The sequence below is a fragment of the Schistocerca piceifrons genome, chromosome 2 (genome assembly GCF_021461385.2).
Source record: "Schistocerca piceifrons isolate TAMUIC-IGC-003096 chromosome 2, iqSchPice1.1, whole genome shotgun sequence".
NCBI classification, from domain to species: domain Eukaryota; kingdom Metazoa; phylum Arthropoda; class Insecta; order Orthoptera; family Acrididae; genus Schistocerca; species Schistocerca piceifrons.
Genome location: NC_060139.1, coordinates 72,171,905 through 72,460,262, shown reverse-complemented (window position 1 = coordinate 72,460,262; position 288,358 = coordinate 72,171,905). Strand labels below are relative to the sequence as shown.

Genomic DNA, 288,358 nt, shown 5'->3' with positions numbered 1-288,358 from the left:
TGTAGGCATTGAACACGTAATTAACTTCAAGGATTATTGGCCTTCTCTATATAGGAAAGTAAAGTCAATGGAAAGCGAATACCTTCCAAAAGACAAGCGCAGTGCTTTCCAGACATCAACGTTAAGGCATTTCATGTACTCATCTAGGCATCCAGGGGCAGTACTTGTATCATCATTCATCAACACAGCAGTGGAACATACATTCATCCTGCGGGGTACGGGGAAGCGACATGTGTGTTTACCGCAAACAAGGGCATACAACAGACAGCTGTCATTCACTGAAGCTAAATATGCTGACCTGAAGAGAATCTTGCAGTGTATTTCTGAAGAATATCAGCAATTTTACCTTAAAATTTTGGACAATCATTGATAATTTGAACTAATTGATTTCAGTCTTCCACTTGCATTACCAAATCACAATATACGAGGGCAGTTCAATAAGTAATGCAACACATTTTTTTTCTGAAACAGGGGTTGTTTTATTCAGCATTGAAATACACCAGGTTATTCCCCAATCTTTTAGCTACACAACACTATTTTTCAACGTAATCTCCATTCAATGCTATGGCCTTACGCCACCTTCAAATGAGGGCCTGTATGCCTGCACGGTACCATTCCACTGGTCGATGTCGGAGCCAACGTCGTACTGCATCAATAACTTCTTCATCATCCGCGTAGTGCCTCCCACGGATTGCGTCCTTCATTGGGCCAAACATATGGAAATCCGACGGTGCGAGATCGGGGCTGTAGGGTGCATGAGGAAGAACAGTCCACTGAAGTTTTGTGAGCTCCTCTCGGGTGCGAAGACTTGTGTGAGGTCTTGCGTTGTCATGAAGAAGGAGAAGTTCGTTCAGATTTTTGTGCCTACGAACACGCTGAAGTCATTTCTTCAATTTCTGAAGAGTAGCACAATATACTTCAGAGTTGATCGTTTGACCATAGGGAAGGACATCGAACAGAATAACCCCTTCAGCGTCCCAGAAGACTGTAACCATGACTTTACCGGCTGAGGGTATGGCTTTAAACTTTTTCTTGGTAGGGGAGTGGGTGTGGCGCCACTCCATTGATTGCCGTTTTGTTTCAGGTTCGAAGTGATCAACCCATGTTTCATCGCCTGTAACAATCTTTGACAAGAAATTGTCACCCTCAGCCACATGACGAGCAAGCAATTCCGCACAGATGGTTCTCCTTTGCTCTTTATGGTGTTCGGTTAGACAACGAAGGACCCAGCGGGAACAAACCTTTGAATATCCCAACTGGTGAACAATTGTGACAGCGCTACCAACAGAGATGTCAAGTTGAGCACTGAGTTGTTTGATGATGATCCGTCGATCATCTCGAACGAGTGTGTTCGCACGCTCCGCCATTGCAGGAGTCACAGCTGCGCACGGCCGGCCCGCACGCGGGAGATCAGACAGTCTTGCTTTACCTTGCGGCGATGATGACACACGCTTTGCCCAACGACTCACCGTGCTTTTGGCCACTGCCAGATCACCGTAGACATTCTGCAAGCGCCTATGAATATCTGAGATGCCCTGGTTTTCCGCCAAAAGAAACTCGATCACTGCCCGTTGTTTGCAACGCACATCTGTTACAGACGCCATTTTAACAGCTCCGTACAGCGCTGCCACCTGTCGGAAGTCAATGAAACTATACGAGTCAAAGCGGGAATGTTTGAAAATATTCCACAAGAAATTTCCGGTTTTTTCAACCAAAATTGGCCGAGAAAAAAAAAGTGTTGCATTACTTATTGAACTGCCCTCGTAATAAGACTATTTTTTCTGCGCAATTTTAATTGAGATGTGGTGCTACAGACTAATGTTGAAAATTACGTGGGCTAATAAGGTAAGGAATGAGGAGGTTCTGTGCAGAATCCGAGAGGAAAGGAATATGTGGAAAACACTGACAAGGAGAAGGGACAGGATTAAAGGACAAAAAAAGTTTAAAAAAATGTTAGATGACTCAAATTAATGTCAACGTTAAGGGTAGAATATTACTAATGTGTACATTTGTGCAAGTTCGCTATATAAATCAGTTTTTATACAGAATGTTTCACAGCCTTTGAATGAAAAATTATTATTGAGTTTACTACAATAGCACGTTTCGCGGACAAATTTTCACAATCATCTGAGTTAATTTTAGCAAAACGTTGATCACTGTTTTGACTGGGTCTGCTACGACCTGCAGATTACATTGTATGTTAAAGTACTCGCCTAACTATACTCTTTAAAAGCAAGAAGCCACTTTTGATATGTGTTCAACTTTCTTTTAAAAATCGCTTTTTTTCTACTATGTTACTTATAATCCGGTTTCGGTTTCTCTAGAACCATCTTCAGACCTGCAATTTCGGTTACAGGAGTAACCCGTCCAGATGTGACGCAGCATGTAAAGGTTGCTGTGTGTGGACGGGTTACTCCTGTAACCGAAATTGCATAGCTGAAGATGGTTCTAGAGGAACCGAAATCGGTCATATGAATAAACACTTTATGTAATCAAGACGGATTATAAGTAACATTCTAAAACCACTGATTGCGGTTATCCCATCAGACATTATGTCTGTTTTTGCAATTTTTTCTATTTCCTGAATAATATACATTATGGAGTTATGCTGTTTCTAAAATGAACAGTTCAAGTATAAAATCAGTGTACTGTCAAAGCCAACTTTTGGAAGTGAATTGTGTGTGCGCAAATGGTTCGCAAAATGAGCAATTAACAGACGCATATTGGGCACAATAACAAGGGACAGAAAAATAAGAAAATGAATAAGAGAACAAACATGAGCTGAGAACGTGATGGCAACTGTAATGAAACAGAAATGCAGATAAGTGGGCATATAGTGAGACAAATAATGAGTCATGGATCAACGAGAATCACCGGTGACACACACGTAGGGAACGACATAATGTAAGAAACAACTAGAAGGCGGAAAGCTGATGATTGTAATATATGGAGAAGTCTGTAAAAGGTGATATCCAGCTGCGGATGATACCTGGCTAATTACGATGATGGACGCTTCCGCTGGTACAGCGCTTGCTGCTACAACAATGAGACGCATCCGGAAGCAGTAAGTAGAGGCGGATAATACAATGGTAACAAGCCGGTCATGGAGCACGGAATGTGCTCACAGTATGCTCCCAAAGTCATGACTGAGTCTGTAGCTTCGTCCACAGTGTTGGCTCGAAGCTGGACTACTGATTTGGTTGTAGATCTGTCTAGATATACTGCACGATGCCACATTCTCCAGGCTTCACGAGTTGTCCCAGCGTGCGTTTCGTTACGCCTAATTATCAGCTCAGCTTTTCCCTGACTTATGCCAAAGAGAAAAGCTTTGCCACCGGACATGTCATTGTGGGTAAAATACTTTCTTCCGTTCCTTTTCTTGCAGCAGTCAAGAGTTTGCAATTAGTCAGCAGCAGAGGGTAAAATACTGGATCCCATTCCTTCTCTTGCAACTGTGAAGAGTTCGCAATTAGACAGCAGCAGAATTAGTCCTAATTGTAAGTACCTCGTAGCTTTTTCTGGCAATTTTCTTCATACCAATTTGTAATGTTCCACCTCCTCTTTTTTCTGTCATCACGAACACCGCTCGCTGCCGCAGTCATAGCGGTGTACGTCGCACGCGACTTCGCTACGCTGCGAAATTGCACTGTAGTTAGTGAGGAAAACATTACTCGGCCGACGGGGATCGATTTCTTGTACTCTTGTACTGTTGTAGAATAGTCTTTACCTTGCCCATGCAGCAAAACTAAATAGTCACTACATCAACACGACTAAAAATGGTTCAAATAGCTCTGAGCCCTGTGGGACTTAACATCTGAGGTCGTCAGTCCCCTAGACCTAAACCTAATAACCTAAGGACATCACACACATCCATTCCCGAGGGAGGATTCGAACCTGCGACCGTAGCATCAGCGCGGTTACGGACTGAAGCGCCTAGAACCGCTCGGCCACATCGGCCGGCTCAATAAGACTACCATGAGCTCTGCGTTAATCAGATTGTACTCAGAGATATTCCTGAGAAACCTGATTTACTATTCAGACATAGGCATCAGGAAGCAGAGATGCTTATCCTCTTTTGAGAAAGATAAGGCATCTTGGAATGCTGTAATTCACGAGGGACCACTGTCACTAGCATGTAACAGCGTAATGGTGTAAACTAATTCTATCCACATTTCGGTGCTGTTGGAGGCAGACTTTATTAGAAATAAGTTTTAGCTGGAAGGCTCCACCGTCAGAGTGGGTTTAGTATGAGGTGAATAAGGAGTGTCGCACATCATTACATGATTTTGCTTACAAGATAAAGTGCTACGGCAGATGCCGGTGGTTTTCGGCTATACAGGCGTATTTCATCTTGTCGACATAGATGTGATTGGTTTCCATGATAAATTTGATGATGAAAAGTGTATTCTAAAATCAGTCAAGTATGTTGTATGCTTAATCAGCACCAGTAGAATGCAACCTGAGGAAGCGTATAATCTTTCACATAAGATATTTATTTTGTGGATGAGCACAGATGAGACATTAGGTATATTTTACTTATTTACTAGCTCAGAAACCCGGCGTGGCCCAGGTATTTATTTATTCGAGTCTTCTATTACTGCATCTCCTCCTCCTGCCTTTCTCTGTGCACTGCTTAATTCCCCCTCTTTCTATCTATCTCCTCCTCCCCCTCTCTCTACCCATCCCCTCTCTCTTTATCCAGCTCTGTCCATTCCTCTCTCTATCCTTCACCCCATCCCTGTCTATCACCCTCACCCCTCCCTCTCTCTGTCAATCTCCACTACCCCCTCACTCTGTCCATCTCTCCACCTGTCACTCTCTGTACATCTCCTCCTTTTCCCTTTCTTTGTCCACTTTTCCTCCCCCTCTGTCTGCTTATCTTCTATTCCTCCATCTCTCTGCTTGTCCCTTCCTCTCGCTCTCTCTGTCTATCTCCTCCTCATCCTATATGTGCCTGACTCCTCTATCCCCTCGTTGTTTGTCCATCTCCTCATCCACCCTAATCTTCCCCCACGTTATCACACTCATTCCAGCAGGAGGCTGGTGGTTCCAACCCCAACCAATCTTCCCAGATTGTTACAGATACTTAACCATATTTGACTGAAATCGTTACGGGGGTTTAGGATGAGCTTTTTACCTATGGCTTTGTTCGCATACGCACATGTCAAATATACACTACTGGCCATTAAAATTGCTACACCACAAAAATGACCTGCTACAGACGCGGAATTTAAGCGACAGGAAGAAGATACTGTGATATGCAAATGATTAGCTTTTCAGAGCATTCACACAAGGTTGGCGCCGGTGGCGACACCTACAACGTGCTGACATGAGGAAAGTTTCCAACCGATTTCTCATGCATGCCAGTCACTACTCTTGATCAACTGTGGTATCGTGTTGAAGCTGCATGGGCTGCTGTACCTGTACACGCCATTCAAGCTCTGTTTGACTCAATGCCCAGGCGTATCAAGGCCGTTATTACGGCCAGAGGCGGTTGTTCTGGGTACTGATTTCTCAGGATCTAAGCACCCAAATTGCGCGAAATTGTAATCACATGTCAGTTCTAGTTTAATATATTTGTCCTACCGTTTATCATCTGCATTTCTTCTTGGTGTAGCAATTTGAATGGCCAGTAGTGTATTTCACACATATTTAACATATTTTACGAGTATTCGTACACGTATTTCACCTGCATGTCAAGCGAATTTCGCTCCGCAGTTTCATTTTCAAGCAGCTTAATATTTATGTCATATCTCCTGAACTGTATGTTGTACAACGATATAATTTTGCAGGTGCATCCAGTGCTATTTGTGCTTACTGTATGCAAACGTGTCATGGATAGATTTAGTAGCAACGAAGTAATAAATTAAAACGTTACGCATGATGAGGCAGTTACTCGCGCATCTCGGTATTTGTCGTCTATCCCCTGAACTATGTGTCGTACAGTGATATATTTTTCAGGTACTTTCAGCGGTGTATGCAGACATTGCCTGCTAATCGTATTGCGAATAGGGTTAGTAGCAACGAAGTAATATATTTAAACGTATTGCAAGATGCAATAGTTTTTCAAAAATTCTGTGTTTATTACGTCATATCTGTTGAACTAGGTGTCATACAACGATGCAGTTTATCTGGGACATTCAGTGTTATACTGCATGTGAATACTGTCCGCAAAATGTGTCACGAATGTAGTTAGCAGTAAAGAAGTAATAAATTTAAATGTTATGCTTCGTGTGCCAGTTTTACTGCATGAACAGCGAAAATGTAGGAAACGACAAACTCTTCCCTTTCATCATTTTGTGGGGTTCACCATCGAGAAAAAGTTACGTAAAGCTTTGAAATTGTGTATAATGTTTGTTGCAAGTCTCTGAGTCCTCTGATTTTCAAATACTGGATACTAAAATATGGCCATTCTTGCGTCGTGGGCTACACTACTTTTTAACCCCTACCCCGCAATCGGTAAACGATATGTGTACCAAGTTTGATTGAAGTCGGTCCATTGGTTTGGAAGGAGATGTGGGACATACATACGTACATAAGTACGAACGTACCTCCATTGATTTGAATAATGTGTGTGGATTTGGGCATTTACTTCACCTTACAATATTAGCACCTCCTGGGGCTCTTCTACATCTAACCACATATCTCTACTGTGTCGGTATTACAATTTGTGTAGTACATGAGAGATATCTGATTATTGTGGAAATAATTATTACGATAGTGACAATATGTATAGAAATGAATGTGTGGAAATTAAGAAATGTCAGCCTTACAGACATTAAGCAGCTCCCTCATGACATTCTTGTAAGCAGTGACATCAAACTGAAACGTGTGCGAACAGCATGGAAGGAATCAAACTGCAGAAAACGTTGAATAATCAAAGGAAGAGTGAGAAATATGAGAGTAAGATTGGCAGTTGGAATGGAACGGAGAAAACAGAAAGAAACGAGAGAAATACAGTTTCCGGTGTGACAGAGATACTGAATCCCTGTTTTACTAAAACAAAACAACTGGGATATGCCGAAAGAGAAGTGACGTCGTAAACAGATAAAGTTTTAACATCCTCTTCTGTGCAGTGTGATTTTGGGTGAGACGCAGGTTACAGGTTAACTTTTCCCATAGTTGTAAAGCTGAAATGGAATAGGAGAAGGGGACAGATGTAGTGTTACACAAGATGTAGCTAAAAAGTTGGACTTATCCATTCTGGTGTTGCAGTTGTGGAATGATGGTAGGTATCTGGTATTCGTGGGAGGTAATGAGAACACCAGTGAATAATAAACAGATGATGTAAAGAGACCCTGCAGAAATTACGTCGCCTGTCCGGAAGGACTGACGTGGTCAAACAACCGAATGTTTTACCCGTACCTTCTACGTAGATAGCCCTAGTGGTATAGAGTATAAAATACGAGGTTATTCATTAAATACCTACAGAATTTCAGAAGACAACTACGTGAAAACTATACGACACACAGAAAATAGACACATGTCGGTGGGTACATCGTCTCTCCCAGTTCTGACTGTACTCACCACCAAGACTGTACTCGTCCGCACATGGCACTGACATTACAGGTGCTCAGTAAGGGCACAGTTTTTGTCACGAGAGACGTCAACACGTACTTAGAATTCATTAAAGTCATTGACACGACTTGCCTGGGAAGGCACGATGGCAGTCTTTTTTGGAAATCTGTTGACTGGTCATCTTGGGTATTAATAAACCACTTCAGCTGTATTTAGTCCTTTATTATTGGATGGCCGGTGTGGGCGAGCGGTTCTAGGCGCTTCAGTATGGAACCGCGCGACCGCTACGGTCGCAGGTACGAATCCTACCTCGGGCATGGATGTGTGTGATGTCCGTAGGTTAGTTAAGTTTAAGTAGTTCTAAGTTCTAGGGGACTGATGACCTCAGATGTCAAGTCCCGTAGTGCTTACAAGGGAACCTCCCCATCGCACCCCCCCTCAGATTTAGTTATAAGTTGGCACAGTGGATAGGCCTTGAAAAACTGAACACAGATCAATTGAGAAAGCAGGAAGAAGTTGTATGGAACTGTGAAAAAATAAGCAAAATATACAAACTGAGTACTTCATGGGAAGATATGCAATGTCAAGGAGGCTGGGAAGGCAGGCGCGCCGTGGTCTCGTGGTAACGTGAGCAGCTTTGGAATGAAAAGTCCTTGGTTCAAATCTTCCATCGACTGAAAAGTTTATTTTTTTATTTTCAGTTTATGAGACAAACTCTTATGTTTTCATCACTTTTTTGGGAGTGATTATCACATCCACAAGAAAACCTAAATCGGGCAAGGTAGAAGAATCTTTTTACCCATTCGCCAAGTGTACAAGTTAGGTGGGTCGACAACATATTCCTGTCATGTGACGCACATGCCGTCACCAGTGTCGTATAGAATATATCAGATGTGTTTTCCTGTGGAGGAATCGGTTGACCTATGACCTTGCGATCAAATGTTTTCGGTTCCCATTGGAGAGGCACGTCCTTTCGTCTACTAATCGCACGGTTTTGCGATGCGGTCGCAAAACACAGACACTAAACTTATTACAGTGAACAGAGACGTCAATGAACGAACGGACAGATAATAACTGTGCAAAAATAAAGAAAGTAAAATTTTCACTCGAGGGTAAACTTGAACCAAGGACCTCTCGTTCTGCAGGTGCTCACGCTACCACGGGACCACGGCGCTCCTGAGCTCATGATGTCCATGATGTTGCCTATCTTACACATGGACTACTCAGTTTGTATATTTTGCTTATTTTTCCACAGTTCCACACAACTTCTTCCTGTTTTCTCAATTGATCTGTGTTTAGTTTATCAAGGCCTATCCACCGTGCTAACTTATAACTAAATCTGAGGGGGGTGCGATGGGGAGGTTCCCTTGTTAGAGCCATTTAAATTGGTCTAAACTAGTAAATACTTTCACATGTCCTATATCCTTGGAAAAAGAAATCTACGGGTGAATAAAGCTACTACTATCGGTCTTCTAAAATAATGTGCCCATACTCTCATTAAATTTGTTTTATACATTCCTTGTACCATTTGAACCATCTTTCCTTTATTATTGGACCGCTACCGGTTTCATTTGCACTCAGGTGATTCATGTGAAAAAGTTTCCGACATGATTATGGCCGCATGACAGCAATTAACAGACTTTGAACGCAGTGGCCGGCCAACAGCCTGTACTTAAAGCCCGAGAGCTGTGGCGTTTGGGTGGATTTGTCAGTGCTAAAAGACAAGCAACACTGCGCGAAATAACCGCAGAAATCGATGTGGGACGTACGACGAACGTATCATTAAGGACAGTGCGGCGAAGTTTGGCGTTAATCCGCTATGTCAGCAGGTGGCCGACGCGAGTGCCTTTGCTAAAAACACGACATCGCCTGCAGCGCCTCTCCTGTACTCATCACCATTCAGTTGGACCCTAGGTGACAGGGAAACTGTGACTTGGTCAGATGAGTCCCGATTTTAGTTGGTACGAGCTGATGGTAGGTTCAGAGTGTGGCGCACGTTCCACGAAGCCAGAACTCAAGTTGTCAACAAGGCACTATGCAAGCTGGTGATGGGTCCATAATGGTGTTTGCTGTGTTTACATGGATTGGACTGGTTCCTCCGGTCCAAATGAACAGATGATTGACTGGAAATGGTTATGTTCGGCTAACTGGAGACCATCTGCTGCCATTCCTGGACTTAACGTTCCCAAACGACGACGGAATATTTATGGATGACAATGCGCCAAGTCACACGTCCACAGTTGTTCGCGATTGGTTTGAGTTCGAGCGAATGATTTGGTCTCCCAGATCACCCGACATGAATCCCATAGAATATTTAGGGGACATAATCGAGAGGTCAGTTCGTGCACAAAATCCTTCACCAGCAGCACTTTCCAAATTATGGGCAGCTATAGAGGCAGCAAAACTCAATATTTCTGCAGGGACTTCCAGCGACTCGTTGGGTCCATGCCACGTCGAGTTGCTGCACTATGCCGGTTCAAAGGAGGTCCGACATGATGTGAGAAGGTGTGCCATGACTTTCTTCACCTCAGTGTATAAGAGACATGAACAGTATCTGACGCTGACTGATCACTGTAACCATATAGAGATGCTGCTTACTCATGGGAGATAGAGTTATCACCACCTAACATAGCTTGAAAGGACCTCACTGGCCAGATACTCCAATAGTGCAATGTCCAGGTTGGAGTGGCGTTGGGATGTGACAGTGATTCACCATTATAGTGCGTGGGAACCTGTAGACAGGCATATTCGTCTTCAGTGTCCAGTGGACCTCGTCTGACTACCATAAAGAAGGATTGCCGTATTGTGCACCAAGCAAACCGGAACCTCTTAACATCTGCTTCTGCCATCGGAGAACAAGCAATTGACTCCCTGCAAAATTCTGTATCACCATGCATCATTGGTCGGAGATTAGCAGCAGCCGGACTAGCGAATTATCACTTGCATAGGCAGCCTGTTAACACTACAACACAAACGGCTGCGTTTTGATTGCTGATCAGCGCGGGTTGCTGATAAATGGCGTCACATTGCGTTCACCGATGAATCGTGGTTCTGCACTATCTTGGATGATCGTCATTGGCGAGTATGCTGCGACCTGGGGAGAGGTCCCATTTTTCAGATGTTTGGGAGAGACACAGTAATGCTAGTCTCGGCCTCATGGTGCGGGGATGACTTCCGGTCACTCCTAGTGACTGAGGGAGCTCTGACGGCACAGTCGCACGTTTCAGGCTTCCTGCTGCCTCACGTGTTACCTCTCATGCGACAGTACTGTGGTGACATTTTCCAACGAGACTGTACTCGTCCGCACATGGCACATGTCTGTTTGATTTTTCTGCACGATACTGAGGGACTGTCAAGGCCAGCTAGATCCCCAGTTCAGTCCCCGATAGAGCATGTCTGGGACCAATTAGAACTTCAACTCTGTCCCTTAACCAGTATCCACAATATCAAGAGGACCATTTACAACAAAAAAAATGGTTCAAATGGCTCTGAGCACTATGGGACTTAACATCTGAGGTCATCAGTCCCCTAGAACTTAGAACTACTTAAACCTAACTAAACTAGGGACATCACACACATCCATGCCCGGGGCAGGATTCGAACCTGCGACCGTAGCGGTCGCGCGGTTCCAGACTGAAGCGCCTAGAACCGCTCGGCCACAACGGCCGGCCCATTTACAACAGTTCTGGGCCAGCTTGCCTCAGGAAAGAATACAACAGTTTTATCACATCAATCCGAACCGAATCAGTGAGTGCATCCATGCCAGAGGAGCTGTAACGTCATATCAGAAAATGGACAATTACTGCCTAGTTCTTTGCAAATTTGACTCGATATTGTAATCACGGAAATAACATAACACACCCTCTCACCCCCTGAATTTCGTATCCTGCTCCTCTGTTCCATGCTTCACTTTTTTTGTCACGTGGTTTACTATCATGATCAAAAGTATCCGAACTATCTACATCTACATCTACATCTACATTGATACTCCGCAAGCCACCCAACGGTGTGTGGCGGAGGGCACTTTACGTGCCACTGTCATTACCTCCCTTTCCTGTTCCAGTCGCGTATGGTTCGCGGGAAGAACGACTGTCTGAAAGCCTCCGTGCGCGCTCTAATCTCTCTAATTTTACATTCGTGATCTCCTCGGGAAGTATAAGTAGGGGGAAGCAATATATTCGATACCTCATCCAGAAACGCACCCTCTCGAAACCTGGCGAGCAAGCTACACCGCGATGCAGAGCGCCTCTCTTGCAGAGTCTGCCACTTGAGTTTATTAAACATCTCCGTAACGCTATCACGGTTACCAAATAACCCAGTGACGAAACGCGCCGCTCTTCTTTGGATCTTCTCTATCTCCTCCGTCAACCCGACCTGGTACGGATCCCACACTGATGAGCAATACTCAAGTATAGGTCGAACGAGTGTTTTGTAAGCCACCTCCTTTGTTGATGGACTACATTTTCTAAGCACTCTCCCAATGAATCTCAACCTGGTACCCGCCTTACCAACAATTAGTTTTATATGATCATTCCACTTCAAATCGTTCCGTACGCATACTCCCAGATATTTTCCGCCTGATTTGCACGTAGGCCAAATAAAGTAACTCCGTCGAAGGCAATCTACATGTTTCGAGCTGCCTCCGCTGTCTTCACTCTTCCCTTATATGTAAAGAGCACAAAATGCCACAGATATTAAGGATTTTTTCCGTTTTACGCTGAGTTTTCTAACGCTTAACTGACACTTCTCATAACTTTCAAATACGTAATACTCAGTAAGCCAGCGCAAGAACGATAATAGAAAGTCAAATAAAAATGACGATGGGCAAAAACGCTTACAGCAACCTGCGTGACAGCACGCCAAACAAAATCTCCACGAACCTCTGCAGCAATACAGTTTTTTAAGGTGACATTTGCCCGCAATGGTATATTATATAGTTCAATATTGACAACGTCATATGCTGCACAAGCCATGGTACAGTTACGCAATTATATCAGACCGAAATCGGTTTAAAAAAATAAAGAACAGTTTGCGTTCGATATCCCCGATGTGCGCTTGCACTGCACGACATTTACCAGTAGACCGCAAACACTAGTCTACATTACTAGAATACCTCAAATGAAAGGTATTTCTCCCTGTAAAAGTTTCTGCGTTCTACAGTGTTACAGGTAAAATGGAAATCAGCGTTTTGAGTCATTGGCCGGGAGGCCCCTTGCGGGGCAGGTCCGGCCACCTTGGTGCAGGTAATATTACATTCGACGCCACATTGGGCGACCTGCGCGCCGGATGGGGATGAAATGATGATGAAGGCAACACAACGCCCAGTCCCTGAGCGGAGAAAATCTCTCACCCAGCCGGGAATCGAACCTGGGCCCGTAGGACGGCTATCCGTCACGCTGATCACTCGGCTATGGGGGCGGACAGTGTTACTGGTTCCTGCACATGGCACTGATATTACTTCATTGTTTACAAAATCAGGTCGAAAATATGCACTGGGTAGTCAAGGCCTCTGGTGAATAGTAGGAACACGGTCGAACATATGGCAATAAATCTAGATTAAATTAATATAGCGATATTGCAAATATCAGGAAATATAGTGTTGGACACAAGACAGTCATTGACGTTTTTAAACTGAAATTAATTACAAGTGACATATCAAAATGGTTCAAATGGCTCTGAGCACTATGGGACTTAACATCTGAGGTCATCAGTCCCCTAGAACTTAGAACTACTTAAACCTAACTAACCGAAGGACATCACACCCATCCATGCCCGAGGCAGGATCGAATCTGCGACCGTAGCGGTCCCGCGGTTCCAGTCTGAAGCGCCTAGAACCGCTCGGTCACACCGGACGGCCAAGTGACATTTCAAAAATGCTACAGCTTTCATTAGCACCTGAGACAACTAATACTCATAGCTCAGTTACATTAAACATTCAATAATCGCTCGTCAAAACTAAATATTTTTGCGAAAGAGATTTTGCAAGAATATCTGGATTTCCAAAGTTCTATGACAATTCGAGCTATTCTTGCTCTCTAAAAGGTTTTGCAAAGACCTACTTACCCGTTTCTCTTGACTAGCGGTTTTGCATAAACTGGTTAATGAACTAATAATATAGAAAAACCGCGATTGGCACAGTCAAATGCTGTATGGAAACTTCAACATCAACAGCGTTTCAGTTGTAATATCAATGTGCAAATGATTGAACTTTAAATGGTATGTCGGACTGTTTTGCTCTGAATTTTGATTCAAACCCAGCACCTACAGCCAGTGCTAAACAAGCAAAGCTTTCGTGCCAGACCGTCACTCGAATGCAGCACCTATCGTCACTGATAATTAGGCATAAAGAGATTTCAAATATCTAATTTTTGTCTAATGTAAGCTAACGAGTCTCAAAACTGCATGAAGAAGATTTTTGTGCCCGACCGGGACACCTATCCAGCAACTACCGTTCATGTTAACTAAACAAGAAAAAATAATTGAACATGGTTTCATTTACAAGTAATAAAGCGTGTGCAAGTTTATGTTTGAAATGACGTGATGAAAAGTTTTGTGTTGGACGGAGATTCGTACCCAGTATGTAACCCGATTGTTAAGCAAATACAGTCACATATTAGATGTCGAAATTTTCAATCAATAGCGAGTTGTTTGAACCTGAAGTGACGTGACGAATTTTTTTTTTTTGCCATAGCGGGCATTTGACCCGGTTCCTACGGCAGTTAATTTCTAGGAATAAATTGACGTTAAATATCGGTTTCTTTCACCAGTAGCGAGATGTGCGCATGTTTTATATCACTGCTGTTTACACACGAAGAAGCTTAACTATCATCAACTACTGTCAACCCAACAGATCACCTAACTTCACATTTGCCTGCATCATGCTTTTGTCATAACGAAGGATGCACCATACTGGATGAAAATTCTGACTCCCTGCAGGTGAATTACAGTTTGTTTAACACCAAAAAACTTGGAAGATTTTAGAGGGTTCCAGTAGAAAAACGAATTGTAAATGGAAACCCCTGTCCGAAAACGTCATCCACCTAAGCAACAGAGCATCGCATTCGTAGGAGACAGGGCCTTTCTAAACAGCAGCTAGTTATATCTTCTCCACCGGCGATCGTGGCAATCACTGAATAATAAACGACATTGGGAGACCTTCTGCCTGTGACCCGTCAGCTTACAAAGTCTCAATTGCGGCCGAAGGGGTGGGCTAGTGGCCGGTGCTGGTGGCTTTAACTTCGATTCGCTAGAGCACTGTTGGATGACTTTTATGGATACGAGTTCCTATGCTCGATTTGTTCCTCAAGACACCCTCTGTAACCCCTCGAAGTTTGTTCAACATTTCTGGGACACTCTTTATATATGAAAAGGAGTAATAAACTAAGATAATTACAATTACTCCTGCTCTAACTGATACCCGCTTATACTTACCTTGAAATAACTGCCGGAAATTAATCTTAAACAACTTTTCATCACAGCAAGGGGATGTCTCACTCAAAATTCAGCAGTGAGACATATGCCAACATCTTCCTATGTTCACTTATTAATTTCTCTCTTGGTTATACGTTGCCGGACGGGTTTGAAGAGGAATAAGGAGTGCTGGCCCATATCATTATTTATTGACCACGAAAACCTAAAGAATACAACGACATATTTCTTTCCGAGAGGCTTTGCTCCTTTGAAAACAGTCAAAAAAGGCAGAAAGATATGTGAGAGGGATGTGGCGGATTTCTCTCAAGTTCATGATGCGCTGTTTTCCACAAAATTAATGGAGTGGATAGATAATTGAAAAACGAACATTTTTCATCATCATATATGGTGTCCACAAACATATATATTCCAAGAAATCGTGGAAAGAAACTTTTACGACTGCCGCTTATGTAACCATGAGGTTAACACGTTCAACGAAAGCGGTGCTGTGCAAGTGTGACCAAGGTCAGTGGCTGGAAAGCGGAGGACCTGTGTTCGAATCCTATGTGCATTTGAAAGTTTTCTTATAATTATATTTCATCGAATTGGAATTGGTGGGATAGGAGGGTTAATAACGTAAATAAATCAATAAAGAATAATAACAAGATAGATAAAGAAATTTCTAAAGCAGCTTGATTACAGAAGAATTAAAATTTCAATCCTAGTCTTTTTACAGTCAATTTTTTTATTCGTTGTGTTAGATATCCTCATATTTCGTCATAGCTGCAATTCGGTTCTGGAAAATCAATGAGAACTGAACAGTGTCGCGGACTCAATATATAGCATCATTAACGATCAGTTTTCCTCATTGACTTTTCACTTGATGTTATTGTATGCCTGCTACATATCGAAATTAATTTTTGAAAAATAAATCTTTTACAATGTAAACCAAACGTGTTTTATGTCGAATCTTGAGAGGAACGATGTAGTTGCTCCAAGACTGAATGTAGTACATGTATTTGCTGCCGCGAATACATTTGTGTTTAATGTTTATATGGCTAGCACCAACCCTTTATTTGTTCGAAGGAATGTGATGTTATGAAAACAAAGTGAGTGAAAGAGCGACTGTAAAACGGCTAGGATTAAAATTTACATATTCACTTAAATGAAACGATCGTACTGCAAGTTCTTTTTAGTTGACGCCACTTCGGCAACTTGCGAGTCAATGATGATGAAATGATGATGAAGAACACCCAACACCCAGTCATCAAGAGACAGAGAAAATCTAATAAGAGTCGTTTGGGAAATTTACCGACGTTGTCATTATTCCGTATTGATTTATGTACCTTATTAACCGTCCCACGCCCGGCAGTTTCGAGAAGGACAAAAACGCACCCAGAAAGTGCCAAATACATTTGCAAATCGATCACAGTGCCTTGGCTTCACAGCCCGTTGCCTTGGTCGCTCGGCATCTTATGTGTATACATGCGGAAGTCGTAAAAGTATCTTTTCTCAGTTTCTCGGAAAACATGCCTTTGTCGTCCCTACATACGACGAAAAATATTGTTTTCAACTATCTGTCGACCTGGCCAATTCTGAGTCGACTGCGCATCGTGAACTATAGGGGTGGTTCTCTCAAAAGCTGGGTAGTAGTGAGTTAAAATACTCTGCTGGAAAAATATTAGTAAGTCCTTTTAGAGATTTCCAATTCACTCAAGATTATTGTTACAACAGCGCATGAGGCACACATGAAATGATTAAATTTATGGACCAATATCACAAGCGATTCTGAGGTATCAAGCATGGATGCATGCTCAAAAAAATGTTCGAATGTGTGTGAAATCTTATGGGACTTAACTGCTAAGGTCATCAGTCCCTAAGCTTACACACTACTTAACCTGAATTATCCTAAGGACAAACACACACACACATGCCCGAGGGAGGACTCGAACCTCCGCCGGGAGCAGCAGCACAGCCCATGGCTACAGCGTCTTAAACCCATGCTCAACCACCCATATTAATACGTGGTGTAGCCTCCACCGCCGGCAATGCAGTCGCTGACTCTGGCATCCAGTCGATCGTGCAGATGGCGAATGCTGCCTTGGGATACGTTATTCCACGTCTTCTAGACGTGTTCAGGTAGTTCTATAAGAGATGGTTGAAGAGCCGCACGAGTCTTTCCCTTCCCGTCATATCCCACACGCTTTCAGTTAGAGACCAGTCTGAGATCGTGCTGGCGTCTTGCAGAGCACGTTGAGTTTCACGGACAATCTATGTGGTGGTGGTGGGGGGGGGGGGGGGGGGAGAGAGAGACGACACTTATCCTGTTGGAAGAACACATCACCCTCCTGTTGCAAGAACAGCAAAAGAATGTATCTGGCAACATTCTGCGCTGGTTAGCACCCCCTCAAGGAACGCCAAAGGTAAACGAGAGTTGTAACTTGTCGCAGCCCAGAACATAAGGCGTAGTCAATAATTCAAAAACAGTAGAGCACTTGCCCGCGAAAGGCAAAGGTCCCGAGTTCAAGTCTCGGTCCGCCAAACAGTTTTAATCTGCCAGGAACTTTCATATCAGCGCACACTCCGCTGCAGGGTGAAAATCTCATTCTAGTCTTAATCGCATTTATTATTATTATTATTCTTATACCGCCAACCGATTTCAACCCGACGTAGGGGTCATCTTCTGGGCGTTTACACCATTGGTCGACTGCTGGTGGTGTCACTCCTGTCTACATAAAGGCAGGAAATTATGCCTAGACAGGAGTGACACCACCAGCAGTCGACCAATGGTGTAAACGCCTAAAAGATGACCCCTACGTCGGGTTGAAACCGGTTGGCGGTATAATAATAATAATAAATGCGATTAAGACTGTTTTTGAATTATTGATTAATCATACTAATAGCTGCTTCTCTCCACAACCATGTTGTTCAAAAAACATAAGGCATAGGATGGAGACAGTGTGTCTTGGACAATGCACTCAACAAGACAGCACTCTCCAAGTCTACGTCGCACGTGCAAGCAACCATCATTTGCTTGCAGGCAGAACCTGCTTTCATCGCTGAAGACCACGGTGCGCCACACCATATTCCAAGTGATCCTCCAGCGGCACCAGTCGAGCCGTGCATGTCGATGCTGTGGCGTGAGTGGAAGACTGGCTTGAGGTGTGCGTGCCAGTAGTCCCATTGTTAATAACGGGTTCGCAACAGTTCCTGTTGACACATTTGGGATCACAGGCCCTCTTAACTGTAATATGGTAGCCGTATAATCTGCCACTGATGCCCTTACAATACGACGAACATAGCGGGCGTCTTTGCTTCATGGACGTCCAGAACTTCGTCGACAGTTGTGTGAATGTTCACGTGGCTACTGATACCAGCATCGTTTCACAACCGACGTAGCACGTACAGCTTGTGAGGCAATTCTCCGAAAGGACAGTTCCGCCAAACCCCTTACCAAAGCTCTCCGATGGCAGTAGCAATCACCGGTACGTCTCCGCAGTATGGTTGACTACTTGCTTCACAGGTCTGCACCACACTGAGCCTTCTGGTTGTGCCCAAATTCCCTATTAAAGGCTGGACGCAGACTGGCGCTCTGGTACACTACTGGCCATTAAAATTGCTACATTACGAAGATGACGTGCTACATACGCGAAATTTAATCGATAGGAAGAAGATGCTGTGATATGCAGATGATTAGCTTTTCAGAGCATTCACACAAGGTCGGCGTCGGTGGCGACACCTACGACGTGCTGACATGAGGAAAGTTTCCAACCGATTTCTCATACACAAAAAGCAGTTGACCGGCGTTGCCTGGTAAAACGTTGTTGTGATGTCTCGTGTAAGGAGAAGAAATGCGTACCATCACGTTTCCGACTTTGACAAAGGTCGGATTGTAGCCTATCGCGATTGCAGTTTATCGTATCGCGATATTGCTGCTCGCATTGGTCGAGATCCAATGACTGTTAGCAGAATATGGAATCGGTGGGTTCAGGAGGGTAATACGGAACACCGTGCTGGATCCCAACGGCCTCATATGACTAGCAGTCGAGATGACATGCATCTTATCCGCATGGCTGTAACGGATCGTGCAGCGACGTCTCGATCCCCGAGTTAACAGGTGGGGACGTTTGCAAGACAACAACCATCTGCACGAACAGTTCGACGACGTTTGCAACAGCATGGACTATCAGCTCGAAGACCATGGCTGCGGTTACCCTTGACGCTGCATCACGGACAGGAGCGCCGGCGATGGTATACTCGACGACGTACCTGGGTGCACGAATGGCAAAACGTCATTTTTTCGGATGAATCCAGGTTCTGTTTACAACATCATAACGGTCGCATCCGTGTTTGGCAACATCGCGGCGAACGCACATTGGAAGGGTGCATTCGTCATCGCCATATTGACGTATCACCCGGCGTGATGGTATGGGGTGCCCATTGGTTACGCGTCTCGGTCACGTCTTGTTCGCATTGACGGCACTTGGAACAATGGACGTTACATTTCAGATGTGTTACTACCCGTGGTTCTACCCTTGATTCGATCCCTACGAAACCCTACATTTCAGCAGGATAATGCACGACCGCATGTTTTAGGTCCTGTACGGACCTTTCTGGATACAGAAAATGTTGGACTGCTGCCCCGGCCAGCACATTCTCCAGATCTCTCACCAACTGAAAACGTCTGGTCAATGGTGGCCGAGCAACTGGCTCGTCACAATACGCCAGTGATGAACTGTGGTATCGTGTCGAAGCTGCATGGGCAGCTGTACCTGTACACGCCATCCAAGATCTGTTTGAGTAAATGCCCAGGAGTATCAAGGCCGTTATTACGGCCAGAGGTAGTTGTTGTGGGTACTGATTTCTCAGTATCTATGCACCTAAATTGCGCGAAAATGTGATGACATGTCAGTTCTAATGATATATTTGTCCAACGAATACCCGTTTATCATCTGCATTTCTTCTTGGTGTAGCAATTTTAATGGCCAGTAGTGTAGCTGTGCTACTCTGTTGTCTGTTGGTGGACGACGTTGAAATCATTCTCAGTATATATATATATATCCTCCAAGTGACATATGCCGTCCTCGGATCAAAATCGGTGTCGTATTTCCAGGTGTACTAATTTTTTTATGGCAGCCTATGCCTATGTTATTCAATCTGTATATTGAGCAAGCAGTAAAGGAAACAAAAGAAAAATTTGGAGTAGGTATTAAAGTCCATGGAGAAGAAATAAAAATGTAGAGGTTCGCCGATGACATTGTAATTCTGTCAGAGACAGCAAAGGACTTGGAAGAGCAGTTGAACGGAATGGACAGTGTCTTGAAAGGAGGATAATGGAATGTAGTCGAATTAAGTCGGGTGATGCTGAGGGAATTAGATTAGGAAATGAGACACTTAAAGTAGTAAAGGAGTTTTGCTATTTGGGGAGCAAAATAACTGGTGATGGGCAAAGTAGCGAGGATGTAAAATGTAGACTGGCAATGGGAAGGAAAGCGTTTCTGAAGAAGAGAAATTAGTTAACATCGAGTATAGATTTAAGTGTCAGGAAGTCGTTTATGAAAGTATTTGTATGGAGTGTAGCCATGTATGGAAGTGAAACATGGACGATAAATAGTTTGGACAAGAAGAGAATAGAATCTTTCGAAATGTTGTGCTACAGAAGAATTCTGAAGATTAGATGGGTAGATCACGTAACTAATGAGGAGGTATTGAATAGAATTGGGGAGGAGGTTGTGGCACAACTTGACAAGAAGAAGAGACCGGTTGGTAGGACATGTTCTGAGGCATCAAGGGATCACAAATTTAGCATTGGAGGGCAGCGTGGAGGGAAAAAATCGTAGAGAGAGACCAGGAGATGAATACACTAAGCAGATTCAGAAGGATGTAGGTTGCAGTAAGTACTGGGAGATGAAGAAGCTTGCACAGGATAGAGTAGCATGGAGAGCTGCATGAAACCAGTCTCAGGACTGAAGACAACAACAACATGCTAGAGTCCTTCATTTTAGGTGATTGCCTGAGGGACATGAGCCGAATAGTCTGACCGTGTGTGAGGCCATCCTCTTGTAAGTTCGTCAGTCGAGGTCAGGAAACACCGCAGACTAATATGCGACAGCAGGGACTGTGCAGGAAGAGGCCTACACGTCAGTATGATGGAACCTGCTTGCTGGAGGGCTTCTGGTGCGCAGAGCAGCGGCTGGGGCAGGACGCGGCCTGCGCGGCTTCCGCCGGCGACGCCGCCGCGCGGAAAATTTAGGCGCACCGCAAGTAGCGATTTCGACAGCGGGCGCTGCCTGGCGTCGGCTTCGTTGGCGGCGCTACAGGCAGTGGCGCAGCGCGCATACCGACCCTCTCTGGGTGCTGACACCACTCTCCTACTGCTACTGAGAGGGAGGGAGGGGGGGGGGCTGTAATGGATTCAAGTTCCCGTCTATTCCAGTATCTTCTGCTTACGCATTTGTGGCTGATAACCGTACAGCTTTCTTCAAGGCGAGTTGTTGACAAAGTTGTTAAGACCACTTGACGATACTTGAGTGAATGCGCGTGCGTCAGAGATAAGGCAATCAACAACAATGACGTCAGTCAAAAAATGAAAAGTTATGCTTCTAAGAATAAAACGCAGCAAGCGCCGAGTCAGCAAATTCACAATGCTTACGAATTCAACTGCTGATTATGAAAATGGATGGCATGTGTCGGAATACCAGTCTGCGAAGTCTCAGAACAATAACTCCTCTGAGAGCGCACACGACGCAGGAGTGGTTTCCAAGTGGTTTCCATGATCTACCGAGCTCGAAACCCCCGTCTCGGTTGAGCAGGTAGTCTGATAATTGCAAATCCACAGCTTCCTCGACCACTACATCCCAACAGGATGAGGCTGTGGCCAGCATTTTGACTTTCCCGTTATCCGTGGAACAGCCAGTGGAAATATAAGAGGCGATTAAAATGTTTCCGTTTAAGGGCTTTGCTTCAGTGTGTATGCAAAGTAGTGCGACTACGATGCTGGTATATAAGCACCGACGTGTTGGTAAGGAATTAGTATGACATTCGTGTCTTTCTGACGTTAGTGCGGTAAATGCGGAAACGTGAGCAATGGCGACGTCATTTCCAAGTGTGGCCACACACGACCAACATGATGTTATTCCTTCTTGGCTGCCGAAAGACACATACCGGTAGCCATCAATCGGAGAATGAAGAATCCGTTTGGACCAGCGTGTTGTTGCAAACCACCGTTGTTGACTGATCCGAGAAATCTGCGACAAGAGGCGCTGCTGCTTCATGATAAAGCACCTCCCCATGTTGGATGGGTCGTAATGCGCAAGTTACACCAACTCAAATGGGAGACATCGAGAACCCGTCCTATAGTCATGATCTTTCCCATGCGATTATCACACCTTCGGTCCCTTAAAACATGAAGGGTCGACAATTCCAGTGGGACGAGAAAGTGCACCAGGAGGTTACGGGGTTCTTTTGCGCAGCAGGAGGCGGTGTTTTACAAAACATGATGATTTTACCTACTTGGGATCTACAGCATGCAGCAACTTGTCTGTGGACACTGAGATTACCGACACAACTGCAAAAGCATCGGCTGTCATGGCTAGATTGAAAAACGGAGTATGGAAGAATGGATCACATTCTACATCTACTTGATTACTCTCCTATTCACAATAAAGTCCCTGGCAAAGGTTTCAATGAACCACCTTCATGCTGTCACTCTACCGTTCCACTCTCCAACGACACGCGGGGAAAAACGATCACTTAAATTTTTCCGAGCGGGCCCTGATTTCTCTTATTTTATCGTGATGATCATTTCTCCCTATGTAGGTGGGTGCCAACAGAATATTTTCTCAATCGGAGGAGAAAACTGGTAATTGAAATTTCATGAGAAGATCCCGTCGCAACGAAAAACGTCTTTGTTTTAATGATACCCACTCCAATTCAGGTATCATGTCTGTGACACTATCTCCTCTATTTCGCGATGATAAAAAACTAGCTGCCCTTCTTTGTACTTTTTCGATGTCATCCGTCAGTCCCACTTGATGCGGATCCCACACCGCACAGCAATGCTCCAGAATAGGGTGGACAAGCGTGGTGTAAGCAGTCACTTTGGTAGACCTGTTGCATCTTGTAAGTGTTCTGCCAATGAATCACAATCTTTGGTTTGCTTTACCCACAATATTATCTATGTGATCGTTCCAATTTAGGTTATTTGTAATTGTAATCCGTAAGTATTTAGTTGAATTTACAGCCTTCAGATTTGTGTGACTTATCGCGTAATCGAAATTTAGCTGATTTCTTTTAGTACTCATGTGAATAACTTCACACCTTTCCTTATTCATGGTCAATTGCCACTTTTCACACCATACAGATATCTTATCTAAATCATTTTGCAATTCGTTTTGGTCATCTGATGACTTTACAAGACGGTAAATGACAGCATCTGCAAACAATCGAAGAGGGCTGCTCAGTTTGTCTCCTATGTCGTTAATATAGATCAGGAACAATAGAGGGCCTATAACACTTCCTTGGCGAACGCTGGATATTACTTTTGTTTTACTCGATGACTTTCCGTCTATTACTACGAATTACATTAAAAACTAAATTGCAAGAATATAACGCTTGTGTTGTCAGCACCCTTTTGTACAGCTGTGAGAGGTGGAGAACTCCTGCTAAACACGAATCCCGACTGAACAGCTTCCATCTCCGTTGTCTCCGGAGGATCCTTCAGATCTCTTGGAAGCATAGAGTACCCAACACCCAAGTATTACGGCTCGCAAGCACAACCAGTATTCTTGCACTCCTGAGCCACCGACATCTAAGGTGGCTGGGATATGTCAGGCGCATGGATCCTGAGCGAACGCCGAAAAAAGTGCTGTACGGAGAACTTTGGGAGGATATGAGGCCAGTAGAAAGACCGCACCTTCGCTTCAAGAATGTCTGCTAGAGAGATCTGACCGAGGCCAGCATCGATCCAAGTCAGTGGGAAAATACAGCTGATGACCGTTTCAAGTGGCGACAAGCTGTGCGCAGTGAGGTTGACCTTGCAGAGAACGAACGCATACAAGAAGACATCAGGAAGGGGGCAAGACGGAAGGAGATAGCGGCCTCTGGTGGAAGTCCTTCTCATTTCAAGTCCCCAAACTGCACCAGAGACTGCCACTCTCGAGTGGGACTTCTCAGCCACAGCAGATGTTGCACAGTCTGAACCAACTATGCTACACCATCATTCTTCGAGGATGGACGGATGGCATTCTGATTTGAATTTTCAATCTGGCGCGTCGGTGGGACAATTGCCTCAGTGCCCACGGCGGATTTGCCTTGTTGGCTAACCGACTGTGGACCGTGCGGCCTCCGAACGGAAACTTTTTGATCGTCCCTTATACAATGTTCAGCTACGGCACATTTGTTAGGCCGTAGAAGAAGGCTGTGTCGCTGGTGCTCGACGCACAGTGCGTACTACTTGTCTTATGTAATTTTTACCACACTGACAAGGAATTTCAAAATTATTCGGTTTTCCTAAAAACACATCACCCAGCACGCACCTCAGAAGAGCTGCCGTCTTGATTCGCTGGCGAATGATCACATCCAGTTTACGCTTGTACGTTTTTCTGACAGTTTTTGAAGGAACATTTCCCACACTCTGGAAAGGTCGCAGATTTCCCTTTCTCCTTATTCTTCCTTTGGTTGGTCTGACAGTTTTTACTTGCAGAGCTCTCTTACTTTGATGTTTCGTATATCCATTTGTACTGTATACCTCTTGTAAGTATGCCATTCCATCCCGTCGGCGTCGGACACTACGTCCGAAAGAAGTTTTCCCCCTGTTTGCAGTTATCGTTAAAGTTCGACCGTGCATCAGCAATTAGGTACAGAATTGTGGAAATCGTTTCCAAAATGGAAAACTTGATACATTCCTGTTCTGATTACTATGAAATTTCTCGACTCCATATTAAGTAAGAAAAATGTAATAGTTTCGCAATGTAAAGAAAAACACTCACTTGTGTTTTGTCTATATGTATGTATGTTAACTGAAATGTCATAGGAGTTCAACCACCGATCCTAAAGACTGGTACACGACAAGTTCAAAATGTAAACAAATACCGCTGTCATGTACGAACTGTGAAATACAAGTATTCTGCTCTGTAACGACACTAATGCGCTCTGACTGGTCTAAGGTGCCAGAGACAAAGGCGCTAATGCGGGAATATACTTCATATGAATGCATAATGATACTCATGTTTTGAAATAAATACCCTCAGGCATTCAAATACACAAAAGAGCTTGTGTCTTACAAATAGAAAAAAAAACTCTTAGAAAAGATTATTGCTAGTGACTTGCTTTACTTGGACTCCTCTTAGATTGGTTACTTCTGTCTTTTATCTAGCACTTGTACTACGGATTGCCTTTGCTTGGGATGACTGTGCATTAGATTTCTCTTTTACATAAAAGGTACTACCGCACTGGGCTTATCACGGTTTGTGTCCGTATTCAGCCATCTGGGGCTTTCACTATGCTAAGGCTTGTTTTACTGATGATGATGAAGTCCCATACTCAGTGACAGAGCGGAGGGGAACGATGCGGGAGACCCGCAACGCTGTACTAGGCAAGGTCCTAGTGGAGGTGGTTTGCCATTGCCTTCCTCCGGCCGTAATGGGAATGAATGATGGTGAAGAGGACACAACAACACCAGTCATCTCGAGGTGTGTTAGTAGAAACACAAAACATTCCACTCAAGGTGAGCTGGCATTAGAAGCTTTAATACACTATTGGCCATTAAAATTGCTACACCAAGAAGAAATGCAGATGATAAACCGGTATTCATTGGACAAATATATTATACTAGAACTGACATGTGATTACATTTTCACGCAATTTTAGTGCATAGATCCTGAGAAATCAGTACCCAGAACAACCACCTCTGGCTGTAATAATGGCCTTGATACGCCAGGGCATTCAGTGAAACAGAGCTTGGATGGCGTGGAAAGGTACAGCTGCCCATTCAGCTTCAACACGATACCACAGTTCATCAAGAGTAGTCACTGGCGTATTGTGACGAGCCAGTTGCTCGGCCACCATTGACCAGACGTTTTCAGTTGGGGAGAGATCTGGAGAATGTGCTGGCCGGGGCAGCAGTCCAACATTTTCTGTATCCAGAAAGGTCCGTACAGGACCTAAAACATGCGGTCGTGCATTATCCTGCTGAAATGTAGGGTTTCGTAGGGATCGAATCAAGGGTAGAACCACGGGTAGTAACACATCTGAAATGTAACGTCCATTGTTCCAAGTGCCGTCAATGCGAACAAGACGTGACCGAGACGCGTAACCAATGGGCACCCCATACCATCACGCCGGGTGATACGTCAATATGGCGATGACGAATGCACCCTTCCAATGTGCGTTCGCCGCGATGTTGCCAAACACGGATGCGACCGTTATGATGTTGTAAACAGAACCTGGATTCATCCGAAAAAATGACGTTTTGCCATTCGTGCACCCAGGTTCGTCGTTTAGTACACCATCGCAGACGCTCCTGTCTGTGATACAGTGTCAAGGGTAACCGCAGCCATGGTCTCCGAGATGATAGTCCATGCTGCTGCTAACGTCGTCGGACAGTTCGTGCAGATGGTTGTTGTCATGCAAACGTCCCCATCTGCTGACTCAGGGATCGAGACGTGGCTGCACGATCTGTTACAGCCATGCGGATAAGATGCCTGTCATCTCGACTGCTAGTCATATGAGGCCGTTGGGATCCAGCTCGGCGTTCCGTATTACCCTCCTGAATCCACGGATTCCATTTTCTGCTAACAGTCATTGGATCTCGACCAACGCGAGCAGCAATGTCGCGATACGATAAACCGCAATCGCGATAGGCTACAATCCGACCTTTATCAAGTCGGAAACGTGATGGTACGCATTTCTCCTCCTTACACGAGGCATCACAACAACGTTTCACCAGGCTACGCCGGTCAACTGCTGTTTGTGTATGAGAAATCGGTTGGAAACTTTCCTCATGTCAGCACGTTGTAGGTGTCGCCACCGGTGCCAACCTTGTGTGAATGCTCTGAAAAGCTAATCATTTGCATATCACAGCATCTTCTTCCTGTTGGTTAAATTTCGTGTCTGTAGCACATCATCTTCATGGTGTAGCAATTTTAATGGCCAGTAGTGTATATCAACTATCCGGTGAGCGGTTGGTTTTATCATAACGCTCTCCCCCAGCGAAAATAAAAGTAGTTCAGATGTTCAAATTTGCGTGAATTCCTAAGGTACCAAACTGCTGAGGTCATCGGTCCCTAGACTTACACGCTACTTAAACTACCTTAAACTAACTTATGCTTAGAACAACATGCACACTCAAGCCCGAGGGAGGACTCGGAACCTCCTGCGGGAGGGGCAGCGCAATCCGGTACTAATCATTTCCTGTTCCACTCACAAATAGAACAAGGGAAAAACGACTGTCCATACGTCTCCGTATGAGTCCTGATTTCTCATATCTTATCTTCGCGGCCCTTACACGCAATGTATGTTTGAGGCAGCATAATCGTTCTGCAGTCAGCTCCAAATGCAGGGTTTCTAAATTTTCTTAATAGTGTTCCTCAAAAAGAAGATCGCCTTCCCTCCAAGGATTCCCTTTTGAGTTCCCAAAGCATCTCTGTAACACTTGCGTTTTATTCGAAATCACCAGTAACAAATTTAGCTGCCCACCTCTGAACTGTTTCGTCGTCATCCTTTAATCTGATCTGGTACGGGTCCCAAACACTCGAGCTGTTCTCGGGATTAGGTCTCACGAGCTTCCTATATGCGGGCTCCTTTCCTAGAATTCTCCCAATAAACCGAAGTCAGTCATTCGCAATTCTTACCACAGTCCTCACATTCTCGTTCCATTTCTTATTTCCTTGCAACGTTACACCTAGATGTTTAAAGACTTGATTCTTTCAAGCGCCGGCCGGAGTGGCCGTGCGGTTCTAGGCGCTCCAGTCTGGAACCGCGTGACCGCTACGGTCGCAGGTTCGAATCCTGCCTCGGGCATGGATGTGTGTGATGTCCTTAGGTTAGTTAGGTTTAAGTAGTTCTAAGTTCTATGGTACTGATGACCACAGCAGTGAAGTCCCATAATGCTCAGAGCCATTTTTTTTTCTTTCAAGCAAACTAATGCTATATCTGAACGTTACGGGTTTGTTTTTACTACCTATCCGCATTAACTTACATTGTTCCACATTTAGAGGTAGCTGCCATTCACCATACCAACTAGAAATTTTGTCTAAGCCGCCTTGTATCTTCTTACAATCACTCAACTTCGACACCCTACCGTACACCACAGCACTATCAGCAGACAAACCCAAACTGCTGTGCACCCTGGTCCGCCAAATCATTTATTTTTATAGAGAACAACAGCGGACCTATTACGTTCCCTGGCGCACTCCTGGCGATACCCTTGTCTCTGATGAACACTCGCCGTCGAGGACAACATATTGGGTTCTGTAACTTAAGAAGTCTTCGAGGCACTCACATATCTGTGAACCTTTTCCATACGATCGTACCTTCTTTAACGACCTGCAATGTAACACCAGGTCAGTAACAATAATAATAGTAATAATTTCGTGCCGCTCAGTGGCCGAGTGCAAGGAAATTAGGGGTTAACGTCCTGTCGACATTAAGGTATTTAGAGACAGAGTACAGTCTCGGAATGTTGCAAGGTTGGGTATGGAAATCACATCTGCCCTGTCAAAGGAACCATTCCAGTACCTGTCTAAAGCGATTCAGGGAAATCACGGAGAACATAAACCTGGACGGCCGGACAGATTCAAACCGTCGTTCTCCTGAATGGGAATCTAGTGTACTAACCATTTCTTCTTCAAGTGGACGCCACTTCCGCGACTTGTGGACATCTAATCCACCCCAATTATCCAAGTGAGGAAAGAGGATCTACAGTTTACCGTGGAATCCGAACCACGTGCCGTTTCTGGCGACTCTTCACATTGTTGAGAGCTTAAGGCTGGATTAAAAGCAGACTGAAAATTATTTTGGTCCGGCCGGGATTCTATCCTTTGGCCTTTCGGTTTTCAGGCACTCGCTTTATTGCTAGACCACGAGGTCCAACGGAGCCTTCAGAAGACGACTACAAGACATACGGAAAATATTAGATTGCTAAATAAGTTCGTAGCGTTTCTGTTTTCCATGTTGATATTTCGTTTACCATAGGTTTATCTATCGATTGTCATTTTCTATTTATAGTTCACTGATGCTGTTTGAATTTAAATACAGGATTATTACAAATGATTGAAGCGATTTCACAGCTCTACAATAACTTTATTATTTGAGATATTTTCACAATGCTTTGCACACACATACAAAAACTCAAAAAGTTTTTTTAGGCATTCACAAATGTTCGATGTGTGCCCCTTTAGTGATTCGGCAGACATCAAGCCGATAATCAAGTTCCTCCCACACTCAGCGCAGCATGTCCCCATCAATGAGTTCGAAATCATCGTTGATGCGAGCTCGCAGTTCTGGTACGTTTCTTGGTAGAGGAGGTTTAAACACTGAATCTTTCACATAACCCCACAGAAAGAAATTGCATGGGGTTAAGTTGGGAGAGCGTGGAGGCCATGACATGAATTGCTGATCACGATCTCCACCACGACCGATCCATCGGTTTTCCAATCTCCTGTTTAAGAAATGCCGAACATAATGATGGAAGTGCGGTGGAGCACCATCCTGTTGAAAGATGAAGTCGGCGCTGTCGGTCTCCAGTTGTGGCATGAGCCAATTTTCCAGCATGTCCAGATACACGTCTCCAGTAACGTTTTTTTCGCAGAAGAAAAAGGGGCCGTAAACTTTAAACCGTGAGATTGCACAAAACACGTTAACTTTTGGTGAATTGCGAATTTGCTGCACGAATGCGTGAGGATTCTCTACCGCCCAGATTCGCACATTGTGTCTGTTCACTTCACCCTTAAGAAAAAATGTGGCTTCATCACTGAAAACAAGTTTCGCACTGAACGCATCCTCTTCCATGAGCTGTTGCAACCGCGCCGAAAATTCAAAGCGTTTGACTTTGTCATCGGGTGTCAGGGCTTGTAGCAATTGTAAACGGTAAGGCTTCTGCTTTAGCCTTTTCCGTAAGATTTTCCAAACTGTCGGCTGTGGTACGTTTAGCTCCCTGCTTGCTTTATTCGTCGACTTCCGCGGGCTACGCGTGAAACTTGCCCGCACGCGTTCAACCGTTTCTTCGCTCACTGCAGGCCGACCCGTTGATTTCCCCTTACAGAGGCATCCAGAAGCTTTAAACTGCGCATACCATCGCCGAATGGAGTTAGCAGTTGGTGGATCTTTGTTGAACTTCGTCCTGAAGTGTCGTTGCATTGTTATGACTGACTGATGTGAGTGCATTTCAAGCACGACATACGCTTTCTCGGCTCCTGTCGCTATTTTGTCTCACTGCGCTCTCGAGCGCTCTGGCGGCAGAAACCTGAAGTGCGGCTTCAGCCGAACAAAACTTTATGAGTTTTTCTACATATCTGTAGTGTGTCGTGACCATATGTCAATGAATTGAGCTACAGTGAATTTATGAAATCGCTTCAATCGTTTGTAATAGCCCTGTATTGTAATTTGGAGATAGTGATTGGAGCTGTGGATGCTAGAAAATGCAGTGTCAAGTAGAGAAATCGGAACGTTTCCGACGTATTGTTCTGTTTGAGTTCAACAGAAGGGCGACACAAGCGGAGGCACCAAGAAACATTTGCACCGTGTATGGGAATAATGTCATTGGGCAGAGGACTGCAACGACGATCGTTTAAACGCATTAATCTATAGCGATTCATGTCAGTGTATTCGAGAACTGGCAGATATGATGAATGTAATCATCCCACCTTTGTGCGACATTTGAATGCGGTATGGAAGTTCAGAAATCACGTGTATGGGTACCGCATGTTCTAACGCAAAATCACACAAATCAGCAGCTAGTCCTGTGTGCGTCTGTTAGTCGCCGGTCGATTCGTGGACAACACCGACCACTTCTAACCTGTATCGTTACTGGTGACGAGAAATGGTGTCTTTATGCCGACATGAGAAACAGACCGGAATGATCGAGCCCAAATAAAGCAGCAGTTCCCTGAACAAAGACCTGCGCGTATCCACAAAAGGTAATGTTATGCATCTGATGGAACAGCATATGCGTGGCGTACTACGAATTGCTTCCCCGAAGTTATCCATCACTGCTGACATTTGGTGTCGACAACTGAGAAGTATTGCAGACGCAGCTGAAAAACAAAACCAGGAAGTCTGCGTGAAGTGATGCAACTCCACGGTAACGCCCACCCGTCTTCTGATAGACTGACAAGAAACATTACACAGAAGATGGTTTGGGAAGTCTTTCCGCACCTACGGTATTCAGCAAATCTTGCGACCTCAGATTTTCACCTTTTCCGCTTTCAATCGAATATGGCTGTACGAGTTCTTCGCCTGAAAACCACGCCATTTCTACAGTCGCGGAATCCAAAAGTTACGGCAGCGTTGGCAGGCCGTTGTAAATAGTGAAGGAGAATGTATTATTGATGACTAAATTCTCTGTTACGTGTATCTGTTGTGAAAACGTATCAAGAAACGCGATATTATGCACCAACCCAACAGACACATAATAGTGGATAGTGTACCTCGAGTTTTTAACTCACGTTACAAGCACTCAATATGGGAACCGTTTGTGATGCAGCAAACGACAGTATGTGCGTGATGTTCATTGAAGCTGCTGCTGCTGCTGTCTGAGAAGGCTCAACGAGAGCAGACGTTTTGGAAATCTATTCGTCTGGTTACCCATCTGCAGGTGGAACAGATAATTTTTGTATACGTCGTGACGTGTGGGTACTGCAGCTGCACCGTCGTGTGTATTATGATCCGAAACTTGGAGAGATACTCAATCCATTGACATGTCTTATTTTTCTTCAAGTCTTGTTCAAATGGCTCAAATGGCTCTGAGCACTATGGGACTTAACATCTGAGGTCATCAGTCTCCTAGAACGTAGAACTACTTAAACCTAACTAACCTAAGGACATCACACACATCAATGCGCGAGGCAGGATGTGAACCTGCGACCGTAGCGGTCGCGCGGTCCAGACTGAAGCGCCTAGAACCGCTTGGCCACACCGGCCGGCTTTCAAGTCTTGTATTTTTACGCAGTCATATTCTGAAACCGCTGACATAGTTATAAATAATCCCGTAATATAAAAAACGGTCATAAAACAGATTTGCTAACTTCAACATAGTTAAATGATTTGATACAGTAGCTACAGTTTAATAGACCATAAATTAGAATACATATACCACTGATACTTATGCATCATAATTAAGTCACCCTCACAATAGATTCATGTGTTACTTCTACACATGTGTCTAGTTGCAATTAGTTACATAGTTTGAATGAAATGCCGAAGCGCACATAATGGAACGACCAAATAGCTTTTGAGAGGCAGGCAAAGTGTAATTTAATCAAACGAAACTATATGGTTCCAGAGACCTTTTCAAGCTTCAATCATCTATGATGTTCATATGGCAGAATACGGCGCTGCGGTCGACAACACCTGTATAAAAGTGTCTGGTGCAGTTGTCAGATCGGTTACTGCTACTACAGTGGCAGGTTATCGAGATTTAGTCAGTTTGAACGTGGCGCTATAGTCGGCGCATGAGCAATGGGACACAGCATCTCCGAGTAGCGATGAAATGGGGATTTTCCCGTACGACCATTTGATGAGTATATCATGAATATTAGGAACCTGGTAAAACATCAAATCTCCGACATTGCTGCAGCCGGAGAAAGATACTTTAAGAATGGGACCAATGACGAGTGAAGAGAATTGCTCAGCATGACAGAAGTGTAACCCTTCCTCAAGTTGCTTCAGATTTCAGTGCTGGGCCATCAGCAAGTGTCATCGTGCGAACCATTCAACGAAACATCATCGATATTGGCTTTCGGAACCGAAGGACCACTCGTGTACCCTTGATGACTGCACCACACTAAGCTTTACCCCTCGCCGTCGACACCGTTATTGGACTGTTCATGACGGAAAACATGTTACCTGCTCGGGCGAGACTTCTTTCAAATTGTATCGAGCGGTTGTACGTGTACAGGTATGGAGACAACCTCATGAATGCATGGACCCTGCATGTCATCAGGGGACTGTTCAAGCTGGTGGAGACTCTGTAATGGTGTGGGGCGTGTGCAGTTGCAGTGATACGAGACCCCTGATACGTCTAGATACGACTCTAACAGGTGACGCGTGTATAAGCATCCTGTCTGATCACCTGCATCCATTCACGTCCATTGTGCATTCCGATGGACTTTGGGAATACCAGCAGGACAATGCGACACCTCACACGTCCAGATTTTCTACAGAGTGGTTCCAGGGACACTCTTCTGAGTTTAAACTCTTCCGCTGGCCACCAAACTCCACCGAAACGAAGATCATCGAGCATATCTGGGATGCCTTGCAACGTGCTGTTCAGAAGAGATCTCCACTCCCTCATACCCTTACCAGTCCATTCGTCTAATATCCTTTCCTTTCTACAGCTCCTCTACCTACGCAGTTCGATTCGGTCGCACAGTGTCTTCTATAAAAAGGAACTCAGTGCCGAATGCACCCCTGAAGACAGGCTACACGAAAAAGGCGTGCAGCGCCGTAATAACGTTGACTGGGGACTGTGCTGTGTTCAAAGATTTGGAGGTCAAAAAGCCCTGGACCACCAAAACGAACACATTCGACAATTTTCCTGGGCGTATTACGTGTTCCCACCGCTCACCACACGGGAAGACGTCCAGCATTGTCGGACATGATCGTTTGGGTGATCCAGATGTTACGGTGTGGGAAGGCATAATGGTGCATGGGCTTTCTGACCTCTTACGTCTTTGAACACGGTACACTCACTGGTCAACGTTATTGAGACATTGTACTCCTTCCACTTATGCGTCTTTTCAGGGATGCATTCCGCAATGACTTGCAGTGTCTCGCAATCCTCTACCCTCTTCTTTCTGTCTGGACAATCCAAAAGAGCCATATTAGACCTTCTGGTGGCAAACAGACCCTAACTATTTGAAACAGTTAACGCAGAACAGGGAATCAGCGATTATAAAGCGGTTATTGCATCGATGATTTCAGCCGTAAATAGAAATATTAAAGGTAGGAAGATTTTTCTGTTTAGCAAAAGTGACAAAAAGCAGATCATAGAGTACCTGACGGCTCAACACAAAAATTTTGTCTCAAGTACAGATAGTGTTGAGGATCAGTGGACAAAGTTCAAAACCATCGTACAATATGCGTTAGATGATTATGTGCCAAGCAAGATCGTAAGAGATGGAAAAGAGCCACCGTGGTACAACAACCGAGTTAGAAAACTGCTGCGGAAGCAAAAGGAACTTCACAGCAAACACAAACATAGCCAAAGCCTTGCAGACAAACAAAATTTCCGCGAAGCGAAATGTAGTGTGAGGAGGGCTATGCGAGAGGCGTTCAATGAATTCGAAAGTAAAGTTTTATGTACTGACTTGGCAGAAAATCCTAAGAAATTTTGGTCTTTTGTCAAAGCGGTAGGTGGATCAAAACAAAATGCCCAGACACTCTGTGACCAAAATGGTACTGAGACAAAGGATGTCAGACTAAAGGCCGAAATACTAAATGTCTTTTTCCAAAGCTGTTTCACAGAGGAAGACTGCACTGTAGTTCCTTCTCTAGATTGTCGCACAGATGACAAAATGGTAGATATCGAAATTGACGACAGAGGGATAGAGAAACAATTAAAATCGCTCAAAAGAGGAAAGGCCGCTGGACCTGATGGGATACCAGTTCGATTTTACACAGAGTACGCGAAGGAACTTGCCCCCCTTCTTGCAGCGGTGTACCGTAGGTCTCTAGAAGAGCGTAGCGTTCCAAAGGATTGGAAAAGGGCACAGGTCATCCTCGTTTTCAAGAAGGGACGTCGAACAGATGAGCAGAACTATAGACCTATATCTCTAAAGTCGATCAGTTGTAGAATTTTGGAACACGTATTATGTTCGAGTATAATGACTTTTCTGGAGACTAGAAATCTACTCTGTAGGAATCAGCATGGATTTCGAAAAAGACGTTCGTGTGAAACCCAGCTCGTGCTATTCGTCCACGAGACTCAAGAGGGCCATAGACACGGGTTCCCAGGTAGATGCCGTGTTTCTTGACTTCCGCAAGGCGTTCGATACAGTTCCCCACAGTCGTTTAATGAACAAAGTAAGAGCATATGGACTATCAGACCAGTTGTGTGATTGGATTGAGGAGTTCCTAGATAACAGAACGCAGAATGTCATTCTCAATGGAGAGAAGTCTTCCGAAGTAAGAGTGATTTCAGGTGTGCCGCAGTGGAGTGTCATAGGACCGTTGCTATTCACAATATACATAAATGACCTTGTGGATGACATCGGAAATTCACTGAGGCTTTTTGCAGATGATGCTGTGGTGTATAGAGAGGTTGTAACAATGGAAAATTGTACTGAAATGCAGGAGGATCTGCAACGAATTGACGCATGGTGCAGGGAATGGCAATTGAATCTCAACGTAGACAAGTGTAATGTGCTGCGAATACATACAAAGATAGATCCCTTATCATTTAGCTACAAAATAGCAGGTCAGAAACTGGAAGCAGTTAATTCCATAAATTATCTGGGAGTACGAATTAGGAGTGATTTAAATGGAATGATCATATAAAGTTGATCGTCGGTAAAGCAGATGCCAGACTGAGATTCATTGGAAGAATCCTAAGGAAATGCAATCCGAAAACAAAGAAAGTAGGTTACAGTACACTTGTTCGCCCACTGCTTGAATGCTGCTCACCAGTGTGGGACCCGTACGAGATAGGGTTGATAGAAGAGATAGAGAAGATCCAACGGAGAGCAGCGCGCTTCGTTACAGGATCAATTAGTAATCGCGAAAGCGTTACGGAGATGATAGATAAACTCCAGTGGAAGACTCTGCAGGAGAGACGCTCAGTAGCTCGGTACGAGCTTTTGTTAAAGTTTCGAGAACATACCTTCACCGAAGAGTCAAGCAGTATACTGCTCCCTCCTACGTATATCTTGCGAAGAGACCATGAGGATAAAATCAGAGAGATTAGAGCCGACACAGAAGCATACCGACAATCCTTCTTTCTACGAACAATACGAGACTGGAATAGAAGGGAGAACCGATAGACGTACTCAAGGTACCCTCCGCCACACGCCGTCAGGTGGCTTGCGGAATATGGATGTAGATGTAGATGTAGATGTAGATGCCAGAAACATCCTAAAGTTCCACAATGCTCTTTTTCGTAGTCTGTCCAGATACTAGCAGGTGACAACTGAAAACTCTACGGAGTGCGGTGAACACTGACGAAACATCACTCAAATCAGAATCCTCTAACAGAGAACGAACCTGACATCCTGTTAAACCTACACAACAGACCTAAGTGGTGCCAAAGGTCTCCCACAAAAGTTTGTAAAAAGCAGCGGTAGAGCGAGCGCACGAGGTGTCCATTGAAGACTAAAGCTGGCCGACCGCGGTGGCCACGCGGTTCTAGACGCTGCAGTCCGGAACCGTGCGACTGCTACAGTTGCAGGTTCGAATCCTGCCTCGGGCATGGATGTGTGTGATGTCCTTAGGTTAGTTAGGTTTAAGTAGTTCTAAGTTCTAGGGGACTGATGACCTCAGATGTTAAGTCCCATAGTGCTCAGAGCCATTTGAACCATTTTTGACTAAAGTTGTGCAGTAAACATTTGACCTGCATAATTGTGGTACTGCAAATTTAACGGCTGGTTCAAATGGCTCTGAGCACTATGCGACTTAACTTCTGAGGTCATCAGTCGCCTAGAACTTAGAACTAATTAAACCTAACTAACCTAAGGACATCACACACATCCATGCCCGAGGCAGGATTCGAACCTGCGACCGTAGCGGTCGCTCGGCTCCAGACTGTAGCGCCTAGAACCGGACGGCCACTGCGGCCGGCGCAAATTTAACGCAAAGTTACTATACATAAGCATAAAATTACTAATAATAATCATTAGTAGAACATTATATATTCCTTTTCAAACAACTGTACGCAGCAGCTCACCGAAACAACTCTGTTGAACGTAATTACGACGTGCAGACTTGAAGACGACATAGTGCTTTCGTCTTGATAAAACTCAGTTAAACGTGCCGCGGTCTAATGGCGCCAAGTGGCAGTATAAACAACAGAAATACGTAGCGCAAAACGTATACAATCGTTGCAGATCCGTTGGAAGCAAGATAAGGGAATCAGTCCGGCATAAGAAAATAAAAGCCAAACCCAAACAATCGTGTGGCTTTGGGTGGAAACGGCTATGACAAGAGCGAGATTTTGATATATTTAACGCTGCACTGTTTCAAAACTAAACATCTGGCCATACACCAACGACAGAGAACACAATATGGCGCCTCCTCTGAAATTTTTCTTAGGAAAATCATTTTTCGTGGTAAAAGAAAAACTTTCTACAAAAAGGAGTATAAATTGAGCGAAATTACTTTAAAACATAAGTAATGATACTACAAGCAATATGAAAAATAAATGGTATTCTTAATTCAAATCGAGGAACAGTTAGAAGTAATTGGTGAGTAATGTGTACGACACACAGGAAAGGCATGATTCACTTCCCTCTCTCAAGGACCTTAACTTCTGTTTCCCGTCCGCGAATCAGCCGTAGCAAACTGCGGACCGTTACGACCAATTATTCGCTACGTAATTACCACAATTCCTCCAGAATCAACTAGCAATTAAGCTATTAGACGGTCTATTTACTCTTATTTACCCTAATTTCCAATCTGTTGCCAGAATTGTAAATGCTTTCACATTGGCTTATTCAGAAAATGAATTTCGTGACATCCGTATGGTTTCTGGTATGCACAAATAGTAAACACTAAATATTTTTTAAACAAACGTAGAACACATTAAGTTCATGTTATTTCTCGTCGTCATCATCTTACATAGAGGGATTAGAAAACCGCCTTCCCGCCCATTGTTTCCTTGGTCGACCTCAGTCGGTCATTTCGGACTGCAGCTCAGGATTTCCTTGGATAATCTTTCATCTCTCATGCTATTCGTACCTTTTTTACATCTGTGTCTGTAATCGGATATTCCCTCATTAAAAGCATGCCTGTTAAATCTCTTCCTGTGAAACCATTCACTCTTCTCAAGTATCTCATGTCTGCTGCTTGTATTATGTTGTCATTTTCTTGTTTATTAAACTCTCTATCCCATACAATGATAATTGTATAGCCACAGTTTGCATATTTTCGGTTTCTGTAGTCATTTTTATTGTTCTTCAATTTGCTTGAATTTTGTGCAGCCTTTCGTTTATATCATTATCGTGATCATTGTTACAACCGAGCTATTTAAAATGGGGTACTCTTTCAGTTGCTTCGTTGTTAAATATTATCGTCCAGAGCACTGGGTGCTTATCTTGGGCCTTAACTTTTCTCTTATGTATTGAGATTTTGTCATTGTATTCTGTGCAGATTTGGTTTAGCCGTTGTACAGCTAGCTGGAAGCCGTCTTCAGTTTCTTGTATTATTGCATCATCTGCAAATTGTATTTGTGTTTGTATCTCTGCAATAAGTGACGAAGGAATTTAAAAATCAGTTGAGTGATGTGGATGGTGTCCTGAAAAAATGTTATAAGATGATCATTAATAAAGGTGATCCAAATGTAATGGAATGCAGTCGAATTGAGATGATGATAGGGAATTTGAATTAGTACATGAGACGCTAAAAACAGAGACGACTTTTATTATAACTGAGGATAACAGAGGCACAGAAGATATAAAATGCAGACTGGCAGAAACGGGGAAAGCTTTTATAAAGAAGTGAAATATATTAACATCCAATACATAAATGAATGACAAATAAAAATTTATATTTAACTCTTTGGAAGTTTTCCTGATAGTATTTGTTTCCTGTGTAGCCATACGTGAAAGAGTGAAAGAGTAATTTAGATTGTAAGCAGTACAGGTAAGATGAGAAACGTGTACCTGTCATCAGGAGTACCATTTTACCCAGTTTAAAAATTCTGCTGGTACAGTTAGTGGCAGAAACCTTCCTCAGCCGGGAAGCGAATGTATCGCACGTGCTTTTCGGTGCGTTTGTACCATGTGTATCATATGTACCAAGGTATAATCATGAGCAGAAGATGTCTCTTTCCATTCTTCGTGCATCCAATTGCGGTGGTCCTGCGGCCATAGTAATTTATGTGGCTTGTAGCTTCTTGTTATTGACAGAGATACACGCGTGGGACGTTGGCTGATGTTTACCGCAAATAATAGATGATTCTGGATGATAGGACTGTTCATGTGATTTCCTCAGTCATAGAACGTGTGATTGATTTGTTTGAGTGTGCTTCACCTGCTCACTTAGCATATCCAACTTAACTAAAGGGGCCATCCATTAATCCCTGTTGCTTTGTTTTATCGAAATCGAAATATCCCATGAAAATCACAGAGCCTGCATGACTATGAAAGTAGATAGTGCCATGCAGTTGGCCCAGTGATCACGTCGCGAACAAGTGCTCTGAAATTCTGCTGCTTTCCATTCTGCGCGATCTCTACAGCATGACAGATACATCTAAAACAATTATTCGTAGGTGTAATTGCACAGCATTGTCCACTGCAGTGAATGTTTGTGTCATATTATTACGCGGATGTGTATTTCTACGAAAGTGGAAGTGGAAGAAAATGAGAGTGTGAAACACAGTACCGGACTGTGGGTTTCTCCTTTTGTAGCGCGTCAGGAATGCACACCGTATGGAAAGATCAGCATCAATGTGGAGCTGTACTTTCACTCTACCGAGGATTTCTATGGCTGAGATGTTTGGCGCGTTTAAGGGGGATGGGCACATACTGCCTTTTGGTCATCCTCAATTAGATTTTCTGAGATTTCTTAAATCAGAGCACTCGAATGCTAAGATGACCAATTATCGAAGAGTACTGGTTCCCCCTCTCATTTCTCTCATGTCCTCCTTCTCGTGCAGTGCTCCATCTTTAACATCTCTTTCATTCTCGTTTTCTTATCGACCATATGCGGACGATGGATAAATTTTCCTGCATTCGGAACTACACTAAGTTGCCTCCTATGCGTGTACCTAGCACCGCTATCTATTGCTACAGGCACGGGGTACGGAGAAGATTCAAGTATCGTGAGTGGAAATGATCCTTTGAACATAGTTACTCGTTAGATGTCAAAGCTTCTCTAGACCTATACTCCAGAAACCACTGCGAAACGAATAGGAGGGGGTACTTCCAATTACTCCATGTATTTCTGCGTTTCTGCTCGTTCTATTCGCGTATGGAATGCGAGAAAAATACTGACACAGTGCAATAAAATTAAAAGTTCACTTTTTTAAACTAAGTAATTGTCTCACGTTGCTACGCAGAAGTGTGAAATTTGGCTCAAAGAAGCCTACAGCCTTCCGCTGGGAAGGTGAGAAAGCGTGGTATCCTGCAACGTCACTCCTGGGTTTGGTGGCACTTCAGACAGCAAGGTGTCGACATGTGCGAGCAAATGGCAAGAACTCAAAAGTCCAAAACAACTGGACTATATCTGAACGCGATCCGAAGCAGCATAGGGTGTTCATACCTTTCCGCCCTACAGTTTCACGCCTTCATGTGGCGTGATCGTGGGAGGGGAACGGGGTTCGCCATGGCACACGCGCGAACGAAAAGGGAAATAGGGTAACTCCAGGACTCGCAGTTCAGCAACACCCTCGGTGCCAGCCGCTAATCTTTGTTGGGCATTTCAAAAACGCCCCTGTACAGAGATAGCCAATCACTGATTCCTAGGTGCTTCGTGTCAGGCATCCCTTGCGGCACCAATTAGATTTCGCATGTGGCCAGCAGGGGCTAGCTTAGGAGAGCGAAAATGTTTGCCGGTCACACCGGAGCCTAGGTATCTGTAAATTTCTGTACACGAACTTGTGTAAAGTTTCCAACAAAGGTGCTCGGGTGCACCGAAACTGTAAACGAACTGGGGAGTCTTCGAAGTCCCTTTTCTCATTTCGTTCACATGTGTGTCAGTGTTACATCTCCGTTTCCCACGACACCCCCCCCCCCCCTCTCTGATCACGCCACAGGGGTGCGCGAAAGAGGAGGCCTGAAGACCCATAAACACACTTTACTGTTCGGGTCACACTAAAATTTCGTCCAATGGTTTTGAACGGTCCCTAGTGGTTCCACCCTGTACACGATAACAGAAATTGGGGCCCCGCTACTCTCCAGTTGGGTCAGATCAAGTTCAGTGGGGTTGCAGCCCCACGATGTCCTTAGAGGAGGGGTGAATCGTCCTGGAAGGCGTCAGCAGTGTCAAAATTTGTCCAGGACGTCGTTCTGCTGCACACTGCAAACTGTCGTTTTCAACCGTGAAATGTTTGTGAATGCACTCCCCAATGAAAGTGGTTTCATTGGTGCACTTTACGCCACCTCCTGATTCCCTTACGTGTCGATTCCGAGCGACGGTGTGTCTGAAATGTTGTCCTCGTCCACCCATAAGAAAACAGCGTCGTTTCAACGCTGGGCGCCGTGGTTCTGACCTCCATCACAGAGGTGTCAAGAGAAGCGGTGATGTATCGGTAAGAAGGGAGTCGACGACGTACCCAGAGCGTGAATCCTCCTCGGTGCCCCTGGGCGGAATTGTGGCGAAATTTGGTGACAATGCAGTAGCATTAGCCTGTCTTACTCCTCAAATGAACTAAGCTGTGACCTTTTTCCTCATGTGTCGACACCTTGTTTCCCTGAAGCGTCGCCAAGCCAGAGGATGACGCTGCACAGCACCGTGCTTTTGCACCGACGCAGAGGAAGGCTGTAGGCACCTTTGAGCTAAATTTCAAACTTCAGCGTTGCAATGGAAGATAATTTCGGGGTTCTGAAAAAAGTGACCCTTTAATTTTGTTGCGCAGAGTAGTAAATACCTCTGCAAGCGCTATAAGTAGTGTTATCTTGTTTTCGCGGTCTCTGTGGAAGCAGTACTTAGTGGCCTGATGTATTCCTAGATGCACTTAATACTGGCTCTAGAAATTTTATAAGATGGATTTCGCCTGGTAATTGTAGCTTACTTTTAAGCCTTTGTCAATTGAGATTATTCATCATTTCCGTGATGCCCTCCAGTGAATAAACAAACCTGTGACAATTGATGCTGCCCTTTCTATACGTTCAATGCTCCGTGTTGGTTCTATGTGTACGGTCCTACTCACTTTAGCAGTATTCTAGAATGGGTTGCAGGAATGTTTTGGAAGAGGTCTTGCCCCTTAGTTAATAAGACTTGCGGAGTAAATTTATTGTCTTATAAAATGGAAATGTCGTGTGGCTAGGGCCTCCCGTCGGGTAGACCGTTCGCCTGGTGCAGGTCTTTCGATTTGACGCCACTTCGGCGACCTGCGCGTCGATGGGGATGAAATGATGATGATTAGGACAACACAACACCCAGTCCCTGAGCGGAGAAAATCTCCGACCCAGCCGGGAATCGAACCCGGGCCCTTAGGATTGACAGTCTGTCACGCTGACCACTCAGCTACCGGGGCGGACATTGTCTTATACTAGGTACTTTAGTGACCCGATCATTATAAAGCTTAAAGACGTGCAACTCAGATATTTTCTCTGTGCGTTTCTCAGAACCAAATAGAATAAAACTTTTGATACCCGAGTATACTCGCAGAATAGTGTTCATACGGAAGAAACTCGACAAAAAGATTTTTTCTGAGAAATGAAAAAAATATGGAAAGATACGCTACTTCTAAAACTAAGTGAAAGGAAGTTATGGAAAATTTATATACACACATCAAAAAAAGTTTTACGTCACCTCGGTTCCGACAGTTCCGGGACCTGTACAGAAAATTGGAATAGAGATCAACATAAATATGATTTCCGCCCTTTTTTATTGCTCATGATAACCACACGTTGCATGTTGTACCACCATACAGCGAGACCTTCAGAGGTGGTGGTCCAGATTGCTGTACAAGCTGGTACCTCTAATACCCAGTAGCACGTCCTCTTGCACTGATGCATGCCTGTATTCGTCAAGGCATGCTATCCACAAGTTCATCAAGGCACGGTTGATCCAGATTGTCCAACTTCTCAACGGCGATTCGGCTTCGATCTCTCAGAGTGGTTGGTGGGTCACGTCGTCCATAAACAGCCCTTTTCAATCCATCCCAAGCATGTTCGATAGGGTTCATGTCTGAAGAACATGTTGGGCACTCTAGTCGAGCGATGCAGTTATCCTGAAGGAAGTCATTCACAAGATGTGCACGATTGGGCGCGAATTGTCGTCCATGAAGACAAATGCGTCGCCAATATGCTGCCGATATGGTTGCACTATTGGTCGGAGGATGGCATTCACGTATCGCACAGCCGTTACGGCGCCTTCCGTGACCACCAGCGGCGTACCTCGACCTCACATAACGCCACCCCAAAACAGCAGGGGACCTCCACCTTGCTGCACTCGCTGGACAGCGTGTCTAAGGCGTTCAGCTTGAGAAGATGCCCTCCAAAAGACGTCTTCGATGTTAGTTTGGTTGAAGCCATATGCGACAATCATCGGTGAAGAGAATGTGATGCCAATCCTTAGCGGTCCATTCGGCATGTTTTTGGGCCCATCTGTATCGCGCTGCATGGTTTCGTTGCTGCAAAGATGGAACCCGCCATGGACGTAGGGAGTGAAGTTGAGCATCACGCAGCCTATTGAGCACAGTTTGAGTCTTAACACAACATCCTGTGACTGCACGAAAAGCATTATTCAACAGGGTGGTGTTGCTGTCAGGATTCCTCCGTAGATAGCAGTCATCCAGTCCATCAGTAACCCTTGGGCGGCCTGAGCGAGGCAGTTCCTGTCTCTCTTTATCTCCTCCATGTCCGAAGAACTTCGCTTTTGTTCACTCTGCGACGCTTCCCTTGTTGAGAGCCCTTCCTGGCACAAAGTAACAATGCGGACGCTATCGAACCGCGATATTGACCGTCTAAGCATGGTTGAACTACAGACAACACAAGCCGTGTACCTCCTTCCTGGTGGAATGACTGGAACTGATCGGCTATCGGACCCCCTCCATCTAATATGCGCTGCTCATGCATGGTTGTTTACATCTTTGGGCGGGTTTACTGACATCTCTGAACAGTCAAAGGGACTGTTTCTGTGATACAATATCCACAGTCAGCGTCTATCTCCAGGAGTTCTGGGGACCAGGGTGATGCAAAACTATTTTTGATGAGTGTCTATTAAAAACAGGACTTATGTTTTTATTTAAAAATTACCATATTTAGGTAAACAGCAAGACTTTGTAAATATTGAACATATCGATGTAAGTCGTTCAGTGCAACGACCTGTGTTGATTTGTGATGCGTAGAATACACGACTGCATTACAGAAGGTTTTGATGTAAATTTTTCAAGACACGTGTTAACTATAACTGTCCTACCAAAATGCTTGTATTATAACGTATTTTTACGTCAACATGGTACCTCCTACCGAAATTAGTCATCAATGAAGTATAGCCCACTAAAATCGCCTTATGGTGGAAATATGAATTCCTTCAAACTTTGAAAAACAATACTCGAATGTTACGAACAAGAGTAATTACTGGAAGAGCTTCGAGTGTAACTGGGACATCTTGTAAGCCGTTGTTGATGTTAGAAACACTTTCGTATGGTATTTCTTAACAGTAGCAGCTGCTTTCGTTAGAATTTGGCTATCTTATTGTACAAAACTTGACATACATTAGTTTTGTGTATCAAGTATCTTGGGGACCACTTGCATACTCTACGTAATTGAGGTCCGAGGAATGTCATCATGATCGCCGTCGCCAACATCAGCAGTAATTTCAAATATATAAAGGCTTTCTTGGGAGTTTTCCATGCATTATGGCCATCAACTACATGGTTTCATGTTGCTCCTGAATACTTCCTGATATCATCTATTCACCTTCCATTAGGCCATCGTTTCTGCCTCTTAAAATCTCTTGGAATTCAGTAAAGTACTTTCTGTGTTCAGCTGCCATCCGTACGACTGGCTCCGTCTGCCGCTCAGCTCCATTTTATTTTCGTTATAGTCACAATTCCCTCCAGTCTGTTCCCTCATCCATATGTTTGTTCTCACGTGTCTTCTTCTGAATCGCCACGTCTGTTTCTCCACTGCTCGCAGAGGAACCCGCATTTTTAAATTTTTTCACATTAAAAGTCAATGTCTCACCACCGTTAGCAAAAAAATAGTAAAAAACCAATGATCATTATCATGTCTTCCTAAATTTCACAAGTTTCCAATCTTGCAAGCTGCCTGAAATCAACTGTGTCATCGCTGAGAGGGTACACGCGTTTTCTACTCTAGATGGCGGCGAGTAACACGAAAAACTTCCGGGGTCATTGAACTTGCCTTCTTCTAGGGCTCTGCTGTATAGCTTCGTAGAGAGCGGACTGCGTTTACATCTATTCGCGTTTTCAGAATCTTCAAAGCTCTATAGTGGAATCTACTGTGTACACCACTAAGTCAGTTTGATTTCAGTGTGGAGATACTTTAGCTGCTTTTAGATTCTACAGTCACTTGTCGCTTAGTGCCAGTAACGCATCGGCGTGACGAGCCAAAGAAGGAGCAAAAGTATAATCTTCTACAGAATAACAAAATAGGACAGAACTTACCAAATGCACCTCCCCTTTATCATCTGTTATTCGACGCCATTATGACTACTCAGCTATTGAACTTATGATTTTGAACCTTTAACAGAATTTACGTAAGTTCAGTGCTTCTAAACGTTCTAACAGTTGTTTCCTAATGAACGCATTTGACATAAGTGGCATTCCGCCCATTTTGATTTAGTTCTGCTTGTGTGCGTCAGCAAGGTTTCGGCTTCTTTTGAATCTACGAAGTAGTTTTCTGCCTTCGCAATAACTACCTCACCTGTGACTACGTAGACTTCCCTGGCATAATGACTGATGATACTCTCCTCTGCTATGCAGCCGGATAGTGCACTTATCTTGAGAAAATATTTCAATCGACCAATTCAGTGGAATTAATGCGGCGGTTGAAGTTTTTATGCTTTTGTCCTTCAGACTTACTTGTTAGTTCTGATGTTGTTTCATATTTTATTCGGGCTCCTCCGGAATAGTCCCTGTTGTTAATTGGTGAGAAACGTGTCGACGAGAAAACCAAGTTATGTCGTCATGAGGTGACATCGACGCTTTTCTTATTTAATGATAAATATTTTGAGCAAACTGACGGAGAGGCTATGGAAAGCACCCTTTCCCCCATAGTCGCCACTCCTTTTGTGGGAGACTTTGAAGCCATGGCACTCAGGTGGTTTCTTAAACCTAACTGTTTTTGGAGATACATGTGTGATCGTTTTTAGATTTTAATTGTTGGTATCCTAGTATCAAATTTACAATGAAAGCTGAAAAGGACGGCAAACTTTCTTTTCTTGGTGTTTTGGTTCACAGAAATGCGACTGGACTTTGGAGCACAGTGTACATCTTAAACCTACGCATACTGATCGTAATCTTCGACCAGCTGTCATCCACGATACCAACGTACGGAGTCATACGGACTTTGGTGAAGAGAGGCTAGGCCAATTCCGACGCAGAAAATTTGGTACAGGGATTGGGCGATCTTAAAATTGTTTTCAAGCACAATAGTTACACTGACCAACAAATATGTCCTACCCTTCAATTCGGACCGCCGGGGAAACCATCAGATACTTGTAAATCTGTTGCTTTTTTACCTCTTAAGCCGCGCGGAGTGGCCGCGCGGTTAGAGGCGCCATGTCACGAATCAGGCGGCCACTCCCTACGTAGGTTCGAGTCCTCCCTCGGGCATGGGTGTGTGTGTGGTGTCTCTAGCGTAAGTCAGTTTAAGTAGTGTGTAAGTCTAGGGACCCGTGACCTCAGCAGTTTGGTGCCATAGGAATACACACATTTGAACATTTACCTTTTGCTGGGATTACAACTTGGAAATTTCAGGAATTTTAAGAATATGTGACATCAAAAGTGTATGTACGCAGTCGGCTAAGATTAGAGCCCTTGTTGGATCAGCAAAGAATGACTTGCGCCTGAGGAAACCGGAGTAGACAAAATTCCTTGGCATTGTGGGATGGCTTTCTGTGACCTTTCATCAGGTCGTCAATAGTGTCGATCTGACCTCCAAGAACAGAAACGAAACTCGTCGCTGAGCTGAACACTGCAGAATGCTACTCAAAGGTGTAGTTCATTTTGGATGGACACCATGCATGTCTCTGTCTGTGGTAAACGACGCATGATAACTCGAGATTTCAACCCAGTTTCCATTTATCTGTTCCCAGCAGTTCGTTGTGGTAGTCTACGTCCTGTCGTATTTCGGCAGTTGCCGCCCTTCTGTTCATCAGATCCAGTTGAATATTCTTGCGATCTTATCGCTGTGTTGTCCTTCTGAAAGGATCCGTGTCTGTTGTTCTTGTCATTCCTTTCTCCTGAGTTCATCTCGTCACCACCCGTTCTGCAATAGTTGCATTGCAGCCAACTGACTGTGCAGTTTGTCGGTATGATGGCGTGCAGTACACAAGTCCTCTTGGGACGCTGTGTTGTGACTTGGCAAGACAGCCAAGTCACAATGAGAGGAAACCGAAAAGGCACGCGTTAAGCTCACGCAGATTGGCGTGAGGTCTGGAACAGTTAAAGGAATTAATAGTAGCAAATAAAGTACGTAGTTGATATAATACTTAACTTTAATCCATAATTGCAGAACATCTCTCTTGACGGTACATGTTATAACCACAATATAAAATAATATCCAATGCTATGGCGCCTTGCTAGGTCGTAGCAAATGACGTAGCTGAAGGCTATGCTAACTATCGTCTCGGCAAATGAGAGCGTAGTTGTCAGTGATCCATCTCTGGCAAAGTCGGCTGTACAACTGTGGCGAGTGCTAGTACGTCTCTCTAGACCTGCCGTGTGGTGGCGCTCGGTCTGCAATCACTGACAGTGGCGACACGCGGGTCCGGCGTATACTAATGGACCGCGGCCGATTTAAAGGCTACCACCTAGCAAGTGTGGTGTCTGGCGGTGACACCACACGCTGTCCTGTGATCTCCACCTGATAAGTTCCAGTAAGCGGCTAGGCACACCAAATAGTCAACATGTACTCGGACTAACCTTCATCTGTATTGAAAATGCTTGAAGTAAACAAAAATAAAATTTTACTCAACATATCCCGCAGGCATGGAGATACTGCAATATGAGTTTGGTAGTGAACGGTCAAGCCAACGGCCTTACAACAGTAGCAAGACCAGTTCCCGTCGGAACACCGAAGTTAAGCGCTGTGGGGCTTGACTAGCACTTGGAGGGGTGACTGTCAGGGTCTGCCAAGCACTGCTGGCAAGCGGGGTGCGTGCAGTCCTAGCGAGGCCAATTGTGAAGCTACTTGACTGTGTAGTAGCGGCTCTGGTCACGAAAGCTGACCACATACCCTTCCATATCCGCACTGAGTGACACCTATCGGCTGAGGATGACACGGCAGTCGATGGACCTCTCGAGGTCTCTTTGGAAGGAGTTTAGTTTAGTGTGCGGCTAAGGTGTTCACGTTGCTACACATTCAATTTCCATCATTGTATTAGTCCGACTGTCTTCAAGTATCTGTTGTTTATGCTTGAATGGTAAATTTTCATATTTTTTGTGTACAGTGGCTGTGTGCAGTACCGCTCACTTCATATTGAATTGGAAATGACCCGCCGTCCGCTGCAGGTCTTACCTCAGAGGTTGTACTCTCGCCAAACAATGCGGCCGGCGTCCCTGACTTACGCTGCTCTTACTGCAATACTGCACACACACGTACGTAACAGAAACGCAGAGTTGTTCTCTGACTTCCGACCCACTTGCTTCCCATCGGCGTCGACAAGGGCAGCCTTGTAAATGGGACGCACCGGTCAAGATGTACTTAATGCGTTACTCCATCATCAGATTTCTGTAAACACGGGCAGCATCACTGCTACTCTTCTCAAAGACGCTGATGATCAGAAGCTGCGTCAGGATGGACAATTACAATTCACTGTTTCAGAGATGCTCTTTAAATACATTAAGCCAAAACAAAAATTAGATTTTTCCTACGCTAAAGTGCATGTCAGATATATGCTCTACTACGCCAATAGCTTGTAATGGTACCCTTACCCTACGACGCAGAAACCCAGACGATTTCCAGCACTTTTGTGGACGAATTCTTCACTTACGGCCTGAGTAGCTTTAAAAATATGTACAGTTAATTAGGTTCGGTGTTTTTCCGTGTTTCGTGGATCATATTGTGAACAATACGCCTTAATATGGAACGTGGCGTAAGTTTCAGAAATTACATACATTTTAACGCGAAAGTTTCTGGGTATGGTACCATGTCATATTGTAAATAACTACCATTAATGAAGCCAACGTGTCGGCCACGGTTACAGTTCCTCCTTCTGGACAACTGTAGCCATGGCCTAAACGTTGGATTCATTAATGATAGTTATTTACAATATGACATGGTACCATACCCAGAAAACTTTCATGTTTAACTGTCTCTGGTTGCGGAAGCCTACGCACAGTTATACATATATTTTCTCTGTGAAAAAATGGCTATATACTGGCCATTTACGTAACTGAGCTTTCTTTAAATCTGCGTCTACAACAAAATTTGATAAATCTTCTCAGAAATTCATCTGTGTAGAATAGAAGGGGTTGTCGAATAGAAATGCATTTCTATTACATTCATTATCTGCCAGCACGTTAAATTCACAAGAGATACAGTCCAATATTTTTATGACTGCATACTTTTTTGGGCAAGAACGACTTTGAGTTGTAGATAGTGGGAGCTATTTTTGTTCCTATTACTATACTTGTGAATGTTACTATTATTTTTAAATAATGCCTGATTCTTTACAAAAACGTCATACGAGAATTAAATACTGTGAGCCTCCTGTTAGTATGCCTCAGTGCACAGTATGTAGATCCTTCTCACATATTTTTCATTTATACTAACCCTTAAAGAAGCATCAGAGACTGGTGATACCTGGTAACTTTCTGAACAAGTTCTTTAAAAACATTCCTGTCAACATCGACGTGAGTAAATTTGATGAACGGAAAATTGCTATGTTTTCTTTAAATCAGCATTGAAGTTCGACAGATTTTTGAAAAGCAACAGATTTTACAACATTTTTAAGACATCGTTGTCTTTTTCGACTATTAAAATAATAATTTAGTTACAAAGAACATGGTTGCAATTTTCAAGTAGTACACTGCGTAACTACGAAAACAGATTGTACATATAGAATTATTTTACTTCACTAACACAGAGATATGCAAATGGAAATTGCATTACGAAACCACACATTAATCCCATTTCGCGCTTTAGCTGTGTCAATATTTTAAAATATTACACAATGTTTACCATTGAAGGCAACAATTATTTCTTTTAAAAAATTTATATGGCTGTGAACGACACTCTAAGAAAAGACTTTAACAAACAAGTCTACATCTACATCACTACTCTACAGTTCACACTTAAGTGGTAGGCACAGGGTTCTTCGAACCACCTTCAGACTAAACTCTCCACTCTCTAACAGCTCGTGTGAAAAATTGTCACTTAAATCTTCCTGTACTAGCTCTGATTTCTCTTATTTTTTTATTATGATCATTTCTCCCTTTGTACTCTGGCGACAATAAAGTATTTTCAAATCCAGAGGGCAAAGTTGGTGATTGAAATTTCGTGAAAAGTTCTCCCCGCAACGAAAAACGCCTTTGTTTTAATGATTGACATACCAACTCGCTTATCATACCCGTGACACGCTCTCACCTATTTCGGGGCAATACAAAACGAGCTGTCCTTCTTTGAAATTTTTCAGTTTTTCCATGTTCAATCCTATCTGCAAAGGATCCCATACAGCACAGCAGCACTCTAGCAGAGGACGAACAAGCGTGGTGTAGGCAGTCTCATTAGTAATTCTGTTGCATCTTCTACGTGTTCTGCCAATAAAACGTAGACTCCCCCACAGCATTACCCATATGATCAATCCAACGTACGTTGCTCGTAATTGTAATTTCTCGGTACTTACCACGTTTGCATCATTTACATATCGCGTCTAAGTCATTTTGCAACTGGTTTTGGTTCAAATGGTTCAAATGGCTCTGAGCACTATGGGACTTAACATCTATGGCCATCAGTCCCCTAGAACTTAGAACTACTTAAACCTAACTAACCTAAGGACAGCACACAACACCCAGCCATCACGAGGCAGAGAAAATCCCTGACCCCGCCGGGAATCGAACCCGGGAACCCGGGCGTGGGAAGCGAGAACGCTACCGCACGACCACGAGATGCGGGGCAACTGGTTTTGCTCTTCTGATGACTTTACTTGGCGCTAAATGAGAGCATCATCTGCCAATAATCTAAAATGGCTGCCCAGATCACTTCCTAAATTGTTTATGTAGATTAGGAACAGCAGAGAACACACAACGCTTCCTTGTAGAACGCGGGATATGAATTCCGTTTATCTGGATAATTTTCCGTCGATTGCTACATACTGTGACCTTTCTGAGAGGAAATCACGGACCCAGGCGCACGACTGAAGCAATATTCCATAGGCACACAACTTGATTAGAAGTCTCTTGTGAGGAACAGTATCAAAAGCCTTCTGGATGTATAGAAATGCAGATTCAATTTGAGACATCTTGTCGATACACTCATTACTTCGTCCGAATAAAGAGCTAGTTGTGTTTCACAAGAGCGACATTTTCTGAATCCGTTACCATCGAGGTAACTCATTATGTTCGAACACAGTATATGTTCCAACATCCTACTGCAAATCGACGTTAGTGATAGGAGTCTGTAGTTCAGCACATTACTCCTATTTCCTTTCATCAGTATTGGTGCGATTTGTACAACTTTCCAGTATTTTGGTACTGATCTTTGGTCGAGCGAGTGGTTGCATATGATAGCGAAGTATGGGGCTATTGCATCAGCATCCTCTGAAAGTAAACTTACTGATATGCTATCTGGACTTTGGGACCGGCTTTTATGAAATGTTTTAAACTGCTTCACTACACCGAGGATATCTACTTCAAAGTTACTCATGTTGGCAGTTCTTCTCGATTCAAATTCGGGAATATTTTCTTCGTCTTCTTTGGAGAAGGAATTTCGGAAAACTGTGTTTAGTAACTGCGCTGTAGTGGCGCTGTCATGCGTAATATTACCATTGGCAACGCGCAGTGAAGGTATTAATTGTGTCCTGCCGCTGGGGTACTTTGAATTTTCTACCAGATTTAGAGAGAGAGTTTCATTGTGGAAGCTATCAAAAGCATCTCACATTGAAGTCCACGCTAAGTTTCGAGGTTCAGTACATCATCATCAGACTTAGAGATTTTGTGTTCTTTTACTTTTGGCACGATGTTGTGATCTTCAGTCCAGAGACTGGTTTCATGCAGCTCTCCAAGCTACTCTATCCTGTGTAAGCTTCTTTATCTCCCCGTACCTACTGCAACCTACATCCTTCTGAATCTGTTTAGTGTGTTCATCTCTTGGTCTCCCTCTACGATTTTTTATCCTCCACGCTGCCCACCAGTGCTAAATTGGTGACCCCTTGGTGCCTCAGAACCTCTCCTACCAACCGACCCCTTCTTCTAGCCAAGTCGTGCCCCAAATTCCTCAGTATCTCCTCATTAGCTAGGTGGTCAACCCATCTAATCTTCAGCATTCTTCTGTAGCACCAAATTTCGAAAGCTTCTATTCTCTTCTTGTCTAACTATTCATTGTCCACGTTTCGCTTCCATATATAGCTACGCTCCATACAAATATATTCAGAAAAGACTTTCTGACACTTAAATCTATACTCGATGTTACCAAATTTCTCTTCTTCAGAAACGCTTTGCTTGCCATTGCCAGTCTACATTTTATATCCTCTCTACTTCGACCGTCATCATTTATTTTCCAGAATGAGATTTTCACTCTACAGCGGAGTGTGCGCTGATATGAAACTTCCTGTCAGATTAAAACTGTGTGCCCGATCGAGACTCGAACTCGGGACCTTTGCCTTTCGCGGGCAAGTGCTCTACCATCTGGGCTACCGAAGCACGACTCACGCCCGGTACTCACAGCTGCCAGGATGTTTCATATCAGCGCACACTCCGCTGCAGAGTGAAAATCTCATTCTGGAAACATCCCCCAGGCTGTGGCTAAGCCATGTCTCCGCAGTATCCTTTCTTTCAGGAGTGCTTGTTCTGCAAGGTTCGCAGAAGAGCTTCTGTAAAGTTTGGAAGGTAGGAGACGAGATACTGGCAGAAGTTAAGCTGTGAGTACCGGGCGTGAGTCGCGCTTCGGTAGCTCAGATGGTAGAGCACTTGCCCGCGAAAGGCACAGGTCCCGAGTTCGAGTCTCGGTCGGGCACACAGTTTTAATCTGCCAGGAAGTTTCATATCAGTTATTTTGCTCTTCAGATAGAAAAAATCATCTACTACTTTAAGTGTCTCATTTCCTAATCTATTTCAACTACATTCCATTCCTCGTTTTGCTTTCGCTGATGTTCGTCTTATATCCTCATTTCAAGACACTGTCTATTCCGTTCAAGTACTCTTCCAGGTGCTTTGCTATCTCTGACAGAATTACAATGTCGTCGGCAAACCTCAAAGTTTTTATTTCTTCCCCATGGATTTTAATTCCTACTCCAAATGTTTCTTTTATTTCCTTTACTGCTTGCTCAATATACAGATTGAATAACATCGGGGATAGGCTACAACCCTGTCACACACCCTTCTCAATCACTGCTTCCCTTTCGTACTCCTCGACTCTTATAACTGTCATTTGGTTTCTGTACAAATTGTAAATACCCTTTCGCTCCCTGTTTTCTACCTCTGCCACCTACAGATTTTGAAACAGGGTATTCCACTGAACATTTCTCTAAGTCTACAAATGCTATAAATGTTGCCTTTCCTTAATCTATCTTCTAAGATAAGTCGTAGAACCAGTATTGCCTCGCGTGTTCCTACATTTTTCCGGAATCCAAACTGATCTTCCCCGAGGTCGCCGTCTAACAACAGTTTTCCCATTCGTCTGTAAAGAATTCGTGTTAGTATTTTGCCGCCATGACTTATTAAACTGATAGTTCGGTAATTTTCACATCTGTCAACACTTGCTTTCTTTGGGATTCGAATTATTCTATTCTTCTTGAAGTCTGAGAGTATTTCGCCTGTCTCATACATCTTGCTCATCAGATGGAAGAGTTTGGTCATGGCTGGCTCTCCCAAGGCGGTTAGTAGTTCTAACGGAATGTCGTCTACTCCCGGGGCCTTGTCTCTACATAGGTCTTTCAGTCCTCTGTGAAATTCATCAAGCAGTATCATATCTCCCATCTCATCTTCATTTACGTCCTCTTCCACTTCCATAATATTGCTCTCAACTACATCGCCCTTATATAGACCTTTTATATACTCCTTCCACCTTTGAACTTTTTTCTTTGCTTAGGACTGGTTTACCATCTCAGCTCTTGATATTCATACAGGTGGTTCTCCTTTCTTCAAAGGTCTCTTTAATTTTTCTGTAGGCGGCATCTATCTTACCCCCAGTGATATAAGCTTCTACATCCTTACATTGTCCTCTAGCGATTCCCGCTTAGCCGTTTTTCACTTCTTCTCTATCTTATTTCTGAGACGTTTGTATTCCTTTTCGCCTGTTTCGTTTACTGCATTTTTTGTATTTTCTCCTTTCATCACTTAAATTCAATATTTCTTGTGTTAGCCAAGCATTTCTACTGGCCCTCGTATTTTTACCTGTTTGATCCTCTTCTGCCTTCACTATTTCATCTCTCAAAGCTACCCATTCTTCTTCCTAAAGCTCCATCTGAAAATCTCTACAACCTCTAGTTCTTTCAGTATATCCAAGTCCCATGTCCTTAATTTACTACCTTTTTCCAGTTTCTTCAATTTTAAACTACAGTTCATAACCAATAAATTATGGTCCGAGTCCACATCTTCCCCTGGAAATGTCTTACAATTTAAAACCTGCTTCCTAAATCAGCAGCAGTTGCAGCTGCAGCTGCAACAGTAACAACAAATGTAGTATAATCAACAGCAAGAACAGCAGTGGGAATTTCAGCAGCAAAAGCAGAAATTGCTGTTATATCTACTGCAAAACCGACGACAGTCTGCAGCTGCAGCATCATGGCCTTATCCTCAGCCACTCACCTGCTTTGACGAGGCAAACGAGAGTTGGGAGGTGTATTTACGACGTTTTGTTGATCAAGGCAAGTCACTTAACTGTCCCTGAACATCAGAGTGCACTCTTTCTGTCTTCTAGCAGTAAACTGTACGAGATGCGTTATACACTTACCACGCAGCCCTCAAATGCAGACTCTCTTGCCCACTTGCATTGCAGCCCAGATGCAGGGTTTGTTACGCATGAAGCGCACTATATTCAACGACACGCTCTCACCGAATTCCCATTCACAGCACGCTAAGTAGTATAACAGACAGGCCGTGCCCTTCTACTCCGCAGGATGATTTCTGAACGGCAGGATTGGTCGGAGCACCTACCTAAGGGTGCAGAACGAGCATGGCTCACATTTTTCGTTGCGACACCAGCTTAAAACAGCTGATGACATTGTTAGCCACGGTCGAATCTGAATGCTGGGTGGTAATTGCACCCAAGCTACACCCCTTCACACTGCACTACATTGGGGAATGTGTAGAATGAAGGCAATAGATCAACGTCGTGTGTAATGCGTCTGTTTTGACGCTGCCATATAACAAAGTCCAGAAATGCCAGGCCTGTGCCCACAATCGAACAGTCTCGCCACAGTATCTCAAACTTTGGCACCATCCTGACCACCCATGGCAAAGCGTACATATTGATTTCGCCAGACCATTCCAAGGAGCAATTTGAATGTTAGTTGACACTCAGGGAATGGATGGCTACCACCACCATAGCAGTTACCACCTGTGTGCTGTCCATCAAATTTGCAATAGAGGGAACACCTCCCACCCTGGTTTCCGACAACATATCAGCACACACTTTCAGCAGGAACCTCGGGTGGACCAAAGTGCAGGCTTTAACAACAGGGAGCGACAAATGTTTTAGATTTAGGCCAGGCAGGAGAATACAGGCATACATCGAAATCAGTTGGAACTGTTCCAAGATGTAGCATACCCTTTCCCACACAGACGACTGAGCATTGTTCAAATGTGTGTGAAATCTTATGGGACTTGACTGTGAAGGTCATCAGTCCCTAAGCTTACACACTACTTAACCTAAACTATCCTAAGGACAAACACACACACACACATGCCCGAGGGAGGACTCGAACCTCCGCCGGGACCAGCCGCACAGTACATGACTGCAGCGCCTCAGACCGCTCGGCTAATCCCGCGCGGCGACTGAGCATTACTCAAGTAACCTGTCACCTGCGCTACAATCTCTGACCTCGTCTTAGGCGCCGCCCAGAAGGCGACAATAACCAACAATGGGAGCACTTCCACCCCGTAGACGGCATCAGTTCCCACAAACGCCAGCAGACTGTCCACAACCAACTGGTAGGGTTTGAAACTACGCGGACTGTAGCGCACATGGAGGCCGAATTACCGTCCCCATCTAGAATGCTATCGGCACTGACTCTCCTTCAAGCAGCGCCTTGCTGCTCTGCTAAACTCAATTGGCTGAGAGGCCTTCAGATGCTGCCGCCACTGCTGTCATGTTACGTCGGCTCATCCTCTGAGTCGCAGTAAATTCCACAGCCCCGGACCACTCCGGCAGTTGTCACTATTCCCTGAAGCCTTTGATACACGCCATTGATACTGGGGTGACGGTTCTTTGCTGTGTTTACGTTTTTCGATTCGGATCGCTCCCCGGACTGCTTACACTGCTACGCTCTGCGCTCTACGCTCTGCAGTTTGCTTATGGTTAGCCGTTCAGTTCGTTAACTTCATCATCGATCACCAGAACCGCCTGTTTCTACCACGATCTCTGTACAACCACCAGTGCGAGTGATGATAAACTGTGTAGAGTAGATAAGTGCATGAAGTAATACTTTTAGATTTCGCGACGGAATGCTCCAAGTGCACTTGCTACTATTCTTGATCCATTACATGTTCTGGCTTTCTCCAAACTGATACTGAATTACACTGCGGAGACAAAAGTAATGGGATACCGCCTAATATCATGTCGGACCTCCTTTTTCCCGGTATAGTGCAGCAACTCGACACGATATGGACTCAACAAGTCGTTGGAAGTCCCCTGCAGAAATACTGTGCCATGCTGCCTCTGTATCCATCCACAATTCCGAAAGCGTTCCTGGTGCAGAATTTTCTGCACGTACTGACCTCACGATATCATCTCATAAATGTTCAGTGGGATTCATGACGGGCGATCTGGGAGGCCAAATCATTCACTCGAATTGTCCAGAAAGTTCTTCAACCAATCGCAAACAACTGTGGCCCAGTTACATGGCACATTATCATCCATAAAAAATCCATTGTTGTTGGGGAAAATTAAATCCTTGAATGGCTGCAAATGGTCTCCAAGTAGCCGAACATAACCATTTCCAGTCAATGATCGGTTGAGTTGGACAAGAGGGCACTGTCCGTTTCGTGTAAACAAAGCCCACACCATTGTGGGGCCACCAGCAGCTTGCGCAGTACCTTAGTGCTTGCTGACAACCTGGGTCCTTGGCTTAGTAGGGTCTGCGCCAGTCTCGAACAGTAACATCAGCTCTCACCCTCTGAAATCGGAACTCGTCTGACCACGCCACCGTTTTCCAATTGTCTAAAGTCCAACCAGTATGTTGACGAGCCCAGGAGAGGCTGTTAGCAAACGCACTAGCGCTGCCTCAGCCCATTAACGCCAAATTTCGCAGCGCTGTCCTAACGGATACGTTCGTCGCACGTCCCACACTGATTTCTGGGGTTATTTAACAGATTGCTGCTTCTCGGTTAGCACTGACAACTCCACGCAAATGCCGTTGCTCTCGGTCGTTAAGTGGAGGCCGTCGTCTGTGGTGAAAAGTAATCCCTGAAATGAGATATTCTCGGCACATTCTTCACGTTGTGGTTCTTGGAATATTGAATTCTCTAACGATTTCCTAATAGACTGTCCCATGCATTAAGCTCCAACTACCGTCCCGTGTTCAAAGTCTGTTAATTCTCGTTGTGCGGCTTAAATCACGTCGGGAACCTTTTCAGGTGATTTACTTGAGTACAAATGACAGCTCCGACAATCCACTGCACTTCTATACCTTGTGTACGTGATACTACCGCCATCCGTATATGTTCATATCGCTATCCCATGACTTCTGTCACATCAGCGCGTTCGCTTAGCAGAACGGGTTGTGAAGATGTTTTTTTTGCACAGTGGGAGGAGGAGGGGGGGGGGGGGGAGAAACAGGTGCCCTCGCGTGCCCCTTGCTGGGTACCGCGCCCTTGGCTCTCTTCTATTGTCGTTCCACATTCCTCCTCTCGTAAGTGTCGGCTCAAAAAATGGCTCTGAGCACTATGGGACTCAACTTCTGAGGTCATTAGTCCCCTAGAACTTTGAACTACTTAAACCTAACTAACCTAAGGACATCACACACATCCATGCCCGAGGCAGGATTCGAACCTGTGACCGTAGCGGTCTCGCGGTTCCAAACTGCAGTGCCACTTCGGCCGGCGTAAGTGTCGGAGTGGGCTGTCAGTAGTCTAAACACGCCACTCGTCAGCCAAATATTTAAGAATACATGAAAACGAAACAATATCGTCAAAACGTGGAACATACAGAAATGTTTTTTAATTAATAAAAAGAGGGATTTTTATTTTCTTCATTTTAATTATAATCTAAAATGACAAAAAGGTAAGAGAAAAACAATAAAATGTATTTAAAAAGCGTAGCAGACCGGTCACTATCTAAAATACGAGCACTGCGCTTCCATTTCAGAGTTGAACGCTATGTGATGGGGAAAAATATATTATAAAGGATAAATGTAAGGAGCTCTGTGGAATTGAAGGCTGTGAATATAAGCATCGAGGAGCGTTGTGTAGTATCTATGGAGATGGAAGTAGATGTCTGCGTGGATAAAGGAGACACAGAAAGTAAAGAGGAATCTGGAGTGTGGGCAAGGTCATAGCATGAAGAGGAGAGGGGACAGGGAAATATGGAGAGGAAAGAGGGAAGGGGGTGCCTTGATGTGGGGTGGGGTAGATGGGGAAGAGCTGTGATGATGATACGGAGTGTATATAATTGTAGGGCTGATGTATTACGTCGGTAAAGGTGCAGAAGCGTATCAACGCCCGCGACAAACATTCAGATGTTTTAAACACATTGTAAGTTAAAGATGCGGCCTTAGTGCTGGCGAGGGCAGCCGGAGTTACGGTGCCCCAGAGCAAGGTACACACACACACACACACACCGTCACGGCCGGCGTCCCCCGCTACGGGGCACAGTTACCTGCCGCAATAATTAGGAGCAGCACAGCAAAGCACGGCAGAACGCCGCCGGGCGGGCGCATTTGTCACCGCTGTGGAGAAACTCGCGCATTTCTTCATCCTCTCAACACGACACATTGTTTGTTCGCTTGCAGAAGGGGCGAGCCATACACAAAAGTAAGTTATTTACTAAGAACTGTGGAAGGCGTAACGTCTGCAACTATTCTGACTAACCAAATTACGCAAGAAATTTCAGAGAACCGTCAAAACTGCCAAACTACGAGGGCAGTTCAATAAGTAATGCAACACATTTTTTTCCTCGGCCAATTTTGGTTGAAAAAACCGGAAATTTCTTGTGGATTATTTTCAAACATTCCCGCTTCGTCTCGTATAGTTTCATTGACTTCCGACAGGTGGCAGCGCTGTACGGAGCTGTTAAAATGGCGTCTGTAACGGATTTGCGTTGCAAACAACGGGCAGTGATCGAGTTTCTTTTGGCGGAAAACCAGGGCGCTTGCAGAATGTCTACGGTGATCTGGCAGTGGACAAAAGCACGGTGAGTCGTTGGGCAAAGCGTGTGTCATCATCGCCGCAAGGTCAAGCAAGACTGTCTGATCTCCCGCGTGCGGACCGGCCGTGCATAGCTGTGACTCCTGCAATGGCGGAGCGTGCGAACACACTCGTTCGAGATGATCGACGGATCACCATCAAACAACTCAGTGCTCAACTTGACATCTCTGTTGGTAGTGCTGTCACAATTGTTCACCAGTTGGGATATTCAAAGGTTTGTTCCCGCTGGGTCCCTCGTTGTCTAACCGAACACCATAAAGAGCAAAGGAGAACCATCTGTGCGGAATTGCTTGCTCGTCATGTGGCTGAGGGTGACAATTTCTTGTCAAAGATTGTTACAGGCGATGAAACATGGGTTCATCACTTCGAACCTGAAACAAAACGGCAATCAATGGAATGGCGCCACACCCACTCCCCTACCAAGAAAAAGTTTAAAGCCATACCCTCAGCCGGTAAAGTCATGGTTACAGCCTTCTGGGACGCTGAAGGGGTTATTCTGTTCGATGTCCTTCCCCATGGTCAAACGATCAACTCTGAAGTGTATTGTGCTACTCTTCAGAAATTGAAGAAACGACTTCAGCGTGTTCGTAGGCACAAAAATCTGAACGAACTTCTCCTTCTTCATGACAACGCAAGACCTCACACAAGTCTTCGCACCCGAGAGGAACTCACAAAACTTCAGTGGACTGTTCTTCCTCATGCACCCTACAGCCCCGATCTCGCACCGTCGGATTTCCATATGTTTGGTCCAATGAAGGGCGCAATCCGTGGGAGGCACTACGCGGATGATGAAGAAGTTATTGATGCAGTACGACGTTGGCTCCGACATCGACCAGTGGAATGGTACCGTGCAGGCATACAGGCCCTCATTTCAAGGTGGCGTAAGGCCGTAGCATTGAATGGAGATTACGTTGAAAAATAGTGTTGTGTAGCTAAAAGATTGGGGAATAACCTGGTGTATTTCAATGCTGAATAAAACAACCCCTGTTTCAGAAAAAAAATGTGTTGCATTACTTATTGAACTGCCCTCGTAATTTCCTTTGTTACTCGATGGGTAATTTAGAGGCTAAGCTCCTTCTAGAATCATCCAATAAGATTTATTCTAGTCCGTTGTGGAGTGATATAACAGCAACCTTACATTGTGATTATTATTAAAAGACAGTCCTAGGTTGCGCAGCGCTCTTTATTAGCTCAAAAACTGTGCAGAGCATCATCAGACTATCTCCTGCGGTATGGGTAGAGAGACCACGCTCATAAACTGTAAACATGGCCCTGGAACAAAGTGCCGGTCACCGATCCGCGCTCACACAGTGCGTACACAGCATAGCAGGACACTACGCTACTATTACCCACATCACAAGAGATAACCTGATGATTACTGGGGTGCAACATGTCGCTTTTGAGCCAGTGAAGAGCACTGTGCAACGTAGGACTGTCTGATATTAGTTATCCAATAAGCTCAATAAAGAACATTATGACAGCCACATAACTGTTCATTGTAGTGGAACACATCTTTAGTATGAAGCAGTACAGGGCTAAAAACTTCATTCACTTAACTCTTTTTGAAATTTGTGATAAAACTTACAACGAGAAATCATTTTTACAAAATACTATTAGATGAGTGAAGTGCAGCCCTATACTGCTTTATAATAAAGATGTGTTTCACTACGATGAACATTCATGTGGCTGTCGTAATATATGTTATTGCATAGCGTATTGGGTGAGTTGACAACGAGCTAAAGCATGAAACTAGTCATCGAGTAACAGAGGAAATTAATACTGCAAGTTCGACGGTACTCTGCAATTTATTGCCTAATTTGCTGCTAACACCACGAAGGCAACACGCAACAGACGTCAAACTGGAGTGAAATGCACATCATGCTTGTATTTGCAAATGATTAGCATATCGCCGCCACCGCACAAAGGATTAAAACTATGTACATTCTGCATACAAGGAAAAACCACCAGTATCCCTATTCAGTTATCACATCTGAAAGACGCTTAATTCCTAAAATTTTAGGGCCGGAAAGCACCTCTTCGAGAACCAAGGTTTCTGGAGACTTGTTATAAAACTTAGAGTGAGAAAACATTTTTTTACAAAATTTTATTCTGAAATTCTTGTTCTTCAAATATAATTTGATATAAACACCAAATGCTACCGCCTGTCCCCGTAGACGTGTCACTTTGCTCGTCCTAGTCCTACTCAATACATCGGCGCAAGTCGGTAGTCTTCGTGACTATGACGTAATATTTTCAACTGCTGCGAACAGCAACGTTCAAACTGTTTCACTGCAGCTGCTCGGTGAACGTGTGTGCAGTATCCATGCGTATAGTAAAAATGTCTGTACCTGTGTATGTATGTGTGTTCCACATGTCCCCCTAAACCACTGGACCGATTTAAGTCACTTACTGTATGGAAAGAATCGCTGTAATGGTAAGAACCGCCGGTTTCGCTCAGTTTACCTAGAGCATCATTAGAGACCACGTACCCTGTGTAATTTACAAACAGTTACCGTAGAAAATCTCAAATTGGCATTAAAGAACATATTCCGTTTAAATTTTGACAACTTATGTTCAAAGTAGTTGTAGTTGGCTCATTACATCATCGATGTCAGAGATTACGTTGGCTGCATAACACTGTTTGTAACATCTGTGCGCATGTGCATACAGAGAGCGAAAGATCCGGTACGTACAGAGGACGTTGCAATATTTCCCAACCAGATCGCTGAAGTGTAGCCTTCGTCCAGTTGGCAGAGTAGGGGCGGGTGTTATCCTGGTCTCCTTCTTCGACTGGTGGGCTCTCTGCTCTTGGAGTTCCTCCAGTGTGGATCCACAATCAACGTGCAACGATTTGAAGACACTTTGCAGCAACTGCGACGCGCCACAGAGTCAAAACATCCATGAATGATGTAGAACAGAATCACTAACGCCCGCCCAGTGCCAATCAGACAATGGCTGCGCTTCAGAGATTTGGTTGGAAAACAGTGCAACATCCTCCTTACAGCCAAGATCTCTCATCGTGTGGTTTTCAAATCTTTGGCAACCTGAAGAAAAGCATGCGAGGACCGCGGTTTCATTCGGACGAGGAAGCGCAAGAATGGGTGCGGTTGTGGATCCGTCAGCGGCCGACCGCTTTCTACGAAACAGGAATTAACCGTCTCGCCTCCTAGTGAGGTAAATATCTTAATACATATGGTGACTACTTTTGAATGGAATCATTCAATGGTTGCATTGTGGTGGGTGCTCGGTTTTCATTTGACTGCTCTTCATATATTGGTTTTAATGTGCTCGCGATAAATCAGTTTCATTCGGTTCGCTTACGCCTATTTTTATCAAACACGGTAATTTATTAAATTTACCGTCATATTGTGAAACTATGGTTTACAACCTGGCTCCCCAAGATGAAATTTATAATTGCATACTGTCATAACTGTCACAGTCTTGTTGCCCCGTTTTAGGAATTCTTGACATTGCACGACTACAGCTAATGACGTTTTTGAATGCATGTTCACCGTTATTTTACAATTTGAACGATTTGAAGATGGCTGTAGGAAACAACCGAAACTAGTCATCGTATTTTAATTTCATGCTGTAAATTGTGGTTTAGGCGGTACAATCTTATATTTAAAAAATTATTTAAAAAATTACATTTAGACCGCCATCTCCTCTCTGACAATGTCAGGCTTCACTAAAAACTATGGTAAATGTCTGCCTTTCGTTACGAAATACATTTACACAGGACATATACATTTGAATTGCTTCTTTTATGGTAATTTATATAGGCATTCCAGCATTACGAAATTTTTCTAATGCAAGAATGCGCCCATAAAAGCGGAGATTCAAACCTAAATTTGTATTTTATGAGACAATTTAAATGTATTTTGTAGCAAATGGTAGTTATTATCATAGCCTCACAATAATATGCTAATTGAATTAAATTGGTTTTTATGAGATACATTCAGACCAATATATAAGAATTTATAAAAATACTACGTTATCTTTACACGCACATGAGCATACACGTTGCAGACACAGACGTATTTGTCGGTAGTTACAAATACCTTTACATAACCAACTTAATTTCCGACATCGGCATTGTAATCAGCCAATTATTTTAAATGTAAGTTATTGTAATGTAAAGTGAAAACGTTCTTTAATGTCAATTTAAGATTACATATTGTAAAACTTCGTAAACTGGGCAATATCCGACGATGCTCTTTTCAAATTAAGGGAAACCAGTTAATAAAAATTATCGATTGTGGTTTGTCGCTGTCCAACAAACTTAATGAAATACCTGTCAATAAGTACTCTGTCACAACAATAATGAATGAAACTGCTCAATTTATTATGTACTTGAAACTCCACCATGAGACAATGGGTGGTGAATATTCATACCAATTAATTAGGAGCGCAAAATCTGCACTGAAAATGTTTGAACAAATCTGAAGGAAATTAAGTGTCAACTGCTCTCTAGCAGGAAGACATTTTCCAAAGGATTGGGATTCAAAACTAACTTTAGATCATGCATATAAATCGAGATTTGTAACGACTTCAGTATCGTTTCCTCGATTTTCATTTAATCCTTTTTTAAGCAGAGGGAAACACTATCTCGCTCTCTGCATCTGTACTAGACGTTTCACCCACTGGTTCATCTGACACTGTGTCGCCTAGACTGCCATCAGCTACTGAAGTAGTATGTGAAGCTGCAAAACAGTAGCAATGTCATCTGCATCGGTCCGTTCCAAATTCTGAACATACTGCGTGAGATCTTCATCTGCCATGGAATTACGCCATCTGCATTAAGTCATTTTTATAGATCTAAATGAAATATTTACGAATGTCAGTATGATCCGTCAACTACAAAAGAAATTTGTAAATAATATCTGCATAAACTGCTTTCATCATGTAGCACATTTTCAGTAATCATCGTACTTGTGCACTTTTAGCAGAAATAACTTACTATCTCAGCGCTAACTTTTTCGAGCTAATTTTTGAAATAATATTATATGCAATGTTTATTCTTCATTAGAAGTTTTACCGAATATAATGAGTAAAATTGGGTGTTACTAGGAACTGATTCCACGACAATCTATTTGTTTATATGTATAGCGTGGAAGATCCCATGTTGATCTTATGCTTTATAATGTACAAAATGTAACTGTATATTGAAATTGCCGTGTTTATATCAGAAGAGTAAATCCAAAGGTGAAAAAAACTTACTGTACGCGTAACCAGCTCTGAAGGCGAGTGCTGCAGGCCAAACGGTAAACGTTCATGTCACTGTTTATTTATTTACTGCTTATTTAGCCTGACCACATTAGCGCCTTAATGCCCTCCTTTACGTCCGATCATGAACAACAACTAAAAAAATCTTAGATAACAATCACTACATCAATAATTCGCATTTATTATAATGACAACAATAATAACAATAGCGCTAAGAATGATAGTGTAATGGATGAATTACTCACTTGTTCGCTGACGACTTAGGAACATGAAGATGATATTCGTACTTGTCAGAGAAACTATTGCGAATATTTTACTGATAAAAATGCTGGTAGAAAATAAAGTATAAAACAACATTTTAAGGCCAGTGTAGAAACAGAGGGTGGACACAACTACGGAAACACCGCGAGAAATGCATGCTTCAACATGAATATAGACGCTAGCCAAGTTTGCAGGTTACATTGTTGTACTTAACCATGAGCGGTACGTGCACACCGTCCTCGGTATGTCGCAAGTGTCAGTCGTGGTCTAAACTGAGTTCTTGTAGTTGTAGGTGTGCTATATCCGACCTAAGTGAATTCGAACGTGGGCAAATTGTTGGTTATCCTATGGTAGCTGTGTTCTCTGTATTTGTTAGTGGATTATTTGGGAGCTAAGTGAATTCCAACGTGAGCAAAGTATTGTTGCTCGCACGGTAGGTACAACCGTGACCAAGGTACCCAGAGTGTTTGTGTTTCAAGAGGCACCATATCGAAGACGTATACCGCTTACAGGGAAAACGGAAAAATATCATCCGCTAAGTCACGGGGCGGACGAAAGCGTGTGTTGAATGACCCTGACGGACCGTCATGGAAGAGGATTATGACGAAAAATAATAGGACGATAGCTGAAAAACTGACTGCAGAACTGAATGTCGCACTCACAAACACTGTGAACAACAAGACACTAAAGGAGGCCCATAAGCAGGAAACTGCAGAGCGAGCTGTAATTCTAAAACCACTCATAAGTGGTGCATATGCCATTAAAAGGAAGACGTTGTGTCGAAGCCATAAAACATGGAGTCTGCAGCAATGGAAAATTCATGTGGTCCGATGTGTCTTGTTTCACACTGTTTCCAACTTCTGGCCTAGTTTATGTCACAAGAATGAAACATTACAGGGTTCAGTGGTGATTTCGGCATTAGCTCCATCGCCACTCTGCGACGTCGCATTATTACCATGGATTATGCGACCATTTTGGCTGATAAGGTCCAGACAATGGTACTGTTTTTGTTCCCCAATGGCGGCGCTGTGTTCCGAGACTGTCGGACCCCTGTTCACACAGCCTGCATCGTCCAGGCCTGGTTTTGTGAGCACGAGGATGAATTGTCGCTTTTCCTTTAGACAAGTTGCCATCTCTTATTTCTTCCATTAAATACACATTTAATTTTAATTTAAAATACATCCGCAACCTATTATGCATATTACTTATTATCATTATCTAAGTTAGCAACAAGTTTACACAAAATTGTGCACTTAATATACTACTGGCCATTAGAATTGCTACACCAAGAAGAAATGCAGATGATAAACGGGTATTCATTGGACAAATATATTATACTATAACTGACATGTGATTACATTTTCACGCAATTTGGGTGCATAGATCCTGAGAAATCATTCCCAGAACAATCAACCTGACCGAAATAACAGCCTTGATACACCTGGGCATTGAGTCAAACAGAGCTTGGATGGCGTGTACAGGTACAGCTGTCCATGCAGCTTCAACACGATACCACAGTTCATCAAGAGTAGTGACTGTACGACCCAGTTGCTCGGCCACCATTGATGAGACATTTTCAGTTGGTGAGAGATCTGGAGAATGTGCTCGCCAGGGCAGCAGTCGAACATTTTCTGTATCCAGAAAGGCCCGTACAGGACCTGCAACATGCGGTCGTGCATTATCCTGCTGAAATGTACGGTTTTGTAGGGATCGAATGAAGGGTAGATCCACGGGTCGTAACACATGTGAAATGTAACTTCCACTGTTCAATGTGCCATCAATGCGAACAAGAGGTGACCGAGACGTGTAACCAATGGCACCCCAAACCATCACGCTGGGTGATACGCCTATGGCGATGACGAATACAGGCATCCAATGTGCGTTCACCGCGATGTCGCCTAACACACATGCGACCATCATGATGCTATAAACAGATCGAAAAAATGACGTTTTGCCATTCGTGCACCCAGGTTCGTCGTTGAGTACACCATCGCAGGCGCTCCTGTCTGTGATGCAGCGTCAAGGGTAACCGCAGCCATGGTCTCCGAGCTGATAGGCCATGCTGCTGCAAACGTCGTCGAACTGTTCGTGCAGATGGTTGTTATCTTACAAACGTTCCCATCTGTTGACTCAGGGATCGAGACGTGGCTCCACGATCCGTTACAGCCATGCAGATAAGATGCCTGTCATCTCGACTGCTAAACCCACCGATTCCATATTCTGCTAACAGTCATTGGATCTCGACCAACGCGAGCAGCAATGTCGCGATACGTTAAACCGCAATCGCGATAGGCTACAATCCGACCTTTACAAAGACGGAAACGTTATGGCACGCATTTCTCCTCATTACACGAAGCTTCACAACAACGTGTCACCAGGCAACGCCGGCCAACTGCTGTTTGTGTATGAGAAATCGGTTGGAAACTTTCCTCGTGTCACCACGTTGTAGGTATCGCCACCGGCGCAAACCTTGTGTGAATTCTGTGAAAAGCTAATTATTTGCATATCACAGCATCTTCTTGCTGTCGGTTAATTTCGGGTCTGTAGCACGTCATCTTCGTAGTGCAGCAATTTTAATGGCCAGTAGTATATAATTTTTCCTTTTGTAAAAGTTACAACAAACATATATACTAGTAATAAAACTGAGTTTGTGTAATACAACATGTAATCTCACATAATGCACGACCTGCTATTTAATAATAGGCAGCAGGTCTTTACTTGAGAAATAGATAAATAAAAATAGATATTTCCCCTGGTTACCATAGTCACCAGATCTCAATATTACTGAGCCTTTGTGGTCTGCTTTGGAGAGAAGGGTGCGTGGTCGCTGTCCACCTTCATCTTCGTTACCTGGGCTTTCCACTGTTTTGCAGGGAGGAAGCTATAATATTCCCTTGAAAACCATAGGCCTACAGGAACTGTATTTATCCGTTCCGAGACGACTGGAAGCTGTTTTGAATGCCAGTGGGTTCCTTACAACGTATTAGGCGTGGTAATGTATCGTTTTCCTGCTGTTTCCACATTTTCGTCCAGTCACAAGTACATTTAGTAGTGTCACTTAGCCAGAAAGTACACGCTGTTGCTCTGTGAGACCATGGAGAATATTGTCATTAATACAATGGCTGCCAATTGCTTCCAAGAAGCTATATTCGCATTACCTTTAAGTGACTATAATAATAGTCGTTTAGTACGATGCACCTGGTATTTTAACAACAGTACTTCTGGCCAGCTTACAGTAAACCGTTCTAGGGTATCATGGACCAGCCGCTTTCACTGGTGTGTTTACTGTCAGTTCCACTTAGATTATTCTCGTGCGCGCCTGTACGCCGTGTTGGATTTGTTTAGTGAACAGAGGTTTTCTTGCTTGGTACCTTATTTTAGTATCTTGTAAATATTATAACTGCTTCATGGCATATTCTTACGAGGCAGAAGAGGAGAAAATTAGCAACCTGACTGAAGACGTAATGGCTAAAAGTGAAGCTGATGATTCCGATGGTGCAGAATTCGATTTTGAACAAATCCAGAACCCAAATAACTCACGCACACGTTCCCATAACATGTTAATTCATTTACTGGGTGCGAAAAGTGCTGCAAAAATGGCTATAAAAATGGTTCAAATGGCTCTGAGCACTATGGGACTTATCCCTCGTCCGGCCATCCAGATTTAGGTTTTCCGTGATTTCCCTAAATCGCTCCAGGCAAATGCCGGGATGGTTTCTTTGAAAGGGCACGGCCGACTATCTTCCCCGTCCTTCCCTAATCCGATGAGACCGATGACCTCGCTGTTTGGTCTCTTCCCCCAAACAAACCAACCCACTATGGGACTTAACTTCTGAGCTCATCAGCCCCCTACAACTTACAACTAGTTAAACCTAACTAACCTAAGGACATCACACACATCCATGCCCGAGGCAGGGTTCGAACATGCGACCGTAGCGGTCGTGCGGTCCCAGACTGCAGCGCCTAGAACCGCTCGGCCACTCCGGCAGGCAAATATGGCTATAAATCCTCTACAATGCTGGGGACTGTTTGTTGATAAATTATGGACATACTCGTTAACTGTACTAATAGCTACATTCAAAGAATCCAGCGGGTCTTTCCTAGGGAGAGAGATGCCCAATACAGTAATAAAGGTGAATTGAAGGCTTTGTTGGGATTATTGTACTATTAGGGTGTAACGCGTGCCCTAGACTAAGCCTACGAGATTTGTGGTGAACAGTGGCACAGGAGTTGGAATATTTCATTTCATCATGGGTACAAACAGATTTCGTTTTCTCCTCCAGAGCCTCAGATTCGACGACAAAGAAACAAGATGTGTGAGAGAAAAACAGATCATATAGCGGCGATAAGTCAGGTTTTCAACTTCGTTGTTGCAAACTGTCAGATGGCTTATACAGTTCCTGAATAAGTGACGGCTGATGAAAAACTAGAAGCATTCCGTGGAAGACGTAGATTCCGCCAGCACATGACAAATAAGCCAAACAAGTACGGAATAAAGATTTTTGCTGTAGTGGATGCCAGAATGTTTTACACATTTAACACGGAAGTGTATATTGGGCAGCAGCCTGGAAATCCATAGAAACAAGAGAACAGACTAACTGAATTTATTCAGAGACTTTGCCGACCTACCCTGAATACAGGGCGCAACATAACGTGGCGACAATTACTTTATCAATTAGAAGTTTGCAGATGCACTCATGCCAAAGAAGACGACCATCGTTGTTACTCTCAGGAAGAATCAGAGACAAGTCCTCTTGGGATTTACTGACACTAAAAACCGACAAGTCATCTATGTCTGGCTTTCAGGAAAATTACAGTTTGTCTCATGTGCCGAAACGGAAGAGTGGTGCTACTTCTGTATACGATTCATCATGGTGGAACTATTGATGAGAATACAGGCAGTGATAAAAAAACCAGAATTGTCATGCGCTATAACATTAATAAGGGTGGAGTTGACGTGATAGCCGGAATGAGCGCAAGGTATAATGTAGCTAGAAATGCAAGAAGATGGCCAATGATTGTATTTAATAGAATCAAGAAGACAGCTGCAATAAATGCCGCTATTATTTTCAACATTAATAAGAAAGAACAACTGAGAAGAAAATTTTTGAGGCATTTTCGTCAAAGTGGAGTGTGAGAAAGGTTTGCCAAAAAAAGGTAACAGAGATTGGAAAGCTCTGTGGTGGGAAAATCTCTGAAGTAGAATCAACTGCAAGCTCACGAGAACGGTGTATGGACTGCAAAGGCAATAAACGAAAAACCAGATATGTTTGTAAAAACTGCAGGAAATACATTTTCCTTCAACATTTTATTACTGTTTTCCAAGACTGTATCGACAAATGATCTCACTGAATATATAGAGGTAGGGGTGTAAATGTGGAAACCCTGTTTGTTTTTGGCGTATAAAAGAAATGTTTACTTCTCTTTGAGCTTCAAAAATTAGCCAAAGGTAATTCATAATGTTTTAGCAATGAGTGTAATATTATGAAACACAAAAACTAAACATGTTAAAAATTAAAAAACATTTTCTGCTTGCACAACAACTCATTAATTTTTCAAGAAGTGCGGGTAATGTGGAAATGCCTTAAAACTGTGGGAAACTGACTACTTCAAACGAAAACTATTAAAAATGCTAGAAACTATTTTATTTTGTATTAAATTCAAATTACACAAAAATATTTTTAAACGCAACTGAAATTTAAAAAAATGCTTCATAAGCGAAGTTCACTTGCAAAAATCTCATATGTAAATATCTCCTTCATTTCCGGCACACAAAGAGTGACTCCACTCCTCACACGCTACAAACTTAATCCACAATTCTCCCCGAACATCTTTGGAAAATGCGCCTCCACAAAAAATACAGATGGCATCTTCTTCAGTAGGTTTTTCTTCCCCAACTGGAAGATCCAAATCTGACTCGCCTGAAGAAACAGTCGGTGCATTGGGCTCTTGATCTGAATCCTCAGATAACTTAAGCTGTTTTTTGCATGGCTTTTTAGGAGGAGCTTCACGTTTTTTCTTGCTTTTGGCAGGTGCCTTAGGAAGCTTCTGTTTAGCCTTCAGTAAGGAGTCTTCAAGGCGTGTTTTATAAGGCGAAGATGTCAAAACAGCTGATGAACCTGGCTTACGACCTCTGTTGGAAACCTTCCTCTTTAGAAGAGGGATTGGCATGATAACTTGTGGAGACACGCACATGGTTGATGAGGTATTTGACGACGATGTTGACCTTCTGCTTTCTCTTTGGCCATCTTCATTTGGGCTGTCAGTTGTCACGGGTATGAATGCATTCTGAGTGTCTTTTTGTCTGAGGTCATTACTTCCACCTGGAGATGCTGGATTCTCATAAGTTCCTCTCAGACTTGTGGCCTCATCTAAAGCCGACGTGGCAGCTATAAAGTCGATTTCTGCAAAAACAGTCCTGTCACGTGGGAAAATTCCAGTCTCCAAAAATCCTTTTGCAGCAATGGAGCTAGTCTGGCAGTTTAGGTAGGCTTTACCAAACAACTCAGATATGTCGTATGGTCCTAAGGGCCGGCTGCTGTGCCGCAACCATAGGTTTTTAGAGTGCCCATAAAGGTCTTATCAAGTTGCTGAGTTTTATGAGAGGTGTGAGGCGGGATGCTCGCGATTGTAACATGGTTCTCCCACGTACGTTCTATAACTTGAAGGTTTCTGGCATGACTGTTATGCGTATCAAGAATTAACAACACAGGAGATTCTTTTGACGGATGTGCCTTAGAAATGAAGTGATCAAACCGCTCAGAGAAGAGCTCAGTTTGAATCCAGCCTGAAGGGTGGTATTTGTTCCAGGTGGTGCTCCTTTCAGTAGAGTGTCAGTCCAGTTCTTCTTGGGGAAGATCATCATTGATTGTATGAAGGACCACCATCACTCAATACAGCATATGACAGTCACCAGGGATCCTCGCTCTGCTGATGTGAGGGGACCTACTTGACAGTTACCTTTCAGTCCCATTACAAGTGGTATTCTGCTCTGGACGACAGAGAGCCCAGTCTCGTCCACATTGTACACACGATCAGGACTAAAGGGGTGTTGATTGCACTCAGCTTCCAAAATATCAAAAAACTTGTCTACAGCTTCTTTGTTGAACCCGTTTGCTCTCGAGAATGAGGTCCCCTTAGGCTTGTGGATTGTGAGTTTATTTTTGTGTCGTCTAAGAAAAAGGTCAAACCAAGCTCTACTTGCAGCATTTGAAGTAAAAGGATGATTAATATTATTTCTTTCCGCTAGCTGATATGCCATTCTCTTGACATCTAATTTGGTAAGGCCTTGGAAGCGACTATCCATTTCAATCAGATACTGTACCAACTGTTTCTCAGTAGCATCAGGTAGTACAGGCTTACGTCCAAGTCTCAAAGAAACACATTCTTCAGGTGACATATCACTATGCACAAAGCTTTGAAGTGTCGTCTGAGGTACACTGAAAGCTTTTACTGCTCTTATTAACCCCATCTGCTTTTCCCTTAAGGCTATTATAGCCTTAATCATGTTTTCAGCATCCCACTTCTTCACAATAGCTCTTGGTTTCCGATCAGTTAGCTTTCGTGGCATCTAGAAACGGAAGCAAAACGTATTATGTATGTGATGTTGGTATTGTGGAAACGTTTCCACAATGCCATCGTATGTATGCTTCCACATTACCAACACAAATGCCATTTTAAGTTTCGGTAGATTACATTAAGCAACTATCCAGTAAAGTTTGACAAAGGACTGCTAAAACCTTCTATGCAAGTCCATTTATAAGCTATCAGACGTAAAGAAAGATAACTACAAAGTATGTAGATAAATATAATACCACAACTTACGTCGAAAAAGTTTTAGAAAATGCGCGAACGTAAATTGCATCATTGTAACGGCGTCTGTTGTTCAACTCTCTGTTAACCCTCTACCGTGACAAATAGGAACTATTGGAACAATTTCTGGCTGCCCCACTAGAGTGCAGCACTCTGCAGGCCAGATACTAAACGTTTCCACATTACCCACACACTTCCACATTTACACCCCTACCTCTGCTATATTGACAGCAGCTCATTTTTATGTATCTCCATTTTGTGTAAGTGCTTTTGACCAAAATATGAAATTCTCCTTTTAAATAGATATATTAAAGTGACTGTTGATAATACTCCATTTACTAATACTACCTTCCATAATACATAAAACAGTGCAAGTCAAATGCGTTGTTTAAGAGTTTGAGTCCAATGCGTGTACTGACGTCCAGATTCCAGGCGCGTGCGCCTCCGGGTTATAGGATTAGGGTGAAAAGGGCGGCGCTGCCCTGGGATACGACGGTAGGGGTCGTAGGAGGAAAAGAGTGGGTACCTTGCGTTGCGTTGCGTCGGCGATCGCTATCCGAGGAAGTGGAAATCTCAAGGTTCTACGCGGTGAAAGTGCGGCGCAGGAGAGGCGGTGCGCGCTTCCTCTGACAAAATACCTGGCCGCCAGCTTCGGCCGCTGTCGCCCACAATGGCGGCGCCGATGCGGCGTGTCGGCGCGCGTCTCCTGTTTTCGCTCGCCTGCTGATCGCCGAGAGCAACAGTGATTGCGCATGCGCGCCGCGTGTCGCGATCTCGCTAAACAAGGACGGCGCGGCTCCGTTACCCGCCTACGGTTACGGAGATCCGACCTGTTTGGCCACGTGATTGCAGCTCCGCTCCACGGAGCTCCGATCGCGTCGCGTCCGTTGCAGTAAACGCGAGTGTTGCGCACTGGTACTTTTCTAGACCACAGCTTACTCGCTGCTTATGCTATTACAATAACGCGTTCGTGACGCACTGCAGAGCTAGCAAGACTGAATGGTACTTTCCCGATAAGAGAGACGAAAAACTTAAAGCAAAAATCCGTAAACGTTTTACAATAAATGCATAATAAAAAAACTTACATTGTGCATAAATAGGAACGTAAATAGACGAAAATCGTTTCAACAGTGAAAAAGTCAGATCTGTTTAACGAGAAAAATAACTTTCGATGTATTTCAGCGCTAAGAAAGAAAAGAAGATACAAAGAATAAAGCAAAAAGGCTCTATTTACTGCCTCTTAAATATATTTTGAAATATTTTTGAGCATTTGTTTTCTCGAGGAAATACATGTAGTTATTTTGAAATGTTTGCATAACAGGTTTCCTTTTCTTTCAGTTCTCAGTTTGCCACACGACCTTCCTCAAGAACATCCACTATGAATTTTGCTTTGCTCTGTATCATTGCTTGTTCCTACATTCTGTTAATATACAGGGTGACTTAGCTGTGCCTACCTATGAGTTTTATGCATCGTGCAATGACTTCAAACACTAATACAAGATTTTCATATTCTCTCGCTAGCTACAGCCAAACTAATAATACTTCAGGAAAAAGGAACAGGACCACTTTGTAGGAAATTTAATCAAGTTAAATTTTGTACTATGATACGTCTTCGTTAGAGGCTACAGTTTTCGAATTATTCAACAAAATCGTACAAAAGAGCCCCTCCAAAACACGCGTTTCTTGACTAACTCGAAAACTGTGGCCCCAGTGAAAATGTATCCCAGTAAAAAATTTAATTACGTTTCATCTTTAATTTCCTACAAAAAGGACCTGTTCATTTTTTTTTGTCGTATAATAATTTTCATGTAGCGAGTGAGAGAATATGACAAACCCGCCACGTTAGCCGAGAGCGCTAATGCGCTGCTTCGTGGACTCGGGTAGGCGCGCCGGCCCCGGATCAAATCCGCCCGCCCGATTAACGACGACGGTCGGTATGTCGGCCAGCCTGGATGTGGTTTTTAGGCGGTTTTCCACATCCCCCTAGGTGAATACAGCGTTGGTCCCCACATCCCGCCTCAGTTACATGGCTCGCAGACATCTGAACGTTTTCGCACTATTCCATGGATTACACTAGTCACAGACAGTTGGGGTACACCAATTCCGTCTTGGGAGGTACGGAGTGGCGGCAGGAAGGCCATCCGGCCACCCCTTAATCTCACATTGCCAAATCCGATTAACCCTGCGTACCTGCGGGACAATGGCACAAGCGACAGAAAGAAAGACAGAAAATGAGAGAATATGACAATCTTGGGAATGGTTTCTGAAGGCTTTGCGAGTTGCATCAAACGTATCGGTAGGGGCATCTGAATCAGGCTGTATTTCGTATTTTCGTAGAAACGTTGATCCCTCTTAGTCTCGGTTTCGTTGTTCTGGTGTCATACTGCACAGCAAAGAGCTCTGACAACACACACAGTTTTGTAGCTGACATGTGAACGAAAACGAACCCTCGTGTCTTGCTTGGCTTGGTACAGGAATAAAATAACTGGGATGTTTCAGCACTCACTTGTCATAATTACTCGACTGAGACGAGAAAGTAGCTCGTTTCGAAGGGGCTTTCAAATCCTTCTGTGTACTGTCACGTCATCTTAAAAAACACTTAAAAGGCTAAAACATCTGGCGTTTCTACATCTGCACTCCGCAAGCCACCTTTACGGTGTATGGCAGAAGATCCCTCTGGTACCACAACCATTTTCTCTTCTCTGTTTCATTCGGGAATGGTACATGGGGAGATCTCTGTCTAAACTTCGGTATGAGCTCCAGTTTCCCTGAGTTTCTGATCATGGTCATTTCGCGAGACATATGAAGTGGTATGTTGCTTGACTCTTCTTCGAATATACGCTATCGGAGATACACAACGCCTCTCTTTTTGTAGCGACTGCCACAGGAGTTTGTCTGGCATCTTCGTAATGCACTCTCGCTGACTAGATAATCCCCTGACGAAACGCACCGATCTTCGCTGGATCTTTTGTACCTCTTGTATTAATCCTACTTGGAAAGGGTACCAGGCTGATGAACAGTAATCAAGAGTGTTCTGTAAGGCACTTCTTTCACAGGTGAACTATATTTCCTTAAGATTCTGCCAATGAGTGTCAGGCTGGCACCTGCTTTTTCTACAATTAGTTTCAAGTGGTCACTGCACATTAGTTGGATGGTTAGTTCTAGCTTTTTGATACTGCTGCCACTGTATCCAGAGAGTTTTCACAAAGAGGATAAACAAACAGTAATAGATCTCTTCGCCTTTTTACGCGCAATGTGTTAAATATACAGGGTGAAAACGGAACTCCCCGATAAAATGTGACACACGTCTCTTCTACCGAAAGCTCTACGTTTTCCATATTTTGAGAGGTGGTAGTATGGACTAAAACAAGAAAAAAATTCCATTAAACATGGGCTCTAGAGTACATACTGAGATCTACGAGCACTTGTTCATCTTCGCTGGTGTAAACACATTTCTTCTACTGAGCACTCACAGCTCTTGATGAAGGCATTTTAGAGCCCAAGTTTACCGGGCATTTTTTTCTCATTTTGGTCCATACTACTTCCTCCCAAAATATGGAAGGCAAAAAACTTACAGTAAAAGAGATGTGTTTCACAGTACCGAAGGTGAACAAGTGCTCGTAGCTCTGAATATAAGCATTTTACATTACATGTTTATTGGACATATTTTTTTCTTCTTTTGGTCCATACTATCCCCTCTGAAAGTTTTTTTGGAAGAGTTCTGGTTCACTCTGTACATACGTTCTATGTCAGTTGGTAATTCCGGCACCAATCATCGATACTCTGCAGGTCTTCCTCCATTTCGCTGCAGTGTTCTGGCGTTGACACTTTCCTGTAGAGAACAGCATCGTCTGCAAAATGCGTCGTGGAGCTTCCGACGTTATCCACTAGATCATTTATTTACGGTGTGTTACAAAACGATACCGACAGTATTCGAGGGGCTGTAGAGGATGCCCTGAGGAACAAACTGAGAACAGGAACCTGTGTCTGAAAACGTTCTCCAACGACGCTATAAAGCATCGAATTTACAGGCGCTGGCACCCGCCGCTAGGTCGTCCCTTCGGCAACAAAAGTGACTTTGTAGGCTGACGTACTGTAGACTAGAGTCCTGCATGACCGAGTAAGCGAGCACAAAATACGAGTTGGGACGAGCATACCCTAACTGGATAGGCTGCCCGCACTAGTTCCTGTGACCGAGCATAGAAGCCGTGACCGAATACGTAGCACGGAACTTCAAACACGTTACACGTGTTACTATCTGTGTGACACTGCAGCCAGTACGGGCTTCTCATTTGTGGTGCGTCTCTCTCTCTGTAATCATGCAGTGCGGGGAAGCCAGTGTAATAAGACGTAAGACTGGAACCAATGTTTACACATTGAAGAAACGGGAAGGTCTAAAAAGCCAAGTATGGAGCACATGTTTGTTGGTTGTAGACGAAAACAGTGCGTCTACTGGGTACGCATCGTGCATAAACTGCTCCACATTATTGTGTTTGCAGTTGGGAACCACTCATTTAAAGAAACACAGTTGCTAGAAACCTCACAAAGATACAGCTCCTTCAGGCATACAGGCAGTAATAAAAAATAGTATTACAGCAAAGTGTGTTGCAATGTGTGCTAAAGATATGAGACCTTTTAATGCTGTTTCCGGTGAAGGTTTCAGAGAACTAGGCCTAGAATTAATACATCTAGGTGCCCATTATGGAGACGTTAACGTGGCAGATGTCATGCCACAACCCTCTACTATAAGCAGACATGTCAAAGAACAAGCTGATGCAATACGAAACAGCACAATGCCTTCTGTTATTGCGTAAGTTATTAATAAAACATGTGCTGCGACAGTTGATATGTGGACTGATTCGCATAATCAGGTGCAGTATTTGACGCTGACAACACATTACATTAACACAGATTGGTCACTTGTGAACAATGTTTTATTTACAACAAAATTCCCGGACGTTAAGAAGACGGGAGTAAATATTATAAAAGAAAGTGCTCTATGAATTTAGCTATGTTACGTACCAGTTCTTGGAAACGTTACTTTTGTATTAAAAGAGAGAGAGAGAGACAGAGATAAATACATTTTGTGTGTGTGTGTGTGTGTGTGTGTGTGTGAGAGAGAGAGAGAGAGAGAGAGAGAGAGAGAGAGAGAGGCGTTGGATTTGCACAGTACAGTGCAGCGAGCCGGGGCGAGGCGAGGTGGGACGTCAGCGGTGACTGGTCGTGCTCGGTTATCCGCGTGTCCGGAATCCGGACATCAGACATGGGGCGAGTACGTGACCGAGCCGAGTCGTGTGGGGCCGGACACGAGCGGCTCGGTCCCCCCGTCAACAGGCGAGCCGTGACCGGTCAAACATTGAGCGTTGCAGCACTCTACTGTAGACAGACCACCTCGAAATGTTGTTTGCCACTCAGTGATTGCGACTATCACGATGGTCAGTGAGGAAGATGGGACTGGCTGCTGCATACAACTGCTATGAATGCGATGCTCTCTCGCCTCGGTGGATGACAATTTCGGATATGGGTTTACATGTACAGTTTTTCTCCTGTATACCAAAAAACACTAGACATTTTAGAGTGTTCCAGAGGAAATAAAGACTATGGATCGAAATCAGCATCCGAAACCGTCACCAAGGTGTCACGTCGCGGCAGGCGCCGGCGCATATACCTTCGACGCTCCATCGTTGAATGGCGTTCCATTGTTGGATTTGCTCCTCACGACATCCTCTACAGCCCCTCGCAGTTTGTCGGTATCTTTCTGTAAGACCCTGTATACTGCGAACAGTAATGACTTTATAATATACCTATGGGGTACTCCAGAAAGAACCATTACGTTGTCGATTTCGTACTGTTAAAGAGTAACGTTGTTAAAGCGCGCTTTGCTAGTGCATACATTAAATTACTTGAGAAGTCGGTGCTTCAATATGTTGCGTTTCTGACTGTTACAGTCAGTGTTAAATTTCATGCATTTTATTGCCCTTAAAATACCACTAGTCGATGTAGGGGAGAGTGAGAATATGTATGGGGTATTATTCGTGCCTTGCACTACCTGACTGGAGTAAGTTCAAATGTTCAAATGTGTGTGAAATTTTATGGGACTTAACTGCTAAGGTCATCAGTCCCTAAGGTTACACACTACTTAACCTAAATTATCCTAACGACAAACACACACACCCATGTTCGAGGGAGGACTCGAGCCTCCGCCGGGACCAGCTGTTGGAATAAGTAGCCCACTGCGATCGGTGACAAGCTTGTGGGGGACGTGTTTCCTTATTGTCAGTCTCGGGAAAACGGGGGGCCCTGTTTGGTCACCTGGTAGTGGCAGTGCTCAGTGATACTGCTACCTGTGATTACATTCGATTCGATGTATCGGGAGCGCTGGCAACCGGGACGTCTCTCGTGATGATGTCACACTGTTTCAGGAATTCAGTTGCACCTCTCATTTTCCATGTACACGTCCAAGTCTGTTTCGAAAGAACTTTGGCTTCCTGAAATTTTATGAGTTACGCACAGGACGGCCGCTGCAACACGGCAGAAACTTCGGATATTTTAGTATTTTAAGTACAGGATACTTATTAAGTGCAAGAAACGTTTCAAAGAATCGGTACACGTAAATGGCTAAGAATAATGTAACATACAGAGGGTCCAAAAAAATATATCCACTGTTGAAAAGTCCATAACTGGCAAACTGACTGACGGAGTTGTCTCATCTTTGGTTGTGTAATGGTTTGTAGTTCCGGCAATCGCCACACAAGCGTTGTATTGCTTTGTTCTGTTTTGTCAGATGACAGTCGCCAGATAGTCAGTGTTTTGTTCTTACTTGCACCTAGTTACTAGAGTAAACATGGCTGGCGCAAGGCTTACATTCGATGAAAGGAATTCAGTTTTGAAGTGGTATTTTAAGTACGAAAACATTAATGAGGTTTCAACGGCAATGGCGAAATGAGTATCAAACAGAGCCACCGACACGTTTAAAGATTCGTCGCATTCCAGACAAATTTGAAGCGGAAGGCTGTGTTAAAGATGGACACAAACAACGGTCTGGACGACCTGTAACAGTAACAAGTCCAGCTAACTCCCGTCATGTGTTACAACAATTCACTCGTTCACCATAGAAGTATATGACACAGTGTGCCCGTAAAGCGAGTGAGTCGCTCAAGTGTTCGGCTAATTTTGAAGACAGCAAAGTGGAAGTGCTACATCCCACGATTGCTACACGCAATGAACGAGGACGACCCAGATAGTAGAAGGTAGTACTGCGAGTGGTTTACTAACATGGTCATTCTTCTTTGATGGCACAGTTACCGGTGTACCTTCAGAGGCTTCAGACATCCAGTTTACCTGCCTTCCGAGACTTGTATGGAGACGTAAGAGTTTCCTTTCAACAAGATGGTGCCCCAGCCTACTACCAAAATCGTGTTAGGGCGTATCTCGACGAAAATCTACCAAGAAGGTGGATAGGTGCTGTGGAGTATCCACCACGTTCCCCAGACCTAACTCTGGACTTTTACCTGTGGGGAACACTAAAGGACGTCGTTTATCGACAAAAGCCACGCACATTGGATGAACTTCGAGACTCCATCGTACATTCATGTGCAAATATCCAACTGAACACGTTGCAGTTGGTAGTTCGTGCTGCAGTTCGGTGGCATTGTTTGTGTGTGGATGTTAATGGTGACCATTTCGAACACGTACACTGATATCTTTAAGTTGGACTTTACGCTACACTTTCACCAAAAATGAGACAACTCCATCAGTCAGTTTGCAAGTTATGGACTTTTAAACAGTGGATACATTTTTTTGGACCGCTCTGTATGGAGTCGTCCGAAGATCAAGGTGTCAAATCGAAGATGGTAGCTCGCTACGCAACCGCAAGTGAGGATAGTCATTGCCAGCCGGAACCACGACTGAGTGACCCTGGTATAGCCGAATCCCCTCTTTCACTTATGGCCGAGCACAGCACCGCTCAGCCCAGTCTGCCATCGTCGACAAAGACGACAGCATCATCTTTTACTAGGTCACTAAGTCAACAGAGTGATCAGCGCGTTATTCAAAACTCTACATAAAAGTTATTGTCAGTTACACTTCGAGTGAAGGGACTTGTATCTTGTCAGTATCAACTGTTATGTTAATGTTCAGAGGCAGTTATAAATAGTCATGACGTCCTAGTAGAAACGGATTGTGCCAAAGATAAGTAATTCATCTTCTCTATGTTATAATAAAGTGCTCTAATATTTTACGTCTTAAGTTCTCCATTCGACGTCCTCCTGGAGTATAGCAAAAGAACCCACCACAGCACTGACAAGTCCTATTTCGTCAGGTTCTACATAATAAATTATATACAGGGTGAGTCACTTACTATTTTCGTGTAGAATAACTCCGAAAGTATGACAGTAGCTGAAAAGTTTGTGGGACAAATGTTGCATGGGACAACAGGGGCCATAATATGACGTTGGTTTTTTGTTGCTAGGTGGAGTCGCGTCAGAGATATTGAAGGTCAACCTTTTTTTTTTTTTTTTTTTAATTGGATGCTATAGCTTGGCAGTTATTTTCTGATAGCGGCTAACGAGACAAATTCAATGATGTGTAAGTGTGTAACAGTAAGGTCTTTGAAGGTCAACGAAGGTCATAAAGGTGGCATGGACGTCCATTTACAGAAGGTGTTTGAAGTGATGACCATTGGTATCAATGCATGCATGTACTGGTATTCCTTATCACTTCGGCTCTTATCGAAGCACATGCTCTGAAAATTCTCTCTCGTATGTCGTGCAAATAGTAAATATTCGCTGAATACGGTGTATCCATCTAACGTGCCATTGACATGTAAACACCATTCGACGGTTTCGCAGTACAACACTATTAGGAACGATAAGACTAGTATCGTCGAATCAAGCGAATATGAATGATGTTTTCCTTCGAAGAACATGTCGATGTGGTTCTCATTTACGGAGAATACCAACAAAATTCAGTGAGAGCTAGAGACTTATACGCTGAAAGATATCCTCAACGTACTCAACATACACGTCGTACATTTTAATATGTGTATGATTAATTGAGAACAACTGGATCTTTAACGCATCGGAAACATATCCGGCAAAGGAAAGTGACTAACGAGGAAACGGATATTGGTACTCTTGCCACTGCGGTTCGAGATCCTTGCGTTAGTCCGCGTCAAATCGCGAGGGAATCTGGTAAGAGCCAGAGTAGCGTTGTTCGTGTTCTCCATCGCCATAAATATCATCCTTACCATATCAGTCTCCACCAAGAATTATCTGGTGCGGATTGTATGCGTCGCACTGAATGCTGCCAATGTTCTCAACTTCAGGTTCAGATGGATGACTTATATATTAATTTGATTTTATTTGCTGACGAGGCAACGTTCACGGATCATGGAAATGTTAATTTGCATAACATGCATTATTGAGCAACTGAAAATCCATGTTGGTTGCGGCAAGTTGCACACCAAAAACCGTGGTCGGTGAATGTATGGTGTGGGATTCTGGAGGACGGAATTATAGGCCCCTATTTCACCGAAGGAAATCTTATTGGTAGGAAGTACACCGCATTCCTGCAAGAAACGTTAGGTCTGTTATTGGAAGAAATACCTTTAGAAACAAGGAACAGAATGTGATATCAACACGATGGGTGTTCGGCACATTTTTCGGTTATGGCTAGAAATGAGTTGTAGAGACAATTCCCAAATCGTTGGATTGGACGCGGAGGAGATGTGTCGTGGCCGGCTCGTTCGTCAGACTTGACGCCTCTGGATTTTTTCTTGTGGGGATTCGTAAAAGTCATTGTTTATAAAGACGTTCCAACTACACCTGAAGATATGCGGGAGAGAATTGTCAGAACATGTGCTCCGATAAGTGCCGATGTAATAAGCGTTGGGTTCGGTCGTTTGGGGTAGGAGACCAGACAGCCAAGTCATCGGTCTCATTGGATTAGGGAAGGACAGGGAAGGAAGTCGGCCGTGCCCTATCAAAGGAACCATCACGGCATTTGCCTGGAGCGATTTAGGGAAATCACGGAAAACCTAAATCAGGATGGCCGGACGTGGAATTGAACCGTCGTCCTCCCGAATGCGAGCCCAGTGATGTAATAAGGAATACCACTCAATCCATGATAGGAATATTGCAGCACTCCATTGATACCAATGGTGATCACTTCGAACGCCTTCCGTAAATGGAAGTTCATGTCACCTTTGTGACCATCGTTGACCTTCAAAGACCTTACTGTTACACATTACTGGATTCGTCCGATAGCCGCTATCAGCAAATAAGTGCCAAACCATAGCATCCCATTTAAAAAACAAAGTTGACCTTCTTATCTCTGACGCGACCCCACCCAGCAACAAAAAACCAACGTCATATTATGGCCCCCATTGTCCCATGCAACTTTTGTCCCACAAACTTTTCAGCTCCTACCATACTTTCGGAGTTATTCTTGGTGGCAATAGTTAGCGACTCATGCTGTAGTATGTGAAAGAAAAACTCGTGAAGTTTTTTTACAGTGTTTATAAATAATGATGTGTACACACTTCGTCACACGGTACACATCTAATCAAAGTCTAGTTCTGCTCATACCCAACCCAGCTAATCAGGCGTGACGGTATCAACAGGTGCTGCGATAAAGTGTCGCAAGCCTCCGAGGTTCTGTGGTAGTGGTGGTGCCTGACACTATCGTTGATGTCACCCCACAAGAGCAAAGCCCAAGGCTTCCTAGTCCGGCGACTGCGGTGGCCATTCAATTAGCGCCTGGATAGCGACTGCAACACGGCCTATCCAGCGAAGTGGCAACGTCTCATTCATGTAAACTCTCAATTATGGAAACGTGGAGAGATGCCACCTTGTTGAGAGATGCCATTTCTGCTATTAGTGTGAAGTTTGGTCTGAGCCCCAGTTGCAACATGAAACACCGCCAGAAATGAATGCTTGAACATAAATACAGATGCTAGCCAAGTAGATCCCGCTGTTGTATTTGACCACTAACAGTACCTGTCCAATGTCCTAACACGTTTCAACTATCAATCATGAACGGAGCAGTGCTCTGTAGTTGTGAGTGCATTATGTCCCACCTAAGTGATTCGAACACGGTCAAATTGCGCTTCTACGGTGGGTGTTTTCATAACCAAGATGGCCGAAGTGTTTGGTGTTTCAAGAAGCACCATATCGAAGGTTTAAACTGCATTCAGGGAAAACGGAAAAAGATCATGTGCTAAGTCACTACGCGGACGAAACGATGTGTTACGTGATCGTTATGGACGGCCTCTGAAGAGGATTGTGGCGCAAAATGAGAGGACGACAGCTGCAAGAGTCACTGCAGAAATGAATGTCGCACTCGTGAATCCTGTCAGCATCAAAAGGACACGAATAGAACTCCAGAAGCAGGGAAATGCAGGATGAGTTGGAATTCCAGATACCACTCATCAGTGATGAAGATGCCCGTAACAGGAAAACGTGGAGCCACAGCCATAGAACCTGGACTATGGAGCAACGGAAGGAAGTAATTTGGTCGGATGAGTCTTGTTTCACACTGCGTCCAACTTGTGGCCGAGTATACATCTTGCGCTGGCCGCGGTTGTCTCGCGGTTCTAGGCGCCCAGTCCGGAACCGCATGACTGCTACGGTCGCAGGTTCGAATCCTGCATCGGGCGTGGATGTGTGTGATGTCCTTAGGTTAGTTAGGTTTAAGTAGTTCTAAGTTCTAGGGGACTGATGACCACAGATGTTAAGTCCCATAGTGCTCAGAGCCATTTGAACCATTTATACATCTTGCATACACTGTGCCAAGCCATAATGCAGACTGCTTGTTGCCAAGAATGAAACATGGGAGGGGTTCAGTGATGATTTGGGCAGCCATATCGTGGTATTCCATGGTTACTCTGAAAGGTCGCATTTCTGCCAAAGATTATGTGACAAGTTTGGCAGTGCAAGTCCATTCAATGTTTGAATGTTTGTTGCCCTATGGCAATGCTGGGTTCATAGACGACAGGACCTCCATGCACACAGTTCGCGTCGTCCGGGACTGCTTTTGTGAGCATTACAGTGAATTGTCTAATCTCCCCTGGCCACCACAGTTACCAGATCTCAGTATTACTGAGGCTTTGTGGGCTGCTTTGAAGAGAAAGGTGCGTGGTCGCTGTCCACCTGCATCATCATTAGCTGAACTTTCTACTACTCGTTATTTGAAAGCCATACAGGACCTGTATTTGTCCATTAGGAGACGACTGGAAGCTGTTTCGAATGGTAGTGGGTTTCAAAATGGTTCAAATGGCTCTGAGCACTATGGGACTTAACATCTGAGGTCATCAGTCCCCTAGAACCTAGAACTACTTAAACCTAACTAACCTAAGGACATCACACACATCCATGCCCGAGGCAGGATTCGAACCGGCCGGCCAGTGGGTTTCCTCCACTGCATTAAGCATGGAAATCTGTTGTGTTTTTCGTGTTTCCATATTGTCGTCCCAGTTTCTTGAGAGAAGAAGTGGGGTACGTAGACTGTTTTGTTCGACACAGCACAGACCACGTTAACTTTCTCAGAATCATGGACGTGTTCGACATTTGCTTCTGGATTCCTTGTCCCCCATATGCGTGCGCTGTTTTGGTTGATCTTTTCCGAAAGTAGGAAAGTGGCTGCGTCACTGAACATTAACTTCACCAGCTGCGACAACACCTGTCGGCAGCTGAGAGTTTCGATTAATTATCATTTATTCTAGAGAAGCTGCACGGTCATTAATGGTATCTGTTCTTTCGAGAACAGATACTATCTTCATAAATAGTTTCCATTCCGTCTGTCGTATTACCTCCTCCCAATTCATGTCCCCTCATCCACACTGTGCGCTGCCCTCCGCCAATGTACCCACCGGTCTTTTCCCCTTCTTTGCTATCCTTCTTTTCCGCTCCCAATTCCCCCTCCGCCCTTCCCCATAGCGTCCCGACACAGCACCTGACGACTTCATTTCCAAACAACGACAGCCCAAACATCTGATATAAGAAACAATTTCATGTAATACGCCAATGCGGTCTGTCCCGGACCGTTTCCAGTGACATTTGTATACTTTGTATTGTTGTGCCATACGAAAGTACATTCTCTGGCGCAACAGTGGATTCTTTAGTTTGCTCTGCTTCAGTCTAGAGACTGGTTTGATACAGCTCTCCATGCCACTCTATCCTGTGCAAGCTTCTTCATCTCCCAGTACCTACTGCAACCTACATCCTTCTGAATCTGTTTAGTGTGTTCATTTCTTGGTCTCCCCTACGATTTTTACCCTCCGTGCTGCCCCCAAATACTAAATTGGTGATCCCTTGATGCCTCAGAATATGTCCTACCAACCGATCCCTTCTTCTATTCAAGTCGCGCCGCAAATTTCTTTTCTCTCCAATTCTATTCAATACCTTCTCATTAGTTATGTGATCTACCCATCTAATCTTCAGCATTCTTCTGTAGCACCACATTTCGAAAGCTTCTATTCTCTTTTTTGCTAAACTATTTATCGTCCATGTTTCACTTCCATACATGGCTATACTCCATACAAATACTTTCAAAAACGACTTCCTGACACTTAAATCTATACTCGATGTTAACAAAATTCTCTTCTTCAGAAACGCTTTCCTTGCCATTGCCAATCTACATTTTATATCCTCTCTACTTCGACCATCGTCAGTTATTTTGCTCCCCAAATGGCAAAACTCGTTTACTACTTTAAGCGTCTCATTTCCTAATCTAATACCCTCACCATCACCGGATTTAATTCGACTACATTCCATTATCCTCGTTTTGTTTTGTTGATGTTCATGTTATATCCTCCTTTCGAGACACTGTCCATTCCGTTCAGCTGCTCTTCCAGGTCCGTTGCTCTCTCTGACAGAATTATAATGTCATCGGCGAACCTCAAACTTTTTATGTCTTCCCCACGGATTTTAATTCCAACTCCAAATTTTTCATTTGTTTCCTTTACTGCTTCCTCAATATACAGATTGAATAACATCGGGGATAGGCTACAGCCCTGTCTCACTCCCTTCCCAACCACTGCTTCCCTTTCATGCCCCTCGACTCTTATAACTGCCATCTGGTTTCTGTACAAATTGTAAATAGCCTTTCGCTCCCTGTATGTTACCACTGCCACCATCAGAGTTTGAAAGAGAGTATTCCAATCAACATTGTCAAAAACTTTCTCCAAGTCTAAAAATGCTACAAACGTAGGCTTTCCTTTCCTTAATCTATTTTCTACGATAAGTCGTAAGGTCAGTATTGCCTTACGTGTTCCAACATTTCTACGGAATCCAAACTGATCTTCCCCGAGGGCGGCTTCTACCAGTTTTTCCATTTGTCTGAAAAAAATTCGTGTTAGTATTCTGCAGCCGTAGCTTATTACACTGATAGTTCGGTAATTTTCACATCTGTCAACACCTGCTTTCTTCGGGATCGGAATTATTATATTCTTTTTGAAGTCCGAGGGCTTTTCGCCTGTCTCATACATCTTGCTCACCAGATGGTAGAGTTTTGTCAGGGCTGGCTCTCCCAAGGCTGTCAGTAGTTCTAATGGAATGTTGTCTCCTCCCGGGGCCTTGTTTCGACTTAGGTCTTTCAGTGCTCTGTCAAACTCTTCACGCAGTATCATATCTCACATTTCATCTTCATCTACATCCTCTTCCATTTCCGTAATATTGTCCTCAAGAACATTGCCCTTGCATAAACCCTCTATATACTCCTTCCACCTTTCTGCTTTCCCTTCTTTGCTTAGAACTGGGTTTCCATCTGAGCTCTTGATATTCATACAAGTGGTTCTCTTTTCTCCAAAGGTCTCTTTAATTTTCCTGTAGGCAGTATCTATCTTACCCCTAGTGATATACGCCTCCAAATCCTTACATTAGTCCTCTAGCCACCCCTACTCAGCCATTTTGCACTTCCTGACGATCTCATTTTTGAGACGTTTGTACTCCTTTTTGCCCGCTTCATTTACTGCATTTTTGTACTTTCCCCTTTCATCAATTAAATTCAATATTTCTTCTGTTACCCAAGGATTTCTACTAGCCCTCGTCTTTTTACCTACGTGATCCTCTGCTGCCTTCACTATTTCATCCCTCAAAGCTACCCATTCTTCTTCTACTGTATTTCTTTCCCCCATTTCTGTCAATTGTTCCCTAATGCTCACCCTAAAACTCTCTACAACCTCTGGTTCTTTCAGTTTACCCAGGTCCCATCTCCTTAAATTTCCACCTTTTTGCAGTTTCTTCACTTTTAATCTACAGTTCATAACCAATATATTGTGGTCAGAGTTCACATCTGCCCCTGGAAATGTCTTACAATTTAAAACCTGGTTCCTGAATCTCTGTCTTACCATTATATAACCAATCTGATACCTTCCAGGATCTCCAGGCTTCTTCCATGTATACAACCTTCTGACATGTTTCTTGAACCAAGTGTCAGCTATGATTAAGTTATGCTCTGTGCAAAATTCTACCAGGCGGCTTCCTCTTTCATTCCTCACCCCCATTCCATATTCACCTACTACGTTTCCTTCTCTTCCTTTTCCTACTATCGAATTCCAGTTACCCATGACTATTAAATTTTCGTCTCCCTTCACGATCTGAATAACTTCTTTTATCTCATCATACATTTCATCAATCTCTTCATCATTTGCGGAGCTATTCGGCATATAAACTTGTACTGTTGTAGTAGGCGTGGGTTTCGTATCTATCTTGGCCACAATAATGAGTTCACTATGCTGTTTATAGTAGCTTACTCGCATTCCTATTTTTTTATTCATTATTAAACCTACTCCTGCATTATTACAATATGGATACGAAAATTTACTTAACTCCCATTTCCACAGGAATCCTTTGAGTATTTACAACTATCTCTGAATCTTATAGTATTACTTGATACAGACATATTTACAAGACTCTTAACTTGAAGACTAACTGACATAGTGTTCACACAAAGTTCTCCCTAAGGCATTTAAGGCACTGGCAGTCTATATAAGACGATGCTGTCGTTTTGTTCGTTGACTGCAAGCTGGGCTGAGTGTTCCTCTGCTCAGCCGTTAGTAGACCATCGACTGCGGCAGCGTAGCGAAGCTCTAGTAGGCATCGCTACGTGGGCGTCGCTCATTCGTCGCTGTAGCCTGCGACGATAAAGTACTTTTCTGTGGTTTCGTTACGAGGTGCCAACCTTGCTTTGACACCTCGCTCTTCAGGCGAGACCAGACGAATAGTTGCAGAAAACGAGATCTCGACACTTGTCTTATAAAATATGCGCTTCTATGTATGAGGAATGTGTCCACATATTTTTGTAGATGTACATGTAGATAAGTAAATCATCCCACCATCAGTTCAAAAAATGCAGTTGATGCTTTTACTCTGATATTAGATGCACTCGATGTATGCCACATATACATATTAATAAACGTCCAGATGGTAACGCCATTGTTACCACTCGATCGCGCATAGGTCTGATGTAGTACTTTTGTCGTTATGGTATAATCGTACACGGGCTACTCCAGTAAGCAAAAGTAACTTATATCTGCTCAGAGGTTGTCAGCACTGCACGAAGAATGACAATAAGCTCACTGTTTTTTTGCGTTTGTTGTGTTGCTTCAGTGAACAGTACTATTCTAGTGACTTCAGAGTATTTCATTATGAGAGCCCCTTCATCTGCATCCACCAAAGAAGAAATTCGTCTTCTGTATTCTGAAGAGACTAAAGCTGTGAAGGTTATTTGCCGGATGCAGGTGCAGTATGGTGACAGCTGTCTCAGTGAACGAATAATACGCCTTAAAAGTCGACATGTATTTCAGAGACGAAGAGTGTTCGGATAGGTCATCTACTTAGAAAGTGGACAGGAACTTCAAAAGACTCGAGCAATTGATTCGTGAGATCGTGAGGATATCAAAGCCTGACCCAGCATGTTAGTCTGTATCTTGCACTTTGATGGTCTCAAAGTTGGAAATTTCACTGCTTGAGCATTAATAAAACATCCCTCTGAAAGTCACAAATAACCTCATGACTCTTTGTCGTATAGGTGCAAAGAGTTTAGTGTTAACTGCAGTGAACGCGAACCTTTAATGATAGGTAATTATGGTTTATTCCCCCGTATCTGAGTAAGTCAGTTGGTGAAAAAACTGTGTTCTCGTATCTAGAGTAATAGAGATAATATTTTCACCTCCATCTACATCACTACGTTGCAGTAAATTAGACTGATTGTAAGACTAACGCCGGCCATTGTGGCCGAGCGGTTCTAGGCGCTTCAGTCTGGAACCGCGCGACCGCTCCGGTCGCAGGTTCGGACCCTGCCTCGGGCATGGATGTGTGTGATGTCCTTAGGTTAGTTAGGTTCAAGTAGTTCTAAGTTCTACGGGACTGATGACATCAGATGTTAAGTCCCATAGTGCTCAGACCCATTTAAACCATTTTTTCTTTTTTTTGTTAGACTAAATTCGCCTGTGTGTGATATCAAATTCTTTTAGTCGAATTATTTAATTCGTGTGGATAGCTGGCTATGTAGCAGCCTCAGGAGAACTGTGGTCGAGTTATCTTTACTTGCCTGAGCTAGGTATCAGCATACCTAGGTCTCTTGCTCCAAAATAGCGCCAGGACTATCAGACATTCCTGGTCTGCCTCTAAGTTTTATTTTGCAATTCACAGTTTAGCTGACATACTACATAAGTTTTGTGAGGTCACAGGACACGTACAGCGCTATCCCAAAAATGCTTTTCAGAAGCACATCCTACGCCAATAACTTGTACATTTGGGAATTCTGTGGTAACCGTCACATCGACTTTTCTAGGATTCACTTTAAATATTTTAAGCGAACGTTAGCTTGGCTCCTTTCAGCAACCTACTGCTGATTTCTTCGATTACCTTTGTCCTATTGAGCTAGTTCACCTGTATAGACTTTGATGTAAGATGGGATATAGGCACCAATCTTCCTTTCCTCTAACAAACTCTATAGTAGGGCCATTATAACCATACTGGCAAGGAAGCAGTTCGCCTAGCATAAATAGGTGCTTTTATGCTGGGGAAAAATACTTCTGCGCCTCATTTCGATATAACTGTACCACCAAGTTTACTTACATCTGTATGTAACTGAATACTGTGACTGCTAATACTACAAATAATAATAAATACATGCACATGGAATTTACAACACTCAAGGCAGGCAAAGCTGTTTAAGCGTGCTTTCTATATAGCAAATTCGTCGATCACATCTTTGATGTCTAATTGCTGTGTTATGTCAGATCATGGAGAGGAAGGCAAGGCTTTTGACTCGATCCTGGGACATAGATGACAGCAAATAATTCTTGTCTTTTCAGGAGTAAGAAAGAGTATTCAGCAGAACAATTGGTTGCATAGGCTATCAAAAATTTTCACAGTCCGATCTGTAAATTAAGAAACAATGAGGTGTTCACGCAATACTCTATGCAAAGTAGTTAGAGAGGAGGTTTTATTTCGTTACTCTTCGCATATTCGCGTATGCTTTAAAATAAACAACTCATCACCCAAAAATGTTTTCAAGACGTCTCTTTAACGCCATTGCAGTTTTCTAGCTCACTTCAATAGTTTAGTGTAATCTCGTGTAGGAAAGTTACTTAGAAACTCAAAAGTGCTATAAAACTCTCAATATTTTTTTTCTTTTCTCCAATTCAGATATCAATCCGTCTATTATTACCAGAAGTGTATTCACTCGGAAATCTTCCTTACTTTGAAAGCTCGGCTTTTTTATTCACTTTCAGTTTTCTTTACTTTCTGCTTTTTATGGTTGTTTTGTACATATTTATCTTACTCTTTTTAGTGCCAGCATTGTAATATGTGTCGTACATAGAACGATTCTCTCGAACGTATCCAAGCAAGAAATCGTACAACTTTATTATAGTCCCAGTGTCGGTGGCAAGTCTCTGCGACAATTTATTTTTAACAGTAAATCTCCTCAATATCGCTGACGAAAAAATTATCATTATCGCAATATCCAGACTCTGCAGACGGCTCAGCATTGTAGTCGACTTGCATCCTTTTGAGTTTCATCATTCTGAATAATTTCCGAACCGGACATTATTTCTACACAGTTAAAATTGAAGCTATAGCAGGCAACTCAAACCCATTGTTGTGAATCTTGCAAGATAGGCCTTTCATGGAAAAATTTTTGACCACAGCAACAACTCGTTTTAATACATTCTTCAATATTTTACTTCTATCTCAAGCTGAGATGTTAGTTTCTTACGATTAACACACATTTCCTACGTTCAGCTGAATTTTTTGTGGGTAGTCAGTCTTGTCTGACCGTTTATCCGGTCAATAAATCCTTCATTAGGTTTTGCAGACGGTGACGTTCTATTTAACAATGAAAATGGGACGCAAAATACGCTACCCTTACCTCCAGATTATGCTACAAATAGTCTTCGTTGTTTCTCGCCATTCCTCGTGGCTCTGAAATACAAACCTTTATTTAAGTGTCTCGGAAAGTAAGCCTATTGCCTGCAAATCATATTGAAATCACAACCCATATTCTGTGCAACATGACCGCGTTCAGTTATATGATCGAGGAGGTATTCATTTATTATCCAGTTCGGAGGATCGTCAGAAACTGAATTACTATAATTGTTTCTGCGCCGTCACTGTCTTTCTAATATCAGAAACACCTGACTCAGATAATCCACACGTTGCTCTATTTTAGATACATTATTACACTTCACACTATTTCACTCCGATGTTTGTGGACTGGGGCTCGAACTGAAACTAGCTGGCTGTGTTTAATTTTTAAAATGCACATCGATTTTTGCACTCTTTCTCAAATGGTTCAAATGGCTCTGAGGACTATGCGACTTAACTTCTGAGGTCATCAGTCGCCTAACACTTAGAACTAATTAAACCTAACTAACCTAAGGACATCACACACATCCACGCCCGAGGCAGAATTCGAACCTGCGACCGTAGCGGTCGCTCGGTTCCAGACTGTAGCGCCTAGAAACGCACGGCCACTCCGGCCGGCTTTTCACAATTATCTCTATCTTCACTGCCTTATCTTTCGTGTGTTTCCGGTATCGGGAACCACTTATTCCTCTCCGACTGCAATTTTAATTAATACTAAAATATTAATAACAAACTAAACACTTAACAACTGCATTCTTGAGAGTTTCAAAGTAAAGTGACCGGCAGTTAGAATGACTGGCGGCATTTTCATTGAATTTGACTTTTGAGTAGGCATTGGTGAGTTTCGACACTGTCATTCCTATGACAGTGTTAGCGGCGTCTCCCGTCATAAAGCTTAATTGCTAGCAGTGAGATTTCCCTTCCTAACGTATACCACACGAGAAGGCACGACAATCAGTGAAGTGAATAACAGTCACTCTGTGACGACAAAACGTCATTACTGAAACAAAACCTTGCGTTAAATCCAAATTCTCCTGTAGATGACCGTTTTCAACCATCACAATATGCCAGAGATGCACTGCACATAAAAATAACTAGATAAATGTTGCATCCTCTGTGGCTTCAAAAAGAGAAGGGTGATTAGGTATAATGCCTAATTGACGGTGAAGTCTTACATCACAAGCTTGAACTGATGAAGAGTGGGATAGGCAGTGGGCTATACCCTTTTCAAAGATGCCATCAAGAGAACGGCTAGGGTGAGTGGGAGGAATTGATAGTTAATGCTAGTTTTGCGAGGAAACAATTTTGAGGGATGGGAGGTGACTGCAGCCCTTCTCTGTCCCTCGCTGGCTGCATCCTTGGGAAACATACGGGCATCTGCTGTAAGCCATTTAGGGAAACCACAGTAAGCTTAAATATCGATGGACAGATAGGGGTATGAACCACAGTCACCTTGAATGACAGTTCAGAATCCCATCACCGTGCTATCTAGGTGTGGAATTCAGACGTGTAGTTCTCCAGTCATCTTATAGACATCTCGACCACTGAAAAATGCAGGAACACACTTTACTCTTCGCCCTCAAGCTTGTTTTAAGTACTCATCCGTCCTGACTCGGATTTGTTTTGGGGGGAATTTTAGTTTTACGTTAACAGTGACACACAGCAGCGTTAATAGGTTTACTGGTTAAGTATTGGTCTACATGCACCTTGTGTGTGCGTTCACTGAGTGCAATGGGGAAGCGGCACAGCGACGCTATGCTGACACCCAAACCTCCAGATGTCAGAGAGTCATATCGTTACCAAACGTTGGATATTGATAGAATATCAACCAAAACAGCGATATTGTCTTTACTATGCGCTGTCGTCCAAGAGAACATGCTAAAACGGTAAATTATAAGTACCCATTGCGAAGCACAGGAAAAGCATAACTGTGAGCGTCTGCAGTGTATAGCCCCAACGGGGAAGACTGTGGAGCATTAGTTCGTCGTTCCAAGAGCCCTCGGGTCGAGCCCTGGTCGGGCCAGTTTATGTACTGTAGTAGGCTACCCGTGAAACTCTTATATGTGACAACATGTTCATGATATGTTAAAGGGCTGTTCGGGTTATACAGATGTACAGCGATGCTGTCATCAAGCAGTCAGTTATTATTCTTATTATTGTTACTGTTATTATTATTATCATTATTAATACATCCGCAAGTCTGATGTAATTGTTTCTTTAATCTTTTGATTGACTGTTTGTGTTTAATCTGTGAAACAACAAATGAACTCTATAGGTTTCCTACTGCCAAATAAACGAAGCGAAAGCAGAATGCTAATAGAACTTCGATATAGACGTGGAAAATCCTTTTACATATCAGGAGCATGTTGCCCCATATCACAATTTCACACGTACGACACTTTAAAAACTGGCAACACCATAGCTCGAATTCGGGACCCTTGCCGCGACAAACTAACACTCTACCAATAACCATGGGTTCGGCGTGGGGCGGTGGAGGGGTGAAGTGGACTGTGGCAGTCGTCGTGGGGTTGTGGACCACTACGGCTGCGGCGAGGACGGAGCCTCTCCGTCGTTTCTAGGTCCCCGGTTACAATACAATACAGTACAATACATCACTCTACCAAATTCCCCAACGGAAGCTGTTCTTGACAGCCCATCACAGTTATGCTTTTCTTGCGCTCTATAGTTCATGTGTTTACCTATTACTTGTCGTTTAAGCACGTTCTCTAGGGCGACAACACATAGCACAAAGTATATCGATACCGTACTCAACGCTTGGTACTGATCTGACTTGAACGTCTGGAGGTTTCGATGTAAGCCGTTCCCACTTCAAAGTCAACCATGTAATAACACTTTTATATCTGCAATTTTTGTAACTCTTCATCAGTAAATCAATCCATACTGCTGTGTGCCACTGTTAACGAACAACTAATGCAGTACTGAAAGCACGTTTGAAGGAGAAGATCAAAGTAGGCATTACTGACATCGACAGCAAGTAATTCGAAAGAATGGAATAAGTTTATTTCCAAAGGCAATGCCCAGTGCACACCGTTCACATTTGCACTGTTATGTAGTGCAATATAAAATCTGTGGCGATAGCCCCGAACGAGCTGTTGGCCTCACTGGAGGTAGAGTTCAGTATTTCTGCGACGTGGCACTAGGAGGGGATGGGTGGTGAGCCTATCGTCATGGCCGCCTTTACCTCCGTAAGTGGATCTGCGGCCATCCTGGAGGGGCCGGAACGAGGAAAAAGCACAGCTCCTGCCCGGGTTTGTACCCAGAAATCTAGCGCTTGCACTGTGGCGGAATCATTTAAGATCGTTGTTGACTTACAACGGTGTCCTAAAATTGGAGACAGTCACGACATACACCTTTGGCAAAGTTATCTTGATTACATAGCGAGCGCGTATTTGCCGATGGTACAGCCTGTATATACTCGTACAACACGATTTTATGCCATATCGATATACTTTTTTTAAATTCAAGTAACGTACGGTACTAACAATCTAACACCGAAATACATCTAATCATCAAAAGATCCTCAGGTAATGTATTAAGAGCTAGTACGTAGGGGGGCACTAATTGTAAGTAATGTTTAATTTTTGGTTGACTTATCTCTGACTGACTAACAAAATGTTAAAATGCGCTAAACCACCCAGTGAAGAAACCGGGAAATTAATACGTTGCTCACTCTCTTTACATCTGTATACTACAAACTATAATCCGTTCATCATAAGAATAAACCTGATGTAAACATTATACTATGTATTCTTCCGAGTTTACTGGAACCTCATTGGATTTCCGTTTCACAAGGGGCTGCAGTCAAGCTGTCTCGAGTACTGTGGAGTAATATAATAAGGGTACGTTTTGTGATGTGCGTTACGCGCACATCGGCTTAGCGATAATACGGGACAACAGCTTTACCAGCGTATTTAACTTGGACAACACTAGCCGGTCAGCTGGTACAGCTAACCTGCAGTGGCGCGACCAACTACAGATCACACTTAATAAGAGACGAGCAGAGGAGCAATACAACTTCGAACTTTATTTAATTTTTAAGCAGGATGAAATAATACACTGCAAATCTCCCAAAATACGCTCCGTAGACGACTAGACGAAAACCGCAACACGTTGTCGTTTTTAGCTAACGTACTATTGTAATTAAAAACAAGAATGATTAAAATTCCTGGATTAACGACAGGATATTTTTTCTGCATAAGTTGTGTGTAACGTAAGAGAGTACGGAAGGATTTCACCATGTAGTTAAATATTGAATCCAGTGAAGGTATTACTTACAGTCAATCGTCTGCTAATCTGTTACTCCTTCCTTATCCGAATCCGAGAAATACACTTCAGTTATGGAAGTGTCACCTGCTACGATGATAACGAGCCTATCCACAACAGAATCCACGAAGCAAACCAGGCGCAGCATCTTCTTCTTTTATGACGAGCCATTCTATATCCCGCCAGCGTTCGGCAGTGACGTGTGAAAAATCTGCGTGCGTTAGTTCCAGTACGTCTGGCAGCTTAACAGTCTTGTTACTTCTCGGGCCAAATCCCGCAGCTTGGCTCCAGATCAGTTTCGTTGGGTTCATATTGTAATGGTACAGTAGCAAATGTAAAAATGCAGCATTTGTATGATGTGCTCGATGCTGTGAAAATGATTGTTTTTCATGTTTCTTCGATACTTATCTACCTCTGTGGTACAAAACGGTGGACACAGTCCAAAAAAAGAGGATTTGGTTTTCCATTCTTGCCTTAAGAATTAAATTGTTGTGTTTTCTTAATTTAAACAACTTTTATGAAGTCTTTCGTAAGACATCGATAATTAAGAATTTGTATTTGAAATGGAAATAGGAATTTCCGCGTCCAATATGTAATTAGAAACAAGAAGACGTGCATTATTCATAAGAAATGATGATGAGTTTTATAATTACGAGATGTAGGTATTTCAGACTGAAAGAGAAAAAAAAATTATGCGGGGAGATTTGTACCAACTCATGAATAACCGCATTGAGTCATATGCCATTACGCTTCTGCCTGCGCTACACGTTCGATATGGATTCTTTTACTAACTACATTGTATACAACGCTGGTAAAAATTCAAAACCGATTACCTTCGTAAATTTATGAAAAACATTAAGAACAACCTATTTCCCGGCACTTTTTAACCGTGTTCCACGCACGTGTTTCACTACGGAACAGAAAGCAGCCTCAGCCATTTTCATACTGCGCATTAACAGCGCGACAATCAGAGCACAACGCTGCATTGGCTGTGACTGTACACGATTTTTGAAATAAAAACTACGTAGATACAGCGTAAGAAAAACGTTGATGGCTGTTAATACATTTGAATATCTTAAAGTTTCATTTAACGTAACTTGGTAATAAGATATCTAATACGTAAGTAGGACCTACTTCCAAGTGCGAAACACCACCAGTGTACATGTGCTACCACTTCTGACCAATCACCGCGTTGTGTTTGTTTACATCAGGTTTATTCTAATGATGAGCGAATTATATAGACTACCAGCTTTCCAGTAACTCCGATTAATTCGACCTTGTTATGAAAACAAAATCTTAATGGATTCATCACTAAATCTCAAGCTTCTTGGATAATTAAATCATATACTTATTTTGATAATATGCGTTGACGCCAACAGAGACTAAGAAAAACAGTTCTATTGTATTAACCTACTAAATCTCTATTTTTGGATCATCGTTTCTAGAACGTACGCAACCCGTAATGTGTAAGTAACAACCTACCGATTATTTATTTATTTTTACTCACGTTATATGTAGTGTACAAGCTCTTCAGTTCCGCAGTTGCTGATCGTTTTAATGTTCAGAGACATAATTTACGGCTAAACCAGCGATATATCCGTAGCCTCTGGCTTCTACTTCTGTTTCCTGTTAGCTTACGCAAATTCTTATTCTCTTTATTTTATAAGACAGCTTTGTAATAAAGACTACTGTTATCAATCGCTGTAACTGAGTTGATGATATAATAACTTCTTTTTGTTACTTGAAAATGCAAAATATTAATAAAATTCTCATCGTAATCGACACTTCTCAAGCAAAGAATAGCTACAATAATTTTCGCCAAAATATGATATTCAGTAATTACTAGTACATTTCCTTTAGTAAAATATTAATTCCGTAGGTTTCATTAGTTTTTTGTTTCTGTTATTTTTTCTATTTCTTTATTTCTGTTTCTTTCAAATTGTAAGCTATTTCTTTTCTTCCCTTGGGGACTTTAGTTTATTTTAAGGGGATGTTACATTTATTTTCAATGAAAATGCGAGGACTTCAAATGTATTTTGAACACCTAGGCTCCGTTTAGCTCTTTATTTCAGCAGCGCAACGACGGTGTGAGTGAATAAGAGCCATGAAAAGTTAAACCCACATGAAACGACAGTAGGTAATGAAATAAACAAAAAGCCTACATGCCACCACCACTTTGGGCCTTTACTTGTATAAATGGAGAAAAATTTGAGCCTCTTTAGATACTGGCTCTACGCGGACCCACTATCGTGCCCTAATTTAATTGTCAACTAGTCACTTAAAATTGGAAGTCGTGGTAGCTTTCTCAGGCATTGATTCGAATGTTTCCAGATGAGTACTGTTTATCTGTTACTGTGAAAATCTCAACAATTATCGGGCAATTTCCACTGTACGACCACAATTTCAGAATACCGCTATTACAAATACTAGTGCTTGTTTGTAAATTAATTCAATAAATATGAGTCCTCTGTTCAATAAGGACCCAAAATCCATGTCTCCGCCTATCTCCAATCACACTATTACGTCAGTATGTGCCAATACAGCCAATAAAATCGCATTCAATCACCCTGGGAGTGTATGGACCAACGGATTCCGTCTTGTAGTACAGAACAGGATCACTAGTTAATATGCACAGAATTGGTCAGTACGACGACCGTTTGTATAGCAAAATAAGTGCCAATTATCAGTGTCCAGTCTAGGTACAGGATTTACTACGCTTCCTAGTAAACTATTAATTAATTCTTAAAGCCTGTGAAACCCGCAGTGGCCTATAGAGATCGTCTGTTGATCGCGATTTAATAACAACAATCGGAATTCAGTGAACCATAGAACCAACACAAGCAGTCAGCATCACCTTCTACACACTAACATCCTCCATATACCTAATTAAACTTATTCAGAAACTATTCCTCTGAATAGCAATCGAGCAGTTAAACTGTGGACATCAGTACGACAGCTCACCAATTAGTCTTCTCTGCGATAGGTCCACTGCCCTATAGAAAACCTGGTATTCAAGGGACTTGTTCAAGGTCCAGAACTGCACTGACTATTAGCCCCATGCTAAAACCATCTAGGAACCATTCAGCAAACAAAGGTACGACACTACCGTTACTTCTAACAATCAGTTAATTATGTTCCACAGCTGTCGGCTACTGCTTCTGTTGTTCTGTGGCCAACTCCTGTTGGATTTAATCTTTGCCACAGACTGCTAGTGCTGGCTATGAGCACTGTTAAGGCTGGCGATAAGCGCAACTCGTAACATCTTCGGCCTCTCGCTCCGTTCATAGTGGTGGCGAATGTCACAGCACCGATATTAGAACATTATTGTTAAGCAAACACGTATAAGGAAAACCCTATACTAACATACATTTCAGTTCTCCTGCTTATTTCTTTGGACTAATCCGGTTGTTAATACAACAAGTTAGGGAGACTTAACTTCTTTGATGACAGTTAAAATTTTGTCATTACTTTTTGACCCGTCACACACACTACCCTCTATGTGCCACAGCCAGAAGTTGGGGTAAGAAATCAAATCAAATGGAATTACTGTGGATGAGCCACCAGAGACCGCGAGTTCGTTATACCAGAAAACTCATAAATGTCTTTCAGTAATCTGCGAAATGTTGTCGGTGGAGTTCGGTTTCAACCTGTATATCTTAGACTAAGAGTTTCAGATAAGACCTGTAAAGTATTGTCTTATTTTAATATACTGTCGGAAAAAATTCCAGAATGCAAGCATGCAAACGTGCATGCATTGTGTTGTATAAGTGCTGGAAGTCAGTTTCTGGGATAGAGAGCCATGCGTGTTGCAGTTAGTCGGTCAATATAGGAACAGTTAATGCTGTTTGTGTATGACGCTGGTGTTGTCGTCCGATGATGTCACATTTGTGCTCGATTGGAGACAGATCTGGTGATCGAGCAGGCCAAGCTAACATGTCGACACAGTGTAGAGCATGCTGGGTTACAACAGCGAGCGTCATCCCGTTGGAAAACATCCCCTGGTACGCTGTTCATGTATGGCAGAGCAATAAGCCGGATCATCAGACTGAGGTACAAATTTGCAGTCATGGTACGTGGGATAACCATGAGAATGCTCCTGCTGTCATACAAAATGGCACCCCAGACCATAACTCCAGGTGCAGATCCTGTATGTCTGCCAAGACACAGGATGGTTGCAGGCTCTCGACTGGCCTCTTTCTAACCAACACACGCCTATCACTGGCCTCCAGGCAGAACCAGCTTTCATCACAAAACATAACAGACATCCACCCAGCCCTCCAATGAGCTCTCGCTTGAGACTATTGAAGTCTCATGTGGCGGTAGTTTGGGATCAGTGGAATGCACGCTACAGGGCGTCTCGATTGATGTTGTCCTTGAAGCAAGCGATCTGTAACAGTTCGTTGTGAACTGAATTGAATTGAGATTGAATTGTCACTGTAGTGCGAACTGCTGCTGAAATTACTGCTGCAGATGCAGTCCGATGTGTCAGAGCCATACGCGGAACACGATGGTCTTCCCTATCTCTAGCGCCACGTGGTCGTCCGGAGTCTACTTGCGACAGTATATTCACGTGACAATCGCTGCCACCAACCATGTGCAGTGGCTACATTCCTGCCACCTCTTTCTGCAATGTCGCAAAAAGAACATCCAGTTTCCCGTACCCCTATTGCAGGTCACAATGCAAACTCGGTGCGGTAAAGTTAATGATGTCTAGGTCGCCTTGAAGCATTCTTGACTAACGTCAATCCATCACATACACTACTGGCCATTAAAATTGCTACACCAAGAAAAAATGCAGACCATAAACGGGTATTCATTGGACAAATATATTATACTATAACTGACATGTGAATACATTTTCAAGCAATTTCGGTGCATAGATCCTGAGAAATCAGTACCCAGAACAACCACCTTTGACCGTAATAACAGCCTTGATACGCCTGGGCATAGAGTCAAACAGAGCTTGGATGGCGTGTACAGGTACAGCTGCCCATGCAGCTTCAACACGATACCACAGATCGTCAAGAGTAGTGACTGGCGTATTGTGACGAGCCAGTTGCTCGGCCACCATCGACCAGACGTTTTCAATGAGAGATCTGGAGAATGTGCTGGCCAGGGCACCAGTCGAACATTTTCTGTATCCAGAAAGGCCCGTACAGGATCTGCAACATATGGTCGTCCATTATCCTGCTGAAATGTAGGGTTTCGCAGGGGTAGAATTAAGGGTAGAGCCACGGGTCGTAACATATCTGAAATGTAACGTGCACTGTTCAAAGTGCCGTCAGTGCGAACAAGAGGTGACCGAGACGTGTAACCAATGGCACCCCATACCATCACGCCGGGTGATACGCCAGTATGGCGATGACGAATACACACTTCCAATGTGCGTTCACCGCGATGTCGCCAAACACGGTTGCGACCATCATGATGTTGTAAATGGAACCTGGATTCATCAGAAAAAATGACGTTTTACCATTCGTGCACCAAGGTTCGTCGTTGAGTACACCATCGCAGGCGCTCCTGTCTGTGATGCAGGGTCAAGGATAACCGCAGCCACGGTCTCCGAGCCGATAGTCCATGCTGCTGCAAACGTCGTCGAACTGTTCGTGCAGATGGTTGTTGTCTTGCAAACGTCCCCATCTGTTGACTCAGCGATCGAGACGTGGCTGCACGATCCGTTACAGCCATGCTGATAAGATGCCTGTCATGTCGACTGCTAGTGATACGAGGCCGTTGGGATCCAGCACCGCGGTTCCGTATTACCCTCCTGAACCCACCGATTCCATATTCTGCTAACAGTCATTGGATCTCGACCAACGCGAGCACCAATGTCGCGATACGATAAACCGCAATCGCGATAGGCTACAATGCGACATTTATCAAAGTCGGAAACGCGATGGTACGCATTTCTCCTCCTTACACGAGGCATCACAACAACCTTTCGCCAGGCAACGCCGGTCAACTACTGTTTGTGTATGAGAAATCGGTTGGAAACTTTCCTCATATCAGCACGTTGTAGGTGTCGCCACCGGCGCCAATGTTGTGTGAATGCTCTGAAAAGCTAATCATTTGCATATCACAGCATCTTCTTCCTGTCGGTTAAATTTCGCGTCTGTAGCACGTCATCTTCGTGGTGTAGCAATTTTAATGCCCAGTAGTGTACAATCCGTAAGGTAACTGATGCTCACGACCGTTTCTGTATGCCCTTAAAGCAAACCTGATTTCCTTCCTCAGAGTCGCGTTACCAGCCACACTCTTATGGGCTGGTGCGAAATTTGAATAGACGTCATCTTTCGGATATACAGATATCCCTACGAGCTTTCGTTTCTGTCGCAGCACTCCTTCTCAGTGTCGCTTTTTTTCCCGTCAGTGTATAAGGCCTTCAGTGTCAAATTCAGAGTAGCAATAGCAGACTGTATCTATTGCAGGTTGGCGTGCCTTGATGAAGAGGACCCCGGCTGGCGACAGCAGCTGGACTTAGGTACGACGGCCGCCCAGTTGGATGGCTGTGACGTGATGGGGAGGCCGCGCTGCCGTGCGCCGCCTGCAGCATGGCTGCTCTCGGCTGCTGTCCTCTGCACGGCCGCCGTCGCTGCGGCGGCAGAAGCCGGCTGTCCTGCCGACCATCTCATATTGCCGTGCCGCTGCACCACGCCTCGGGACGATGAGATACAGATCTGGTCAGTAGCAAAAACTGTGTCACTACGATTGCTGAAGTGAGCCGTATGTCATACAAGCACTTATGGCCGTTAACATAGCAACACCAAGGCAATGGAATGCAATAAACAAAACTTTATACATATACAGGGTGTTACAAAGAGGTACGGCCAAACTTTCAGGAAACATTCCTCACACACAAAGAAATAAAATATGTTATGTGGACATGTGTCCGGACACGCTTAATTTCCTTGATAGAGCTCATTTTAGTTTCGTCAGTATGTACTTTACTTCCTCGATTCACCGCCAGTTGGCCCAATTGAAGGAAGGTAATGTTGGCTTCGGTGCTTGTGCTGACATGCGACTCGTTGCTCTACAGTACTAGCATCAAGCACATCAGTACGTAGCATCAACAGGTCAGTGTTCATCACGAACGTGGTTTTGCAGTCAGTGCAATGTTTACAAATGCGGAGTTGGCAGATGCCCATTTGATGTATGGATTAGCACGGGACAATAGCCGTGGCGCGGTACGTTTGTATCGAGACAGATTTCCAGAACGAGGGTGTCCCGACAGGAAGACGTTCGAAGCAATTGATCGGCCTTTTAGGGAGCACGGAACATTTTAGCCTATGACTCGCGACTGGGGAAGACCTAGAACGACGAGGACACCTGCAATGGACGAGGCAATTCTTCGTGCAGTTGACGATAACCCTAATGTCAGCGTCAGAGAAGTTGCTGCTGTACAAGGTAACGTTGACCACGTCACCGTATGGAGAGTGCTACGGGAGAACCAGTTGTTTCCGTACCATGTACAGCGTGTGCAGGCACTATCAGCAGCTGATTGGCCTCCACGGGTACACTTCTGCGAATGGTTCATCCAACAATGTGCCAATCCTCATTTCAGTGCAAATGTTCTCTTTACGGATGAGGCTTCATTCCAACGTGATCGAATTGTAAATTTTCACATTCAACATGTGTGGGCTGACGAGAATCCGCACGCAATTATGCAATCACGTCATCAACACAGATTTCCTGTGAACGTTTGGGCAGGCATTGTTGGTGATGTCTTGACTGGGCCCCATGTTCTTCCATCTATGCTCAATGGAGCACGTTATCATGATTTCATACGGGATATTGTACCTGTGCTGCTAGGACATGTGCCTTTACAAGTACGACACAACATGTGGTTCATGCACGATGGAGCTCCTGCACATTTCAGTCGAAGTGTTCGTTCGCTTCTCAACAACAGATTCGGTGACCGATGGATTGGTAGAGGCGGACCAATTCCATGGCCTCCACGTTCTCCTGACCTCAACCCTCTTGACTTTCATTTATGGGGGCATTTTAAAGCTCTTGTCTACGCAACCCCGGTACCAAATGTAGAGACTCTTCGTGCTCCTATTGTGGACGGCTGTGATACAATACGCCATTCTCAGGGCTGTGTCAGCGCATCAGGGATTCCACGCGACGGAGGGTGGATGCATGTATCCTCGCTAACGGAGGACATTTTGAACATTTCCTGTAACAAAGTGTTTGAAATCACGCTGGTACGTTCTGTTGCTGTGTGTTCCCATCCCATGATTAATGTGATTTGAAGAGAAGTAATAAAATGAGCTCTAACATGGAAAGTAAGCGTTTCCGGACACAAGCCCACATAACATATTTTCTTTCTTTGTGTGTGAGGAATGTTTCCTGAAAGTTTGGCCGTACCTTTTTGTAACACCATATATATATATATATATATATATATATATATATATATATATATATATATATATATATATATATATATGATAAGACAAGTTCGTAAGTTTACTGTTACCAGTCACCGTTTTATTTATTTCCACGACGCGTTTCAAAGGTTTAAACCTCGATCATCGTGTGGATTAACGTTAGTTAGTATGACATTTGTGTGTGTATGTTGTGTTACGCTTTTTTGGAGGGACTTGTGGCACTGCCTAGTGGAGAAACAAGACACTATTTCAGAACATGGTTTTGGATAACTTCTGACAAAAAATTAAGCTGATTTCTAATGGTAAACACAAAATAAGTAAACTAGAGTACCTCCAGTAGTCACAGGTTCCTTTCGCTGTCATAACACCTCACACGTATACTGTCACATTTGTAAACAAATATGGCGTCTGGAACCTGCTGGGTGGAAGGTTCGTATAGCAGAAGAGAAGACATAATCGCAAAGTGCAAAGAATATACATCGTAACAACATTATTACAGAATAATTGTTTAAAGCATTTGGGGGTGTTTGTTTTGAGGTGTCGAATATATGTGTGTGTACTTCAGGTGGCATGTAAATCCAATTTTGACAAGTTAAAACAGCGTAACATTCGTACTCGTTTATACAATCAGGTGAAATGTTAAAATGGCTTAAACTTCATACTTGTTCATAACAATCGGGTGAAACGTTACAGACTTGAAGCGTAACACAACTCACACACAAATGTCATACTAACTAATGTTAATCCACCTGATGATGGAGGTTTAAACCTTTGAAACGCGTCGTGGAAATAAATAAAACGGTGACTGGTAACAGTAAACTTGTCGTTTCATTTAATGTCAGTAACAGTCACGCTAAAGCCTAACCTAAAATCTTCGCATCTAAAGCAAGTTCGTAAGGACAAAGGGGGACATCAAATAATACTACACGTCACCGCCAGCCCTCGCCCCCTTGGGTGTGGCGGGGGACAACTTTTAAATCTTAAATGGAAACACCATTTTTTATTGCAGATCGGATTCTCCAAAAAAAGTAATCAAATTTTGTCTAAAACACTTTTAAAACCATTGACAGATGGTGCTGAAATCGAGAAAATAGTAAAATTGGGGAAGAACTCTGATTTATTTAGAAATATCCGAGAAAGACGCATCAAATCGATAAAAAAGGTTCACGAATTCTTTCGTTACGCCAAATTAAGCTATTTTCGTACGAAATGTACTGTATCCTACTGTCAGCGCTACCCAGGAACAACAACATGGACGTAGTAGAATGTTCCCATGGGGTGCTTCATTAGTGTGAGTCCCTTTGCCCTGTGTATTTTGTGTCCTTGTACTCGGTTTTTATATATATATATATATATATATATATATATATATATATATATATATATATATATATATATATATATAAAAACCCAGTACAAGGACATAAAATCCACGGACAGATACCCATTGGTAACAAAGTATGGAAAGATAGCACAAGTAGAAAGTTTCAAATACCTGGGAGAGATTATACAGAAAACAGAATTAAATTCGACAGCCAATAAAGAAAGAGCTGCAAAGCTACAAAAAGCTTACAGACTTACATGGAACCCTTATAACTAAAGAAGTATTTCCGTTAATGCCAAATTAAGACATTACGAAACAGTAGTCTTACCGGAAGCCTTGTATGCCTCAGAAACGACAGTAATCAGGGGAAGAACGAAAATCAAGGCAATTGGATAAACGAAAATATGGTGATCAAGATGATTTTTAACATAGTGATGAGTAATACGATGAAAACCATGGAAGACCTCAAGACACTAAATATCTCGACAGATGAAATAACGAACAGAGAAAGGTACAGAGAAAAAAATCAGGGAACAAAAATTCGAGAAAACACCAAAAGAGAAGAAACCAGAAACAATTATATATATATATATATATATATATATATATATATATATATATATATATATATATAAACACAATCCATTTTCATGGGACTTTTTTGGTCTCTTTCTTTTCTCTTCCCAAATAACTCTCATATATTCACTTTGTTTCTTCTTCCTCTCTTGTGGTCTTCAGTCCTGAGACTTGTTTGATGCAGCTGTCCATGCTACTCTATCCTGTGCAAGCTTCTTCATCTCTGAGTAACTACTGCAACCTACATCCTTCTGAATCTGCTTAGTGTATTCATCTCTTGGTCTCCCTCTACGATTTTTACCCTCCATGCTGCCCTCCAATACTAAATTGGTGATCCCTTGATGCCTCAGAACATGTCCTACCAACTGATCCCTTCTTCGAGTCAAGTTGTGCCACAACTTTCTCTTTTCCCCAACTCTATTCAATACCTCCTCATTAGTTATGTGATCTACCCATCTAATCTACAGCATTCTTCTGTAGCTCCACATTTCGAAAGCTTCTATTCTCTTCTAGTCCAAACTATTTATCGTCCATGTGACAAATGAAAATTTGTACAAAGGCCGGGATTCGAATGTGGTTCTCCTGCTCACTGAGCAGATGCGCCAACAACTACGCCCCTGTGGCGCAGTGGCTTTGCACAAGAGCACGGACTACCTTAACTCGCCTCCTTCCTCAAATCAAATTCCGATTCACTATCAGCCTACATGGTTTCCACGTAAACTCGAACAGCGTTGCAGAACCTCTCCAACTATATTGCAGTAGCAGCTCAGCATCGAACGAAACGAGAGGTCTTGCCTAAAATCCAGGCTTATGTGCTTTAATCAAATGGAACGTTTCAGATCTCAAGTATCTATCATGCGTACATGCAGACTGAAGCGCCTAATGAAAAAGGTGCTATTCCAGTACACTTGGAGAGCCTCTATGCAGTTCGAGTTTAGGGGGAAGACCAAGCAGGCTGACGCTCGAATGGGTATTTGGGGTGAGGAGGGAGGCGAGCTTACGTTGACCTTGCAGTTGTACAAAGCCATTGTGCCAGTTGCGTAGAGGCAGATTCGAATCCAGGCATGGTACAAATTTACATACATTCCTTCAGTCTGTATATATAAAATACCGTACAATGTTAGCATTGAATTGAGCTTGATGCTTGAATGTATAAATTATTAGCACATCATCTACAATACTGGCCATTAAAATTTGCTACACCACGAAGATGACGTGCTACAGACGTGAAATTTAACCGACAGGAAGAAGATACTGTGATATGCAAATGATTAGCTTTTCGAAGCATTCACACAAGGTTGGCGCCGGTGGCGACACCTACAAAGTGCTGACATGAGGAAAGTTTCCAACCGATTTCTCATACACAAACAGCAGTTGCCTGGTGAAACGTTGTTATGATGCCTCGTGTAAGGAGGAAAAATGCGTACCATCACGTTTCCGACTTTGATAAAGGTCGGATTGTAGCCTATCGCGATTGCGGTTTATCGTATCGCGACATTGTTGCTCGCGTTGGTCGAGATCCGATGACTGTGAGCAGAATATGGAATCGGTGGCTTCAGCAGGGTAATACGGAACGCCGTGCTGGACCCCAACGGCCTCGTATCACTAGCACTCGATATGAAAGGCATCTTATCCGCATGGCTGTAACGGATCGTGCAGCCACGTTTCGATCCCTGAGTCAACAGATGGGGACGATTGCAAGACAACAACCATCTGCACGAAAAGTTTGACGACGTTTGCAGCAGAATGGACTATCAGCTCGGAGACCATGGCTGCGGTTACCCTTGACGCTGCGTCACAGACAGGAGCGCCTGCGATGGTGTACTCGACGACGAACCTGGGTGCACGAATGGCAAAACGTCATTTTTCGGATGAATCCAGGTTCTGTTTACAGCATCATGATGGTCGCATCCGTGTTTGGCGACATCGCGGTGAACGCACATTTGAAGTGTGTATTCGATATCGCCATACTGGCGTATCACCCAGTGTGATGGTAAGGGGTGTCATTGGTTACACATCTCTGTCACCTCTTGTTCGCATTGACGGTACTTTGAACATTGGACGTTACATTTCAAAAGTGTTACGACCCGTGGCTCTACCCTTCATTCGTTCCCTGCGAAACCCTACATTTCAGCAGGATAATGCACGACCGCATGTTGCAGGTCCTGTACGGGCCTTTCTGGATACAGAAAATGTTCGACTGCTGCCGTGGCCAGCACATTCTCCAGATCTCTCGCCAAATGAAAACGTGTGGTCAATGGTGACCGAGCAACTGGCTCGTCACAATACGCCAGTCACTACTGTTGATGAACTGTGGTATCGTGTTGAAGCTGCATAGGTAGCTGTACCTGTACACGCCATCCAAGCTCTGTTTGACTCAATGCCCAGGCGTATCAAGGCCGTTATTACAGCCAGAGGTGGTTGTTCTGGTTACTGATTTCTTAGGATCTATGCACCCAAATTGCGTGAAAATGTAATGACATGTCAGTAATAGTATATTTGTCCAATGAATACACGTTTATCATCTGCATTTCTTCTTGTTGTAGCAATTTTAATGGCCAGTAGTGTACATTCTGTATATAAGGAAAGATTATGCAACGAATTTCTCATTCAGAAATAGCATTTGTTTATGGAAAGATCGTGTTATACCTTGTGTAAGAACGATAAACGTCTATTAGCAGATGCCGGAATCCGACATAGGCAGGACCGTAGTCAATCAAGCTTCCAATTTATCGTTCCATGATATCGTTACTGCCATTGATCGGAAACCCCTGACTACCATGCGAATGTGGAATCGAAGAGTTGAAGTTCGCCATACTCAACGCCCTACTACAGGATCTCAACGGCCCCACGCAACTTGCATCCGAGAAGACGAAGATATTCTTCTCTCCGTCATACAGGATCATAACCCCACATCACGTCCGTTGAGGCGACAAATGGGCTCTTTTCAGCAAAGAAGCAATCAGGCATACAACCAACATGGCGACCAGTGATGCATGCCGCCACTGGTCCACTCAACGACTATGCTGGATACAGGAGAGCCGTCACGCGTTTCTTCGATATTTCCCGGTTCTAGGCACACCATCAAGATGGGTTTATCCATGTTCAAAATGGCTCTGAGCACTATGGGACTCAACTGCTGAGGTCATTAGTCCCCTAGAACTTAGAACTAGTTAAACCTAACTAACCTAAGGACATCACAAACATCCATGCCCGAGGCAGGATTCGAACCTGCGACCGTAGCGGTCTTGCGGTTCCAGACTGCAGCGCCTTTAACCGCACGGCCACTTCGGCCGGCACTTATCCATGTTTGAAGGCTCCGAGGAGAAATGAATATTACCATATTGCATTTGTGATTGTCACACTATCCTGGCACCTGGCCTGGTAGTACGCAGTGCGGATGTACAATGCAATCGTCTCTGGTTTGCATAGGCACTAATTTCTACTGCATGCACTACATTTTGGACGTACTAAGGCTGACGGCAGTGCCCTCTCTTCTAGATCTCAGTGACATCTCTCAACAAGGTAATATAAGATCATTTTAATAAGTCACGGCTAGAAAATACTAACACAAATTCTTTACAGACGAATGGAAAAACTGGCAGAAGCCGACCTCGGGGAAGATCAGTTTGGATTACGTAGAAATGTTGGAACACGTGAGGCAATACTGACCCTACGACTTATCTTAGAAGATAGATTAAGGAAAGCTAAACCTACGTTTCTAGCATTTGTAGACTTAGAGAAAGCTTTTGGCCATGTTGACTGGAATACTCTCTTTCAAATTCTGAAGGTGACAGAAGTCAAATACAGGGAGTGAAAGGCTATTTGCAATTTGTACAGGAACCAGAGGGCAGTTATAAAAGTCGAGGGGCATGAAAGGGAAGCAGTGTTTGGGAAGGGAGTGAGATAGAGTTGTAGCCTCTCCCCGATGCTATTCAATCTGTATATTGAGCAAGCAGTAAAGGAATCAAAAGAAAAATTCGGATTAGGAATTAAAATCCATGGAAAAGAAATGAAAACTTTGAGGTTCGCCGATGACATTGTAATTCTGTCAGAGACAGCAAAGGACCTGGAAGAGCAGTTGAACGGAATGGACAGTGTCTTGAAAGGAGGATATAAGATGTACATCAACAAAAGAAAAACGAGGATAACGGAATGTAGTCGAATTATACCGGGTGATGCTCAGGGAATTAGATTAGGAAATGAGACGCTTACAGTAGTATATGAGTTTTGCTATTTGGGGAGCGAAATAACTGGTGATGGTCGAAGTAGAGAGGATATAAAATGTAGATTGGCAATGGCAAGGAAAGCGTTTCTGAAGAAAAGAAATATGTTAACATCGAGTATAGATTAAAGTGTCAGGAAGTCGTTTCTGAAAGTATTTGTATGGAGTGTAGCCATGTATGATAGTGACACATGGACGATAAATAGTTTAGACAAGAAGAGAATAGAAGATTTCGAGATGTGGTGCCACAGAAGAATGCTGAAGATCAGATGGGTAGATCACATAAGTAATGAGGAGGTATTGAATAGAATTTGGGAGAGAGAAATTTGTGGCACAACTTGACTAGAAGAAGGGATCAGTTGGTAGGACATGTTCTGAGGCATCAAGGGGTCACCAATTTAGTATTGGAGGGCAGCATGGAGGGTAAAAATCGTAGAGGGAGACCAAGAGATACTAAGCAGATTCAGAAGGATGTAGGATGCAGTAGGTACTGGGGGATGAAGAAGTTCGCACAGGATAGAGTAGCATGGAGAGCTGCATCAAACCAGTCTCTGGACTGAAGACCACAACAACAATGTAAGACCAAATGCCGCCTTTGTTGATACTGAGGGTATTCGATTGTGGCCGCGGACAGTACGTTGTCCATATCTGGCCTCAACCGAAAAGACCTGCTCCTGGATTGTCGAGAAACTGCACACTATTATTCTCCAATCGCTATGATCGATGAACTACAGCATAGAGTTCAGGCAATGTGGATGACGTACCGATATCTGTCATCATAGCTCGATTCAGAATACAGTCTTCGTTGTTGTCAGAAGTCGCTGCTCTGTGTACTAAATTTCGCACCCTATGTACCCCAAAATCACCTAGCGATTTAATCACGTATTCTTCCCACTACACTGTATATGCACATTAAGTAAAATTCCGTCATTTGTTAACCTTCCTGGTGTTACATTCTTTGTGGCCTATACTTTGTAATCACCGTCTTTGTGGTGCAAAATGGAAGGTGGTGTTTGCAGTAGTGCACAGTTCAATTGCGAATAAATTATTAAAGTACCAGGTAAAACTTTCGCACTTCCGTAGTTGTAAATAATGACAGTATTTGGAATAAGTGTAGCCGTTGGGATAACAGTAGTTGTGGGAATGAAGAGAAAACATCTTTAAAAATCAGTTAAAGATGTGAAATAATAGTCATGAATTTTTGATACATCCTTATATACTCATTTCCGTGCACATAATCTTGAATAAAATTCAGGTACAGTAAGCACGTTAGGCCGTAGAAGCAATAGGTAAATCACAATTCAAGGCGATACAAACAAGTACGTTTGTCGCTTCGGGAAGTATATTCGTTTAGAAAAGTCAACTTGAACGACGGGCAGAAATAATCGACTACTGCAGTGGTCACAGATATTATCTATGACAATGCTGCATGCAAATTATCCAGTTAATAAGTACTTTAAAACAAATAAAATGGTATTTGTAATAAGACAATATGAAAAGGGAATCGTTCTTTCGCGATCAGTAAATTAGCTTCGTAAAATATAGATAAGAAGCTGGCATCCAATACGCCTTTTCGCCTATGATTCTTAAAAGTCTCTTTTATGTTAACATTTTCCAAAGAAAGCAAGCTTTAGCGCAAAATCGGTATTCAGTGTCAAAAGCCGGTTAAAAAACCTTTCTAACGATATCCCATTAATCCCTGAACGACTAGTACGTGTTGAGAAAAAGGGATATTGAATTGAGAAATAATTTATAAGATGACAATGTGTACGACATTTTTTACCTACAGGAGATTCAAAAAGCATCAAAATGTGCTAATAGCTAAGATTTGCAGTTTGTGTCACTTTTGTCTTTAGAATATTGCTGATAAGGTAGGGAGGAGATGAGTTGCAATCATCAGGGAACGCGCTAGTGACCACGTTTAAATCCTAAACCTCTCCCCTCCTCTTGTGGAGTGGAGACAGAATTTAATGCGATACATATCCTGGACGTATTAGTTAAACTCAGAAATATCCTTTGTTCTTTTCGATATGAGATGTTCAGCATTGAATTCCACTCTAGTTGCATCCTTTATGTTTGATGCGAAAAAACATAAACACATTTGACCTGCAGAAACAGTCATTACAATCAGCCAAACTATACAGTTACACATCTTGTATACCGCGTTCAAATAGCAAGGAAGCCTTTCTCCTGAGGCATTTCACAGGGCAACAGTGCAGGAGTAGCCTACTTGACCATACAGCTTCACAGAACGTTGTTCGGAACAATCCAGTGGAGTCACTCTTTTTCTCATTCAATTTCTTTTTAATTTATATAGATCACCAATTAATTTGTACTGTACATGAGCCTGTAGTTAACGCTGCAGCAAGAACAGACAGAAATAAAAAACAAATCAGTAATTCTGATCTACTTAATCAGGAAGTAATGTGTATGAGGTCATTTATCATAGAGCGCTCCACTAGCTGAGTGGTCCATGCACCCTTCTTTCATCTATTTAATCTCAACATGTCGTTAGGCAATAATGGAACGTGGCTCGATCACATCCTAAAAGACTGCTTCCCGAATAAGTGTCCTGAAGTGACTCTACAAAACATTAAATTAGTGCGACTGATCAAGGATAAATCCTAAATTAGGTCTACCATATACTTCTCACATGCTTGTTACCAACAAGACTACTATACGCACGAAACAAAAACTTCACCTTGCAGAACATTATGCTGATAACATGACTACAAGACCCACAACCTCTATAGAGAAAGTAAAAGCAGCAGGTGAGTGGTGGTGCGTTGAAACATTAAGGTAGCCCATGTGGATTATACGAAGACCTTAGTACTACAAAGGTAATGATAATTTGAAATCACAGTATGTTTTCCGTTAAGTGCACAATTTTAAGTCTCCGACAAGATTCATTTCAGTAAAAGTTCATTAAAATTTGAAAGATTTCGTTCTATGAGCGGCAGATTGCCATACTTGTGACTGATGCCATCTCACTCGGTCCATTAATATGTATTTAACAGAATTATTGAGGCTTCTCATTCAAATAAGTACGCATCAAGTGATTTTATCTTGTAACTGAGTATTAATTAAACCAAGTCTCAACACAATTTGATGAACAAATGAGTATACCGTAAAATGTTCGGTAGTAATGACTTAATTTGTTATTAGAAGGCCTAGAATTGCTTATGGTATGATCCAACATGGATGTGGAACTGCTAAAGTCACAAGATAGGTTCTTCTGTAATTTCAAAATTATTGTATGCAGTTGAAGTAAAGATAAACTATTTGTTGGAAGTAATCATCACAATACATGTTACACATCTACATCTACATCTACATGATTACTCTTGCAATTCACATGTAAGTGCTATCTCCCTACCATTCCACTCCCGAACAGCGCGCGGGAAAAACAAACACCTAAACCTTTCTGTTCGAGCTCTGATTTCTCTTATTTTATTTTGATGATCATTCCTACCTATGTAGGTTGGGCTCAACAAAATATTTTCGCATTCGGAAGAGAAAGTTGGTGATTGAAATTTCGTAAATAGATCTCACCGCGACGAAAAACGTCTTTGCTTTAATGACTTCCATCCCAACTCGCGTATCATATCTGCCACACTCTCTCTCCTATTGCGTGATAATACAAAACGAGCTGCCCTTTTTTGCACCCTTTCGATGTCCTCCGTCAATCCCACCTGGTAAGGATCCCACAACGCGCAGCAATATTCTAACAGAGGACGAACGAGTGTAGTGTAAGCTGTCTCTTTAGTGGACTTGTTGCATCTTCTAAGTGTCCTGCCAATGAAACGCAACCTTTGGCTCGCCTTCCCCACAATATTATCTATGTAGTCTTTCCAACTGAAGTTGTTCGTAATTTTAACACCCAGGTACTTAGTTGAATTGACAGCCTTGAGAATTGTACTACTTATCGAGTAATCGAATTCCAACGGATTTCTTTTGGAACTCATGTGGATCACCTCACACTTTTCGTTATTTAGCGTCAACTGCCACCTGCCACACCATACAGCAATCTTTTCTAAATCGCTTTGCAACTGCTGCTGGTCTTCGGATGACCTTACTAGACGGTAAATTACAGCATCATCTGCGAACAACCTAAGAGAACTGCTCAGATTGTCACCCAGGTCATTTATATTGATCAGCAACAGCAGAGGTCCCAGGACGCTTCCCTGGGGAACACCTGATATCACTTCAGTTTTACTCGATGATTTGCCGTCTATTACTACGAACTGCGACCTTCCTGACAGGAAATCACGAATCCAGTCTCACAACTGAGACGATACCCCATAGGCCCGCAGCTTGATTAGAAGTCGCTTGTGAGGAACGGTGTCAAAAGCTTTCCGGAAATCTAGAAATACGGAATCAACTTGAGATACCCTGTCGGTAGCGGCCATTACTTCGTGCGAATGAAGAGCTAGCTGCGTTGCACAAGAACGATGTTGTATTGTTATGTTATGAGCCTATGAAGTTCGAATAGTTTGCACTGAAGATGGTCACACAGTGACCGAAATCGATCTGTAAATGTGAAATCTCGGTAAATATGAAATGCCAACTATCTTTAGTGCATCAAAATATTCGAGTGCTTAGAAGTAAAATTAATGAACTATTTATGTGCATTGATGAATTAGAGTCATCGAACCCAGTTGATATAATCTGCCTCTCTGAACATCATGTGACCACTGGTATAGATATGTTAAACCTTACAGAATTTAAGTTAGCCTCCTACTTCTGTAGACAAAAGATGGAGAAAGGAGGAGTTGCCACATGTGTTAGAAACAGTTTTAAATTTAAGAATATTGACATTAATAAATTTTGCTTAGAACAGCACTTAGAAGCATGTGCAACAGAGATAGAATTTCATAATAGGTCCTTTATAACAGTAGCCATATACAGAGCATCTTCAGGAAATTTCAACCTGTCTATAAACAGTCTTGAAGATTTATTATCTCATCTAAAATTAAAAAACAAACAACTAGTGGTTGCTGGTGATTTTAATATGGATGTCCTGAAAAACACTGTCAGTGAACAGTTACTGAAATCAGTTACATTCTCATTTAATTTAATTTCTACTGTAAATTTCCCAACTAGGGTATACAAATGTTCTAAGACTGCCATTGAAAATATATTTATAGACAATTCTAGGCAACTAAGAAACATTACAAAACCAATAGTAAATGGGCTATCTGACCAGGACATGCAACACCTAACATTAAATTTTGAAAATTGTCAGGGTAAAAATATATCAGAACTGAGTACAGAAGGCCAATAAAACAGTAAAAAACTGAGAAATTTAGGAGATTGCTCGAAGAAATTAATTGGATGGATGTTTATAGCATCCAAGACACAAATGGAAAATACAAAACATTCATTAATAAAGTTAGCACCTTATTTGAAAATTGTTTTCCCCTGAAGGTAACTCGAATTAAGCAGAAGTCTAATAAGAAACCATGGATCACATAAGGGATAAAGATATCATGTGAGACAAAAAGGAAACTATCTGATACGTAGGGACACCTTTGATACTAGCGTTATAGCTCATTACAAAAATTACTGCAAAATATAGTAGAAGGTTATCCAGAAATCTAAACACCTGCATTATGAGAAGAAGATAAATACATCCAGCAATAAAATAAAAGCAGTATGGAATATAGTTAAGTCAGAGACAGGTAGGACCAGAAATGAGGAGGAACAAATAGCTCTAAAAATACATGAAACCCTGGTAACAAATGCATGCTGTGTTGCAAACCATTTAAACAAGTATTTTGTCTCTGTTACTGATAGCATGGGGTTGTCAGGTTCAGTAAATAATGCAATGGAATATCTGAGGCCAGTGCACACAAGCAATCTCAGTAAAATGGAATTGACACTTACTTCACCCAAAGAAATAGAATCCATCGTAAAGTCCATGAAATCAAAGCATTCTAGTGGTTATGATAACATATCAACAAAGTTAATAAAAGAGTGTTCATGTGAGCTTAGTCATATCTTCAGTTATTTGTGTAATCAATCACTTGCCACAGGGCCCGCATCTCGTGGTCGTGCGGTAGAGTTCTCGCTTCCCACGCCCGGGTTCCCGGGTTCGATTCCCGGCGGGGTCAGGGATTTTCTCTGCCTCGTGATGGCTGGGTGTAGTGTGATGTCCTTAGGTTAGTTAGGTTTAAGTAGTTCTAAGTTCTAGGGGACTGATGACCATAGATGTTAACTCCCATAGTGCTCAGAGCCATTTGAACCATTTTGAACTTGCCACAGGAACATTCCCAGACTGGCTTAAATATGCTGAAGTTACACCTCTCCACAAGGAAGGGGACAAAGAAATGCCATCAAATCACCGACTGATCTCACTTTTGCCAGCTTTTCAAAAATCTTTGAAAAGGTTATGTTCAAGTGTCTACTTAAGCACCTTAGTGAAAATAACATACTGTCAAAGTCACAGTTTGGGTTTCTTAAGGGTTCTGATATTGAGAAAGCTATTTACACTTACAGCAAAAATGTCCTTAATTCTTTGCACAACAAATTAGAGGCAACTGGCATCTTGTGTGACCTGTCCAAGGCGTTTGACTATGTGAATCACAGTATTCTTTTAGGTAAATTAAAATATTATGGCGTCACTGGTAGTGCTGCAAAGTGGTTTCAGTCATATCTTACTAATAGAAAACAAAGGGTGTCATTACGTAACACTTCAGCAGTAAGCAATCACACATTATCTGACTGGGAAGAAATTACATGTGGTGTTCCCCAAGGTTCCATACGAGGTCCACTACTGTTTCTTGTGTATATTAATGACCTGTTATCTGTTACACTACCAGATGCCAAGTTTGTCTTATTTGCAGATGTACAAACATTGCAATAAATAATAATCAAATATCAATTTAGAAAGGGCATCTAATCAAATTTTTACTGACATTAATAAGTGGTTCATAGCCAATTCACTGTCATTAAACTTTGAAAAGACCCACTATATGCAGTTCAGAACTTCCAAGACATTTCCTTCTGGTGTGTGTATAAAATATGATGACATGGAAATAGGAGAAGTTGAGAGTGTAAAATTCTTGGGGTTACAACTTACTAATAAATTCAGTTGGGAGCAACATACTAACGAACTGCTACAGCACCTAAACAAGTTTGTGTTTGCAATGCGAATGATGTCAGACATAGGAGATATAAATATAAAAAACTGGCATATTTTGCTTATTTTCACTCCATTATGACATATGGTATCATATTTTGGGGTAACTCCACAAACAGATAAGAAAGTTTTAGAGTACAGAAGCGTATAATAAGAGTAATGAGTAGCGTAAATCCAAGAACATCATGTCGAAACCTATTCAAAGAATTGAGCATATTAACCACAGCTTCTCAGTATATTTATTCCTTAATGAAGTTTGTTGTAAATAATACATCTCTATATCCAACTAACTGCTTAGTACACAGTATCAATACTAGGAATAAGAACAATATACATAAAGATTTAAACTCAATTACTCTTGCCCAGAAAGGAGTCCAGTATTCAGCAACGCATATTTTCAATAAGTTACCAGCAACCATTAAGAGTTTAGTTTCAGACAAGGCACAATTTAAACATATTTTAAAACAAATTTTGGTGGCCAACTCCTTCTATTCCATCCATGAGTTTCTCAACAAGTGCAGTAGACCATTTTAATGAAAATTTATTATACTTTGATTTTTGACAACACTGTGTGAATGATGGATGTATGGAAAGCAGATGTGAGTCTTAAGTCTGTAAATAGTGGAAGTTTAATTTTAAATCTTGTACATAATCTGACTGTTCTTAACTGAGGATCACTGAAATGAATAATTTACTTTAATTTTTGACAATACTTGGTTGTCCAGAATGAGATTTTCACTCTGCAGCATAGTGTGCGCTGATATGAAACTTCCTGGCAGATTAAAACTGTGTGCCGGACCGAGACTCGAACTCGGGACCTTTGCCTTTCGTGGGCAAGTGCTCTACCACTGAGCTACCCAAGCACGACTCACGCCCCGTCCTCACAGCTTTAATCCCGCCAGTACCTCGTCTCCTACCTTCCAAACTTTTCAGAAGCTCTCCTGCGATACCTAGAGCACTTGCCCGCGTAAGGCAAAGGTCTCGAGTTCGAGTCTCGGTCCGGCACACAGTTTTAATCTGCCAGGAAGTTTCATATCAGCACACACTCCGCTACAGAGTGAAAATCTCATTCTGGAAGCATCCCCCAGGCTGTGGCTAAGCCATGTCTCCGCAATATCCTTTCTTTCAGAAGTGCTAGTTATGCAAGGTTTGCAGGAGAGCTTCTGTAAAGTTTGGAAGGTAGGAGACGAGGTACTGGAGGAATTAAAGCCGTGAGGACGGGGCGTGAGTCGTGCTTGGGTAGCTCAGTGGTAGAGCACTTGCCCACGAAAGGCAAAGGTCCCGAGTTTGAGTCTCGGTCTGGCACACAGTTTTAATCTGCCAGGAAGTTTCAATACTTGGTTGTAATAGCCAAGAAACGAGCAAATGTCTGAATCATGGATTTAGAGAAAGCAGATGTAAGTATTAAATCTGTAAATATTAGAAGTTTAATTTTAATTCATGTACATAATTTTACTGTTTATTGACTGAGGATCATTAAAATTAATGAAACTCAAGTTTTTCTACTTACATTTTTGTAATATATTATCTGACATGATCCACACCCAGGAGGATTCCCTCTTATGGGTATACGGAATGAAAAATTAATCTAATCTAATCTAAAGGATTTTGGTCTTTACGACCAATGCTGTCATTCAAATGGTTCAAATGGCTCTGAACACTATGGGACTTAACTTCTAAGGTCATCAGTCCCCTAGAGCTCAGAAGTACTTAAACCTAACTAACCTAAGGACGGCAAACACATCCATGCCCAAGGCAGGATTCGAACCTGCGACTGTAGCGGTCGCGCGGTTCCAGACTGTAGCGCCTAGAACCGCTCGGCCACTCTGGCTGACAATGCTGCCATTCATCCATAATACACTCCTGCAAATGGAAAAAAGAACACATTGACACCGGTGTGTCAGACCCACCATACTTGCTCCGGACACTGCGAGAGGGCTGTACAAGCAATGATCACACGCACGGCACAGCGGACACACCAGGAACCGCGGTGTTGGCCGTCGAATGGCGCTAGCTGCGCAGCATTTGTGCACCGCCGCCGTCAGTGTCAGCCAGTTTGCCGTGGCATACGGAGCTCCATCGCAGTCTTTAACACTGGTAGCATGCCGCGACAGCGTGGACGTGAACCGTATGTGCAGTTGACGGACTTTGAGCGAGGGCGTATAGTGGGCATGCGGGAGGCCGGGTGGACGTACCGCCGAATTGCTCAACACGTGGGGCGTGAGGTCTCCACAGTACATCGATGTTGTCGCCAGTGGTCGGCGGAAGGTGCACGTGCCCGTCGACCTGGGACCGGACCGCAGCGACGCACGGATGCACGCCAAGACCGTAGGATCCTACGCAGGGCCGTAGGGGACCGCACCGCCACTTCCCAGCAAATTAGGGACACTGTTGCTCCTGGGGTATCGGCGAGGACCATTCGCAACCGTCTCCATGAAGCTGGGCTACGGTCCCGCACACCGTTAGGCCGTCTTCCGCTCACGCCCCAACATCGTGCAGCCCGCCTCCAGTGGTGTCGCGACAGGCGTGAATGGAGGGACGAATGGAGACGTGTCGTCTTCAGCGATGAGAGTCGCTTCTGCCTTGGTGCCAATGATGGTCGTATGCGAGTTTGGCGCCGTGCAGGTGAGCGCCACAATCAGGACTGCATACGACCGAGGCACACAGGGCCAACACCCGGCATCATGGTGTGGGGAGCGATCTCCTACACTGGGCGTACACCACTGGTGATCGTCGAGGGGACACTGAATAGTGCACGGTACATCCAAACCGTCATCGAACCCATCGTTCCACTATTCCTAGACCGGCAAGGGAACGTGCTGTTCCAATAGGACAATGCACGTCCGCATGTATCCCGTGCCACCCAACGTGCTCTAGAAGGTGTAAGTCAACTACCCTGGCCAGCAAGATCTCCGGATCTGTCCCCCATTGAGCATGTTTGGGACTGGATGAAGCGTCGTCTCACGCGGTCTGCACGTCCAGCACGAACGCTGGTCCAACTGAGGCGCCAGGTGGAAATGGCATGGCAAGCCGTTCCACAGGACTACATCCAGCATCTCTACGATCGTCTCCATGGGAGAATAGCAGCCTGCATTGCTGCGAAAGGTGGATATACACTGTACTAGTGCCGACATTGTGCATGCTCTGTTGCCTGTGTCTATGTGTCTGTGGTTCTGTCAGTGTGATCATGTGATGTATCTGACCCCAGGAATGTGTCAATAAAGTTTCCCCTTCCTGGGACAATGAATTCACGGTGTTCTTATTTCAATTTCCAGGAGTGTATATTGAGAAAATAGATTACAAAACAGATTATGAATTATTGCTGGACTGGAAGAAGAAAACTAGGTAGGCCTCATAAGGGATAGCTGGATGGATGGATGAATGATAGGGATCGGAACGGGGGATTGCAAAACCTGAACTTTGGATGCAGATGACGATGATGACTGTTCTGCGTCTGTGGCGCGATGCAAGTCCCGAGCAGCTGTTCGCCTGGATGAAGACGTCTCCGGACACGACCAGAGGCCTGGTGTAACAAGGAGAGTGACTCATGCGACCAGGAAACACATGTACGTTGATCCACGGTCCAATGTATATGGTATCGTCTCCACTACATTGGTAATGGACGATGTCGCTGGGTCGACATGGTAACACATAGGGGTCACCTGCTGCGGACCTCCATGTTCAATACAGTGCCCTGGATGGTGTGTTCCGAAGAACTTATGTGAACACCAGCATTGTACGCTGTCGTCATTCGGTGTTGAGCTGGTCAGTGTCTCATCAAAGTATACATCCTCAAGAGTAACCAGTCGCCCTAGATACAATGAAGGCTTTCAGTTTCTTCTATGCCTTTCTCCGTGCACTGGGTTGTTCTTCCATACAGTGATCCAGATGCACAGTTTCAGAAGCTTTTGTTGTCGTTGTAGACATTTGTTTGTTTAGGCCAGTCAACAATATTTTTACCAACTCCCTCATAATTTGTTATGAGACGAATGTGAAGAAATATATAAAATGCCATAGAACACTCACCAGACACTGTACACTAACCATTTCTTTGAACTTTATTTGTAAAGGTCCGTCTTGCTCACACATTTTTCTTATTTTTTTTTTTACAGTTACCAGTTTTGGCTACTTCCATTCACATATCTGGTACGAGTGCAAAAACAATGGTGTAACCAACTAAGTTCAATTGGCTGAAGCAAATTCTATAACAGTCCAAGTGATACACAAGAAAAATAAAAACTATTTACATGATTAAAGCCATGCATACCAGTCATACATGCCATAAAATATTCCAATGTAGGTATCAACCTCAAAATCTGTACATGTAGGTACATAGTAAGAGCTGGTGATGGCCGGGATGTGTCCAGTATTTATACAAGTAACGAGGCCAGAGGAGGCACTGTAGCTGGAGTACAAAAGTGACCAGTACCGTAAATTTAATAGGTAAAATACAGTATGCGAAGTCATTAATCAAAATTACTTCGTATGGTAAAATGGGAGTCTGAGAATAAAATACGAACCGACATACATTGTGTGGAATTACACCCCTACTTAAAATCCACATAAAACGTGTAAAGAGAAATAGTAGGAAGCTATAAAATGTGTAAAGAGTAACAATGGGAAACTCCTAACCTGGCAAAGAAAATAACACACAATTGTGTAAAAGCGAGAATAAAAAGTTTAAAAGTAACATCACATCTACAAATCGAAACCGTTCCGCGGTACCTATGGCAGCTGCGGCAATGCTTTCGGCAGGAAAGCAGCCACAGTGGTGACGTGCGACGCCCACTACGAACGCGTCCCTGTTATCGATCGCGCACCGCTGGAGAGCGAGCCCTGGATGCGACCTGCAGCCAACGCCCATGATCTCCGACCTTTAGCGAGAGGTCACGTTCGTGTTCGATTATTCGGGGCAAGTACGTCGAAGACCATCCGTAAATTGGAGTATCGAGAACAGCAATGAACAATACGATGACAGTAACCACTTACGGTGAGCAATGATCAGCAAAGAAATATGCTGGAATAATCTCCGTCAGAATCGATGAAGAGCCACGCAAGTTGCGTCAGGACGTAATCAGCACCTTGTACAGTCTGTTCCTATAACAACAATCGGATGGGAGCTGTAAAAATTGAACCCCAATTTTGACATTCATCTATTCTGCCACGTTTGGAACGCTTTCAATATATTCTACACTTTTACACATCTGCGCTAGGTTTTTCTTCCACATATTCCTCCAGACGCACTGTTTCAGGAGCCTTTGAGTTGTTTGTTTCCTGCGCTCAACAATATTTTTATCAGCGCTCTTACAAATGATGAGATGAATGTGGTTAAAATATATAAAATGTAGACACGTCAAAACCTACATTAGGTCGCATTTGCACTCTTCCATTTTTCCTCACATTAGTACGCATAGTCACTCTCAAGTATATAAAACCGATAACAGTTAACAAAGTCTTTTTCTTAAAACATACGAGGAGTGTTCGATATTGATTTACACTTTGTTGTCTACCATCATTCATGGTGCGCCATTTATCTCATCATCACAGTTTGCAAGTATACAGAACTTTGGTCTAAACGAAGGTGTCACGACTGTGACTATAAGTGTAATACCTGCAGAGTACAGCCCATTTTCCCAACTGCTGTCATTATGTGAGCGGATAACATGGAGTATGTTCGTCAAAGAGAGCGCTGGACGACGTGGTTTCTGTGGAAGGAGGGTGTAAACGTCGTGGATATTCACAGATGACTGTGGCATTGTGTGGAGAGCATACACCGTCACAAAATGCGCTCTTGCAACACGACAGCACTCGTCCCCATACGAGTCGGAAAATGATGGCTGCCATCGCTGAAACAGGTTGTAGGTACTGCTACACCCACCGTATTCTCCTGACTTCGCTCCTTTAACTTCTGTAAGTCTTCTTTGAACCAGTTTTCTGGAGTCCGTCGCACCCATTGGGGGGACAGCTGCTCGGAATTCCTGGGAGTCTGCGGAAAGATGTCTTTAAATAGGTTTCTTTATAGCTCCAAGTAGGTGACAATGAGAAGGGGGCAAGTCAGGAAAATACGTTGGGTGCGAAACTACCTGAAATCTAATTTCAGCGATGACAGACGCCGATTGCCGACTCGTATGGGGTCGAGTGCTGTCACGTTGCAAGAGAAATTTTCGTTGGAGTGAATACTCGCCATACACTGACACCAATTGCCTGCGAATATGCACAGTGTCTGCGCCGTCTTTCCAGAGAAACCACGTCATCCAGCGCTGTTTTTGATGATCACACTCTTTATCTACATCTATACTCCGCAAGCCACCCAACGGTCTGGGGCGGAGGGCACTTTACGTGCCACTGTCATTACCTCCCTTTCCTATTCCAGTCGCGTATGGTTCGCGGGAAGAACGACTGCCGGAAAGCCTCCGTGTGCGCTGGAATCTCTTTAATTTTACATTCGTGATCTCCTCGGGATCTCGCTTCCCACGCCCGGGTTCCCGGGTTCGATTCCCGGCGGGGTCAGGGATTTTCTCTGCCTCGTGATGGCTGGGTGTTGTGTGATGTCCTTAGGTTAGTTAGGTTTAAGTAGTTCTAAGTTCTAGGGGACTGATGACCATAGATGTTAAGTCCCATAGTGCTCAGAGCCATTTGAACCATTTGAACCATCTCCTCGGGAGGTATAAGTAGGGGGAAGCAATATATTCAATACCGCATCCAGAAACGCACCCTCTCGAAACCTGGACAGCAAGCTACACCGAAATGCAGAGCGCCTCTCTTGCTGAGTCTGCCACTTGAGTTTGCTAAACATCTCCGTAACGCTATCACGCTTACCGAATGACCCTGTGACGAAACGCGCCGCTCTTCTTTGGATCTTCTCTATCTCCTCTGTCAACTCGACCTCGTACGGATCCCACACAGATGAGCAATACTCAAGTATAGGTCGAACGAGTGTTTTGTAAGCCACCTCCTTTGTTAATGCACTACATTTTCTAAGGACTCTCCCAATTAATCTAAACCTGGCACCCGCCTTACCAACAATTAATTTTATATGATCATTCCGCTTCAAATCGCTCCGTACACATACTCCCAGATATTTTACAGGAGTAACTGCTACCAATGTTTGCTCCGCCATCATATAATCATACAATAAAGGATCCGTTTTTCTACGTAATCGTAATACATTACATTTGTCTATGTTAAGGGTCAGTTGCCACTCCCTGCACCATGTTGTCTGCTCACGTAATGACAGCAGTTCGGAAAATGGGCTGCACTCTACAGGGATTACACTTCTCGTGATTGTCCTGCCACTTACAGTTGTACCAAAATAATACATAACTGTAATGATGATCAAATGGCGCATCATGAATGATGGGGAAAAAGTAAAGTGTAAATCAATATGGACTGTCCCTCGTGCGATTGAAATACGACTACCAGAAAGTTTAAGACACGAAACAGCGAATCCGGAAATTGTGGATGGCTGATCATATACTTAATAACCGTGTCATCCAACCATCCTCCGCGAAACTAATATCTGCCGCCTAACAGTTGAGGTAGAAAGTCAAACAATACAAAATCTTAACTCGTGCTACTGTATCTAACCATCATTTAAAATAGAGGGTTGGTTGCTAATCGTTCTGCCCGCTTCTTACGATATACACGACACTAGTACATTTAGTTAAACTGTGGCAACCTATAGTTATAAAACCACAGGACTTGCAAACTGGCGGCTCTTTAAGTCTGAGAAGGAAGCCGTGCCTTATTCTAGAAAGTGTTAAGCAGATTTCATCTCATGTAATTGCCTGGAAGGCAGTTGGTCACGATTTCGTAGTCACTTCTATTGATCGCAAGTTGTCATCCATCGCGCGCAGCCGCACTAACTCCCATAGATCCAAGGCGGAATTTCTCGGCGATGACGTTGCGGCAAGCGGAACTTCTTCCTCAGTCCTACATCAAGAATTCATAGACATAAATCTCTTTTTGTAGCAGGCAGATTTATCCGCCCGCCATCAATGTGCTTTTAAATTGAGTCCTACATGTACAGAGTAGGAAAGTAAGTTAGCGTGTACCTAATGTAAATCATTGTAGTCGACAGAGTAACAGCCAGATGCAAAGAGAGTCTGTTCTTCAACTTAAGAACGAAATATACCAGCGACAGCTCAACGTGCCGAATTAAGGAGGAACCGTTGAAAAAATGACTAATATTAAACCTTCATAAGTGACCATTTACACGTAATTTGTAATTAAAGCGGCTAGAAGTTAACCTACTAACTAACTCTAGCTCGGTGTAGCTTCACCGACTGTCCAGTGTGTAAACCTGGGTTGTGGTAGAACAGATATGAAAATCAGTGTAATATACTGCACGTATAATTTTTACGCTAAAATTCCCGCTCCATTCAGATAGCACAAATGTTGCAAACACCAATTGGATATAATAGCTAACGTACTGTGTGATCAAAAGTGACCGGACGTCAATACAGGGTGGTCCATTGATAGTGAACGGGGCAAATATGTCGCGAAATAAGCATCAAACGAAAAAACTACAAAGAACGAAACTCGTCTAGCTTGAAGGGGAAAACCAGATGCCGCTATGATTGGCTCAATAGATGGCGCTGCCATAGGCCAAACGGATATCAACTACGTTTTTCTAAATAGGAACCCCCATTTTTATTACATATTCGTGTAGTACGTAAAGAAATATGGATGTTTTAGTTGGACCACTTTTTTCGCTTTGTGACAGATGGCGCTGTAATAGTCACAAACGTATAGGTACGTGGTATCACGTAACATTCCGCCAGTGGGGACGGTATCTGCTTCGTGATACATTACCCGTGTTAAAGTGGACCGTTTACCAATTGCGGAAAAGGTCGATATCGTGTTGATGTATGCCTATTGTGATCAAAATGCCCAACGGGCGGGTGCTATGTATGATGCTCGGTATCCTGGACGACATCATACAAGTGTCCGGGCCGTTCGCTGGTTAGTTACGTTATTTAAGGAAACAGGAAGTGTTCAGCCACATGTGAAACGTCAACCACGACCTGCAACAAATGATGATGCCCATGTAGGTGTTTTAGCTGCTGTCGCGGATAATTCGCACATCAGAAGCAGACAAATTGCCCGAGAATCGAATCTTAAAAACGTCGGTGTTAAGAATGCTATATCAACATCGATTGCACCCGTACCATATTTCTATGCACCAGGAATTGCATCGCGACGGCTCTGAACGTCGTGTACAGTTCTGCCACTGGGTACAAGAGAAATTACGGGACGATGACAGATTTTTTGCAAGCGTTCTATTTAGCGACGAAGCGTCATTCACCAACAGCGGTAACGTAAACCGGCATAATATGCACTATTGGGCAACGGAAAATCCACGATGGCAGCGACCAGTGGAACATCAGCGACCTTGGCGGGTTAATGTATGGTGCCCCATTATGGGAGGAAGGATAATTGGCCCACATGTTATCGATGGCAATCTAAATGGTGAAATGTATGCTGATTTCCTACGTAATGTTCTACCGATGTTACTACAAGATGACAGAATGGCGATGTACTTCCAACATGATGGATGTCCGGCACATAGCTCGCGTGCGGGTGAAGCGGTATTGAATAGCATATTTCATGACAGGTGGATTGGTCGTCGAAGCACCAGACCATTGCCCGCACGTTCACCGGATCTGACGTCCCCGGATTTCTTTCTGTGGGGAAAGTTTAAGGATATTTGCCATCGTGATCCACAGACAACGCCTGACAACATGCGTCAGTGCATTGTCAATGCATGTGCGAACATTACGGAAGGCTAACTACTCGCTGTTGAGAGGAATGTCGTTACATGTACTGCCAAATGCATTGAGGTTGACGGACATCATTTTGAGCATTTATTGCACTAATGTGATGCTGTAGGAGCATGCGTTCTCAGAAATGATAAGTTCACAAAGGTACATGTATCACATTGGAACAACCGAAATGAAATGTTCAAACGTACCTACGTTCTGTATTTTAATTTAAAAAACCTACCTGTTACCAACTGTTCGTCTAAAATTGTGAGCCATATGTTTGTGACTATTACAGCGCCATCTATCACAAAGCGAAAAAAGTGGTCCAACTAAAACATTCATATTTCTTTACGTACTGCACGAATATGTCATAAAAATGGGGGGGGGGGGGTTCCTATTAAAAAAAAAAAAACTCTGTTGGTACCCGCTTGACCTATGGCAGCGCCATCTAGCGGGCAAACCACAGCGGCATTTGGTTTCCCCCTTCAAGCTAGACAAGTTTCGCTTATTTCGTGAGATATTTGGCCCGGTCACTATCAATGGACCACCCTGTGTATAATGCAGAATTTACCACTAGATGCCACGAGCGGCTGACCCTCCAGAATAAAAGAAGACGGGGAGTGTTGTGCTATCAGTACAGAAGCAGTAATAGCGGAATGGGTCGGTCAGGAGAAGTCAGTGATTTCGAACACGGACTAGTCAGTGGATGTCACCTGAGTAACAGATCCGTAAGGGACATTTGAACCCGTCTAAAGCTACCGATGTAGACTGTTCGTGATATGATGTGACTTTGAAGTGGAAACGCGAAGGAACAACCACAACTAAACCGAGACCAGACAGACTTCACGTGCTGACGGAAAGGCACCTCTGAGAATTTAGGAGGGCGATTGTAAAAAACCACAGGAAATCAGCAGAAGGAATCACTTTTTAATGCCAAAGTGTGACCAGCAGTCCAGCAACACAATGACTGTGCGTAGGGATTAAAAAACAATGGGGTACAATGGTGGAGCAGCTCCTCATAAGCCACGCATTTCTGCAGTCACTGCTAAGAGACGCTTGAGGTGGTCTAAAGAACGACACCACTGGACAGTGGCTGACTGGAAATGGGTGATTTGGAATGACGAATCACGCTGTACCGTGTAATAATCCGAAGGTAGGATTTGGGATTGAATATTGCCTGGAGGACGCTACCTGCTATCATGTATAGTGTCAACAAAGAAGTATAGATGAGATGTTGTTAAGGTATGGGGATGTTTTTCACGCGAAAATAGTGGTACCACTATTACGCTTAAGAAAATGCTAAATTCGGAAGGTGATGAACACGTATTACATCATCGTGTACTGCATACAGTAGAGGACCGTATTTAAGACAATGACTGTATCAAAGGACAATGTATACTTGTGGTGTGCGTACTGTAAGACCTTCGGTACACACACCATCAGATTATTTGACTTGTCACTCTAACGAAGTAGGCGAGTGTCAGCAATATGTCTTGTGGTCTTATCGTGGCGTGTTTATCTTCTGCCGTTAGGACAGACGATAGAAATGCCACTTGCACGCTTAGACTAGCAGATTGACGGTGACCAACTTTAAACAGAACTTGATTAATTTTCACACACATTTATTAAAATAATAAAAAGCGTAGACATTACGTAACTTGATTCTGGATGCTATTTACATTTGACAATCTGAAGTTCCTTTGGTCTTGGTACGTTAATCTTATTCTCACATATCTCTGATTCTTGACAAAGTGTCTATTCATTTATCTTCATGGCTATGTACAGGAATATGGTAATCTTATTAGGTGCAGACTGAAACTTGACTATAGACTGGTACAGACAAATGCAGACTGGTACAGACTAATGCAGACTCATGCAGAATAATGCAGACTGACTAATCGGAGGTCTGTACACTCGTTATAATACCTCGAGCATTCAGGTATCACTGTGCAAGTGTGATCCGCGAGGAGAAAAGGTTCTACGTTAGCAGCAATCTCATTGCCTGCGTTACATATTAATACGCGGATCGGCGGAAGCAGAATTTGGTCCGTCTCTAAGACAGCGCCATCTCGTAGTGCGGAGACGGACGAGCACTGCGCCTGCGCTGTTGTGCTTAGCGGGGCGCGCTCTAGTGGGAAAGTTGTGTACGCACTGACTACGTGGAACTATGTACACAACAATACTGTCATCTGTCTGGCAGTGACTTGTGGGACAGTAACGTTCCGCAAATGGACTGGCCTGTCCTGCCCAGAGTCCCAACCTGAACGCAATGGATCTCCTTTGGGATGAGATTGAATATCAACTTCGTACCAGACCACAGCGTCTTACATCACTATCTTCTCTGGTTTTGGATCGTGAGGAAGAACGGGCTACCTTTCCTCTACATACATTCATACACCTCACTGAATGTGTCCACACCACACATCAGAGTTCAAGCAATCATAATGGTGAAGAATGCACACATTCCACTTTAATGTCCTCTAATAGTTGTCCCGATACTTTTGAGCAGATAGTGTAAATACTGGGATGGTCCCTTTGAAACGGACATGACGAGTTTCCTTCCACAATGAGAGTTTGTTTTCAGTCTCCAATGACCACGCCGTCAACGTTAGGCACCACTATTCCCTTTTCTTTCTATTTGTGAAAGATTTTGGGCTCTTCCACAAGAAGTATGAACCCTACTATAGTGCTCAAGGAGGTCATATTCGCAGTTAGTAATGTCGCTACTATACTTGGAATGGGGCCAATGGTTGTCTACAGACTTCTGACTCGATAGTCCGCATCTGCCCAGATCCAATTACAGACAAGTCGTAAGGTGCCTAGCGATTGCACGTTAACTTCCATTCTTACAGAAACAAACGACAGCTCGCGAACAGTCAGCATTACGTCCTTAAATATACTCTGCGTATCAGAACAAAGGGTTGCCACTATTTTTACAATTAGCTTTGTATTGAAACATATGCCGTAAGAGGCAACTTCTGATTTCATAGGCATCTATGGTGTTGCGTAGATATTCTCTGTTTTTTATCTAACGTCGGAGTCCGCCCCGATAGCTGAATGGTCAGCGTGACGGACTGCTGTCCTAAGGGGCCCGAGTTCGATTCGAGGCTGGGTCGGGAATTTTCTCCACTCAGGGACTGGGTGTTGTGTTGTCTTCATCATCGCGTAGGTCGCCCAATAAGGCGTCGAATGTAACAAGACCTGCACCAAGGCGGTCGGACCTGCCCCGTAAGGGGCCTCCCGGCCGATGACGCCAAACGCTCATTTCCATTTCCCATCTAACGTCGGAGGCAACTTTCTGATGGTCTCCAAAGAGGGATTTAATGAAATCTTCATGCAGCAACTCATATTCAACGAGTGTCCATCTGTGAACACTTTGTTGAACATTAATGTGACAAACCCTCAGGTATAACAAAAATTCTGCTATTCTAATGTCAGACTTTTCTAAATCTTTTATCAAATTTAAACAATGTCATCTTTTCTGCAAAAAAATACATTTCATATTCAATCCCTCCAATATGTTCCGCGGAACACTAGACGGTCAAATAAAATTCATTTTTAAACATCATACAGATGCATTTTTTGTAATTTGGAAATTCGAAATGATGGAATAGGAAACCAGAGGTGAGAGAGGAACGGTTTCCCATTGTTATCAGGAATGTTCTTGTTTTCGACAAGGTGAAGAGTCTACCTGTCTTTCGATTGCTTGTCTGTATAACAGTTTTACTCTCCGTATTGGAAGTATTGTTTTAATGGATCCTTGACATTTATTTCCCTGGAGCGAAGCTGCATAAACAATGAAGGATAGAGGCAGTCATTTTCGATATAATCGAGAATTAGTCTAGCAAGGGGCTTTAAGGCTGCTCCGAAACATTTCTTATATGAGGCAATTACAGCTGGTTAGTTGAACGAGAGATATTTCGTGATTAGTAGCTCTCGAGTTAATTACAGGACATTTAGGAATTTAGACATGATGTACGATAGAAACTAATGTGACATTAGCTAAGAGTCAATACGTAAGTTAACGGAAAGAATTGGCTACCAGAGTCTATACCTCTTACTTAATTTCACGAAAGTATATCGGTGTTTATAAAGTAACAGTGTGGTTCCTTGCAATGTTGTTACCATTGAATTTGACCCTCGAGCGTGGGTAACCACATACAGTACAGAATTAGCCCTTAATAACATGTGTTCTTAAGGTTGTTTTGAACTTTCTTGAATATTCAGTTTGTTACCTCACGTCAGCAAGCTCACAGCAAAAGATATTTTAAACATGTGCAAAAATGAATTATATCATTATCACTTCCTCAATGGCTTCTATTGTTGCCTCCGCAAAAGATAATGCAACACTTTTTTCTGAAAGCAGGTTGTTTTTATTTCTTTATTTATTTACGCGTCTAGTTCCCTAGAACCAAACTGACGAGAAAATATCCAAGGTCATGGAACGTGTCAGTAAATGACATTACAACATAAAAGTAATAACCGATAAAATAAAATGTTTGTGAATCCAAAAAAGCCAAACAATTAGTTTAAGTGAACGCAATCAACAATATAACACAGGAATCAGCTTAATTTTGTAGCAACTCCTCGACAGAATAGAAGGTGTGACCCATGAGGAAACTCTTCAGTTTCGATTTTAAAGCGTGTGGATTATTGCTAAGATTTTTGGATTCTTGTGGTAGCTTATTGAGAACGGATGCAGCAATATACTGCACACCTTTCTGCAAAAGAGTTAAGGGAGTGTGATCCAAATGCAGACTGGATTTCTGCTTAGTATTAACTGAGTGAAAGCTGCTAACTCTTGAGAATAAGCTGATATTGTTAATAAGAAACGACAGTAAAGAATATGTATATTGAGAGACCAACGTCAGAATACCCAGACTAGTGAACAGGGGTCGATAAGAGGCTCAAGAACATAGACCACTTATCGACGGAACTGCCCGTTTCTGAGGCAAAAATATCCTTTGAGAATGGGAAAAGCTACCCTAAAACATAATACCATATAACATAAGCGAATGAAAATAAGCAAAGTAGATTAATTTTCGTGTCAAACGATCACTTGCTTCAGATACCATTCGAATAGTATAAATGGCAACATTAAGTTTTTGAACAAGAGCCTGAATGTGGGCTTTCCACGACAGTTTATTATCCATCTGAACACCTAGAAATTTGAACTTTTCAGTTTCTTTAATCATATTCCCATCCTGTGAAATTAAAACGTTAGGTGTGAATTGTGTGTCAGAAACTGTAAAAACTGAGTCTTACTGTGATTTAGCGTTAGTTTATTTTCTACAAGTGATGAACTTAGGTCATGAACTGTACTATTTGAAACCGAGCCAATGTTGCACACAACATCCTTTACTACCAAGCTAGTGTCGTCAGCAAACAGAAATATTATAGAATTACCTGTAATACTAGATGGCATATCATTTATATAAATAAGGAACAGGAGTGGCCCCAGCACTGATCCCTGGGGCATCCCCCCTCCCCCCTATTTGACCATGCCTTACTCAGACCAAACATCACAGCCGTTCTCAACACTATGAATAAGGACCTATTTCTGTCTGTTGTTAAAGTAAGAAGTGAACCAGTTGCGAGCTACTTCCCATATTCCATAAGGTCCAACTTGTGAAGCAACATTTTGTGGTCAACACAATCACCCTTGCTGCAGATACAGTTGAAGATGGTAAGGCGATGACACTGACAATCCACTGATAAAAGTTTGAGAATTTGGTTGCGGATGCTCTCTGGCCCTGGGCTGTATAAGGGCAAAGGGCTAGGGCACTGAAGAATCCCCACTCAGTGAATGGAGCACTATAGGTTTCCAGGTGCTGTGTAGTGAAAGATAATTGCAATCACTCCATCCGCTGTTTCAAGGCATGAAGGCAGATGATAGTTCTCAAATCCAAAGGCTCGAGCATAATGCAAGGCAAATTGGCGACTATTGCATATGAGTCAGTGAAAACAGCACTGTTCAATGAAATACCAAGTACAGTTGCAGAGGACTGGTGTCCACAAAGGCGTCTGATCTTCACCCAGACCAGCGAAGGAGTTGTACGTGATCCAATAGTTGAAATGTACCATTCCCAGCATTCTTGCTATCATCGTTTTATAAGTGGCAGACCTGGGCATGGAGCCATTTAAAGGTAATGAAGTGCTCGATAAATGGATGACGTTTATTGAGTTGGAGTGCCCTCCTGCATTCCCAAATGGACTCGGTGATTTGTGACACCCACTAAGGTACTACCGTCTGACAAAGTGGATCCCAAATAACAGGGGATCGCTGAGTCGGCTGCCGATAGAATGGCTACTATTACATTCTTGATGGCCTCATCAGTACTACCATTTAGCAGGGAGCTCAGAACGACAGTGGAGTTGAAAGAACCCCAGTCATTATTGTCGGGAGCCCATCAAGGCAGGTGCCCAGTGGAGTGATGCTGAAGGTGGAACAGGAAGACTAGGAATTGTCGCTATAACACAGGTCATTGTGGATCCTCCAGTGAATGGACAGGAGAAGACCAGGGTTGCAAATGGGCCATACTGAAGTGAATAGAGGCATCATTATTTAAGAGACAGAGGTCGAGATCTGCCTGTAAATTTTCATTGTCTTTACCATGGCCCATAATGCAAAAAGGTTTATGGGCATTGTAGTCGCCCAAGATTAGGAAAGGTGGGGGGAGCTGAGAAACCAATTAAGGCATTACGTTCTGAGGCACTCCATCTTTCAGATGGTAAAATCCTGAAATGCGCCTACCCAGACAGCCACAGCCTCAAACGTTGTATCAAAGGGCACAAGTTCACTATGTACAGAGTTCAGAACATATGTGTAAACTTCACATGGCACTCTGTAGTAATCTGCATGGTTCTTCAAATATCTCCAGTAGCCACGAAGGGCAGGGGTTCATGTTGCTGGAAACCAAGTTTCCTGAAGAGAAATGCAGAAAGTAGAGGAGGAGCTTAAGAGATGTTGTAATTCAGCCAGGTAGTGGAAAAAACCACTACAATTCCACTGGAGAATCGTGCTGTCAGTATACTGTTAGTGAGTGAAGTGACCAAGGAGGCAGGCTATGTTCCTGGGTGACCTGGTGCCACTAGTTGATAGGATCTCAGACACATTATGTTGTGCTATCTGGAGCCTCAGGGATCACCAGGATCGCTGGCATGGCCACAAAATCAGAGCATGTAGGATTTGGTGGCGTGGGGGCCACCAGGAATTCCTTCGTCTTGGAAGACTTCTTTTTATCTTTCTTTTCTTTAATGGGTTTGAATGACTGGGAGGGATTCTCTGAATTAATTTCAGCAACTGATTGAGATCGTGAAGCCCTGGTATCCGATTGCTGACCAACAGAAACCCTGGAGAGGAGTGTCCCGAGGGACCCTTTCGTGGCGTGAGAAGCCAGACGAGGGTGATGTAACTCTGGCTGTTGGATGGGTATAGGCATCCCAGGTGGGCAGAGAACCATTACCCCCAAGTGGGTGTGGGGAAGCAGCAGAAAGGGAGCCCCAACTGTCAGGTGGGCAGGCATAGTTATATGTCCCTGAGGGCTCCCTGTAGGAGCCCAAATAGGCGACAGTACTGCTTGAAGAGAGGGCAATATCATCATAGCTGTAGCATACATTGTCATGTGTGCAGGATGCAGATGCTCATACTTTTCTTGGCCTCTTGGTATGTCATTCTGTCCAGAGGCTTATGTTCTTGTATTTTTTCTCTCTGTGAAAGGCAGTGCAATCTGGTGAATAGGGAGAATGGTACTCTCCACAGTTGACACAGACAGGAGGGGGGGGGGGCGGAGGGAGCACAAGGAACATTCGCGTGTAGCGTTCGTCCACGGTCCCTACAGACTGGTCTGGCATCGCAGTGTGAAGATACGTGCCAGAATTTGATACATTTGGAACACCCCATAGGGGTGCGAGGGATGGGGTACACAGTTTCATGTTACATTGCTATACCATCACTTTGACCTTTTCAGGCAGCTAATCGTCCTCTGAGACCAAGATGAAGACCCCAGTAGCAACCTTACTGTCCTTTGGTCCTATGGACATAACAAAGTGCACGTCCCATCACTCCAAGTTGGCGTGTAGCTTATATAACGTTTTTTAAAAATGATTTAAGTAAAAAAACTTTACGATTACGTTGAATGAAGTCTGATCTGTGGAATGGACACAGATCTCGAATTGTCGTGTTGCGTGTTGTAACTGCAAGTGGTGTGCTTACTCTGTGTTATTGTTAGCAAAACTTTACACGAATCGATTGGGCAATGCAACTCCCAATACCAATAACGAAATACAGTCACTGCAAAATACATTCAGCCCCTTAGGCACTGAATCTGTTCAAAATTCATAACTTTGGTCCCTGTGCACATAACAAATAAATTAAATTATCTTAAGTCTAGAGCAGCAACGGTGGAACGCGATATATTCTGGTCCCTCATAAAAAATATAATGCTAGCTACAGGCTCAGCATTGTGCAATGCTGGCCATAATACTTGAAATGCACATAAAATTCATTTGGCTGATAAAGGAGAACACTTAAGAAAATCCAACTTCTTTTAAAAATACGAGTATATGACCCGGACTGGGAGGCGGTACTGATTATGGTGAATTACTAACACTCAGTTTTTTTAGCAAAATTATATTGCAAGTTCGGTTTGGCTTTTCAGGAACATCTGACAGTTGAAGTTACATTACTCACAATAGAGTCACAAACAATGAGATTTAGACAGCAAGTATTATCTAACTTCATTAATCCAACATAAATGCAAATCATTAAATTAAACATAGCCCTGTTAAGAAATCTTAAAAGCATTACAAAAATGAGATACCCAACTAGTCTTTTTCTCAAAACAGTTTATGTGCATTCTGGGGTTACTCAACGATACAAATTATCAGCCAACTAATCTATACTAACGCACTGGCAAAAAACAGATATCATAATTATTGAACATCTTTACCTTATTTGCCTGAAGACTTCTGCTTTCATGATCAACAATATTGACATACCAACATTAATCTAACTCTTGGTGGCTTCACACAGCACACCCCAAAAAGTGCCTATTCTATCGTCTTTCCCTCACAGACAGCTACCTACAACTATGCGCCCAGCGCTCTCTTACTCCAACAAAGCAATATCTTTCGATCTGCGGTCACGAACAGTCAGCGATCCGCATTATCGACCCTATCAGAGACATTCATCGTTTATAGTATACTAGTTTCATTTTAATTCATTAATATTCTTATCTTACTATGCTGCCACGTACAAGTGCGCCCCAGTAGATGCCCTTCACTTATCGCCAGACTGCAAGAGGAAGTCATGATGGAAAACGATGGCTTGAACCATGTTTAGAGTATTATGGGGTGGTGATAGTCACTGGAATGCTGCCCAGCTTGTTACAAATAAGCAACACCTGTGACTAGACAGGGTCTGCTGTTTTAATCAAAAGTGACCTACTCTTTGTTTTGGAGATGGCCGAAACTTACCTGAACGTGTCCTCTACAGTCTCTAGAAGGACTAAAGGTTTTGTGGCCAAAACGGAGTCCTCATTTGTCCCTTTACAAGGCAGGTATTTGGGGGAGTATGTCTCTGCTTCTCGGTCAGTCAGAAGTTCCTCCCAGGACATAACTTGGGAACGAAACGCTTTTGGGGTCCTATGTCTCTGCGTTGAACGATTTCTTTTCTCCTGAAGAGATTGCTGGGGCCATATGACCACCAACGGCAGAAAGCTTCATCCACTTCACACATGAGTCATCCACTACAGTGCCACCCACTCCGAATGGGAGCTCTCCATGTGGGCGCTATCCAGCATCAGTAATGGCTACCTGGCCAGTAATCTGTTGCTCGGAGTTCTTGTGCCCCAGCCATGATGGGCACATGCACCCTGGCATACATAAGGAAGTTTTAGCTCAGATACCAACAGTGCAATCCCTGTGTGGGCAGAGGCTACAACCACGCAGGTACTTGATGACTGCCCTAACAGTAGAATGGGTACCTTGCTGGTTTTGGGTATACTACCTTATTGGAAAGGGAGGTTGCTAAGATGGAAAGGCACAAAGGTGGAACAGACACCATACTGGGAGAACTACCCAGCACGATCTGCATGTCTGAAAAAAATTGGAAAAGTAGTGGCAGATCAAGCTGAACATTGGGGACCATGTACTTATTAATGGAAAGCAGTAGAGAGTACCAGAAACGGAAAACTAGGGTCCTAAGTCATATACCAGATCCAAGTGGAATCTACATCGGTAAGACCATCCAATGGGAAGGCAGAGAGGTAAAGGTATAGTGGAAGTGCAGGCTTGCAGCGCACAGAGGGTAGTAGTGCTGCTAGGGCTGGGGCCCTGTGGTAATCAAGCACTAACTCATAAATGAGTTGTTAGCCCCCTTGGAAGCCAGTGTAGTTTTGTGAGCTCCTCTCAGATGTGCAGACTTTTGTGAGGCCTTGCACTGTCATGGAGAAGGCGAAGTTCGTTCGCATGTTAGTGGTGACAAACACACTGAAGTCATTTCTTCGTTTTCCTGAGGGGAGCACAACAGACTTCAGAGTTGATAAGGGAGGACATCAAACAGAATAACCCCTTCAGAGTCCCAGAAGACCATCGCCATGACTTTACCGGCTGAGGGTGATTTTTGGAGTAGAGATGGTGCGATGCCATTCCATGGATTGCCTTTTTTTTCAGTCAAAGTGATCAACCCACGTCTGATCGCCTGTGACAATGTTTGAAAAAAGTTGTCACATTGAGCCTCGCAATGCACAAGCAATTCCACACAGATGGTCCTTCATTGCTTTTTATGGTCTTCTGTTAGGCAGCAAGCAACGCAGTGGGCACACACTTTTGAGTACCCCAACTGGTAGACGAGTGTGTCAGCAATCAGCACTACCAACAGAGACGTTCAGTTGTGCAGCGGACTGTTTGATTGTGATCCTTCGATCACCTCGAATGAGAGTGTATGCACATTCCAACATTGTAGAAGTCACAACTGTGTCCCGCTAGCCAGCGCACAGTAGATTGAACAGGTTTGCACCACCCTATTCCCATGATGACAGGCACTTCTTCCAAATACTTACCGTGCTTTTCTTCACTGCCAGGTCTCTGTAGACATTCTACAAGGGTCTATGAATATCTATGATGTACCAGTATTCTTCCAAATAAGCTCTGTGATAGCTCTCTGCTTGGAACGGACATCCATTACAGACGCAATTTTGAAGGCTATTTATAGCGCCGCCACCTATTGGAACTTCATGAATGCAAAGGGTTGAAGCGGGAATACGCCAAAACGACCTTGTAGTCCAGTACAAATCGCAGAAATGATAGGTGGCTCATCATATAAGTCGTTGCTGAAGGAACAATACCATGTCACTGACGTTTCCTATTTTCAGGATTTCGGTCAGTTGGCATACATGCTGTTTGCACAAAAATGACCAATTCTGAGTTATTTTCGATGAAACTGAAGAAAAGAATACTGTTTCAGTGAAATAAGCTAAAAAAAGGTGTAAATTTAGTGTAACTGCAAAAAAATGAAACAACGTGTAACTGTAGCGTTAAAAACTCCATAGCGCTGTTCGCAGACAGTGCTGTCGTCTATTTGGAAGAAGCAATACTGGAAGACTGTAGCGAAATGCAGGAGGAGCTGGAGAGAATCGACGACTAGTACAGTGACTGACAGCTGTCAATCACTTTAAAAAAAATCTCCATTGTTATCAAGTGATCAACAGTTTCTTTCATCATGAGGAGGCTGCATCGTGAAACTAAAGCCTTGACCCAAGAAAGGTTTTGTAACAAAGAGGGAGATGCAACACGTAATATCATTGTGCTGCGGAAACCTGCACTTTTCATTTTATGCTGCAAATTAACACAGAGAGTCAGTTATGTGTTATTCTATCTTCAACATCCACACTACTCGCCATTAAAATTGCTACACCAAGAAGAAATGCAGATGATAAACAGGTATTCATTGGACAAACATGTTATACTAGAACTGACATGTGATTACATTTTCACGCAATTTGGGTCATAGATCCTGAGAAATCAGTACCCAGAACAACCACCTCTGGCCGTAATAACGGCCTTGATACGCTTGGACATTGAGTCAAACAGAGCTTGGATGGCGTGTACAGCTACAGCTGCCCATGCAGCTTCAAAGCGGTACCACAGTTCGTCAAGAGTAGTGACTGGCGTATTGTGATGAGCCAGTTGCTCGGCCACCATTGACCAGACGATTGCAATTGGTGAGAGATCTGGAGAATGTGCTGGCCAGTGCAGCAGTCGAAATTTTTGGTATCCAGAAAGGCCCGTAAAGGACCTGCAATGTGCTGAAATGTAGGGTTTCGCAGGGATCGAATGAAGGGTAGAGCCACGGGTCGTAACACATCTGAAATGTAACGTCCACTCCTCAAAGTGTCGTCAATGCGAACAAGAGCAGATCGAGACGTGCAACCAATGCAGTCTATACCATCACGCTGGGTGATACGCCAATATGGCTATGACGAATACACGCTTCCAATGTGCGTTCACCGCGATGTCTCCAAACACGGATGTGACCATCATGATGCTGTAAACAGAACCTGGATTCATCCGAAAAAATGACGTTTTGCCATTCGTGCACCCAGGTTCGTCGTCGAGTACACCATCGCAGGCGCTCCTGTCTGTGATGCAGCGTCAAGGGTAACCGCAGCCATGGTCTCCGAGCTGATAGTCCATGCTGCTGCAAACATCGTCGAACTGTTCGTGCAGATGGTTGTTGTCTTGCAAACGTCCCCATCTGTTGACTCAGGGATCGAGACGTGGCTGCATGATCCGTTGCAGCCATGCGGATAAGATGCCTGTCATATTGACTGCTAGTGATGCGAGGCCATTGCGATCCAGCACAGCGTTCTGTGTTACCCTCCTGAACCCACCGATTCCATATTCTGCTAACAGTCATTGGATCTCGACCAACGCGAGCAGCAATGTCGCGATACTATAAACCGTAATCGTGATAGGCTACAATCCGACCTTTATCAAAGTCGGAAACGTGATGGTACGCATTTCTCCTTACACGAGGCCTCACAGTAACGTTCTACCAGGCAACGCCGGTCAAGTGCTGTTTGTTTATGAGCAATCGGTTGGAAACGTTGCTCATGTCAGCACGTTGTAGGTGTCGCCACCGGCGCCAACCTTGTGTGAATGCTCTGAAAAGCTAATCATTTGCATATCACAGCATCTTCTTTGTGTCGGTTAAATTTCGCGTGGAGCAATTTTAATGGCCTATGGAGTAATTGCTGCTTGGTTTTTGGAATTATCTTCACTAAAACTAACAATAAACTAGAAATTCCAAGATCAGGTCCAAGTGACTGCACAATGCAAATGCTCCACTGTTTGATCCTCTGGCATATGGCGTCATTCTGATGTGATATTGACAGACATGGGATCAACACAATGCCCTGACAGCAGTTGTCGGCTTTCCACTAGCTCCTCAGTTAGCGTCAGGAGGCTAACCGGACCCCTTTTAAATCCTTCCACTGAGTAAAAGTCCGTGGAAGAACTAGGAGTTGGACCCAGGTCCTCTACGTGAAAGTCAGAGGTATTGCCCACTCAACTATGTAGGAATCACCTTCACTATGAAGTGAAATGGTTGAGACTGAGAGAGAGAGCTTGCTGAGATTTCTGGAGCGTAGGGTGATCGTAATACACTACTGCCCATTAAAATTGCTACACCACGAAGATGACGTGCTACAGACGCGAAATTTAACCGACAAGAAGGAGATACTGTGATATGCTAATGATTAGCTTTTCAGAGCATTCACACAAGGTTGGCGCCGGTGGCGGCACGTACAACGTACTGACATGAGGAAAGTTTCCAACCGATTTCTCATACACAGACAGCAATTGACCGACTTTGCCTGGTGAACCGTTGTTGTGATGCCTCATGTAAGGAGGAGAAATGCGTACCATCACGTTTCCGACTTTGGTAAAGGTCGGATTGTAGCCTATCGCGATTGCGGTTTATCGTATCGCGACATTGCTGCTCGCGTTGGTCGAGATCTAATGACTGTTAGCAGAATACGGAATCGGTGGGTTCAGGAGGGTAATACGGAACGCCGTGCTGGATCCCAATGGCCTCGTATCACTAGCAGTCGACATGACAGGCATCTTATCCGCATGGCTGTAACTGATTGTGCAGCCACGTATCGATAACTGAGTCAACAGATGGGGACGTTTGCAAGAGGACAACCATCTGCACGAACAGTTCGACGACGTTTGCAGCAGCACGGACTATCAGCTCGGAGACCATGGCTGCGGTTACCCTTGACGGTGCATCACATACGGGAGCGCCTGCGATGGTGTACTCAACGACGAACCTGGGTGCACGAATGGCAGAATGTCATTTTTTCGGATGAATCCAAGTTCTGTATACAGCATCATGATGGTCGCATCCGTGTTTGGCGACATCGCGGTGAACGCACATTGGAAGCGTGTATTTGTCATCGCCATACTGGCGTATCACTGGGCGTGATGGTATGGGGTGCCATTCGTTACATGTCTCGGTCACCTCTTGTTCACATTGACGGCACTTTGAACAGTGCACGTTACATTTCAGATGTGTTACGACCCGTGGCTCTACCCTTCATTCAATCCCTGCGAAAGCCTACATTTCAGCAGGATAATGCACGATCGCATGTTGCAGGCCCTGTACAGGCCTTACTGGATACAGAAAATGTTCGACTGCTGTCCTGGCCAGCACTTTCTCCAGATCTCTCACCAATTGAAAACGTCTGGTCAATGATGGCCGCTCAGAAGGCTCATTGCAATACGCCAGTCACTACTCTTGATGAACTGTGGTATGGTGTTGAAGCTGCATGGCTAGCTGTACCTGTACACGCCATCCAATCTCTGTTTGACTCAATGCCCAGGCGTATCAAGGCCATTATTACGGCCAGAGGTGGTTGTTCTGGGTACTGATTTCCCAGGATCTATGCACCCAAATTGCGTGAAAATGTAATCACATGTCAGTTATAGTATAATATATTTGTCCAATGAATACTCATTTATCATCTGCATTTCTGCTTGGTGTAGCATTTTTAATGGCCAGTAGTATAAATGTACCAGTCACGCCACTGATGAGCGCCCCGCCTGGCTGGCCGCAGGTGCAGCCACAGCGACGTGTCGGGCGTGGTGCGCGCGCTGCAGGCGGCGGCGCGGCAGCTGCGGTCGCGCGCGGTCGACGAGCTGGTGCTGGAGGGCAACGCGCTGCCCGCGCTGCCCGGCCGCGCCTTCGCGCCGCTGCGCGTGCTGCGCCTCATGCTGCGCGACAACGGGCTGGAGCGCGTCGCGCCCACCTGGCTCGGCGGGCTCGAGGACTCGCTGCTCGAGCTCTTCCTCGTCGAGCCCGCGCTGCGCTCCCTGCCCGCCGACTCGCTCCTCCACATGCGCTCCCTCGAGGCGCTCACCGTGCAGGTAAGAACTGCCCCGAACCTTCTGTGACCTCTGCAACGCCGAGGAAGGGAGTGGTAACGCCACCAATCCTCAGTCACCATATCTCTTGTCCGTGGCTCGTGGTATTGCGGTAGCGTTCCCGCTTCCCGCGCACGGGGTCAGGGATTCTCTCTGCCTCGAGATGACTGGGTGTTGTGTGTCTTTCATCATCATTTAATCCTCATTCACTCGCAAGTCGCCGTAGTGGCGTTAAAGAACTTGTGGAGCGGCGTCCGGTCCGCCCCGCGGGGGGTCTCCTGGCTACCAGTGCCGTACGCTCATTAGATTACCGTATCTGTTCAGGCATACGAATCTAGAATTTTCTATGAAGTAACAACTGTTTACTCTCTACATACAGGGTGTTACAAAAAGGTATGGCCAAACTTTCAGGAAACATTCCTCACACACAAATAAAGAAAAGATGTTATGTGGACATGTGTCCTGGAACGCTTAATTTCCTTGATAGAGCTCATTTTAGTTTCGTCAGTATGTACTGTACTTCCTCTGTTCACCGCCAGTTGGCCCAATTGAAGAAAGGTAATGTTAACTTCGGTGCTTGTGTTGACATGCGACTCATTGCTCTACAGTACTAGCATCAAGCACATCAGTAAGTAGCATCAACAGGTTAGTGTTCATCACGAACGTGGTTTTGCAGTCAGTGCAATGTTTACAAATGCGGAGTTGGCAGATGCCCATTTGATGTATGGATTAGCACGGGGCAATACCGGGGCGCGGTACGTTTGTATCGAGACAGACTTCCAGAACGAAGGTGTTCCGACAGGAAGACGTTCGAAGCAATTGATTGGCGTCTTAGGGAGCACGGAACATTCCAGCCTATGACTCGCGACTGGGGAAGACCTAGAACGACGAGGACACCTGCAATAGATGAGGCAATTCTTCGTGCAGTTGACGATAACCCTAATGTCAGCGTCAGAGAAGTTCCTGCTGTACAAGGTAACGTTGACCACGTCACTGTATGGAGAGTGCTACAGGAGAACCAGTTGTTTCTGTACCATGTACAGCGTGTGCAGGCACTATCAGCAGCGGATTGGCCTCCACGGGTACACTTCTGCGAATGGTTCATCCAACAATGTGTCAATCCTCATTTCAGTGCAAATGTTCTCTTTACAGATGAGGCTTCATTCCATCGTGATCAAATTGTAAATTTTCACAATCAACATGTGTGGGCTGACGAGGATCCGCACGCAATTGTGCAACACGTCATCAACACAGATTTTCTGTGAACGTTTGGGCAGGCATTGTTGGTGATGTCTTGATTGGGCCCCGTGTTCTTCCACCTATGCTCAATGGAGCACGTTATCATGATTTCATACGGGATACTGTACCTGTGCTGCTAGAACATGTGCCTTTACAAGTACGACACAACATGTGGTTCACGCACGATGGAGCTCGTGCACATTTCAGTTGAAGTGTTCGTACGCCTCTCAACAACAGATTCGGTGACCAATGGATCGGTAGAGGCGGACCAATTCCATGGCCTCCAAGCACTCCAGACCTCAACCCACTTGACTTTCATTTATGGGGCCATTTGAAAGCTCTTGTCTACGTAACCCCGATACCAAATGTAGAGACTCTTTGTGCTCATATTGTGGATGGCTGTGATACAATACGCCATTCTCCAGGGCTGCATCAGCGCATCAGGGATTCCATGCGACGGAGGGTGGATGCATGTATCTTCGCTAACGGAGGACATTTCGAACATTTCCTGTAACAAAGTGTTTGAAGTCACGCTGGTACGTTCTGTTGCTGTGTGTTCCCATTCCATGATTAATGTGATTTGAAGAGAAGTAATAAAGTAAGTAATAGTAAGTCGTATCTTCCATTCCTGTCCAGTTCTTCAATTTCATCACATTCCTCTTTTAGCCATTTTTTCCTAGCCTGCTCTGTTTCTCTTCGCAGTTCGTTATTTAATCTTCGGTATATCTTTCTTGCATCTTCAGTGTTCTTGTTTTTCAATTTTCTTCTCTCCTCCATCTTGGAAATCATTTCTTGTGTGACCCATGGTTTTTTTGACATTTTCCCTTTTACATATCCTATATTTTGCTGTCCTGCTTTAATGATTCCTTCTTTCAGCATATTCCAGTACTCGTTGGCATTATCAGGTGCTTCTTTGTCTCGTAATGTGTTTAGAAAGTCCCGAGACAGCATTTCTGTAATTTGTTCTTTGTTGGACCTTATCTTCTCTAGATCCCATTTCTTCACCATTGTCGCCTTTTTCAGTTTTTTCATTCTTATTTCTATTTATGCCATAAGTAAGTTGTAGTCACTATTAATATCTGCACCTGGTAATGTGTGCACCTTCTTGATTCCATTCCTGTATCTTTCTTCTACCAGTATAAAATCGATTTGGTTTCTATATTTATCCCCTGGTGATTTCCAAGTGTAGAGCCTCCTCTTATGGTTCTTGAACCATGTGTTTGCCACTATCAGCTGCCTTTCCCTGCAGAAGTCAATTAACCATTCACCTCTGTCATTTCTCTTTCCAAGACCATGACTGCCTACTATGTTTCCCTCTTTCCCTTCTCCCACAATGGCGTTCCAGTCTCCCATTACTATTTTGCAGCATTTTTTATTTTCGTCCATTATTCTCTCTATTACATTGTACGTTTCCTCTACAATTTGGTCATCATGTTCTGAAGTTGGCATATACACCTGGACAATCAGCCTCATTTCACATGCAGCCAAAGTGATGTTAAGAATAATTAATAAAAGACTTGAAAAAGTAATAGAGGAGAATCTCGGCGAGGAGCAGTTTGGCTTTAGACGGAATACGGGCACCAGAGATGCAATAGGGCTCCTACGAATCTTAGGAGAAAGGTTTATTGAAAAAGGAAGAGACCTATATATGTGCTTCATCGATTTAGAAAAGGCATTTGACAATGTGGTTTGGGACAAGCTGGCGACTATTATGAGGGAAAAGAGAGTGGACTGGAAAACCAGAAGACTTATAAACTCATTGTACCTTAATCAAAAAGTTTCAGTTAAAGTGAGAGGAGAAAGTACGAACTGGATCAGACTAGGGAAAGGAGTAAGACAAGGATGCTGTTTATCACCTACTCTTTTCAACCTGTACTTGGAAAATATGATTGACCAATGCTCATTAGATGACAAAGGAGTAGAAATTGGAGGAAGAAGAGTAGGGTGCTTGAGATTTGCTGATGACATGGTCCTTCTAGCCACAGGGGAAAAAGAATTACAGGATTTGGTGGACACCATTGCAACTAATGGAAAAAATATGGAATGAAAATTAACACAAATAAAACAAAAGTATTGGCAATAGGAGGAAATAAGGAACTAAAAATTGTGCTGAATGGAGAAAAACTAGAACAGGTGCAAAATTTTAAGTATCTTGGAAGCAGGATAGACACCGACTGGAAGTGCACCACAGAAATTAAAACAAGGATAGCAATGGCAAAAGAGGCGTTTTATAAGAAAAGGAGAATCTTCTGCAGCGGTATGGACAGAGAACTCAGAAAGAGACTCATAAAATGTCTTGTATGGAGTGTTCTTCTATATGGCGCTGAAACATGGACTATGAGGGAAAAAAACAGAGAAAGGCTGGAGGCTTTTGAGATCTGGACATGGCGGAAGATGGAAGGAATAAGTTGGATGGACAGAGTAAAAAATGAAGAGGTACTGAGAAGAGTGGGAGAGAAACGGCAGTTACTAGATGTAATAAAGAGAAGAAAAAGAAATTGGATTGGGCATATATTAAGAAAGAATGACGGACTGATAAAAACAGTTTTAGAAGGTTATGTAGAAGGGAAAAGAAAGCGAGGAAGGAAGAGATTCCAGATACTGGATGACATGATGGACGGTACAACATACAGCAGCCTTAAGAAGGAAGCAATGGATCGCAGAAAATGGAGAGGCAAAGGACTTGCTAATATAGCAGATAACTGATGATGATGAATAAAATGAGCTCTAACATGGAAAGTAAGCATTTCCGGACACATGTCCACATAACATATTTTCTTTCTTTGTGTGTGAGGAATGTTTCCTGAAAGTTTGGCCGTACCTTTTTTGTAACACCCTGTAGACAGGGTGATCCATTGATCGTGACCAGACCAAACATCTCACGAAATAAGCGTCAAACGAAAAAACTACAAAGAACGAAACTTGTCGAGCTTGAAGGGGGAAACCAGATGGCACTATGGCTGGCCCGCTAGATGGCGCTGTCATAAGTCCATTTCTTGTGTTGTCCAAAAAGCCTTTCACAATTTCTCTGAAAGAAGACCACACATCTAACTCGATTTTTAGGAGTTTGTTATCAAATGATGCATCTTTCATCAGTTTTCTTAGTTGTGGTCCAAATTGGCTTTATTTAATTTAGAAAACTTTTCTTTCAAATGTTTGAAGGTCTGGCCTGTTCTATCCATAGCTTTTATAGAGTTCCCTATAAAGCCCAGCTTGAGATGAGGAAGAGACAAAATGATTTTAGCAAGCTAACCCAAAGGACTGTTCCTCACATTTTCCTTTCCGGTAACAACTTCCTTGAGTGTGTCGTGGTCCTTGGTGTCATGGCTGTCCAACTGGAACAAAATACTACAGTGTACCATGACTCCACCATGTAAAAATGTAAAGAGAGCAACAACTCTTAAATCACAGCAAAGTTTGCTATTCATGGTCTTTATAAGTGACTGCCTCTTGAAGCAGAACTAAGATGTCGTAAATTTCTTTCACTGCATAAGCAAAAGGCACAGCGGGAATGAATTGTCATTATGGAGGAGAACTGCTTTCAAGCTGCTTTACTGAAGTCAGTAAATAGTCACCATTCCTGTGGGTTATGTTGTGCACCTTGCTGCATTATTGATCGAAGCGAGTACCTCTTGATCTAAGACAAATTAAAAAGTTGTGCATCTAAAGAAAAGAATAGCAATAAAAGAACCTTTAAAAACTGAAAAATCTTACATGTTAAAACATTTCGAAAGGTAGATTCGGATTCAACGCACCAAAGTACATATTAATTGATATGTCACATCCCATATGCAAAATAACTATGGAGTAGTGGTTTTAATAACTAAGCTATATGGTAACACAGTTAGCTTCAAAATATCATTACAAAATCTATGTACTAGTTACTATAACTGTTGTAAGTATTTGACCCCAACAGACATGGACCTCAAGATAAAACCCCACAACTTGAAAGTTCTTCTGCTGCTACAATAAATTCAAATTTCTGAAAAGGTATTTTAACTGAAACACAGTATAGCTGTGCACAAATATTTATAACACAGTACAGATGTGCGGAAACATTTCTTTATCAACATTTTGACTTGGTTTGGGCTTCATCCCTGCTCAGGAAACATATTTGTGGCTGTATAGTTAATATTATTTACACTAAACATTGTGACAAATGTGTTCATTTTCGTTCAAAAATTGAAAACGTCCGTTAGTATTAATAAATAAACGCCAACCGCCTTTAACAGGGGTAAATGCAAGATAATGTTCGTAAACAGGAGAAAAAAGGATAATTTTTGAGTACAGCATAAATAGCTTGCCACAGTTATTAAATATTAGTCATACATTTTGTGATATGATATAAATTAGGCTGAATAAAATGGTTTGAAGAATCGTTTGTAAAGTTTTACGACATGCGCAAGATGTCATGTTGATTATGTCACAAATACGAACGTATGTCTGAAGGTAATTTGTTAACTGCTACAGAAACAAACATGTAAAAACATGTGTTCTATTCTACGCCATTAAATTATCTTGATAATAACTACGTATGTATCCATCATTGTAACAGAGCAAATAAAACTTACATTGTCTGTATGTCATATTACACATTAAGGATGTGTTATGCTACTCCGTGCTGTCATTCCATTCCACTACTTCAACAGTAGTTAGCATTGGCATTATTGCCACAATAATTAGGTGCCTCTTAAATTACTCTTTCATCCATAAAATGTGGGAAAGTGGATCACAAGATTTCATATCTTCATCTTGACGAATGGGCTTCTATTGAAAAATAAAACCACTATTTGTGAGGATCTACTAAATAATCTGTCACTTTACAACGAAAACTTGCAAACACTCTGTATAAAATCAACTGATGTGGAAACCTCAACCTCATATTATCAGCTAAATTAATGGCAGATGTCCATTGATGTCACTGCTGTCAGAATACAAAATGTAATGCACTCGTATTAAAATGCATATAGCATGGCGTAAAGCGGGTAGTTCTCTAGATAGAGGAAGAAGTTACGTCAGAGAACGGTAACCGAAACAGATATATGTAGCTGTCAGTTCTTTCAATTTCAGTGGGCAGCTGGAGGTACAGCACAGCTGGACAGAAACGTTCACAGACTATAGCACATTCTCTCTCTCTTCAAACCACTTTCCGAACGTTGTAAGCGAAAATCGTTATGACACCTCTGACAGTGAAATCCATCTGCTGGAACTGTTGTTGCTAAAATTGTAGGAAAGGCACCGTTCAGAGGCAGTAGTACTGATCAGGAGAAGAAAAAAACATGGACTCTAAAATGTATATCTTAAAAGCAGTGAGCACCTGTTTATCTTCAATACAGTGAACCCATCTCTTCTACTGCAAGCTCTTTGTTTTCGAGTTAGTACGAACCAAAGCAACAAAAAATATCCAAATATCCTGGAAATAAGGCCTCTAAAGTGCATGCCTGAAAAGCTATTAGCACTTATTCATCTTCACTACTGTGAAACATGTCTCTTCTCCTGAACAAGCTCCCATAGTTCTTGAGATATCAATTTGCAACTTAATATTTACTGGACTTTTTCTTGTTTGGTTCATATTACCACCTCTGGAAGTTGCCTACCCTACAGTCACAGTAACAACACTACCAGTACATGTTCCGTGGTCAGAAATGTCATAATGGCTTTCACTTATGACTTTCGGTTTCCAGACCAGGATCCCCTGTCTTGAATCGATACATCTACCCTTCTCCATCACCCCCTGAAAGTCTGTATGTCTTGTTTAAGATGCATAAGAGCAAGATAATAAAAGTGTGTTCGTAGACTTTGACAGTGTGACTCAGTTTCCATAAATTCTTCTAGTGTAGACTACATCGAGAAATTATGCCTTTCATCTTGGGTTTACCGCACTCGAGTTAAGAATGCTCATAAAATAATCCGAAACACTGGACTGATATTTTTTTACATGGCGTGGCCATAATCTGCTAGAAGTGTGTGGAGCTGAGAGAGGCTATAGAATGTGTGAGAACAAACTGGTAACATTATTTCCATGTTGCCACATTTGAAAAAGGAATAAAAATGGAAGACAAAAAACTTATATGTGGTACATTCTGGAGTGGACTGTAATTTGTGGAGTATTTACGTTGATGTAGAACGTCCGTAAGAAGAAACAGGTACGACAATATAGATGTGGAATATAATGGTCCATATTCGATACCTAGTACTATTTACCCCCCCCCATGAACCATGGACCTTGCCGTTGGTGGGGAGGCTTGCGTGCCTCAGCGATACAGATAGCCGTACCGTAGGTGCAACCACAACGGAGGGGTATCTGTTGAGAGGCCAGACAAACGTGTGGTTCCTGAAGAGGGGCAGCAGCCTTTTCAGTAGTTGCAAGGGCAACAGTCTGGATGATTGACTGATCTGGCCTTGTAACAATAACCGAAACGGCCTTGCCGTGCCGGTACTGCGAACGGCTGAAAGCAAGGGGAAACTACAGCCGTAATTTTTCCCGAGGGCATGCAGCTTTACTGTATGATTACATGATGATGGCGTCCTCTTGGGTAAAATATTCCGGAGGTAAAATAGTCCCCCATTCGGATCTCCGGGCGGGGACTACTCAAGAGGATGTCGTTATCAGGAGAAAGAAAACTGGCGTTCTACGGATCGGAGCGTGGAATGTCAGATCCCTTAATCGGGCAGGTAGGTTAGAAAATTTAAAAAGGGAAATGGATAGGTTGAAGTTAGATATTGTGGGAATTAGTGAAGTTCGGTGGCAGGAGGAACAAGACTTCTGGTCAGGTGACTACAGGGTTATAAACACAAAATCAAATAGGGGTAATGCAGGAGTAGGTTTAATAATGAATAGGAAAATAGGAATGCGGGTAAGCTACTACAAACAGCATAGTGAACGCATTATTGTGGCCAAGATAGATACGAAGCCCACACCTACTACAGTAGTACAAGTTTATATGCCAACTAGCTCTGCAGATGACGAAGACATTGAAGAAATGTATGATGAAATAAAAGAAATTATTCAGATTGTGAAGGGAGACGAAAATTTAATAGTCATGGGTGACTGGAATTCGAGTGTAGGAAAAGGGAGAGAAGGAAACATAGTAGGTGAATATGGATTGGGGGACAGAAATGAAAGAGGAAGCCGCCTGGTAGAATTTTGCACAGAGCACAACATAATCATAACTAACACTTGGTTTAAGAATCATGAAAGAAGGTTGTATACATGGAAGAACCCTGGAGATACTAAAAGGTATCAGATAGATTATATAATGGTAAGACAGAGATTTAGGAACCAGGTTTTAAATTGTAAGACATTTCCAGGGGCAGATGTGGACTCTGACCACAATCTATTGGTTATGACCTGTAGATTAAAACTGAAGAAACTGCAAAAAGGTGGGAATTTAAGGAGATGGGACCTGGATAAACTGAAAGAACCAGAGGTGGTACAGAGATTCAGGGAGAGCATAAGGGAGCAATTGACAGGAATGGGGGAAAGAAATGCAGTAGAAGAAGAATGGGTAGCTTTGAGGGATGAAGTAGTGAAGGCAGCAGAGGATCAAGTAGGTAAAAAGACGAGGGCTAGTAGAAATCCTTGGGTAACAGAAGAAATATTGAATTTAATTGATGAAAGGAGAAAATATAAAAATGCAGTAAGTGAAACAGGCAAAAAGGAATACAAACGTCTCAAAAATGAGATCGACAGGAAGTGCAAAATGGCTAAGCGGGGATGGCTAGAGGACAAATGTAAGGATGTAGAGGCCTATCTAACTAGGGGTAATATAGATACCGCCTACAGGAAAATTAAAGAGACCTTTGGAGATAAGAGAACGACTTGTATGAATATCAAGAGCTCAGATGGAAACCCAGTTCTAAGCAAAGAAGGGAAAGCAGAAAGGTGGAAGGAGTATATAGAGGGTCTATACAAGGGCGATGTACTTGAGGACAATATTATGGAAATGGAAGAGGATGTAGATGAAGATGAAATGGGAGATATGATACTGCGTGAAGAGTTTGACAGAGCACTGAAAGACCTGAGTCGAAACAAAGCCCCCGGAGTAGACAATATTCCATTGGAACTATTGACGGCCGTGGGAGAGCCAGTCCTGACAAAACTCTACCATCTGGTGAGGAAGATGTATGAGACAGGCGAAATACCCTCAGACTTCAAGAAGAATATAATAATTCCAATCCCAAAGAAAGCAGGTGTTGACAGATGTGAAAATTACCGAACTATCAGCTTAATAAGTCACAGCTGCAAAATACTAACACGAATTCTTTACAGACGAATGGAAAAACTAGTAGAAGCCAACCTCGGGGAAGATCAGTTTGGATTCCGTAGAAACACTGGAACACGTGAGGCAATACTGACCTTACGACTTATCTTAGAAGAAAGATTAAGGAAAGGCAAACCTACGTTTCTAGCATTTGTAGACTTAGAGAAAGCTTTTGACAATGTTGACTGGAATACTCTCTTTCAAATTCTAAAGGTGGCAGGGGTAAAATACAGGGAGCGAAAGGCTATTTACAATTTGTACAGAAACCAGATGGCAGTTATAAGAGTCGAGGGACATGAAAGGGAAGCAGTGGTTGGGAAGGGAGTAAGACAGGGTTGTAGCCTCTCCCCGATGTTGTTCAATCTGTATATTGAGCAAGCAGTAAAGGAAACAAAAGAAAAATTCGGAGTAGGTATTAAAATTCATGGAGAAGAAATAAAAACTTTGAGGTTCGCCGATGACATTGTAATTCTGTCCGAGACAGCAAAGGACTTGGAAGAGCAGTTGAATGGAATGGACAGTGTCTTGAAAGGAGGGTATAAGATGAACATCAACAAAAGCAAAACAAGGATAATGGAATGTAGCCTAATTAAGTCGGGTGATGCTGAGGGAATTAGATTAGGAAATGAGGCACTTAAAGTAGTAAAGGAGTTTTGCTATTTGGGGAGCAAAATAACTGATAATGGTCGAAGTAGAGAGGATATAAAATGTAGACTGGCAATGGCAAGGAAAGCGTTTCTGAAGAAGAGAAATTTGTTAACATCCAGTATTGATTTAAGTGTCAGGAAGTCATTTCTGAAAGTATTCGTATGGAGTGTAGCCATGTATGGAAGTGAAACATGGACGATAAATAGTTTGGACAAGAAGAGAATAGAAGCTTTCGAAATGTGGTGCTACAGAAGAATGCTGAAGATTAGATGGGTAGATCACATAACTAATGAGGAAGTATTGAATAGGATTGGGGAGAAGAGAAGTTTGTGGCACAACTTGACCAGAAGAAGGGATCGGTTGGTAGGACATGTTCTGAGGCATCAAGGGATCACCAATTTAGTATTGGAGGGCAGCGTGGAGGGTAAAAATCGTAGAGGGAGACCAAGAGATGAATACACTAAGCAGATTCAGAAGGATGTAGGTTGCAGTAGGTACTGGGAGATGAAAAAGCTTGCACAGGATAGAGTAGCATGGAGAGCTGCATCAAACCAGTCTCAGGACTGAAGACCACAACAACAACAACAACAGTACTATTTAGGAGATCCCATCAGTGGAAGGACATAAATGGTGGCTACTCAGCTATCTGAGGACCAACGATAAACTAGCTAAAGGATAAACAGTTACCAAGTTCATAAAACGAACAGGAAAATGGTTTTTGAATTAATGTGAATGACAAAAAAGCGAAGCACCAAGGACACAAGGTTTGATGTTCCGGTAACTTCATACACATATACGTGATTGGTGGCTATGTAAATGATTAGAGTTGCAATTCTCTGTGCCGGATGGCACGGCCACCAGAGTGCATTAGTGTTGTTCATGTTTGGTGTTGTTGGCAGACTTAGTCAGGAATATGAGAGACGTGAACAGGTCAGGTATTGAATGATCACTGTGAAGGACATGGAGATGCAGCATGCTTATGCATGGGTATGAATGTTGTAGCATCCTCAAAGCCTCTGCTGCTTTGTGCAAAGTCCCATTTGCAGCCATCACCAGAAGTCAAGGCCTGTTAGCTATGAGCGCCATGTGAGTAGAATTAAACGACCTACAGCTTTGCGGATTTAGTCAGAAGCGTTTTTTGCGAACTAGAATTATTTCTCTGCGCTAAGCCATCTATAAAAGTGTCGCCAGCGTAGCTTTGACCAGTCAGACAGCCTTTATACTTGTCACTATACCAAAAAAGCCTTGAAAATATCTAACTACTCTCTGGAAGCTTACAAGATTCAACAACTGGACTGGAATGCATAAGCTTCTAAAATTGCATCCATTACCTCTAATTGGCTGCTAGAAACTCCCAACAGTCATCTTCACAGAAAAACGAGAATAAAGTTTAAAAGAAATGCAATTTATTAGCTTTAATTAAGCCTTCACAAGACTGCCTCATTCTCTAACACATCACTGTGCACCAAAGTACTTGGCTCCACAACCTAGTTTGAGGACTCTGCCTACCATTTCTATGCACACTCTCTAAACTATAATACTCTCCTACAAAAACTGTAAAACAGTTGAATACGCCACATCCACCGAATGGAAACGCCCTTGATAGTTCTCTCTTCTGTACTTCATGAAAGACTTAGTCTCCAGACAGAGAAATCACTAATCGAATCATCACTCCAGACAGCCCACAATTCCAACACCCAGGACGGTTGGAAACTGATTTCTCAATTTCGTGAGCTCCCAGTGGATCCAGGAAATTATTTAACTTTCAGGCATTTCGGCCAACGAGACTCAGGAACCACATGCAGGCAATTTCATCCACTCTTCTCCAAGATGTTGCTTCCTACCGGTCTTTTTAAAAGTATATTGCCAACAGGCTCTTAGAAACATCTGTCATTACAGAAAAATCACTCGGTCTCTAAGCATCCAACACAACCCATTTGGAAAGACTAGGATAGATCAGCCAATCATCTCTGTGCTAGAGGAAATCTCTTTCCCTCTTATACTGGAGTCCAGCTTTAGCTAACACAGCATATAGAAATAGTTGCCACTATTAAAGCTCCAACCGTCATATATATACTGTTTAGCCAGAAGAACCTAATAGCCAGTATGTCAACATTTGGCACGGATAACAGCAGTGACGTGTCCTGGCATGGAAGCAATGAGGCCTAGGTAGGTCGCTGGAGGGAGTTGACACCACATACGCACACACAGGTCACCTAATTCCCGTAAATTCCGGGGAGGGGTGCCATGAACCCTGACGCTAGATTGAATCACATTCCAGTTATGTTCGATTGAGTACAGATCCGGCGAGTTGGGGGCCAGCACATCAATTGAAACTCGCCACTGTTTTCCTCCAACCACTCCATCACACTCCTGGCCTTGTAATATGACGCATTATCTTGCTGAAAAATGCCACTGCTGTCGGGAAAAGTGATCGTCATGAAGGGATGTAGGTGGTCTGCAACCAGTGTACGATGCTCTTTGGCCGTAATTGTGGCTTGCACGACCTCCACTGGACCCATGAAAGCCCATGTGAATGATACGCAGAGCATAATGGATCCATCGCCAGCTTGTCTCTGTCCTGCAGCACAGGTGTCAACGAGCGGTTCCCTTGGAGGACGACAGATTCGCGTCCCCCATCGGTATGACGGAAGAGGTATTGGGATTCATCAGACGATACAATTCTCTGCCATTGCTCCAGCGTCCAGTACCAATGGTCATGTGGGCATTTCAGTCTTAGTTGCCGATGTTCATCTACATCTACATCCATACTCCGCAAGCCACCTGACGGTGTGTGGCGGAGGGTACCCTGAGTGCCTCTATCGGTTCTCCCTTCTATTCCAGTCTCGTATTGTTCGTGGAAACAAGGTTTGTCGGTATGCTTCTGTGTGGGTTCTAATCTCTCTGATGTTATCCTCATGGTCTCTTCGTGAGATATACGTAGGAGGGAGCAATATACTGCTTGACTCTTCGGTGAAGGTATGTTCTCGAAACTTTAACAAAAGCTCGTACTGAGCTACTGAGCATCTCTCCTGCAGAGTCTTCCACTGGAGTTTATCTATCATCCCCGTAACACTTTCGCGATTACTAAATGATCCTGTAACGAAGCGCGCTGCTCTCCATTGGATCTTCTCTATCTCTTCTATCGACCCTATCTGGTACGGATCCCACACTGCTGAGCAGTATTCAAGCAGTGGGCGAACAAGCGTACTGTAACCTACTTCCTTTGTTTTCGGATTGCATTTCCGTAGGATTCTTCCAATGAATCTCAGTCTGGCATCTGCCCTACCGACGATCAACTTTATATGATCATTCCATTTTAAATCACTCCTAATGCGTACTCCCAGATAATTTATGGAATTAACTGCTTCCAGTTGCTGACCTGCTGTTTTGTAGCTAAATGATAAGGGATATATCTTTCTATGTATTCTCAGCACATTACACTTGTCTACATTGAGATTGAATTGCCATTCCCTACACCATGCGTCAATTCGCTGCAGATCCTCCTCCATTTCAGTACAATTTTCCATTTTTACAACCTCTTGATATACCACAGATTCATCTGCAAACCCTCAGTGAACTTCCGATGTCATCCACAAGGTCATTTATGTATATTGTGAATAGCAACGGTCCTATGACACTCCCCTGCGGCACACCTGAAATCACTCTTACTTCGGATGACTTCTCTCCATTGAGAATGACAAGCTGCGTTCTGTTATCTAGGACCTCTTCAATCCAATCACACAGTTGGTCTGATAGTCCACATGCTCTTACTTTGTTCATTAAACGACTGTGGGGAACTGTATCGAACGCCTTGCGGAAGTCAAGAAACACGACATCTACCTGTGAACCCGTGTCTACGGCCCTCTGAGTCTCGTGGACGAATAGCTCGAGCTGGGTTTCACACGACCGTCTTTTTCGAAACCCATGCTGATTCCTACAGAGTAGATTTCTAGTCTCCAGAAAAGTCATTATACTCAAACATAATACGTGTTCCAAAATTCTACAACTGATCGACGTTAGAGATATAGGTCTATAGTTCTGCACATCTGTACGACGTCCCTTCTTGAAAAGGGAGATGACCTGTGCCCTTTTCCAATCCTTTGGAACGCTACGCTCTTCTAGAAACCTACGGTACACCGCTGCAAGAAGGGGGGCAAGTTTCTTCACGTACTCTGTGTAAAATCGAACTGGTATCCCATCAGGTCCAGCGGCCTTTCCTCTTTTGAGCGATTTTAATTGTTTCTCTATCCCTCTGTCGTCTATTTCGATATCTACCATTTTGTCATCTGTGCGACAATCTAGAGAAGGAGCTATAGTGCAGTCTTCCTCTGTGAAACAGCTTTGGAAAAAGAGATTTAGTATATCGGCCTTTAGTCTGTCATCCTCTGTTTCAGAACCATTTTGGTCACAGAGTGTCTGGACATTTTGTTTTGATCCACCTACCACTTTGACATAAGACCAAAATTTCTTAGAATTTTCTGCCAAGTCAGTACATAGAACTTTACTTTCGATTTCCTTGAACGCCTCTCGCATAGCCCTCCTCACACAACATTTCGCTTCGCGTAATTTTTGTTTGTCTGCAAGGCTTTGGCTATGTTTATGTTTGCTGTGAAGTTCCCTTTGCTTACGCAGCAGTTTTCTAACTCGGTTGTTGTACCACGGTGGCTCTTTTCCATCTCTTACGATCTTGCTTGGCTTGTGGTCTTAACGTCGGCACATGCATAGGTCGTCGTTTGCGGAGGCCCATCGTTAGGAGCGTGCAGCCAGGAAACGATACATTAGGAGGTGTATTGTCTTGTGGGCCAGGCGGGCGGCGTGCGCCGTGTGCCGCAGCTGTCGGGCCTGCCGCGACTGCACTACGTGTCGCTGGAGTGCCCGGCGCTGGAGCAGCTGCAGGTGTCGGGGCTGCCGGCGCTGTCGGAGCTGCAGGTGTCGGGCGCGCCGCGGCTGTCGCGGCTGGAGGAGCGCTCGCTGGGCGCGCTGCCGCGCCTGCACACGCTCAACGTGACGGCGTGCGGCCTGCGCTGGCTGCACGCGCGCTCCCTGGCCGGCGCGCCCGCGCTGCGCCACCTGCTGCTCGCCGACAACCGGCTGCAGGACGCCGCGCTGGTCGGCCGCGCCGCCCGGGCGCTGCCCGCGCTCGACACGCTCGTGCTCGACCGCAACCTCTTCGACCGGTGAGTCGACTGCGCGCTGCAGCTGCACTCCTGCTCCCGCGTCCCCCAGAGTCCCCGATTGTACACTTGTTCTGGATCCTGCCAACGCTTTGGTGACGTTATTGTTGTCATGGTCCTCAGTCCAAAGACTGGTTTGATGCAGTTCCCCGTGCTACCCTCTCGTGTTACTCTCACTTATTGTCTGTACTGTTTCTCATCCGTGTTTCATTTCCACATAAGACTACACCCCAAACAATTATCTTCAGAAATTTGCTTCCAATGTTAACATATTTCTCTTATTAACAAAAGATTTCTTTTGTTTCCTTTACTTCATGCTCAATATACAGATTGAATAACATTGGGGTGAGGCTACAACCCTGTCTCACTCCCTTCCCAACCACTGCTTCCCTTTCGTGCCCCCGGCTCTTATAACTGCCATCTGGTTTCTGTACAAATTGTAAATAGCCTTTCGCTCCCTGTATTTTATCCCTGCCACCAAGAATAAAAGCTCACATGGAATTGATGGCATTTCCAGCAGGATAATAAAAGCTTGTCCCAAGAAATAAGTGGGATTCTTAGCCACATATCTAATAGCTCTCTGAAGCAGGGTATTTAACCCAGATACACTGAAGTATGCCATTGTTAAACCACTACATAAAAAAGGGGATAAGTCTGATGTCAAGAACTGCTGCCCAATCTCTCTTCTGACTGCCTTATCCAAAAATTTTCAAAAAGTGATGTATTGTAGAGTAGCTTCACACCTTTGTAAAAATAAAGTTTTAACAAAATGTCAGTTTGGTTTCCAAAAGGGTTTTTCAACGGAAAATGCTATATACACTTTCACTAATGAAATATTAAATGCTCTGACCGACTGGAAGTCCCCATTGGGATACTCTGTGATCTATCAAAGGCTTTTGATTGTGTAAATCATGGAATACTTCTAGATAAGCTCAAGTACTGGGGTATGAATGGGACAGTGCTCCAATGGTTTATATCATACCTAACTGGAAGAGTGTAGAAAGTTAAATAAGCAGTTCACATAATATGCAAAAAACTGGTGATTTCTCAAACGGGGGAACAATCAAGAACGGGGTGTCGCAAGGTTCGGTCTTGGGTCCTCTGCTGTTTTTAATATATATTAATGACTTGCCATTCTATATTCACGAAGATGCAAAGCCAGTACTTTTTGCCGACAATACAACTATAGCTATCACAAGAATTAACTGGTGAAATTGTAAATGATGTTTTTCAGAAAATCATTAAGTGGTTCTCTGCAAATGTGCTCTCATTAAACTTTGACAAAACACAGTATATACAGTTCCACACAGTAAATGGAATGACCCCATTAATAAATATAGACTTCGATCAGAAATCGGTAGCTAAGGTAGAATACTGAAAATGTCTAGGTGTATGCATTGATGAGGGGTTGAACTGGAAAAAACACACTGAGGATCTGCTGAAACGCTTGGGTTCAGCTACTTACGCTATTAGGGTCATTGCAAATTTTGGCGATATACATCTGAGTAAATTAGCTTAAGACGCCTATTTTCATTCTCTGCTTTCGTATGGCATCATATTCTGCGGTAACTCATTATTGAGTAAAAGAGTGTTCATTGCACAAAAGCGTGTAATCAGAATAATTGCTCGAGCTCATCCAAGATCATCCTGCAGACACTTATTTAAAGAGCTAGAAATCTTCACTGTAGCCTCACAATATATATATTCACTTATGAAATTTGTTGTTAACAATCCAAACGAATTCAAAAGTGATAGCAGTGTACATGGCTACAACACTAGGAGAAAGGATGATCTTCACTACTCAAGGTTAAATCTAACTTTAGCTCAGAAGGGGATAAATTATGCTGCCACAAAAGTCTTTGGTCACTTACCTAATAGCATCAAAAGTCTGACAGATAGCCATATAGCATTTAAAAGGATTAAAAAAGAATTTGTTAATGGCAACTCCTTCTACTCATTAGATGAATTTTTGGATACAGTAAGTGGGTAATTTCCCTACCCCCACAAAAAATTAAAACTATTGAGTTTCATGTAATATCTTGTGTAATGTAATATCTTGTATAGACACCTTTTATTAACCAGACACGTTCCACATCATTACGAAGTGTCGTATTCATGATCAATGGAACAAGTACTAATCTAATCTAATCTAATCCACTGCCTTTACTGTCTCATTTCCTAATTCAGTTCCCTCAACAACACCTCCTTTAATTCGACTACATTCCATCATCCTTGTTTTAATGTTTTTTACACTGATCTCGTACCCACGTTTCAATACACTATCCATTTCAATCAACTGATCTTCCAAGTCCTTTGGCATCTCTTACAGAACTACAGGGTCATCAGCAGTGTCTAAGTTTTTATTTCTGCTACCTGACTTCTATTCCTTTTCCAGATTTTTACATGTTTTCCATTACTGATTGCTCAAGGTACAGATTGAATAATGTAGGGAATAGACAACAAACCTGTCTCACATATTTGTCAGTTACTGCCTCCTTTTCATGTCCTTCAACTGCTATGACTGCAATCCGAGTTCTCTACAACTTAACACAACCTTTCACCACCCATTTTTTATACTGTTTTCCAGTTAACATTGTCAGGCATTTTTCCTAAACCTAGAAAAATTATAATTGTGGGAGGCACTTCAAATATTTTAGTTGATAAATCATTTGCTATTAACAGAGAGTACGCACAAGCTCATTTACTCCACAGTAGTTCGATTTTTGGGTAAAAATAAACTTTGTGAAATATTTGATGGCTGTATAGCCGGCGGTAGTGACCGACCGGTTCTAGGCGCTTCAGTCCGGAGCCGCGCTGCTGCTATCGTCGCAGGTTCAAATACTGCCTCAGGCATGGATGTGTGTGACGTCCTTAGGTTAGTTAGGTTTAAGTAGTTCGAAGTCCAGGGGACTGATAACCTCAGATGTTAAGTCCCATAGTGCTTAGCGTCATTTTAACCATTTTTTATGGCTGTATAAACAGTAATATACGTGCTTGTAGTTCTATGTTCTGTGCATCACTGACGACCCTGAATCTGGATTTGGACTTGATTGTGGTTTCGACGTGACATTGTTTGGTGGAGATGTTGGGTACTCCAAAATATTTACATCACCATAGTTCCAAATAGGTAACGTAAAAGCCGTCGCCTGTACAGACAAGAAGCGGAAACAAGCTGAACAAATTTTCCACGATCCATATATTCAAGAGACCAGTGGATTCCAAGCCAGCAGTAAGTCAGCTGCACATCAGGCATCTAACAGTATTTTCTGGAGACATTAGCAAGGACCTTACGAAAGGCTGAAAGGATTCGGCCGAGTCGCCAAATACAACAGTTGGGATGATATGATGTGATCACTAAATCTGTACTTTTACTTGAACGTCACAACCAAACAGTGGTTCAAGCACAACGAAAATAATTTCAATAGCTGGGACGAATTCCAGGCCGAAATGACGAAAATACTTGGCGATGAACAGCAGGAAGTCCACTCAGCGGGAGAACAACTGAAGAACAGGGCCCAACGTCATGAATAAACGACACAGTCGTACCTGCAGAATGTTTCGGCTCTATGCCACATCGTGAATACTAAAATGACAGGAGCCAACAAAATCTCACACCTGATGATAGGAGCTGCAGAAGATACTTCCTAGATCTTTTTGTAAAGGATGTCAGAACGACAGAGGTTTTCATCAAGTGGAGGAAATGTAAAAGAAAAAGAGTTGGACAGAAGAGTTATGACCAGCTGCCAAATGTGGTCCCTATGGCAGTTGTGGAAGACCATCAAGACCTCGCCTACCTCGTGTACCAGATAGTACGCTAAGAGTTAAGGTACAGCAGTGCATGGCAGCCAGAAACGTTGGGCCAGGTTCACAAGAGCTAGCAGCCTTGAAAGATCGACCCAATAGGTCAAGAGGTAACAGAGCATGTTGAATAAGAGGTGTATGAGACCAACCTCCACCACCCAGCGAATGCTTCACGAAGAATGGTGTTGACCATCTCGCATTTACACTGCCACCATCAAACGACAACCCAGCATCCGACCAACACAACTACAATTCACTCCTTCACCAAGTACAGCGTTCCTTAGAAGAACACACACGCTAGTCTGGTTTCACCGTGGATAAATGGTTCAAATGGCTCTGAGCACTATGGGACTTAACTTCTGAGGTCATCAGTCCGCTAGAACTTAGAACTACTTAAACCTAACTAACCTAAGGACATCACACACATCCATGCCCGAGGCATGATTCGAAACTGCGACCGTAGCGGTCGCGCGATTCCAGACAGAAGCGCCTAGAACCGCTCGGTCACCGTGGATACCCTGGAAGTGTTGTGCAATACTGTAGAGAACGAAGACGAATGTTCAAAGACTATTACGCTGCAAAGACATCAACCATCACAACGGTCTTACTCCACCAATCAACTTCACACGATAATTGTCGACCTGTTGTCCGATGGTCATCCCCATACTCTGGACGAGGTTACTCCACAACACGCCGCAGCTGTTCCATGTCACCACACAGAGGTACCAGCCGTTCACCTAACCACTGAATTCAGGAAAACTAGGCGAGGCGACCATTTATGGAGGTGAGGCCTCCACAGATGAAAATCCTCCCTGAACAACAGCTACCAAGATGACAGGAAATCTCACTGATGTCATCAACGGCAAACCAGTCCGGGCGCTAATCGAATAAGGCGCTTCTTTTTGTATAATGTTGGATGTCTCTTGTCACCTGGTCCTCTCCAGCGGCCTTTAGGAGGCTGAAGGTCGACACGACAGACAACTGAATAAAATCGTGAGGAAAGATGTCAACACACTGCTGCGCATTGATTCTGTGATACGAATGCGATTGTGCTAAAAGTCGCAAATGGGAAATACATCCAGCCAACAGGAACATGTATCTCAAGAATATCTATGACAGAACGCAGCATTTCGAATGTATCGTTTTAGCAGAATCATGTCATAATGCTATTCTCAGATGGTACATCTTGAGAGCATCTCAAGACATCATAGACTGTGAAAGATCAGAGCTCCAGACCAATGAAGCTGTTCCAAAAAGCGCGCATAACGAAGATTGCTCTGGGCGGTTGTTTGTCATTGAATTGTCATCCCACCATCATCAAAGAGGCGAGTTCCAGTCACTAGTCAAGATGCTCAGCTAAACTATGAAGCTTTTTCCGATTGCAGAAGGCTACTCAGGCTCACAAAAGAGATCCAAGGCTCAAGGAGAATTTTCACTAGCAGCCACAACTCACCCCTAAAGGTATATGCAAACGGACAGCCGAGCAAGTCCTGTAAGAGCAGCTTAGTCTCATCGATGAAGAATCATGCTCTGCTGACACTACAGAAAATGCTGAGGAGGAAACTGCTGTCTAGCTGCGGATAGTATCTGGCCTAGGGACAACGTCGGTGAGTAATAGCCACTCTGCGCCAGTTTTCAGATGCTTTCCAATCTGGTGTGGAGAAATGACAGACCAAGCGGTCCGTGATCAGACACCATATCAAACTGGTATCATCCACCAATTGGCCAGGGCTCATATACATTGTCACCACTTGAACGACGGATAATCCACGAGGAAGTGGAGAGGATGCTGCAAGACCACATGACTGCACCTTCAGAGAGTGCCTGGTCCTCTGCTGTGGCCTTTAGCAGGCTGAAGGTCGGCACATGGCGTTTCTGTATCAACTGAATAAAATCACGAGGAAAGATATCAACCCATTGCTGCGCATTGATGACACCCTGGAATGCTTGAAAGGAGCAAAGTATTACTCTACTATGGACAGGCTACTGACAAATTGAGGTTGATGAAGTTGACTGGGAAAAGACTGCCTTCATAACCTCCGATGGCCTCTATAAGTTTAAAGTTAAGCCCTTAGGACTGGGTAACGCTCCAGCCACATCAAAAGGTATGATGGATAACCTTCTTCTACACTTTAGATAGGCATTGTGTCTTTGCTGTTTGGATGACATTGTCGTTACTTTAAAGACATTTGAAGGATATGTAAGGCAACTGATAACTGTGCTGAAGTGTGTTCAGACTGCAGTTCTCTGCTTGAATCCGAAAGAGTGCCTCTTCGTCACCTAAGAAATAAAAATCTTGTGGCACCTTCTTAATGGCGCTGGAGTCTGTCCCGACCCAGAGAAAATAAGAGCAATCACATACTGTTCAACTTCTCGGCACATTCGTAATTTGAGAAGTTTTCTTGGAACGTGCTCATACCACTGGCGATTCTTAATGGACTTACATACAGCCGGCCGCGGTGGCAGAGCGATTCTAGGCGCTTCAGTCCGGAACCGCGCGACTGCTATGGTCGCAGGTTCGAATCCTGCCTCTGGCATAGATGTGTGCGCTGTCCTTAGGTTAGTTAGGTTCAAGTAGTTCTAAGTTCTAGGGGACTGATGACCTCAGATGTTAAGTCCCATAGTGCTCAGAGCCATTTGAACCATTTGAACTTACATACAAAGCTACATCCCTTGCAAGAAGTACTAGAGGCAGACGCCAAGTTTTCCTGGAACGAGGTGCGAGAAAGATCTTTCCTTATCCTTAAGGATGCGCTAACATCTTCTCCAGTTTTAGCATTCTATGATGAGAATGCCAAGACAGAACGTTACACCAATGTAGCAGTTTTGGAATAGCGGTAACTCTGAAACACATGTAGGAAATTGCTGAAGGGATAATATCTCATGCTTCCACAGTACCCACCAAATTCGAAATAAACTACACTAAAACTGAGAAAGAATGCCTTGTAGTTGTTTGGGCTATTAGCAAAATTCCAGCTATACTTACTTGGGAAACCACTCATCCTTGTAATGGACCACCATTCCTTATGCTGCCAGACTATTCTGAAAGATCCGTCAGGTCGAGTGGTGAGATGGACACACGGGCTTCAGGAATACGACATCACAGTGCTGTACTAAACTAGACGCAAAACACAAGAGCGCTGACTGCCTATCAAGGAAACCTTTGATGGAACACAGAAGCATGGATGAAATTTCAATCATCGCTACATCAAATGACATGGGTGCTGAACAAAGGGAAGATCCACCACTACTGGAAACCATACAAGCCTTGAATAAGGAGCAGCTGACCAAGGGGAAATTCTAGTTAACAGATGGAGCGTTGTATAATAGTAACTATGGTCCAATGGGACAGAAATGGTTGCTCATCATTCCAGGTCATCTCCAGCCAGCTATCCTGAAGTGTTTGGAAGACGTTCCAACATCTGTTCACCTGCCGTTCGTGAAGATTCTAACCAGCATCAGATGCACGTATCACTGGCGAGGTCCCTACCGCTGCGGTAAACACTATATGAGTCACTGTAAGGAATGCCAACGACCACAGTACATGCCACAGTTACCGCTGGAACATGTTTTACCAATCCTGCTTATAGCAGTGTCATTTCACCAAACTGGAAATCGAGGGATGTCTGCACTGACTAACCCACTGCGCTATCACTAAAGCTGTGCCGACTGCCAAAACTCCGGAAATTGCAAAGTATCTTGCAGAACACATCATTTTGAGGCGTGGAGCACCCTCATCGTGAAAAAGTTTTCCCACAGAGATTGGTATGAGAGGTAATTTCAAGTTGTGAAATCACCCGCAGGATGAAAACTACCTACTATCCACAGACGAATAGCCTCACAGAAATGGGAAATTATGTCGCACATCGTGACATTCGTATACAACACATCGTAACAGTGCATTATGGGCTTGACATCGCCTTGGTCGCGAAGGAAAAATACGACACTCGAGCAATGTTACTTTTTCAACCAGATGATACTCATGATGACTGTGTGAAACATCTGATTACCGGGACGAAGAAGAAAGACAGCAAGCTCGCATACGGACCCAGGGCGCCCAGAAGAAGGGCTGAGGCCGCTATAATGACAAGGACAGATCAATGAAATACAGTTCAAGAGACTTGGTGCAGGTTTTTATGCCTCTGTGGAAAGCAGGACTATCAGAGAAGTTATCAAAGCCCTACTTTGGGCCATATCGTATCCTTCGTCTCTACTTCAGTCCAGATGCGCGGAACGACGTTGGGAAGTTCAAGGAAACTGAAGACCCGCTCGACGATCACGAATCTTCTATGGGAATTGCAACTTTCGATGCTCATCACACTGAAGATGATGTAACAACAAGATCAGTACGGGAGGATCCGCCGGCGCCACCATACAGGGAACCACTGGCAACATGTAGATCCAGGGTGCTTTAGTCGTCTCCAATGAGACATTCTGAAACAGCAGGTCGTTGTTTCTGCACGAAAGGGAGAAATGCGAGGAGCTACAGAGGACGCAGTGCGACGTAGTATTTAGCTTTGCTGATTGGCGTGCTGCAGGCAGCTGGTTCAAACCCGACGACCACTTGTTTATGGTTTCTGGAATGTATGTTGTTGAAATATCTAATGTTTGTAATTTTTATGTCTTTTGGAATAGCCAATGTTTGTATAAATACCAGAATTCTGGAATATTCGATGGTTGTATAAGTAGCTGCACTCTCCAGAATGAGATTTTCACTCTGCAGCGAAGTGTGCGCTGATATGAAACTTCCTGACAAATTAAAACTGTATGCCGGGCCGAGACTCGAACTCGGGATCTTTGCCTTTCGCGGGCAAGTTCTCTACGACTGAGCTACCCAAGCATGACTCGCGATCCGCCCTCACAGCTTCAATTCCGTCAGTACCTCATCTCCTACCTTCCAAACTTCACAGAAGCTCTGAGAACCTTGCAAAACTAGCACGCCCGCGAAAGGCAAAGGTCCCGAGTTCGAGTCTCGGTCCGGCACACAGTTTTAATCTGTCAGGAAGTTTCATATCAGCACAAATTCCGCTGCGGAGTGAAAATCTCATTCTGGAAACATCCCTCAGGCTGTGGCTAAGCCATGTCTCCGCAATATCCTTTCTTCCAGGAGTGCTAGTTCTGCAAGGTTCGCAGAAGAGGTTCTGTGAAGTTTGGAAGGTAGGAGACGCACTACTGGCAGAATTGAAGCTGTGAGGGCGGGTCGTGAGTCGTGCTTGGGTAGCTCAGTTGGTGGAGCACTTGCCCGCGAAAGGCAAAGGTCCAGAGTTCGAATCTCGGTCCGGCACACAGTTTTAGCTGTATTCTCCTTCCAGAAATTGACTACTGGTCTGGCTGTAGTTGGGTCAGTAATATACGTTCTTTCAGTTCTAAGTGCTGTGCTTAGGTGACGACCCGCCCTTCAGATTTGGACTTGAGTGTGGTTCCAGCTTGACATTGCTCCCGCCAATATCTTCCTGCATTTAGCGTTTTCTTACCTGGGCTAAGGGGATCACACCCTCACAAAAACGCACTCGTACCAATAACACCACCTGCCCCACACTTCACTGTGGACATTACACATGCTGCTAGACAATGTTCTCCATGCATTCGCCAAACCCAAACCTTTCCATTGGGCTGTGAAAGGGTACGGCGTGTTTCATCACTCAGAATCACTGGTTTCCAGTCAACCACTCTCCAGTGGCGTCGCTCCTTAGACCATCTCAACTGTCACTTTGCATTGCCTAGAGAAAAGCGTGACTTTTGAGGAGCTGCTCGCTCCTGCGCTAGCTGCACTGCTGGTAGCTCTTTTAGCACTTTGGAACTCGCGAGCACTTTACAACTGCTTCCACTGATTTCATGCGACTTCTTACAACCATCCTTTAGTACGAGCTCTTGTTTCCCTTATCTTTGAATGCTGATCATTGCGCGATTTGGAAGTTGGTGGTAATAATATATGCTCTACATCCTCGGTGAAGATTGGATTTCGGAATTTAGTGAGCAGCCCCTTCTGTTTAGCGTGTCGTCTATCTGCAAGTGTGTCCCACTTCAAACTTTCTATAAGATGTGTAACGCTCTCGCGATGGCCAAATGTACCAGTCACGAATCTCTCCGCTCTTCTTTGGACCTTCTCAATTTTTGGAATCAGACCCAACTGGTAAGGGTCGCTTACAGACGAACAATACCCTAAGACTGGACGGACTAACGTATTGTAAGCTATTTCCTTTGTTGAAGGACTGCATCGCTTCAGGATTCTACCAATGAACCGCAATCTAGAGTTCGCCTTACCCGTTACTTGTGTAATCTGATCATTCCATTTGAGATCATTTCGAATAGTCACACACATATACTTGACGGACGTTACCACTTCCAAAGACTGATCATTTATTTTGTACTAATACATTAATGGGATTTTCGCCTTGTTATACGCAGTAGGTTACACTTACTAATATTGAGATAGAACTGCCAGTCATTACACGACGCATTTATTTTCTGTAAATCCTCATTGATCTGTTCACAACTTTCGTGTGATACTACTTTCCTGTAGACTACAGCATCATCGGCCGCTGTCAATACTATCAACCAGATCGTTTCTTGACGTCCGCCTGATCTTGATTTTGCTGTGGGTGCTCCTTCGCGTTTAAACTTCACAGTCACGTTACCAGCAGTCGACTTGGACAGCTTTAGAAGATTCGAAATGCCCCTGACGGATTTGTTTCTCAGGTGAAATTTAATGACTAGTCCACGTTCGACGGCAGTGAGCCCTGCCCACAGACGCATTATGCCGTTACTGCTTCTCTACCGACAGCACAATACTCCCCGCCTCTTTTTATACTGGTAGGTACACCTCTTGTGACATGTTCGAGTATAATGACTTTTCTGGAGACTAGAAATCTACTCTGTAGGAATCAGCATGGGTTTCGAAAAAGACGATCGTGTGAAACCCAGCACGCGCTATTCGTCCACGAGACTCAGAGGGCCATAGACACGGGTTCCCAGGTAGATGGCGTGTTTCTTGACTCCCGCAAGGCGTTCGATTCAATTCCCCAAAGTCGTTTAATGAACAAAGTAAGAGCATATGGTCTATCAGAGCAATTGTATGATTGGATTGAAGAGTTCCTAGATAACAGAACCCAGCATGTCATTCTCAAAGGAGAGAAGTCTTCCGAAGTAAGAGTGATTTCAGGTGTGCCGCAGGGGAGTGTCGCAGGACCGTTGCTATTCACAATATACGTAAATGACCTTGTGGATGACATCGGAAGTTCACTGAGGCTTTTTGCGGATGATGCTGTGGTATATCTAGAGGTTGTAACAATGGAAAATTGTACTGAAATGCAGGAGGATCTGCAGCGAATTGACGCATGGTGCAGGGAATGGCAACTGAATCTCAATGTAGACAAGTGTAATGTGCTGCAAATACGTAGAAAGTAAGATCCCTTATCATTTAGCTAGAATATAGCAGGTCAGCAACTGGAAGCAGTTAATTCCATAAATTATCTGGGAGTAGGCATTAGGAGTGATTTAAAATGGAATGATCATATAAAGTTGATCGTCGGTAAGGCAGATGCCAGACTGAGATTCATTGGAAGAATCCTACGGAAATGCAATCCGAAAACAAAGGAAGTAGGTTACAAATCAAATGGCTCTGAGCACTATGGGCCTTAACATCTGTGGTTCAAATGGTTCAAATGGCTCTGAGCGCTATGGGACTCAACTTCTGAGGTCATTAGTCCCCTAGAACTTAGAAATAGTTAAACCTAACTAACCTAAGGACATCACAAACATCCATGCCCGAGGCAGGATTCGAACCTGCGACCGCAGCGGTCTTGCGGTTCCAGACTGCAGCGCCTTTAACCGCACGGCCACTTCGGCCGGCCTAACATCTGTGGTCATCAGTTCCCTAGAACTTAGAACTACTTAAACCTAACTAACCTAATGACAGCACACACATCCATGCCCGAGGCAGGATTCGAACCTGCGACCGTAGCAGTCGCGCGGTTCCGGACTGCGCGCCTAGAACCGCTAGACCACCGCGGCCGGCGAAGTAGGTTACAGTACTCTTGTTCGGCCACTGCTTGAATACTGCCCAGCAGTGTGGGATCCGTACCAGATAGGGTCGATAGAAGAGATAGAGAAGATCCAACGGAGATCAGCGCGCTTCGTTACAGGATCATTTAGTAATCGCGAAAGCGTTACGGAGATGATAAACTCCAGTGGAAGACTCGGCAAGAGAGACGGGCTTTTGTTGACGTTTCGAGAACATACCTTCACCGAGGAGTCAAGCAATATATTGCTCCCTCCTACGTTTATCTCGCGAAGAGACCATGAGGATAAAATCAGAGAGATTAGAGCCCACACAGAGGCATACCGACAATCCTTCTTTCGATGAACAATACGAGACTGGAATAGAAGGCAGAACCGATAGAGGTAATCAAGGTACCCTCCGCCACACACCGTCAGGTGGCTTGCGGAGTATGGATGTAGATGTATATGTAGATATAGTACACAATTCAACATTACAGAGACAGGTATGGATATTTCTGAACAGACAGTGCAGGCTTTAGTTCTCTACTGCGTTACGTATCTGCATAAATTTTAGTATGATACTTAAGTTGTAAGACTGAGAAACTGAGACGTTGTTTGGGCCGCCAGACTGGGCGAGGCGACGTTCGTGGACCTGCCGTCGCTGCGAGAGCTGCGGCTGGCAGACAACCGCATCGAGGAGGTGCAGCGGGGGGCGTTCCACCGAGTGCCCGCCCTGCGGGTGCTCGACCTCAGCCGCAACCTGCTGCGCCGCATACACCCGGAGGCCTTCCTGCAGGTACGCTGCGCCCGCAGAGCACTGCGTAAAGCCGTAGGCACACGGAGCGTGCATCCGAACGTTGAGCGTGCCGAGTTTCTGACGTCATAGCGTGGAATAGCGTTTCGGGAGTCTTTCCGAACGTGCAGAGCAATATCTGGCATGTCAGATATTCTGAGCGTGCGTTGACCAATGAGATGGCACAACGCCACCTACGTCACACGCACGCCGTCTCCCTTCAGTACGGAGTTGTGAGGCACCATATTGGCATTCATTTCAAGCCTATATGTTCTAACAACCCTACCACAACAAAGGTCAAAAATTAATTATGATTGTAGTGTTGCTCACGCTGATAAATATTGCATTTTAGGGCAACAACAAAGTTATATTATGTGGCAGGTGTCATTAGAGCACAGTTAACAAAGTCATTTCTTGAAATAATGGATAAACTAGGCACTCATCTTTTCGTGTCTCCAACGCTGGTCTCGTTGTGAACTCAATCGTCGAGAATCTAGGTAGTGCTGATTCCAAGCTCGGATGCAAAGAGGCCTAGGTCTTATTCTGCGATATTCAAAAGTTTTATAGATGTGTTTCATAAACCATTCTTTAAGATTAAACTTTTGCAAGTTAGGACAATGGTGACGTAAAAAAGTAATCAGCACTCCGAATTTAAGTTAGACTTCTTTTTTTATTACTTTTGTTGCAATATCACGTAACTCGTTCCAAAACATCGCTTCACAATATAAAACATACTTGAAAATATCTTCTCCACTGTTAAAGTTCACATTTCATAAACTGACTACAATTTGCGTCTTTTTAACATGACGACCAAAGCTTGACTCTCTAATAACCGCTTACGCGCCCGAAAATCAGAGTTACAACTATGTCAATGATCATAGTGACAAAAGAAAGAATACACATAACAATAATATCATTGCAATATATACATATCGATGTATCGAAGTACCTCTGCATTAATGAAATCAAATCTGAATGTTGTCACAGAAATATGTTAACTATTTTACAGAAACACAGTAGAGTGTTTCTGGTATCGAGAGGTTGATGTGAGGTGCCGTAATGGTTACGTAATTCAAGTATATGCCGTTTCTGAGCACCAGCAATTTGAGAATCACTGGAAAGCCCGTTGTTACTTGTGTTATTCGTTCCAATAAAATAATAAGAAAGATCACATTCGTGGCAAAAGAATTATCGTAACTTGCGTATTCTGAGAGTATGCTGTTTGAAGGCAGCGACACACTGAAGATCCACCCAAAACGCATTGTTCTTGGTACAATTTCTTATAATTAAATTTCAATTAGTAACATCATTATCTACGATTAACGTTTTTAGCACGGGGTAACACAATATGGCTACGAGCAAAGATCGTGTTGTTGGTTTCGAAAGCCGGCTCGGTAGGTCAGCGTGTTCGGTCAGAGGGTTTGCAGCCCGCTGTAATAAAAAAAAATGAGCTAATCGATCAACAACGAACTCCAACGGATGTCTTACGACGTCCGCCCCGAGCAGATGCAACGAACAAAAGCGAACAAACTGAGATTTTAAAAAAAAAAAAAAAAAAAAAGGGCGCGATGAGTAGCGTCTCTGTCCAGTGATGAGGTTTCGTGGAGGCGGTGGTTCGCGTCTGAACAGATCAAAAATATTTTTCCTAACATTCGCGTTTTTATTAGGTTCTGATACTTTGTTATTAGTTTGATATAAGTATATGTTACAATATTTGATGTTATGTAAATATAAGCTCACCTTTTTTTGAGAGGTGACTTTGTTCGATTGGTTTAATCTGCAGGACAGCATGCGCTACTTGTATAAAAATATTTTGCTCCTTTTTCTTTTACGCTTCGTAATTCACATGTTGCAAAGATTCTGCTACTGGGTAGGAACAGTGATCAAGTAAGACTGATCTTGGGGTTTTACTAAAATATGGCAATGATGAAATAATGTTTATCTTATGCGGAGAAGTATTCCAAATTTGTACCACACTGTTTGTAATGGAACTTTTATAAGCCTGTGTCCTTATTGACTGAACATGCTACTTTCCTTAACGTGGACGATGAAGGAAACGTGCATTTTAATAGAGCTAACGTGGGAATTTTACGCGCGCCCGTTGAGTAAACAGTGTGATTTACGAACTAGAAACATCCCTCAACTTGTCCGGCCGGAGTGGCCGTGCGGTTCTAGGCGCTACTATCTGAAACCGAGTGATCGCTACGGTCGCAGGTTCGAATCCTGCCTCGGGCATGGATGTGTGTGATGTCCTTAGGTTAGTTAGGTTTAATTAGTTCTAAGTTCTAGGCGACTGATGACCTCAGAAGTTAAGTCGCATAGTGCTCAGAGCCATTTGAAGCCATCCCTCAACTGCCGCTGGAGTGCGTTGCGATCGCGTATACCACGTTTGGGCCCACGTACCGTATGCACAAGTCGCTTCGTTCCTGAGCCTTCAGCAGCACGTTGATCTTGGCACGCTCAACGTTGACGTTCGACAGCACGGTCCGTGTGCCGACGGCTTAAAGCCTAGTTTACATGACGACACTAGGTTGCAGGCAACTGCGCTACCGGCCACTACGCATGCGCGCTGCCTGTTTGCGCAACTCGATGGTGAAACTAAACACTTTCGGCGTGTTCCAACTTTGACGACACTAGTTGCACGAGTTTTGAGATTATGTGTGTTCGAAGAGTGTAGACAAAATTAAATACGAAGTGGGGAACAAAGAATAACGTTCGCTTTATTGATATCTATGCTTTGCATACGTGTTTGTAGGATTTCAGTGATGCTGATTACAAAAATAAGCAACATACTGCTGCTGTTAAGACCATCATGTGTGATCATAACACACATGGTTTGACAATATTTGAGCTGCAGGGCAAAAGTTATTGAGTTAGGAGCACATATAAAACTGAATTAAGAAAAATACAAGCAAGTGTAATTTTAGCTGTGCCAATGCTCTCGTCTTCAAGACTAAAATCCCATCTTTCGAGTTGGCCAAATCTTTGTTAAGCAATGTTGTTGACAGGAGGGAAGGCTATACAAATTCAAGTAGCTACGTTCTTTATTTAATATTCATCTGTTTAAAACGTCGCTGCAGTGCTCCCCGTTCACATATGTTAGAATTTTGAAATGTTACCACTGTACAGATCTATCTTCAAGAGAGTAGTTTGCAAACCATTCTCTTCTTAATGCGGCCTGCTTCGAGTCATTATTGTTGCTAATGTTAATAATTATTACTGTTAATGTTAATAATTATTGGTGTTAATGAAAAAGTGTCACCATCAACTAAAACCGTATCTTATAGCTTGCCGAGTGTTCTCGATTGTAACGCACGCAATATGATATGCAATTTCAGTTCTGGCAACAATTCTTCATGCATTACAGTATCTTTATTCCTTATCGCATAATTAACTCTATTTAGAAGAAACGTGACCAGTTCTGGTGACATTCTGCGATAATTAAAAGAACTTCTTGGATCTTCAGTTATAAATTATTTCAGCAAGGATGCTGAACAACTGAGCTGACGTCTTTTCTTCATCCAATCACGAATCGAAGCACGTTTCTTATTTTTTTTCTTATGCAGCGATTCCACGCAACAAGCTTTAACTCCATCACAACTCGTGCGACGTGCAGCTGCCAAAACTTTCATTTCAGACACGACTCAGGAACCCACTAAATGACGAAAGTGAATTGTATAGTGGTATCACCGTGTCTACAGTCATATATGAAACCACTTGCGTGCAGCTCATTCCACGCAACGAGGGCGCAGCCCAATGTCGTCGTGCAAACCACGAGTGGAAGCTACCAGGGAATTTCCAGTACCTACAGTACAGTCTTCCAGCCACCTTCCATACGAAACCAACCACTTTTTAGCCCTATCAAACGACACTTTTATTCATTTCATTTGTTGCGTACATAAAGACCTTTGCTTAATACAAGGTGCATAAGGTCTGGGAACACTTTCAATTTATTGCACAAGAACTAAACATTGTACAGAAGTCATACATATTGCATTTTTAAGAGAAACTCTGAAAGTTTTTTTTACAAAAATTCGATATGCGAACCATGAGTGACCCGGCAGACGTCAGTGAGGTAATCGAATTCTTGCCACACCCGTCCCAGCATGGCATCGTCGACTGTGGCAGTCGCCTCCCCTATTCTCTCCCGGAGCTCTGCTACATCACGTGGTAGAGGTGGTACACACAGCTGATCTTTAAAGTGTCCCCGCAGAAAAAAGTCACACGGAGTGAGATCTGGTGATCGGGGAGTCCATTTCATGAAACAGCTGTCCCCTTCTGCAGCACGGCCGATCCATCGATGCGGCAGCTCCGTGTTCAGGTACCCACGAACTTCACGATGAAAATGGGATGGAGCCCCATCCTGCTGAAAGATGAACGGAGAGTCCGATTGCATCTGAGGCATCAGCCGTTGCTGCAACACTTGTTTTTGTCGAACTCCAACGCACCGAAAACTCGCTCCGCGCCTGAACTCGCCACGTTTGCGACTTGCGCTGACTATCGGCAAATTACCAGACTACGCTGTGGCGGTATACATGAAAAAAAACTTTCATGGTTTCCCTTCAAAATGACATATGTCTGTACATTGTTCGGTTCTTGTGCAATAAATAATTGAAAGTGTTCCCGGACTTTATGTACACCCTGTATTTTAGGAATAGGTCATATATTTTTCAGTTTTTCATGTACCGGTACTGGGTTGGTTAAGTTCGTAGCGTTTTTTTCATAAGTTTAATAAACACAACAGACACTCATAACAGACACTTTAGTAATCAAAGACATATTATTTATTCGGAGATACGCTATATCTGGTGCCCCTGTTATTAATTATATATTCTCCTTCACTATTTACAACAGTCTGCCAAGGCTGGAAAAACTTTTCGATTCCGTGACTGTAAAAATCACGTAGTTCTGAGACGAGCCATGTTCGGAGCGCATTTTCATCGAGAAAGGAAGTTCCTTGAAAATTGTTCGATAAAGAGCGGAAAGGTGAAAATCCTGGGGCAGAAGGTCAGATGAATAAAGTGCGTGCGGAATTTCTTCCCATCCAAATTATTGTGTAGCGTTTTTCGTCAGTTTAACAGAACGAGGGAGCGCTCTGTCACTTTTCGCAGTCTTCCGGGTCGTTGTTCTTGGACTACGTCTGCAAGATGTCTCATATGTTGACGATAAATTTCAGCAGTAATGGTTACACCTCAGGTAAGTAATTTGGGTTACATCACAAAGTCGCTGTTACACCAGATGCATAACATTATATTTTGTGGATCCACAAAGCTCATCGTAGGGAGTTGGTGCTTTGTTTGGGGTAAATCATTCCTTTCTTTTCCTTGTGTTATCATAAAGACACCATTTCTCGTCGCCAGTTTAGCACTTCACGATGCCAGTATATTAGGACATGTTTTCATAAAACAGATCTGAAGATGGTCATTATAGACCGAAACCTTACGGTAATCTGAAAACAAAAACTTTGTGACCATAGACACGAAGCAAAGGTAATTTATTTCATCTTCATTTAATAACTAATGAATTATGACCAGAGTCCACATCTACTCTCGGAAATACACTCCTGGAAATTGAAATAAGAACACCGTGAATTCATTGTCCCAGGAAGGGGAAACTTTATTGACACATTCCTGGGGTCAGATACATCACATGATCACACTGACAGAACCACAGGCACATAGACACAGGCAACAGAGCATGCACAATGTCGGCACTAGTACAGTGTATATCCACCTTTCGCAGCAATGCAGGCTGCTATTCTCCCATGGAGACGATCGTAGAGATGCTGGATGTAGTCCTGTGGAACGGCTTGCCATGCCATTTCCACCTGGCGCCTCAGTTGGACCAGCGTTCGTGCTGGACGTGCAGCCCGCGTGAGACGACGCTTCATCCAGTCCCAAACATGCTCAATGGGGGACAGATCCGGAGATCTTGATGGCCAGGGTAGTTGACTTACACCTTCTAGAGCACGTTGGGTGGCACGGGATACATGCGGACGTGCATTGTCCTGTTGGAACAGCAAGTTCCCTTGCCAGTCTAGGAATGGTAGAACGATGGGTTCGATGACGGTTTGGATGTACCGTGCACTATTCAGTGTCCCCTCGACGATCACCAGTGGTGTTCGGCCAGTGTAGGAGATCGCTCCCCACACCATGATGCCGGGTGTTGGCCCTGTGTGCCTCGGTCGTATGCAGTCCTGATTGTGGCGCTCACCTGCACGGCGCCAAACACGCATACAACCATCATTGGCACCAAGGCAGAAGCGACTCTCATCGCTGAAGACGACACGTCTCCATTCGTCCCTCCATTCACGCCTGTCGCGACACCACTGGAGGCGGGCTGCACGATGTTGGGGCGTGAGCGGAGGACGGCCTAACGGTGTGCGGTACCGTAGCCCAGCTTCATGGAGACGGTTGCGAATGGTCCTCGCCGATACCCCAGGAGCAACAGTGTCCCTAATTTGCTGGGAAGTGGCGGTGCGGTCCCCTACGGCACTGCGTAGGATCCTACGGTCTTGGCGTGCATCCGTGCGTCGCTGCGGTCCGGTCCCAGGTCGACGGGCACGTGCACCTTCCGCCGACCACTGGCGACAACATCGATGTACTGTGGAGACCTCACGCCCCACGTGTTGAGCAATTCGGCGGTACGTCCACCCGGCCTCCCGCATGCCCACTATACGCCCTCGCTCAAAGTCCGTCAACTGCACATACGGTTCACGTCCACGCTGTCGCGGCATGCTACCAGTGTTAAAGACTGCGATGGAGCTCCGTATGCCACGGCAAACTGGCTGACACTGACGGCGGCGGTGCACAAATGCTGCGCAGCTAGCGCCATTCGACGGCCAACACCGCGGTTCCTGGTGTGTCCGCTGTGCCGTGCGTGTGATCATTGCTTGTACAGCCCTCTCGCAGTGTCCGGAGCAAGTATGGTGGGTCTGACACACCGGTGTCAATGTGTTCTTTTTTCCATTTCCAGGAGTGTATTTTGCAGTTTAAACTCTGTTCTAAATCGCTGTCCTACCATTATATAATCTACCTGAAACCTACCAATGTTTCCTCATCTCTTCCACGTATACAACCTCCTTTCATGATCCTCAAACGAAGTGTATTCAATACACTCTTGTGAATATTGTAGCGATATTATGCTTACCACTAAATGATTTTCTGGGCGTTTACCTATGATGACAGATGCAGCCCTGCTACGTAACTCATATCTTACATCTGTGAGTCCAGAACCCCAATCACAATTGTTTGAAGGCGAAATGTGCAGTAATCCACACATATACTCTTGTCTTCCTCCCTTGGGATTTTGCACACACGTCACTGTCCTGCGCTTCATCTAGTTTGTGGAAAGCATTTGATGATATGTGTATAAAAACAACCACTTGTCACAATTTGCGTGCTAATTTCGTGGTACTCTGGGTCAATCACGAAACTGCGTAAATGGCCAAAAAGTGATTCTGTTGAAATTCACTTACTTGAAAAAAGATCTTGTTTGCAATAGTGTCCTGCACTGCTTTGATGGAACTGACTATTGACATGTCTCTCCTATGTGGCGACTTTTTTTTCAACAAAGTATCTCTTGCTGAGGCACTCCATATGTCTGCACTACGCCTCGGGTAATAAATAGCATTGGTCTACATATTCATGACGATTATCCATTCAGGCAACATCAGCTTGTATTTCTGTGGGGTTCGCTTGTCATGCGTTAGCTTTAAACGCCCCCTTAGAAAAATTTATGAATTACTGTGCTAATAAACCTCTCACGTTATTTGATTTTCAAACAGCTGAGCAAAGCTCAACGTACTCAAACATTTCGCTCTTTACTTATTCTTATCAACACTAAACTGACAGACAATATTTTTAGCGCAACGCAATCTGACTTTCAATAATCCCTACAAAAGAATGGCCCTGACTAACAATAACCTATATCTTTCATGAATCACTTACCTCACATAAATCTTCGTTACTCGAACTACTGCAATACAGCGAGCGCCAATACTGGCAGCTAAATAAAACATTCTAAGTGCTGAAGGCACTAACTACTGATAGGCATAGTTAGCAAATGAAAGATTTTGATAGACAACAAACAATGTATTTACCTTAATAGTGTTCAAAAGTCATCATATAAATATATCAGTTCATGATATCCAGTATTACAAATTTACTCTTTCTGATGGACACACGTCCAGATCGTCCACTCTCAAGATTCTGCCATCTCTCTCCCCACATCCACCACTGCTGGCGGCTCACCTCCAACTGCACAATGCTACGCCATGTTCACATCCAACTGCTCAACACTACAATAGCAAATATTCCAGCAATGCAGACCAATCACGGACTTCACACAGCACAGTCAATGATTTTCATATAGAGCGCTACGTGGCGTTACCAACATAAAAACCTAAACAGCCTACTTACAAGCTTAAACAAGGTAATACATCAGTGGTCTTCGACAATACTGTCAAGTACTGTATAAATGCAGGGCGGTATCCAAAAGTTCTTGAATTCGAATTTTTCTTGCAAAATATTACAAGTGCACTGAAATATCCTTCGGTGACTCCTTATAAAACCTTCTTGAACCAGGATGGCAAGTAGCTGCAACCTGACTGATGTGGTTATTCGTAGGTAAGCGTATTTCCATTGTCGTGTTTGTGAGTTAGCAGTTTTGCGGTGGCTGACCTGAAAGAGCAGCATGTCTATACAAAGCTTTATTTTAAGCTTGGGAAATTTGGTGCAGAAATGCAACAAATATTGAAGGGACCCTTTGAAGGCAACGCTCTAGGTCAGGCATAGAGCAGTGACGTTTCAGAAGCGGATAAACGTGGACTGATCATGACACTTCCAGTGGGCCGCACCGGTAAATGTTTAGAAAATGATGGGTCTGATTCTGTGAGACCGTGAACAGACAATCCAAGACCTCTAAAACACCCTCTGAATAAGTTGTGATACACGTGAACGTCTTTTAACAGAAGAATTGAACATGGGAAGACGATCTATAGCAACATCTCGTGGAAGTCTGAAGGGACCTTAAACAACTGCTTCAAGATGATCCAGACTGCGTTTCAAAGGCTGTGGCTGGAGATTAAAGTTGGATTTATGGCTATGTCTTTCAAGCTAAGCAGTTCTTGTCGGACTGGAAGAATACTTCTTCACCTCAGCCATTCTGTTCCTCCGTCTTACCTATATTTATTTATTTTATTGTGATTCTGTACTCTATATAACACTGTTGTATCAAATGTCATTTCTGTCTTTTACTCTGTTTCTGTAGTCTCCGTATGAAAGACCTCTTCAAGCTGCTCTTCAATATTCTTGTCACGTACAAATTTTGTTTTATTGGGATAGCTAATTTAATTTAATTTATTAAATAGACACTGATTTTTCGAGTTTAGCGTTAATATTTTGTCTGGTTTGTTCCCTTTACATTTATTTACTAGGAACTTTAACATTTTTAATTGCCTTGTCACTGCACTGTGAAAGAAGACTTAGTGTCCATACTTTATTTTTGATGGGTTCCACCTTCATCAGTGTTGTTCACAACAGTTGTATTCTCCAAGTCGAAAATTGAGTAAGAAAATAAAAACTGTGCTTTTCATTTATAATTATGAAGTTGTTTTACAAATAAGAGATGGACGGAAGAATCACTTAACATAAAAATGAAGACCAAGTGAAGAATAACGTTAAATGCTTTTTAATGTTTTTTTAAAGTGTCAGGTCGAGCACAAATTAAAACCACATAACTAAGTGACACTGTATAATGGCACCGAACACAACACAAATGCAGCATACTTGCTATTGAGTAAACACCTGGGAGGATCTGCCATGGGGGAGGAGGGGGGGAAAGGGAGAAGGTAAAAGGAGGCGAGAAGGAGGGGAGAGAAAGGGGGATGAGTTGGGGGCAAGCCAAAGGAGGGCTGGGGAGGGAAGGGACGGGAGAGGAAAACAGCTGAGGATGGGGGGGGGGGGGAGGGACTCAGGGGGAAGGAGGGAAATCTGCTCTGGGACAAGGAAGGGAGTGGGTGAAGGGGAGCCCTGGGGAGGGGGGGAGGGGAACAAGGCCAGGCTATAGTTGGTAGGAAGGGTAGATGTCACAGCAAAGTTCAGTATCTGGGAGAGGGAGGTGCTGGAAATTGCCCTGATGAAGGAGATGGAGGGTGTGGAGGTGGAGAGAGGGAGGGATACAGCGATAGAGGTGCAGCAATGGACAGGGGACGAAGAGGAAGGAGGAAACAAGGGAGTGAGGGGAATCAAGTCTGCAGACAGTGTAAAGGATGCAGAGGTGTTGGAGAAAAAGGAAGAGGTGGGGGAAGGGGATGAGGTCATACAGGAGTCTTGTGGTGGAAGGAAGGTAAGGCAGAGCACATGGCATTCAAGGATTTGGAAAGCCTTATAAAAGCAGGGAGGGGGGGGGGGGGCGGAGATCCAGGCAATGCTGGCATAACATAGGACAGGGCGAATGAGGGATTCGTAGGTATGGAGGAAGATGGAAGGATGCAATCCCCATGTCCAGCCAGACTGGAGTTTCAGAAATGGGCTTTCTGCTGGATGGTCAGTGGATGAGAACTCCAGATGAGGTGATGGTCAAGGGTGAGGCAAAGGTTCTCAGGGTGGGAGAAAGCTGGATGGGACGATCATAAATGGTGCGGTAGAAATCATGGAGACAGAAGTAGTGGGTGGTATGGCCTATGATGATTGCCTGGATTTTGGAGGGGTTGATACGAGGGAACCACTGGTTACACCAAGTGGTGAACTGATCAAGGTGGGTTTGAAGGGTGTGCTGGGACTATTGCAGATTGAAGGGTAGGATAGAGAGCCAGGAAGGCGGTGTCATCAGTATTTTGGATGAGTTGGACAGGTCAGGGTGGCTTGGGTATATCTACAGTGTACAGGAGATAGAGGAGGAGGGGAGGGGATGGAGCCCTGGGGAACGCCAGCAGTGGGATAAAAGAGGCAGGAGTAGTTGTTGGGAGGGTGACATAGAAAGGACAGTGTGAGAGAAAGGAAGTGACCAAATGGACAAAATTGATAGGCAGGACTAGGTTTGGAGTTTAAAGAGGAGACAGGGATGCCATATACAGTCATAGGGATTTTGGAGATTGTGGGAAACAAAAATGACAGAGCAATGGGAGTTAAGTTGGAGGGAAAGGAGATGGATGTGGTTAAGGATTTGGTCTTTGGCAGAGAAGGAGCGTCGGAAGCCACACTGGGTAGGGGGAGGATGTGGTGTTGATTGAGGTGGCGATGGATACTATGGGAGAGGATGGATTCGAAACCTTACTGAAGACAGAGGTGAGGCAGATGGTATGATAGGAAGAGAAAATGAAAGTGGGTTTGTTGGGTTTGAGGAATGAGAGGATGCGAGAAGTGTTCCACAGGTCAGGGTAGAAGCCGGTAGAGAGGATGACGTTGTATAGATTGGCAAGGGGACAGGTGACACAGTTGCGTTTTGATCAGAGGATAAGTGTAATGTCTTGTGCTGTGACTGGAGTGTTAATGTCAGAGGGGGCAACTGCCCCAAGTACTGGAGATTAGGAGCAAATGGAGCGACCGAGGCATCAGTGAGTTCCATGATGCTGGGGAAAAGAGAATAATGAAAGTGGGGATCATCAGGGATGGAGAAGACCTCTGAAAGGTGGGAAGCAAAGTGGTTGGCCTTACTGAGGTTGTCAGAAAGGGGTCAGTCGTTATGGAGAAGGGGGTAATGGGGTGCAGAATGGGAACGAGTAAGGTGATGGAAGGCGGGCAGTATTTGGAGGAGTTGATAGGGAGGGTGGTGGTGAGTTGTGTACAAGTCTGGCGCCAGTCCCGGCGTTTCTTTGCTGTAATAAGGTTCTGGACGTGTTGCTGTATTTTCCAGTGGCATAGGAGTGTATCCCTGTCACGAGTGTGCAGGAAGGAGCGATAGAGGCAGCAGGATTTGTGGGAGAGGAGGACAGCATGCAGAGGGAGAGTGGGACAGTGGGGTGGATGATTTTGGTAGGAACATGGGCCTCTATGACGTTAGTAATGGCCTGCTGGAGGAAGGATGAGGTGTGGATGATGTCATCAGGATGGTAAGAGAAGGCTTTCGACCTGGGTGGCGATGGATTCCCAGTAGGCAATCCAGTTGGCACAATGGTAGTCATGGACTACCTTGGGAGGGGATGCAGGGTGGGGAGCCACAAGGGGTGGTGAGTAGATGTTATGGCGAGAAGGACGAGGAGGTGGTCGCTACCTGTGGGGTCTAGGATGTCAACAGCGATATGCCCAAGGAGGTTGGTGGAGTCAGTGACAACATCAGGGGTGGTGTCACTTTTGGGATGGGTGTACTGGGGGAGAGGAAGATGGCTTCGGTTTGTGGGGAGGAACGGATGCCACCGCCAAAGGGCAGCAGGGGAGCGCCTATGGATGTTGATGTTGGTGAAAACGACTTAGGTGGAGAAGGTGCGGTCAATGTGGGAGATGAAGTCATAGGGAAGAGGAGCAGTGGAGCAGATGTAGCTGGTGGCGCAGGTAATGGTGAGGGAGGGGAAGAAGACACTGAGGGTAATGTGTTAGGTGGAGTCATTGAGGAGAGTGAGGGGTCGATGTGCAGTGTATTTACACTTACTGCAAGTGACACTATTGGCCGGTGTATTCACGTGGCGAGATGGTGGCGCACTCACTAGGCGAGAGCAGTGCTGCGGCGACACCACCGTCTATCGGCCAACGAGATCCGTTTCTTCCGGCGGGCATTCAACACCCGCGCGGCCCGATACCAGGGTCAGTGTGCCGACCAGCCTGGATGTGGTTTTTTTGGCGGTTCCCCACATCCAACTATACTGGACTGATACCCAAATGCTGCCTAATTTACACGATTCGGAAACATTTCTAAAATGTTCTCATACTTGCAGCTGAGATAACAATCGATGTGGACAGATGGGGTACGTATGTTCTGTGTCAGTGGAAAGTGGTGGCGTCGGGAAGGGCATCTTACCGCCCACTACCACACACATAAACAGATGTGAATCAACATGTCAACCCTGAGGATAGGCCTGGAGGAAGAAGAAGATAATTTTGGTAACTTTTACATACCACCTCTTACCACCTGCGGAACACAGAGGAGAAACAGATAGCATTTTATTGATTTGGATATGCTAGAATGTATATCGACACTCTCGGGTGATGCAGGGATTCGTTTTGCGATCAGGGCTCGGGGAAGGCGGGCGTGGAGGAGCTGTACCTGGAGGGCAACCAGCTGTCGTCGGCGAGCGAGCTGCGGTCGGCGCTGTCGCAGCTGCCGCGGCTGCGCTTCCTGGACGCGAGCGGCAACCGCGTGTCGGAGCTGGAGGGCGGCGCGCTGCACGGCCACGGCGCGCTCGAGCAGCTGCACCTCGAGCGCAACGGGCTGCGCCGCCTGCACCGCGGCGCGCTGCGCGCCCTGCCCGCGCTGCGGGAGCTCCGCCTGCGCAACAACTCGCTGGCCGGCGCCGTCGACGCCCCCTTCTGGGACCTGCCCGCCCTCAAGGTGCGCACCTGTCCACCTCACCGCAGTCACCTGCACCCTCAGTGCACATGATGTCGCTCTACGATGTGGAACCAGTCTGATAGAATACATTTATAATAATAACAATAATGACACTACTGGCCATTAAAATAGCTACACCAAGAAGACATGCACATGAATTATACTAGAACTGATATGTCATTACATTTTCACACAATTTGGGTCCAAAGATCCTGAGAAATCAGTACCCAGAACAACCAACTCTGGCCGTAATAACGGCTTTGATGCGACTGGGCATCAAACAGAGTTTGGATGGCGTGTACAGGTACAGCTGCCCATTCAACTTCAACACGATACCACAGTTCATCCAGAGTAGTGACTGGCGTATTGTGACGAGCCAGTTGCTCGCCCATAATTGACCAGACGTTTTCAGTTGGTGAGAGATCTGGAGAATGTGCTGGCCAGTGCAGCAGTAGAAACATTTCCTGTATCCAGAAAGGCCCGTACGGGACATGCAACATACGGACGTGCATTGTTGTTGTTGTTGTGGTCTTCAGTCCTGAGACTGGTTTGATGCAGCTCTCCATGCTACTCTATCCTGTGCAAGCTTCTTCATCTCCCAGTACCTACTGCAACCTACATCCTTCTGAATCTGCTTAGTGTATTCATCTCTTGGTTTCCCCCTATGATTTTTACCCTCCACGCTGCCCTCAAATACTAAATTGGTGATCCCTTGATGCCTCAGAACATGTCCTACCAACCGAACCCTTCTTCTGGTCAAGTTGTGCCACAAACTTCTCTTCTCCCCAATCCTATTCAATACTTCCTCATTAGTTATGTGATCTACCCATCTAATCTTCAGCATTCTTCTGTAGCACTACATTTCAAAAGCTTCTATTCTCTTCTTGTCCAAACTATTTACCGTCCATGTTTCACTTCCATACATGGCTACACTCCATACAAATACTTTCAGAAATAACTTCCTGACACTTAAATCTATACTCAAAGTTAACAAATTTCTCTTCTTCAGAAACGCTTTCCTTGCCATAGCCAGTCTACATTTTATATCCTCTCTACTTCGTCCATCATCAGTTATTTTGCTCCCCAAATAGCAAAACTCCTTTACTACTTTAAGTGTCTCATTTCCTAATCTAATACCCTCAGCATCACCCGACTTAACTCGACTACATTCCATTATCCTCGTTTTGCTTTTGTTGATGTTCATCTTATATCCTCCCTTCAAGACACCATCCATTCCGTTCAACTGCTCTTCCAAGTCCTTTGCTGTCTCTGACAGAATTACAATGTCATCGGCGAACCTCAAAGTTTTTATTTCTTCTCCATGGATTTTAATACCTACTTCAAATTTTTCTTTTGTTTCCTTTACTGCTTGCTCAATATACAGATTGAATAACATCGGGGAGAGGCTACAACCCTGTCTTACTCCCTTCCCAACCACTGCTTCCCTTTCATGTCCCTCAACTCTTATAACTGCCATCTGGTTTCTGTACAAGTTGTAAATAGCCTTTCGCTCCCTGTATTTTACCCCTGCCACCTTTAGAATTTGAAAGAGAGTATTCCAGTCAACATTGTCAAAAGCTTTCTCTAAGTCTACAAATGCTAGAAACGTAGGTTTGCCTTTCCTTAATCTTTCTTCTAAGATAAGTCGTAAGGTCAGTATTGCCTCACGTGTTCCAGTATTTCTACGGAATCCAAACTGATCTTCCCCGAGGTCAGCTTCTACTAGTTTTTCCATTCGTCTGCAAAGAATTCGTGTTAGTACTTTGCAGCTGTGGCTTATTAAACTGATTGTTCGGTAATTTTCACATCTGTCAACACCTGCTTTCTTTGGGATTGGAATTATTATATTCTTCTTGAAGTCTGAGGGTATTTCGCCTGTTTCATACATCTTGCTCACCAGATGGTAGAGTTTTGTCAGGACTGGCTCTCCCAAGGCCGTCAGTAGTTCCAATGGAATGTTGTCTACTCCGGGGGCCTTGTTTCGACTCAGGTCCTTCAGTGCTCTGTCAAACTCTTCACGCAGTATCGTATCTCCCATTTCATCTTCATCTACTTCCTCTTCCATTTCCATAATATTGTCCTCAAGTGCATCGCCCTTGTATAGACCCTCTATATACTCCTTCCACCTTTCTGCTTTCCCTTCTTTGCTTAGAACTGGGTTTCCATCTGAGCTCTTGATGTTCATACATGTGGTTCTCTTGTCTCCAAAGGTCCCTTTAATTTTCCTGTAGGCAGTATCTATCTTACCCCTAGTGAGAGAAGCCTCTACATCCTTACATTTGTCCTCTAGCCATCCCTGCTTAGCCATTTTGCACTTCCTGTCGATCTCATTTTTGAGACGTTTGTATTCCTTTTTGCCTGCTTCATTTACTGCATTTTTATATTTTCTCCTTTCATCAATTAAATTCAATATTTCTTCTGTTACCCAAGGATTTCTACTAGCCCTCGTCTTTTTACCTACGTGATCCTCTGCTGCCTTCTCTATTTCATCCCTCAAAGCTACCCATTCTTCTTCTACTGTATTTCTTTCCCCCATTTCTGTCGATCGTTCCCTAATGCTCACCCTGAAACTCTCTAGAACCTCTGGTTCTTTCAGTTTATCCAGGTCCCATCTCCTTAAATTCCCACCTTTTTGCAGTTTCTTCAGTTTTAATCTACAGGTCATAACCAATAGATTGTGGTCAGAGTCCACATCTGCCCCTGGAAATGTCTTACAATTTAAAACCTGGTTCCTAAATCTCTGTCTTACCATTATATAATCTATCTGATACCTTTTAGTATCTCCAGGGTTCTTCCATGTATACAACCTTCTATCATGATTCTTAAACCAAGTGTTAGCTATGATTAAGTTGTGCTCTGTGCAAAATTCTATCAGGCGGCTTCCTCTTTCATTTCTTAGCCCCAATCCATATTCACCTACTACGTTTCCTTCTCTCCCTTTTCCTACACTCGAATTCCAGTCACCCATGACTATTAAATTTTCGTCTCCCTTCACTATCTGAATAATTTCTTTTATTTCATCATACATTTCTTCAATTTCTTCGTCATCTGCAGATCTAGTTGGCATATAAGCTTGTACTACTGTAGCAGGTGTGGGCTTCGTATCTATCTTGGCCACAATAATGCGTTCACTATGCTGTTTGTAGTAGCTTACCCGAATTCCTATTTTCCTATTCATTATTAAACCTACTCCTGCATTACCCCTATTTGACTTTGTGTTTATAACCCTGTAGTCACCTGACCAGAAGTCTTGTTCCTCCTGCCACCGAACTTCACTAATTCCCACAATATCTAACTTTAACCTATCCAATTCCCTTTTTAAATTTTCTAACCTACCTGCCCGATTAAGGGATCTGACATTCCACGCTCCAATCCGTAGAACGCCAGTTTTCTTTCTCCTGATAACGACATCCTCTTGAGTAGTCCCCGCCCGGAGATCCGAATGGGGGACTATTTTACCTCCGGAATATTTTACCCAAGAGGACGCCATCATCATTTAATCATACAGTAAAGCTGCATGCCCTCGGGAAAAATTATGGATGTAGTTTCCCCTTGCTTTCAGCCGTTCGCAGTACCAGCACAGCAAGGCCGTTTTGGTTGTTGTTACAAGGCCAGATCAGTCAATCATCCAGACTGCTGTCCTTGCAACTACTGAAAAGGCTGCTGCCCCTCTTCAGGAACCACACGTTTGTCTGGCCTCTCAACAGATACCCCTCCGTTGTGGTTGTACCTACGGTACGGCTATCTGTATCGCTGAGGCACGCAAGCCTCCCCACCAACGGCAAGGTCCATGGTTATCCTGCTCAAATGTAGAGTTTCGCAGGGATCGAATGAAGGGTAGAAAAAATGGCTCTGAGCTCTATGGGACTTAACATCTGAGGTCATCAGTCCCCGAGAACTTAGAACTACTTAAACCTAACTAACCTAAGGACATCACACATATCCATACCCTAGGCAGGATTCGAACCTGCGACCGTAGCGGTCGCGCGGTTCCAGACTGAAGCGCCTAGAACCGCTCGGCCACAGCGGCCGGCTGAAGGGTAGAGCCACGGGCCGTAACACATCTGAAATGTAACTTCCAATGTTCAAAGTGCCGTCAATGCGAACAAGACGTGACCGAGACGTGTAACCAGTGGCACCCCATACCATCACGCCGGGTGATACCTCAGTATGGCGATGACGAATACACGCTTCCAATGTGCGTTCACCGCGATGTCCCCAAACACGGATGCAACCATCATGATGACCACCCAGTGTGGCCGAGCGGTTCTAGACGCTACAGTCTGGAATCGCGCGACCGCTACGGTCGCAGGTTCGAATCCTGCCTCGGGCATGGATGTGTGTCATGTCCTTAGGTTAGTTAGGTTTAAGTAGTTCTAAGTTATAGGGGACTGATGATCTCAGAAGTTAAAGCCCATAGTGCTCAGAGCCATTTGAACCATTTTTGAACCATCATGATTCTGTAAACAGAACGTGGATTCATCAGAAAAAATGACGTTTAGACATTCGTGCACCCAGGTTCGTCGTTGAGTACACCATCGCAGGCGCTCCAGTCTGTGATGCAGCGTCAAGGGTAACCGCAGCCATGGTGTCCGAGCTGAAAGTCCATGCTGCTGCAAACGTCGTCGAACTGTTCATGCAGATGGTTGCTGTCTTTCAAACGTCCCCAGCTGTTGACTCAGGGATCGAGACGTGGCTGCACCTTCCGTTACAGCCATGCGGATAAGCTGCCTGTCATCTCGACTACTAGTGATACGGGGCCGTTGTGACCCACCACGGCGTTCCGTATTGGTCTCCTGAACCCACCGATTCCATATTCTGCTAACAGTCACTGGATCTCGACCAACGCGAGCAGCAATGTCGCGATACGATAATCCGCAATCGCGACAGGCTACAATCCGACCTTTATCAAAGTTGGAAACATGACGGTACGCATTTCTCCTCCTTACACGAGGCATCACAACAACGTTTCACCAGGCAACACCGGTCAACTGCTGTTTGTGTATGAGAAATCGGTTGGAAACTTTCCTCATGTCAGCACGTTGTAGGTGTCGCGACCGGCGCCAACCTTGTGTGAATGCTCTGAAAAGTCAATCATTTGCATATCACAGCATCGTCTTCCTGTCGGTTAAATTTCGCGTCTGTAGCACGTCATCTTCGTGGTGTAATAATTTTAATGACCAGTAGTGTGATAATAATAACAATAATACGTTTGTTGCAATCAAGTATCCATACAAGTTCAAACAACAATTAGAATAATACACTAAATTATAAATTTTACAGATTGTGGTTTCCATAGTCACTTACTGATCGTGTGCTTTTGGTACTGCGTTTTATGTGGTAACGTTTGCACATTTGATGACACAGTTCATACTCGTACATTGCATCTGGTTCGTGGTATTCCAAATACAGTGGTGGAAATCGTGGACTGCCATTCTGGTGATCATGTGTCTCATTTTGAAATTTTCCTTTGTCCGTGTTTGGTTTGCCGTGGTCCCTATGCTGCAAAATTCTGGAGGCATGTCTACCCTTTCTCCCTTCATGTTTTTAAGTAGACTTTCCGAAGTGCTGGTGTTGGGTAGCATCAGGTTCGTTCCTAGGTCTATAGTGAGGAAGGATTCCCTCGCCAGCAGGTACATGAGTCTGAATCATGTACTTTTGGACACCCCGATCGCTCTCTTCATATAGCTCGCCTTTACTCGTTCTAATGTCGTTAGATTTTTCACTGTGAGATGTAGTCCGATGATTTCTATGCCGTACGTCAGTACTGGCGAGGTTTTGACTCCGAACAGTGCCATTGCGGTCTCTAGGCTGGGGCATCTACTGTGTTCTATTTCCTGGATATCCAGTATTCGTTGCATTGCTTTCTCTGTTACATGTTTTGTGAAACATTTTGCACTTGTTTCTGTCGTGAACCCTAGGTACTTGAAGTCTGCTCCGATTTTCAGTTTTCCTTTCTCTCCTGTATGAGGATCTCAGCCGATGCGGGTGCTCTTCCTCCATTTCTCAGCACCAACATTTCAGGTTTAACCACATTTATTTCGAAGCCGTGTTTGCCACACCAATCTTCCAAATCATTTATCGTTTCTTGTTGCTTTGTAATTTCCGTTGAGCCTATTACATTATCATCTGCATATGCTTATGAGACTACACCTCCCTTGGGATATTCTTACTACTTCTTCCGCTTCAAGGATAAATAACAGAGGATTCGATGGGTCTCCCTGAAGTTCCCCATTTGACTGGAGTGTCGGCTCCGATAGGGAGAGGATGACCGACATTGTTATTTCATTCTGTCACAGTATTGCGATTATGATCTGTGTCCATGTGATCTTTTCACATGGGGTTTCTTCTAGTATCTCTGTTTTTTACTAACTTTTATTTATAAAGTCAAAAGCTTTTTTCAAGTCTATAAATACTATACAAAACTTTCCTCTATCTTCAAGGGCTTCCCGTATGCTCTTTAGCAGGAGCTCTGTTGAGGACAAGTTGATCTTTCTTTCCTGATTACCATTTGGCTTTCAGGGAAGTGTTCGTCAATTGTTGGCTTTAATCGCTCCGTTATTATTTTTGTGAATATTTTGAAAGGTAAGTTTTCTAGTGCTATGACTCTGTATTTGCTAGGGTCCTTCGAGGGTCTCCTTTCCCCTCATAGAGAGCTTTTATTATTAATTGTCTCCACTGTTCTGAAATGGAGTCTGGTCTCTGCACTTATTATAGAGATCTGTACACATGGGCGTTAGTGTTTTGGCTTTGCTTTTTACAATTTCACTAAACAGTCTGTCAGGGCCTGCACCTTTTTTGGTCGTGGTTCTGGTAATGGAATCTTTGACCTCTTCTGTGGCCAACAGGACGGGTTCCTATCTACTATCCGGTCTGCCTTTTAATCCTTCCCTGTTCGGTATGTTGTCGAACTGATTCTCCCATTCTTTCACATTGATATAATGCGTTTCTGCTCGTTTTCTGGGGCGTAGTGGAATATATGGATCCCTTGTGGCTTCCTCCACTAGTTCATTTCCTTCTCTTTGTCAGAATGTTCTCTCTGAAATTTAAGAGTTTTCTTACACATATATCGCTTTTTGACGTAAGTCCTGAGGAGTGTAGGGTTCTCTGCGACAGTTTTAGTTGTCGTAGGCTTCCTACTAGATCTTTTCTTATCCCGTAACACTCCACGTCGAACCATTTTTTGGCTCTTCTTTTCTCCCCGCGATCGGCGGCTCGTCTTAGAAGTTATCCTAACGCTTTTTTTGCTTCCTCCAGTCGCGCGTTGTTTATTAGGATTTCAATTTTTTTATATCATGTCATTTTGCTTCCATTTTCACGAAGTCTGTTGCACTCGAAAGTGCTTGTTCCTCCTTTTCTTGCGCTTTTCACCATTCTCCCTTGATACGTATTTCCAAAGAGATATCTTCCCGAAGTAATATGTCGTTCGTTGTCCAGACAGGTGTTAAAACTACCTCTGGTTGGTCCCCTTAAGATCGCAAAGTCTATTTTTTTTTACCTTGTAACCTCCCAACAGAAAAAATATATATAATTATACTTATAACATTCACATCAAGTGTAACCTCCCAAAAGTTTATTATTCCGTAACCTCGGAGTAATAACGTGACTAACCTCCCAATAAAACATGTGACTCATATATAGCCTTTCAATAACTGACTGTGAATCTAAACTGGCAAATTTGGACGTCAGCAGTGCTGCGCATGTCCCTGAAAGATCATTCTGAATAAATTGAAAATTCTTACCTCAATGAAGTCGCCGGATAACGCATGTATATATACCTGCTCCCATAAGCAATTTTTCTGGCACCGCCCAGTGCAATGCTGGCCGCTAGATTTGTCATGTATAAAAAGAAACAACTGATTTTTCTTTACGATAATCGGGATGACCATGGATTGGAGAAATTAGTAAATTGTTTAAATTCAGATGAATGATTGTCAAAAGTTAATTTTATAAGAAAGATTATTATTAAAAGATTTTTAAAAACATTTACGTGGGACTTGATATGACAATGGTACAAATTTAGTTGTAACAAATTACATATGCGCGCGGCTGTTTTTACCTTATACTACATCACTCAGGCACAACCGGCACAACCGCCCGACTGCGAGCTACCACCACTACTTCCGACACAGCTCCTACTGCAGCCGACAACGTCTGGTCTGCGATTCTATTATAGCTTTCATATCGCAGGCAGCGCATGAGCAATCCATCGAAATTACAACTGCTCGAGTGCGCTAGGTATAAATTCCTTAGTCATTGACCTCTCACAACCATTCTAGTTTTGTATATCCATTCTGCAGTTTAAGTCTCCGGCAATAACTAGTGGTTTATCATCTTTCCTCCGAGTGATCAGCTCGCCTGTTTCATCTATTATATCAATGCCTGTTTTGTTCGGTTGGAAGTCGGTTGATATTATTGCAATGTGTTTCGTTTTGTCAAGTATGTTTGTTCCTGTTTGATAGTTGTAGTTATTGGTTTTAATTCCGGTTTTATGAGGACAGTTATTCTTCCCATACACTTATAAGCATCAGTCTTCTTGCCACAGACAGGCTGTTCTGTCCCGATCGACCGCCGTGTTATCCTTCAGCCAATGGCATAATCAAGATGCGGTATGGAGCGTGTGGGGTCAGCAACCGCTCTCCCGGCCATTATCGGTTGGCAGACCTGGTGCTGCTACTTATTCAGACGGCTCCTCAAGTGGCGTTCTGTTCCAGACCCACCGTCAAGGAAAAATCTCTGGCAGTACCTAAAATCTAACCCAGGGCTCCTGGTTGTGGTTCCATAATGGTTTGTGCTGCGTTTACATGGAATGAACTGGATCCTCTGGTCCAACTATGCCCATCATCGTCTGGAAATGGTACTGTTCGGCGACTATCCATTTGCATCGACTCATAGACTTCACGTTCCCAAGCAACGACGGAATTTTTATGGATGACCATGTACCATGTCACCGAGCCACATTTGTTCGTGATTGGTTTGAAGAACATTCTGGACAATTCGAGTGAATTCTTTGGCCACCCAGGTCGGCAAACATGAATCGTATCGAATATTTATGAGACATAATCGAAAGGTCAGTTTGTGTACAAAATCCTGCACCGGCAGTTCTTTCGCAGTTACGGGTGGCTAAAGAGGCAGAATGGTTCATTATTTCTGGAGAGAACTGCCAAAGACTTGTTGAGTCCATGTCACGTCTAGTTGTTGCACTACTGAAGGCCACAAGGAGGTCCGACTCGATTTCAGGAGGCATCCCATGACTTCTGTGAGCTCAGTGTATTTACGACTGTTGCTGTCGTTTTCGAAGTGTATTTGATTGTCGACGGCATGAAAATTGGCAGTTCGAACACTCTGTAGACGTTTCCATTAGCAGAATTTGTCCTTCTCGGTTGAGCAGGTTGATAGTGTACGGTACAGATAATAACTCAAAAATGTGCATCAGGGTTCTGCTTTATAACTCAAAGATCTTCTGAATATCTTAGTAACTGAAAACCTAAGATCCTCGTGTTCGTGATCAAAGCATAACACGAGGAAATTGAACTCGGCAATCATCGCCACACATATTAAGTAGGAATAATGCACCTACATCCTGTATAGAACGAAATATTACGTGTTTATCATCCAGAAATCGGATGTGAATGTTGGTTGTTTCGTAAAAGATCATATTCTGAACGGTGTAAGAAGGAGAAGCGTTTAACAGCACGTGTCAGATTTCGACACCAGCACGATCTTGGCCTATCGATACTGCAGTTAATCGTTCTGTGCAGATGCAGCTCGGGTTGCTCGAGTTCCCATAACCACCATATGAATATATGCTGGCAGAAAAAAAAATAATATACCTGGAAAGATGTTGATTTTGATCCGATTTGGTACCTGGGGGGATAGTGGGTTTAGTGATAATGATTTCAACGTCTTCTGCCAACATATAGCGTAGTAGCATAGTTGCCAGAGCGCCATCTGTGTCTACTCTTTAGTAGAGAATGTTCACAGCCAGAAGGCTCAGTCTGGTGCAAACGTATGAAGCAAGCAGGCAGCCATGCCATCGAAACGCACTCGTGCTTCCTGCAGTCAACTGAGCGAGTTTCAAGGGGGTCATTTTGTGGCCATCCGAGTGGCTGGGTGGTTCTTTCAGAGAAATGACACAGCTCGGACGTGCTGCGTCAGTTGTGCGACGATGCTGGTATCAGGGGTCACGTGAACGTTCTCACAACTGTAGACGAGGTTCTGGACGTCCACTCAGCGCAGATGCCCAGGGCAGCAGTGCCAGATCACGCATACCTCTAGCTCGTGTATCACTCACGCCCCAGCATTGACGTGCACGGCTGGGCTGGTGCTTTCAGAGAATCACTTGGAAGACGGAATGGCGTGCCTTGGTCTTCAAAGATGAAAGCAGATTCTGCCTGAATGCAAGTTGTGGTCGTTTGCGAATAGGATCTAGACGTGGTGAGGGGTGTCTCAGGAGCGCAATCGACCAAGAGACGCTGGCGCCACCCCAAACCGTATGGTCTGGGCTGCGATAAGCTTCAGCTCTTGTTCACCTTTAGTGTTTCTGGAGGGGACACCAACCAGCACTCGGTACGTGCAGAATGTTACTGGATTCGTCCTTTTGCCGTTCTTGGAACAGAAAGGTGATGTTCCAACACGATAATGCTCGCCCACACACTGCCCACAAAACTCAACGAGCTCAAGACGTGCAGCAACTTCCCTGGCCAGCTTGATCTCCGGACTTTTCTCAAATTTAGCACGTGTGGATTATGATGGTACGTGAAGTGATTGAGGCGACTCATCAACCAACAACTCTTGCAGAACTACGTGAACACGTCGAGGAGGCGTGGAGTAACGTATCCCAGGAGAGTATTCGCCAACTGTACAATCAACTAGATGCCAGAGTTCGCGCATGTACCGCTGCCTGTGGGGGCTACACTACGTACTTATATGGGTGTTTCAGCATTGGTCGATACCTGGTACTTCAGAATCACTGGTGCTATTCATCTGCAAATGTAATCATTTCATGTACTCCATAAGCACTGTTGCGACAAAAAATCTTGAGTTAATTAGAAACCTTGAAAAAGGTGTACCAATATTGTTTCCAGCATTGCAGACACGATGGTTTCAGAAAAGTCACTCTCAAATCGTTCAAATGGCTCTGAGTACTATGGGACTTAACATCTGAGGTCATCAGTCCCCTACACCTACAACTACTTCAACCTTACTAGCCTAAGGACATCACACACATCCATGCCCAAAGCAGGATTCGAACCTGCGACCGTAGCAACAGCACGGTTCTGGACTAAAGCGCCTAGAACCGCTCAGCCACAACGGGCGGCAAGCCACTCTCAATGCCATGAAGGCCAGAGGTTGCACACAGTATTCGAGGTCTCCATAATGTCGTCTTTCAATAACATGACAATCGCTGGTCGCAGCGGCCTACCGGTTCTACGCGCTTCAGTCTGGAACCGGCGGCCGCTACGGTCGCAGGTTCGAATCCTGCCCCGCGCATGGATGTGTGTGATGTACTTAGGTTAGTTAGGTTTAAGTAGTTCTAAGTTCTACGGGACTGATGACCTCAGATGTTAAGTCCCATAGTGCTCAGAGCCATTTGAACATGACAAGACCACATGTTGCCCGCGATGCTCTCACCTAACTCGATACTGTTGCCCTGGTCACCACATTCTCCAGAACTCTTACCCACTGAAATCATCTGGAAATCCAGGAAGACGAAAGCTACTTGTTCACCTGAACCTCCACATCCACTTCCATCTCCACTCCCACGCAGACGGTCGCAGTATTTCAAGTGCCTGGCGTTGCCACGAACGTCCCGTGTGAGTGTGGGACAGCTGTGAGATCTGACGTGACTTACGGTGCCGCAGGGCCTCGACCTGTCCTTCAACTTCTTCCCGCGGCTGGACGAGCGGCTGCTGGCCAACCTGCCGGCGCTGCGCCGGCTCGACGTCAGCGGCAACATGATCGCAGACGTCGACCCCACGTGCTTCCTGGACACCCCGCAGCTCGAGAGCGTCAACCTGTCCGGCAACGCGCTCGTCCACATCCATCCGGTCACCTTCCGCAACCTCAACATGCTCTTCGAGGCAAGTAGCTGTTACATCATAGTTTTCGCATCAGAGGCTAAGTAATGAAATTGTGTGCCCGCCTGGTTGGCCATGCAGTCTAACGCATGGCATTCCGGGTGCGAAGGAGCGCCTGGTCCCCGGCACGAATCCGCCCGGCGGATTTGTGTCAAGGTCCGGTGAACCGGCCAGTCTGTGGATAGTTTTTAGGCGGTTTTCCATTTGCCTCGGTGAATGCGGGCTGGTTCCCCTTATTCCGCCTCAGTTAGCCTGTGTCGGCGATTGCTGTGCAAACAAGTTCTCCACATACGCATACACCACCATTACTCTACCACGCAAACATAGGGGTTACACTCGTCTGGTGTGAGACATTCCTTGGGGGATCCACCGGGGGCCGAACCGCACAGTAACCCTGGGTTCGGTGTGGGGCGGCGGAGGGGTGAAGTGGACTGCGGTAGTCGTCGTGGGGTTGTGGACCACTGCGGCTGCAGAGGGGACGGAGCCTCTCCGTCGTTTCTAGGTCCCCGGTTAACATACAATACAATACACTACAATACAATTGTATACTGTATCCATGCATGTTATCTAAAATATATTAACTAAGTAAAATGAAAGTACAACAGAGAAATTGTGATTTAAAAAATAAAGTAAGGGAGAGTACCATACTTTGGAACACTTTTCAGACTTTCGCCTCTAGTCATCCATGTAATATACACGGTGAGTCAAAAATGACCTTACAACTTTGGAATGATATAGAAATTTGTTGAGAAAACTTACAGAATCGATAGATGTGTCTTTTGTAGAAAACAACATCTCGTTTCACATATGTGTCAAGTGTCATTTTGGTTCGATGTGACTACCATTTGTGATGTGGCCACACCCATCGCAACAAATCAGGCGTATCTTGTGCAATGGCAACGCAGATTCGATTTTCCAGGTCGGATAAATTGTTTGGTAGGGGAGGAACTCACACAGGATCTTTAATGAAATAAAAAAAAAAAAAAAATACAGTGGTGCCAAGTGCTCGGAGCGAGACGGCAATGCGACTTGCCCTTTGTGACCAATCCACTGCCCTGCGAAGATTATCGAGGAAACCTCCATCTTCCGTGAGGAAATGAGGTGGTGCACCGTCTTGATGGTACTAAACCGTCTCATCTCGGTCAGCTTTATCGATCTGTGGAATTAAAAAGTTTTCAAGCATATCCAGATACACAATACCAGTGACAGTAGACATTTAAATGTCCACTATGCTGGCGCTCCTGGTGGTGGAATGGCGTACTGATGCACTACGTGAATCAAACTTGAGGTTGTTTGCTACAAAATGACATATTTCCCAGTTATGTAAGTTATCTGAATAAATTTCTATATCATTCCAAAGTTGTATAGTCCTTTTTGACTTGTCAGGAATTTCCATATTCCATCTTCAAACGATAGCATTCACTTTATGTCTGCTGTAGTCTTTTTATGGAATTATTCTGGAAAAGTAATGATCTTCCAAAAGTAAAACTCTTCCAAGGTACAACATGGTCATGTACAAATATTCCATTCAAATGTAAAAGTGCTGCTATTGGCAAAATTCTTGTCAACATGCATTTAGTAGTCTATGTGTTACACTATTACTCTACTACACACCAACAATCAGTAAGTGAAATCAAGTCAAGGAGAAGTATTATCAAGAAGCAACCACATGTTAAAACATTTTGAAACAGAAGCTATTGGCAACTGACATAAACTGCGATTTTCAAGGCAGGGAAAATCATAAGGTATTAAAGAAACTCAGTTCACTAGCAAACATCATGTATTCCATGGTAGAAGACTTCCCTACGTTTCAAGGTGTAACATGGTGCACGATTAATTTATGAAATATGACTTAACTGTCCACATGTTTGGAACTATTTATAAAAATATACAGAAGGTTACTCACCAAAGAACACTGTAACTGGAAAATTATCAATATCATCCAAATAGCTTTAATATACGATATACATATTACACAGCACTTAAATATGTAGATTTAGTAAAAACCACAAAAGCTCCACAAAACACCATGTCATGTCTCAAAACAAAAAAATTAAATAAAATTAGTTATAAGGGGGGGCTATGCTCCAGACTGAACGCTGAAAGGCATAATCAGTCTTAAATGATGATGATGATGATGATGATTAAAAACAATAGAGAATGCCGGAAACTGCTTACGGTGGTTTCTGGCACACATTCCTTCATGTGTTTCTAAAGTCAGTTATTAGATTGAAACACAGACCAGGAAACATCATGTGTTCCTAGGCATGCTATCCTCCAGGTATAGCGCTCTCCCCTCATATTTCAGATGCATCTTTTGATGCGTTGTACGTGCTTTGGGAAATGTATTCCCGTTTTTAGGTGAAGTGGAAGTTTACATTAGCACTGGGTGTGAAGTTTGTGTTTGTGTTGGTCTGTCTCCTTTTGTCTGTAGCCGTGTTTTAATTTTCATGAGCCTCCTTCATTACACACAAATTCGCACACACGCAACACATCACTCCCACTGTTAGTTTACATTAAATCATAACTCAGTACAAGATTTATCGTAAACAAGAAATGGCAGGTTGTGTGTTTCAGAATTTCTGTTCAGTGAAAGTCTGACAATACTTTATGACGATTGCAGGAAAAAATGTAAAATTACATACACGTAGACGACATATACAATATTATTTTAAACTCCCAAAGAACTTGAGACTGACAGTAAATTACTGAAATGTGTTATGCTGGACGTGGAAAAAGAATATGTTATTATTTAAATCATTCTTGTCACAGTAGCAGGCTTTCGAAAAACATTGTTTATTGTGGATGAAAATAAGTTCAAACAAAAAAATTTCTTATCTGTTACACTCAGCCAGTATGATTTTATTGCTTAATTTCCATTATAATTCGTTCTCAGATCACTGACACCCACTTTCAAGATTGACTCACTGGTCACTGGTATTTCAAAACATAAGTTTTTAAACACATTTTTCAAAAATTGCTCTATTTTGTTTATGAAAATTTAACATCTCCATATTACGTCCACTCTCCATGAGTTCTCTCCAAGAAATATCATTTGCCATAAGTTCTAACATATAACTGGCTACAAAGGATGTCTCTACCAAAGTTAGCAGGAAAGCAAAGACAGTAGATAAAACTCGAAATTGATTTACAAAATACATTCTGAAATTCAGCACATAATTTCAAATATTCCAAATAAGTATCTGATGTCACAAAATGAATTAGTTCTTTCGATTCATAAGTATTTAAAAATATTATAATAAAATTACACTTTAGTTGAACTCTGTATTATTACAAACTTAACATGGATGAGAAAAACACATTCAGATATTAAATATGCAGTACCTCACCTCTCAACAGTTATAAATGGGCTAACTGACACCTCATGTCTCGAAAGTAATAGATGAGCAGACTGGTGTCCCGTTTCAAAAAGTCCTACACTGAACACATGGGTACACCTGACAACAGTACTCAACGTAAATGCATATAGGGATGTCAACTTGAGGTACGTCAACTTGTAGGAACACTTTATGTACACAATTTAATCCCTCAGATAGCTTCGCAGTTTAAACTGCGCCTGTGAAATATCCTCCCATATGAAAAGGCAAAAGAACATGTACACTGCTGACAAAAGTACTGAAGGATCCAGAAGGAGAGAAAAAATGAAATGAAACTACAGAAGCTGAGAAGATATGCGATATCATTTCAGTGATTACAAAAGCGAGTCAAATTTACGAAGATCTTGGTAATATGAGCCCACTTACCACTATGATGTACTCCCCCGGTGGCTGGGACACATGCACTGATTCGGTTGGGAAAGGTACAATAAAACAGTTATATCCTCTCCTGAAGCAAGCTGGTCCACAAATGTTGTAACTAGTCTTCTGCATCCTGGATAATGGCACTTGGACTGACTTGATGTCCAAGTTGGTCCTATAGGTGTTCTATTGGTGACAAATCTGGGACTCTAGCTGGCTCAGCAATAGCACAGCATGCCGAGGACAGTTCATAGAGAAACGTCTATGTATAGACCAACAATGTTCTATTGATAAATGGCACCATGGCACTGTCACATGATAGGTAACACATGAGGACGCATGATGTCCATGACGTACCATTGTGCTGTCAGAGTTCCCTCATGATACGCGAAAGAACTTGCCCCCCCTCTAACAGCCGTGTATCGCAAGTCTCTAGAGGAACGGAAGGTTCCAAATGATTGGAAAAGAAGTGTCGTCGAGCAGATGCGCAAAACTATAGACCTATATCTCTGACGTCGATCTGCTGTAGAATTTTAGAACATGTTTTTTGCTCGCGTATCATGTCGTTTTTGGAAACCCAGAATCTACTATGTAGGAGTCAACATGGATTCCGGAAACAGCGATCGTGTGAGACCCAACTCGCTTTATTTGTTCATGAGACCCAGAAAATATTAGATACAGGCTCCCAGGTAGAGCCTACGGAATATCAGACCAGCTGTGTGGCTGGATTGAAGAGTTTTTAGCAAACAGAACACAGCATGTTGTTATCAATGGAGAGACGTCTACAGACGTTAAAGTAACCTCTGGCGTGCCACAGGGGAGTGTTATGGGACCATTGCTTTTCACAATGTATATAAATGACCTAGTAGATAGTGTCGGAAGTTCCATGCGGCTTTTCGCGGATCATGCTGTAGCATACAGAGAAGTTGCAGCATTAGAAAATTGTAGCGAAATGCAGGAAGATCTACAGCGGATAGGCACTTGGTGCAGGGAGTGGCAACTGACCCTTAACGTAGACAAATGTAATGTATTGCGAATACATAGAAAGAAGGATCCTTTATTGTATGATTATATGATAGCGGAACAAACACTGGTAGCAGTTACTTCTGTAAAATATCTGGGAGTATGCGTGCGAAACGATTTGAAGTGGAATGATCATATAAAATTAATTGTTGGTAAGGCGGGTGCCAGGTTGAGATTCATTGGGAGAGTCCTTAGAAAATGTAGTCCATCAACAAAGGAGGTGGCTTACAAAACACTCATCAGTGTGGGATCCGTACCAGATCGGGTTGACGGAGGAGATAGAGAAGATCCAAAGAAGAGCGGCGCGTTTCGTCACAGGGTTATTTGGTAACCGTGATAGCGTTACGGAGATGTTTAGCAAACTCAAGTGGCAGACTCTGCAAGACAGGCGCTCTGCATCGCGGTGTAGCTTGCTCGCCAGGTTTCGAGAGGGTGCGTTTCTGGATGAGGTATCGAATATATTGCTTCCCCCTACTTATACCACCCGAGGAGATCACGAATGTAAAATTAGAGAGATTCGAGCGCGTACGGAGGCTTTCAGACAGTCGTTCTTGCCGCGAACCATACGCGGCTGGAACAGAAAAGGGAGGTATTGACCGTGGTACGTGAAGTACCCCCCGCCACACACCGTTGGGTGGCTTGCGGAGTATAAATGTAGATGTAGATGTAGATTACCAGTCTTGACCTGACCATATGGATCCACACCATGACGCCAGTAGTAACAAAGCTGTGCCTCTCAAGAACATTGTAAGAATGGGACCTCTCCCCAGATCACCGTCATACTCGCCGATGATAGTCATCCAGGATAGTGCAGAACTACGATTCATCGCTGAAAACAGTGTGACGCCATTCATAAGCAATCCATGTTTCTCGATCACGGCACAAATCCAAATGCAGCCGTTTGATTTGTGGTGTTAACGGAAGCTTTTGGATGGGCGATTATTCCTCTGTCTGGCTGCTGCCCGTCTCAGCTCAATAGCGTGGAATGAGACAAAATTTTGCAAGGGGTCTATTACTTGTCAGATGCCAGACTCAGATGTAAAGGGGTTACGATGTGCTCGGTGCACAATGCGGCGATCTTCCGTGTGGAGGTCAGACGTGATCCAAAATGGTTCTAATGGCTCTGAGCACTATGGGACTTAACATCCAAGGTCATCAGTCCCCTAGAACTTAGAACTACTTAAACCTAACTAACCTAAGGACAGCACACACATCCATGCCCGAAGCAGGATTCGAACCTGCGACCGTAGCAGCAGCGTGGTTCCGTACTGAAGCGCCTAGAACCGCTCGGCCACCGCAGCCGGCTCAGACGTGATGAATCGGAACCTTGAGACTGTAACCTCCACCTCACTTATCGACCGTAATTACAGTGAAAAATTAAACCGCGTGTACCTAATGGAAATTTGGGAAAAGCAATCGTCACTGAAGTTAATCTGTCGGTAAAGAGGGAGGAAAGGGTTACATCTAAATGAAAGGAAAAATGCCAATGAAACTGGTGGAAATTAATTTTGAAAAGGGGTAGAGTTAGTAAAGAAAGTAAATGTGCGGCCGTTACGTTAACAATTAACTAGCGGTAATTAGATATTTGAGATTTGGGGGAAATTACGGTCGCCAGTCCTATGGACAATTACTATAGTAACTGAAAAAAGAAAGGTTATCACACAAATAATTAGCACTAGAAGCGTGGCAACTGAAGGTTGACACGTGTAGTGTGAAAACTGAAAGTTTGTCAGAAGTAATAAATTTCGCTACACTCTGACTTAATTTAGCAAAAGAACTAATAAAACCGGAAAATCGAAAGTTAATTTAGTGACTGAAGTTAATAGTGATTTTCTTTCTGAAGCACATCGAAATTCAGTAAAATACGGTTAGTCTTGGACTACCTCAACAATCATTTCAAAAGCTACTTGAATCTACGCAATTTAGAAATAAGAGATTTAACTTTGAACTTGAATTAAATGATTCTGAACAATTAACAATAGTAAAATTTAGTATGTACCAAGCTGAGCTGCAGTCACAGGTAACTAAAATACGGTAACAAAACTCGCACTCTTAATTTGTGCTTGTGCAATCTAAATATTGTAACCAGCTATGAATACTTTAACTGAACTTTGAAATTAAAGCAGTGAAATCGAATGATGCTGGCGTTTGAATTTCAACGACACTCGGGCTCATTTCGGAAAAGGAAGGGACCCTGCTTGGCAATGCAATTGGGACAATGAGCAACGAAGGTTCATGCTAAGTTGCTGTAATTTTGTGATGCAACAATTTTAAAAGTTTGAAAAGCTGAGGTCTGCCATACAGTTCTAAAACTTTACGTGCTTCCAGTCTTCCTTGTTGGCTGATTGAAGGTTTGAAGCCGTCGATCGAGGAGGGGGCGACAGTCACTCATTGTCGGCCGTCGCTGTTGCAGAAGCTGGATGTTGGCGCGCCTTCTCAACACGGTCACCAGACGAAACGGGCTCTTGATGTGCGCCAGCTAATGCTTCCCGTCCGCGACACCATGTCAGAAACTATCATCGCAAGTCGAGCGCAATTACATGCTGCCAAACCCCGAAAGCGCGGCAACTCGCGGGAGCTTCACACAACACACCTGCTCCACTGCACCACCCCAGCCAGACCCCCGCTGCTCTGCCCGCGCTCCACGCAGCAGAGATAACACTCTCAAAGATCCTACACACTTTGGTTCTCCACACGACCTATCGATGTAATCGGTCGATAGCATAGTTTTCCCTAGGCCAGACCCAGCGTAAAAATATAAATAATATTCACAAAACAAACCAATTATACATCGACATAAATGCATAAATATGTACAAATAGTAAAACAATTACAATATACAAAGACACAAAAATGTTATATCTTCAGGTAACAAAATAAGGAAAAAATTTGCAGTGCAATAGATGGAAATAGGAGGATATGCCTTTCCGGCGTTACAAGACAAGTAAGCCTCCTTTACGTTCCTGTGAAGCCCAACATTGGGCACTGCCACATCCAAAGGCTTCACAAGTCTGGATGCACTCTTAGACCAGATGGCCAAATGGAGGCCACACTGAGGCCGCTTTCAGACTGTCAGGTGTTGACAATGCTGTCTCAACATGCGAACGTGCCATCTCCATATTCTTCACAGCAGTCACTCAGTATCTGAGACTGCTTACGCTCTTTATATACACCAGGAGGCCTGGTAACAACACCAAACAGGAACAACACCAATGCACTCTAGTGTCCGTTCTACATGCCACAGAGAATTGCGTCTCAAATTATTTACGTAGCCCCCGATGGTGTGTACATGTGCGAAGTTACATTGACTTCTGGCAGTTTCTTCTGGGTGCTTCACATGTTTAGTGATGTGGTGTAATTCGTTTTTAGATCATTGACATCCACTTTTAAGACTGATTTACTGGTCACCCGTATCTAAAGAAATAGCAATCTTCAATCACATTTTTCTTTAATGACTCATTTTCATATAAGAAAATTAAACACCTCCATATCACGTCTACTCTCCATGGGTTCTCTCAAAGAACGCCCATTCGCCATGAGTTTTAAGATATAACAGACTACACTACAAAGCATACATCTGCCAAAGTTGTCAGAAATGCAAAGGTGATGGATAAAACTTCAAATTGATCTGCAAAATACATTGTAAAATTCAGTTTAATAGACGTTCCAATTACGTATCAGATGTTACAGAAGAAATTAGTTGTTTCAAAAATGGTTCAAATGGCTCTGAGCACTATGGGACTTAACATCGGAGGTCATCAGTCGCCTATAACTTAGAACTAGTTAAACCTAACTAACCTACGCACATCACACACATCCATGCCCGAGGCAGGATTCGAACCTGCGACCGTAGCGGTCGCGCGGTTCCAGACTGAAGCGCCTAGAACCGCTCGGCCACTCCGGCCAGCAGTTGTTTCAGTTTATGAGTTTTTAAATAAAGTTACAGAAAATTACACTTTCATTAAAATCTATATTACTACATAACTAACATGGGCTGACAAAGACACTCAAATATGAAATATGCGCCGCGCGGGGTAGCCAAGCGGTCTAGGGCGCCTTGTCACGGTCCGAGCGGCTCCCCCCGTCGGAGGTACGAGTCCTTCCTCGGGCATGGGTGTGTGTGTTGTCCTTAGCGCATTTAGTTTAAGTTAGATTAAGTAGTGTGCAAACTTAGGGACCGATTACCTCAGCAGTTTGGTCCCATAAGGCCTCACCGCAAATTTACAAATTATTCTAATTATGAAATACGCTATACCTCGCGTCTCCACAGTTATAAATGAACTGAGTGGTACGGCATGTCTCCAAAACATGCCGCTTCAGGAAGTTCTACACTCAACAGACGAATATCCCTGATGACATTATATACCGTAAATGCATGTATGTCAACTTGTGGGAACATTCTACGTACAGAGTTTAACTTCTCAAATAGCTGCGCCCGTGAAATATGTGGCTCTATGAATATGAGGCGACTGACATGCTGTCTGTATACATTTTCCTTACTTCCAGTCAAGATGGACAGAATTTCTTAAATTTCTACTTACTACTTATACTGTCTTTTTAAGTATCTTTATTAATAAGATCGCTACATAACACAGCTCCGTCATTGCTAAAAACTAACTACAACAATAAACTAAAACCGACGTTTCGACCGAACTGCAACGGCCTTCCTCAGGGCACAAGTGGTTTTGCATGGGGATAGGTGCTTCTATTTATTACAGACTATCGATGTCTGAAATCACTCTTGTAAGACTTTTAATTGGCCCTCTAATATGATTGGCTAGTCATGACGTAAGGTGGAAGGAAAGAGGCTATTCGTGGATGTCCATGTCGTCAACGATTGGTAGCTGTCCGCCAATCAGCGTTCGGCTTCTGATCGGCAAGTTTTCCTTCTGGTGTGCGTGCAAATGAACTGACAGTTGCTCTACAGCTGTTTGTGCAGATACGCCCGTGTCCCGTGTAGCTTCTGCCCCGCGACCGCTCGCGGCGCGTTGGACTGGGATGGCCGACAGCCAGGACGCCGGGAGTTTGTAGCCATCTTCTCTGTTGATGTTGTCAGGCTGCTATATAATATCGATCGCCTCCCGTATTTTGCGTTCTCGCATCCACGATTCTTTCGCCAGTACTCGGGCTTCCTGGAACCTGATAGGTTGTCCACAGTCACGGTGGTGTTCCGCTATCGCCGATTTATTATGTTGTGGTAATCGTACATAGCGTTCGTGTTCTGCTACTCGTAAGCTGACAGGTCTCCCTGTTTCTCCTATGTAGTTCGTAAACACCTGCAGTGTTAAGATTGTTGGCTACATCCTTGGTGGAACCTATCACTTCGTGGATCCTGTGACTGCTTCGAAAAATCGGTTTGAAACCTCGTCGGCGGAGGACGTTGCCTAGCCGTTCACTGACGCCTTTTACATATGGTAAGTGTACCAGTGGAAGCTTCTCTTCTTTGCCTTCTTCTCGTCTTCTGCTCCCGTTGGTTTTAGCTGCCTTTCTTATGATGTTGTCATCATAGCGGTTGGCACGAAACGTGTGTTGTAGCTCCTTTAACTCTTCTTTGTTGTTATTTTCATCGCTTATCCGGTACGCTTGGGCAGTTAACGTACGCAGAACAGAATACTTTTGAGCTGGGTGCTGGTAGCTCTCCGCGCGCAGGTACTGACTAGTTTCCGGTACACTTTGTGTCCCAGTTTACCTTCGGCAGCTCTGTATACTTCCACACCCAGAAATGGCAAGGTACCATTTTGTAAATCTCGTGTGTGAACTTTATGTTTTTGTGTAGGTAAACTGGGTCACAATTAAAAGTTTTACAACAGTGACGTCAGACATCGATAGTCTGTAATAAATAGAAGCACATATCCCCAAGCAAAACCAGTCGTGCCCTGAGGAAGGCCGTTGCAATTCGGCCGAAACGTCGGTTTTAGTTTATTATTGTAGTTAGTTTTTAGCAATGACGCCGCGTAATGCCCAGAAGAATTTTAATCACTATGACACCGGCCGCGGAAGCCTACGTTCTTATAACACAGCTCCTTTGCTGAAACTTAGGGTGTTGTAATGAAACCCTAATACACATAAGGGGTGATCAAAAAGTTTTTGTTCCAAACCGTGCACTCCAGAATCGGAATCCCAGTCGGGTAAAATCACCGTAAGCATTAAGGTCATCATCGTACCGACGCACCAGTTTGAAGAAACTGATCTACTAAAACGTGTATTGCTACGTGAAGAAGTCCGTAACTGCCTGCTGCACATCCTCGTCCGACATAATTCGTCGACCTTTAAAACGTTTTCTAATGGAGTAAAGGCGTGATAATCGCAAGGGGAGGGATCAGGACTATAGGACGGGTGCTACGGTGTTTCCTACTGGAGTTGGCGTAGCTCCTGCGGTACGACATTTGCGATGAGGGGTCGAATCGTAACCAGCACGAAACTTGACGCACAATTCCACAACGGTGATTATCGACAGACATGCTGCCCCAAGCACATTCTTCATTCTCCGATGGATATCTTCTGGTGTTTGTCCTTTAGAAGCCAAGGAAAGAAAAATAGCACGTCGGAAAGAGGTGAGTGTCGCGCTAATCCCTTGCCTACAAGTCGGTGCTTATATACCCGCATAGGAGCCACGTTACGTTAAATATACGCTGCAGCAGCGCCTTCAAACAGAAAATTTTCGATCGCCCATACAGTACAGTGAGAAGCACCCTCTGCCATGCACTTCTCAGTTTTTGCAAAGTATAGCTGTAGATGCAGATGTGGCCAAAAAGAGTTTATGAATTAACTCCATTCGAATATGCGGTTTCAAGGAAACGCAGATAGGTTGCATCAGCTACACTAAATACGGTATGTTGATACTCATCAGCGACATTGCATTAGACCATCCTATTCAATGGGCAAAGGAAAGTAAAAATATAAAAATTCTGTTTGTAACGAAATAAACTGACATTTTTCGTCGACACTGTGAAATGTTCCTTTCGTCCATCCTCAGAACTTCCGTTACTTCGCGTCAGAAGTCACGCACTCTTACCTACAGTATGTGCGGTGCGAGATACGAATTAAACAACTTAGTTGTGCTTCGCAGATTCAGTCGAAAAATTTGATTGGCGATCCTGCATTAATTGTCAGCTCTTCTGCAGCTACTCATCTCATTCTCCACTCCTAGGAGTGTAGCGAGCTATTCGAGACCCGTCCCATAAGGAGTCGCGTTTTTCTTCAGTTAGTTATCAGACGAGCTGATACTCGGGCAAATGGGGAACCCCAGTTGGAAATAAATAGGAGAAGCCTACCAGTTCCAGTATGCGCCTTACAACCAAGTAAAACATTCCGAAAACATTGGTCGGAACCGGAAGATTGGAACCACATTAATTTACTTCTTGGACATCGTTCTTCGTCGAAAACGTTGTTCAGGCAAAAATTAAAATGTTGTGAATGTGTAAGATATGTAAATGTTGTATATTTTATTGAACATAGTCAAGTGCTGATGTCGACTACAGCTGTAAAATCAGTCTAAACAAGTGTCGCCACCCTAGCTTTCGCCTGTGAGACAAGATTTAAGTTCCACTACTCCAGTGTCAATAATTAAAGCAATTTAGTTTCACAAAAGGTTCCGAAATCCGATCATTGGTCAGGAATATATACACCGCTAACTGTTCATGCAACACCTCCACATAGCTCCAAACAACTTCCGTCGATAAACTCAACCACAACAAAACAAAACTCCAACTCAGCATCAATAGGTCACATGACACGCAGAAATATAGCACTTAAATTTCCACAAGAGACAGCTGCACCAGGAAGACGTCTACCAGCAACTTGCAACTGCCACCAACGTTAACCTTTTGTTTCAGTGTATAAACTAAGTTTCGCCCAGGTTTCTATCGTCATTCATGTAGGAAATATAACCTTGTGAAATAGTATGAATTTTGTAAAAACACCCTTGAGGTTTATGATTGGGTATGGAGAATAACTAATGAAGAGGTGCTGGAAATGATAGTAGGGAGAAGATGAGTTTTGTAATTTATGAGAAAAAGAAAGAAAAGCTGGTTTGTTCGACGGCGAATGCATTGGAAGGATTGGTGTGTCGGAGGAGAACGATCACTGGAAGCAGCTACTTCCATAAAATATGTAGAATTGTGGATATGGAGCGATTATTTGACGCAAAATTAATCGTATGCAAGGCAGACGCCAGACTTAGATTCATTAGACAGCTTGCATTACAGTTGTCCATCCCCTTCTAGAGTGCTGGTGCGTGATATGAAATCCATAGAATTAACGGGGACATTGAAAAAGAAGAAGAGCAACATATTTTTACCATTGCAAAAAAGGCAAGAGAGTGTCATGGATATGATATACAAGATAGGGTGGCAATCACTAAAATAAAGGTGTTTCTCACTGCGGTGAGAGCTTTTCAGGAAATTTCAATCACCAACTTTCCCCTCCAGATGTTGATAGAGTTTGTTGGCTCCAGTGTACATGGGGAGAAACAACCATCAAAATGAAATAATAGAAATCAGAGCTCATAGAGATAGATTTAAGTGTTCATTTTTTATCCCATGTGCTATTCGAGAGTGGATTGGTCAAGTAATAGTCTGAAAGTGGTTCGACGAACCCTCTGCCAAACACACCTAGTGTGAATTGCAAAGTAGTCATCTACACGTAGCTCTACATGTGGCTTTAAAACTCTTTGTGAATCTATTCATGGAAATTGAAAGCAAAAAAAATAACATTAATGTTTTTAAACTTAGATACAGTTCTTTCTCATTAACATTCCTGAAGCGATGAAGTCCCTCAACAAAGGAAATAGCTTACAATACGTTAGTTCGTCCAGTCTTCGAGTATTGTTCTTCTGTATGGGACCCTTACCAGTTGGGTCTGATTCAAGAGATTGAGAAGGTCAAAAGAAGAGCGGCAAGATGCGTGACTGGTACAATTAGCCATCGCGAGAGCGTTACAAATCTCATAGAAAGTTTGAAGTGGGACACACTTGCAGATAGACGGCGCGCTAAACGGAAGGGGCTGCTCACTAAATTCCGAAATCCGATCTTCACTGAGGATGTAGAGCATATATTATTACCGCCAACTTTCAAATCGCGCAATGATCACCATTCAAAGATAAGGGAAATAAGAGCTCGTACTGAGGCGTTCAGACAGTCATTTTTCCCTCGCGCCATACGCGAGTGGAACAGAGGGGGGGAAATATGACTCTGGCGCCAATTGTGCCCTCCGCCACACACCGCTTGGTGGCTAGCGGAGTATATATGTAGATGTAGATTAGAAGAATCCTCTGGAAATGTAGTCAATCGATAAAGGACCAATACTTGTATACAGTTCGTCAGTCTGGGATCTGTACAAAATATGAATTATAAAGGAAACAGAGATCTAAAGGAGAGGAGCGTGTTTCGTCACAGGTTCATTTTGTAAGCGTGAAAACGTCATGGAGATATTCAGCCAACTCCAGTGGCAGTCATTGCAAGAGAGGCGTTTTGCATCACACTGTGGTCTACTTTTACAGTTCTGAGAGCATACATTCCAGCTAGTATATTTCTTCCCCCTATGCAGATCTCGCAAAAAGACTGTGGAGATAAAATTAGAGGGATTCGAGCCCACACAGAGAGCTACCAGCAATCGCAACAGGAACAGGACAAGGTGGAAATTACACTGTTGTGCAAAGTATCCTCTGCCAGACACAGTAAGGTTGCTTGCTGAGTGTAGAAGTAGACTTAGATTTAGAAATGAAAGGATGGAGAAGATACAAGACGTTGGGAGTGAAAACTATGTGGAAGTGAAGAGAGCAGTAAAAGTCATGAAGAGCAACTAAATGAAGACCTGTGTTAAGACAGAATACATAATAAGACACGGCCAGGAAAAAAATAATACACCTGGAAAAACGACGTCCATTTTGATCTGATGACAGCGTACGCTACCTATGGGATAGTTGATGTACTGCCAATGATTTCGACGTCGTCTGGCAACACATAGTGCAGTGGCATAGCTGTCTTTGTCAACCCTTTAACAGAGAATGCCCACCACCAGAAGCCTCATTGTGGTGCAAACGTGTGAAGTAAGCAGACAGAGACACAGTCATGTTTCCTACAGCCAAATGGACGAGTTTGAAAGGGGTCAAATGGTTCAAATGGATCTGAGCACTATGGGACTTAACATCTGAGGTCATCAGTTCCCTAGAACTTAGAACTACTTAAAGCTAAACTAACCTAAAGACATCACACACATCCATGCCCGAGGCAGGCTTCGAACCTGCGACCGTAGCGGTCGCGCGGTTCCGGACTGAAGAATGGGGTCAGATTGTGGCCTTTCGAGTGGTGGGATGGTCCTTTAGAAGAAGTGCCACAGAAGTTGGACGTGCTACATCGGTTGTGCAACGCTGTTGGTATCAGTGGTCGCGTGAACATTCTTATACCAGTAGACAAGGTTTTTGACATCCAAGTAGCACAGACGCCCGCCAGGAAAGTCGTAATGTAAGAGCAGCAGTGGCAAATCGTACACCTACCACAGCACAGACAAGAGGGCTTACGAGCTCAGGCATGTCAGCATGAACTGTTGCGAACCAATTAGCCGTGGGACTGTGGCCGCGCACATCGCTAGCTCGTGTCCCACTCGCACCACAGCATTGATGCGCATGGCTCGACTAGTGCTATCAGAGGATCGCTTGGAAGATAGAATGATATGCCATGTGCTTCAGCGATGTAAGCAGATTCTGCCTGCACGCAAGTGATAGTCGTTTGCACGTACTACATAGACCTAGTGACCACTGCCTCGCGGAGTGTGTTCGTCCGAGATACACTGGCCACACCCTAGGTCTTATAGTATGGGGCGCGACAAGCTTCAACTCTCTTTCACATTTGGCGTTTCTGCAGGGGACGCTAAACAAGGCTCAGTATGTGCAGGATGTTGTTAGACCCATTCTTGCAACAGGAAGATGATGCGTTGTTCCAGCAAGATTACGCTCGCTCACATACGGCCCAAGACACTCAACATGCTCTGCAAGGCAAGCAGCAACTTCTCTAGCCAGCGCGATCTCCAGACTTGCCTCCAATCAAGCACATGTGGGATATGAAGGGATGAGAAATAACTCATGCGACTCATCAGACAACAACTCTTGCAGAACCATGCAAACAGGTCGAGCAGGCGTGGAATAACGGCTACTAGTACAGTATTCGCCACCCATATGATCGACTGGATGCCAGAGCCAGCGATTGCATTGCCACCCTTGGGGGCTATACCACATACTAATATCGCTGTTGCAGTATGGTCGATAACTGGAATCTCAGAACCGCCTGTGGTACTGATCTGTAAATGTAATCATTTCTTGTACTCCATATGCACTGTTGCAACAATAAATCTCGAGCGAACTGGAAAACCTCTGAAATGGCATACTACACTACTGGCCATTAAAATTGCTACACAAAGAAGAAAATGCAGATGATGAACGGGTATTCACTGGACAAATACATAATACTAGAACTGACATGTGATTACATTTTCACGTAATTTTGGTGCATAGATCCTGAGAAATGAGTACTCAGAACAACCACCACTGGCCGCAGTAACGGCCTTGATACGCCTGGCCACTGAGTCAAACAGAGCTTGGATGGCGTGTACAGATACAGCTGCTCATGCAGCTTCAACACGATACCACAGTTCATCAAGAGTAGTGACTGGCGTATTGTGACGAGCCAGTTGCTCGGCCACCATTGACCAGACGTTTTCAGTTGGTGAGAGATCTGGAGAATGTGCTGGCCAGGGCAGCAATCGAACATTTTCTGTATCCAGAAAGGCCCGTACAGGACCTGCAACATGCGGTCGTGCATTATCCTGCTGAAATGTAGGGTTTCGTAGGGATCGAATGAAGGGTAGAGCCACGGGTCGTAACACATCTGAAATGTAACGTCCACTGTTCACAGTGCCGTCAATGCAAACAAGAGGTGACCGAGACGTGTAACCAATGCCACCCCATGCCATCACGCCGGGTGATATGCCAGTATGGCGGCGACGGATACACGCTTCCAATGTGCGTTCACCGTGATGTCGCCAAACACGGATGCGACCATCATGACGCTGTAAACAGAACCTGGACTCATCCGAAAAAATAACGTTTCGTCATTCCTGCACCCAGGTTCGTCGTTGAGTACACTATCGCAGGCGCTCCTGTCTGTGATGCAACGTCAAGGGTAACTGCAGTCATGCTCTCGAGTTGATAGTCTGTGCTGCTGCAAACGTCGTCGAACTGTTCGTGCAGATGGTTGTTGTCTTGCAAACTTTCCCATCTCTTGACTCAGGCATCGAGACGTGGCTACACGCTCCGTTACAGCCACGTGGATAAGATGCCTGTCATCTCCACTGCTAGTGATACGAGGCCGTTGGCATCCAGCACGGCGTTCCGTATTACCCTCCTGAACCCACCGATTCCATATTCTGCTAACAGTCATTGGATCTCGGCCAACGCGAGCAGCAATGTCGCGATATGATAAACCGCAATCGCAATAGGCTACAATCCGACATTTATCAATGTCGGAAACGTGATGGTACGGATTTCTCCTCCTTACACGAGACCTCACAAGTTTTCACCAGGCAACGCCGGTCAACTGCTGTTTGTGTATGAGAAATCGGCTGGAAACTTTCCTCATGTCAGCAAGTTGTAGGTGTCGCCACCAGCGCCAACTCTGTGTGGATGCTCTCAAAAGCTAATCATTTGCATATCACAGCATCTTCTTCCTGTCGGTTAAATTTCGCGTCTGTAGCACGTCATCTTCTTGGTGTAGCAATTTTAATGGCCAGTAGTATAATTATTTTCTGGCGGCATAATAAATAATAATAATAGCCTGTCACTATTATAGTTTGTTGGTTGTGGTGCAGGTGGACATGGCCAGGAACCGACTGCTGGAGCTCCCCACGCAGCTGCCACAGGGCCTGGAGCACCTGCACGCAGCCAGCAACCAACTGTCGTCGATGCCGGTTCTGGCGCTGCCGGCGCTGCGCAGCCTGGACCTCACCGCGAACGCCCTCTCCAGCATGCCCGACATGCGGCGGCTGCCCCACCTGCGCAAGCTGCACCTGGGCCAGAACCTGCTGCAGCGCCTGCGCGGCACAGACCTGGATGCCCTCGCCAGCCTCGAGGAACTCGACCTGCACGATAATCGGTGAGATCCGTCAGCAGCAAGTTATTTCACTGTTAGGGGTGCAGAAGAACTGCATTTTAGCCCTTGCCACATTGAGATCAATGCTGTTTACACTTACAAACAAGCTGCACATAAGAAACTTCCTAGTAGATTAAAACTGTGTCCTGGACCAGGACTCAAACCAAGTACGCAGCTTTAACCTGTCAGGAAGGTTCATATCAGTGCGTACTCGGCTCCAAATTGAAACATTCATTCAAGCTATACATATCTGACATTGTTTTCACTTTTTGTAACACAATTATTCCTGCTGATTTATAAATCTGAAAACCGTTTTCATCTATTACATTAGGTTTCGAAGATATCAACACAAACTTTTACTTTTCGAGGAACTCCATTTGTCGGAAATTTATTCATCACATTTTGTTATTTTTCATGTAATACTTTAAATTGCCCAGGCTGGAACTCCATTGAAATCGTCCTTGTATACGATTTTCATATACATCTAAATCTTTTTGAGTTCAGTTACCATTGACTGAGGTCATTCGAAGTCTTATTCCAAGCGTCAGGGTGGGACATAGTTTCTTATGGCAAAAGCGGTCAAACATAGACATTTAGCAGGTCTACTAAATGGTTTTCCCAGTTTCAGTTTTTATCAATATATGTCCCTATGAACTTACAATTTTCTACTTTATTTGTTACTTCTTTTGGGTACGAGGGGTGTCGGAAAAATAAGGTTCCAAATTTTTTCTTTTTACAGAGTAAAACATGTTTATTTCATGAATGCGTACATTTTTGGAAGTTCAGACTTTAACCTATTTTACTACATAGTCGCCACTGAGATCAATACATTTTTGCATGCGGTGTACGAGCTTTTGAATGCCCGAGTCAAAAAATCTGCCGCCAAGCTGCGCAGATACCTGAGAACCGCTTCTTCCAGCTCTTCTCTGTCGCCGAAATGCGTTCCACCCAGGTGTTTCTTCAGCTCAGGGAAGAGAAGATAGTCACTTGGGGCTAAGTCCGGGCTGTAGGGTTGGTGTTTGACAAAACTCCATCCAAATTTTGCGATGAGCTCGTTAGTGGCTTTAGTGCTGTGCGGTCGAGAGTTCTCCTGATGCAAACGCACTCTCTTGCACAGCATATCCCTCCTCTTGTTTTGAATTGCACGGCGCAATTTATGCAGTGTCTCGCATTACCCGGCAGCGTTGATTGTGGTGGGCAAGATCTGGCACAACAATACCCCCTTCCCGTCCCAAAACACTGTTGCCAAGTCTCGTCTCTAGTGAAGATGGAGTCGAGGTGTTCCTCGCCATGAATTCCGTGATCTCGAAGAAGTTCTTGGACCGCTTCAACGCGTTGGCGTTTGTGGTCTTCGGTCAACATTCTTGGCACCCACCTCGTGTGAACCTTAGCATACCCTGGATGCTCCGTCAAAATCTCGTCAATAGAGGTTTTGCTGACATCAGGGATCACTTCGGAGACCTCACTAACCGTCACTCTTCGATCTGGGAGCACCTCTGCGATTGTTTCGTCAGAAACAGATAGCCGTCCGCTCCTCGTCATGGACGTCAGTACGCCCGTTCTTGAACTCTCTGCACCATTTGCGCAGGTGTTGTACGCTCATACACTTGCCTCCATAGATATCGCATAGCTGGGAATGGATTTCTGCGGCGCAATGTTTTTTGCAGACAGGAAACGGATCACCGAGGGCAACTCACACCTAGCGAGCGACGCTAGGGGGAGACCCATCACGTACGGCTGCCGAGCCAAGACTGAGCTCCGCAGGCAGCTCGCTAGGGAGGGGATTTAGAGTGGGGTGAGGTACACTACAGAATCTCGGGATCCACCGATACTGCACTTTTCAGGACTGTAGCGCAATGGGAACCTTTTTTTACGGGCAACACCCTTATTGTAGGTTAATACATTGTGGGATATTTTAGACGTTGTAAAACCAGATGAAGTACATTTTTCAAAGTTTAAAACTAGCCCATTTGTATAAAACCTTTCAGTAACTTTCACAAAAACATCATTTACTACCTCTCCTGTTCATGCTTCTTCGCTTAGCTTTACAACGATCATCTACAAACAGGAGAAGGAATTAGCCCTGTTTGTAGCCATTTAAATAAAATGGCTGATCGTAAACGTAAGTCCAGAATACTAGTGGGCCAACGATCGAACCCTGTGGAATTCTCTTTATAATTTCTCCTCAAGCAGTTGATGTGGCGTCCCTCTTTGCATTACTGGAACAGCCTGGAGGTAACTTTCTGCATTCTATTTCGTAATTAAGCACTCAATGAGGCATTGATTATTTGATTATTTGAAGTACTGTTTTCCTTTCTTTCTGAATTGTTTGCACCAATTTTCTCGCCTATTTTTAAAAAGTATTTATTAAAAATAGCTGCTACAAATGGACTGTTTTTACGACACCCTCATTTTCTTTAACAAAAATAATACAATATTTTGTGGCTTCTCTCCATGTCTCTCTTTAAACAAAATTCCATATTGATTTAAGGGGATACGGAATCACCTATCCCCGCAATGTTAATATATGCCTACTATAGGGAACATTTTCTCACAAACTACTGGAGACAGAGAGGTAAAAATTTTACTGTATGTGCATTCACATGTTACAACAATACTGAAACAACAGTTTATTGTCAAAGTATTTTCTTACAGAGATATTGTACATTTATTTTTAAGTAAATTTTTTCCATCGCTTTTTACTAGACTATCACCCCTAAGTCTTTTGTAAATCAAGTAATTAAAAAATCGTTGTTTCAGTATGTAATAGGGACCTATGTCACTACGTCATAACAATTTCAGACTTCTAGGTTGACCAGTACCTGAGAAAATGTTCCTAGATGAAGTAAAAAGTAAACTTACGGGAAACGGAGAAAGAAGATTAAAACATTCCTGATCCGTAGCTAATACCCCCTTCACAGTCTTCATAATCATCTTCAAGTCTTCTTTTGGCACCCCTCTGCACCTGTCTTGCTTTTTTCACTAATGTCTTGATTATATTATCAGCATGCCTTAGTCTGTGCTGATCTAAAAAGAACATAGCACGTACCGTACGGGAACCACCACACATACCCAACTTTTGAAGGACCTGGCATTTAGTTATATTTCCAAGATTGAAGGTTGCCACAGCATCATACACACCAAAATGCAGTGTATTAATTCCGACAAACACTGTTTTTGGGAGACGATGCCATATCACACTATTCAAGCACTCGTTGGGGTTCTGCGTTTTTCCGTGAAGACATTTCATCAGAAGACTTCTGTCAGCCAGATCTCTGAAAATGGGCTTTATTTCTGCCATGATGGCTGATGGTAGACTGTGGTGGTGAATGTATTTCTCTCCTGTTGTTAGTCCCCTATTGTATTTACACCAGCTGTTTTCACCTTTGGGGCACAAACCATGTTGTGGATGCTCATCTGTGGATGCGGTGTGGAAATATAAAGCCCATATAGCTCTCCTCATTTCTTCAAGATTGCCTGTATTTTGCATGATTGCAAGGCCATAGCAGTTCTGAATGTGGTCTATTATGGAATCAGTCAATCTTCCTCTGCCATCCAAGGTTTTCCCATCATCTAGTTTTTTCCCTTTCATAACTGATTTTAACCTTCTCAGCCTGGCACCCATTCTCTTCTGCACATGTCCTATACATTCAAGTTTGCTTATATTTACACTGTTCCCATATGGTTTGCTTTCCAAAACTTCTTTGAATGCTTTAGAGTCACCATCTCCCAGATATTTGACATAGCGAACATTATACCACTGTGAAGAGCGATGAAAAATTTTCTTCACCCCAGCAACCTCCATGCCACCACTACTACCATAATAATTAGCAATACAGTCATCACTGTGTTCATTTTTCAGCCTGCCTGTGCACCTACAGTATTTAGACATTATTGCAACATCAATAACCTTGCCAGTATCAACACTAGTTGCTGTTACAACACCATTGTTGGAGGTGTGGCCCCTTTTCTGCCACGTGCCATCAAACGCCACTGTGAGGTCACGACTGCCGTCATTTTCTTCCACTGCTTCTTCCACAGCAACCTGCATTGACTTCTGTGCTACATCTTCAACTGCAGATCCTAGTACATAATTGTAAGCTTCAAACTATGAAGGTGCACTTGGAAGATTTAGAACACCACATAGCATATCACCAGCTGCTTTGCCCTTACCAATTGCTCGCAATCCATAAACTAACCTAATATTTACACTATAAAGTTCAGTTTTCTTGTATCCATTATTTACAGTTACTGAAACCGAACTTGGAAACTTACAGCTGTATTTACAAACACTGCATATTAAATTAAACTGGGCAGCCAGGCCAACATGGGATTCTACTTTCAGAGAAACGTTTCCATGACATTTTTTGCAGCACAAACTGTTTTCAAGAGCTTCACACAATATATTCGTATCAATGAGTTCAAAAACTTCATTCCCTCTATCAAGTAAATTATATTTCTCTTCCAAATCTCTTAGTTTTTTATGAGAAGCACTGTTTTCATTTGGTGTAAGTTCGTTCGGCAAATCAGTAATAAGTGGATTCACATTTTCCAACAGTGATGATGATGAACTGCTTTGCTTTGCTAATTAATCATTATTTCTTTTCTTTTTCCAGTTCACACGCTTTTTAAATACTTTTGCTTTAGCTCTAGGCATTTTCACTGCGAAGAATGAAGCACTAAATACGAAATAACTCAACAACAACTACTTTCTTATATCACACTGTTTACAAAACAGTCCCGCCACAAAGTCAAAGAGTAACTTGAGGAAACCAGAGAGAAACATTTTCGGGCAACTAGCGTATAAATAGTCGCTGGAAACCGGGATATTTGAATTCATGTCACTTTAAAGGTACTGCCAAAAAGTTCATGGTCAGCCACGAGAGACGTGTATAACTAAAGCGCAATACCCGATCTCACAAATATATAAAAATAAAATAGTTATAATTGTAGTAGAGCTATGTATGATACGTCATTTTAAAGAGGAAACATGGCAGAATATAATACGCCAATAAAAAAAAATTCGATTTTTTAACCCAAAATCCGATTCCGTATCCCCTTAACTGTTTGTCTGATATGTCAATTCCAGATAAAATATGCATGCTCCTAGATTTTTTAGATCTTTGAGTAATATGTTACAGTACTATTTATTATATGAACGTATTTCTGGGCCATTATTTGTTCTGGCTATTTTGTACAAGTCTTTTTTTTTTTGTGAAGAGTCTCTGATACTTGTAGTGATCTAGGGTATCTTTAATGACTTGCCATTATTACATTTAGTTATCTTTTCAGGGAAACTACTTTCAAAAATGTATACTAATACATTCAGAAATGCTTTGAATTTAGAGCTGTCATTAAACTTACAATAAACTTCAACCCAGTCACCATTTTTAAGCATTCCTTACAATCTTCAGTAGTTTTGTCATTATACAGCCTCATTGTTTCCTTTGATTGTTTCTGAATTGTGCCTGGAGCACAGTTATGTAATATGACTAATTTCATCGTGATCTGAAATCAGTTTACTACAGGATTACCTTGTTGCACGAATAAACATGGAAGTAAAATTTCAAATTCGTTATTTCAGAGCGGAAAATATTTCTCAAATGACTCTGAGCACTATGGGACTTAACATCTATGGTCATCAGCCTATTTCTCAAAGAATAAACTCTGTAATACCAGAAAAATGAGATCTTCCGCACTTTTAGTTGCAATTGTTGAAGCAAACAACAGTTCGTACTTGGACACAGTCAGTCACATAATGAGATATATAAGGGCAAGTCAAAAAATTAAGAATTTTTAAAGAAATATTTTATTGGGAAAACGATATTACATATATTATAATTTGCCTCCATAATCTCTCTCAGTCTTTATGCACTTGGGACATCTCTTGAGAAGCTTCTTAAGTACACCCTGGAAGAAGCTATGTAGCACTGTGCAGGTTCACTCTTGCACTGACTCCACAACCTCCTCATCTGGATTTGCTTGGATTCACAGAGGTGCACCATCATCAAATCAAGAATATGACTATGTCAGGAGTGTATGGCAGGTGTTCCAGCAGCTCCAGACCAAGATTTTGAATGAAATTTTGTAAATTTGTGGTAAGGTGCTATGGGACCTAACTGCTGAGGTCATCGGTCCCTAGGATTACATACTAATTAAAGTAACATAAACTAGCTTACGCTAAGAACAACACACACACTCATGCCCGAGGGAGGACTCGAAGCTCCGACGGGAGGAGCCGCGCGAACCGTGACAAGACGCCCTAGACCGCACAGCTACCCTGCGTGGCCAATATTTCGAATGAACTGGATTTTTTTTTTTTTTCGAGATGTGTGAGGGCAGAGATTACTTTGAAACAAAATCACGCCATTGAAAGAAGATTCTTTCTGCTCTTCTTTTTTATATTGTTTTTCAGATCTCGCAGTAACTCACACAAGCTGTGATTATTCACTCTGTAACTTTTTAGAGTGTAATGAATCAGCAATGGTCCGTTCATACCCCAAAACACTGTAATCATCAGCTTAACAGCAGAAACTTTGCTGCTGAATTTTTTCTCTGTATACGAATATGGTTGTTTTCCCACCGTGCTCTATTGCTTAACGCGTAGTTCTTGGTTACGAACTCAGAGTTTATCAACGGTTGCTGTGTAACAGAGTCTTCTCCTTCTTCTTCAATCACCTTAAATGTGATTTTGACACTGTTTCTGTTCGTCAGTTGACATGTTACCAAATAAGCACAAGCTCTGTGATAGCTTAGAGATTCAAGGATGATGGAAAACGATGAAACGTGGCTAATGTTCAACTCACATGCATTATCATCGGTTCTGGCAATACGATCATCACGAATTATTCTTTCAGCTTTCTTGGTGCTACTGTCAGTTTTTTGAAGTGGGTGGCAGTTGTCATTAACGGGTAACACATTTTACTTGAGAATGGCTACAATATCGAAACGATATAGTATGCGAAATAAAAATAAAACAAAATGGCTCTGAGCACTATGGGACTTAACATCTGTGGTCATCAATCCCCTAGAACTTAGAACCACTTAAACCTAACTAACCTAAGGACATCATACACATCCATGCCCGAGGCAGGATTCGAACCTGCGACCGTAGCAGTCGCGCGGTTCCGGACTGAGCGCCGAGAACCGCTAGACCACCGCGGCCGGCTAATAAAACAGAACTTATTTCTTTTATCATGACTGAGGACCCTGCCATGATTAAATTACACTGAAGCGCCAAAGAAACTGGTATAGGCACGCGTATTCTAATACAGAGATATGTAAACGGGCAGAATACGGCGCTGCGGTCGGCAACGCATGTATGGGACAACAAGTGTCTGGCGCAGTTGTTAGATCGCTTACTGCTGCTACATTGGCAGATTATCAAGATTTAAGTGAGTTTGAACATAGTGTTATAGTCGGCGCACAAGCGATGGGATACAGCGTCTCCGAGGTAGCGATGAAATGGGGATTTTCCGGAACGACCATTTCACGAGTGTACCCGGAATACCAGGAATCCGGTAAAACATTAAATCTCCAACACCGCTGCAACTGGAAAAAGATCCTGCAAGAACAGGAGCAACGACAACTGAAGAGAATCGTTCAACGTGACAGAAGTGCAGACCTTCCCCAAATTGTTGCAGATTTCAATGTTGGGCCATCAACAAATGTCAGCTTGCTAACTATTCAATGAAACATCATCGATATGAGCTTTCGAAACCAAAGTCCCGCTTGTGTACTCTTGATGACTACATGACACAAAGCTTAACACCTCGCATGGGCCTGTCAACACGGACATTGGACTGTTGATGACTGGAAACATGTTGCCTGGTCGGACGAGTCTTGTATCAAATTGTATCGAGCGGATGGATGTGTATGGGTATGTAGACAACTTCATGAATCGATGGACCCTGCATGCCAGCAGGGGATTGTTCAAGCTGGAGGAGGCCCTGTAATGATGTGGTGCATGTGCATAGGAGTGATATGGGACCCCTGATGCGTCTAGATACGACTCTGACAGGTGACATGTATCTAAGCATCCTGTCTGATCACCTGCCTTCATTGTGCAATCCGAAGGAGTTGGGCAATTCCAGCAGGACAATGCGATACCCCACACGACCAGAATTGCTACAGAGTGGCTCCAAGAACACTCTTCTGAGTTTAAACACTTCTGCTGGCCACCAAACTCCCCAGGCGTGAACATTATTGAGCATACCTGGGATGCCTTGCAACGTGCTGTTCAGGCAAGATCTCCACTCCATTCCACCCCTATGGATTCATGGTGTCAGTTCCCTCCAGCTCTACTTCAGACATTAGTCGAGTCCATACCACGTCGTGATGCGGCGGTTCTGCGTGCACGTGCGGGCCCTACACGATGTTAGGCAGGTGCACCAGTTTCTTTGGCTCTTACCTGAACGATATTTTCCACAGACAGATGCACTTGCAGTTTTAAAGGAATTTATCGACTTATGCATATTTCATTAACTAATTTAAGACGGCTATTAACATACTGCAGCTGCATTCTATCAATAATATCTATATTTTTTACTCCATTCAGAGTACCGAAAACAAATGATTCCTCTAATTTTTTCGTTGGTCCAACGGATAACATGGCACTCAAAATAAAATACTCTGAAATCACTACAAATACGAGGGGCGACCCAAAAATAACTGGAATTTCTTTCTATAAAGCATATACGTTATTGTTTTCAAATACAACCTTAATCTCCTTCGAAGTACTCTCCATTAGCATTAATACACTTGTCCAAACGTTCATTCCAGTATTCGAAGCACCTTTTAAATTCGTCCTCATTGACACTTGCTAGCACTTTTATGACATGGCGTTTTACGTCTTCCATATCCGCAAAACGCTGCCCTCTCAAGTCTCTTGTCATCCTCGGGAATAGGAAGAAGTCCGAGGGTGCTAAATCCAGCTAACAGGGCGCGTGGGCCAAGGTAGTCGTCTTCGTTGAGGCCAAAAACTGGCGAACGCTGAGAGCCGTGTGTGCAGGAGCGTTGTCCTGATGCAGGAACCACGCGCCAGAATCCCACAAAGCCGCACGTTACGGCGACAAACTTCTGCGAAGCCGTTTCATAACCACCAAATAGAATTGTTGGTTTACTGTCTGGTTTTCAGGGACAAATTCAGAGTGTACGATCCCTTTGATGTCAAAAAAACATATCAACGTTGTTTTCACATTCTATTTCCCTTGTCAAGCTTTTTTTGGTCGAGGTGAGCCAGGTGACTTCCATTGTGATGACTGTTGTTTACTTTCTGGATCGTACCCGTAGCACCATGACTCATCACCTGTAATGATTTTGTTGAAAAAATGTGGATCATCTTTGCACGCGTCCTTCATTTAGAGGCAGGCTTCAACGCGATGAGTCCTTTGATCTCTGATAAGAAGCTTCGGCACGAATTTTGCTGCCACTCTTCGCATCCCCAAATCGATGGTCAAGATGCGCTGAATTGAGCTCCAGGACAACCCGGACAAGTTCTCGAGTTGGTCAATTGTCCTGCGTCGATCTTCAGTGATGAGATCACGGATTTTGTCGATGTTGCCTTCGCTTCGTGCAATTGAAGGTCCACCGGAACGGGTCTGATCTTCAACCACCATTTCTCCCTTTTTAAACCGAGAAAACCATTCGTACACTTGTGTTTTACTAAGAGGCTTTGTAGGCTGTCTGAATCATCGCAACAGTTTCTGCTGCATTCTTGCCGAGCAAGAAACAAAACTTCACTGCCGCACGTTGTTCGTAAGAACTAGCCATTTCCTCGTGTCACGTCTGCACTCTGCGCACACTAAAAGAACTGCCATAGAAACCATACTTCTCACTGTTGGGTGACGCTGCGTGGCAGAATGACTCAGCAGAGTTCCTACTACAACCTTCTGGCGGTGCAACCTGCCACTACAAGTACACGATGTGCAGCATTACGATTCCGGTTACTTTTGGGACCCCCCTCATACAGCTATGCCCTGGGCCAATACAGCTAATGTACAACTGCAACAGTGAGATTAATCATATTACTGTTGCCAACTAAGGAGCAGAAGAAATTGTTTTTACTTATTGTCCGGTCCTCGTAATTAGTAAACAGTAACCCTTGAAGATGAGATATACTGACAGGAAGAGAAGCGACGCTGAAGGTATATGATCGCACAGGCTGGTGAGCGTGGAGTCGCTGGGCGGCGCGGCGCGGCAGCTGCGCTCCCTACAGCTGCGCGGCAACCGCCTGCAGCACGTGCCGGCCGCCATGCTGCGCGGCGCCCGACTGCTGCGCCACTGCGACCTCAGCAGGAACCACATCGCCGCCGTCGACGAGGACGCGCTCGCCGACACCAGGTGCGCTGCAAGCTTGCTGGCAACCACAGTAACAGCCTTTGTGTGACCAGACTGGAAAATGTTAATACCCGCCTTCTATGGAACACGTGAGGCAATACCGACCCTACGACTTATCTTAGAAAATAGATTAAGGAAAGGCAAACCTATGTTTCCAGCATTTGTAGACTCAGAGAAAGCTTTTGACAATGTTGACTGGAATAATCTCTTTCAAATTCTGAAGGTGGCAGGGGTAAAATAAAGGGAGTGAAAGGCTGTTTACAATTTGTACAGAAACCAGATGGCAGTTATAAGAGTCGAGGGGCACAAAGGGGAAGCAGTGGTTGGGAAGGGAGTGAGACAGGGTTGTAGCCTCTCCCCGATGTTATTCAATCTGTATATTGAGCAAGCAGTAAAGGAAACAAAAGAAAAATTTGGAGTAGGTATTAAAATCCATGGAGAAGAAATAAAAACTTTGAGGTTCGCCGATGACATTGTAATTCTGTCAGAGACAGCAAAGGACTTGGAAAAGCAGTTGAACAGAATAGACAGTGTCTTGAAAGGAGGATATAAGATGAACATCAACAAAAGCAAAACGAGGACATTGGAATGTAATCGAATTAAATCTGGTGATGCTGCGGGAATTAGATTAGGAAATGAGACGCTTAAAGTAGTAAATGAGTTTTACTATTTGGGGAACAAAATAACTGATGATGGTCGAAGTAGAGAGGATGTAAAATGTAGACTGGCAATGGCAAGGAAAGTGTTTCTGAAGAAGAGAAATTTGTTAACATCGAGTATAGATTTAAGTGTCAGAAAGTCTTTTCTGAAAGTATTTGTATGGAGTGTAGCCATGTATGGAAGTGAAACATGGACGATAAATAGTTTAGACAAGAAGAGAATAGAAGCTTTCGAAATGTGGTGCTACAGAAGAATGCTGAAGATTAGATGGGTAGATCACATAACTAATGAGGAGGTATTGAATAGAATTGGAGAGAAGAGAAATTTGTTGCACAACTTGACTAGAAGAAGGGATTGGTTGGTAGGGCATATTCTGAGGCATCAAGGTATCACCAGTTTAGTATTTGAGGGCAGCGTGGAAGGTAAAAATCGTAGAGGGAGACCAAGAGATGAATACACTAAACAGATTCAGAAGGATGTAGGTTGCAGTAGGTACTGGGAGATGAAGAAGCTTGCACAGGACAGATTAGCATGGAAGGCTGTATCAAACCAGTCTTTGGACTGAAGAGCACAACAACAACAAGATGTTAACCCTTTCGCTGCTGTGGACGTGTGTGCACGTCCTGCTACGGCATTGCCCAGTTGCTGTGAACGTGCATCTCCGTGCTACTTGGGTTTTTCTGCAATACTATGGGCCATCGCTGCAGATGAATTACTTACATATCTCGATTAATATAAAAATTTCGAGTATTTATCATACAGCATATTTGCTATCATTTGCAACAAATCTCGTTTCGATATCTTGAATCGTTTGTGAGGTATGATGATAGTTATGATCACATGATTCTCAATGCACAGAGACGTGAATGTACATGAGACGCCCGACTATCCAGCGGATATAAAACCCAATAACTCGAGAACAAAATGAGATCCCATTCTGCTCTCAATTTTAAATAAAAGTTCAGTATAATTTACTGAAATGTTAGAACCAAAATCAACCATATTGAGAGTTTAAGCAATATGTTTTTACCTCTGCAAAATCTGTAATATTTTGCGCAATGTTTTACTTAATTTGTTACAGCGCAGTAGCTATGGCATATAACAAAAACAAAATCAGTCTTCATTTGAGCAAAGATATCAGACGGTACGGTGTGAAAAACCAAATTTTTTCACCAAATAGTTTTCGAAAAATCGGATAAGTGTTTCATATCGGCGGAAGGCCGTCTTACTGCACAGCCATAACGAAAGTTGCCCTCACCACGTAATGTAGAGAGCATGTCTGTAGCAGCGGAAGGATTACGTTTTTTCTGATTACAATCAACAATGTGACTCAGCCTCCATCGCCTAATGAATAAGATAGGAAATTATTCCCCAGCGAAAAATATTGCAGCCAGGTTGGTTCGTTGGACGCTACGTCTTCCACAAACTATAGACAATGCACTTTAACAGGGCTAGTTGGCCCCATGGAAGACGCATTAGACTTTTTGGAACGTATAGAAGAATCAAATGAACGAAAATATATGGTGAAAATATATGATATTACTGCTAAAAGGTCATAAAAATAAATCAAAGTAAGGCACTTTAAATCATTAATTACATTTTATGAAAGTGCTTAAAATGATATGTTCCCAACGCCACACACAGTGAAGAGGGACAAACAATGCAAATGTGAACACACACACAAAAAGAAATAGATGAGTAATATCAGAGCTTTTACAGGTCTTCAAAATAAGAATTCACTGCTCTCTGTTGAAATCTTGTCCTCATTGTGGCTAATACATAGGGCACACCATAACGAAAATTCTGAATGCTACTTCATGAAACCCCCAAAAAATGTAGTGTCTGCAGTTTTCTTGTTCCTGTTGAACTGATATTCTGCTACATCAAAAACTAATTTTAAGAATTCTTATTGTTTGTGGACAAAAAACAATTGCCTAAATGTTTAAGATGTTTCAGTAGCTCATCTTCCAACTAATCACTGAAAGTAATTTGATCTACTCAATTTTGTACTTTACTACCCAGTGGCGGCTTCTGTGAAAGAGCGCAAGAGCTTGTGAAAACCCTAACTTTCGACGCCCTGCGGATTTATTGGTTATTTTTCTTTGAATGCTGTTCAGCGTAACACTGATGCTGCAATGTGAAAGATACGGCACTTAAATCTACTGCACTACTCCTCTTCTACACTCCGTGATACTTGGTATCAGGATCAAGAGCACACCTTCAGTTGTGCACGTATTAAGGAGCTTTTGCGCATGTGTAACTCGTTTGACGTAATTGCCTTGTGGGCCAAATATTGTGACGCGGATTTGATGAACAACGTGCACGGTTCACGATGTGCACAGCTGACCCTTGCCTCTCAACTAGAAGTTGAGTGCCACTGTAGCAGACTTTCATCCCCGTTCGCTCAGCATAAATCGTGCTAGATGACAGCTCACTCCTCAGGTATGATAATTCACTCATTATATACCATAGTAAAATTAGACTGGAAGACAGTATATGTTAAAGTTGTATTGACAGTAAACCTATTTTGTTGATTTCTGAATGGGTTATAGTATATTCAGTTATGAATTTTATCATACAGAAATACATTTGAGGTGCTTAGAGTCATGTTGTTGTGGTCTTCAGTCCTGAGACTGGTTTGATGGAGCTCTCCATGCTACTCTATCCTGTGCAAGCTTCTTCATCTCCCAGTATCTACTGCAACCTACATCCTTCTGAATCTGTTTAGTGTATTCATCTCTTGGTCTCCCTCTACGATTTTTACCCTACACGCTGCCCTCCAGTACTAAATTGGTGATCCCTTGATGCCTCGGAACGTGTCCTACCAACCGATCCCTTCTTTTAGTCAAGTTGTGCCACAAACTCCTCTTCTCCCCAATTCTATTCAATACCTCCTCATTAGTTATAGAGTCATAAGGGCCCAAAACACATCACTGTCCACTGTAAGATTGTAGCATTTATTCATGCTTCTGAAATCTGTTGATCTTGCGGTGAGTCAGATTTTCTGTTCTGTATATATGAAACTTCTCCAAAAGCTGTATCACTAGTTTCTCTGACATTCACTTAAATGTGGGATCGACGGTGATGTCCATTACGTCCTTATGGATCTCAGCGCCTTATTTGTATTCTAGTCAAGTGACCATTTTAGTAGACATTAATGTTTGAATTTAATCGTTTCCACAAACGGCACCTTGTGTTTGGAGTTGATTGTTTACTGTGCGCAAATCGGTTTTCGTTTGCAGTGTGAACATGAACTATGTTGAATCTACTGTAAATTCTAAACGAAAAGTAGAGCTGTGAGGATGGGTCGCGAGTCATGCTTGGGTAGCTCAGTGCACTGCCGGCGCGGTAGCTTAGCGTTTTCGGTCAGGGAGCTAGCTGGTCTCTCTGATAAAAAACTGACTGAAGGCATCAACAACAAACTTCAGCGGATGTCATGTGACATCCGCTAAGACCAAATACAACGAACAAAATGCAAAAAAAAAGAAAAAGTAACAGCATTTGCCTATGAAAGGCAAAGGTCCCGAGTTCGAGACTCCGTCTGGCGCAAATTTTTTTATCTGCCAGGAAGTTTTATCTCAGGTCACAATCCGCCACGGAGTGAAATTCTCATTCTGGGAACATAAAAGTAAATTACCATGAAAATTTAGCCGCAAAGAAACCAGGGCATCCGAGAACATATGCTTCGATTGAGAGAGTGAAGAAATCAAATAAGTCTTACTACGAGGGTAATACCAAAACTAAGGTCTCCTATTTTTTTTTTATAAATACAGAACTCTGTTTGTGTGGCAGTTGGTCACACTGTTATGAAGAGTGCTTCACGCGCTGTGTGTAAACATGTGCACGCCGCGCTGAGGCGCTCAGTCTTGGCTTGGCAGCCGTTGAGAATAGAACTCCCGTGGGATGTCACCGCCAAGTGCGAATTGCGCGCAGTTATTCGGTTTCTGAACGCAAAGGGCATTGCGTCGATTGAAGTCCATCGCCAATTGGCGGGAGTGTATTGTGAGTCGTGCATGGGTGTCAAAAATGTTCGTAAGTGGTGTAGAGAGTTTGCAGCTGGTCGGACCGAAATTCACGACGAACAAAGGAGCGGATGTTTCTGAGAAGTTTCTGAGGGGACAGTGTTGAAGCTTGAGCAAAGCATGAGTGAAGATCGGCAGATCACCCTCGATGGTCTCTGCACATTGGTTCCTGAGGTTTCCCGAAGCACCGCTCACAGAATTTTAACGGAAACACTGAACTACCGGAAGGTGTGCGCAAGATGGATGCCACACATGCTGACTGAGGACCACATGCGGCAACGAGTTGATGCTTCCGGCGCATTTCTTCACCGCCTTGCAGCCGAACAGGACAACTTTCTGGACTCCATTGTCACGGGTGACGAAACCTGGACATACCCTTTTTACACCTGAGACCAAGCAACAATCACGTCAATGGCGGCATCCTTCTTCGCCAAAGCCGCGGAAATTCAAACAAACACAGTCTGCCGGTAAAGTCATGAGAACCGTTTTTTGGGATCGGAAAGGGGTATTGTTGGTCGACTTTATGCCAACTGGGAGCACAATTAACGCTGACAGGTACTGTGAGACTCTGAAAAAATTCAAACGGGCAATTCAGAACCAGAGAAGAGGAATGTTGAGCAAGGGCGTACACATTCTCCATGACAACGCTCGCTCACACATCGCTCGGCAAACCGTTGTTCGTGCGGTTCTAGGCGCTACAGTCTGGAGCCGAACGACCGCTACGGTCGCAGGTTCGAATCCTGCCTCGGGCAGCGATGTGTGTGATGTCCTTAGGTTAGTTAGGTTTAAGTAGTTCTAAGTTCTAGGGGACTGATGACCTCAGATGTTAAGTCCCATAGTGCTCAGAGCCATTTGAACCAAACCGTTGTTCTCCTGCAACAGTTTCAGTGGAACATAGTTACCAATCCACCCTATAGTCCTGACTTGGCGCCCAGTGACTATCACCTGTTCCCTAGGTTAAAAGAACATTTGGCCGGAAAGCGATTCAGCTCCGATGACTAGGTGAAAGAAGAGGTTCATAACTTCCTGAACAGTATAGCGGCGAACTGGTATGACATGGGCATACAAAAATTGCCACAACGTCTACAAAAATGCATCGACAGAAACGGTGATTATGTCGAAAAATAGCTAAATGTTCAAGCTGTAAACTGATGTAAACCATTGTAGAAATAAACAGGTCTATTTACTTATATAAAAAAAGTAGGAGACCTACTTTTCGGGTTACCTTCGTACAAGCGAACATTTAAACAGTTAGCACAAGTTGTTGTGCGGGTGTAGCATAAGAATATCTGGTTTTTAGTCCACAAGTAAATTCGTGAACTAATACATCTGTTATGGAATTTGTACATTTGTCCGATAAAATGGAAAAACACAAAAACTCCCACTTACACAAAAATGTGAAACGGAGAGTTGCAAAAGCTTAGGCATTATTTCATTATTGCCCTAAACTGTACTTAATTATCTGTCTGGGCAGGTATTTGTTTCGCCATGTTCCCCTGTGGCGAATTTCACACACCTGCAGTTGAAGTAGCAGTCCTGTGGGGTCACTGGGGCCCAGTATCAACTGTAAGGGCTGGGTGCTGTGTTGTTCTCATTATCGTCCCATCACCACTGACGTGTAAGACGCCTAGACGGCGTCACATAAAAATACTTGCACCCAGCGGCGAAACGCCACACAACAGAGATAGAGAGTCAAAGTACTCGCAATCCTCGTGTATTTCGACGTATTTCCCGAAGTGGAAAGCATTTGGTGAGCCTCATCCTCAGAGTCTGCAATAGCATGATAAACGGATTAGTTTCCATTGTAATATCCATCTCACCGTCAGTTAACTTATCAGGGTTCGTCGTTGCGGGGAGACTGACTGCGATAGACAACGTACAAACAGTCGCCAACTGCCGACAGATTGACTCCATGGCCTGTGGAGCCGTTCCCCCATCCGCAGTACCCTTGATGACATCCTTACTCAGCGGCATCGCTAACTCGAATGACTGACTTCCGCCTGCTCTGCGGCTGGTTGCATTGCCCTATTCATAGTTCCTCAGGAAGGGCACTTGAGTGGCCGGCAGTCACAAAGTTACCGCTGCTTGTGACACAGCTGCGAAATCTACACTATGTGGTCAAAAGTATCCGGACACCCCCAAAAGCAAACGTTTTTCAAATCAGGTGCATCATGCTGGCACCTACTTCCAGGTACTCCATATCAGCGACCTTAGTAGTCATTATACATCGTGTAAGAGCAGAACTTCGAACGTGGTCAGGTGATTGGGTGTCATTTGTGTCATACGTCTGTAAGCAAGATTTCCACACTCCTGAACATCCCTACGTCCACTGTTTCCGATGTGATAGTGAAGTGAAAACGTGAAGGGACACATACAGCACAAAAGCGTATAGGCCGACCTCGTCTGTTAACTAACAGAGACTGCCGATCGTTGAAGACGGTCGTAATGCGTAATAGCCAGACGTCTTTCCAGACCATCACATAGGAATGCCAAACTGTAACAGGATCTACAGCAAGTACTATAACAGTTAGGCGGGAGGTGAGAAAACTTGGATTTCATGGTCGAGCGGCTGCTCATAAGCCACACGTGACGCTGGCAAATGCCAAACGACGCCTCGCTTGGAGGAAGGAGCGTAAACAGTGGACGATTGAACAGTGGAAAAACGTTGTGTGGAGTGACGAATCACGGTACACAATGTGGCGATCCGATGGCACGGTGTGGGTATGGCGAATGCCCGGTGAACGTCATCTGCCAGCGTGTGTAGTGCCAACAGTAAAATTCGGAGGCGGTGGTGTTACGGTGTGATCGTGTTTTTCATGTACGGGGATGGCACCCCTTGTTGTTTTGCGTGGCACTATCACAGCACAGGCCTACATTGATGTTTTAAGCACCTCCTGGCTTCCTACTTTTGAAGGGTAATTCGGGATGGCGATTGCATCTTTCAACACGATCGAGCACCTGTCCATAATGCACGGCCTGTGGCGGAGTGGTTACGCGACAATAACATCCGTGTAATGGACTGCCCTGCACAGAGTCCTATAGACCATCTTTGGGATGTTTTGGAACGCCGACTTCGTGCCAGGCCTCGCCGTGTGACAATGATACCTCTCCTCAGCGCAGCACTCCGTGAAGAATGGGCCGCCATTCCCCAAGAAACCTTCCAGCACCCAATTGAACACATGCCTGCGAGAGTGGAAAGTGTCATCAAGGCTAAGGGTGGGCCAACTCCATACTGAATTCCAGCATTACCGATGGAGGACGCCACGAACCTGTAAGTCATTATCAGTCAGGTGTCCGGATACTTTTGGTCACATAGTGTACAATGTCCAAGGTGTCTGCTATCGATACATCTTCGAAGTTATAAGAATAATGCCGATATTATGGAAAAGAAGAGTACATATTATGGCCGTTTAGCAATGTTTTTGTTAATCTGGTAAGTTTTTATATCCCTATTAATGATATACCCGCTTCCATAAGTTGAAACTTCCCCTTTGTATGTAAATAATGACAGTGCTGGAAAAACTCTTACGTTATTTGATTTTCAACCAGCTGAGCAAAACTCAACGTACTCAGACAGTTTTCTCTTTACTTATTCTGATCATCACTAAACTGACACACAATATTTTAGCGCAACGCAGTCTGACTTTCAATAATCCCTACAAAAGATTGGCCCCGACTAACAATAACCTATACCTTTCATGAATCACTGACGTTAAAAAAATCTTCGTGACTCGAACTATTGCAATACAGCGAGCGCCAATACTGCCAGCTGAATAAAAGATTCTAACTACTGAAGGCACTAACTACTGAGAGGCATAGTTAGCAAATGAATGATTTTGATAGAGAACAAACAATGTATTTACCTTAATAGTGCTCAAAAGTCATTATATATATATATCAGTTCATGACATCCAGTCTTACAAATTTCCTTTTTCTGACGGACACACGTCCAGACCATCCGCTCTCAAAACTCTGGCACATTTCTTCCGACATCCACCACCGCTGGCGGCTCACCTCCGGCTCCAACTGCCCAACGCTACGCGCTGTTCACATCCAACAGCCCAGCACTACACTAGCGAATAATCCAACAATGAGTCCAACCAGCCACAGACTGCACACAACGCAGTCACCGATTTTCATACAGAGCACTACGTGGCGTTACCAACATAAAAACCTAAACAGCCTACTTACAAACTGAGATCGCTAATGCACGCCTGTGCGTTGGCGCTAGATTCGGAGATAATATCATGGTGATAGACATTTTCACTGCCAGTATTTCACTGGTAAGGGGAGAAGTGGTGGTGTAAAGCTCCTGGCCATCAGTTTTTGTGCCAATGTCCTGGATTAAATTTCTAACCCCTCCATAGTGTCTCATGAAGAGAATGCATATGACACTTCTGATAGTGATCCGTTCATCGGATGATGACTGTACGCTCGCCAACCCCGTTAGGACTATTCGAGAGGAGTAGGGCATGTGCTCAGTGGGTTTTATCCTCTCCCGTCTCTTCATCCAGAACACGCTCTCATCACAGTCGATACACGCTACAGACACACTTGATACTTAATAACAGGACAGAGGAAGGCAACAGCTAATCACCTCGACCAGAATATTGCCAACAGCGGTAATGCAAGATCCGTGTATCTGCCCCAGTGTACTTATTTCCCGAGTATGGGACCACGGTAACTTTTTTGATTAATGACATGCAACTAAAATTTAGTAACCAGCCGACAATACATTTATGAAGTTGCAATCATGGTGTCTGTCAATTTGAATAAGTCCATAAAGGCAGTATGATGCTCTAATAAATGATCCTGTTGCAATGGGAACTATTTCCGTACATGGAGTCCCCATCGTAGTTCAACTAAGACAGACCTTCCATGTTATGCCCTGAACAAAAAACTTGCTAACAGGGAACCTACGATTCCTTTCAACAGTGTCACCTTAACTCACAATGAAACTTCTAAGTATCTAGGAGTTACTTTAGAAGAACATTAAGCTATAAGGGACACCTGAGAAGGACAGCTGCAAAACTCTGTACCTGAAATAACACCGTTCAGAATCTATATGGCACCAAATAGTGCTCTCCGTCAAGTACGTTACGAAGGACAGCTTTAGGTCAGGTTTATTCAGCAGCACAACACCGTTGTCCCGTCTGGATTAATAGCTCCCACACAAGAAAACAGGCATCAAACTAAAAAACGCAATGCTCATGACTTCAGGCACGAGCAGGATCACTCTCACCATCTAGTTAGCGGTCGTATGTGATAAACACTGTGATGACAAAGGTCATAAGATAGCGATATGCGCATATACAGATGACGGTACACAAGGAATAAAAGGGCAGTGCGTTGGTGGAGCTGTCATTTGTACTCAAGTGAGGCATGTGAAGAGGTTTCCGACGTGATTGTGGCCGCACGACTGGAATTCACTGACTCTGAACGCGGAATAGTATTTGGAACTAGACGCATGGAACATTCCATTTCGGAACTCTTTAGCGAATTCAATATTCCGCGATCCACATGTCAAGAGTATGCGAAGAATACCAGATCGCAGGAATTACCTCTCACCACGCACAAGGCAGTGGCTGATGGGCTTTCCTTAATGACTGAGAACAGCTGCGTTTGCATAAAGTTGTCAGTGCTAACAGACAAGCAGCAATGCGTGATGTAGCCACAGAAATCATTGTGGGACGTACGACGAACGTATCCGTTAGGACAGTGCGGCGAAATTTGGCGTTAATGGACTGTGGACCGTCGCGAGTGCCTTTCCTAACAGCACGACATCGCCTGCGTCGTCTCTCCTGAGCTCGTAGCCACATAAGTTGGACCTTAGACGGCTGGAAATCCGTGGCCCGGTCAGGCGAGTCCCGATTTTAGTTGGTAAGAACTGATTTCGAGTGTGGCGCACACCCTACGAAGCCACGGACCCAAGATGTCAACAAGGCTCTGTGCAAGTTGGTGGTGGCTGCATAATGGTGTGTACCGCGTTTGCATGGAATGAACTGGGTCCTCCTTTATGTTAGGCTACTTGGAGACCATTTGCAGTCATTTATGGACTACATATTCCCAAACAATGATGGAATTTTTATAGATGACAATGCCTCATGTCACTGTCCCACAACTGTTCGTGATTGGTTTGAAGCACATTCTGGACAAATGATAATTAATTGAAATCCTCAGCTGCCGACAGGTGTTTTTGATATACCTCGATGGGGTCAGCTGAAAATGTGTGCCCCGACCGGGACTTGAACCCGGGATCTCCTGCTTACATGGCAGACGCTCTATCCATCTGAGCCACCGAGGACACAGATGAATAGCGCGACTGCAGGGATTATCCCTTGCACGCTTCCCGTGAGACGCACAATCCCAACTGTCCACAATCAACATATGTAATGTTCTCAGTAGATATTTGCCCATCCAGTTCGGGCAACCTGTACGCATTCGGACAGACGAAGATCAATGGCCGGGTAGCCTTTAACTATATATGGAGAGAGTAACTGTTCTCGAAAGAACGGGTACCATTGATGACTGTGCAGCTTCTATAGAACAAATGATAATTAATTGAAACCCTCAGCTATCAACAGGTGTTGTTAATATACCTCGATGGGGACAGCTGAAAATGTGTGCCACGATCGGGACTCGAACCCGGGATCTCCTGCTTACATGGCAGATGCTCTATCCATCTGAGCCACCGAGGACACAGATGAATAGCGCGACTGCAGGGATTATCCCTTGCACGCTTCCCGTGAGACGCACAATCCCAACTGTCCACAATCAACATATGTAATGTTCTCAGTAGATATTTGCCCATCCAGTTCGGGCAACCTGTACGCATTCGGACAGACGAAGATCAATGGCCGGGTAGCCTTTAACTATATATGGAGAGAGTAACTGTTCTCGAAAGAACGGGTACCATTGATGACTGTGCAGCTTCTATAGAACAAATGATAATTAATTGAAACCCTCAGCTATCAACAGGTGTTGTTAATATACCTCGATGGGGACAGCTGAAAATGTGTGCCACGATCGGGACTCGAACCCGGGATCTCCTGCTTACATGGCAGATGCTCTATCCATCTGAGCCACCGAGGACACAGATGAATAGCGCGACTGCAGGGATTATCCCTTGCACGCTTCCCGTGGGACGCACATTCCCAACTGTCCCCGGAGATCCTGGGTCAGAGTTCCAGTCGGGGCACACATTTTCAGCTGTCCCCATCGAGGTATATCAACAACACCTGTCAGCAGCTGAGGGTTTCAATTAATTATCATTTGTTCTATAGAAGCTGCACGGTCATCAGTGGTATCTGTTCTTTCGAGAACAGTTACTATCTTCATATACATTCTGGACAGTTTGAGCGACTGATTTGGCCACTCAGATCTCCGGACACGAATCCTATCAAAAATCTATGGGACACAATCGAAGGGTCAGTTTGCGCACAAAATCCAACACCAGCAACATTTTGGCGATTATAGACGGCTATAGGGTTAGCATGGCTCAATATTTCTGCATGAGACTTTGAAAGACTTCGTGAGTCCATGCCATGGTGAGTTGCTCCATCACGCCGGGCAAAAGGAGGACCGACATGATATACACTACTGTCCATTAAAATTGCTACACCACGAAGAAGACGTGCTACAGACGCGAAATTTAACCGACAGGAAGAAGATGCTGTGATATGCAAATGATTAGCTTTTCAGAGCATTCACACAAGGCTGGCGCCGGTGGCGACACCTACAACGTGCTGACATGAGGGAAGTTTCCAACCGATATCTCATACACAAACAGCAGTCGACCGGCGTTGCCTGGTGAAACGTTGTTGTGATGTCTCGTGTAAGGAGGAGAAATGCGTACCATCACGTTTCCGACTTTGATAAAGGTCGGAATGCAGCCTATCGCGATTGCGGTTTGTGGTATCTCGACATTGCTGGCCGCGTTGGTCGAGATCCAATGACTGTTAGCAGAGTATGGAATCGGTGGGTTCAGGAGGGTAATACGGAACGCCGTGCTGGATCCCAACGGCGTCGCATCACTAGCAGTCGAGGTGACAGGCATCTTATCCGCATGACTGTAACGGATCGTGCAGCCACGTCTCGATCCCTGAGTCAACGGATGGGGACGTTTGCAAGACAACAACCATCTGCGCAAACAGTTCGATGAGCAGCAGCATGGACCATCATCTCAGAGACCATGGCTGCGGTTACCCTCGACGCTGTGTCACAGACAGGAGCGCCTGCGATGGTGTACTCAACGACGATCGTGGCTGCACGAATGGCAACACGCCATTTTTTCGGATGAATGCAGGTTCTGTTTACAGCATCATGATGATTGCATCCGTGTTTGGCGACATCGCGGTGAACGCACATTGGAAGCATGTATTCGTCATCGCCATACTGGCGTATCACCCGGCGTGATGGTATGGGGTGGAATTGGTTACACATCTCGGTCACCTCTTGTTCGCATTGACGGCACTCTGAGCAGTGGACGTTACATTTCAGATGTGTTACGACCCGTGGCTCTACCCTTCATTCGATCCCTGCGATACCCTACATTTCAGCAGGATAATGCACGAGCGCATGTTGCAGGTCCTGTACGGGCCATTCTAGATACAGAAAATGATCGACTGCTGCCCTGGCCAGCACTTTCTCGAGATCTCTCACCAATTGAAAACGTCTGGTCAATGGTGGCCGAGCAACTGGCTTGTCACAAAACGCCAGTCACTACTCTTCATGAACTGTGGTATCGTGTTGAAGCTGCATGGGCAGCTGTACCTGTACACGCCATCCAAGCTCTGATTGACTCAATGCTCAGGCATATGAAGACCGTTATTACGGCCAGAGGTGGTTGTTCTGGGTACTGATTTCTCAGGATCTATGTGCCCAAATTGCGTGAAAATATAATCACATGTCAGTTGTAGTATAATATATTTGTCCAATGAATACCAGCTTACCATCTGCATTTCTTCTTGGTGTAGCAATTTTAATGGCCAGTAGTGTAGAATGCATCCCATCACTTTTGCCACGTCAGTGTAATGGATGCACGTTCACTAAGTGCCTACACACGTCAATTTGAGGACTTCCTAAATATGACTGATAGTTCAATTAACTATATCTATAGCCCAGATGTTGATTTATGAAGCTTTATTAAAGCGATTTGTAAAAATGGCACACGATAAATGAATAAATCTGATCCACCTCGCAATGATTTGTGTGTGTGTGTGTGTGTGCTTGCTTACGTCCGTGCTGTTGGTGGCAGGGACCTGGAGACGCTGGACATGTCGCACAACGTGCTGGAGGAGCTGCCGGAGGCGGTGGCGCGGCTCCCGTCGCTGCGCGCCCTCGACGCCAGCCACAACCGGCTGGTGGCGCTGCCCGCGCAGGGGCTCACCGCAGCAGGGCTGCCCGCGCTCACCGAACTCAGCCTCGCGCGCAACAGGTAGGCCTGCCAACCTACCCATCTACCTGTCCACTAGCGATGGCCGGCATCTAACGTAAGTACCACAGTCTAACATAACAGTCGTGACACTCGCTGCTGTAAAAGTTGTTGCCGTTTGACAGATGGGGCGACACTAGCGCTCCAAGCGGCGAGTAAGATGAATGTCAGACGCGTCGTAAGCATAATGTTTGTTTTGAATCAATTTCCTACGTAATTTACGGAATATTTGAGTCTTGCCTCCAAGGATTTGTGTAGTATCAGAAGGCATATATGTGTCTAAAAATGATTCTAAAATAAGCGCGAAGTATGGACAAAAACCATTAATCGAGTGGCAAACTGTAACACTTTCGTGAAGAAACACTTGTGACGTTGGCAGGCCCCCACAACCGCACGAGTGGTCGACTGTGAAGAGCGGACAAATTGAATAGCTGGGCGGCGGCCATTAGAGTGGTAAACTGACGCGCGGGGTTCGAATGTTTATACATCACATTTGGTTATAAAATGCCTTCCCTTGAGTTAAGTCACAAACATAATGCCTCATTTAAATACGTTACTACAATATACTTTTTAATTTATGAACAAACAGCAACTAGCCACTGTTTATGAATTTATCTTACGTACTGCATGGAATCTGCCGTTGCTAAAAGTTATGTACTGGATCCCTAGCATTTTTCGTAGTTCATTTACGATAGATGTACGCAAAATACTCGAAGATTTGCCCACTATATTAATAGATATTTTCTGACTCTACCTTGCTTTAGATTTTATGACGAGAAGTGCGTTATATATTGATGTGTCGACAGAAGTACCGACACAGTGTTATTTTGAGGGGGCCGATAGGCACGCTATCTAACGCAGACGGGCGTGAAGTCTGGAACAGGATAACTATTGAATGGTAGCAAGAAAAGTACGTAGCTGCTTTATACTTAACTTTAATGACTCCTTGTGATACATCTCTCTTGACTATACAAATGCGACTCGTAAGATACATGCACTGTTACAATTGGCGCCTTGCTAGGTCGTAGCCATGGACTTAGCAGAAGGCTATTCTAACTGTCTCTCGGCAAATGAGAGAAAGGCTTTGTCCGTATTGTCGCTAGCAATGTCATCCGTACAACTGGGGCGAGTGCTCTCTCGTATATCGAGACCTGCTTTGTGGTGGCGCTAGGTCTGCGATCACACAGTGGCGACACGCGGGTCCGACATGTACTAAATGGACCGCGGCCGATTTAAGCTACCACCTAGCAAGTGTGGTGTCTGGCGGTGACACCACATATATGGCATAGTGCTTTGGCAACTCACAACCAAATTATCAAGTTTCAACCTAACCTAGACCATGAAAACACTACCGATCAGCCAAATTTCTTCAAAATGATCAGAACATATAAAAAGTTATTCTGTCGGTCGGAAATCTTGCCTCCTGACAGCATGTAACCATTTTTGTAACAACTGTGGTTTTGAGAAAGGAAACCTGCAAATAGATGCACAGACATTATGCTAATACCGTGTTACAAAAACATTTATTAAGCAAGTGCACTGACATACAAAACAACTTAAAATGTCCACATACCTGTGAAATCTAATATTCGTTCCTTTCTCGAATTTATTTGTACAATTAATCGCTGCACAACTCTTCACCATTGTACTTCTTTTGATAGGAACGTACAAACAGTAGAATTACGAGTAACAAATACTGTATGTACGCACCAACAAATATACAACGTTGAATCAGGGTCTTCATAAACAACAATACTACACAACACATCAGACTACAACCACTATAATGACGTCCAGCCGAAGGCTCAAATTATCCCGCGACTGCAGCGCTATAAGTGAGTCTAGTTATTTTTTACAAGGTCTTTGGACGTTGGATAGAATTGCGACTTACCACGTTGATATCAAAAGAATATAAACACACAGATTCACACGTAAGAAGCACAGAGATGTACCTCTACATGCGAAAGCGATCGACAGCTCATTTATCATTCTGTAGGCCTACTGTGTTCGTCATTGTCGCCTGTTGCCACAAGTGCGACCTTCATCTTTATATTATTCTAAGTGGGACAATCAACTGCCAAATAGTGGGAGAAATATGTTGAAAACTTTATAATGAGCTGATTACATTACATTTCATGCAAAACCAAATATTTGAATAATTTTCAAACAATCTGTCAGTGAACACAGTGCTAACAAAATAATGTCATCACACGAAGGGAACAAGGGAAATTAAGTGACTAACAACAGAAGTGAATGACATACATACCTACAGACTTCAACATTCGTTTGTCCTTGTTCACTTGATCCTTCTGATACAGTTTCTGTCGCTGTCTGTAGGCACTTTCCTTTTCCTGTAATAGTTTTGCAGTAAGTCTAGCGATCTGAACATTTTGACACTTCACACGCTTTTGTAACACACTTAATCTAACCACTTCATCACCAAAGCAGGTCTGTGTTGACGATTCACACGAATCTGGCACTGATACATGGAGAGTTGAACTGGCTGCTTCTGTGTCATAGGACTGTTTTATAGTTTTAGATGGATTGTCGAATCTTTGTGGCAGTTTCCTCTTCACCGTCAGTATAGGTAGCTTATTTGGGATGTCAAACAGTGTGGGTACTGCATTCCACTAGAGTTTATTATTGTCTGCATTCATGGGCTGGTTTTATTCGAAATGTAGCGAACAAAACCTAATATTATTATACAAGTAAACTGGGTCTTTTTTCATAAGGTCTTCTCGTCTGCTATTAACTAGCCATTTCCTGCTCCTAAAACGAAACATTAATCATTAATACACATGTAGTTTGTAAGTGAATCCTGATGATACAGTGTAGTAACTCGATATTATATACCTCTCAGGATCCTTAGGAAACCTAAAAAAGACGGCTGTGGTGTCTTCTTCCTGTTGTTGCTGCAATTTATTGCGCCACAAACGCACCCGCTTGTAAAAACCATTGTAGAAATCAGAATAAACAACCACTATTCGCTTTCACGATCGCGCCGAACTCACAATTTAAGTTACTGGCCACATGGGGCGCTGCTGGCGCGGTAGGCGACAAAATCGAAGCGAAGTGTCGCGACTGTTATGTTAGACTGTGGTAAGTACTCAAGTGTCACTGACAGTGACGAGTGATCGGTTCAATCCGACAAGTCGAAACAAGCCCTGAAATTTTGTATACAGGAGAAATACACCAGAGGAAACACAACGTCAAAATTTTAGCTACTAAGACGCACTGCAAGTATTTTTTTTTAAGAAAGCCAGATAAATGTGAGTTGGATTCGCGCCCTGAGAGTTCTGTACAAACTTAATTATGAGCGCAGATACTTCACTCATCCCTGGAATCGAGGATCTCTGCTATTTTTTTGCCTGTTGTCGACATTAGGTCTCGTGGTAGTGTTCTCGCTTCCCGAGCACGGGATCCCGGGTTCGATTCCCAGCGGGATCAGGGATTTTCACTTGCCTCGAGACGACTGGGAGTTGTGTCGTCTTCATGATCATCATTCATCCCCATTACGCTCGGAGGAAGGCAATGGCAAACCACCTCCACTAGGATCTTGCCTAGTATGCCTGGTGCGGGCTTCCCGCGTCGTCCCCTATGCTCTGTCAAGGAGAATGGGACATCATCAACATCATCGACATCAGTCTAGCAAGACATGGGTTCCAGGAATTCCAACACTTTCGAGAATGACAAAAAAAACTTGTGTGATGTAATTACAAATAAACAATTTTGGGATTTTTTCCTTTACTTATACTGTAAAATGTAACTTAATTTCTTGTACTGTTTTTACTTAATAATGGGGCTGTATTGTATTGTATGTTAACCGGGGACCTAGAAACGTCGGAGAGGCTCCGTCCCCGCCGCAGCCGCAGTGGTCCACAACCCCACGACGACTACCGCAGTGCACTTCACCCTCCCCTCCCCCCCCCCCCCGCCGCCTCACACCGAACCCAGGGTTATTGTGCGGTTCGGCCCCCGGTGGACACCCCCCCCCCCAGGGAACGTCTCATACCAGGCGAGTGTAACCCCTATGTTTGCATGGTAGAGTAATGGTAGTATACACGTACGTGGAGAACTTGTTCGCGCAGCAATCGCCGACATAGTGTAACTGAGGTGGAATAAGGGGAACCAGCCCGCATTCTCCGAGGTAGATGGAAAACCGCCTGAAAACCATCCACAGACTGGCCGGTTCACCGGACCTCGACACAAGTCCGCCGGGTGGATTCGTGCCGGGGACCAGGCGCTCCTTCCCTCGCGGAAAGCCGTGCGTTAGGCCGCACGGCCAACCCATAGTTACTCATGATCTGCCGCAGTCGTCGTCCTGAATCCATTAACAGTCACTGTAAATTTAACTATAACGTTAAATTAATACTTAATTTTGTATAATGTTTCGATACTTTTATTATACTTTCAAAACAAAATCAAAGCATCATTACAGAATTAAACAATACTTACAACAGAAATGGAGCAGATACATGCTCACTGCTCAAAACCAAAACCAGACTGACTTCCTATGCCAATACGGCTACCCCTAGATATATATTCCAAACAATCCCGAACAATTCTCGGCATTGTTTAGAATCAGTTTTTGATTAACTAACAATTAAAATTAACATATAAAAACTGAAAATACATATATAAACGTATGTTTACTCCAGAACAGCAAGTACAGTTCTATGTTGGGTCGTATTTGTGATACTATCCGAGAATAATTTCTCGAATACGTAATTACAATAATGCATTTACATATCCCGTTAATTACTTGAGATTCCCTTCATGGAAAATGTTCCCTTCATTTACAGAGCTTCTATACTTTGAGGTAAATGAAATCAAACAGTTAGTTTTGCAGTTATAATTTTTTCTAGACAAGTTGCATATTTTGTATGCATGTGTAATTCCGAATTCATCTGGAGAATTTATGTTTTAAGTGGGTCTAAATGGGCTGTTCCGTTTCAACTGTGAAACCTGGGTTCTTGCCCCAGTTCATGATTCTACGCCAACAAGAAGCACCTTTTAAGTTTTCAAGGGTGATTTTGAAAAGTGAAGAAACCGCACGACAGTAGCTTGATCTACAATCTTTTATTATGTACAAAAATGGCTCTGAGCACTATGGATCTTAACATCTGTGGTCATCAGTCCCCTAGAACTTATAACTACTTAAACCTAACTAACCTAAGGACATCACACACATCCATGCCCGAGGCAGGATTCGAACCTGCGACCGTATCAGTCGCGCGGTTCCGGACTGAGCGCCTAGAACCGCTAGACCACCGCGGTCGGCTATTATGTACATGATCGGTTTCCGAATACTTTAAGTCCCGTCATCTGGTGTAAGAAAATAAAATCTGTTAATCATCTGAGGTCATCCTCACCCCAGTGTTGTCATGGAATCAAACAACTCACGGCTAATATTTATTATTAACATAGTTTTCGTGTTTGCGTTTCTGGTCGCTCAGCACGGAGGAACGGTTGTTACGGAATTTTTGTCCCTTTTACTCTTCCGATACGGAACCTTTGGTTCCATAACAACAATCGGGTGAGCATAACCTCAGGTGATTAAGTGATTTTATTTTTTACATGAGATGGTGAATCTTCAAGTGTTCCGAAACCGCTGGTGTACGCAATAAAAGATCGTGGATCAAGCAACTGTCCTGCGGTTTCTTCATTTTTCAAAATGGACTTGTACATTGCGCTGCCCCATAAGAACTCTTTGAAGAGTGAGTTTGCGAGTATCAAAATATGTGAGGCAAATGGCCATATCTTTTGTTTGCATTGACTAAGAAGCTTAAGTTTCTACAACGCTAAGGAGCCATAGACCTTAGTATGACATCAATTTCAACTTAATGTGTCCACCCCTTCCTGAGAAAAAGCGGTCTTAACACATGGATAGTCAGATTGTCGGATTACTGTCGTCAAAAAATTTTTTTCGTGTGGTATAATTAGAAATTAACACTTGCGGATTTTTTCCTTCGCTTTTACTGTGAAAGCTTGTTGCTTGCTAAATTTCAATATTGTACGTAAACGAGAACTGAACTCAAACGTTTCAGCTGATCTTCAGTGTGTTTTATCCAGTTCAGCTCCTAATCAATGCATACACCTAGAAATTTTGAATATTCTACCTTAGCTACCGATTTCTGATCGAAGTCTATATTTATTAATGGTGTCATTCCATTTACTGTGTGGAACTGTATATACTGTGTTGTGTCAAAGTTTAATGAGATTGCGTATGATGCTTCAAAAAAGGAAATATGAAATTATTTCCAGATTGCTATACGGTACTGCGACCAAGAAACAGGACAACTTCGGCTGTCGTAGATTTTTACGAGGACACTGACGAAACATCAACTTCTATAGCCAAGAAGCTTAAAGAGAGCATGATTAACACTGGTCTTTCAGGATCGCAACTACAGTAGTTGCTTATGGTGTGGACAACTGTTTCGTCAAAGGGGCTCTGAGCACTATGGGACTTAACAGCTATGCTCATCAGTCCCCTAGAACTACTTAAACCTAACTAACCTAAGGACATCACACAACACCTACTCATCACGAGGCAGAGAAAATCCCTGGCCCCGCCGGGAATCGAACCCGGGAACCCGGGCGCGGGAAGCGAGAACGCTACCGCACGACCACGAGCAGCGGACAACTGTTTCGTCAATTCCGGGAAAAACCAGTCTGTTTTCGTGATGAAAAAAATGTTTGAAGCACCATATGTTATTGTAGGGCATTGTCACAGGCAAATACTGCGAAACATGAACTAAAAATACTGTCATACATTGATGAATCGTTAGTGGTTAAAGTATTTAATGAGGTTTCTTCAAGCACTATGAAGTGAGTGAGCTGAAGAACTTTTTTGAGTTCCTACAGTCAGAGCACTCACACTGCTCCGGCATGTTCCTACACGCTTTTTGACTCTTTTTTTCTGTCATAGATAGATTGATCTAGAACGGGCCATTGTTGAAGTTATATTTTCTAAGGCAGGGTGGAGACAATACTGCCAAACTTATTTGGACAATGGTAGGCCATGAAGAAAACAGTGGACGATGAAGTAACACTCCAGAAATTTACATTTATTTTGTCCACAATGTTATGCATTTATTTAGACAACTATAAAATATATGGAAAGTCATTATACAGGGTGTTAGAAAAAGGTACGGCCAAACTTTCAGGTAACATTCCTCACACACAAATAAAGAAAAGATGTTATGTGGACATGTGTCCGGAAACTCTTAATTTTCATATTAGAGCTCATTTTAATTTCGTCAGTATGTACTGTACTTCCTCGATTCACCGCCATGATTTCATACGGGATACTCTACCTGTGCTGCTAGAACATGTTCCTTTACAAGTACGACACAACATGTGGTTCATGCACGATGGAGCTCCTGCACATTTCAGTCGAAGTGTTCGTACGCTTCTCAACAACAGATTCGGTGACCGATGGATTGGTAGAGGCGGACCAATTCCATGGCCTCCACGCTCTCCTGTCCTCAACCCTCTTGACTTTCATTTATGGGGGCATTTGAAAGCTCTTGTCTACGCAACCCCGGTACCAAATGTAGAGACTCTTCGTGCTCGTATTGTGGACGGCTGTGACACAATACGCCATTCTCCAGGGCTGCATCAGCGCATCAGGGATTCCATGCGACGGAGGGTGGATGCATGTATCCTCGCTAACGGAGGACATTTTGAACATTTCCTGTAACAAAGTGTTTGAAGTCACGCTGGTACGTTCTGTTGCTGTGTGTTTCCATTCCATAATTAATGTGATTTGAAGAGAAGTAATAAAATGAGCTCTAACATGGAAAGTAAGCGTTTCCGGACACATGTCCACATAACATATTTTTCTTCTTTGTGTATGAGGAATGTTTCCTGAAAGTTTGGCCGTACCTTTTTGTAACACCCTGTATACAGATAACTGAAATGTGTTCTGTATTCCTGAAGTTGCATACAGAAATTCTTAATAGGCAAAGCAATAATTTCTTCGCATTTAACGTATTACAAGGGATGAAAAAATGTCCACAATATGGACAAGCAAAATTCGTCAGAGATGCCCAACGAGCCTATACTAGGATTCTGGAATATCTAGAAAAATGGTCTGGCGTCTGTGAAGAATCAATTTTCAAGCTTTTCTCTCAATTAAATCTTGAAGAGTCCCTTAAAATGGAGAACATAACGAAACTGACTTACAGACTATTTCAACATACTTATAGAGGGAGATGAACTATTTTCTTAAATATGTGCACTGAATGACGTCTTGCCAATCATTAAGAACTTACCAGATTCAGACATTTCAAACAAATGGGTGATATGTTTTTGAGAGACGCAAAGCATGTAATTTGCTGAAAGTTGTTCAACATGTGCTAGCTAACAATACCACCGTCCATTGCGTTTGAAGAGCGGATTTTCAGTGTGTTGCTAAATATCTGGAGCAATGAAAGAAACAGGCTGAAAGTGGAAATGGGGAAAACGGAACTATTTGTAAATTCTAACTGTCGTATGAAACGTGCTGAATTTGCTAAATCTGTCAAATCCGACAACGGGAAAAAACTTGTTAAAGGTGTGAAACTAGAAGGGAAGTATAATTTCAAAATATAACTAGCAAAGAAACTGGAGGCCCGCAGAAATGGCTGAATTTGCAGTACTAACAGTGAGTACAGTGTTAAATAAATGCATACTTCCTGTTGTTGCAGATATAATGTATGTATTGCGTAATGTGTTGTGAATAAAAATAATAACAGTAATATAATAATAATAGTAATCCGTTTTTAAGTTGTCCGGTTTCGGCTCCAGTTAAAGTTGACAACCGTGATCAAAATGAGTTTTCAGAAAGTTTAAGAAAGTGAAAAAACCTACCTGGTAGTAAACATCGCCATTTATTAATTTAATGTATATCGCATGCCTCAGGGCAAGTTTTGAAACAATAACATTAACAGAATAAAATTAAACAAATGACAAGGAGTTTGTTTACATGGGTACTAGTTATGTTTATTATGAATTTCTTCAATATCTGCCCACAATGTCGAACACAAACCCGATAAAAAAAAACTGTCTTGAGGGTTTCTACTGCTTTTTGCATATTGGGTACACGAGCTGTCTGATATCATTATAGGGTTACTTCAAAAGCTGATAGCACATCTACAAGATCTCTTGGTCTATACTTTTATGTACCATTTTCTCAAAATCTAGTTGTGTATCGAAATTAGGAAATGGGTCTTGCAGCTGAAGTAACAAAGTGAAAGACAGTTGGTTATCGTCTTTAGCTTTGAACAGCCTTTAGTTTTTGGACAAATGACCATTCTAAGGAGTAATTTTAATAATCCTGGACGTCAGTTTCAATATTATACAAGAATGTGTCTGAAGGAAGATACGTGTCCACTTCGTAATCTCGTGATGTAATGTCCTGCAGAATTCAGCAGCCGGTTCAACCATTCAGTTGTGTTCCTTTGTTGGCCTTTGATTCTGGCCTTATAGTCAAATAAAGTAAAATAGCCTGAGTTTCGAAAGCGTTACTCATTTTCTATTGCTGATTTATTTTTCCAACGAATGACACCTCTTAAAATAAATTTTAAAATAGCTGTTTTTGTTTCGCCTCGAAGTTTGGGAAATATCCACTATAATTCTTCAGAATGTCTTACGAGTGCGATCTGCCATTCATCTTCATTTGCATCTAAATGCTCAACTTCTCGTCGCCCAAGAGTACTGTGAATTGCAACATCAGATTCGAAAAACCTTTCCGCGCAATTACCTTCACCAACAAGAAGATCTTGAATGTGCCCTTCCCGAAACCTTATCTGAGTGCGCCAGTCATTATTCCGTTTTGTCGCCATTTCCATTATCGATTTTGAAAATATAATGTCAGGAATAACGTTTGTTTACTAAAATTCGGTTTCTTCTCCTCATTTTTCACGTAATCCTGTGATGCCGCTTCCCTACAAAACAGTTTGTTTTAATGTAAATTTTTTTCAGCTGACGGTCGATAAATGTGAGATTCATTTTCCACCGTACCCGCTCTAGCACACGATCCTCTTAATAAGATTTCCTGTGCTTTTCATGAAAACCAACAAAGTTCAAAGACAACATGTTTACCATCCTTTCTCGTCTTAAATCTTTCAATAAACGTTTATATGCATTTTCCTTTACCGTGTCAGATCTTCCACAGCCATAAGACTGTCATCACAAATAAAACATTCAGACGTAGCGCTGAATTCTACTCGCGAAAGTAACTAAATAGTGGTCACCTGAGGATCGACGCCTCCCCTGCTGCCATGCCACTTAGCAGTGGTAAATGACTCATCAGAAAACACAACTTTTCGATAGCTGAGCAACAAAATCCAAATTGTAATGACAAATAACTGGAACAATGAGACTGAACAGTGGAAAAAATTGAATGTCGTCACGTTGAACACGGAAAAATGACTCTTATCAACATGTTCTGTCGTTGCGTACTGCTACGCTCGAACCGTGCACGTAATTTGTCCCAAATTTCACTTGCATGAGTGCATGTTTAAACGAGTTTGGCTACTGACTTCCCTAGCGCACTTGCTAATAAACTAGCCACTTTTGCATCGTCTTTCATCCACTGGTGATGTGCCGTCCTTTTTTTGGCGATTGCATCTTCTCCCCCTTCAGGACACATGTACATACCTGCAAAAGGCAAAGGTCCCGAGTTCAAATCTCGGTCCAGTACACAGTTTTTATCTGCCAGGAAGTTTCATATCACAGCACACTCCGCTGCAGAGTGAAAATCTCATTATGTTGTGCTGTGTTTATCCCATTGCTTGTAGCAGCAGTTGTGTGCCCAGCGAAACTTGAGCCACTTTGAGCTGCCTGCAGTCAGTGTTGCAACAACAGGCACATTATGTCAGTTTCAGCAAAATCTTGAACTTCATGAGCTTCAGTTACTTCAAAGAGCATCATGATTCATCCGGTGTGTTAGGCACTACTCCAGCCATTCCTCCTGTTGTGCATCAAAAGAATGGAAGGGTGGAGGTGGTGGCACCTGGCTGATTGCATTCTGTGCTTCAGTCATTACAGTTGGCTGAGTTTGTTGTGCGTACATCCATCTGCCAATAGCAGTAAGCAACGAGATAATGTCTTGGCTCTGAAACTGAATAAGTGCAGGGAGTGATTGAGTTCTAGAAGTTGGCATTGCATACACAAGTGCAAGACGTTTGAAGTAGGTGCGGGTTCCACACATAAAAAAATTATGAAAAAAAAAATCCAGTTTGCCAGACATTGCTAACTCAAGCACCAGATATGGCACCAATATATGAAAAAATCAGACTTGTTGCCAGTTGAACAGAAAAAACAACTGATGCCAGTTAATGTCTGTTGTGTTGGTAGTGGAGATGGCCAATAAGCACAGTCAAACATCTACAAAAAGAAAACACAGTAATAAATTTATTTACACTATGTATACCCAATAATTGAGTTATACATATCTTTGTATAGCTATAGTTTCTGCTGTGATGCTGAGTTCTATATAAAGAGAGGAAAGTTCTTGATTGTAATAAATAGTCCTCCATGCCCATGCTGATAAGTTTATATAAGCACTAACCAATCTGGGGCCAAGCTCAGGATGTGGTTGCTTAAAAAGAATCGCTGGCCAATCAACGTTGCATGCAGTGAGGATATTACATAAAGATAGCACAATGCTGCTAAACATTACTAATATTCTGAGACTTACAAAAGTGTATCAGGTTTCAAGATTATTTGTTACAGTCCAAGAACATTACTCTCTTTGTACATAACTCACCTCACAGAAGGATCTACAGCTATACAAAAATATGTACAACTCAATTATTAAGTGTACACAGTGTAAATAAAGTTAGTAAAGTGTTACTTTTTTTTAGATATCTGATTGCATTTATTCATCACTTCTGATACCAGCACTACAATTTTATATGTACACTACATTAAAATTGCTATACCACGAAGATGACGTGCTACAGACACGAAATTTAGGAAGAAGATGCTGAGATATGCAAATGATTAGCTTTTCAGAGCATTCACACATGGTTGGCGCCAGTGGCAACACCTACAACTTGCTGACATGAGGAACATTTCCTACCAATTTCTCATACACAAGTAGCAATTGACCGGCGTTGCCTGGTGAAATGTTGTTGTGATGTCTCGTGTAAGGAGGAGAAATGCATACCATCACGTTTCTGACTTTGACAAAGGTCGGATTGTAGCCTATCGCGATTGTGGTTTATCATATCGCGACATTGCTGCTCGCGTTGGTTGAGATCCAATGACTGTTAGCAGAATATGGAATCGGTGGGTTCAGGAGGGTAATCCGGAATGCCGTGCTGGAACTCAAAGGCCTCATATCACTAGCAGTCGAGATGACAGGCATCTTATCTGCATGGCTGCAATGGATGGTGCAGCCATGTCTCGATCCCCGAGTCAACAGATGGGGATGTTTGCGAGACAACAACCATCCGCACGAACAGTTCGACGACGTTTGCAGCAGCATGGACTATCATCTCAGAGACCATGGCTGCGGTTACCCTCGATGCTGCATCACAGATAGGAGCACCTGCGATGGTGCACTCAACGACAAAACTGGGTGCACAAATGGCAAAACGTCATTTTTTCGGATGAATCCAGGATTTTGTTCACAGCACCTCCGTGTTTGGTAACATCGCGGTGAACGCACATTGGAAGCGTGTACTCATCTTTGCCATACTGCCGCATCACCCGGGATGATGGTATGGGGTGCCATTGGTTACATGTCTCAGTCACCTCTTGTTCGCATTCACGGAACTTTGAACAGTGGACATTGCATTACAGATGTGTTATGACCTTTGGCTCTACCCTTCATTCGATCCCTGTGAAACCCTACATTTCAGCAGGATAATGTGCAACCACATGTTGCAGGACCTGTACAGGCCTTTCTGGATACAGAAAATATTCGACTGCTGCCCTGGCTAGCAGCTTTTCCAGATCTCTCACCAATTGAAAATGTCTGGTCAATGGTGGCCAAGCAACTAGCCCATCACAATACGCCAATCACTACTCTTGATGAACTGTGGTATTGTGTTGAAGCTGCATGGGCAGCTGTACGTGTACACACCATCCAAGCTCTGTTTGACTCAATGCCCAGACGTATCAAGGCTGTTATTATGGCCAGAGGTGGTTGTTCTGGGTACTGATTTCTCAGGATCTATGCACCCAAATTGCGTGAAAATGTAATCATATGTCAGTTCTAGTATAATATATTTGTCCAATGAATAACCGTTTACCATCTGCATTTCTTCTTGGTGTAGCAATTTTAATGGCCAGTAGTGTATATGACCTGAAAAATGAAGGAAACATATTCCCCACTTGTGCTACCTCTCACCTAGCATCTGTATTTCAGGAAACTTTTGATTCAAGTTGACTGTTAATGCCCCACTAAGAAAAATGTTTTATTGCAACTGATGCTGAAATTTGTTTAATGAATTCTCTGTTTTCAATGGTGAATTTCTTAATGATTTATTTTGTCAACTGGTAACATATATTTAACACTTCTCATTCTTAACCTACTTTACTCTTAATTATAGATCTGGTGATGTCAGTAACTGAAAAGACATAATAAACAAAAATACATCAAGGCACCTAGATGCCTTTATTCTAAAAATCCACAATGATCACTCACTCAATTAGAAAATTCATTTCCTTTATTAATTTCTCATATGTCATTCCCTTTCTCCATAAATGGCTGTGCTGCAGTGGATACACCAATTCCTATCCGATAAATGAAGTTAAGCACCATCTGGCATGGTTGGCACATGAATGGATGACCATCTGGGTCACCATGCACTATTGACATACCGAGTTGCATTCAGCCTCGTGATGCCAATTAAGGAGCTACTTGACTGAATAGTAACACTACCAGGTCAGGTCACAAATGCTGATAACAGTTGGAAGAGCAGTGAGCTGACACCTCCCCCAACCCCCACCTCACCCTCCACCCTCAGGATGCCTGTCAGCTCAAGATGACTTGGTGGTCCATCAGTAATATTGGGCCCTTGTGAGACCTGTTCAGACAGAGAGTTTATTCCCTTTCTCAGGTGAATAACATCTCTCTCATAAAAGCTGCCTTCTGACAGTGAATCTCTATTATTTCCAATTTCGTGTTACTGGGAGACTAACCGATGTTACTGGAATATCTCTGCATAAAAAATGAGCATGTGTTGTACTAAAGCAGGCTTATGAAGAAAGCTTTATAGTGCAGAATAAGGCATATTAAAAGTGATTATTATGATTATTTACTTAAATGTAAATTTGTTTGTAAGAGCACACAGTTGTTAATGACAAGTTGGACTGGAAGAAATAAATGAAAAAATTATGGAGTGTGAATATTCCCAAAAACCCATTTCATGTGAATTAGGGAAACCAGCTCATTAGCTCCCAGCTGCAGAGAAAGACAAAAATTAAAACCCCTAGCTGAAGTGGCCTTGGACTGCAGACACTATCTCTTGCTTTGCTGGTGTCCCAGTATGTGGCCATCTATTGAATTATCTCAAATGAAAGTAAAATAAGTGCCTGCTTATAATACATGCAGCATCACATGAACAATGCTGTGAACACACATCTGTATGTGACATTTTTAAACTTCAGCAAGAGGCTTGATATTGCTCACAGTGAACATACAAACCCAACTGAGACATTGTGGATGTAATGCATTTTGTTAACCACATACCTTTTCTAAGTATGGAATACTCCTTTCCCACACAAATAGTATAAAAGAGCCTTTACTCATTTGTAGGGATGCTCACCTTATTTTGTTGCAGTTTACTCTTTTCCTGGCAGTGCTTAACATTTAAACATAAGTGCTGTTTTCATTTACTACATTTACACGTCACATAAATTCAGTGGAATGACTAGAGTATGGAGGCCAGGGCATGTGGCCTGCATACTATTACCATTGGGTTGTAGTTTTGTGACAGGAGAAAACAATGAGGGAGAGGTGTAGAAAAGGGAGGGTGGAAGGATGGAGTTGGAGGGGAAAGTAGTAATAGTAAGGAATGGATTGGAGGGCACTAAAATGAACAGACAGCAGAGATGTATGAAAAGGTTCATGAGGAGATTCAGATTGGACTGCGTTGTGCAATAGTTCCAGAGCAGCTACCTTTCCTTAGTACAGAGACATTTGTTTCTTGTTCTCATCTACTAGATAAAGACACATTCATAAGGCCAAGTATGCCAAAGCAACTAAACTCTAAAGATTAAATTTGGCATTTGTTGTTTTGTTTATTATGGCTTTGCAGTGGCAGGAAACAAGACAACAAAAAAGGAATCCCATTATTGTTGCAAGCAATGTGCCCAGGTGTTGTTCCCTGTTTTTGATTATATCATACAAAAAAGATTGTTGAGATATCTACTGTTTATTTCATTACAAAGCTGTTTTGATACCAATAAACAAATAAACAGTCTCACTGAGGATTATACAAGCAAGGTGTGGGGAGGCATTGGCATGTGGGAATAGGGGATGGGAGGGGGTGGGCAAAAAGTCGAAATTTGTTCTGGTGTAACCAGTGCTGATGCATGCGGGAAGAAGGGTGGGGAGGGGTGTGGCTGCAGCACTCTCTCTAGCATAAAAAAATAAATAAATAAAAAAAAAATGCATACTATGTCATTAAACTTATTTAAAAAATGGAAACTAGAAAGTGTACTTGAAAGTGTTGCAGTAACCTCTAGCTACTCCATATGCACAATAATGGTAATAAAGAAGGAGGGTAAAACATAGCTACATGTACTTCCCAAAGGATTCACTACATCAGACATGGAAGAAGGTGCAGAAAATCTTATATTTAAGCTTCATATTCAAACTACTCTTTCCTTACTACACCATATTTGTTCACAGTGGAGCCCCCATCACTGCTGTTGCCCCCTTCTGTCCTGCACCATCTATGCAGGTAGAGGCCAACCTATTTATTGTGCACTCTACACCCTTCATTTTTGCTGTGGCTACTATTTACCTTAGTTTCACCAGTGCATATACCCACTGTGCATTAATATTCCTTAATCAAATAAACTGATCATTGTTATTTGGATGTAATGTCTTGGATATCTCAATGTTTGGAACCAATCTATTCTGTTTGATTAGCTCTGGACTTTGATATGCATAACCTAAATTGCCCTTGGCATGAGCCCAACTCATGGTTGCAGACTGACATCGCTGCGTGCTGGGGCATTCAGTGGGCTTCCGCGTCTGTCACTGCTGGACCTGGAGAACAACTGGCTAGAGAGTGTGGAGACAGGTGCACTGTCTGACTTGCCGCAGCTGCGAGCTGTGCGCTTGGCGCACAACCGCTTGCAGCAGTTGCCACGTGCTGCCATGGCCGACCTCCCACAGCTGCGTTCAGCTGAGCTGCAGGAGAACTCCCTCTCTGACATAGCTGGTAAGTCTGTGTTAAGTGTGTGTCAGGTAAAAGGTGCCACTTACCCACACATGGCAACCCTTAGATATTGAGGGAGAGCCATCATTGGATGCCACAGTCACCATGGGACACTTATGTACCAAATGACTCTCACAGAGGACCATTACTTTGTAAATACAAAAGTATGAGGACTAGTCATACAGTTTTAATCAGCACCTCAGAAAAAAAATCAAGCTGCAATCATTAAATTGGCAGACGGTATAAGTCCTCCTCTACATGTTCACACTTCAGTGCAAGGTATTCTTCCCAACAATGAATGACTTGCTACAGACCTTGATTGTAGAAGACTGCATTTTGGCAGTTCAGGAAATGTTCTGCCTCAACAATCATCTCATCTTCTCTCTGGAAATGCCTGCCATGCACTGGTTTCTTCATCCAAGGAAAGACAAAGAAGTCATGGATGCTATGTCAGGAGAATATGCAGTGAGACAAAATTTGATAGCCCAAAGAAGCAGTATGTATTATGTGTCTTTTGCAAAATGAGCTAGAGAGTTATCGTGAGCAAAAATGCTTGACAGGCTCCCACAAGCTCAATACAAGGTTTTGATAGCATGCTCTTGTGACAGTTTTTCCCTCATTAGCATAATCTGTTAGCACCACATTGTGACAGTTTCAAAAAAGGCACTGCATCACCTTGTTTGATGATGATTTGGTCCTCGTCTTTTTTGGTGGTCACACAATCTGATTGCCTGCTTTGCTCCTTTTGTTTCAGGTCATAGTGATACACCCAGCACTTATCTGTGGTGATTAGGTGGCTAAATACATCATCTGGAATTCCCTGACATAGATCCAACACTTCTGCTGCTCATTTCCGTTGCTACCTCAGTTTTCCACTACTTTTAAAATGGGTGTCAAACTATTTGAATGAGCATGAGCAGTTCCATAACCCAGTAGGCAGTGACCTTATCATATTCGAAATGTTATGTGATATGTTGAATACAAATCCATCTTAAGTCCACTTTTTTCACTATCATATTGACTGTGATACCCCAATCTTCAAGCACCAGGGCCTCCAGCCCTCTTGCGATTCCCGGTTCTTCACAGACATGATCTGCTACTCTACTTATTTCTTCATCATTAAGACTTGTCTGATCACACTGGAAGTGTCTGTGCCAGCTAACTACTACGGCATATGAGGATACATGTTGCTGTACCTGTCCACCAACTCAGCATGGGTTGTTACACTGTTGTTTCCCTTCAAATGCACAAAACGAATTTGCACAGGATACACCACTTTATCAATGGGCTGTGCCATATTGCTTTGGCTCCTCCAGTGGCATCCTATGGTGCCTTGGCACAGAGATTTCAGTGTGTACCAGAAAATTGCAAACATGTAATTGCAAAAGCACTCTATTTTTTTGAGGTGCAAAGCTTTAAGACTAACCTTCAGTGTAGTCACATTTCTGCAAGCAGACTTACAAGGAGCAGTAGGATCCTGCAACCCACGAAATTCGATGAGGTTAGTATACTGGTTGGCGATTACACAAAAGCAACTCCTGTGAAAGTTGTATGTCACTATGCACCCATTTTCCATAATGATCATGACACAGCTGTGATCAAGGACCAGGGAGAATTATCAGACCACTTGAAAACAAGAAAATTTTGTTATGTATATCAAGTCCATAACTTAACAGTTGCCAAGAAATTGAAGAACAAATTATTTTGATGCACTGCACATATATTAGTGGAGAAAATCCTTACCAACAGGGGCAGTGTCTAAGTGATACAGCACTTGCGTTCAGATCACAGTCGACATTTGAATATGTAAGTTAGAATCGCACATCTTGCTGTGATTCCTACTCTTTTGCAAGAGATTTACAGCTGTATCATACATTTATTTATTGGTATTTTAAATAAAATAAAATTTAAAGAAAGAAGATCCACATACATGCCTATAAACTTTGATGACACTTCTTTAACACACAGTAAAAACTGGTGATTCTAGAGTTTTTCTTTGTCCACAATAAAATATATTTAATTTTAAATAGCAATACCAGTGTAGTATAAAATCAATTTTTTCAACCTCTTGCAAAGGAGTAAACAACATAGTAAGATGTGCAGTCCAAACCCATACACACACACGGAACTTGTGTGTGATCCAGAGATAAGTCTTTGCCATCATTCCATTTATTGAGGGCATTCCTTCACAAGTATGTTTGCAATGGCCCAAATCACGAATCCTTCAAATTATCAGATATAAATAAAGATTCACTATATTCAAATGTTCTAATGAATGATGTAGGAAGAGATAGATTTCTACTTACTGTAAAAGACATATGAAGTTGCAGAGCACTTACCATGGCTACCGATCTTACAACATCCTAAGGGTTATGCATTTCTCATCAGATGTTGTATGTTTAGTTTTGAGAGGTTCGTTCCTCTGTATCCTCAAGTAACACTCTGGACATACCCCTGATATGCAGTGGTAACACACAGTTTGTCAAATACCCACTTTTGCCTGCTAGGAGTGGATGTAGGAATAGTGATGAAGTGTTTTGACTTTTTCGCAGATGGAGCATAGTTTAACCGGCCTATTGATGGCATACAAAATGTCAGATTGGTGTGTGACACTGATACATGGAAATTCAGGAAGTAGTTACTTGCCAACTGTGGATCAGACAGTCCACCCTGGCTAGCAGTGACACCTTCACTTCTTGGAGAAGAATCTTCTGGAGGTCAGAAACAGTCTATGGTGGCTGTGTTAGGCCTGGATTACCTTTACATTGAGCATACCATGCATTTTCAATCACTTGAAGTCTGAGGAGCATGCTGCTTATTCTAGATGTGTGATGTCTTTATGATCCAGGTACTTGCCCACCATTTTGTAGTCAGGCTTTGTTTTCCTGAAACAGAACATGTGTCCACACACACCACGAAAAGGTCCACAGAGCATTGTAAGGTAGCATACCTGATAACAAGAATTTTTCATTTTTCCCATATATACCAGCGTGTATATATTAGCTTGTCAAGTACCTTTAGGCTGTATATTTACTATATTAATGAAATAACCTACTATACTAACATCCATAAGTTAAGGGATACTGGTGATTCATGAAGCAAAACAAAAATGTGTGCTCTAAAAGGTGCTAAGACATCACTGTAACATCGACACAGGGTTATATTGTATACAATTTATACTGTACCATAAGACTGACTATGATCCATAGCTGACATCTACCTAAATGTAAAATCAGCATAGTAGGTTATTTCATTAATATAGTAAATATACAGCCTAAAGGTACTTGACAAGCTAATGCATACACGCTAGTATATATGGGAAAAATGAAAATTTCTTGTTCTGCCACTAAAAGAATGTCATTTTAATAAAAAGTTAATTATTTTTAGAGGTAGTACAATTTTAGGGCAATGTACTTTGTCCAATAGTTTTTTTCAGGTGAGTAGAATATATTCTATCCCTGAAGTGTCATTCTGAAAAATGTCTGTGTATTGCAGTCATGTAATCTTAACAGTATCATGAAAAGGGTAGATTACTACTCACCATAAACATGACACATTGAGTTGCAGACGGGCACAACGAGAGACTGTTATGCACTGAACTTTCAACCAAAGTCTTCTTCAGAAAGGAAACACATCTCATGCACACATAACCATTCTCTCTGGCTGCTCCAGCCAGAGTGCAACTGTGTTGAACAGAGGCATCAATCCAGAGTGTGGCAAGAAAGGGAGAGGGATAGCAGGCTATGGGTAGCATATCAATCAAAGCACTATTTATGTGGGTCCATTTCTCTAATTATGATTATTGTCTGGGAACGGGATCAGTAATCGGGATATAGAAAATGTAATTCCCATATATGTTGTAGCTCGTATATATTTCCACTTGACACTGCGTCCGTGCAGAATGAAGTATAACAAAGAACTGACTAAAGTAAAGTTAAGATGGAGGCTTGACAGAGCACTTACAGTTCACAGATATTAAGATATTAAGTTTCGAGGTCGATATGAACTATCAATGCCACACAGACACCCCCCCCCCCCCCTCCCCAGTACAAAGTACTACAGACGACCAAGGATGAGTGAGGGCATGCGGGCGTTGATGTCGGTGGAAATCGTGTGTGTAGGCAGGCGCACCACAGGTACTTCCATCTCAAATGAGGTGGGTTGGGCAGGCAGAGTGGCGAGAGGCAGGTCCACTTCATAGTCAGTCAGCCACGATGGCCGGATGAGACGGGGGCCAGCCCGGGAGTAAGCGGGCGGGCGGTCGACGGCATGCTGGAGGTGTGTGTGGCCCTTAAGTGCATTGAGCCATCTGTAGAAATGAAAGCACGTAGAGATGCTCAGTCACACTCACACAGGAGTGTGAGGTTGTGTGCAATGTTGACGTGTAAGGGACCGTCCGATGGCGGGACCTCGGTATCTCTCAAAAGAATGAGCACTTGGTCGTCAAACGTCACTATAAAAACGTCATTCAATCGGTGTGGTGGCACGCTGCAGGAAAAACTGATAGTAGGTGTGTGTGTCTCCAATGTTGGAGGTGAGGATGTGTAACCTGCGCAGGGTGAAACAGAGGGCGAGGTCAGGAAACCAGCGAATGCTGGCGAACAGTCTTCAGCGGAAGAAGTGTGTGGTGAGGTTGATGAGAGCATGTCTTCATTCTCGATCAAGGATGGATCGACTGCAGAGTCCAACTGTGGTGGTGTGAGACCATTAGGGTCAATGAAAGCCAGTTTCAGGCGATGCAGAGAAACTGTCTGTGTGTGGTCTTTAATCATGATATCAAAAGTCATGTCCCGCCGCCACAGGAACTTGTAGGGGCCAAGATAAGGAGGTTGAAGAGGCTGCCTAACTGCATCATCACGCAGCATGATGTGGGAGCAGTCGGAGAGTGTGGTGGGAACATAAGTCTCGGGCGGTGAGTGGCTGATGGGCGGGTGCAAACGTGTTTGTTGGAAATGCGTGCGCATCTGGCTAATGAAATCTGGCTTGGGGGGAAGATCCTCGCTAACCTGGGGAAGAATAAGTTCCCTCGGTAGGATCGGATTTTTGCTGAAAACAAATTTGGATATAGTCCCCTGTAAGTCAGGTTTATAGGTCAAGCATAGACCAAGTAGCACCCATGGGAGAGCTTTCAACCAGAGACAATCATGGTATCGAAGGGCCGTCTCGAGGGTGCGGTGCCATCTCTCCACCAACCCATTGCTTTGTGGGTGATAGGTGGTAGTGTGTATTTTTTTAATATCACAGATATTGCAGAGGATGGTGAAAAGGGAGGATATGAACTGTCAATGCTGATCAGTGCTGATAGTGGTCGGACACCCGAAACGAGTGATCAACGAACCAATGAAAGCCTTGGCTACCATCTCGGCAGGTATGTTAGGGAGAGGGACAGCATCGACCCAGTGAGAGATAGTTGATAAGATATATCTATTGCCCTCCGAAGGAGAAAGAGGCCCGATCAGATCAATATGTACGTGACAGAATTGTCCTGCGGGAATGTCGAACTTGCCCAGGGGCGGGGAGGTGTGGTGGCTGATATTGTTGTGCTGGCAAGTGATGCAGCTGCGTGGCCAGGTTTGACAGTCCCACTTGATGTTCTTCCAAACAAAACATTCTGACAAGAGATGTGTGGTGGCTTGAACACCCGGGTGGGCTACGTTATGCAGGGCATCGAAAACCTGTCGGCGCAGCCCTGGTGGGAGCAAAGGGCGTACGGTGCTGGACAAAGAATAACACCACACCTCATCGGAAACGCCAGGAAATTTAGCCTTTGTGAAAACAAGTGATGTTTGTGGGTCTCGTAGGAAAGCCTGAGAATCTTCATCAGAAGCTTGGAGGGAGGCCAGATCGGAAAGATCAGCAATGCGGGAAACAGCACTGATCCACGAGAAGAAATCCACAGTGATGTTATCCGCACCCTTGATGTAACGCACGTCCATTTGAAACCAGATCAGAGTGGCGGTAATGTCGAGGGGGTGGGTCCTCAGGTGGGTTGCAGAACGCTTCTGCCAGTGGTTTGTGATCAGTGAGGACGAAAAACGAACGTCTCTCGACGTCGGGGCGGAAATGTTTGATTACCTCGTAAACAGCAAGGAGCTCGCTATCGAATGCAGAATATTTTCTTTGAGCCGTAGATAGTTTCTTGGAGAAGAAATGAAGGGGAGATACTGTGTTGCCCTTGCATTGTTGCAACACTGCCCCCACCGCGATGTCGCTGGCATCCATAGTGATGAATAACTCAGCCAAGGGGTCGTGGTTGGTGAGTGTCACAGTGTGAGCTAAAGAAGTCTTCAGAGCCTTGAAGGCCTCTAGCACTGGAGCAGTCCAAGGGACGGGTTTGATACCAGAAGTTAGTTTGCCTGATAGCGTGTCCGTCAGGGGTGCCTGAACAGCGGTGGCGGAAGGCAGATGGTGACGATAGTAATTGATGGCATAGCTCTTTGTAAGTAGCCGGGGGTGAAGAAACAATGAAACTCAGTGAGTGAAGTTGTGCTTCCATATCTTTGAACAAGGTATTGTTTGGCATGGTCATTGCGTAGCGCATATAACCTGTTGCATAAACATCTGCGCAGAAGAGGTGCAACACAAATGAACTGCAGGGTCACCACTGTGGGAACGGTATCAGTAATCGGGATATAGAAAATTTAATTCCCATATATATCATAGCTCGCATATATATTTACACTTGATGCTGCGTCCGTACGGAATAAAGTATAACAAAGAACTCACTAAAGTAAAGTTAAGATGGAGGCTCGACAGAGCACCTAGAGTTCACAGATATTAAGTCTCATAGTTGATACGAACTATCAATGCCACAATTGCTCTTACAATTCTTCTCAATGTATGTTTGTCATCCGGTTGGTGCAAAAAAATTGCATGTGTACCTGTGGTTGTTTTACCCTTTGCAAAATAATCAGTAAAATACCTTTATAATCCCAGAAATCACTGACTACAAACTTTCTGGCAAATTAAAAAGGATTCACATTTTTTTGTTGCAGGTTACCTGTTCCCATTTACTTCTTTGAGTGCTGTTTCATTGATGGTGTGAAGTGGTGGTTCCAGAAGTCATTCATTGTAACAAACTGAAGCATGAAATCAGTTAAACTCTTCTTAAAGCACTCCTGATCTTGCAGAGGAAAGCATTTTTGCACTAAATGATTTTCAAGATTGAAAAAAAAAAAAATGCAGCATTTATCTTCCATACAGCTTTCTGATATTTAATTTACATTCAACACGTACCATACTTTTTTTTCCTGAGGTGCTTATGGTGTGAACTACTCCTTATACCTTTAATCTCTCACAATTCAGTAACATTTTGTGCACTACCACAGTTGTTTCATCCATGGCTGTAGTTCAGGGAAATCCTTCACTTGGATCACCTTCAATATTAATACAGCTACATCTAAATTCGATCATCCATTTACGAACTGTTGAAAATGAAGCAGCAAATTCCTTATAAATGTTTACCAGCTATGATATTTTGTTAGAAATGAACCCTCCAACAAAGAATTAAATGAGAGCAAGCTACGCCAATTTATTCATTTCAACAAAACATTACTACTTTTAATGCTATATAAGCAATCTACTCTGCAGACCTAGTTTACGTATCAAGTTGCTAGGCTTCCAAATGGATAACTTAGTGGTGTGCCACTTGCAAGTGGACAAGTTTACCAAAAAACTGAGTTCTGGCTGTCTTGCACATATTAAGTTCTCTCTTTGTATTGGCCTCTGTACACCTAACCAGCATAACAGTCCCATTCCAAGACCCACAAACACCAAAATATTTTTTCCCTGTGTTGCACAAGACTGGATCAGCTACCACTTGTGCAATGAAAACGATTCTGGGGAGATCAAGTGTCAGTAAGGCTCCATCTGTGGTGTAATTCTTTTGATTTTTCCTATCATGGTCGTTTTGTAAGATTTATGTGAAATGAAGTAAAGAATCACAGGACTCTTCTTAGAATAACTGCATTCAGAATTTTAATGGTAAACTTCTCTATGATGCCTCTGTGGCAGTGTCTGCAACTGGAGTTTACAGTGTGTCCCCATGACACTGTGCTTACTAAATGAACACTAGATGAAATGTAACACCCAACTTTGGATCTTCTTTATATCCTCTATTAATCATACCTGGTAAGGTCCTAGACCGACAAGTAATACTTGTGGGAATGACCAACAGAAAATGACAAAGAATGTCAGAGAAAGTGTGCAATTGAGTTTGCCTTATTTCACTTCTGTAGCAGTGCAGAAGCTCTGTCACAATTTGCAATGGGTACTAAGATTATACTGAAAGGAAAGGTAACAGTTGTCTGTGGAACCATGTTAGGTGACCAGCTTCATTAGGTGGCACAGACATTGTGCCAAATAGGGTATTGTGTCTTTCAAAATGAAAATGACTCCATTCATACGACCGAAATGCCTATGACTGGTTTGGTGAACTAGCATATGAAATAATGTCTTCTTTGAATATCGTTAATCTGAATCTCTCAAGCAGTTGTAACACTTTCTTTGCAGCAATTGGTATAAAACTATGAGGACCACCATTCAGAATTTTAATTTTCCTAAGGAATATTCAGACAGTTTTGGATGCTAAATTTGACCCAACTCCATATTAATTGCGTTTTCATACGAATTTTGCCCTACCTTTCTGTCCTTCACAGCGTTTATTTTCTATTTCGATTTGTGTACCACTAAAATAAAAATTAAAATCTAAACTTAATTTCTAATCATTTAAATGTGATTAGATGTTATACTACAAGCTACTCAAGACTTAGCAAAAGGGTAGATATGTCCATAGTAAGTGGAATGATGCCAACACTCAGCCCTCCTCTCTTTATGAATCACACTGTCAATAAATGGTTGAGAAACTCAAATTCTATTAAAATTTTCAGGTTAGTTAATCCCTAAATAAATACAGTTTACAGTGTATTTCTTAAGAAAAAATTGATAGCACAGGTACCCACTCCCAGTTACAGGGAGGGCAACTCAATTGATCAACAGAATTAATCACTTATATCTCTCTGTAGCAGAATTCTAGAAAATATCCTGATTTCAAACATAAAGACATCCCTGAATTAGGTGCTCTTCACCCAGTCATCCAGCACATATTCTGCAATGCTGACCACACAAAAACTAATAGGTTTCAGTCCTGGTCCAGCACACAGTTTTAATCTGCCAAGAAGTTTCAAATCAGCACACACTCAACAGCATAGTGAAAATTCATTCTCGTGACTCATTTTCTCCTAAGATACATAGATTAAGGTAATGCACTGTTCCCAGGTAATGCACTGTTCCCCTTTATACGTATCTGGAGCCAGTCGAAACAGACACTGCTGACCACATCTTTCAGGTGATGCCTAGCGCTGATAGAAACTGACAGTTTGTTTGTCATTATGAGCAAAATTATTTTTAAAGCAGAATTTTACATGCCCATTTAATAGTGTGGTCCCAGATTAGCCTACTGCAATATTTGTTTTTTATATAACTGTGCATTTGATTTCAGATTTACTGCTATCTTGAAATTCTGAACTGCTGCATCTATAAATAAATCTTTGTAGCAGGTGCCAATCATATAGATTTCATTTCCGTTGGAGTTGTACTTCTACTGGAAACAGAGTCTTCAAGTAATTTCAGTTTTATTACAAAGGAATACACCACACTCCTTTTAACAAATGGTTATATTGTATTCCAGCTTTCAATATTACAACCATTAGTAACAGGTAATATGGCTTGTTCATTCAGTTTCACATCAGACAGCAGTCTTTGACAGTCCATGGAAGAATGATTTAACTGACAGTTTTGTCAACTTGTCAGGGCATGCTTCTTACTCAGTGGTGGACCTCGCTGCTCCAACCCAGGACACTGAATCACAGAACAAAAACAAAACCCCATAAGCATCGCAACTCGTAATAATAATGCAAATGCCCAAACACCATACCACCTTGAAGCCATGCAGTAGCCATCCGTATCATATCTCATTCAAAAACAAATTATAAAAACTTCCAGTGCCCTATGCTAAACTATTTAAAAAATGGTAGCAACTGTTGACCATCATTCATAGGCTAGGTAGACATAAGGTCAAGCTAAGCAAGAAAATGAAATAATTTCCCCCTCATTCTGTGGTGTTGTGTCCTCAATTAACTAAAATCCTGGGTGACTTTTTTACTTACTTTGTGAACAATTTCTATCACCCTTTTCTTTTTAAGTCTTATCTCATAATAATAATGACGACTCCATTAAATCATCAATGCTGATCTCAGAAAGCAAAGTATAGATGTTATTGTTGAAGTATTGTGTGACACCCTTCATCATGGCTTCAGTGAGATCTTGAGACTCCAGCATTTTGAAATCTTACAAAGGCTTATAATTTTCAGTATGTGATGAGTAAACCTATTTTTTTATGTTGTACATTCCAGACGAAGCCATATACGGAGCACCTCACCTGTTGCTGTTGAACCTGAGCCACAATGCTCTGACTGGTCTAGAGAGAGCTGGTATTAAGGGACTGAAGTCTCTTGAGGTCCTTGACCTCAGTAACAATCAATTGTCACATATTCCTGGAAGTTCATTAACTGGAATGGATTGGCTAGTTGAACTCAAGGTATAAAAGAGCAATAAAATAAGAATTTAATAGTTTTCAATGTGCTGCAAAAACTGCAATCAGAAATAACTAGCTGCATTAGTAGTGCAATATTTATTGTTGAAGCAGTGGTTTTTCATTAGAGTGATATTGCGATGCACTTAGATATAGCTTAGGATTCTGTCGCAAGTAGCATTACAGGTAGTTGCTTAAGCTCACCAATATTAGAGTGTGACTAGGATCCTTAATTTAATGTAACAGCCATTAAATCTGTAGGCTTTTAAAAATGGAGAGACACACAGCATTTCTTCTTGCATCCAGGATTCATAAAAATTCAAAAATAAATTGATTGTCATATGTGGGGTGTGAATGGTGAAGTTTTCTGTATTGGTATATTTTCCCTCAAATTATGCCAGCTAATTTATTCTTAACTTCATACAAGATACATAAATTTTGAAAAAAAGTTTATAGACTTTATCAACATATCTTGTCACTGAAACTTCCTAGGCCAGGAAGCTGAGTGCTTCTTTTGCTAGAGAGCAATGAATCTCAAATGTACCTTTAACAACAATGAACAGTATTGCTGTATTGCTCACTGATTATCACAAGAATGGTTTATGTTTGGTGATATTTCACTTTATAAAACTATACTGCGAGTGTAAAAACTCTTTATTCTTTGGGCTAATTTTGATGGAAGCCACAGGTGACAGCCAAAAAGTGCCAATAGCAGCTTATGGTTGGTGACCAAGTGAAATTTATTTTTGTATAAGAAAACTTGGAATTTCTTAGGGGCACAAAATATGGTTAGGGCTTCCTTTCTATTTTGTGAATAGTTTAGCTGTACAGAAGTTAAAATTTTGGAGACACACTTGACCAGTTATTCTGCAATTTTTTATGCTAATATGGCTCTGATACCATATTGTGATGCATCATCAATTGTGAGCACAAGTTGTTTTTCATGTGTAAGTGATGCTAAGAAAGATACACCTTTCTTTTGCAGTGTATTTAATGAGTGTGCAATTTCTGCTGCTTTGGGAATGAATTGCTAGTAATAATTGATTTTCCCCAAAAACGACTACCCTTCTTTTATGTTTCATAGATTATCATTTGCAGCCAAGTGCTCTAGTATGATAGATGGGTGTGGCCAGGGCCACTTTAAGGCCCAAGTGACACAAATCACTGCTTGGGGCACCAAGCTGGGACAGGTGCTAGAGGCACCATTTGTATACAATGTGTATCACAATTCATAGCAAAAACTGATACAGGTGAAAATGTATGAGGGGACAATGGGCAGGGGCAAATAATAAGTTACTTTTGTGGTCCCAAGCTGACCCTGGATGTGGCCTAAGTACTCAATGCTAGTCTGGAAACAGGAAGTTTTATTTCAGGCCAACTGATTTGAGCTCAGTGAACAGTGCCCTTAGATTTGTGATTTCCTTCAGCATTGCTTTCAGTGACTTCATCTAAATAATTAGTGCAGGACAGAATTACTTACATGAGTCATTTTAAAATTACGGAAAAACAATAGCTACAGATACAGTAACCCATGGAAGCTTCGAGCATCCACACCATCACAAACATGTAGATTTCTATTTGACAGTGCATTGCCTCATATCTGTTAAATAATATGAATCTGCATTTTAAACATATCTACAGACCATCAAACTATTCAGTTATGGCTACAGCTCTGCCCTGATTGATAATACAGGGTGATTCAAAAAGAATACCACAACTTTAGGAATTTAAAACTCTGCAACGACAAAAGGCAGAGCTAAGCACTATCTGTCGGCAAATTAAGGGAGCTATAAAGTTTCATTTAGTTGTACATTTGTTTGCCATTTCAGCCAATAAAGTTTTTGGTCCCTTTTTCTTCGAAGGTGCTACTGTAACTGGACTACAGTATCTGGAGATGTTAGAGAATTGGCTGTTCCCTCAGCTCGAACAAGAAGCACAACAATTCATATTTCAGCAGGATGGAGCGCTACCACATTGGCACTTATCTGTCCGTAACTACGTGAACGTCAACTACCCGAGGCGATGGATCGGCCGCCAGGCAGCCCGTGACAGAGCACTTCATCACTGGCCTCCAAGAAGCCCTGATCTTACCCCCTGCGATTTTTTCTTATGGGGGTATGTTAAGGATATGGTGTTTCAGCCACCTCTCCCAGCCACCATTGCTGATTTGAAATGAGAAATAACAGCAGCTATTCAAACTGTTACGCCTGATATGCTACAGAGAGTGTGGAACGAGTTGGAGTATCGGGTTGATATTGCTCGTGTGTCTGGAGGGGGCCATATTGAACATCTCTGAACTTGGTTTTGAGTGAAAAAAAACCTTTTTAAATACTCTTTGTAATGATGTATAACAGAAGGTTATATTATGTTTCTTTCATTAAATACACATTTTTAAAGTTGTGGTATTCTTTTTGAATCACCCTGTATACCTACAGCTCTGCCCTGATTGATAATATACCATGAAAAAAGAAATGCATAAAATTACACCACTTCTGTATGCTGATCAACAGCGACAGCAGTTACAAAAACTGATGCATCATCCCATATGTTGGCCAAATTTCAGTTAATCTCACAAAAAAGTTAATCTCGCAACTACAGACCTGAATTTTATAATACAGACAGCATATCAACATTTTTATTCAACAGTAAGGACAAATTACAAACCTTCATGCAAAGTAGTGTGTACTAAAGCATACACAAGCACACTGGAAAAGTATATGTGGATTGTTCATGTAGTGTGGTGGCAGTTGGGTTATCTGAACACAAGAGAAGCTGAAGATTAAAAAGATTGAACCTTGGCCAATCATCTTAACAGAAAACCAACCATATGATGTAGATTGTGATGTTTTAAACTCTGTTAAAAAAGGCAGAAAGATGATCCCACTGGAAATACTCGAAATCTATATACGTAGAATCCCAGCTTAGCAGTAAATGGTGAAATTCACTTTCCTTTTTTCTGTTCAGTTAAATTAAGTTTTAGTTGTACAAATATTGCATTAAAATTGTAAATTCAATTTTTTAAAATATTTTGTTGGCTGTATCTCCACATAAAAGAATTTTTTTAGTTTTTATTTATTTTTTTTATTTTTTTTATTTTTTAGTGAAATGTAACTGTTTCTTTGTGCCATACGAATGTGATACTTTCTTATGTAAGCATTCTATATGTCATCATTTTTGTGTGTTCTGTATAAATAATGCCTATGTAAGTCACACATGATTTTATCCATGTTTGCAAAATTCAGTTGTCATCTAACAATGGTCTAAGAAGCCAAAGGCAGGTTCATGACCAAATAAATATAATTTGCAGAACATTAGGCATGTTTCCTGTTTGATAGGACATACACACTATCAAGCAACAACAGAAAATTCGGTTACTAAGTGGTGGCAGAATACACAAGAAAATACTATTATGATTGGCAAGCTTTTGGAGCCAGTGGCTCCTTCTTCAGGCAAAAGGGTTGAAGGGGAAGGAAGAAGGGTGAAGGAAAAGAACTGGAGAAGTCTAGGAAAAGGGGTAGATTTTGGGAAAGTCGCCCAGAACTGCGGGTCAGAGGAGACTCACTATACGGGTAAGTACGGTCTCCGCTAACCCATGGTTCTGGTTGACTTTCCCAAAATCTACCCCTTTTTCTAGACCTCTCCAGTCCTTTTCCTTCACCTTTCTTCCTTCCCCTTCAATCCTTCTGCCTGAAAAAAGCTTGCCAATCACAACAGTCTTTTATATGCGTGTTCTGCTGCCGCTTAGTGAGTAGATTTTTCATCTATCCAATTAAATAATTTTATCAGTAATTGATTGTTTTCATTGTTATGTAAAATTCAGTTAATATTATTACAAATAACTTTGGAAAATAGGCAGTGGTCAGGCTTTGTCGAAAGATTAGGTACTACAGCAATATGAAAAGCCAAACGGTTTATTTATCACCATTGTGTTTCGCGAATATTCATCAAGCAAAAGCTCTAGACAGGTGTAGGCCAAATCTTCTTTGGAGAAATATTAACCCCTTGCTAAATTTGCTAGTAGTTCCTTGAGTCTTGGAATGGTGGTGTAACTGAGCACAGATTATGTGTTGATTATGGACTTAAAAAAAATCAGAAATGAAAAGACTGAATCCTTAATTACAAGTCCAAACAGATTTAAAGCATGTAGTTCAAAGGTTTCTTGGGTACAGAACTGTTTGCAGATATGGCTGTTAAATAGCAAGTGTGACTTGCCTATAAGCAGCAAATTATCCTTAGCTTGGAATTGGTTGGTTTTTGTGTGTGACTAAATGGCAAACAGTTGATAGTGTTGAAGATCTCAAATGATGATGCATTTCTAGGTTTGTGAGGTATGCTGTTGCCCTCACGCAGACTAAATTGTACCTGTATTTCTTGTATATCCAGCACAAAGTGAAACTTATATGAGATGACCAACTCAGCAAAAGCCTTTACACTGTTTACTTGCATCAGCATTTTTTTCTGTTTCTGCAATTAAGTGCTCGGCCTGAGCGAGGCAAACAATGGCTATGTGGTCTTGCTTGATGTACAGAATGCTTATAGTGAATGTGTGTGGAAGGATGTTCACTTACGTTGTCTAAAACTTTCTGAGAAAGAATGCAGGAGGTTTTGGAAGCAGCTGTTTGTCAACATGGCACTGTTGGAAGTATTGGACAATGCTAAAATGGCAATGGGCAACATCAAAGTTTAGGATAATTGGACTGTGTACACTGTTCTGTTATAAAATGTACTTCTGCCATCTCAAGTAAATATTCAAATTGTTGGTCTGCATCTGAGACACTCTGAATGTTTGGGCTGTAGCCTTTGCCTTGTTAACTGCAGGGTCCTCTAAATGTAAGGCTTCCTGATCTATTTCTCCATCAGGACTGGAACAGACATCAAAATTGTTTATAAGAGAGTAGGTATCTCCTCTTGACACTCAGGACTAGAATACCTGTTGGGTTGCAAATGGAATTTGTAACCCACATAGATTGACAACCCCAGCTCAATACGGTTGTTCTGGCCTCTTGGTGTAGATAGTAAAATTCTAGCTTGGTTGCAATAATGTGGTACTTCTTGCTTTAATATGAACTAAGCATTGCAAAAATGTCATTGAAAGATAACACTCGTGGTTCAACTGTGGAGCTACCTTCTTCGACAATTCAGAAGTTTCTGATATGCTCAAGACAGGAAAAATTATTTGTTTTGCATTCAGTTTAAGCAAGTAGGGACTTCAGAAAGTACATTACACATGGCATCCCATGCTAAGTCCTTTGCACAAGAGTGGTGCATTGTCAGAAGAGAGTATATGTTCCAGGTTTCCTGCAGATGCAGTTCATCTGTCGTCTGGATAACATGCACATCACAGTGTGCAACTGAAATGGCACAACAACTGGAAACATATTCCAAAATTGAAGTACACAGGACAGTATGATTCTTGCTGCAAAAGGTCTAAATTTCACACTGATTCACCACAAAATACTGGTATTTTATGGACCAAATGCAATGTTGCATGCAGCTGTAATGAAATCGTGCCAACAATTTGTCCAAGGCTGCATATATGGGAGTGTGGTGATCAGGAATATCAGATCATGCATCATGTGATTACCATCTTTTCAGCAAATGGACAGAATATCTGGGAGAAAGGGATTTTCCAATGATGAGAATGTTCACACAATGGTTCTCAAATGGCTCTGTGTCCAAAGAGCAGATTTCTATTGTCAGGGAATTGAAGAATTGGTACAATTTCTTGAATGGGGTTTACAGAGACTTGGTAATTATGTTGGAAAATTGTGTAATGTATCTGTGTCACTTTAAAGAGTAGTGCAGCATTCAAAAAATGTTACTTGGTCTGCCATAACAATGTGCAACTTACTTCTTTTTGAAATCACCTTGTACCTGTTAAGCTTTGAAGTGGAACATAATCCACTGTGCATATATGTCTCAGTCTTCACACATATCTTGGAAAGAGAGGAATATAATGGAGAAGACGGGCCATTGTCAACACACACACACACACACACACACACACACACACACACACACACACACACACACACGCGCGCGCGTCACACACACACACAAAGAAAAGAAAATCAGTAACAGCATTGTGATCTTATTTAGAACATGTTTGTTGTAGCTGAACTTCCTGCAGCATTTTCAGTTATTGCTGCTACTAGGAGTGTTCCAATAATTGAGACTACAAATCAAACTACAACCTGCATCAAGGGTACAAAAATCTTTGCTCCTGCTGTTTTGTTGTAGGAATAGAGTTTATTTTTTAAAAAAGAAATGCCTATACAGAAATAGGGAATGCCTGTATGGAAATAAGGCCACAAAGTGTAATAGCTAGGCCCAGCTGTTTTGCAGTTATCAGAAAAAAATAGAAATAGGCTGTGAGTTCATCATTAGATCTACATCTGCATCTGGATCAGGAGATAACTGAAGTAGCCCCTACACCAGAATCTGAAGTAGTCCCCCTCACCAGAATCATATGATCACTTTGTTGAAATAGTACAGAAATGCTCATGGATGGCTAGTCTTTGACCTTTCAGAATAAATCGCATACAGAGGCTTACTCCAAGCACAAAACAACAACAACTTTTTTTAGAAGATCATGAAGCCAGGAAACAACTTTAGCTGGCCCAACACTTAACAATTTAAGCACCAAAATCAAAAGAGGGAATTGGTATATCTCATGGAAGAATTAGATATGTCCAGATGTAGTCAAAAAGCATGGAGACTGCTGAGGAGATTAAATAATGATTCAACCAAGAAATCTGTACATGCCAATATTTCTGCTGATCAAATGGTTACATGCACGACACTGGAAGAGGAAATCTGTGATCTTCCTCAGAGTTTACTCAAGAAGATTTGGAGTGGGCAATATCCCATGATAAATTTCATAAACCTGCTGGCCCAAATGGTATCAGAGTTGAAGAAATAAAACATTTTGGTGCAAAAACATACAATTGGCTTCCCTATGTTTCTTCAATAATTGTCTCAGTACATGTACAAAGTTATGTAGGGAATCTCAAGTAGTTGCAAATCTGAAACAATGCAAGCAGGCTGATGACCTAAGAAGTCACCGATCTTTGAACAAATGATCCATAATAGACTCTCAGAAGCAGCTGAATACCACTTAATCCCACAACAAACTGTATTTAGATTCAGAAAGGACTGCACTGCATAGATAGTGTCACAAGTTCCATGCAGATTTTCGCGGATGATGCTGTAGTATACAGAGAAGTTGCAGCATTAGAAAATTGTAGCAAAATGCAGGAAGATCTGCAGCGGATAGGCACATGGTGCAGGAAGTGGCAACTGACCCCTAACATAGACAAATGTAATGTATTGCGAATACATAGAAAGAAGGATCATCCTTTATTGTATGATTATATGATAGCAGAACAAACACTGGTAGCAGTTACTTCTGTAAAATATCTGGGAGTATGCGTGCGGAACAATTTTAAGTGGAATGAACATATAAAATTAATTGTTGGTAAGGTGGGTACCAGGTTGAGATTCATTGGGAGAGTCCTTAGAAAATGTAGTCCATCTACAAAGGAGGTGGCTTACAAAACACTCGTTCGACCTATACTTGAGTATTGCTCATCAGTGTGGGATCCATACCAGATCGGGTTGACAGAGGAGATAGAGAAGATCCAAAGAAGAGTGGCGCGTTTCGTCACAGGGTTATTTGGTAAGTGTGATAACGTTACGGAGATGTTTAGCAAACTCAAGTGGCAGACTCTGCAAGAAAGGCGCTCTGTATCGCTGTGTAGCTTGCTGTCCAGGTTTCGAGAGGGTGCGTTTCTGGATGAGGTGTCGAATATATTGCTTCCCCCTACTTATACCTCCCAAGGAGATCACGAATGTAAAATTAGAGAGATTCGAGCGCGCACAGAGGCTTTCCGGCAGTCGTTCTTCCCGCGAACCATACGCGACTGGAACAGGAAAGTGAGGTCATGACAGTGGCACGTAAAGTGCCCTCCGCCACACACTGTTGGGTGGCTTGCGGAGTATAAATGTAGATGTAGATTAAATCTAACCCAGCATACTGAAGACAGTTTAGAGACAAGAAAGGTCACCAGGAAAGCATTTATTGATCTAACAGCAACTTACAACACAATCAACCATCAAATGCTTCTGTACAAAATGTATGAATAATGATTACTATCTTACACAAATGATTGAAGATATCCTTCAAAATAGGTTTGCCGTAGAATTTTTAGGTCAACAGAGAGTTCAAAAGAATGAGTTACCACAGGGCAGTGTTTTGGTGCCTCTATTATTTAATATCGATACCAATGATCAACCCCTGCCTAATAACACACAAAGTTTCAGTTATGCTGATGATCTCACCCTCTCCTCCCAAAGTGACATCTTTGAACAGTTGGAGCTAAATCTTAGTGCTGCTTTGGAGGAGTTAGTATTTATCTAACTCCTCCAAGGCAGCATTAAGATTCAGTTACACTTGTTCAAAGTTCTCACTTTGGGAGGAGAGGGTGATATCATCATCATAGATAAAACTTTGTGTGCTGCTGTAAGAACCAGTTAAAATCAAATCCCATCAAAGCACAAGTCTGGGGATACGATCGGAGGAACAGGCAAGTTGTCAAGAAACTTTGAGTTACTTGGAGAGAAGCACAGCTGGAATGCAGTTTCCAGGCCAAATATCTAGAGGTCACTCTTGACTGTGCATCGACTTTCAAGCAGCACTGGATAAATGTAAAAGAAAAAGTATCTGCCAAAAACAACATCTTGTGCAAAATTACAGAAAAATCCTGAGGTGTGACAGTTAAAACTACAGCTTTACCTTTTTTGTTGTTATGCAACAGGTGAATATGTTAGCCCTGCTTGTTAGAATTCTGCCCATGCTAAGCAAGTGGATATCACTCTTAATGAGTTGTGTACACTCATTAGGGAATGTCTGAAATCCGGAGATTATATGGTCACCATCCTCCTCCTTAAAGACTGGCATCCAGGAAAAGTTTCATGAGGGCAACACATAACTTTGGCCAGTATACATGTTTTTGATTATCTACGTGGAAGATGATGTCTGAACACAACTGGATGACACCATCAGAAAATCTAGCTGCTGGTTTCACTGAAGAATGGCCTGCTTTGAAAACTCTGAACAGGCTCAGAGCAAGGTCAAAAGATAGTATGAAGAAAAGGTCTTATTCCACATTGTCAGTCATGTGGAGTTCAACAAAGTATGAAAAACTTAATACCATTGTAGACTATATTGTGAAAATGTATTATTGTCTTGACATTTTAAATTAGTTATTAGTTTATAAGTGCTATTACATATGCATTTCGCATGCTGAAGTTTGATGCTTTTGGTGCAAACAAATAGATCTGGATAATTTTACATACACTAGCCCAGCATTCCAGAAATTGAAATAGGCCAAGAGTTCATCTGAGAGAAGTGTAAATATAGTGGCAAGTGAAGTTTGTAGGATTGGCCTAAGACATTTACCAAAATCATTGCGCAGTTACTTGACTGCATGACAGTCACAACAAGAAAGAGATGTTGTACCACACACCTCTGACACAAACAGTACCATCCGGAGAGTTTCCAAGGCCCTTTAAAAGTTTGCTCTGGTAAATAATTGGACAACCCCAAATGACGGGAGCACTGGACTGTGTACTTCAGTGAAGCTGATGACTGATGGATATACTCTTCAGGATGAAAAAAACTGCCTTTGGAACAATCCCTAATCATAAAGCATGACAAGAGATACTGAAAGTTAAGGCAAATGTTGTGGTTGAATTTTTTACAGCATAGGTGATAATTGTGTGTTAAGGAGAGCAGCTGGTTGGTGGTAGAAACAAATTTATTCAACTCATTGGAGTTTTTGCACTGGTTAGGCATGACATTGCCTGCTTATAAAGGCCATGGTAACATTATCAGGATTTGGGTATAGAGATACAGGAATCATACTCAGAACATAGGTTGAAACCACCATAAAGAGACTAGGGAGGCTATTTGGTAGTAGTGTGTTTCATATTTTATGGTATGTGAAGGACGTTTCTGGCAACTTGGAAGACTAGTTAGGATTAGCAAGCCACTCAGAATTATGAATGTTTATTTGTGGGTAAGGGAAGGGCAAGGGAACTGGATAAGAATGAAGGGGGATGTGTGTGTAGGACATATGTAAATAAGATTGCTTTCTTAGATGGTGTTGGTACTGCTGTTCTGGCTGTTGGAGGAGAAAGGACTTTATCTATGAGAGGAAATGGAGGAAACAGCCATGACAAAGCAACATGATTTTTCAAAAGGGGCAGAGGCAGTTAAGCAATGCCTGTGGTGGATGATGTAACTGTATAGGACAAAGCTGGTGAGGGTCAGTGACTGGTGGAACCAGAAGAGGAAGATGTTTCTGAAATGGTGGTTGGTAGTCAAAGTTAACAATTTTTATGGTGTGTCTAGTGGGAGGAATACCAAGAATTAGGTAGAATTTCAGAAGATATAGTGGGACTGGATTAGGACAATTTTGAATTATCTGATATGGCAGAAGTAAAATGAGCAAGGATTCATGATAGGGCTAGTCAGGGAAAGTAAAATACTGTATTTGAAAATAAGGATAATGTACAAGAGAAACAGAACCCAGGGTAAAAATAAGTGCCAGATCCAAGATAGTGGCAGGTTTCTGCACAGCAGTCATTTTCATGTTTGGCTGTGAGAACACCAAGTCTTCAAATTATGTAACACTCATTGACCAATATGCATAGGGGAAGTCTGCACTGTAGAGGAGAAGCAAGAAATGTAAAAAAGAAGAAATGCACAACAAATGAGCTGTAGACAAGAAATGCAAGGCAGTAACACAGCGTGCAGACATTAGTCGAATAAGTCAAGATTTTTAACATTGCAATACTTTAGCACAATAGATTGTTTCATATTTTACGTTGTTCACTCACTCACTTACACACACTCCAGCTAAAACTCTTTTCTTGATACCAGTGCTTCATTCTGACAGACTATAGTACAGTAAGTATACTTGACTCATGTCCATGTCATGAAGTATAACTCCCAGACACATTTCAATGCTCACAAGTAAGATTATGCAATATGGTGGCACTATGTCCTGGTATAATTTATGTCCAGTGCATCTCATCTCAATAATCAGTATTTAAATTTACTGAGAGTTTTTCAGTTGTGTTTTATAAACACTCAAAATGCAATGCAAAGCGTCCTATTAGCCTTCTTTTTACAGTACTTAGGTTCCAGCCTTTTCCAAATAGTATTGCCATATTTTAGTCTTCAACAATCAGAGGTGATGCCATGCAGCAAATTAAACTGTGATGCAAATACTTAGAAAAATGGTTCTAAAGAACAGCAAAAATGGTAAAAAAAACTACAAACAATATAAAACAACAAATCCCCAGCCTTCAGACTCAGAGTTTCTCTTTTGAATGTTATAGGGGAAAAAAGAAGCAGATGAAAGAAATCAGAATTTAGGTGAAGTACACAAAGATCATAAAAAAAAGAAAAATTAAAAAAACATCAAACAAGGGAAAGGCACGAACTAGAGAAGAAACTGAATGCATTGGACAACTGAGTTTTCTTCAGCCAGGATTCCATTACTTCAATTTTTATTTCTCACAGATTTTGTGTTTATATCATATTATATGGACACTGGTGGTTTCCTCTCAACAACTTCTATCACATTCCTTCTCTACTCCTTATCTCTAAGCCCCTATTCAGAGTAACTGGGGCTTCAATCCGTCATTGTTTTAAATTGCCACCTATGCTTCCTCTACACATGTAAACTGTCTTTCAGTCATCTGTGTATAGGATATGGCTGAGGTACAACACAGGTAATAAATAATAGAGCTTATACCACAAAGCTCCTTGAGTGTAAACTTCAGAAAAAAAAAACAGATTTGTAAAAAAGGAAAAAAGAATGTTTTTCTGTATGCTATTTCATATAGCTATAAAACAGATGCTACTAGTAAGCGGTATACATATTAACAAATACACTTGTTTCAGATGGACAACAACAGAATATGTGCAATACAAGGATCGCCCTTCAATGAAATGCCAAGGCTTCGCTTCCTCAGCCTCAGAAACAATAAAATGACATCATTTCCAGAACCAACTTTTAAAAAGCTAAGGAGCAATTTTGCTGTGCTCGATATAGCTGGTAATCCCATCTCGTGTACCTGCAACTCACTTTGGCTTCAGAATTGGATGAGAGAAGCACCTGGAAGTGATTTGTATTGTTCTGATGGTTCATTGCTAAAGGATGCAAGGCTGTCACGCCAAGAGTGTAAGGGTGAACAAATAACTGAAAAATTTGCACCAGGATGTGACAGTGAACTGACAGCTGGGAATTCTGGTAAATATTATCATCATCATTAATATTTAAAATGTATTACTGCTGTTTTTTCTGTTATTCTTATGAGTATTTTTATATTTCAGTGCAAGGAACATCTCAAGTATTGTCTACTTGGGTTGAAAACTCTCCTACACAAGAGCCGCATCCTTTGCCTCAAGATTCTGGATACTTTTATGATGATTTTGTAGAATACCAGTATGAAGATATGAATAATACAGAAAATAATGCAAGCCTCTCAGCTACCTCTACAAATATAAACACCTTAACTCCTGGTTTTACCAATCAAGATGATAGTCTGTCTTCACACTATATATCTGGTGACACACCAACATTTTATGCGGGCACCCAAAATAAGAGAAACAAGACAAGTACTGATGATATTGTTCCAATAAAAATACCACAGCATGTGCCCCCAAGTACTAGTGGTATAACATTTTTTGGGATTCCTCTACCAAGCCTTAGCCTTGGAGGACTGTGGGGTTCATCAAGGAAAGCAGACTCAGGTCCTGCAGAGGTGAGATTTGTTGGGGCAAGAGGGAAAGTGCACATACCACCACCAACAGCACCACAAATACAAAACGGTGGCTTCGTACCAATGTTGCCAGAATCTGGTGGCTTCACACCAATTGCTAACCCACAACTCAAACAAGAAATGAGAGAAATGTTACCTAGTATTCATTTAAAAACAAATAATAAAACAATTAATCTCACTTCTCAGCAAATGCCTAATAATACTTTGATCTCACAACGAAACATATCAGTTACAAGTCACATGGAAAAGAAAATAACATTACCACAGACACAAGAAGATAAGAAATTCATTAGTCAAAAACAGATGCTCCCAGCTGATGATAATGAAATGAAGAAGGTAACAGAGTTTAAATCAGGAGAAAATATCAACCCTGAACTTCCACTTAAACCAGATTTTATGGATCCACTCACAATTATCAGCAACTTTCCTCTAACAAAAGGACTTTTATCAAGCAAGTCTGAGTTTAGTGAAAAAGACAGCCAGGTAGTGACTTACACTCACGTTAATACTTCATTGCCAAACCAAAGACATATTATGCTAAGTTCAAATACCTCTGACAATCATGCTCTTTTATCGAAGGAAGTGAATTACAGCCAGCAAGTATTACAACAGACTTCTGTACCATCACATTTTGGAACCCCAAGTAATATTCATAAGAAATCTCAACATTCATCAATAAAACAGCATGACCTAATGGCTGACAATAACCAAACAGCAGCGGTTTTAAATATGGCAAAATTTTTGACTGAGACATTTGCAACAGGGCACTATAATAATACTTCTCAAACTACAACCTCAACACCAGGTAAACTGAAAATAATTACAGATTGTTCAAATTTTCAAATAGTCTAAACCTCTTTATGTATTACGTCTCTGTTTTGTTGTGCTGCACAGGTTCAACAACTACAAGGAATACACTGCAGCCATTGCAAGGTGGCCTCTCAATTGCAGCTGATACTTCAGAAGATTCAGTGAAAATTTTGCAAGCGCCATCATCATTGTCAAGTCTACTGATTCCACAAGAGCCATCGAGGCCACCTACAGGGAAATCCACCATCACAAAAGTCTTAACACCACCCCAGTTATCTCCAGGTCCTGAGCCAGTAGAAGATTACCTTCGAGGACCTGAACCAAACACAAATCCCAGATCTGCAGAAGATCCTCCTGCAGTCAGACCACCAGCAGAGACTGTGTGGAGACACAATAGTTCCATAGACTGGTACTTCAGAAACTACAATAATACTGAGCTGGAACCCTATGTCGGTCATGGAAGAAGACGCATGACTAACCAACAACCACGGGTTAAAACCTCTATCCTTGTTCTGATTCTAATGACAGTGCATATTATGTGAAGAGAGTGTGTGATCTCAGACATTCTACACAGAGACAAATTTCCAATAGAAAAAATTATTTCTAAGTAAAAAAGAAGCTATGTACAAAATAAAATTTAAACCATTGCAAAACAAAGCTATGGCAGATGAATAACAAAAGGAATGTGAATATATGAATATATAAGGAACTCCACTACTTGCTTGTGTGCTAGTATAGCTTTATATCTTTACTTTATGATGATATTTTTATGGTGTTTTATATCATGTTTAGCATTAATTTAATATTTCAAAAGTGCAAAGAGGCACTTTCACAACTGTAATCTAGTCTATGGACAGTAATTTGTATAAAAGGTGATACCAATGAGCTTTTCTTCATACAGTAGCAACATTAGTTTGGAAACAACATCTGCCAAGAATCAGAGTGAGAGAACAGAGCTGGAAGTGAAAGAACAACCTAAAAGGCCAGACATTTTGCTTAATAATTTAATATAAATTGTAACTGCAGTCTTAACATATTTGTCCATTAAAACTGAAGAGTTCATTCTCTGGTTTAGTTCCTATGAGTTTATACAACAGGTTGGAGCATGAAATATCTCCTACCGAGAAGGCAGTGTACATTGTTTATATAAAAAATTTTATTATAATGACATTAAATTTAATGTGGTACAATAGAACATGCTTAGTATGACAGTGTTGTTGGCATATACCTTTTTCCATAAATACTCTGGAGTTATTGATATTTCTATGGTACGAATCCTATTACAACCTCTGTATACACATTATATTGCTGGTTTGTAGTGAACTTTAGATAATCCAACAAAAAGTCACATCAGGTTGTGAGTGGCTACTTTAACCAGAAAACATTATGAATATCAATGTGACTTGAAGCACAATCAAACTGGTGTGTAAATACAAAACTGAAAACTGTGTTTGCAACATGCATATTATCCTTGTCTTTAAAAAAAGTGTGGGTTTTGATGGCTACATTAATGAAAACATACAGTTCTCTAGGTTCTTAACAAAACATCATTGTTCAATAATTCATCAATTAAAATGCATGTTCTATTGTTTGTCCTACGCTTGGTTATCTATATCCTAATTGAAATGTTATTCTATATCCAAATTGAAATGCTGCATTCTCTTAAGTGACAAGAAAACAGCAGGTTAGGTGCTTAATGTGGACTTTTTCAAATAAGAATAGAGCTATCATCCGTCAAATTCCATGAGAGATAAACTGAGTTAATAAGCTCATTTTCTCTCATGGGCTTATTATTGCTTTTAAATTGTGGTGCAAAGTAACTGTGCTAATAATTGTGGAAAATGGAGCCCACTGCATCTTAAACAAGAAACCAATATATCTCTTTCCTAGCTGAATTTTCTTTTTCCACAAGAATAATGTTGCTTCCATAATCTGCGAAAATGACAGTCATACTTATCCTTCACTAACTTTTGTGTGTACCAGTACATTTGTACTTTGGCATGTGCTACCATCTACCAAATAATGCAAAGTACAATGCAAATTACCAAAAAAGGAAATATTATATACATAAAACATTCAGTAACATAAAACATTTAGCTACTTTTGACGGTTTGTTTCACATCCTGTTCAATTCATTTCAACTTTCCACTCAATTCATAAACAAAAGTAAGGCACTGCGAACAAGATCAGAGTTCAAATCAGAATATTTGGTTTTAATCTTTTAGATATCTATTGAGCAACTAAGTTACACTTACAGTAAGTAGAAGCTTTTAATAAATTTCATAGACATAGCTTGAAACTGATTTTTGGCCCACAATATCTAACGTTAGTGGCATACTATTCCTCACAGCAAAAATCTCCAACAAAAATAGATGGATGCTGTGCAACATCCACTGACAATTTCTTCTTAAATCCAACTGTCTTTAGTGAAGTCAATATTACAAACAAAATATCCTGATCCATTATATTGGTAGAATGACTGCTCTACTTACTTTTTTTCTCTCTCTCTCTCTCTCTCTCTCTCTCTCACACACACACACACACACACACACACACACACACATGCACAGTGTAATACTGTTAGGGTGAAAATGAGATTAAGGCAGGGACAGAGGAAGAAGAGTATGGTTAAGTACATGTGCATCAACCTAACACATTCTTTTCCAGTCTTGTCATTTGTCCTCAGAACATTCCCCTGAATCCATTTCCCTCATCACCCCTATGTCACCCTGCCCACCCACCTTCTACATACTCTCCAAAATCCACAAACCCAACAACCCTGGACAAACCATTGTGGCTGGTTATTGTGCCCCCACTGAAAGAATTTCAGCCTTCATTGACCAACTCCTCCAACCAACTGCCCGTAAAATAGCCTTCCATGTCAAAGATACCAACCATTTCCTTCACTGACGATCACTGTTGACATCACCTCCCCATACACCAACATCCCCCATGGCCATGGTCTTACTGCCATTGAACACTACCTTTCCCAACATCCTTCAGACTCCTAACCCACTACCTCATTCCTCATACACCTTGCGAACTTTATCCTAACTCACAACTACTTCTCATTTGAAGGGAAGGCATATAAACAAATCCATGGCACAGCCATGGGCACCAGCATGGCACCCTATTATGCCAACGTCTTCATGGGGCATCCAGGGGAGACCTTCCTAGTCTCCCAAAACACCAAACCCCTAACCTGTTTCAGGTTCATTGGTGATATCTTCATGGTCTGGACTCAAGACCAAGACATCCTATCTTTTGCTTCACAACCTCAATACCTTCTCACTCATCCACTTCACATGGTACTCCTCAACCCAGCATACCACCTCCATAAATGTTGACCTCCTCCTCTCTGATGGCTCCATTCACACCTCTTTCCACATTAAATGCACCATCAGTAACTGCATTTTGACAGCTGTCATTCCTTTCACACCAAAAAATCCCTCCCATAAGTTTGGCCACCCAGGGATGGCGTATCTGTCGTGACAAAAACTCCCTTGCTCAGTATGCTGAGGGTCTCACCAAGGCCGCAGGCAGGCACTACCCCCAGGCCTAGTCTACAAACAGGTCTCCCATGCCATTTCCCCTCACACCCCAATCCTCCAACCACCTGCAAGAACCAGCCACAGAGGAGTGTCCCCTCCATCACCCAGTACCATTTCGGACTGGAACAAATGAATCGCATCCTTCACCATGGCTTTAATTACCTATCATCATGGCCTGAAATGAGGGGCACCCTACCTAATATATTTCCCACACCTCCTAAAGTGGTATTCTATTGCCCATCCAACCTCCACAACATCTTAGTCCATCCCTATGACACCCCCAATTCCAACCACTTGCCACAAGTATCATATCCCTGAACAAGACCTAGGTGCAAAACCTACTCAATCCATCCACCCAGCACTTCCTGTTCCAGTCCTGTCATAGGTTTATACTACCCCATTATGGGGCTGGGTCACCTGTGAAAGCAGCCATGTCATTTACCAGCTCTGCACCAATCGTTGCACATCTTTTTATATTGGTATGACAACCAACTGGCTGTCCACCAGGATGAATGGCCACTGCCAAACTATGGTCAAGAGCAAAGTAGGCCACCCTGTGGCAGATTGATTTCAATGGCTGCTTCACTACTCGAGCCATCTGGATCCTTCCCTCCACCATAAATGTTTACAGACTTCGCAGATGGGAGTTATCCTTACAACACATTCTCCACTCCCGCAATTATTCTGGTTCAACCTACAGTAACATACTGTCTCCACAGCCTTCAACCAACAGTTTCCAGCCTCTCTGTCCTATCATTTCCTCCCCATTCTCATCTCCCACCCTGTTTATCTGCAGCCCTCTGACAACACACCCACCTGTCTCTCCCCACTCCTCTCCATTTTTGCTCATTTTTTCCCCACCTCCCTGCCCCACAACTTCCTGACACTACTCCTGTTGGCAGTCTAGTCCTGACACCCACTACCAGACTACATCTGTCTCCCTCCCCACCCGTACACTATTATCCCTTCCCCTTCCTCGCCCCCTCCATATTGCTGCATGCATCCCACATGATAGTTGCATTCCGACCCGAGATATTGGAGTTGGAAGTTTGTGTGTGTGTGTGTGTGTGTGTGTATGTGCGTATGTGTGTGTGTGTGTGTGTGTGTGTGTGTGTGTGTGTGTGTGTGTGTGTGTGTGTGTGTTTACTGTTCAAGCCTATGGGTGAAAGCTTTATACACACACACACACACACACACACACACACACACACACACACACACACACACACCCGCGCGCGCGCGCGCGCGCGTGCGCAAGAGTGCATGCGCATACTTAATTCGTAAAACTATCTGGAAAATCAAGGCAGTCAAGTCTGAGTTTAAAAGGACAAAAAGCTAGGACCCAACTTGTTGCCAGTATTCTTGTTTAATGTAGAAGAACGATACACAAAATAAAAGAAAATTCTACAGTAGAAGTAGAAGTAAAAGTGAAAACAGACTCGATACAAATGTCAAGGTTCATAACTAACCTATTCCTATCTGCTGAAACTGAACGCATCTTATAAGAATAAGAATCTTTATTAGCCGTTCAGTATTTTCTTATACAATGGGCTTCGTCAATAAGTTCAATTACAGTATAAAGATGGTTATATTCTCTTAACAATGTATATATAAATCATGTGAAATTTAGTGTAGTACAATAGCACACATTTGGAATTTTATATATTATTAATTTTACAATAAAAAGGAAAACATTATACAGATTTATATTAAGCAGGGAGTATTCATGTTGATGACACTATGTCATTATCATATACATGTTGATAACACTATGTCATTATCCTAAGCTATTGATACAAATTTAGGTCCTACTACAGGCAGAGGTACCTTTCTCTATGTTAAAACAGCAAATCTGCCATATTACAATCTTTAAATTCATCAACTGAGTAAAATGCTTTACCTTTGAGCCATTGACCCAATGTTGTCTTAAATTTACTTTTAGATACTGTTTGTACAATTTTAGGGAGCATATTAAACAGTTCGAGGCCTACATATTTATAACTATTATGTATCTTAGACAGTCTAGAGTATGGCAGATCAATTGTGTGGTTTCGTCTTGTATTGTGGGTGTGGACAGATGACCTAAGGGGATATTGAGCTATGTTTTCTTTTACGTGTAGTAAGCAATAATAGATGTACAAACAAGGAACTGTCATGATGTTAAGTTTTTTGAAATGTTCCCTGCAAGTATCCCTAGGAGATAAACCCACTACACATCGAAGAGCTTTTTTTTGCCATCTGAAAATTGATATTGAACTGGGAGAATTTCCCCAGAGCAGAATACCATAAGAAAGATGGGGGTGGATATAAGCAAAATATGAATGCAGCAGTAAGTTTTGGCTGACATTACTCCTAAGCTTATAAAGTAGGAACATAGCACGTGCAAGTTTAGAACAGACGTATGTGATATGTTTATCCCAGCTAAGTTTCTGGTCAATCATCATTCCTAGCAGTTTAACGGACTTATTTTCTTTGTTTGATACCTTCAAATTAAAGAATATTTCCTCAGTTTTTGTTTCATTTATGAATAGGAAGTTTGCACTAAACCAATGAACTGATTTTTCAAATATTGTATTATTTTTTTCTCATACAGATTCAAGAGTCTGTCCTGAATTGATAAAAGTTGTATCGTCTGCATAGAGAACTGTTTTACAGGGTAAATACTGTGGCATATCATTAACATACACTACAAACAGGAAGGGCCCGAGTATGGAGCCCTGTGGCACACCTTTTTATTGTTTGTGGGTTTGACAGCTGCCCATTTACACTAACAAATTGTACTCTGTTGCTTAAGTAGGATTCTAATAATTTCAGGGTGTCCTCTTCCATGCCGTAGTGTATTAATTTCATGATCAAAGTACTATGAGATACAGTGTCAAATGCTTTACTCAGGTCTAGGAGAGTAGCACATGAGATTAATTTATTTTCAAAGCCATCATATATATCACTAACAATATTTTCAACTGCTTTAACTGTGGATAGTTTAGACCTGAATCCATACTGTGAGTTACTTAACAAATTATTCCTCTCAAAATAGTGATTCATTTGTTGGTGAACACAGTCTTCGATTATTTTAGATATTATTGGGATTAATGAGATAGGGCAATAGTTACTTGGATTTGATTTATCTCCTTTCTTAAATATGGGAATAGTTACTGCTATTTTCAAACAGTTGGGGAAAATCCCTTGCTGTAATATATGGTTAATGAGAGTGGTTAGGGGGGGCAGAAGATCACTTGATATCTTCTTTATGACATAGTTTGACAGACCATAGAAGTCCTCTGCTCTGGAACTACTTAGTTTGCCTTTTGCTTTGCTAACATCATTTTCAGTTACTGTTGCCCAGCAGAATTTATGGACTACATACTTATTTGAACCTAAAAGAGTTTTAGCATCAAGCATGGCGTTGAGGGGAGACAAATCTTGTTGTAAACTGAAGTTAACAAAGTGTGAATTTAAGATATCTGGGGCTATAGGTATAGCTAGTTGAGTTGTTGGTCTATTTATTTCACTTTTAATTACTTCCCAGGCAGCTTTACAGCTGTTTCTGGATTTAAGAATATAGTTATCATTCGCCCTACATTTTGCCAAACTTATTTCAGATCTATAAATTTTTCTTATTCTAATGTACATCTCTTTGTACTCGTTGCTGTTATGAGATCTGTCCTTAAACATAAGAAGCATAATCCTGATGCTGTTGAGGTATGGCGTAAACCAATTATTTTGTCTCTGTGGTTTATGAGCTCGGTTATTATTCTGTCTTTTTACTAATCTGGGACAACACTCATCAAATATTCTTGCAATTTCCTCTATAAATAATTTGCTTGTGTTATTCACACACATATCTTTGTATAAGATGTCATTCCAGTTTACTGACCTTAATCTAGTTCTAAACTCTCTTATGTTGCATTCATTCATAGGTCTAACAGTTTTGTGTTGTTCATCTGGAATGCTGACTGGAACTGTAATCCATAGGCCATCATGGTCAGCTAGGCCTAACTTCACTACTCCAATTTCAACATTATTTTCATGGATATTACTTATTATATTGTCTAAGCATGCATTATATCTTGTAGGCTTATCATTTAGACAATAGCAATCAAAAGCTCTTAGGCTATCCAAGAATTCCAATATGATATGACTCTGTACCCTAATATCCATATCAATATCACCAAAAATTAAGATTCTTTGGTATTTATATTTAGGCTTAGTTAGTAAGACTAACAGTTTTTTTAAATTTACCATAAATTCATATTCACTAGAAGATGGTGTGCGATATACAGATGCAACAATAATATTATGTTTAGGTATATGTACAACTGCAGTCTCAAAGATGGTGTCTATGCACAGGTCTGTGACATCAATAGTAAAGTATTGTAGATTTAGTCTATTCTTAATATATATTGCAACACGCCCATGTCCAATTGTTGATCTGCAGTAACTACTAGCTAAGGAGTAACCAAATGGAATATTGAGGTCAATTTCTGATGAATATAGCCAGTGCTCATTTACACTAAGTATACCACAGTTGGAAGTTTCTAACCAGTACTGCAATTCTTCCAACTTCTTTCTTAAAGACTGTATATTAATATGTAAGA

The 288,358-nt window shown here is 43.0% G+C and overlaps 1 protein-coding gene and 1 non-coding gene across 2 annotated transcripts; one reads left to right on the top strand and one right to left on the bottom strand.

The window, feature by feature from the left end:
- Positions 1-103,449: 103,449 nt before the first annotated feature.
- LOC124775156 (protein artichoke) lies at positions 103,450-281,375 on the top strand (the record flags this gene model as incomplete). Its single annotated transcript, XM_047249996.1, has 14 exons — positions 103,450-103,532; positions 143,395-143,704; positions 158,662-159,032; positions 171,459-171,627; positions 184,792-185,109; positions 196,974-197,192; positions 214,832-215,115; positions 225,274-225,453; positions 239,389-239,568; positions 255,724-255,956; positions 266,366-266,550; positions 278,519-278,867; positions 278,951-280,204; positions 280,294-281,375. Coding segments are annotated over 14 exons (4,593 nt in total), but the record flags the coding sequence as incomplete, so codon positions are not given.
- On the bottom strand, positions 236,363-236,436 carry Trnat-ugu. The gene has a single exon. It is a non-coding gene; the product is annotated as a tRNA-Thr (tRNA).
- Positions 281,376-288,358: the final 6,983 nt, after the last annotated feature.